This window comes from Triturus cristatus, chromosome 1_2 (genome assembly GCF_964204655.1).
Source record: "Triturus cristatus chromosome 1_2, aTriCri1.1, whole genome shotgun sequence".
Lineage (NCBI taxonomy): Eukaryota > Metazoa > Chordata > Amphibia > Caudata > Salamandridae > Triturus > Triturus cristatus.
Genome location: NC_140580.1, coordinates 1017573674 through 1017862031, shown reverse-complemented (window position 1 = coordinate 1017862031; position 288358 = coordinate 1017573674).

Sequence of the window (288358 nt, the reverse complement as noted above, 5' to 3'; positions counted from 1 at the left end):
TGAGATGCAGAGTAGGCGTTCCCGAGCAAAAAGCCGTGACAACACCACACCTCAACATTCTCAACGACCAGCCAGATTTGCGATAAGAACACAAAGCATGCGATAATACACGTTAGCAGCAGGAAATTAACACCTGCTCTGACCTGGTGCAAAGTCGGACGACAACCAGCACCAGACAACGGAGCACAGCCCATAGCCAAACATGAAGAACAACAGATGCATCCGAGCAACTGAACATGCAGCCCGGTGCCCCAATAGGGCAACAACACCCACCGCCACCACCCCCAGGACCTCAGCACCCACCTCCCCTTTGGACAAAGAGAATGCACATCAACTCCACGAAACCATGGACCAAACAAATCGCCTGAAGTCAAATAATCACAACACCTAACATACAAATGTGGCCAGAAAAAGGGAGATCATACACTCATATCATATCATCCAAATAAAACATTTATTACAGATTAAACAAAAAAACAACAATTCTGAAGAGGCACGGCGGGTCTTCTCTGGGCATTGTGCAAGTCACAGCCTGCAAGACAGAAATACAGATAAGAAGGTGTGTTATGCGCCCAACAAAGTACAGAGAGAGAGAGCGAAAGAGAGAGAGAGAGACAGACAGAAAGAGAGAGAGGGAGAGAAAGAGAGAGGGAGAGAGAAAGAGAAGGAGATGGAGGAAGAGAGAAAGAGAGGGAGAGAGAGTGCCGACACTGCGGACCCAGGCCTCACTGCTCACCTGCAGCCACCGGTGTGTATCCAACCACATGCCGGTACACACTGCAGTCCCCCAGGTCCCTCATCTGAAACAGTTGCCAGAGACGTGAATGGCAGAGTACATACAGTAGCACACGCCATCATCGCTTGCCTGCCCCTGCGCACACAGGCTGCTGCACCCCAGCCCCTTCCGCCGCCAAGCGGAGATTGCCCGCCCCTGCGCAACCAGGCCTCACTGCTCACCTTCTGCCACCGGAGTGTCTCCAAGAGAGCCCACCACGTGCCGGTGGGAGCTCCAAGCCCGGGGCCCATGACCATGGCACCCTCCACATCATGCAGCCCCGCACCGCGGTCCACCAGGTCACACACTGGATTCTAGGTCTTGATTTCGCTATGGCAGAGAACATATAAGTGCACATGGCTTCATCGCAGGCTGCACACCCGCTCAGTCCTAGAGGTGCAACTAACTCAGTGAACCGTGAGGCGACGCCACATAGCGGTAGGCCCGCACTGCCCGCTGGCTCAGGTCTACACTGTGGTCCAGCAGGGCTCACACTAATACCACTATTCCAGGCTGCACACCCGCTCAGCACTTAAGGTGCCCCTACCTCAGTGCACCGAAAGACACCATCCCGTGGCGGTGTGCTTTTGCCTGCCGCAGTATATCCGGTGCCACCAAATCTGTGCACCGCAAGCCATGGAACCTTTATGATTGAGTCCTGTGGTGTGGACGCCATCATGTCACCCCCGGCACTGGGCAATGTGCTGTGCCCGGGCTCTAGGCCCTCAGGCAGAAATGATAACCACACGGAGACACCCAGTTACAGAGAGGAAATGGCATCCAGCACATGCGCCAGGCCCTTTTTATTGGCAGGGTCACATGTCCGGTGATGGCTGTGCTGGATGGGTGTGGTGTGGGTGTAAACCAGCCGTGAGGGAGTGGCTGTGGCATGCTGACAACTAGATCTGTGAGCAGCAGATCCCTACAAGGAAGACCTGAGATATGTAGCGTTGTCGCCCCCCCTGTGAGCGTAAGCGAAGTGGGCTGGCCTGGCGTATGCCAGTCCAGCGTAAGGGTGTGAACAATGACCCAGGGGCTCTCAGCGTGGTTCCGTCCATGGCTGGACAATGAAGTAACTAGTGCATGTGTCTCCGTTCTAGTGTTGGCACCACCCTGTACGCAATCGGCAATGTGTCACCCTGTGACCCAGGTCCCACAACATGAGCAACATGGACGTAAAGTGAAATCATTGACCCTACATGAATCCATATCTCCGCACTTGCATAGACATGACACATCGGTGTGAAAATTAATGTTTAATGCACATTCAGTGGAGTGTTGCAGCTGGAGCACTACAGGGCCATGCAAACCCCACTTTACATTGTAAGCCCGTGGAGGGCCAGCCAGAGTCCTTCAGGAAATGACAAGTACATCAGTAGAGTAGGAGTTCAGTCCGTAGTCTGATAGCTGTGTCAGTGGTGACCAAACAGAATATGGCAATCCATGTCGAGGTCCAAGGTGAGTGTCGCAGAGTGCATCAGGGGACAGTGGAAGGTGATGATGCAGAGGGCAGAAACAGGCCATATGGCGGAGATGAATGCTACCTCTTCCTGCTGACCACGAGGGCAGATTCATCCGCATATTCGTCCTCTGCTGTTTCAGGTGCCTCACATGTGGGTGGTGGTGTTCTGTCTCCAGCACTGTGTGGCAGTGACACCTCAGGGGCCGGAGGTGGAATGTCCGCCGCACTGTGGCACTGACACATCAGGGGCCAGAGATGTGGATGGAGTGGTAGCAGCAGCATGCATCAGCGCCAGGCCTTGTGGCAGCAATGCCATGAGGAGGGTCTTTATGGCATTGAGGGACCCAGCTACCTCTCGCTGGTGTGCAGCCGTGGCAGCCGCTCTTTCCGCACGCGTCCGCTCCATGTTCTCCATGAGTCTCCGCATGAGTCCCAACTTCCGGGCAAGCTCGCTGGAACCTCTCTGATTAGACAGTCGTTCTTGTCGCAGAGTCAGGACTCTGGCGATGTCAGCCATGGTTCATTGGAGGGCATGGAGCAGACTGTGGGTGTCCGTTAGGGACTGTGAGTGGTCCCTGATGGGACTTACACACCCACGTATGGTGTCTAGTTTGTCTGCCATGCGGTCAAACCCCAACTGCACCTGTTCAGCCAGCTTCTCCTTGCACCCCAACACACGGCGTTGGAAGGCCATGTATTCGTCGTGGGGGTCCTGGGAGGCAGCCTTGATGGTGGGTGTTGCCAGCTGTGTGTTCTGTGCAGGGGGTGGGTTCTCCTCATAGCAGCTGGGCTGCCCTGCTCCTGGAAGTGGGCTGCGGAGGCTCTCCATGAGCTGTTGGAGGGCATCGGAGTCGAAGGTGTGGTGGTCCTCTTCGTCATCAGAGAAGAGAGGTTGGGAGATGTTGAATTTCCCTCGGCAATGTGAAGGGGAGATGCAGTTTAACATTGTGTTCACATGTATGTTGACGCATCGTACATGTTTACATTCAGATTGAATGACAGTGAACATTGTGACTGTTTGTGAGGAGCTGCCTATATGATGCGGGACAGTGGACATTTCGACAACATCACGATGTGTGTTTGTACTTGTACATTGTCAACTCACATTTCCGTGTGATGCCATATGTAATTGGCCAGTTTCTGCACAAAAGCGGCACCAGTTGTGTCCTCTGTTCTGCTGTGGATGTGTTGCAGATTGTGCCACATTGATGTCAATGTTGATGTACTCTGCATGTGATATTTGTGTGCCTCATTTTGAGAGAGTCGCCCCTGCAGCTCTGATTTGGCTGCTCCTTATCCCTTACATGCGGTGTGCCTCTGACTTCTGTGCTTATACAGTGCTGAGATGTTGCATACTTGGTTGCATTGGTCTCTTGGTTGGAGTTGGGGGTCTGGGGCATGGTTTGTCCACAGATGTGCTATGCCTAGTTGTGTATGTGTGCCATTGTGCCCATCTCCCCCCGTCCCCCAGTCCCTGTTCGGTACTCACCCTGTTGCTGTTGTGTCCAGTCATGTTGAGCAGTGTCCGGGCCCCCAACTCCTGCCACCATCTCCCCGATGTGGACAACATTTCTTCCATCTCGTCCAGCTCCTCCTGTGGCGCTGGGCTCCCACCTCCAGTCTGCATTGCTGCCTTCCGGTTGTTTGCGAGTTTCTGCTTAGTTTTTCGCTTGACCTCTTCCAGTGTCCTATTCAGCACTCCGACTGCACTCACCTTGTCCACGATGGTCTGCCATATTCAATTTTTAGTTGCCAGTGACACAGTGGAGGTGACGAACGTTAGTTGATGGTGTTCTATCACTTCCATTATCAGTTTCCTGTTTTCCTGCAGACTGAACCACTTCTTCATACTCTTCTTCTCCTTGCCCTTCCCTGACCCCGAGGTCCCAGGTTGGTTCTCCGGGGGTCTTGTGGGGTTCTGGTTGTCCTCTGCACTTGCTCTGGCTGACTCCATTGTGCTTTGCTGTTGTTTGGCTTTTGTATGTGTTTTTTTCTCCAACTTTTATAGTGCATTTTCCCGCATGTCACGTGGGGATTGCAGGTCTGTGGCTGGTTTTTGCAGATTTTTGTATCGCGATTTGCATCATCGCCCCTTTTTTTACATTCGTGTTTCACAGTTTTGTGGCATCGCGTTGATTTTAACGCATTCATTTGATGCATTGTGGTGGGTCTATCGCATGGTGCCGCCATGTTGAGAATACCACATTAACACAGTGTTATTTTCCCGTGATAGACTGCGATGTGAAGAGTTGCGTTAAGCTACTTTTGCAGTAGTTATCACACGTTCTTGAGAATATCCCCCTCTGTGTTTTTACTCAATATATGAAGGAATTGAGCTACTGTCATGCAGCAAACAAGATTGCACATGGGCCTGTCGTCAACATGATGATTTTCGAATGTCTGACATTTCATGAATGATTTGTCATATTTGAAAAAGCTGGCATACAAGACGATGGATTACTTATATTTCTTTTTGGTTCAGATTGATTGAGATTCGGAGGTGGAAAAGCTACACTTTTTCAACATTTCAGAATAATTTAATTGTTTCAACTTGATTAAGGTGTGCAAATTACAAATCAGTTAAGAATATGTTAAAGATTGTCATGAATAGTTTCACTTAAGCAAAAATAATGTATTTTCATTGCACATTAAGGACTCATTTATCAGTCAGTCAGTCAAGAATCTTTATTTCGGCCACTAGGACCATAAAAGCACAAATCAGTTAAGAATATGTTAAAGATTGTCATGAATAGTTTCACGTAAGCTAAAATAATGTATTTTCTTTGCACATTAAGGACTCATGTATCAGTCAGTCAGTCAAAAATCTTAATTTCGGCCACTAGGACCATAAAAGCACATAAAAAGAATAATACAATAGATAAAAGTTCTGTCAACATGCTTTAAAATATCTAAAAGACAAATACCACAGTCTGATTTGCTGATCAAGCATGAAATCACTAAGTACAAAAATATATCTCTTCAAGGGATCCCGGACATAGTCCTAGCTGGTATATGTGTTAAAAAAAACCTGCTACTTCTTTTCCTTCGTTTATGTCCTGGTAAAGTGCAGTGTTGGATCAAAATAGCAGTATTAACCGTGATAGTGCTTCAATTAAAATAGAGGAGATATCTTAGAATAACTTAAGGGAAAAGACACCTAAGTTATACACATGATTAGAAAAGAAGGGTGTCCGGGAACAATATAGTTTTCCTATTCTTTCTGAATTTCTAGTTAACAGAAAAAGTGGCCAGGTGCAGTCCTGTGTGGACAATCGCATGTTGCACTAGTTAGCAAGCGAGAGACCAGATACAGAGAGTTAACAGCAGTGTCAGATAAAACGTGTGGTTGTTATTAGATTATCCTTTAAAACCTAGTTATGTACAAAATAAAAAAGACGAGAAAAAGGAATCACAGCGACGTTAATAGGGAAATGCGCCAGTCCTCTAAATAAAATCGTTAATGACTGGTAATTGACATTTGTTGGTCTATGGCCTCGTTAACTCCATTTTCAAGGTAGCGCTACGAATATGCCACATAAAATACAAAAAGTGTGAGATAGAAAATGCTATGGGCATTTGGGTGTCATACTTTAGCAGTCTGAGGGTCTCAGAACAGTGTCTGAGGCCCATGTTCTTACACAGCTGGACCAGCCAGTGGGACCTAGGCCTCCTGTAAGCAGGGCAAAAGAAAAGTACGTGCACTTCGGTCTCACACACGGGACAATCCCGACTGCGGCCACCCGACAACTTGGTGGTGAACGATCGGAGTGGGAGTGTCCCGTGTCTGAACTGAATGTACAGTTTCTTTGCGAGGAGCAGTTGGATGTCATCTAGTATTGGTTCTAGCCGATATACAAATTTTATATCCATAAACCTTTGTGATAGGCTCCCTGGGGAAGTGCACCATAGCTGGCTCATTTTTAGCTCTCTGTAGTTTTCAATTAATTCCTTTCTTGGAGTCACAATACTATAATCTTCGGCTGAGCTCCACGAATTGTCCCTACCCAAGGCGTGGCATGTATTCCTTATGTGCTCTAGCCAAGGCAATTTTCTTGCACCGAGCATACTCATAACTTCCCTTAGTTCATCCCTATAAGGGGCAAGCTCTGGGGTGCTCCACAGACGTCTCCAGAAAAGAAGTGGTCTTAGAGCTATTTCGTCTACTATGGGGCTAATTCCAAGATCCAGCCTAAGGGGGATTAGAGGGGAGCTAATAGGAAGTCGTAGGAGCTGTCTAATAAAGGAGTTCTCTGTTAACGATAGAGGAGTACTGTCCCCATAATTCAGCCCCGTACAAAGTTGCTCCCCTTGCCTGGACCTTAGCAACTTAAGCTGCTGGACCTATTACCTTGTGAGAGCATTTGTTGTATACCTTTAGAATGCCCCCCGATGCCTGTGCCAATTTTAGGTTAGCTTTTTTTATTTGTGCCCCCCAGTCCATTTTCTCGGTTAAAGTAATCCCGAGATATACGAAAATCGTCACCCTTTCTAGCGCCATTCCGTCTAGAGAGGGGTTTGGGCGAGAGTGATTTTTTGTGTTGAAAACCATATATTTGGTTTTCTGTAAATTGATCTCCAGAACCCCTCTTTTTACAGAAGGCGCTAAATGCATTGAGGACCCTTTGCATGCCCATGGGGGATTTTGAGAGTAAGAGGGTGTCGTCTGCGAACATCAGAGCGGGTATCTTGCGGTTCGCTAGCCGGGGTGCGTCACTATCTTTTCCTGCCAACAAGAATGCTATTAAACCATTACTAAAAAGGGAAAAAAGAGTTGGGGCCAGGACGCAGCCTTGACGTACGCCTTTTTCAACCAGGAAGGGGACTGAGAGCTCTCCGTTTTTGCCATACCTTATTTGAGCATAGTTTCCTTGATGCAGGCATTTCATCTCGTGGCAAGGGTAATCTGGAGCCCCTAGATCCATTAGTATCTTCCACAATGTATCCCTCGGAACTAAATCAAAACCGTATTTAAGGTACACAAAAATGAGATAGAGGCTGCCACCCTCGATACTCACAGTCTTCCAAAACAGAAGCTGTAGTCTGAAGATTTGAATGATGGTGGAGATCTTAGCCCTAAACCCAGCTTGGAGGGGTGTGAGTACATTGTGATCTTCTATCCAAGCCAGTAATCGGCCCAAAAGGGCACGTGCGTAGATTTTCTGGTTTACATCAATCAAGCTGATGGGGCGATAGTTTGCTGGGCTCAACGGGGAGCCCGTTTTATAGATTGGGATGATTCCTGCCCCACCCAGGTTGAGGGAATTGCCATACCTTGGAGGATGGCGTTGAACAGAGTCAACAAATAGGGGTCCCAGACAGAGGTTTCTGAGCGAAAGAGGTCACCCGGGATCTTATCCAGCCCTGGTGCTTTTCCGGGAAGGATCTTGCCCAGAGCTTCCATGATCTCCTTTAGAGTGAACAGAGGGATATCTCATTTGGGTGGTTCTGATCGGGAAGGGGTCACTACCTCCGGCCCAACTTCCTTCTCAGTGGATTCGCATAGGGATTAGTAATGGGCTCTCCAAACTTCCTCCTCTATGTTTACTGAAATCGCTGGTTTGCCCTCGGTTGTTCCGGTGTTAATCAGATTCCAGAATGCCCACATGTCATGATTTTCCAGGGTGATTCTTAGATTGACCCATTTTTCACGCTCCCAGTTGCTTCTAGCTTTTGCTATGGCTAGTTTATAACTTGCCCTAATTACCTTTATTTGTGATTTATTATTTGCCTTAATAGAAACTAGGAGGTCTGACTTAGCTGTTCTACAATGGTCATAATACCATGAGCTATGTGGATTTCTATCTGGCCTGGCCTTTCTACGAGAAGCAAAAAAATGGAGCCAGAGTAGAAAGCATGTCTTTGTGGTTACTGCAAACTATGATCTGGGAGGTTTAGATGCCAGTCTTTTCTGAGTGATAGTGTGCTAAGGTAAGTCGGGGAATGATTTTTTGGTATAGAGAGGCGAGCTTGGTCTGGGATTGCAAGAGTTCCCACCAGCGAATTCTCCTACCGTTGGCCTGAGTAAGTCCAGGGGTAGGTTGTGAAAACCCTCCTGGAGAGCCTCTATCATATGGAGCAAATACATCTAGTTCAAGGGCGTTATGGCCGCTCTCATGGCGGGAAATGATCTTAAAGTCTAGCACTTTATGCCACGATTTGGTGTCCACTAGGATGTAATCTATGATTGAAGCATGCCCTGGTCTGTTATATGTGTGCTTCCCTGGGCTGTCCGATGTTAGACGGCTTTTGCATGCTCTTAGCGAGTGACTTATTGTAAGTGCATGCATCTGTAGGGCCAACGGGGTCCAGGCCCATATGGGCGGTATGTTGGAATCTGGAATTGCCCAAACTGAGTCCTCCTCACTTGAGATACTATTGGGAAGACCATTCAGGGGTTCGAATTGACAATTGAAGTCCCCTCCTATGATTGTCCAGTAGTTATCCGGTATTTGTTAGAAGAAAGGTAGACAGTGTTTCGAGAGTGTTGGAGGTTTGGCCATAACAGACCAGGCGTGAGTAGACATTGACCAGAGCGATTTTTTATTTTTTGAGGGGAAACTTAAAAAAGGATGTCACGAGATGAAGTGTCTATCTGTTCAACCTCACAGCCAAGGTGTGTGCCAACCCAGATAGTTAGACCCCTAAAGGGCCTTCCCCTCTCCCCCCTATCAGCTGGGATGCTATAGGACGCGTATCCCGCTATATGTGTTGTCTCTCTAGCCCAGGTTTCCGGGAACATGCATAGCCCATGTTGATCAATAAATGCCCCCAGTCTGGTATATCCAGTTTCGAGGTGAGTCCAGCTATGATCCAGGATAATATTTGCAAACTAGGTGTAGCCATCTCGATTGCTGCAAGGGTAGGGACCAGGGAACTGGGATTTGGGTGCACCCACTGTAGATTATTAAGCCCCATCTTGCCCACTGCCTTGGTTATTGCCCGAGTCGCTAATACTTGTTGCTATCAAGGGGAGCTTTGTGGAGGGGGGTGTGGGGGAGTTGTTTGTCTTTGGGTTGTGTTGAGGCCGCTCGGGGTTGGATATCCACGTGTGTTGGTTCCAGAGTTACACTCGACAGATAGCTCGCCTTACCCCCACTACCATTCTCTGGTCCTCCCCTATGCTTCCCAGGGCCTCCTTGATGTAAGAGAGCATCCGGGTGGAATATTTTGGCCTTATTCTCTGCTTGGGAGTTAAAACTTCGGTGAGCGGGCCCACTGAGAGTGAGTCAGTCTATCGAGTCTAGAGGACTAATTCTGTTTGCAACTGTTATGCTATACAGGGGTGGTCGACTGGGGTCCCAATTCTGGCTGCGCATTGGCCTATCCTCCATCCTCGCACCCCTGACACTAGCAGTCCTTCTCATGGTCTGGGGGTTTAATCCTAGGGGGTAAAAATATCCCAGGGGGACGGAGGCTATGCCCCCAGTCTCCCTCTGGCATCCATGCTCTAGGAGAGACAACACAATCCGCGGGTCCTTAAAGTTTATCACTATACGGTCCCCGGGGACGTCTTTTGGTCTCCAGCCCACCCAACTTACCCTGCGAGTGAAAAGTATATCGTTTGCATCTTTGTATAAAAATTGCCTGTGTTTGACCAGCCAGAAAATACATTTATTTTTAAGTTCATGGTAGGACTCCCTACATCCCTTTCTCACTTCTGGTACTCCTACTAATACAACAACATATGGAGTTTAAGCAGGGGGGAGATTAATACGTGGAGAAGCAATCTCTTCTGCTGAGACTTTTTCAGAGATTACTAGCTGTTACCTATTCCCAGAGGTAGATCCTTGCTGGCAGAGAGCTGGTCCTGCTGCCCCGGCCGGGTGTAGCCTGGGGAAGCTCTCCATGGTGTTCACGTGGGGGGCTGCCTGCAGATGATTTCTTATGGGTAAATTCGGGCAAGATGGATTTTTCCCTGGGGAATCTGCTATGTTCGAATTTGTTGGTTTGGGCTTGTTAGGATCTATCTCTTGGTTTAGAGCTGAGGTGGATAGATTTGTGGCAACAGATGCTATTTGCTGGACTAGCGATTTAGTTGTCTCCACCTCCTTGTGGGTTAACTCTACTTTGCCCACCCAATTATCAACTAATAGAGGCAGATTGTCAACCCGGTCCGTTAATGACAGGGTGGTTGTTCATGATTAGCCTGCTGTATAGCCCCTGTTCCTTCTTCCCCTATATAGCTATTCTTTGCTCTGTTCGCTGTTGTTTTTTTCCGCGTTAGTCCAGAAGTAGACCCTTTTCTTTTGGTGATGCTTGCCAAAGGTGGTTCAATGTTAGATGTTGCACAGACCATTGCGCGTGTCCTAGGGGGTTTAGGTGCAGGATCCAGTTAATGGTGTAGAGGGGGACAGGCTGCGATGTTCCTGGGTGGAAGGACAGGGGGCTATAATTGGGGTCAGTGAAAGGCGCCTTTCTGTCCGCTCTATCTCTGTGGCTACAGCTCCTATTGCTCTTTGCAACATTTTATCTATTGAGGTAGGCTGTAATGGCAATGCAGGTTGGGGAGCGGTAACTGGTTTGGTTTGCCCATGATCGCGGATAACAATAGTTCTGGAGGTGCTAGAGAGTAATTACTAGTTACAATTCCCAGGAGGCTAGAGTTGGCAGCCTCCCACCGCTATTCGATCGAATAATACATTTACAGGCATTTCTGTAGAGAAAACAGTTGTACGGAAATCGAACACACATGCAAAGTTCCCCTTGGCTTACGTATTTGGTGATAGTAGACTGTACAAATTGATGGCACTAACCATTGGTGGACAGTCCAGTTAAGAAAATGTCCTTTAGGCTCCAGAATCAAAACCAAGGGGTGTGGCCCAGCCCAGGCTCATCCAGGCTCTGACGGGCGCGGATGGGCCTGCCCTTGGCCCGGACTTCACCCGGGCGTGGCCCGGGCACACCCACGCATCCCACGCTGCGGGAGCCCTGAGCTGGCTATATGCGCCTCCTGGCGTGTCCTGTTGAAGCGCGGTGTGCCTAGCGCTGGGCTTGCTGGGAGGTGTAGTCACCTACCTCCCAGTAGCGTCATAATGGTAAAGGTGCGGTGTGAAGGGGTGAGCGCCCGGCTCTGCTGTCACCCCTGCGGCTCCCCTTGCGATCTTGGGCAGGTCTGTTAATGGGCTCCCGCGCTGCGGGAGCCCTGAGCTGGCTATATGTGCCTTCTGGCGCATCCTGTTGCAGCGCGGCGTGCCTAGCGCTGGGCTTGCTGGGAGGTGTAGTCACCTACCTCCCAGCAGCGTCTTGATGGTAAAGGAGTGGTGTGAAGGGGCGAGCGCCCGGCTCTGCAGTCACCCCTGCGGCTCCCCTTGCGGTCTTGGGCAGGGCTATTAATGGACTCATTTATACTTTGGAGGGCGGCCCGCCATTCATAAGGATGGCGGAGGCCATTACTTCCACCACCCAAGCAGACTGTCGCCTGCCTTGTTTAGAGTTCTCTGACAGTCTGGAGGGGGTCCCAGTGCTTTCAGAGGAGACGCCGCCACAGTGGCTCCTTGGAGAGCACTAAAATGTTGCTGAGAAGCTGCCATGTTTCATGCAGTTGCTCAGCACACTGTTGTATTTTTGAAAAAACAACTCTAAAAGCAGGAGGTGTTTATTGTCATTTTGTTTGTTTTTTAATAATATGCTATATTTACTATGATACCTTGGGAGTTTTCTTCCAGGGTAGGAAGGTCATTTTTCTGTTTTTTCTGTTCAGCACTGCAAGGCTTTTCCCGGCTGTTTTGAACAGAAAAAAGTGCATCAAACAATTCTATCTAAATAGGGCTGATAGTCGGATGTACTTACGCAGCTAGGCCTAGGTCCTTTAGCCATTGCTGTAAGCAGTGCTTAGTTTGTAAAAATCATAAGTGCCAGGGCTCTTGTCAGGAGGCCACTGCAGCCTGCACTGCGCATTGCCCCTGCCATGGTGTCAATCATAGTATTGCACCACTAACCATCACCCTCCTACAAGTGTGAATTATCATGGCTCTTAAAGACCCCCAACATTATAAGAATGGCTTGGGCAGCAGGTAATGGTCATTTTAATGTAGATTAAACTAATAAATACCTGTTGTTGTGGTCTAGCAAGACCCCTGGGTTACTGCTCTCCCAGTGCACAACTCCATTGTGGCTCACCCAGGCAGTGCCTCTGCCTTTCACCTCCGCAGACTGCGGTTCGCAGCCCTTGACTCGCCCTCCAACTGCTCCTGCTCTTTACCTGATCTCTCCCGCCTCCACTCTTGCCTGTCTCTACTTTTCCCTATTGGCATCTGTATTTCCTCCTTAAAATTCCTTGTTTTCTCCTTAATTTCTTATTTCTTCCTGAATTGCCTTATTTTCTTACTCTACTTCTTTTTGCTTTATTTCTCACTTAATCTTCTTTCCCCAATTTCGCCTTCTTTGCTTCCCACTTTCTGCCCTTTTTGCTGTTTTCCTGCTGCTGCTGCCCCCACTGCCTCTACTGCTCCCAGCTGTCCCGCACTCTTTCGACCCCTACTTAATGGCAGCCGCTCTGCAGCCGCACATCAGATGCGCCAAAGGTTCGCCCGCCTGCACCCGTCCGCGACCTGCCCACAACCAGCGCCAGGAACCCTGGTCCTCCGACCTTCCAACGCTACAGCTTCTCGGCTCTCTACGCACTCAACGTTGGCAAGAACAACAACTGCAAGCACTCTTCACCTCTGGACACCCATGGACCATTCACATGTCAACACTGCCGCTACTCCTTCACCTTCGCCGAGACCCAGGACCCACCTTCACCCTCCTGCAACAACCTCATCGCACCCCATACCCTGCAATGCATCCTCTTCAACGTCCGCTACCTCCACAGACACGCCGCCGAAATCTTTCACCTCCTCGACAGTACAGCCCCTGACGTCGCCTTCCTTACCGAAACCTAGACGAACATCTCCCCAGGACCTGACATCACCATCCTCGAAGGCTACAAGATAACCTGGAAGGACCGGCCCAACCGCTCTGGGGAGGCATCGCCATCGCTCGCAAATCCAACCTCCGTCTGAGCACCTACACCGATGGGCCCACAGACCTGATGGAACACCTCCACTTCAAGATACAGACCAACCCGTCCACTGCCCTCCGAGTCACCCACATCTACAGACACCCAGACCCCCTGCACCTTTGTCTGACTCCATCAATGACATCATCACCCCACAAGCCATCTCCTCCACCTACTTCACCTTGCTGGAAGACCTCAACTTCCACCTCAACAACTGCCAAGACCCCAACTACACCTCCCTCCTGGGCACCTACAAAACATTGGACTGAACTAGATCGTACCAGAACCTACGCACTCAGCTGGACACACCCTTGACCCCATCTTTACAGCAGGAAACTCCATCACCTTCAGCCACACCTCTGAACTCCCATAGACGGACCACCGCTACTTCCATTTCACCTTCAAAACAAGCATCCCCGCAGATGCCCACACCCGCTCAGGAATTGGAACAAGATCTCCGACGACCAGCTCGCCGCCTCCCTCAGCGGCTCTGCACCCATCGCCACAGACAACGACCCTTCCACCGCCGCCCGTACCCTACACAACTGGATCACCGACTACGCCATCACCATAACCCCCCTCAAGAAAAAGTCCAACCCACATGCCAACAAAGCCTGTGGGTTCTCCACTGAACTCTGAGAAACGAGATGAACCTGCAGACACCTTGAAAAGTTATGGACGAACTACAAAACCCCAGCAGACCAAGACTACTTCAGAGCAGCCATCACCCGCTCACCACAGACTCATCAGATACTCGAGGGAAAAAGCTCTCCAGGACAGAAACCGACATCCAACCCTCCAAGGAAATATGTGAAAGACTCAGCACCTTCTTCCATCACAAAATCAAGACCATCTATGACAACTTCGATGACAAGAACCTTCATGAGGAGCCCAACACGGGTGAGCTGGACCGCCCTCAGCATCGAAGACACCCTAAAGACTATGAAGACAACCCACTACGTGGCCCCCACGGACCTCTGCCCCCACCACAGTTACCACAGAGCCTCAGACATCATCATCCCCGAGCTTCAAAGAATCATCAACCACTCCTTCTAGACTGCCTCCTTCCCCGACAACTGCAAAACACGCCGAGATCAACCCTCTCCTGAAAAAACCCTCGGCGGACCCCACCGACCTCAAGAACTTCAGACCGATCTCCCTACTCCAATATCCGATGAAAGTCATGGAAAAAGCAGTCAAACGTCAACTCGCCTCCTTCATAGAAGAAAACAACATCCTTGACCCCTCCCAGTCAGTCTTCAGGAAGACCCACAGCACCGAGACCGCCCTTCTCACCGCGACAGATGACATCTGCTACCTCCTCAGCAGAGGAGAGACTGGGGCCTTTATCCTCCTGGACCTCTCCACTGCCTTCGATACAGTCTCACACCGCACCCTAGCCCGCAGACTCCACGAAGCAGGAATCCAGAACACGGCCCTAGACTGGATCCGCTCATTCCTCTCTGGCAGAACGCAGAGGGTCAGACTCCCTCCTTTCCTCTCGGAATCCACTATGACCACCCGCGGAGTCCCCCAAGGATCCTCCATCAGACCCACAATGTTCAATGTCTACATGGCCCACTCGCATCCGTCGTCAGATCACGCAAACTCAACATCGTATCATACTCGGACGACACCCAACTCATCCAACGAACCAAACATCGCCAAACACAATTTTCAAGAAGGAATTGAAGCAGTCGCCAGGTAGATGAAGAACAGCTGCCTACAACTCAACACAGACAAAACCGAGGTACTCATCATGGGCCCAGACCCCAATGCTTGGAACGACACCTGGTGGCCCCCCACCCTCGGGCACACTCCCTCCTCCAAAGACCATGCACGCAACCTCAGATTCATCCTGGACTCCGAGGTCAAAATGAACTACCCAATCAACGCTGTCCCCTCTTCCTGCTACCACACCCTCCGCCTACTCCCAAATACCTTCAGCTGTATTCCCCCCGAACATAGGGAAACCGTCACCCACACCCTCATCAGCAGCAAACTAGGCTACGACAACAAACTCTATGCTAGGATCAACAAACACCTCACCCGCAAACTCCAGACCGTCCAGAATGCCGCTGTCAGACCAGTCCTTAACTTAGCACACCACTGCCACATCAGCCAACACCTACAGTCCCTACACTGGCTCCCCGTCGAGAAGAGAATCACCTTCAAGCTTCCCATCCATGCCCACAAGGCCCTCCACAGCACTGGTCCCGCCTACATGAACCACTGCCTCTCGTTCCACGCACCCCAAAGAGCCCTCTACTCAGCCCAGCTCTCCCTTGGGACGGTACCACACATCAAGAAGACCAGAATAGGAGGAGGCTCCTTCTCCCTCCTCGCGGCCAAGGCATCGAACACCCTCCCACTACACCTCCGACAGACTTCAACTCTCTCCAAGTTCTTGAAGGACCTCAAGACCTGGCTCTTCGAATGAATCACCATGAACATCCAGGAGCTGCCTCCCTCAGCGCCTTGAAACTCTTCCGGGTGAGTAGTTGCGCTTCACAAACCCTTGATTGATTGATTGTCATCTATAAATTAGCCAGACACTGCCACCTAGTGGCAGACTGTCACAAGCACTGGTGTTGACAATTAAGTGCCAGTGCCGAGTCCTGGCAACCACCTGCTCAAATTAAGCACTGGCGGTTTCTTTCAGCTGAGTCAGCTGTAGCACCACCAGCAGAAACATAACAGTCTTCCTGTCAACCAAACTTCAAATAAGGTTCATAGTCTTTGTCACAGACTGGTTGTTTTTCAAATAACTAATTATTTACGTACAGATTCTTTAATAAAAAAAAAAAAATTCTTACAAAGCCACTTGGTTTTACCGTACATCTTTTAGGCAATACAGAAACTGATTCTACCAGCAGAGGGAATGTGAATTGCATATAAAATTCACCTAATTCACTTATGGGTCATTATTTATTAACACTTGTCATGGAATGCATAGGACATCCTGTTTGTCTTGAAATATTGTTCTGTACATATAAAAGCAGGCATATGCCCTGGAAACTAGGCCTGGGCAGAGTTTGCGGGGTTTGGCCAAGCACGAACGGCACCATACGCAGCGCAAGAGGACGCAGCTTCTTTCTTCCGCTCGAGTAGATGTTCTACTCGAGCGGCAGCTTCCACAATGGGACCTGAGGTTTCTCAACGTAAGTGGTAGCGGCCATCCGGACCGCCCACATTGAAAAATCTCGTGGGGAGGTTGTCTGGAGTAAGATTTTCCTTGCTTGCACTCACCAACTTAACGTTGATAAGCACAAGAGGGGAAAAACTCTGCTCCACTACGTGGAGCGGAGTTTTTCAGAAATCTATGTGCTACACGGAGTGCGGAGTGGGAAAAACTCTGCAAATTCCATGAGCTGAGCAGAATTTCATTCCCAGACCTACCGGAAACCACATCTCATCAAAGCTGCCCTAAACGTAAGCAAATAACAGGGGCAGTTCTTAAAGAATACAAGGCCTCTCATACCAAACCCATCCAGCTTGTGCTTCAATTTTATGAAGCCAGGGCCTTAGACTCAGCTTTATACGGGGCTGAGCTGTGGGGTTTCTCTCACATTGACATACTTACTACCACTGAAAATATTTTTTTCATATTCTTGCACTTCTTCCCCCTAGTACCTCTTTGGTGCTGGTCTTTCTGGTCATGGGTGTAAGAAGCCTTGTGGGTAAAACCAGGTTTCGTCCTCTGCTATACTGTAGGCGGCTGTGATCTACCCCAGAACTTGGTCACTACGCTAGATTTAAGACCCCCCTGCAGAAGGACCCCATAATTTTGTGTTACGCCACTGGCTGTGTGTTCCATTTCGGTGTCTTCAAAGCATTTGTAGATGCGTTGATCTGTTTCATTGTCTGAAGGGGAAGTCAATGTCCAATCCAGGGGTGAGTTGAGAAGGTGACTGACCTGGGCAATTCTTTTCAGCAAAACCCATCCAGGGAGAATAGGAACTCCACTCTCATGTTGGCATGTATGATTGTGATGCCTCTCATCAATTGAATCCAGATTTGTGGTCATGGAGAAAGTGGTTGTGTTCAAGAATTGGGCTTGATGGCCAAAACTTGGCCAAAACTCTGGGGAGGTGTTTTTATTCCACTTAGTTTTGTTTCAGTTTAGCAACCTCTCTTTCCATGATTTGTCAGGGTTATGGATTATCAGAGCTTTGATGCTAGTTGGGTGTCTGTCAGTCAGTCAATGATTTCTTCAGTGACATTGTAATGACCGTTTGTCTTGGTGATTCAGGAAGTGATCCTTCCAATAGGAAAGTTTTCATCATACTATGATGCCTAAAAGGATGCTAAGATGAATTGTATCATGCAAGCAGGAACCATACCCAAATTTGAGAGATTTGACCTGTAGCATTAACCTTGACACCTTCTCCTTATCTACTGTTATGAACGTTGAGAATGAAGTCTGTATAGGAGGTGGGGTAATGTGACATGAGTTAATGTGACAATATTAGATGCTACATCCTCAGTAATTTTAAATTCAGAGAGCAGAATGAGATATTTTTACAATAGATCTCAAACCACAAGTTGACATCATTAAAGAAAAAAAACATTCTAGAATGCCTATTGTAGCTTGTTAGTGATGCTGGACTGAAGAGAAATGTTTTTCTTCTATAGTGGATGGCCCCTTTAATAAATTCCTAGATGGCAAGTGTATAGAAAAGGGCATCTCTTTTTATTGTCTGCTTCAGTGATGCATTTTGCTCAACAGACCTTCACGTGTTTCTTAATGGCTTCGCTGTAACTCGTCTCTTTTTCCTGCAATGTTAAGTGGAGGTCAACATTTTATTGAATCCATTTGGTTGTTGGTACTAAATGAATGCAGCACTAAAACTTCGAAATGACTTGCCTCTAGAATCATCTAAATGTGCGTATTGCCCTTCATCCTTTCAACCATGACAGGATTTTCTCTTATTGTTTCAAGTTTATGAATGGTAGTAAATACTTTTTAACAATATATACATTTGTTATCATAATAAAAATATCAATGTAATAACTTAAAATTTAAAAAATATCTATAAAGGTTTGTAATTTAGTGTGTTTTAAAAAATATTTAAGGTAATTTTATTTTAATGAGAATATGTGTGAATATGGAGTATGGATTGTGGATGTAATATTTTTATTTTGTAACATGTTATATAAAAAGTTTTATATTAGAAGTGGATTTTGTACATTTCACCTCTTAAGCATCCAACACCTTCTTTAAAAAACTTTAGATTGGTGTGGGAAAAGTACATGTCACCCCTTTAGTGTCCAACGCCTTCTCTTAATATGGTTAGATTGGTACGGGAATAGTAAATCTCACCCATTTATTGTCCAACACCTTCCCCAAATTGGTTTAGATTAGAGTGGAAATAGTAAACGTCACCCCTTTAGTATCCAACATGTACCTCAAATTTGTTTAGATTGGAGTGGAATAGTACATTTAACCCTTTAGTTTCCAACACTTTCACCCAATATGGTTAGAATGGAGTGGCAATTAGTAAATGTAACCTCTTTAGTGTCCAACGTCTTTCCCCAATATGATTAGACTGGAGTGGGAATAGTGAATTGCACCCATTTAGTGTCTAACACCTTCCAGAAATTAGTTTTAATTGGACTTGAAATTGTAAATGTCACCTTCCCCAAACTGGTCTAGATAGGAGTGTGAATAGTACCTATAAACCCCTTTAGTGTCAAATACCCTATTTTTTAAATGATTTAATTTGAAGTGTGATAATTTAAGTTTAAAATTGTAAAACATTGATTTTACTTTTATTTGTCTATTGTAGAAATGCTTAGTGTTATTTTATCATTATTGTTGGTAATAAGGAATATGAAAAAATTGTTAGTTCCATGTTTGTAACCAATATTATTATTGATTACATTTTTTTGTCTAATAAAGACATCACGCATTTTTATATCTATATTTATGTTTCCGATTTTTATTTATTTTATAGTTTTATACTTTTAACAATTTATGCTTCAAATAAAAATAAAAAATATATAAAGTTATGTAAATAAAATATTTTGTTTAGTTATATTTAATAATAAAAAACAGGTAAATCATATTAATAAACATTTGTCCATTATACATTTTCAATTCTTATTTTTATATCATTTTTTGATAAGTTCACAATATTTCTAATTCATTTTTATGAGGGTAAAGTCTTTTTTAGTTTCATTTATTGGCCATTTTTTTTTACTGCTACCTTCTATTTTGTTATCTATTTGTGTTGTTTTTAGCCTATTTTCCCAGAACCAGGTCAAGGTAAGGTGCAGCTGTACATCGGAACAGGTAAGTCCTTTTTTAATGATTTAGTAATGGTTTTGAAGATAAACGGGGTTAGTAGGGAGGTCTAAAAGTTAGTTCTAGCGTTGCTTGGGTTTTTTTTTGTATATTTATATGTATTACTGTTATTATTTTTCACTATTTTGTAGTTTTTCACTTTTGTACACTGTTTTAGTAGTGTATTACTGTGCATTGTGAAATTGTGTGATGTTAGTTATATTTTGATGAGTAAATGTTATGTAATATATTTTTGGGAATGTAATTTACTGTTTGCCCATGAACGTGTGCTGTGAACGTTTGGAGTTTACCTTTTTTATGGTTAAAATCTGTTTTATTAGTATTTCCCAAAACAAACAGATGGTAACAAGAGTAGACAGTGCTCAAACGGCTGACAGCTGGCAGTAAAATTCAATTACAGGCTATACAAAGCCTAAGTGTACAGTTAAGCAAGCCATGTATGTACAGTAAAGGAACTTAACCCCCCACCCTCCATTCAACCCTGCATTAGGCTCTGAACATCTTAAATTGAGGTACCCCCATGATGTTCCGGGATGGGAGGTACTGCATCCTCTGGCAACTGCAATAGGCGTAAGAATCTAGGACATGTAAGCTCACGGAACTTCTCTGCTAGCAGGGACAGAAAAGGGAGCCAGGTTTCTCAGAGGTCAGCCCCTTTCCCGGCAAGCGTGAGGGTTATTTTTTCCATCCCCAGAGTATTTGATGGGTTCCCCAATGTGCCAAATGTTTTGTATAGCGGTTCCCAGCGCTAACCCTATCAGTCGGCTCCTCCTGGATTTCAGTGGGTACGTCAGTGGGTCTGGTACGCCCGATAGAATATGAGCTGGAAATCTGAGTAGTTGAGTCTCTAGATGTTTGTCGATGTCGTCCAGAACTTGGACCCAGTGGTTGCTGTTCAGGGGGCAGTCCCACAACAGACAGATGTATTAATGTGCCTGTCTCGCACATTAATACACCTTTTTTTAAAAAGAAAAACCATTTTGGTTTATAATAAGCTTGTGGTTTTTACTTTGATTTCCTTCTTTGGGGATTCCTGGAGCAATTTATTTTAAACACTTTTTTTATGGAACCTAGATACTTTGGATTGCTTTGTGGGATTTCTATTGCATTCATTATTTATATAAATTTTTGGGTGGTATTTGGGATATTATTTACCTAATTTTTGGTGGATTACAACTTTTTATTACTTGGAGACAGAGAAAGATGTGCATCTATAGAACAGTAAGTTGTGTTTCTATTATTTATTTTGGGTTGGAAATGTGATATATTTTTTATGTCAAATTAATGCAATTGTTATGTGGAATTGTTTGGATTATGTATTGTAATTATTGTATGTGATAGATTGAGTTTGCTCTTAACTCTCTTGGTTGGAGATGGTTACTTTTTGCAAAACAATTTATATATAATTTTATTAAATCAGTCCTTATTAACATGGGGATTTTTAATAATTATTAATAAAATATTATATTTGTTATTTAAAAAGACAAATATTTGGTTTGTTGGTTTAGAGTTTGTCAAAGTTTTTGAGGAATTTTGTAGGTTATCATTTATTTTATAATATGCTTTTGGCTATGATTGATATGCAATCTACTCCTTTGGGCTTGATTATGAGTTTGGCGGTCTTTGACCACCAGACTCACAGTATGGGTTTTGTGCCGTATTATGAGATGGCCATTCGAAATGCCACCGCTGCGCAGGCTGCACCAGAGAACCTCCGTTCCCTGGCAGTGGTGCAGCGGACAGGGGTATACAATATGCAAGGCGGTACTGCCACAGACTGCCAAGCATATTACAAGTTTCCCCACCACCAGACTTTTCATGGCGGTGAGCCTGCCATAAAATGACTGGTGGTGGGGAAACAAAGGGGGCACTACAGGGCCCCATGTCCCCACTGCCATGGGAATGCATTCAGGGGCGCACAACATGTGCTCCCCTAGTTGCATGCACCCCAAGTTCCAACATGGCATGGACTTCACACTCCATGCACGAACTGCTTTGGCATTCCCACTGCAGTTCCCGTTTTCTGGGCACCGCCCGGGGAACGGCAATAGAAAGGCCCGCCAGACATGAGTTGACCTTGTAATATGGTGGGAGTGCCATGCTCGGCTATGGTGGTAATCAGGCCCTATGTTAATTGTTAAGAGTTTGACTTTAAGAATTGTAGCATGTTGTACATTCTTTTGGTCTGTTTGCTAAGTTGAGGAGCAATTTGACTAACATGTTGCTCCCTCCGTATTGCAAGTCGTGTAAGAGTATATATATATATATATATATATAGTATTTTAACTTTCGCCCATTTGTTATTAACGTTTAAAAAATGCACCTACTTCTATTTTGTATACTTACATGTATGTTCTGTTGAGAATTTGCACATTTTTGCAGCTTTTCTGTTGGGGTAGTTCTAATGTGGAGCAGTTGCTTTCTGTTCTGTTGCATGTTACTTTGTTGGTAGTTTGTAGAGGTTGTGGCCATTAGGTTTATTCTTTTTCGCTATTTTGGTGAGTGTATAGTTTGTTATTTATTTATGTATTCTTACTTTCTTATATCTTTCTGCGGATTTGTGATAGTTGTTATTTTCTGGCAGTTTATCAGTTTTCCAGTCATAGATTTTTCTTTTAGGTAATCTATGTAAAAGGATAAAAGTGTCAATCTTCCCAGTGACTTTGCTACAGCAGACCAGTGACAATACAGTTGGAGACTTTAATCCAATGACTAGGACGCAGCGGAATATATCTATCTTCTTTTATTTAAACATATTCTCACACCATTACAAGAACAGGACAACAATGGGTTTTGGCTAATGCCTTAAACTGGGCAACCCATATCCCAACACCAATGTGACTTAAGAACAGTCCTTCATCGATTGATTGTACTGCCCTCCTTGTAGACAAACTAGACCGTTGCTGTTAAAATCTCGAAAAGACTCCATACACTTGCCTTATTAGTTCACCTAGTGTCATTCTTAAATACATTGCATACATATTGATCTCAAATGTAGAAGTTCTATGAGTACATATATATAACAGTTTCTATTTCAGCCCACTCCATATAGTGTCAATATTTATATACACATTATATTCATTGCTCTTCTTCAATAAACAGTTCTTGTACATCTGCTTCCCACCATCTGAGGTCAGTACTGCTTTCCTATGGTGTATAATATAGAGACACATTGCTATCAATAACAATACATGAATATTAATAGGTACTTTCATAGAAATCAACATAACTCAGGTAAAATCGATGATGTCATATATGGAACTCAATGCTATAATTTATGCTCACAGCCCTTAATTCTAAAGAATCAGTCCATGGTAATGCACAGTAACAAATTCACAGCATTAATGACCCTCAAAGGTGCAATGTACACATGTGCTAATCGCAGATCTCATGATGCTAGATTCAGCTTTTATTCTATTGTGCCCATCAAATAATGTATACAGGTATCTATAGTAAGTATGTACATTAAGGAACATCAAACCAATCATTTGACATCGGGACATTGAAATGAGAGCTGACACAAACTTAAAGTGATATTGTGCATATGTGCAAAAAGCTTAAAGTGCAAATGTGCATCTTTTTAGCTACCCGGGCTAACAAATATTATGTTTAGTTCAACAAAGGTGCATATGAATTTTCAGCTTTATCGCAACACTGAAATATCAAAGTGATTATGTGCGAAAGTGCAAAAACGTAAGATCACAAATGTACCAAATAGGATATCTGAATATATAGTAATAAAGTGCAATAGTGACAATGTTCTAAAAGAACAAAAGTGCAAACCTCACATACCAAATCGCAATGAACAGAACTTAAAAATAGGGGCCATCTTAGAGAAGACCACAGTTGCAAGGAATGCTAGCAAATTCCTAGAGATGAGCATATAAGTATCTATAAATACTAAAAAAACAATGCATTTCATTTCATTATAACAAATTCCACATCAATGAGATGATACTATAATTCTATATATATATAACTATAATGCAGTTAGGATACAGCATATGGGGCCAAGTCTTTTTCAGTAAGCAGCAACCTTAGTAAAATCTCATTAAAATCAAGGCTCTATACAGTTTGTCCATCTCACACTCATGCATGTATGCTATGTAACATTTCTATCAATGAGTATGTCAACACTCAATGATGTAACAAAATGATAGAATATAGTGAGGACCACCTCCACAAAGATACCCCGCATAGTTTGACAATATTCATATCTTGTTTGGGTAAATGTTATATCAGACAACAGGACAATTTCAAACCATAATATAATGAAATGTGGCCATATAGCTCAGTGTCAAGGTTGTGCCCCTATGGCATCCATGTCCCCAGCAGGATAATCATCATAGACTCATGTCTGTGCAATTCAAGTTCATGGTTACCCTTGAGTGGGTGGGCCTTGATTTACTTAATGCCATAGAAAGTTAAACTGCCGGGATTGCCTTGGTGTACCTTCCAAAAATGCCATAGGATAATTTCTGTCTTGGTTTTTTATGGCCCTGAGGTGCTGCAAGATCTGAACCTTCATCTGGTGGATTTTACTTCCAACATACTTCCTATTGCATCCACATTCTAAGACGTAAACGACAAATGGGGTATCACAAGTGATTCTCACTTTTATACTGCATGATCTGCCCTCCAAAGTCTTGTATGTTTGTCGATTCACATATTGTCTGCATGCCTTGCAACTTTCACATTTCCAGAAGCCCAGATTTCTCCTGGATAGCCAATTAGAATCATCATTGCTACTGAACATACTTCTTGTTAAAATATGCCCCAATGATTTGGCCTTACGGTGTGTGATCTGAGGATGTTGGCCTATTCTTGGCCTGATATGATCACTGTGTTGCAAGATATGCCAGTTATGGACATGATTTAACCTTATTAGATGAGCTTCCTGATTGTATTCTGAAAAAGAAACTGATCTGGGCTTGATCATTATCTTTTAGTGTTGCTAAGTTAGGTGCACAAGGCTTGCTCTGAGTGCTGCTATGTAACAGTTCCACTCTATTCTTCAGTTTAACCCTATGGTGAGCCTCATTCAAAATCTTCTCAGGGTACCCTCATTTGAGAAATATGATTATCATTGTCTCAGCCTCCATCTCATTTGTGGAGATCTGACTGTAAGGAATGCTCCATTTGAGGACATAAGGGTGTCCAATGTTACCATGCAGGATGAAATTGCAGGCAGTGTGTTTGTGGAAAATGCTGGTGTTGACAGTGTCCCTATCAACCTTCAGTGATACATTCAAGAATTCAATGTTGTTCCTACTCCAATTGGCTGTCAACGTGATATTAAAATCATTGCAATTTAATTTTCAACTGTATTCCTGCTAAAGATTTTAATCTCTATCACATATGATAAGTAGATCGTCAATGAAGTGCATCGATAGCACCATCTTTTCCACATGTTGAATGTTAGCATCGGACCACGCCATCTACCTCTCCCACCAACCCAAAGAAAGTTTGGCATATGTGGGGGCAAATGCAGCCCCCATCGCGGTGCCTTGTCTGTAGAGGTAGAATGTTTCATTGAATAAAAAGATGAAAGTGTATTAATATGTATTAGCTATTTTACATTTTTAAATCTAATAACAGTGACGTTTTAGTTTAAATATCAGTGTTACTTACTTGGGTAGGTTATTGTTGAGATGTATATATTTCCTTTTTAATGGTTTGCTGAGCAAATCTAGTAGACTTTCCTCGTCTTGCTACATCTGTCAATTTTTAAGCATGTACTAGTTTAAATTAGTGTGCCTTCTATATTTTGACGTAATTGTGTGTTTGATTTTAATTGGTTTAAAGTTGTCTAGTTTTATTTTATTGGTTGGTTTATTTTAGATTTTTTTATCAGTTGAGTCCTTCTGTGGTAAAATGTAGGTTTTTCTTTTGATGTTTGATATATAGTTCGCTATTTTTAGATATATATTTATTTATTTATATATATATATATATATATATATATATATATATATATATCGTGATTAATATTCAGGTTGGCGTTTAATGTTTGTAGTTAATGCTATTTTTTGGTGGGGTGTATTGTTTATATTTTAGATATATAATTTTTGGGGGTGAATGGTACATATTTTGTTGATTTAATATATTTTTATTTCATTTAAATATATATAGGTTTTATATATATATATATATATATATATATATATATATATATATATATATATATATATATATATATATATATATATATATATATATATATGGATATAGATATATAGAAAACAAGTTTTGGGTTTATCTATAGAAATTGTTTTATTTGAAAAGTGTTTTTTAATCTATTTATTAATTATTATTTGATTATTTTGGTTATAATATTTAAGTTGATATTATGTGAATCGATATTTTTGACATTATGACTGTGATTATGATTTCGGTTGCAAAGCATCCGACCGCCTGATAACAATGTAGGCGGTCGGAATTGAAACTGGCTAGTCATTCTGGCTGGATTCCAACAGGCTCAAGGAGCTTGTCGGCCAGTTGAAGGCTCCAATGTAATCCCTTAGGGCAGCGTTTCTGCCGTCTGGATTACAATGTCGGTTTCCGACAGGCTTTCCATGTCGGGCTTTCTGACATGGAAAGCTTGTCAGAAAGCGACTTTGGGGTCCCGTAGCAGAGCCCCCATTCCTCCAACGCCTCCGGTTGGGAGCCAAGGGGGCACCTATGATGCCCACCTGTTAATCCCTGTAACGTGTGGCAGGCACCTTGAGGTGCCTGCAACGCAGTGCAGGAATTAACAGAATCTCCCATTTCTCTATTGGACCTTGTGATACGGCCGCTTTACAGCAGCAGCACAAGCTCCCATAGTGAAATTGGAGTATTCGACCACACCATGTCGCATTGTAATGGCTGTGTCAGGACCGTCGACCGGAGGACCGTCGGTCCCAAGACCAGGGCGAAGTCGGCGGACGTGAGTTCGTCCAACATCATAATCAGGCCCTATATGTACATTTAATGGTAAAAATATATTTGTTTCTGATATTTTTATTTTCAATATATGTAAAAAACAATATTTTGAATAACAATATTTGTGTTCTTGATATTTGTGGGTTTTATAGGTAAGTATAGGGTGTCGATATTTTTGTTATCGTTATTGAAATTCGGACATTTTTTGTGTTTTGATATTTTGTACATCAATATTATGTCAGTGATCCTTATATATATTACTAAACTGCCTTTCTGGCTCGACAAGCCACATGGTGGCTAAATCCTAAACATCCTTCCCGCACACTTCGGTAGATTTTGAGGATGAATTAGTCAGTCAACCTTCCCTTAGCAATAAAACAACTCAAATTTCCTGACTCATTTATGATCATTAAAAATACACTTTTTTTAATGTCTGGAGAGCCTGAACAGGAACTTACAGATAAGTATGCTAAAAGTCTATTTACAGAAGATGGAGCTGGGAATACATGTAAGTAAAGAAACTCTACAAAACACTGGGAGCTCCGATATATATATATGAAAAATGAGATAGGCTGGAAATAAAATATGTTACAGGATTTCCGTGAGTGTGACTGTGTGCTTCTTGAGGGGGCATTTTTTTCACAAATTCAGACACTTGCACACACACATACACACATACCTCACACTCGCATTAATTTCGGATATTCATACTCTAATTTGATCCGATAGGTTTCTTTGCCACTAGGACCCAATAGACAGAATTTTGCCATAAAGTCACCTAATTTTCAGGTAATTAGCTAGTGGTGGGTGTTCGTTGGTTAGCCCTAAATTGTTGCTAGCATCCAGTCCACCTGTTAGGGCCTAAATGGGGCGACATGAGGGGGGACTCGGTGGAAGCAGGCTGCTACTTCCTCTTGCCATATGCTAAGTATTTCCCTTTAAATTCCTTCACTTTTATTTAAAGATGTGTTTCAATATTTGAAGATAATATAAATCAGACATATATTATTTTGCACAGGTTCCATAACAGGATAAGCACTTTAAGGCTTGAGTTTTACTTCTATAAATATTAACACAGTAGGAGCATTAACTGCATATTCTTTCGAAACTCAGATTTTAGGAAGAGCAAAATCTAGAACATGAACCCATGCACTGGGAGGCGGTAGAAGAAGTTGTTTGAAGCTTAGAATTAGAATTTTTAGTGGGGAGGATGGAGAGTTCTAAGACAAATTGGTTATGTTGCTTTTCAACTGAATAAGATATTTGTGGGTAGTGTGTAAGAGGAGGGTCTCGTGTGATCAAGGACTAATGGGTTTGAAAAATGCCTTTTATGCATGCTGACATGTTATGTCTGCGGATGCTTCATAGAGCTCTGGAAAAACAGATAACATGTGACAGCACATAGATGTTGAGCAGAAACTCTTGGCAGCTTGCCTGAAATGAGGATAGCTGCCTACCTTCCTGATAGCGTCTGAGCGAGTGTTCCAGAGCAAGTCAAGTTGTGATGTCTCTTTAACCACAGGACCTCCAGAGAGGATGGGCCGCCGCTACTCTTGTAAAGACAGTGGGTAATGAGCTCACTAGGGTGTATTGAGCACTCTCTGTTGCGAGAAATGAATGAGCTATTCCGCTCAGGTCTCAAATGACTAGGTAAGCAGAATTAACCTGCACCCTGCTATTAAAATCCTTCCAGGGAAACAAAGTGCTTGTAGGACACGGTCACAGGAGGACACATCCAACAGAGACCTGGCAGTTGTTTCTCGAACACACTTAAAATACACTTGGGATTTAGGTGGACGTGGAAGGCACACTCTTTTAGCATAGTACAGTCAGGCAAAGTGTTCAAAGAAGTAATCTGGTGGGAGAAGGGTGGTGGGGGAGAATGTGTTTCAAAGGAAATGGCCAAAGGAGCAGGAACTGGTCACTCTGCTGACTTATTTTTGAAGCATGCAGTTACAGCATATCAGCAGCCAAATTTCCAGCTGATTAGTTAGGTGGGAACAGAGGCCTATGGTATCTGGGCAGAAACTGTTGTTCCAAAGGGATGAAATAGCTTTAGTGCGGACATCTACAACCTGACAGGAGTAAAGCAGTGGCAGATGTTTAGAGCAGTGACCCACTGTCCACCCCAAGTGGAGGAGACTGTCTTCATTGTTTGGTTTGCTTAGTGCCCCTTGAACATTTTCAAATTCCATATCTTGCCTTCTGAGGTTTTTACAAGGGCAAATATGTGTAACCAAAGGTCCTCATTAGCCCCATTAAAGTACATTACGATGGTGGAAGGACCCCCACCACCAGCCGTGTGGTGGCGGGCCTTCCGCCATCAGTCTGCGATTTCCCCCCGCCATATTACGATGGCGGGGGGATCCAGACTGCAACCGTGGCAGACGCAAAGACCGTCCGCCACGGAACCGCCACAGGCAATAGTTACGATAGCCTGGAGGAGTGGTCTGCATCCATAAAATGGTGGCGGTGCCTAGCAACGACCGTCCGCCAAATTAGGATGCTGTCTTCAGCCAGCCTTTCCTTGGCGGATAAACCGCCATTGAAAGGCAGGCAGAGATTTGTTTTAGGGGCCCGTTGCAGGCTCCCCTTGTGCCTGGGGCTGGTGTTTGTGCACTGGGAGTGGTACCATGGTACCCCCCCTTACATTTCACTGTGTGGTGCCTGCCACGTAGTGCAGTGAAATGCACAACATGCATGTTGAACATCACGGCAGGTGCTGCAGTCAGCAGGACCCGCTGCAATGTTAAAGTGCAATATGTGACTGCGATGGTGTATTGCGGATGGTCCCGGTCACCACCACGATAGCGGACGCACTCCGCCATCGGGATTGACCCCATCATTTGGTGGTTTATAAAGGTGGAAGGGTTTGTGTGAATGTTATGCCTATTTCTGAAAGGAGGTTATGTAGAATACATTTTAAAAACAGTAATACATTTGATTTTTACACTAACGAGATTCATTAGCATCTTAAGTTTTTAAGATCACAAGGTTCTGTGATAACAGTCTGATGGAGATGTGAAGTAAACACACAATAGTCTTTCACCTGTCTTTTTTTCCATTCATCTTTCGTTTCCATTATTTGCCTCCTAACTTGTATCATCCCATTAGCAAAGGGCACTTCTCCTCTGAGGAAATTATTGTTGTGATTCCTATAATCAGCCAGCCTTGATTAAAAGGCCTTTGTATTTTAACGTAGAGTGTTTGGGCATGTGTGCTTTTGTGTGCAAAGGAAGTGTATGATGCAGAAACTCACTGAAATATATACATATATTTTTTATAAAAACGTGAGGATATCACTCTGTAGAATCACATAAACACACTACTTTAAAATAGTTACATATATGCCAAAATACCTGATTCAGAGGGTAGGATCACAATTTTTAAAGTAAAAAATGCCATCTAATTTAGAGTTCTCCTGCCTGAACTTCTCCTCACTTAAGTACCAGTTGTAAGAAGGTGGAATCTGACTGCGTGGTTATGCCAACTTTTTGACTGGTGTTTTGCTGGTTTTCGACTATCTGCTTTCTCCCTAAATTGGTTGTTCATGTACTTTAGGTACACTTAAGATTGAATTCTGGGGTACCCTTATAAGTCCCTAGTATATGTACCTAGGGCAAAGGTACCCAGAGGTCTTTCAGGGGCTGCAGCATGTATTATGCCACCCCTGGGAGACCCTTCAAAATGACACAACAGGTCTGCTACAGCAGCCTGTGTAAGGTGGTGCATGCACCCCTTACTTAGATATAGGTTCACTATATCTATCCATATCACTGCACTTATAAACCTATTTGTCACCCCTATGGTAGGCCTTATCAATCTTGAAGGCAGGGTGCTGGGTTTTATGTGAGAGGGTGCCCATGCATGAGCAGAGCCCCTCTGCAGCTTTCAGAACCTATATTCCGGGGTTGTTTGTGATGCAGCCAACCATATACTCTTAAGTGCATTATAACCACGCGGTAAATGCTAACTTTAAACGGCTGCATGGAAACATGTCGTGTTTGGTGTCAAACACCTTGGAATCATACCTCCACACCAGTAACTAGTGTGGGAGGTATGATCCCACCCTACTAGAGGGGGAAATATGACAGCACCGGTACACCCGATACCAGCTTTGCAAACCCTGGCATCACAAAATGGATGCTGCCAGCCACTGACATGAGTCTGCCCTCCTGCTGCTGGACGAAACTCCGGCAGGGGATGGCTGGACAATAGGTTTCCTGTCACAGGGAGGTGTGACAAACCTCCCAGACAGGCTTTAGTGTATTGGGGCTGGGTGGGTGCACTCTGAGAGTGACTTTATATCTGCACGGGGGTACATTTGATGTCCCTGTGCATAGTCCAGCTGAAACCGGTTGCAGGGGCTCTCAGCCCCTGCTTTGGCATGAAACTGGACAAAGGACATGGGTGTAGCCACCCCTCTGTCCTGACCCTCCCATAGGTGGGTCCCCAGAGTTTGTCCCACCCCTTCCTTGGGTATACAGTAGGAACCCCTGGATACAGGACTTTAGAGTTACCTGGACGAAACTCTGCTACAGAAACCAAGTACTTCAACTATCTACACTACGTTGGATCACTGAAAAATCTCCCTTGGAGTAAAGGAGTTACTTCCCTGCAAGGCAGGAACCAAAGACGCATCAAACCGGTTTGCATCTACGCAGCTCCTGACGGACTCCGAAGATTTTGCAACACAGGAGGTGGGTTCCTAAGCTTCCCCGAGGCCGACCAGTGCTAACCTGAGACCAGAAGGCCTCGTGGGGACCAGGCAACCCGAACCCCTGGACACTGTGCACATTTGCAGCAGCATATGCTTTTTGGCAATCCCTGAGGCTGTGCTTCGGGCTACTTGTAGTCCAGACCCCGAGCAGTGATTCCACCGAAGACATATTTCCTCTTCACAGCAGCAGCACTTTGCAGCATCACGCCATTGAAAACGACGAACATTCCTGACACCATGTGACACCTATGCATCCGGCATCCCTGGGTTTAAACGAGTACTCCGGTGCTCACATGGGTGCTGGCCTTAGAACCTTCTAAGTTTGAAAGGGTTTGCTCCAAGTCCTCTCCTAAGTGTCCTTAAGCTTTAAAATTCCAACCGTGACTTTCCCATAGGATTGTATGGAGCTCGCGGCTGTGTTCTCACAATGCACGAGTCCCCCATGGGTCCCCTGTGTCACTTCCTTAGGTGGTTCCTTGGGGTCTCAGCGATTCTACGTGTTCTAGGCACTGTGTCTAGTCAAGTCATGGTTGTTATACCACTTTCTTAGTACAAGTCGTGGTTGTTATACCACTTTTTACCACGTATAGTTTGGTCTCCCCCTGGAGCCAACTGTGCTATTTACTGTCGTTCTAGTGCTTTAATATTGTGTATCTTGTTCTTTAATCTCATAAAGAGGTTAGTAGAGAGTGTTTAGTAATAAATACATATATTTTATATATACATCTTGTGTGGTTCTCCTTTCATTTGGTCATTCAAGAGGTTATAATCTGGTAAACCAATCTGCTTTACATTCCTTTGAGACTTAGCCTGAAGGCTGCTCTCCATAGCTACCACTAGGATAGCTTTCAATAAAGGTTGTCTTTAACCTAATCATCAATAAGGGTGGTTTGGACTGGTACAAGGTGCCCACTTCAATTAGTGGACAGCATATACCAGGCCAACTTCTCACACCAGTCACGGGGAAAATTAATTGCCAGAATATTTTTCAAACATTTTTCTTACTGATTTCTAAATGTTGGCATCTATGCATACTCTTCATTAGTTATTTGTCTTGGAACGTGTGTCCCACTGCCAATCAGTCTCACAGAGTGTCTACAATCCAGAGGAAAGATTTAAGAAAACAAAACTTTCTTACTTCAGCCAGTGGCAGTCGCTGTTTACTGGAGGTGGTGTGGCAGAGCGATGGGGGAGGGTTGTAATTAGAGAAAAAAAAAAACAACCTTACCTTCAGGCCGGCCACCCGGCCGGCTTCCGCCTGTTGGTACGCTCGCCTCCAGCACCGCTTCTCGCTCCTGTAAGCAGGAACAGGAAGCACCCTGGCTCCTGGCTCCCTTAGCCAATGACAGTGCTGCAATGCAGCGCTGTGATTGGTCTGAGCACCATAGATCAGAGGTCAGGCAGGAATAGGAGCCTGGGGCATGTTCCGCACCCAGGCTGTAATGCAGCCTGGATGCAGAACATGCAAAATGCGCATGATGGTTTGGCCTGAGAGGGCCGGTCAAAGCTTCATTATGTACCTTGGCGTGGGCAAACCACTCCTCCCTTTCCTGCTCTGGCAGTCCAGCGCGCCCACACCAGTAAAGGAAAACTAAAATGATAATAAACCTAGTTATTATCATTTTAGTGTTCTTTAACTACTGCTCTGTGAGAAGTGGGGCGACGCCCCACCGCCTTAGTGGAGGAGCCGTGTTACAAATAAATGAAAGATACATAGTCCAGTGATGTAGTTCAGGATCACAGCTTTATTCTTCAGATAGGATCCACATTAAGTATCATGCTAGGCCTTATTCAATGCCAAGCAATGGCCCACCAGGAGCAGCCTCCCTGCTGCTCAGCCCTTCCACACCAACTGATCCCTTCTCCCCACTCAAACACTCTCAACATTCCGATAACATCACATAAACTGAGCAGCAAAGCAAGGACAGCAACAGAGAGGATGCATCAATCACTTACTAGATCATAACAAGCCGCCACTGACTTCAGCTCTTAGTTACATTCCAAGCTATATGTCTCTTTAGGTGATTGCAAGAACTTTTCGTATGATTCAGTCGGATGTTGTTATTGCTCCAGTGATTGCTTTTTAAGGTAATGGGTGATGTAGAATGAAGGATACAGGAAGTGTTTAGCTGTACAGTTGTTTTGTTGTGTGTTGTTGGTATGTTCCTTTAACACTGCACATTGACGATGGGATTTGGGAAATCGGATCAACTCTCTCAGGTTGACAAATTGGGCGGCCATCTTTGCATGCTTTGAGAGCAGGTGCCCTGCGCTCTGTTATGCTGCCGATACTGCTCTAATCCTTTAAGTTTCGTTTGACAGTCCTGAAATCTCTCAGTGATGTGGCTGGATTTGTAATATCCAAGCCTCACCCAAGAAACAGAATTCTTCTGTCAGGAACGACTTTGTTTCTGCCAAAAGCAAAGCTGGCAACACATTCAGCCTGATGTTTTCACAGAGCAGTGAAAACCCCCTCCTGATGGTATTGCCACATGGATGGTTTTACCATTCCCTAATATCCTTTCACTTCACAAATGCAAAATATCAGTCCCTGCACGCATGACTGTTTGACAAGTGGGAGAATCCTTTAAGGGAAACGCTGCTTTGCCAAACTCCCTTTCAAGCTGTTTACATGAGACATATACCAGCGCTACATTTAGCGCAGTAATACTCAAAGTACGGCCCAGGGGCCGCATGCGGCCCTCCTGACCTTCACATGCGGCCCCCCTATTGCACTGCAGCCCTGGGCTGCTGTTTACTCCACTCAGTTCTAGCATTAAACAATGTTAAATAAACAGGCAAGCCTTTGTTTACTTTTTTTAAGTTAAAGAAATTAATAGGGTGTTCTGCACAACTTAACTTTAGAAACACCTTCCTATTTAAACATATCTTTGCAGCAAAAGTGTAAAAGTGTGAAAGTCTGTTCAAAATTAAAAAAGTGTATTTAATTAACATGCAGAACCATTTCACATTTAGAACATAAGAAAATATCAGTGCATTGAGAAGTATTATTTTAAATGTGATCGTTTTTAAACATTAATTTAGAAACATTAATTCCCCCACCAAACCCTCCTCACCAGGAGAAAAATGCCACTAGTGAACTAAGAGGCAAGTCAGTTATGTGCACTCTTGCACTGGGTTCCTACTATACATGAACAACATTAAAGTCTACTAAATCACAAACAGGAGAAGGTTTTATACAGGGGACATCCTGAGGCCATTTATTTCTGAGGTCCTCATATGTGATAATGAAAAAAGGAGGGAAAGTGAAATAAAAAGTGCCTAGGATCAGGCAATTTGGTTAAGTGGAGCAGTCGGGTTTAGTCCCAAGTTTTTGATTTCTCATCGTGCAATTCAGACACTAGATATATACTTTTTGCTTCCCCTGCACTCACCTTACCACCAAATCCCACCTGCCCCAACCCCTGACCGCCACCCGGGTGATAGTTTGACATCCTTATAAGGAAAAACACCATACTTTTAAATCTAAGCACCACATGTTCACGGTAGGGCACTGATATGGCACAGTCTTAAGAAGAAAATAAGGCTCAAACTCTTTTTAGTCTGGTTAACCTGAAAATCGTTAATTACATCTGTGTCAGAAGTTAAGAGTACCAAATCCATGCAGTGTCAATCAAAGTTTGTCTAAACAATACTGGTATGCAGTTCCTAATGTGAGAACAGGTTGTTGGTACGGATCATAAAACTCCAAATGGAGTGGCAGATTAGGAGAGTGTTCTCCTTTTTCGGAAAAAGGCCCTCACACACCCAGCCAGTTAGGTGTCTTGCTTCATCATCGGGTCTGCTCCTACTCGGGCCGGCACTGCAATGCCCGATCAGGCGCCCGTGATGGGGCCTACTTAGCGGAGATCTTTATTCCATAAGCCGTTGGGTGACGTGCGTGTAAGGGCCCTAGAATGGTGTAGGTGAAGGTGATGTGTAGGGTAATGTGAAATTAAAATAGGAAAAAATGGTCCATTCAAAATAATTTTAATGAGGTTGCCCACTTCCCTAATTAAAAAGAAAAATGCACATATATTCACTCTATGGTGTGAGGTTCTACACTTATAAAAGAGGTCGACATGTTTCTTGCCCTTATATCAAGTAGATGGCAATTCTTCAGGACCTATGAAGTACTACCTACACTTTTTGGTAGTGGTCACTTAACAATTATTAGTGAGCAGTGACCACCGTTACAGCACCCTAAAAAGTGGTGGTACCTGTAATTGAGAAAAGTAAAATAACAACCCAACTAGGGTCAGCTATGGGCCGCAACAGTACCGGCCGGTGTAGACACTGAACTGTAGTGTCGGTTCCCCAGGAAGGAGTGCAGCGTCTGGCATACTCCTCACTCGGCCAGTCCGAGCAGTCAAAGTTTGAACAGTGGTCATGGAACGAATCTATGTCCCATCTATGTCCCTTAGATCCTCATGCTTGCATCCTTCCCCCTTTAAGTAGTAGATCTAGGTGCAAACTTGCACAGGAGCATACACATGAATATGCTAAAAGTGAACTTGCAGAATAGGGAGTTGGGAAAACATGTAAATAAAAAGTGTATAGAACTCTTCAAAACACTGAGGGGTCTGATTCACAGGCCCATGGTGTATGTTAAGATACACACAATTTCCACTGCAGTCTTGAGACTAGATTTACACAATGCTCAAGTCTCAGTTTGAAGAAGTGGCCTTGAATGTTCAATGATCAGCCCAATTGCTATGTGTACCCACAATCCATCTATACCACCGCCATATCAGACAGTTACCCAAAATGTGTGTATAACTTGAATAGCAATAACATGAATGATGTCATCGGGGATGTCATTGGTAATGTCATCAATTATGTTATTTGAGATGTCCTCAGTGATTTCATCAATGATGTCATTTACCATGTGATGAGTGATGTAATATATAAGGTCATAAGCAGTGCATTGCAGGCGTGCAAGTTAAATTACCTCACTGCATATAACTGGCAGATTTCAGTGGGTTTTTAGATTTTGTTTTGTAACCATATCTGTACATTTAATGTATTTGAGGTGTGAAAAAAAAACTTCCCTGCCTGTAGGCAATGGTTACTGCTTTGGGGAGAAGGAAAGCTAGGAGGGTTGATAACTGACCACTAATACTGTCATGTCAATTTGCAGTGTTTAGAAATAAAATGTCATCATAAAGGACAAAGCTGGGCATCGCCCTTGTCACATGTTGAAATTGGACGGGGATTAGTGTGGAAAGAGCCTTAGTGGTAGGTAATCCTCTGAGACCTCTGTCTCTGCTTCCAGTTTGTATTTTCCAGGCTTGTAAGAGCTGGATGATCCTGATTTTCGTAGGCAGCCTATAGGAGACGAGGGAAGCCCTGTTCACAGGAGCCAGGGACCTGCCATTTTGAACAAGTTGCATTCAGGTAAACTGGAACTGCCGTATTTTAAAGCGTAATCACCCAGCCTCATGGGCTACAAGGCTAGGAATAGGGACTCAACTGAATTGAAGAGTTGTCACCAAGCACTGGATAATGTACATGATAAAAATGGCACCAGCTTATTAGAACACTGCTGGACTTGGTGAAAATCAAAATAAGGACGATTCTGTCTGAACCTGCCTGTGAAGTGGACTGAGAAGCATCCTTACCTCCACCCATATAAAGAGACTGAAAATAAAAGAAAGAGTCAATTGACAGGCCTCCTGTGTTGCATCGGGAACAAACCAAAAGTGGAAGAAAGGCTCCATTCTGTGTGGAAGACCCACCTGTCCATTTTGGTGTGGGTTACAGTAGAATATGTGGGAGCCCTGACTCAAGACAAACCTGGACCCTAATAGCTAGGAAGCCTGGGAGCTGAGAGGGAGACCAGGAGCAACTTTTCCAGCACCTATAAGAAAGTGCCCTTTGCAGCACAGCGACATGGAGCCATAGCTCCCAGAGAAAGCATAACTTGCTCTCCATTAATTTAATGTTTCTCATGCTTATAGGTTTTTCAAGTGAAGTTTGATGCTAGGTATAAGCACTGAAAATAAGTATTCCATCTTATGGAGCCATCGAAGGCTGCAGCCTCCTTCCTTTTCCCCACTGTCAAGTCTGAGAACCAAAAATTGATCAAGTCTGGACATATTACTTAGGTTAAGGTGGCAAAAGACATATCAAGGCAAAGGGAAATAGGCTGCTATAGAATCCAATTTTGTCCCGGGTGGAGCTTTTCACACCAAAACTGAAGGCTTCAGCGGTATTGCATTCACACATCTGTCTTTGAGTGATCCTCAATGTCAACGCCATCCTACTTGAGCACCATGGAAGAGTTTTCAGGAAAATGGTTCCAAGGTAAAACATTTGATCGATGCAGCAAAAAACAGATTTATCCGAATCCCCACTCCAACATGATCAGCATCATATTGCGCCTAGGTCCACTTCAACTGCAACCATTTACTTTATCTTAATTGTTTCTTGGTGCTTTTTGCATAAATTGTCAGAAATGCATACCTCTACTTCCATTAAATCATAACTTTACGATTGTTGTATCATGTTGTTTACTTCATTGTTCTTGATTTTCTAAGTTGGTTTAGGAAATATTTTATGCTGTATTTTGACTTTAATGTTGTTTGCTACTGCTTGAACCTATTTCACATTTATCTCAAGAAAATCCTGCTGCTTGTGCCTAAGCTACTAGGAGTGGAGAAAGGCTTTCGCCTTGAACTATGTTTTACCTAACAGTGTATTGCATTATAAAGTTGCCCACCATCATAAATGAGCTACGCAAACAAATGTTGGACGGAATGCTGAATAAATCATACATTCAACCCCAGTCAAGAGATCAGGGTTAAATCCATCGTTCTGTTGCTCACCATGCCACCCCAGTTTAGACCCAGCCATATGTAAATCAGTCTTGACCCAGTGCCTCATGAGAACAGCCCAGACCGAACTGCCAAGCCAGGTTCTCACTGGACCGGAAACAAGCATCATGGGACCGTTTTCTGGGTATTTCCCTTCATCAGCCAGGTCTAGTTTGAATCCAGTGGCACATTGAGCAAGGGACCCACGTCTGGGCATACCCATCCCACTTAGGGTGAAAAGTGCTATGCAAACAAATGATGGATGGAATGCTGAATAAATAATACATTCAACCCCAGTCAAGAGATCTGGGTTAAATCCATCGTTCTGTTGCTCACCATGCCACCCCAGTTTAGACCCAGCCATATGCAAATCTTTCTTGACCCTGTGCCTCATGGGAACAGTCCAGACCGAACTGCCAAGCCAGGTCCCCCTGGACCTGAAACAAGCATTCTGGGACCGGAATCTGGGTATTACCCTTCATCAGCCAGGCTAGCTTGAATCCAGTGACACAGTGAGCAAGGGACCAACGTCTGGGCATACCCATCCCATGATGAGGGCTGAAAGCCCATAACCAGTCCTAGGTTGCTTGTTTCCAGTCCAAGGAGGACCTGGCCTGGCAGCTCGGGCTGGACTGTTCCCATTGGGTGCAGAGTCAAGATTCATTTGCATATGGCTGGGTCCAAACTCGAATGGCATGGTAAGCAAAAAAACGATGGATTTAGGCCGAGTTCTCTGTACTGGAGTGAATGTATGACATCGTTCTGCATTCTGTCCATCAATTGTTCTTTTTGCATTTGTCACCCCTAGTGGGATGGGCATGCCCAGATGTGGGTCCTGTGCTCTCCATGCCACTGGAGTCAAGCTATCCTGGCTGATGAGTGCTGAAAGCCCGCAACCGGTCCTAGGATGCTTGTTTCCAGTCCAGGGAGGACCTGGTCTGGCAGTTCGGGATGGACTGCTCCCATTGGGTGCAGGGTCAAGACTGATTTGCATATGGCTGGGTCTAGACTGGAATGGCATGGTGGGCAAAAAATCGATACATTTAGGCCCGGATCTCTGTACTGGGGTGAATGTATGACAATGTTCTGCATTCTGTCCATCAATTATTCTTTTTGCATTTGTCACCCCGAGTGGGACGGGTATGCCCAGACGTGTGTCCCGTGTTCTCCATGACAGTGGAGTCAAGCTATCCTGGCTGATGAGGGCTGAAAGCCCAAAACCGGTCCTAAAATGCTTGTTTCCAGTCCAAGGAGGACCTGGTCTCGCAGTTCGGGCTGGACGGTTCCCATTGGGTGCAGGGTCAAAACTGATTTGTATATGGCTGTGTCCAAACTGGAATGGCATGGTGAGCAAAAAAACTATGGATTTAGGCCCAGATCACTCTACTCGGGTGAATGTATGACATCATTCTGCATTCTGTCCATCAATTGTTCTTTTTGCATTTGTCACCCCGAGTGGGACGGGTATGCCCAGTCGTGGGTCCCGTGCTCTCCATGCCACTGGAGTCAAGCTATCCTGGCTGATGAGGGCCGAAAGCCAAAAACCGGTCCTAGGATGCTTGTTTCCAGCCCAGGGAGGACCTGGCCTGGCAGTTCAGGTAGGATTGTCCCACTGGGCGCAGAGTCAAGAATGATTTGCATATGGCTGGGTCCAAACTGGAATAGCATGGAGAGCAAAACAACTGATGGGTTTGTGGCCCAGATGTCTGTACTGGGGTGAATGTATGACATTGTTCTGCATTCTGTCCATCAATTGTTCTTTTTGCATTTGTCACCCGAGCGGGACGGGTATGCCCAGACGTGGGTCCCATGCCCTCTATGCCACTGGAGTCAAGCTATCCTGGCTGATGAGGGCTGAAAGCCCGAAATCAGTCATAGGATGCTTGGCTCCAGTCCAGGGAGGAACTGGCCTGGCATTTTGGGATGGACTGTTCCCATTAGGCTCAGGGTGAAGACTAATTTGCATATGGCTGGGTCGAGACTGGAATGGCATGGTGGGCAAAGAAACAATGGATTTATGAACCAGATCTCTGTACTGGGGGTGAATGTATGACATCGTTTTGTATTCTGTCCACCAATTGTTCTTTTTGCATTTGTCACCCCGAGTGGGACGGGTATGCCCAGACGTGGGTCCCGTGCTCTCCATGCCACTGGAGTCTAACTATCCTGGCTGATGAGGGCTGAAAGACCGAAACCGGTCTTGGGATGCTTGGTTCCAGTCCAGGGAGGAACTGGCCTGGCAGTTCAGGCTGGACTGTTCCCATTGGGAGCAGGGTCAAGAATGATTTGCATATGGCTGGGTCCAAACTGGAATAGCATCGAGAGCAAATCAACTGATGGGTTTGTGGCCCAGATGTCTGTACTGGGGTGAATGTATGACATTGTTCTGCATTCTGTCCATCAATTGTTCTTTTTGCATTTGTCACCCCGAGCGGGACGGGTATGCCCAGACGTGGGTCCCATGCCCTCTATGCCACTGGAGTCAAACTATCCTGGCTGATGAGGGCTGAAAGCCCGAAACCGGTCCTAGGATGCTTGGCTCCAGTCCAGGGAGGAACTGGCCTGGCATTTTGGGATGGACTGTTCCCATTAGGCTCAGGGTGAAGACTAATTTGCATATGGATGGGTCTAGACTGGAATGTCATGGTGGGCAAAGAAACAATGGATTTAGGCCCAGATCTCTGTACTGGAGTGAATGCATGACAATGTTCTGTATTCTGTCCATCAATTGTTCTTTTTACATTTGTCACCCTGAGTAGGACGGGTATGCCCAGACGTATGTCCCGTGCTCTCCGTGCCACTGGAGTCAAGCTATCCTGGCTGATGAGTGCTGAAAGCCCGAAACCGGTCCTAAAATGCATTTTCCAGTCCAAGGAGGACCTGGCCTGGCAGTTCAGTCTGGACTCTTCCCATTGGGCGCAGGGTCAGGAATGATTTGCATATGGCTGTGTCCAAACTGGAATGGCATGGTGAGCAAAAAAACAATGGATTTATGAACCAGATCTCTGTACTGGGGGTGAGTGTAAGACATCGTTCTGCATTCTGTCCATGAACTGTTATTTTTGCAGTTGTCACCCCGAGTGGGACGGGTACGCCCAGACTTGTGTCCCGTGCTCTCCATGCCACTGGCATCAAGCTATCCTGGCTAATGAGGGCTGAAATACCAAAACCATCCTAGGATGCTTGTTTCCAGTCCAGGGAGGACCTGGCCTGGCAGTTCAGGCTGGACTGTTCCCATTGGGCGCAGGGTCTAGAGGTATTTGCGTATGGTTGGGTCCAAACTGTAATGGTATGGTGAGCAAAAGAACGATGGATTTATGACCCAGATCTCTGTACTGGGGTGAATGTATGACATTGTTCTGCATTCTGTCCATCAATTGTTCTTTTTGCATTTGTCACCCTGAGTAGGACGGGTATGCCCAGACGTATGTCCCGTGCTCTCCATGCCACTGGAGCCAAGCTATCCTGGCTGATGAGTGCTGAAAGCCCGAAACCGGTCCTAAAATGTTTTTTCCAGTCCAAGGAGGACCTGGCCTGGCAGTTCAGTCTGTACTCTTCCCATTGTGCGCAGGGTCAGGAATGATTTGCATATGGCTGAGTCCAAACTGGAATGGCATGGTGAGCAAAAAAACAATGGATTTATGAACCATATCTCTGTACAGGGGGTGAATGTATGACATCGTTTTGTATTCTGTCCACCAATTGTTCTTTTTGCATTTGTCACCCCGAGTGGGATGGGTATGCCCAGACGTGGGTCCCGTGCTCTCCATGCCACTGGAGTCTAACTATCCTGGCTGATGAGGGCTGAAAGACCGAAACCGGTCTTGGGATGCTTGGTTCCAGTCCAGGGAGGAACTGGCCTGGCAGTTCAGGCTGGACTGTTCCCATTGGGAGCAGGGTCAAGAATGATTTGCATATGGCTGGGTCCAAACTGGAATAGCATGGAGAGCAAATCAACTGATGGGTTTGTGGCCCAGATGTCTGTACTGGGGTGAATGTATGACATTGTTCTGCATTCTGTCCATCAATTGTTCTTTTTGCATTTGTCACCCCGAGCGGGACGGGTATGCCCAGACGTGGGTCCCATGCCCTCTATGCCACTGGAGTCAAACTATCCTGGCTGATGAGGGCTGAAAGCCCGAAACCGGTCCTAGGATGTTTGGCTCCAGTCCAGGGAGGAACTGGCCTGGCATTTTGGGATGGACTGTTCCCATTAGGCTCAGGGTGAAGACTAATTTGCATATGGCTGGGTCTAGACTGGAATGTCATGGTGGGCAAAGAAACAATGGATTTAGGCCCAGATCTCTGTACTGGAGTGAATGCATGACAATGTTCTGTATTCTGTCCATCAATTGTTCTTTTTACATTTGTCACCCTGAGTAGGACGGGTATGCCCAGACGTATGTCCCGTGCTCTCCATGCCACTGGAGTCAAGCTATCCTGGCTGATGAGTGCTGAAAGCCCGAAACCGGTCCTAAAATGCATTTTCCAGTCCAAGGAGGACCTGGCCTGGCAGTTCAGTCTGGACTCTTCCCATTGGGCGCAGGGTCAGGAATGATTTACATATGGCTGTGTCCAAACTGGAATGGCATGGTGAGCAAAAAAACAATGGATTTATGAACCAGATCTCTGTACTGGGGGTGAATGTATGACATCGTTCTGTATTCTGTCCACCAATTGTTCTTTTTGCATTTGTCACCCCGAGTGGGACGGGTATGCCCAGACGTGGGTCCCGTGCTCTCCATGCCACTGGAGTCTAGCTATCCTGGCTGATGAGGGCTGAAAGACCGAAACCGGTCTTAGGATGCTTGGTTCCAGTCCAGGGAGGAACTGGCCTGGAAGTTCAGGCTGGACTGTTCCCATTGGGAGCAGGGTCAAGACTGATTTGTGTATGGCTGGGTCCAAACTGGAGTGGCATGGTGAGCAAAACAACAATGGATTTAGGCCCAGATCTCTGTAATGGGGTGAGTGTAAGGCATCGTTCTGCATTCTGTCCATGAACTGTTCTTTTTGCATTTGTCACCCCGAGTGGGACGGGTACGCCCAGACTTGTGTCCCGTGCTCTCCATGCCACTGGCATCAAGCTATCCTGGCTAATGAGGGCTGAAATACCAAAACCAGTCCTAGGATGCTTGTTTCCAGTCCAGGGAGGACCTGGCCTGGCAGTTCAGGCTGGACTGTTCCCATTGGGCGCAGGGTCTAGAGTTATTTGCGTATGGTTGGGTCCAAACTGTAATGGCATGGTGAGCAAAAGAACAATGGATTTATGACCCAGATCTCTGTACTGGGGTGAATGTATGACATTGTTCTGCATTCTGTCCATCAATTGTTCTTTTTGCATTTGTCACCCGAGTGGGACGGGTATGCCCAGACTTGGGTCCTGTGCTCTCCATGCCACTGGCGTCAAGCTATCCTGGATAATGAGGGCTGAAATCCCCAAAAAAGTCCTAGGATGCTTGTTTCCAGTCCAGGGAGGACCTGGCCTGCCAGTTCGGGCTGGACTGCTCCCATTGGGTGCATGGTCAAGACTGATTTGCAGATGGCTGGGTACAAACTGGAATGAGATGGTGAGCAAAAAAACTATGTATTTAGGCTCAGATCTCTGTGCTGGGGTGAATGTATGATATTGTTTCTGCATTCTCTCAATCATTTGTTTTTTTTGCATGTGTCACCTCGATTGGGACGAGTAAGCCTCGATGTAGGTCCCGTGCTCTCCATGCCACTGGAGTCAAGCTATCCTGGCTGATGAGGGCTGAAAGCCCGAAACCACTCCTAGGCAGCTTGTTTCCAGTCCAGGGAGGATCTGGCCTGGCAGTTCGAGCTGGACTGTTTCCATTGGGCTCAGGGTCAAGACTGATTTGCATACGGCTGGGTCCAAACTGGAATGGCATGGTGAGCAAAAAAACGATGGTTTTATGCCCAGATCTCTGCATTGGGGTGAATGTATGAAATCGCTCTGCATTCTGTCCATCAATTGTTATTTTTGCATTTGTCATCCTGAGTGGGACGGGTATGCCCAGACTTGGGTCCCGTAATCTCTATGCCACTGGACTCAAGCTATCCTGGCTAATGTGGGCTGAAATCCCAAAACCAGTCCTAGGATGTTTGATTCCAGTCCAGAGAGGACCTGGCCTTGCAGTTCGGGCTGGACTGTTTCCATTGGGCACAGGGTCTAGACTGATATGCATATTGCTGGGTCCAAACTGTAATGGCATGGTGAGCAATAAAACAATGGATTTAGGCCCAGATCTCCGCACTGGGGTGAATATATGACATCGTTCTGCATTCTGTCCATCAATTGTTCTTTTTGCATTTGTCCCCCCGAGTGGGACGGGTATGCCCAGACGTGAGTCCCGTGCTCTCCATGCCACTGGAGTCAAGCTAGCCTGGCTGATGAGGGCTGAAAGCCAGAAACCAGTTTGAGGATGCGTGTTTCCAGCCCAGGGAGGACCTGGCCTGGCAGTTCGGGTTGGACTGTCCCACTGGGCGCAGGGTCAAGAATGATTTGCATATGGCTGGGTCCAAACTGGAATGGCATGGTGAGCAAAAAAACGATGGATTTATGACCCAGATCTCTGTACTGGGGTGAATGTTTGACTTCGTTCTGCATTCTGTCCATCAATTGTTCTTTTTCCATTTGTCACCCCGAGTGGGATGGGTACGCCGAGACTTGGGTCCCGTGCTCTCCATGCCACTGGAGTCAAGCTATCCTGGCGAATGAAGGCTGAAATACCAAAACCAGTCCTAGGATGATTGTTTCCAGTCCAGAGAGGACCTGGCCTGGCATTTAAGGCTGGACTGTTCCCATTGGGTGCAGGGACTAGACTGATTTGCATATGGCCGGGTCCAAACTGTAATGGCCTGGTGAGCAATAAAACGGTGGATTTAGGCCCAGACCTCTGCACTGGGGTGAATGTATGACATAGTTCTGCATTCTGTCCATCAATTGTTCTTTTTGCATTTGTCACCCGAGTGGGACGGATATGCCCAGACGTGGGTCCCATGCTCTTCATGCCACTGGAGTCAAGCTATCCTGGCTGACCAGGGCTGAAAGCCCGAAACCAGTCCTAGGATGCTTGTTTACAGTCGAAGGAGGACCTAGCCTGGCAGTTCGGGCTGGATTGTTCCCATTGAGCGCATGGTCAAGACTGATTTGTATATGGCTGGGTCCAAACTGGAATGGCATGGTGAGCAAAAAAACGATGGACTTAGGTCCTGGTCACTGTACTGGGGTGTATGTATGACATTGTTCTGCATTCTGTCCGTCAATTGTTCTTTTTGCATTTGTCACCACGAGTGGGACGGGAATGCCCAGACGTGGGTCCCGTGCTCTACATGCCACTGGAGTCTAGCTATCCTAGCTGATGAGGGCTGAAAGCCCGAAACCGGTCTTAGGATGCTTGGTTCCAGTCCAGGTAGGAACTGGCCTGGCAGTTCAGGCTGGACTGTTCCCATTGGGAGCAGGGTCAAGACTGATTTGTGTATGGCTGGGTCCAAACTATAATGGCATGGTGAGCAAAACAACAATGGATTTAGGCCCAGATCACTGTACTGGGGTGAGTGTAAGACATCGTTCTGCAATCTGTCCATTAATTGTTCTTTTTGCATTTGTCACCCGAGTGGGACGGCTATGCCCAGACTTGGGTCCCGTGCTCTCCATGCCACTGGCATCAAGCTATGCTGGCTAATGAGGGCTGAAATTCCAAAACCAGTCCTGGGATGCTTGTTTCCAGTGCAGGGAGGACCTGGCCTGGCAGTTCGGGCTGGACTGTTCCCATTGGGCGCAGGGTCTAGAGGTATTTGCATATGGCTGGATCAAAACTGTAATGTCACTGTGAGCAAAAGAACGATGGATTCAGGCAAGATCTCTGAACTGGGGTGAATGTATGACATCGTTCTGCATTTTGTCCATCAATTTTTGCATGTGTTACCCCGATTGGGACGCGTATGCCTCGACGTAGGTCCCGTGCTCTCCATGCCACTGGAGTCAAGCTATCCTGGCTGATGAGGGCTGAAAGCCCAGAACCTGACCTAGAATGCTTGTCTCCAGTCCAGGGAGGACCTGGCCTGGCAGTTCGGGCTGGAGTCTTCCCATTGGGTGCAAGATCAAGACTAATTTGCATATGGCTGGGTACAAACTGGAATGACATGGTGAGCAAAACAACGATGTATTTAGGCTCAGATCTCTGTACTGGGGTGAATGTATGACTTTGTTCTGCATTCTGTCCATCAATTGTTCTTTTTGCATGTGTCACCCCGATTGGGACGCGTATGCCTCGACGTAGGTCCCGTTCTCTCCATGTCACTGGAGTCAAGCTATCCTGGCTAATGAGGGCTGAAATCACAAAACCAGTCCTAGGATGTTTGATTCCAGTCCAGGGAGGACCTGGCCTTGCAGTTCGGTCTGGACTGTTTCCATTGGGCACAGGGTTTAGACTAATTTGCATATTGCTGGGTCCAAACTGTAATGGCATGGTGAGCAATAAAACAATGGATTTAGGCCCAGATCTCTGAACTGGGGTGTATGTATGACATCATGCTGCATTCTGTCCATCAATTGTTCTTTTTGCATTTGTCGCCCAGAGTGGGACGAGTATGCCCAGACGTGGGTCCCATGCTCTCCATGCCACTGGAGTCAAGCTATCCTGGCTGATGAGGGCTGAAAGCCAGAAACCAGTCCGAGGATGCTTGTTTCCAGCCCAGGGAGGACCTGGCCTGGCAGTTCGGGTTGGACTGTCCCTCTGGGCGCAGGGTCAAGAATGATTTGCATATGGCTGGCTCCAAACTGGAATGGCATGGTGAGCAAAAAAACGATGGATTTATGACCTAGATCTCTGTACTGGGGTGAATGTATGACATTGTTCTGCATTCTGTCCGTCAATTGTTTTTTTTCCATTTGTCACCCCGAGTGGGATGGGTACGCCGAGACTTGGGTCCCGTGCTCTCCATGCCACGGGAGTCAAGCTATCCTGGCTAATAAAGGCTGAAATCCCAAAACCAGTCCTAGGATGCTTGTTTCCAGTCCAGGGAGGACCTGGCCTGGCATTTCGGGCTTGACTGTTCCCATTGGGCGTAGGGTCTAGACTGATTTGCATATGGCTGGGTCCAAACTGTAATGGCATGGTGAGCAAGAAAATGATGGTTTAGGCCCAGATCTCTGCATGGGGGTGAATGTATGACATCGTTCTGCATTCTGTCCATCATTTGTTCTTTTTGCATTTGTCACCCCGAGTGGGACGGGTATGCCCAGACTTGGGTCCCGTGCTCTCCATACCACTGGCATCAAGCTATCCTGGCTAATGAGGGCTGAAATCCCAAAACCAGTCCTAGAATGCTTGTTTCCAGTCCAGGGTGGACTTGGCCTTGCAGTTCGGGCTGGACTGTTCCCATTGGGCGCATGGTCTAGAGGTATTTGCGTATGGCTGGGTCAAAACTATAATGGCATGGTGAGCAAAAGAACGATGGATTCAGGCAAAGATCTCTGCACTGGGGTGAATGTATGACATTGTTCTGCATTCTGTCCATCAATTGTTCTTTTTGAATTTGTCACCCCGAGTGGGACGGGTATGCCCAGACGTGGGTCCTGTGCTCTCCATGCCACTGGAGTCAAGCTATCTTGGTGTATGAGGGCTGAATGCCCAAAAACCTGACCTAGAATGCTTGTTTCCAGTCCAGGGAGGACGTGGCCTGGCAGTTCGGGCTGGACTTTTCCCATTGGGCGCAGGGTCAAGACTGATATGCACATGGCTGGGACCAAACAGGAATGGCAAGGTGAGAAAAAAAACGATGGATTTAGGCCCAGGTCTCTGTGCTGGGGTGAATGTATGATATTGTTTCTGCATTCTCTCCATCATTTGTTCTTTTTGCATGTGTCACCCCGATTGGGACGCGTATGCCTTGATGTAGGTCCCGTGATCTCCATGCCACTGGAGTCAAGCTATCCTGGCTGATGAGGGCTTCAAAGCCAGAAACCACTCCTAGGCTGCTTGTTTCCAGTCCAGGGAGGATCTGGCCTGGCAGCTCGAGCTGGACTGTTTCCATTGGGCTCAGGGTCAAGACTGATTTGCATATGGCTGGGTCCAAACTGGAATGGCATGGTGAGCAAAAAAACGATGGTTTTATGCCCAGATCTCTGCATTGGGGTGAATGTATGACATCGCTCTGCATTCTGTCCATCAAGTGTTATTTTTGCATTTGTCACCCCGAGTGGGACGGGTATGCCCAGACTTGGGTCCCATAATCTCCATGCCACTGGACTCAAGCTATCCTGGCTAAAGTGGGCTGAAATCCCAAAACCAGTCCTAGGATGTTTGATTCCAGTCCAGGGAGAACCTGGCCTTGCAGTTCGGGCTGGACTGTTTCCATTGGGCACAGGGTCAAGACTGATATGCATATGGCTGGGTCCAAACAGGAATGGCATGGTGAGGAAATAAACGAAGGATTTAGGCCCAGGTCTCTGCACTGGGGTGAATGTCTGACATAATTTTGAATTCTGTCCATCAATTATTCTTTTTGTATTTGTCACCCCGAGTGGGACGGGTAAGCCCAGACTTCGGCCCCGTGCTCTCCATGCCACTGGAGTCAAGCTATCCTGGCTGACAAAGGCTGAAAGCCCGAAACCGGTCCTAGAATGCTTGGTTCCAGTCCAGGGAGGACCTGGCCTGGCAGTTCGGGCTGGACTGTTCCCATTGCGTGCAGGGTCAAAACTGATTTGCATAAGTCTGGGTCCGAACGCGAATGGCATGGTGAGCAAAAAAACAATGCATTTAGGCCCAGATCTCTGCACAGGGGTGAATGTATGACATCGTTCTGCATTCTGTCCTTCAATTGTTCTTTTTGTATTTGTTACCCCGAGTGGGACAGGTATACCCAGATGTGGGTCCCATGCTCTCCATGCCACTGGATTCAAGCTGTCCTGGCTGATGAGGGCTGAAAGTCCGAAACCAGTCCTAGGATGCTTGTTTCCAGTCGAAGGAGGACCTGGCCTGGCAGTTCGGGCTGGACTGTTCCCATTGGGCGCAGGGTCGCAAATGATTTGCATATGGCTGGGTCCAAACTGGAATGGCATGGTGAGCAAAAAAACAATGTATTTATGACCCAGATCTCTGTACTGGGGTGAATGTATGACATTGTTCTGCATTCTGTCCATCAATTGTTCTTTTTGCATTTGTCACCCCGAGTGGGACGGGTATGCCTAGACGTGGGTCCCGTGCCCTCCATGCCGCTGGAGTCAAGCTACCCTGGCTGATGAGGGTTGAAAGCCCGAAACCGGTCCTAGAATGCTTGTTTCCAGTCCAGAGAGGAACTGGCCTGGCCTTTTGGGTAGGACTTTTCCCATTGGGCGCAGGGTCAAGACTGATTTGCAAATGTCTGGGTCCAAACAGGAATGGCATGGTGAGCAAAAAAACAATGTATTTAGGCCCGGATTTCTGTACTGGGGTGAATGTATGACATTGTCTGCATTCTGTCCATCAACTGTTCTTTTTGCATTTGTCACCCCGAGTGGGACGGGTATGCCCAGACGTGGGTCCTGTGCTCTCCATGCCATTGGAGTAGAGCTATCCTGGCTGATGAGGGCTGAAAGCCCGAAACCGGTCATAGGATGCTTGGTTCCAGTCCAGGGAGGACCTGGCTTGGCAGTTCAGGCTGGACTGTTCCTATTGGGCGCAGGGTCAAGACTGATTTGCATATGGCTGGGTCCAAACTGGAATGGCATGCTGAGCAAAAAAACGAAGGATTTAGTTCCAGATCTCTATACTGGGGTGAATGTATGACATAGTTCTGCCTTCTGTCCATCAACTGTTATTTTTGCAACCATAAATGAAGCATCCAGGTTCCTACAGCCGCCATGTAAATAATTAAAGTAGCCTAATGCCCACGTGGGCAAGCGTGCTTTTATTGTGTTAACAATAGGGGCATTTAATGCACAATAAGTAGGTAATGCTTCTAGTTGACTTTGCAACCCTTGGCATGAATTGCCCCCATAAAGCAAAACATTTATATGGAAGGCCATCAACTTTGGAGGAAAGCACCTAGTGAAAATCTAAAACCTTAGAATTGCTGCTAAACACCGAGAAAATAACAAGAGAGCTATCTATTTCATATCGTAATCTTATTATAGTATCTACCAACTTAATCCGGTTGGAATTCAGACCTTTCATCAGTAACTCATGTCTTGATCGGAAAAGGCAAGTCCACTTTATCAGTTTTTCGACATCTCAAAGTATGAGGCAATCACTGTTATCAATGGGAACGTTTAAGTCCATGACACAGGCACATCCCTGGCCCTTACAGACTATCATTGAATCCCAATTGTTTGATGGACTGTCCTCATGCCAAAAACCCGGCTGGTGCACGGGCCACTTTTCACTGCATTGCTGGTTCATGGAGCACTTTAAACTCCATATGGTGGGACACCTTACTAAAGGATAGGAAATGCTACTTTTTTCGACTGAAACAAGCTTAAACCACAAGATCCGCTCTTCTCAGTGATTGATACTCCGTTTCCTATTTAATTGGGGAAACCTCTGGCATTGATAATAATCAAGTTCCTTGAGTACATTTACTAACACTTCGGCCTGACCGCCTTTATTGCTATAGGTAAACATTTCCCATTATTCCAGTGACCCATAGTGCCCTCCATGCATAGGTCAGATCAAGCTTAACAAAGAGCGAGGAGTCCTATCGTAGCACTGGACATGTTTGCTTCCATGGGGATAGTGCATAACTGAGGGACAGCCCCCTTATGTAGGTGGCATGCAATTGGTGCTTTCCCACAAAGTTTGTCAATAATTACCCTTATTTGACCACTCTTGTATATGCTCACTCCTACTTTTTTCACGAGTTGCTTCCTCCTTGTATTAGGGCTTTCTTTGTCCAATGCATCTGCCATGCCATTCATCCTGATTTTCACTATTATAGACCAGTCCGAGTTATGTTTTTTTCCATAGACTTGAACCCTCTGCTCTGAAGACCTGGAACACTTATTGACAATATTAGCAAGGGTAATCCTCTCACAAAGGGGTGCTGCCCTTCCTAGCATTGACCGAACAATCTCTGAATACACTCTTAATAGACAGTTACCCCCACCCCAATGTACCTTAGAAATCACTGTTCCTCCTTTGGGATGGAACCTCACCATAATATGAGGGGTCTTCCTGCAGCAAAACAACAGAGAACGGCCTTCTCGGTCGCCACCACCAGGGGGTGCCAGATTGCCTGCAGAAGCATAAAAAGGCCATCCTCTGCCATGCAATGTGGCAACAACATTGGGGCATATCAACAAGGGCTTTATCTCTGCTTTTTTGGCTTTAAAAGCCAAAAAAGGAGAGATAAAACTAGCGCCCTATCAACAACAGGGTGCTAACATGCAAATTTGCATGCTAGCACCCTTTTACTCTACGCTTCCCCTTGCATCTCTAATGAGATGCAAAGGGGGCGTTCCAGAGTAAAATAATAGGAGAAATGTCGCTAAGCGACATTTCTCCTATTATCAAGAATGTCGCTAACCCTGTTAGAGACAAAAAAAGCAGCGCTAACCGCGGTTAACGCTGCTTTTTTACATCTGGTATTTTTCTGACTTAGCCATGATATCCTATGGAAGGCGGATATCATGGCTAAGTTTGCCTGTCCCTATCAACAAGGTAACGTGAGATTATCGCTGGTTCTCCAGCGATAATCTCACGTTAGCCTGTTAGCGTGAGGATTTTTATCGCTATTGAGATAAGCGTTGCTAATAGCACGCTATCTCAGCGATAAAAATTCACGCTAGCCGGCGATAATTATCCTAGCGCTAAGTGTGCTTAGAGATAATTATCGCCGGTTGTTGTTGATATGCCCCAATGTGCGTTCCCCTAGGCCGCTTGTTCTGCATAGAACCAATTTTGTTTCGCTCTTTGTTTATACCGATCACTTAATTCCTACTTCGACAACGACTTCCGCTCTGGCTTAGTGGAAATATTATTAAACCGTCTTGTAACATTTATTTGTTTGAGAGAGCGCTAATGGAGATGAATCCTTTTTGAAATGATTGTATGAGATGTCTGCTTGAAGACTTACATGCTTCTCTTCCAGCTGCTGAAAGAGCAATTACTGCCTCCGTGAACGCCCTCTTGAAGGGAGTCGTTTTCACAGTTTAGCTGGGCACCTCCCTTGGCGACCCAGCCGCAGTCTGGCAGAAGTTTCTTTTGACAGGAATTTGAGTTCTCCGGGAATTCTCGGCTTCAACATTTCTTTGACTGTATTTGTAGTGTAACATAGTAAGGGGCATATTATCAAGAACGGCGCTAAAATATCGCCGTTTTAGCGGCAGATTCAACGGCGATAATGGGCTTGATAATATGCTCTTGAGAATTCCAATAGAAGCCCAGGTTCACACCAGAAGATAAGTTTAACGTTCTTGATAATATGCCCCTAAGAGGCATATTTACCAAGAGCCGGCGATAGAATTATCGCCGCTTTAGCGTCCGTTTTTCAGGCGCAAAGTGGCGATAATTATATTGCATTATTTACAAGGACACTCTAGCGCGTGTTTCCTTGACTTAGCTCCCGTTTTTCACACGCCTCGCCTCACATCGATAATGAGATGCAAAGTAGGCGTGGCTGTGAAAACTACATGGGAAAATATTGCGATATTAACAACGAGGCATGGGGATAATATAAATCGCGCTAACTCTGCCTTAACTCGGGAATTTTACGTCTGTTAAATTCCTGATTAAGGCATACCTAACATGGGAGGTGGATTGTGGGGCTAAGGCCACAGGGCCTATCATCAAGCTTATCGCCGTTTTCCATGGAACATCGCTGGAAAACCAGCGATGTTCCATGGAAAACCCCGCTATCGCAGGAATATTTATCGCCATAGCGCCTTGATAACACAGCGCTAGCTTGGCGATATATTCCAGCGATAGCCGGCGATAATTAAAAGCGCGCTAAGAGCGCTCAGCAATAATTATCGCTGGGGCTTGATAATATGCCCCTAAGTGTTTTAACTTCAAAGCAGGCCTTGAAGGCATATCGGTAGGTGCACGGTTCTCCCCAAAAAGTAGCAGTAGCATTCTAAAAACAGTGGTAAAAAATGAGCAGCACAAGCAAACCATCTTTTAAAATTATTTTGTGTATACTCTTTAATATGATTAAAATTTGGAGAAATGCGTAAGTGGAATTTCATGTCCAGTTCATGGCCACCGACCTTAAGAACTGTAATGACAGATGATGCCGTCGAGTAACAGACAGTGGTAAGTGGGGGCTCCTGTTTCTTTCCTGACTGTGAATTCTCAAAAGGACCATGAAACATTCACCTTTTAAATGCCTTCAATAGGGATGAATGGTTCCTTCTACCATTCCCTTCTCAAAAGGGACAGAAAGTAAGTGGAGGCACGCTAGGCAGGTACAAGTATATAATATTTTGATAACATCACCAGCATCCTGCAAGGACTGAGCAGAGGAGGCGCAAACCATGCACCACTGGCCTGAGTTAGGGTCCCTAGAAGCATTGGCGAAGTTCTGTCCATCTAACTGTGAGGGAGAGGCTTCCTTCCAGGGCAGCACAGCTTGCATATAGGGTCCACACAACCGCTAGGAATAAGCCAAGGTCCTGCCTTGAGAGTGAGTGATAAAGTCGAATGGATTCATCTTCCGAGACCTAGAGGAGACTTCAGGGTGTGTGGGCAGGGATGGACTACTATGGACATAGGAGCAGGCAAGATTTACCAGTGGGATATTACCTTGTAGATTTGGCTTCGCTACAACATTGGAATAATGCTCCAGTGCACGGTACAGAACCTGACATAAAGAGACAGCATTTCTATTGAAGGAACCACACTTTCCACTGCAAACACCTCTGCAGAGGGTTGAACTCACTTGCTTGGCAAAAAATGAGTCTGGAAGTAGGGGTGATGATTCTCCTCAATAGCCTGGAGCTGCGAGCCACTAAATTGAGGAGGTAGAGGGACACATTTTCTGCTTAAAGATACTACTTTGTTGGCCAGCCTCAAGGAATTTGAAGTTCATGTGAACCCAGGATTTGGCAATGAGATCACAGACTGGGTAAAGATTTAGAAGCAATACCTCAATGGCATAACTGTAGAAAGTTCAGTAGACTAGACTACAAATAAAGAGATCTGTTTTGTCTTCTTGGCAAAGTATTTTCTGATTCAGAATGGTAATCACATTGGTACTCGTAAAAACTTTCCCAAGGGCCAAAAAGTTTGGTCTGTGGTGTGACTGAGAGCCCCATTGATGACAGCAGAGTGGTGGTAAGTGGGGGTGGGGTGTTTGGGGATGCTGGGCAGGGACTGTAAGGTGCCTGTAGGGGAAGTGAAGCATGTACTTCTAGTGGTTGAGCACAATGTGAAACCAGAAAACCTGTTATCAATCCCGGCTTCCCAACTTGACCAAATTGTGTGATTCTAAGCAATTGTTTTATTTCACTTTCCCTCCTTTTTCTTCACTATCAGGTATAAGATGACCTTGAAATACAGGAGTTCTCCTGTGTATGATTTAATAAACTATAACGTTGTCCATGCATAATAGCAACCCAGGCCCCACAAAGAGTGCACATAACAAGTGACTAGCCTCTTAGCTCGCTATTGAGATTGTTGTTAGTGTGGATGGAAGGAAGCATGAATGTTTCTTAAACTCATGTTAGAAAAAAATCACTTCTCATTGCACTGAAATAATCCGATGTACTTAGGTGAAACAGTTCTGCATGTTAATGAAGTACACTTTTAGAATTTTGAAGTGACTTTATCATATTTTCATGTTTGATGCAAGAGGTCTTTAAAAATGAACGTGTTCCTAAAATTAAGTGGAGCTGGAAACTTTGGGGCGTATTAACAAGTGGCAGCGATAGTTATCGCTGGCCGCGCCTAGCGCGAGTTCCCCTATCACCGGCAATCACTGGAATTCAATGCCAAACTAGCGCTGTATTTACAACGCTTAGCGCATTGGCGATGAAAATTCCAGCGATAGCAGGGTAATGTCCCAACATCGCTGGAAAACCAGCCATGTTCCCTGCAGAACAGCGATGACCTTGCTGACACGACCCTGTGGTCGTAACCCCACATTCCACCTCCCATGAAAAGTATGCCTAACACTGGATTTTAGCAGACGTTAAAATCCAGCGTTAATGGCCGGTTAGCGCGATTTTGTTTATAGCTACGCCGGCCGGGGCATTGCTGTAAATATCGCGAAGCAGCCTTCGCAATATTTTCCCATGTAGACTATTGAGGCACGCCTACTTTGCATCTCATTAATGATGCGATGCAAAGTGGGTGCTAAATCACGGAAACATGCACTAGCTAAAGCGGCGATAATTTTATCTCCCCCTCTTGTTAATATGCCCCTTAGTTACTTCATTTTTTAACCTGAAAACAATGCTTGCCCATGTATTTAACAACTGTTTATTGTTAGGAACGATTCGAGTTAACAGTAGCCCAGTGTTACTGTTGACCAGGGGGACTCATCTAAAAGTCAGGAGAACCGTATCCGTTTCAGTATCACTGGGCTATCTGATCCATCGGGACTCTTCTTGATGGATCCAGTGCGCACCCTGTGCACCTGTGGGAGTCTCGATGTAGTAAGGGGGTCATGCTAGCTCCTAAGAGAGGCCCGCAGGACAGTAGAAATTCCCCAAATAATATATTTTTTTATTTGGCCCGGGGTCCCTTTAAGCACACCCCCTGCCCCCACAAGGTACTGGTGGTCAGGGTATCCCTACCTCGCTCCCTTATCTTTTTAGCACTTTCAGGACAGGGGGGACCGAGTCCCTATGTCCTGTAATGGTGGCTGCAACATTTCTCTTCATATTTCAGCCAGCCAGTTGGAGTCTCGGCTCCTGTGGGTCTCACAGGAGCTTCTAGCTCCTGTAGGATCAACCAATCAATCAATCAAATAATTTGTAAAGCGCACTACATACCCGCAAGGGTTTCAAGGCGCTGAGGTTGGGGAGTGGGGGGGGGGTGCTGTTGCTACTGGTTGGACAGCCAGGTCTTGAGTCGTCTCCTGAAGGTTAGAAGGTCTTCGGTTTGTCGTAGGTTGAGGGGAGCGTGTTCCAGGTCTTGGCGATGTGGTGGGAGAAGGATCTGCCTCCGGCTGTGGATCTAGGGATGCGTGGGACGGTAGCCAGGGAGAGGTCTGAGGAGCGGAGTTTCCTGTTGGGTACGTGGAAGGAGAGTCGACTGTTGAGGTAGGCTGGGCCGGTCTTGTGGAGTGCCTTGTGTGCGTGGATCAGGAGCTTGAAGGAGATTCTTTTGTCGACGGGGAGCCAGTGCAGGTTCCTTAGGTGGGGGGTGATGTGGTCGCGGCACGGGATGCGGAGGATCAGGCGTGCAGAGGCATTCTGGATTCTTTGCAGTATGTTGATGAGCTTGGTCGGGGCTCCGGCGTAGAGGGCGTTTCCGTAGTCGAGCCTGCTGCTGACTAGGGCCTGGGTTACTGTTTTCCTTGTGTCTGTCGGGATCCATCTGTAGATCTTGCGGAGCATACGGAGGTTGTTGAAGTAGGTGGAGGAGACAGCATTGACTTGTTTGGTCCTGGTGAGTTTCGAGTTGAGGGTGACTCCCAGGTTGCGTGCGTGGTTGATAGGTGCGGGGGTGTCCCCAGCGATGCGGGCCATCAGGAGTCGTCCCATGCTGAGGGGTTGGGCCCGAGGATGAGGATCTCTATCTTGTTTGTGTTCAGCTTAAGGCGGCTATCCTCCATCCAGTCAGCGACTGCCTTCATTCCCTGGTGGAGGTTGGATTTGGCGGTGAGGGGGTCCTTGGTGAGGGAGAGGATCAGTTGTGTGTCGTCGGCATAGGAGATTATGTTGAGGTCGTGATGTCGGGCGATGCGTGCAAGAGGTGCCATGTAGACGTTGAACAGCGTTGGGCCGCAAATGATCTCGGAGGCTTCGGATCGGAACGGGGGGAGACGGACTCTCTGGGTTCTGGCGGAGAGGAAGGAGGAGGTCCAGTCCAGGGCCTTGTCTCGGATCCCTGCGTAGTGGAGTCGTGTGCATAGTGTGCGGTGGCAGAGAGTGCTGAAGGCGGCGGAGAGGTCCAGAAGGATGAGGGCCGCCGTCTCGCCATTGTCCAGTAGGATCCTGATGTCGTCTGTGGCGGCGATGAGGGCGGTCTCAGTGCTGTGGTTGCTGCGTAATCCTGACTGGGAGGGGTCCAGGATGCTGTTGTCTTCGAGGTAGCGGGCGAGCTGGATGTTGACTATCTTCTCGATGACCTTAGCTGGGAACGGAAGCAGGGATATGGGCCGGAAGTTTTTGAGTTCGCTCGGGTCCGCCTTGGGTTTCTTCAGTAAGGCGTTGATCTCGGCGTGTTTCCAGCTCTCAGGAAAGGTCGCGGTCTCGAAGGAGAGGTTGATGATGTTGCGCAGGTGGGGTGCAATGGAGCTGCTGGCTTTGTTGAAGATGTGGTGTGGAAAAGGGTCAGACGGCGAGCCGGAGTGGATTGTGCCCATAGTCTTGATTGTGTCTTCGATGCTCACGTTGGCCCAGGTTATCAGGGGGTCGTGGTCGGTGGGGTGTGGTGGGTCTGGCGTTTTGGTGCCTGTTAGGGTCGTTCGGGGGTTGAAGCTGTCGTGGATGTCGGCGATCTTGGAAGAAGGTGGCGAGGGAGTCGCACAGGGCTTGCTACGGCAGGATGTCGTTGGCGTTGGAGCTGCGGTTGGAGAGTTCCTTCACGACGTTGAAGAGCTCCTTGCTGTTGTGTGCGTTGTTGTAGAGGCGGTCTTTGAAGGAGGTCCTCTTGGCGGTCCTAATGAGGTGGTGGTGGTTGCGGATGGCATCTTTGTGGGCTGCGCGGCTGCCCGGCGACTTCTCGCTGTGCCATATGTTCTCCAACTTCTAGCAGGTGCGCTTTGACGCTAGGAGTTCCGGGGTGAACCAGTTGGCTCTCTTGCTGGTGTCTCTGGGGGTTTGTTTTTTTAGCGAGGCTAAGGTGTTGGCGCAGTCGTCCATCCATCATCTAAGAGTGCGCGCACCATTGTCGGGTTGGTCGGTGGGTTGAGTGCGAGGTTTGTCTGTAGTTGTACTTCGGTGATTTTGCCCCAGAAGCGACGGGGGATCTGTAGGGTGCGGTGATGTGCGACACATTTCCAGAAGATGAAGTGGATGCAGTGGTGGGCGGACCAGGTGGGTTCGGAGACGTGGCTGAAGGAGACGTGGGGGCTTGAGGAGAAGATGGCGTAGAGCGTGTGTCCGGCGATGTGGGTCGACGTCGTGACGAGCTGTTCCAGTCCGAGGTTGGCGAGGTTGTCTATCAGGGTGGAGGAGTTGCTGTCGTTGTTGTTCTCGAGATGGAAGTTCAGGTCTCCGAGGAGGATGTAGTCGGTGGAGGTCAGTTCGTGCGTGCTGATGAAGTCGGCGATGGCGTCACAGAATTGTGGTCAGGGTCCGGGTGGTCTGTAGACGAGAGTGCCTCTTAGGGTGGTCTTGAGGTCCGTGTGGATCTGGAAGTGCATGTGTTCGGCGGTGCTGAGAGTGTCGTCGGTGTTTGTTGAGACCCTGATGGTCTTCTTGTGGATGATGGCGATTCCTCCTCCGACTCCGTTGGTGCGGTCTCTGCGGGCGATCTTGTATCCGTCGGGGATGGCTATGGCGATGTCTGGAGAGGAGGCTTAGTTCATCCAGGACTCGGTCAGGAAGGCGACATCTGGTGATGCGGTCTCGAGTAGGTCCCAGAGCCCGATGGCGTGTTTGCGTGCGGAGCGGGTGTTGATCAGGATGCATCGGAGCTGGTTGTGTTCTGTCGTGGCGGGTGTCTCTGCGTCTTCGATGCAGGAGAAGCTGCAGTTCCGGCAGGCGAAGGGACCGTGGGTGCGCTTCGGGGCAGCCCTGCAGCAGGTGATGGCTGGTGCGGGGGCCACGGGTTCTGGCGCTGGGTGCGGTCCAGGCGCGGACGGGTGCAGACAGGCTTGCCATTGGCACGCCCGCTGCGCGCGGCCACGCAGCGGCCGCCATTTAAGGTGAGGTGGGAGGGAGGAGCAACTGGGAGGCAGGTGGCAGGGGGCAGAGAATGGGCACGGAGGGGGGCAGGGCCGCAGGGGATGCAGTGGCGGGAACGGGAGCGGCGAGGGGGGCGAGCAGGCACAACAGGGGGCACGGGGTACAGAAGGAAAAACAGGCAGCGGGGCACAGAAAAGGGCACACAAGAGCATGGGGATCAGAAGGCAAATATGGGCAGTGGGGTGCAGAAGGAACCAAGGGCACACAAGAGCACGGGGCACAGAAGGCAAAATGGGCAGCGGGGCACAGAAGGAGCAAAAGGGCACACAAGGGCACACAGAGAACGCAGGTGGAGCTGCAGCGGGGGGGAGCGACCTACCTGGCAAGGTCAAGGGTCGCTCTCCTCACCACGCAGTGGTCGCCATTTAAGGGGAGGTGGGAGTGAGGAGCAGCTGGGAGGCGGTAGGCGGGTGGCAGGGGGCAGCGAATGGGCATGGAGGGGGGCGGGCCGCAGGGGATGCAGCGGCGGGAACAGGAGCGGCAAGGGGGGTGAGCAGGCACAACAGGGGGCACGGGGTACAGAAGGAAAAACGGGTAGCGGGGCACAGAAAAGGGCACACAAGAGCACGGGGAACAGAAGGCAAATATGGGCAGTGGGGCACAGAAGGAACCAAGGGCACACAAGAGCATGGGGAACAGAAGGCAAAATGGGCAGCAGGGCACAGAAGGAGCAAAAGGGCACACAAGGGCACACCGAGAACGCAGGTGGAGCTGCAGCGGGGGGGAGCGACCTACCTGGCGGCCAATGGAAAAAAAGCCCCCTCAGCCAATCAGAACGCTCTATGATTTGAATTTATGTGCCTGCAAGTCTCCCACTGTTGTCTTGGGAACCCAAACCTCCAGATAGCTATACAATTTTAACCTTAATTATTCAATACCTACTGTATTAGTTACAGCAAATCACAAAAAGCACACTTTCTGGGTGAAAATCTAGCGTTCAGCCAAATTCATGTAGTGCCGGTTAGATGTTTTGATGGAAGTGGTGTCTAAAATTCCATATGGAAATTGAATGGGGAAATTGTGTTTTGGGAGCCCATTTCTTTTCAGCCCCCACTTGACAGATCACCCCAAAACATTCCAGGAAGGAGCTGAGGAAGATGAACTTTTTCTTGGAAATCCTTGTGAAAATATATCAAATGGCACCCAGAATTAGCCAAGGAAAACAGCACTCACGGGGGCAGGTTCATAAGATTTATTGCTCGAACCACAGGCACAGACACATTTCGGCGACAGCCTTTCTCGATGTTTGCCGGGAAACGCCAAAGCCGCCATTTTAAAAACATCATTAACCTCACATTTCCTTGTGGCAACATAAACAAAAGACTATCCATAGCGGATTGGGTGGTGTTTGGCCACACTAAAGGTCCCTCCATCTTGGACCTATTTCCAGATCCAGTGCTGATCAAGCAAGCGTTACAGAACAGATGTTAAGAGACACATCTAAACAAGGATAACGTTTAGATTGATAACTACCTATTCTGAGCATGCCGGAGACTTTAGGAAGATCCTACGAGAAAACTGGCATACACTCTTATCTGATACCGTGTGACCTTCCACCGAACCACCTAGTACCTTTAAGAGGCCCAGATCCGTAAGGAATAACTTGGTTCACAGTCATCAACCCACGGGGACGAATAGATCAATGCTGGGCCCATTAAATGGGTTTTTCCCGTGTGGGAAATGTAAAGCTTGCAAGGGCTAAAAGGTCCTGTCTTATAATACTCCGGCAGTAGACAACCCCAAAAAATAAGGCAATTCCTCACATGCACGACTCCCTATACAGTTTATTGCCTAATATGTCCCTGTGGCCTTAAATACATAGGCAGTACGATCCATCCAACTAAAATTCGGATCCTAGAACATATGAGGGCCATAGCAAATTGAGATGAAGCATATCCTGTTGCACGACATTTTAATCTAAAGCATCAACGTAACAGAGATCTCCTTAGCTATTACTGTATAGATCATGCACCAGTCAACTCACGGGGAGGGGACAGAGTCCTTAGTTTGAGACGGTTAGAATCCCATTACATTATTGATCTCCAAACCAAGACTCCCCTGGGGTTAAATAGTAGCGATGAATTGGCCATACATTTATGTGACTGAACATTCTGTCTCACTCAATTGATCATTTATCAATCATTTACTGGGTTCTTGATTTGTCACTTCATTTGTCTCCTTACTGTAATGAATTATATCAGGATTTTGTAACTAGAGCCTATCCCATCATGGATGTGAAGTTGAAATGAATTAATATATTTAGCTGCTTAACCACCATATATTTGATCAACGTATTGCTCCATTGAGGTATTCCTATACTAATGTGCCCACCTAGGACTAGATGCAATTGGACACGATGTGTATTGGAATTAAGTGCCCATTCAGGGCAAGATAAAGGAAGTTGTTTATATTGCAATGCAAGAGTTAATTCTCACAGGCGATAGACAGTATAATTTTATGCGTACATCATGAATGTATAAATTGCGTGATGAAACTAAACACGCCCGTTTTACACGACATCGGGGAGTAAAACACCCATACAGGGTATGATTGTAATTATAATTATTTTCTGCCCGAGTTGTGTTTAGGCATTTGTTTTAGATGTGTCTTTTAACATCTGTTCTGTAACACTTGCTTGATCAACACTGGATCTGGAAATAGCTCCAAGATGGCGGGACCTTTAGTGTGGCCAAACACCACCTGATCCGCTATGGATAGTCCTTTGTTTATGTTGCCACAAGGAAATGTGAGGTTAATGATGTTTTTAAAATGGTGGCTTTGGCGTTTCCCGGCAAACATCGAGAATGCCTGTTGCCGAAACGCGTCTGTGCCTGTGATTTGAGCAATAAATCTTAGGAACCTGCCCAGTGAGTTCTGTTTTCCTTGGCTAATTCCAGGAGAAATTGAGAGCGGATAGATAGATAGATAGATAGATAGATAGATAGATAGATAGATAGATAGATAGATAGATAGATAGATAGATAGATAGATAGATAGATAGATAGATAGATAGATAGATAGATAGATAGATAGATAGATAGATAGATAGATAGATAGATATAGATAGATTTATCTAAATATATACAGACAGACAGACAGACAGACAGACAGACAGACAGATAGATAGATAGATAGATAGATAGATAGATAGATAGATAGATAGATAGATAGATAGATAGATAGATAGATAGATAGATAGATAGATAGATAGATAGATAGATAGATAGATAGATAGATAGATAGATAGATAGATAGATAGATTTATCTAAATATATACAGACAGACAGACAGACAGACAGACAGATAGATAGATCGATCGATAGATAGATAGATAGATAGATAGATAGATAGATAGATAGATAGATAGATAGATAGATAGATAGATAGATAGATAGATAGATAGATAGATAGATAGATAGATAGATAGATAGATAGATAGATAGATAGATAGATAGATAGATTTATCTAAATATATACAGACAGACAGACAGACAGACAGACAGACAGACAGACAGACAGATAAATAGATAGATAGATCGATAGATCGATAGATAGATAGATCGATAGATAGATAGATAGATAGATAGATAGATAGATAGATAGATAGATAGATAGATAGATAGATAGATAGATAGATAGATAGATAGATAGATAGATAGATAGATAGATAGATAGATAGATAGATAGATAGATAGATAGATAGATAGATAGATAGATAGATAGATAGATAGATAGATAGATAGATAGATAGATAGATAGATAGATAGATAGATTGATTTTAGGAATTTATCACAAAGGAAAGAGAGAGATTTCACAGTTGGCTTCAGGGTGGGAGTAAATCCAATGAGTTCTAGATTTTCCAAGACTAATGGACTTAATCTGTCTTTTCATGAGGGGGGCAAAAGTATAAATTATTTTTGTTTCGATTCAGTAATAGGAAGTTTGAGGACACCCAATCTTGTGCAGGGATCAGACAAGCTGTAAGTAGAGGTGCAGAAAATTCATGTCATTTGCTGTCGCATAATTTACATGAATTTGCAGCAAAATTGCCCAAACATGCCCATAATTTTATGAAATGCAAATCTGTCATTTAAGGCTACATTTTAGAATGAAATGCATCTTTGCGCCAATTTTGACACATATCGCCCCAACACTAAGAAATGTTGCAAAAAACAAAGCTCAGAGAACAACAGCCATTGATGTTTTGTTATTCCTCTGCATTCACTGTAACTTTTTATGGTGACTTGTACAATCGCTGTACATTTTTAACACCTAATTACGTGGTCTGACATAATGACATAATTTCAGGAATTACGCATGAGTGTAATGCAAAATTCCTGAAAATACGTGATTACGTGACATAAGTTAATTTTCACTTTGGCTTAGTTGTAAGTAGATTGATGTCTGTGATGCTGGAGGCTTTTATGTATATACGTGTATTGTTTGTATATTGGTGGAAATATATCCCTCACTATCTAAGTGGCTGAAGCTAAAGTTTAAAGATGGTAGAAGCAAGAACTGAGCCTCGAGGAACTCTACTTATGATCTCCATTTTTTGGAAGTGAAGTTTCTGAACTTTACTACTTGATGTGTCATAAGAAGAAGGATACAAACCAGCTAAGAACATCACTGTACATGCAGAATTTTAACTTGTTTAACCTTCTTTGATAGTCTATTGTTTTGAGAGCCACCAGTAGGTCCAATAGGGTGAGAAGACAGGATTCAGCACCATGTAGGATCCAATGGTTGTCATCCCGAACTTTGGGTGAATGAATGAATGAATTAATTAATTAATGTAATTTATGAAGTGCACAGCTGCTTCCCAAGAAGCGTCCCAGTGCTGAAAGCCTGTTGAAAGGAACTGTAACTTAAAACTTCCTGAATAGGTGAGTTTTTAATGACGCCTTGAAAACCTTTTCTAAATCTAAATCTCTGAGCGCTTTAGGAAGCAAGTTCCAGCTTTCTGCTGCTAGATAGGTTAAGGAACATCTCTCACCCTAGCCTTATGTATCTTAGAAATACACACTGAACCCTAGCTAGAGGAGCATAAAGTCATACTAGGGTTGCATGTTTTGAATCTCCTTTGTAAATAGAGAGGGCCAGATTGATGTAAGACCCTATAAGTGAGAGTCAGGGCTTTAAACATTACCCTCTGTTTAATCTAGAACCAGTGTACAATCTTCAAGGTTAGCCTAGTCTTCTGTGATGTTTCAAGATAAGAGGATCAGGGATATTTTGGACCAGTTGTAATTTATTGAGAAGTCTGCCTGTTAATCCTAGATATAGTGAATTTGCATAGCCCAGCTTGACTGTAAACATAGCATGAATCACCATCTTGCCAGAGTGGTCAGGTAGAAATAGAAGAGTCTTCTTTAAGGTTTTTTAAAGGATAAAGCAAGACGCTGTGATATTTCTCACCTGTGATTTAAAGGATTGTTGGTTATCAAATATTACCATACAAAAAATGACCTGATTATGAAAGAATACTGTGCACTTTCAGAATACCAGGGGCAGTCTTAATCTATCTCTGCCAAGGACTGGCTTCACCAAATTGCCAGTCAGGCTCAGTTCCAAGTTTTTAAGGATCACAGGACACCTCCAACAGGGTTGAAATGTAGGTTTATTCCAGTAAAGAGCATAGACCCCCAGATGTATCCTTCCAGCTCCACAGCCCAGTCTCTCACTGGTCTCAACCATCTAGAATTCCCAGTGAAGCTCCGTTGCTAGGATACATAGATTGTATGTCAACAGGAATACATCAGAGATCCCCATACAAGAATATAACACATCTCCCTTTTTTAAAATAACTAAATTTATCTAACTTACTATTGTTATATACATAAAAAAAACATTTGAATATTCCCGTACATTTCATTGACTCAAATATGTTAGGCAGAAAGAACACGAACGTTGAACTTCCTAGTTCAATCACATACATAATCATCCAATTTCTTGGGTTTATGTTTGATATGCGCACTTTTGACTCTATCTGAGTTAAAAGGCACATCATGTGTTTTATCGCAATGAGCAGTCTTATCCAACCACACTTTTACCTCCGCTTCATTGCACTTTGTGATTTTCCTCGTATTCCACCACTTGCCATCAGAAAGCTCTACTACATTTCCTCTCACATTAATCACTTCTTTCGGATCAGAAAACTTTGACCCACCTTTTTTGCATATGTTTCCAGAACAAGATCTCACCACATCCCCCTTTCTAACGACCACTGCACCTCTGGTTAATCTGTCATTATGCCTTTTTTGGTAAGCCTTTTGATGTCTCTCAACTTTGGCTCGCACCTCAGCGATCCTTGCACCCCTTTTACCACACCTCCCCATCCACGCCGGTACCGATATAGTACTAGGCACTCTCCCCTTGAGTAGTCTGAATGGGGTCTCCCCCGTCACCAAATGAGGAGTGGTCCTGTAATTCCAAAGTAAATTTTTTACTTCAATTTTCCAATTTTTGTTAGAAGACAAACACATCTGAATACTATCACCCAGGACTCGGTTAAAGCGCTCCACCAACCCGTTACCCCTGTGATGATATACAGGAGTTTTCAAATGCCTTATGCCTATTTTGTTCAGATAGCCACCGAACTCCTCTGAAATAAATTGTGGCCCATTGTCTGATAACAACTCTGCCGGACAACCCTCTCTCCTAAACACCTCTTCACAAAATGCCACTACATTACTAGCTTTAATCTCTCTTACAAAAGCTACCTCCGGCCATTTTGAAAAATAATCCATCATGACAATGGCAAACCTATCTGATGGTGGCAAACAATCGAAAGGGCTGCATATATCAATTCCTAACCTCTCCCAAGGTCTTACCGGTAGCTTAATGGGAGTTATAGGAGTTTCTCTCAGAACATGAGATTTATCACTGCAAGTGCACGATATGCATTCTTTTACAAACATTTCAATTTCTCTGCCCATCCCTGGCCACCAAAAATCCATCCTGGCTTTTCTTTTTACAGCTGACATGCCACCATGACCTTCATGTAATAGCTCAATTAACCGTGTTCTCAGTGCAACTGGAACAACCAATTTATCGCACCTTCTCACTATGCCATCAACCACAGACAATTCTTCCCATACCTCCTTATAACTTTTCACCGATTCAGCTAACTTCCATCCAAAAGACACAGGTAATTGTTTTACAACCTCCACCATTTCTGCATCAGAGACAATCGCATCCAACCATTCCTGCTTCGTAATAGCTTTGCACACTTCTTCAACACTAGCTACCATCCATTCCTCATCCACATACGAATCCATTTCATTTCTGGTCACAGGCAAACGGGATAAGCAGTCAGCATTGACATTACTTCCTCCCGGCATGTATTTTATCTCGAAAGAGAATTCTTGCAACCGATATAACCATTTGGCTATTCGTGACGTGGCTCTTCCAGCACCTGATGTAGTAAACACATCTATCAACGGTTTATGATCCGTATACAATTCAAACTTCCTACCCCATACATAAATTTTGAAATGTTGGACTCCCCACCAATACGCTAGAGCCTCCTTCTCTATGGTGGAATAAGATGGCTCCGCACCTTTGAGAGTCCGTGATGCAAATGCTACCACTCTCTCCTTCCCTTTGTGCCTCTGCATCAACACAGTGCCTAAACCATATCCGCTAGCATCCGTTACAATCATTGTATCATGTCCTGGATTGAAAGGACTCAACGCAGTAGCATTAGCCACCGCTTTCCTAATGTTCACAAAAGCAGATTGGCATTCCGCAGACCATGTAAAAGGAGCCCCCTTTTTCATTAAACAACGTAAAGGATGTACCAGGTAGAAAAATGATACACAAATTTGGAATAATATTCGGCCAATCCCAGAAATGACCTCAATTGTTCCTTGTCACACGGAGACGGAGCTTTCTCTAAATCGGCTTCCAAATTCAATTTTGGTTTAATGCCTTCATATGACAATGTGTGTCCTAGATACTCCACAGAAGGCTGGGCAAACTTACACTTCTCTAGACTTATGGTTAAACCAGCTGATTCCAACGTTCTTAGAACATTCAATAGGGTAACGTCATGTTGACTGTTGTCATTTCCCCACACAAGTACATCATCTTGGAAAACTAAAACTCTCTCAATGCCCTTCAGTATAGTCTGCATTACTCTCTGAAATACAGCAGACGCTGACGCTAACCCGAAAGGCATTCTTAAAAATTGATAAGCACCTTCCGGTGTTATGAAAGAAGTTAGATGTCTGGATTCTTTCTTCAAACGTACCTGATGATACGCGCTGGACAAATCTAATGTCGTGAAACATTTTCCCCCAGAGACTGTAGCCAGCATCTCATTAATATGTGGTAGTGGATGTCTGTCTACCCATATACACCCATTAAGATCTCTCAAGTCTACACACATACAAATTTTTCCGTTGGGTTTGTGTGCGATAACGATGGGACTTAACCATTCAGAAGCTTCTATTTCTTGAATTATCCCCTCCTTACACAACCTTTCTAATTCTTGTTTCAATTTATCCCTCAAGGCAAAAGGTACCGTTCGGACCTTGTGCACTTTGGGAATGGCCTCTTCTTTTAAAATTATCTGGTGTTCAAATTTTTTAAGACAACCTAAATCTTCTTTGAATAAATTGGGAAACTTCCTTGTCCACATGTTGTCCTCCCCACCTGTCAGTAATACTTGTAACGGATGATTTGGATCAAGAATAATTCCCAAACTCCTTTGTTCTACCCATCCTAAAAGACACTTCCCAGTTTCCACCACATAAACTTTCGCTTCCGTTTGCCTATCCTTGAAGGACAAAATCGCATCAAAATAACCGATGACGGGTAATTTTGTCCCACAATAACCTTGAGGCTCAACATCAGTCACCTTTAATTCTTTCCCCTTCATGCCTTTCCAATTCTGTTTATCTATTATAGTGAACGGTGAACAGGAATCAGCCCACATAGCCGTATCCACATTGTTTATGCTGATTATGCACTTGGGAGGTATATACTTAACACACTTCTCCATTTCAGATGTTTTACTGTTTGTGGCATCCTCCCCAACCACCATCACTTCAATTTCAGAATCAATGTCACTTGTGTTTTCAACCACTGAACGAGTAGAAACATCCTCGTTCACCACGTTTACAGATTTCCTTTCATTATGAAAGTTCACACCTTTACAAACCCTAGAAAAATGTCCAATTCTTTTGCATTTATAACAACGGGTTTTCACAGCCGGACAGTGGTTGGCCTCAGCAATGTGTCTATTACTGCCACACCTATAGCATACCTTCCCTTTGTTGTCACCATCGTGTTTTACAACTGGTGCTTTTTTGTCGTCACCGCTAGTTTTGTAACTCTTTTTAGGAACATGTACTGCATATACTTTACATATGTCTGTGTTGGCTTTCGACTTGTTATCTGATAAATCCTTAACATATTGAGACGTGTTCTCAATGCGTTTAGCTATTTCTAAGGACCTATCTAGAGTAGGATCTTTTAAGTCTAAAAGTTTTTCTTGAATTTTGGAATTATTCGTCCTGTTAATCAATTGGTCTCTAATAATTTCGTCCCTTAGATCTTTGAACTTACAGGTGATGGCTAATCTGCGCAAAGCCGCTACATACTGTTCAATTCTTTCCCCTTGTTTTTGCACACGTGAAAAAAACTTATGTCTCTCTACCACAATATACTTAAACAAAGGGATCCACCCGCATGTATAACATATCAAGAGATTCCCATTCATACCATGTGTGTCCCACGGTCGTGGAGAATACACATCTGTTGTTAAAATACCCCTCACACACCAAAAGGGCCCTTGGTGTCATGCTTCATCATAGGGGTCTTCCCGCCCCTCTACGGGACGGGGCGTGCTACGACCAGCGTGTACGTGGGAGCACTGTTCTTGGTAGGACTACTATGTGTAGTGCAGGGGTGTGCAAGGAAGGGTCAGGAGTGAGTGGAGAGTGATGTTAAAAAATACCTGGCTTACTGGACTAGGAAAAAATTTTTATTCTGCCATCTAAGCTGGTATTAATAAAAATGTGGGGATGGAGGGTGTATGCCTCAATGAGCTTGACCTCCTGGTGTCGACATGTTTCGAAGCTTACCCCAAGCTTCTTCGTCAGGACCTAAGAAGATCCCTTCCAACAATGCACTGTGATGTGGTGAGAAATAGTGGGTGAAAAAATAAATAAATAAACATAGGAGGTAAATAGCCTCCAAAAGTTGGTACCGCCCCACTGGGTCTTACGTGCTCCTTGTAACCTAAATGGAGAAAATGGTATGATATGAGAGATATACAGGACATTACTGTTATAAGGACAGACGCTCATTCCGTGGTGTTTAAAACAGTGATCTGAAAAGGAAGTGAGCAATGATCGTCTTCTAGCCTTATCACGTGATCTGTGATAAAAAACATAGTGTGACATACTACATTTAAAATACACAATAACAAAACAACAGAAAACACACACTCTACTCATAAAGGAAACGAAGTTCCTGTAGGGCGAAAATGTCATTTGTGGTTGTTTGCATGCCCAACAAAGCAGAGAAATGAACACATACTTGCTGCAAAAAGGATAATTTCCTCATGAGCTCATTTACCGGGTGGTTGAAGTGCCAAAATAGGCTACCTAAATAGCGAGAGAGAGGAAAATGTACTCCCATTGTCATTTTTAGAAGGTTGACCTTCCACCTGCCGGCTGTGCCGTACTTACGCCTCCTAGGATCAATGTCCTGCTGGAAAAACCACCCCGGTCGGCTCCGTCGATAAATTAAGATCGGAGTAAATGTACTTTAAATACCCCCTCCAATCAGGGAATGAGTGTCAAAAAACGCCCCGTATGGCGGACCAATAGACGGTCCCTGCTAGTAGAGTAACCTAAAGCGCGCAGGCGCTGCTGCACGAGACCCGGAGCCGGAAGGTAGAGGCAGACGGGTCATTGCAATGAGACTGTAAGGACCCCCAGGGAGGTGTCTAAGTAGGTGCCTGATGGAGCGCCTTACATAAACTCATAATTAAAAGAGTAAAAGAGGCTTTGGGGTGTGTGTAAAGGATAATCTACATAACACAAAATCGAGTGTAATGAAACCTCGCAAAATAAATGAACTATGGAAGATATCATTATTAAAAAAATAATTAGGTGTCCAAATACTTTGCCTGTAACATACGGATTAACAGATATTGATCTGGAAGGTTGATATAAAATTAAATCTAAACATATGCAACAGGTAGGAAAAATGCCCCAACCATGCCTAGTGAAGACACACAGCTGGTGTATCTCTACCACAATACTCATTTTTTTGCCAAAATTTTCAGCTAATGCAGATATTGCACATTCATATATGTCGAATTGCTCATCCTCAGACTCGGAATTATTGTTTTCTACCTGTTCAGAAAAGCTTGGTAACGTGCTTAAGACTTTCCTGCCTTCAATGCCTAAACTCAATTTTAGTATGGCAAATTTTCTCTTTGGTAAAAACACATCACCGCCAATAGCTTCCAGATAGGTCACAAAAGCCTCCTTCCAGTCCTCCCATTCCATGCATGTGGGACCTGGCTCTTGCAAGAAAGTGGGAGGTGGAGGAATGTTCTGTGTGGCCATTGTTGGATTGGGAAAAAAAAGCACTTTATCTAAAAATGATCTAACGTATGCAGCCTACAATAATGGGACTTATTTGATATGTAGTATCTTAATGGTCACCTTCACGCATAATTTTGCTATATGATTTAACATATACAGCCAAATGGTCACCCACACACATAACTCTGCTATTCTTGTTTCAATTTCAAATACCTTCCCACAATTACTAATAATTCCCTGTTAACATTTCACTTTTCAAACAACTCCACGTTTAAGCTTTTACACACTCTCCGCCGCTGTTCTGTTGTTCTTGTGAGTTCCTCGATCTTCGTTGTTGACACGCACAAATTGCCGTAGCTTAGTAACAGAACAACAAATCCTTCACCAATCGCAGCGTTCGTTCCACAACAATTGATATGAAACAGTCTCGACCAATCCTGGTGCTCGTTGCTTTGTCGACGTCAGAAGCCTTCTCCCGTGCAAGACGACCTGAATGGAGGCTGGAATCCCGGAATATGCGCGATGCACTCGCTCACGAGAAATCCTTTTCAAACGAAAACTTCAATACCGGCACTCGCGCTCACGACCGCGCTCCCAGCTGTTACAATCCTCGTTTTGAAGATCAACAGGTAACTGTTCGTACCCGACAGAACTCTGTCCCAATGTCTTTATGAGTAAAATTAATCTTCGTTTTCACCGCTACGCACCTCTTCGGACATAACTTCTCAAACTTCACTTTGCAAGCGTAGCTCAAACATGAGACGGTGTGTTGGCCTCTTTCTATCACGAAATGTAACCGCAGCTCAAAATCTGCTTAGAGTCACACCCAGAGCCATTCGGAAGTTCATTTAAACATTTTGTAGTACAAGCCTCCAACGCATAACTCTCCAATCCGCTTCAGGTGCTGTAGCTCGTGAGTCCTTTTCTTTTGAATAAACAAGAATTTACTCACACTGTGGTCTTTACACCTTGAAGACAAAATAATCACTGAAGGTTTACCGCGTAGACAGGATCACTCCATGTAAATCACCTTTTTTAAAGCTTCAATTACAAACTGGAGGTCTTCTTCAGAAATTGTTGCCCAACTGGTTCTTCTGTGTATCCTTGTAAGATGATTATTTAGATCCCATCCTCGTCGCCATTTTTAAGGATCACAGGACACCTCCAACAGGGTTGAAATGTAGGTTTATTCCAGTAAAGAGCATAGACCCCCAGATGTATCCTTCCAGCTCCACAGCCCAGTCTCTCACTGGTCTCAACCATCTAGAATTCCCAGTGAAGCTCCGTTGCTAGGATACATAGATTGTATGTCAACAGGAATACATCAGAGATCCCCATACAAGAATATAACACAAGTGTTCTCTATTCTAATTCTAAAATGTTTGTCAACTCACCGGACATCATCTCATATCATAAACAAAACCAGAAAAAAAGGTGTGAAAGGTCAGAAAGTACCTCACGTAAGCATCACCAAAGGAGCTGCTGGTTGGGACTCACCAGTTTGCTCACAATATCATCATTGGTAACTTTCATAACCGCAAAGGAAGAAAAGATTGTGCCCAGATTTTATAAGAGGTGGAAAAAGAAACTAAAAAAGGCAATGTGGTGTCAATGCTTGTGTCATTCTTTAATCAATTGGAACCCGTTATGTGAAAGAAGAAAATTGCTTCTCCAAGCTAAAATGAGTTGTATGGTTCAGTGAGTGGATTACGACCTGGTCATTTTGCCTCTATTGCTCCCCCCTTTTTTTATAAAAAATTACTGCCAGTTCCTTATCTCACCTTTTGGAATCGGAGGAGGACCCAAGTCTTCTGACCACAGTAATGTGGCTTCAGGAAAGACCGACACTCTGAAGAACAGAATTTCAGATTTATCTGAGTACAACTTTAAATAACTTTGCTTCATCCAGTCCACTATGGCGGTCAAACAGTTCTATACGTTTCCCACCACTCTATCCATTTGTTGAAAGGAAAGCCTCACCTGGGTGTCATCAGCATAGGAAACATGTTTAAAACCCCAGTTCTACATTAACTTGCCCAAAGGTGCTGGATAAATGTTGAATAGTGTGGGGCTTAAAGCCTTAAAACATTTTCTTAAAGTCCGATGTAAACAGTGGAAGATGTACAGTTTGTTTCCTGTCTAATAGGAAAGATTTGAGCCACTTATTGGCCATGTTGGTAATGCCAGCATATCTCAGCCGGTCCAGCAGGATCTCGTGAGAGACTGTATTAAACGTGGCCGAGAGGTCCAACAAGATGATCACTGCTTGTTTACTTGAATCTCGATTATATTTGACAAATTCTGCCACCTCAAGAAGTGCTGCGTCTGTACTAAAGTCTTTAGGAAAGCCGGATTGGGATTCATTTACATAAATTGGGAAATCTGAAAATTGACTAACTTTTCTAACATTTTTCTAAGAACGGAAAGGAGGGAGATTGGTTTATATTTACTCAGACAGGAAGGGTCTGAATTTGTTTTTTTAACAAAGGTAGTACCATCACCTTCTTCCATGATTTAGGTAAGATGCCCATTATTAGGGAGTGATTTAATAGCATATTGATTTGTTTGATGACTCCAATTTTAAAATAATAGGAGGTCTAGGGTCAAGAGGAGATCCAGATTTCGCTGAAGCCAGAGCCTTTTTGGTTTCTTCCAAAATGGAGAGTCTAAAATTCTGATAGTACACGTCTGTTGATAGGAGGTGACGATTCTCAACAATGATCATCAGGACCAAGGGCATTATTATCAGTTGTTGACACTTCTTAACAGAGATCAGGACCAAGAGTAAACGTTAGAAATCTTCTCCTGAAAAAAGTCAAAGAGATTATAACATAGATCCTGAGTTGCTTTGACATTTTGTTTAGTACTGTACGGAGACAGGAAAGATTTTACTATCAGAAAAATAGCTTTGGTAGTATTACCCTCTTTCCCGGCATTATTAATTCGGTCTCAGGTGGCATCCACTCTCACTTGAAGCATGTTCTTACAGTAAGCCCAGAGGGCTTCTTTATATATGACCTTGTCATTTCTTCCTAGGCATTTACAATGGCTTTCATCATCACGCAAGTCTTGCATAAGCCAAAAAGCTGAGGGGGACATTAATTTTAAGGTGCTAGGTTTTATGGGTGCGACTTTGTCCAAAGCCTCCTGGAGGAGGCTGTTCAAACTTTCAGCATTAGAGTCTAGATCAGGCCATGCCTTAAACACTGTTTTATTAAGTGAATTAGTTAAATTATCAAAAGTGATTTTGTGTCAGGTACGTGTTTTTGAAATTGGCTTAACATCAGATTTGACCAGTGCCGATGAATACCTGTGAAAAGGAACTGCATAGTGGTCGAACCAGAATACTTTATAAGTAGTATTACATACCATATTGGTCAGATTAGAAAGAATTTGATCCGTCGAATGTCCCTTAATGTAAGTAGGGGCACTGGATTTAGGTCCTCCCTAGCTTCTCCCAGCTGTAGAGCCCATTTGTTGTTGAGATCATCCATATGGACATACAAATTCCCTAGCACTGTAAAGTTTGAGTGTTTTATAAATAGAGGAAATATTGCTTTGGCCAAAGGCAGCGAATCAACTTGAGGAACAATATTTTAAGGCTCCAGCAAAGGATACATTATTTGAGTTTTTCAGAGAGAAAGACAGCCCTTCTGCAGTTCCTGTGTTTTTCTGCTTTTTGGTGGTATAGGTAAAAAGGAAATGAAGAATCACTGCCACTCCTCCCCCCAGTTTGTTCTCACAATTAAGAGAGACTATGCTGTATACTTCTGTTAGGGCAAGTGTGATATCGGGGCCCAAGGTCTTCTTCAGCCATGTCTCGGTGATGAAAAGAATGCCCCAAATATTGTTTGCAAGTAGCTCCCAAGCATCCAGTTTGTGCTTGACTAGGGAACTTGCATTGATTAAGCATGCTCTATTATGGTGGTTGACATATTCCTCCCTTTCTGTATCCACGGAAGCTTCTTTGCCCTTTATTTTGCTATCCCATTGCAGGGAAGATAGGTAACATGGAGTCTGTGTAAACTGACAAAAATTAGTGACCCAGTATTGCCTTAGTTCCACAAAAAGAAAGATCGCCAAGGCAATTTTGGTTTCTCAGTTTTGGTTTTGCATGTTTCCTCTGAAGAGGGAACAGTTTCGGAAATAGTGGCTGGCGCTAGACGCGTTTGGGACACGAATAGCCAAAGACAGGCTTGCCTTTGATGTACCTTCGGCACGCCCCTGCACATCTTCTCTTTCAGTGCAGCAAAATGTAATGCTGTGTCCTGTCTGAAAGCTGAACTGGACCGGAGTAAGCAGATGTTCTTTATCGATGAATTCATTTTAGCTACACATCGTTTCATCACTTTACCTTGTCAAGGACTGTTATGACATGAGGGGTGAGGTTGTTTTTATTTTAGATGGGGTAACTTGTACAAAGTGTTTATAAAAGGTATAGAGTATGATTCCAAGAGGTTAAAGTTGTGCTTTTTTTGACTTTGGGTGAGATGTGGTCGTTGAGATCATTTTTAGGCTTTAGTTTCTTTGTTTCTTAGTTCGTCACTCTTCACTGGCTTAAAAGGTCCCTCAGGATTTCTTTGTTTTGGGCAATAGATCTTGTATTGGTGTGAACGGGGGCTTGATGCTGTTTCTGATTGCTTTAATTTTGTATGAGAGGTAATTCGAGAACTCATCACTTTTTTTCTTGTGTGAGATTGAGTGATGTGAGTTGAAAATCTTGGCCAAATACTGTATTTGTAGAGAGGTATATATAGTGGACATGTTTCATTTCTGACATTTGCTCCCAAAAAATATCTCTCTTTTGCAAGTTTGTTGATCTTACAGGGGACAACTCTCATTCAGCTACCCATGAGCAGGAGGACACTGAAGATGGAGAAGAATGTTGTTCAGCATCAACATCTGAACCAGGCTCCTCCATTGCAGGAAGACTCCAAGTCCGTCCTGCATGGCTGTCATTGATTAGACCACCTCTGGCCTATTTTGATGCAACCATTGCCTTGACAGACCACATGAAGGCAAACACTTAACACACCAAAGAACTCATCAGCATCATCAGGGAGTTCCCCTGCCCTTCAGCCACCGAGAACACGGCTCGCCCTTCCCAAGAACCTTTCGATACTCTAGCAGACTACTTTTGCAAGAGATCCACCATCTAAGGCAACTTAAACCCACAGCCCACTAACATCGACAACCTCCTCCTGACACCAACAAACACCATCCACAACCACTCGCTCACCGCATGAAAACCCCTCACCACGCAGAATACCAAAGCCGTCATGACCTCCATTCCTTCCCAAGCACCAATGGACCCCTGCCCCCATCACGTCTTTAACCTCAGACACAACGAAATCAGCATTGCTCTCACTGCCATTCTTAATGCATCCATCGCCACGGCCACCTTTCACAATGTATGGACCCTCGGTCGACCCCAGCAAACTCAAAAATGAATGCCCCATCTCGCTGCTCCCATTCCTCTCCAAAGTCCTTGAGAAAGTCATCAACCACCAGCTCACCGAACACTTATAAAGAAACAACATAGTCGATGACTCTCAATCCGACTTCTGCACCAACCACAGCACCGAGACCGACCTGATCGCCGCAACCAAAAATATATGAACCCTCCTCGACTGAGGTGAAACAGCAGCCCTGGTTCTCCTTGGCCTCTCAGTGGCACTCTACATAGTATCCCACCACACCCTCATCAAAAGTCTCCTCCACGACGGCGTCCAGGGAGACACACTCAAACGAATCGCATCCTTCCTCACAGGACGAACCCGGGGAATCTGCCTACGGCCCTTCACTTCTAAGCCCAAGAGCATCATCTGTGGCCTCCCCAAAGGATCTTCTCTCAGTCCCACCTTGTTCAACACCTACATGTGACACCACTGGCCAACATCGTCCAAACCCACGGACTCAACATCATCTTCTACGCTGACGACTCCCATCTCATCCTGTCACTCTCGGAAGACCACCACCAGAACAATCTTCCGAAACGCCATGATGAGTGTAGCAAACTTGATGAGGACCAACTACCTGAAGCTAAACACAGATAAGATGGAAGTGCTGATTTTCAGGAAGAACACCTAACCATGGGGCGACACCTGATGGCCCCTTGAACTCGGACCCACACTCGCCCCCACAGACTACGCACAGAACAATAAAAAGGAACACCTGCCCTATTTAAAGCACATGTTCTGACTACTTTTTCTGGTTTGAACACCAGGGAAAGTGCAGTAGAAAGCATGGCAATCCCAAAAAGGAAACCAAAGAAATATCCCCATGAACTGGAAGAAAGCTCCCAGAGCCTCTAGGCCATTTCGTTTTTTGTCTTTCAATAGCAAACTCCTGCTTTGTAACTTTGTTGTTTAAAAACACAGAAACTTTACATAGCCTGTGCATTCAAAATGAAACCTGCTCAGCAGAGTTTCAATGCCTTCAGCGGAGATGCCAGAGCGACGGCTCTGCTGAATGCACAGAGATCTCCACCTGCCGCAGGGATCTCTAAATATGGTGGGGTAGGAAGTCCCCAGCCAGAGGAGCTGACAACATCCGTCTGCTGACCTTTCATGCTGACAGGTGTCCTACAAACCTCTAAATAAGCCTTTTAGTAGCCAACCACCCAAAAGCCTCAATGCCCACATTTAAATGTCTTGCTTTTTGTAATTTTTATATTCATGAATTGCTTATCGTAATTGAAAAACTTCCCTATTTGACATCTTTGTTATTAACTCACATTTTATTGTTATTTACATTGACAATTTATAATTCCCACCAATACGTTTCCTTGTCTATCAGGTTTTCCATGTGGGTCGACTAAGTTTTATACCAGGCAAATCGATGTTAATGACTCCCTATACATTTAGTATCAATCATAACTCCCTAGTGTTCCTTCTGGGTCCAATAAATTTTAATCCAGTCCACTGCCCGTAAAAGATACCTTATTTAATTCCAAATATTGCGACATGGACCTAATATCCCACTGTGGCCCCTGATGGCTCCCCAGCCAGCACACATCTTGGGTGCTGGAGGGAGCCTGAACCAATTATGCTTACACCTGCTGGGAGCAGAATGTAACTCTTCTTCCACACTAGGAACAAACAGAAAATGATTTATGTTAGGGAAGGAGGGTGCATGGCAAATGTGCCCTGGGGACCCCACTTTCCAGGGCCATACATTAATTATAGAGGAGTGAGGAATGTGGCTCATTTCCCCGAACATTAACAGAACTTGGGAACCTCATCCTCTGGGGCCAAAAACTGTCGTTTTATAGGGGGCATGTGGCCCCCCCTCTCTAAGCCCAAATGAGGCCAACCACTAATAGTAGGGGAGGTGGGCCATGACCATCCCCCAGGCCCTTTCCAGTTCAAATGGGTGTCCCGATGCCCACCCAGTCACCCACAAAACATATCGCTGGGGTTTGCAGGTGGAGCTCCTTGGCCCCCAGGGCGCCAGCCAGTACCCTGCATGCTGCAGCAGTTGGCAGCTTTTTTTTACATAATCCCTCCAGGCACAAGCAAAATCTTTTTCGGGTATGGAAACAGAAGTTTGCTCCCACCTGGCGGCAGCATTTTTTAAACTCCCACCGGGTGACAGCAGATATTACTGTGCGCCGGAGGTGGGCTCCCTGGGACAGTCTGTGAGCAAGCCCTGGGAGATGGGGTCCCTGGGGTCTTCTAATGCTCAGAGAGGAGGGTCGTTCACCCCTCAACATATTCTTTGTATCTAGGGGATGAGTTCCAAGGCCCATTTGGGCTCAGGGAGTGGGGCCTCATGCCCTCCCATACAATATAGTGTTTGACCCGGGGCATGGTATCATTTGGGCTTGGTTATGAGGGACATGTGTTCCCCTCCCTTATGGTTAAGTGTTTGGCCCCAGGGAATGGGGTACTGGGGCAGCTTCAGGCTCAAGGACAGAGACCATATGCCTGTTCGTTTCTTTTTCACAAGCTGGCCTTGGTATATGGGGTCCCCAGGGCCCAAAATGGGCTAGAAGAAGGGGTCTAACTTACACCCCCATCCTATATATTGCTTTAAAAAAACAGGCTGCCATTTTCTTTGTTTTCCGCAATCCCACTGGATTGTGGCAAAAACACATAATTTTTTTAAACCTTTTTGGGCCTGGAGGTCCCCCTTCCCCCCACAAGGTCTTGGGAGGCAGGGAATCCTTGCCCTGACAAATTATACATTTAAAAACAAAAAACAATTTCAGGCCAAGGGACTTGGTCCCCTAGTCCTGTAATGCCTGCCAGCAACATTTTTCTTCATGTTGCTGGCAGCCAATCAGAAGTCTCGCACTTATGGGAGCATTTCTCTTGTGGGAGCGAAATGGCTAAAGGAAAAATGAATCCCTGGGCCAATCAAAATGCTCTATTTTTTTTTATTAGTTTCGAGGGAATCTCACAGGAGTCCCTCGAACCCAACCATCCAGATATACAAATATTTTTGGAGCTTAATATCTCCAACACTACTGAAGAGATTTACATCCAATCACAAAAAAACACATTTTGTGGACCAAGATCTAGCTTTCTACCAAATTTGGTTTAATTCCATTCAGCAGTCTTTGCGGTAGGGCTTCTTAAAAAAGTCCAAGGAAAATACATGGAGATTTTGTGGTTTGGGAATCCCCTTTTTCTCTGCCCCTGCTTCAGGGATCACCCTGAAACTTTCTATGCACAAACTAGGCAAAAAGAGAAACTTTTTGGAAAGCATTGTGGAGATTTGTCAAACGGCGCCAAAAATGAAAGCTACACAAAAAAGACATTTCCTATGGAAACGCTGACATAACTATAACTGCCCAGTGATGACCACCACTGGTAATATATAGAGCAATGAAAATAAACGTAGCCCAATAATTTGTTATTTAGAGCAACTCTATTAGTAAATACCTCAGAAGAGAAACATTGACATAAGAGAAAAGTTGATTACTGCCTCGCAAACTACGTGTTACAATTATTTGACACATGGAAACAACTCTTCTTATAGCTGTGAGGCCTCTAGCATGTGGTTTCACCTTCCAGCACTAATTTCAACCCTTGGTTCCTCAGTATTAAATACATTTAATTAAAATAAAAATACATGCAAAACAATGGCATAGCATAAACCAAGAGGCATCATCATGACTCACTTGAAGCTTCCTACTCTAAACAATGGTAATAAATAGCATATTATACTCTGTGAATCTGCATATATACTGTGCATACATATATTTGTAGATAGATACCGACAGACGGACAGGCAGACGTGCCCTCCTCATGCCCTCCTAATGCCCATGGTTTGCGTTATTAGTAAAGTCTGGTGAAATCTTCATTTTGGAACTGCAGAATGGCTGTCTATCTGGGGCCGTATCACAAAAATGGTGCACTTTCCTTGTTTGCGCTACGGCGCACCTTTCAAAAGGTGTGCCCTGTGCAAACAAGAAAAGTGTGCCGTGTTAGAATGCATGTGCTGCCCCCAGCAGCGCATTCAAGTGTAATACAGAGCAACGTTTAAAAGCTGCTCTGAGTTTCAATGTGCAGGCAACAACCCACCTGCACTTTTAAGGAGATTTAGAGATCCCCTTGTAGGCAGGTGCAGTGAGAGACTGCACTCACCTGCTGGGGAATGTCTGAGGGGTTCCTGGGACCCTGCCCCCCAGAAGGTGTACTGAATGTGCGACACCTCCACCTTTAGGAGTTGTACTGAATGTGCAACCACTTTTTCTGGTGCACTTTCAGTGTGCCTCTTGAAGACATGTTTGCCTCTGTGCCCACGTCAGTAGCATGGCATGGGGCAGAGGCAAAGCAATTCCCTAATTTGCATGGGGCCACTCCTCCATGCAAATGAGGGAACACCCTCTCGCGATAGCTCTCTCTGTAATACCATTGTATCCCTGGGGCGCTCAAACCGGGCGAACCCGCCCCTATTGCCCTCGGAGCACAATGTATAATGCTAGCCCTGGTGTTTTAAAAAAGATACTGGATTTATTCTCTCCTCCCTGGCTGTGTTAAAGTAAACTAGAACATGCACCCAAGGCAAATAACTAAAACAATCCTTTCTAATTGCAAAGCTATTATGTTGGCTTGTTAAAACACAGTGCAGAAGCATGTGGTTCCGGAGGGTGAGACAAGTATGGATGGGGAGACAGCGACGCTTCTAAAGGCTGTCAAAAGAGAGTGGTCTGGAATGATGCTCTCTTTTGATCTCCCCCGAGCTGTGAGGTCACTTAGACCCTTTTTCTCAAATGCTGGCGTTAGATCCATTCACGTTCTGCACTTGTCTCTTCTGAAGCCAGGGCTGGGGGGAAGCAGCAAGACCTAAAGTGGCAACATAACCTCATTAATCGCACAGAGCACGCTTAGGAAAAGCCGCAGGCAGACGTGTAATATGTCTCATTAAAAAGGGATCCCGCCGCTTCAGTTCCATCTCGTGTCAGAGAAATGTCTGACATCAGAGAAGACAAGGCGACAGATTTCCAAAGGACCGCTCTGCCGTCGCTACAAGTCAACTCTGCTGAAACATCTGAGTACCAAGTCTGAACGCTCACTTTTTCATCAGCATGTTCGACCGTTCTATGTTATCATCTGTCCAATTAAAGATCTGGTACTGACATTTTTCACCACATTATCTTTGTAATAAAGTACATTTTTTCGTTATTGGTGTGTTCATGTCACATTAGAGCTGAATATTTTTTGGATGCTACTGAGGTCTTTTAGTTGTGATTCCACACAATTTTAAGGCCCCGACTGACTAAAAAAAGTCACAAAACACTGATGCTTGTGAATACCCACAATTTTACCGAATGTTGGTGTCCACACTATGCATTGCTAACTACCTTAACGCCCTCATGTGCATATCAACATTCCTGCCTTGAGTTATTACTTATGACTGCAGAAAATTCTGCACCGACTTTGCACGGTTGTATCTAACACTGGTACATGTACAAACCCGAAATTTCAGACTTTGTGTAGCAGGATCTGAAATGTTTGTGTACGGGTGCAAGAAAGACAGACATTCCTGCTGTGTCTGGTGTACCAATGAGACACAGGGCTAAGAGAGGGAGGGGGGAATCATCTCGAAAACAAAGAAAATATATCAAAGAAAACACCCCACTGACTAAATTTGGTGGCCATATGTGTGTCAAAATCATATACATTTTAAAAAATGACGGTTGCATATACTGCATTAATAGTCCAGGCTCTTACCTAGCAGGCATGTGTAATTGGTCAGGTAACAGCAGCAATGGGTCGATGCAACTCAGCCAATCAAAAGTAAAAGTAAGCAGAAATGCTCCAGGTGTCAGGCAAGCACAAGAATAGGCAGCAATGTCATCTAATAACAAAAAAGCAACTGACATAGACCAGAAAGCTATCTAATCATATGCAATAGGATAACCTAAAGCCCACTCCATGTAATATATCATGCAATAATGTAGATATACCACAGTAAAAAAAGGTTAAAGAATAGAAAGGAAAGAAAACGATTGGCAGAGTAAACCTTTGGCCGACCAGCCCTTTCAGGAAGTGCACTTCATTTACGGTGGATGTGGACATGTCATCATGCATAAAGGCCTGATTCATTATGCAAGCTGATCAGTGGCTGAAGTGGGCCTCCCCACTGCCCTTGACTGGTGGTTAGAAGCAAAATGTGAATGGGAGTGGAATACACATATGTATAAATTGGGATGACCCAATGTCCATTTGTATAGGTCTATACATATTTTTTAATTTATTTTTTATATACAGACCTAACCATTATCAGTTAAAAGAGTTGGCACTGATGGGCAGCCTAAGAAGCTGGATAGCACTGGAAGGCAGTGAAAAGCTTCGGCTGACATTGGTGGGCATCGAGAAGCTGCCACTGGCTGAAAGAGTGAGAAGAGGATGGTACTGCAGGGCAGTGTTTGGGACGACGGAGCTGCTATGGAAACCTCAGGGTAAAATGCTCTCACTGAAGGCCAGTGAAGGGCTGACAGCTACTTTGCTTCTAACATGACACATCCCACTCAGACACCAAATCTTCAGATGCTCAGATCGGATCGGTGTGGTGGGGGTTTTGTCAATTGCACATTTGCACATTTGTGCTCTGTTTTATAAAAAGGAAAATTCTTAACCTATTTTAAAATTTGTCGCTGTGTCTGTTAAAATATACTGTTCAGGCTGCTCACTGCCCTCGCGGTGCCCGCCTGTTAAAGCGGACCCGCCATCCTCTGAGGGTTAGCAGTCTAGCCTTTTCTTAGCCCATACCTACTTAAGTAGCACGCTGGCATGGCCGTCTGCGCCTGTCCGCGCACCGTCCGCGCACAGCGCCGGCAATGCTGCCCGTTTTGATATAGGGGGTGTTTCTACACAAAAGATCTGCTACTCCAGCGAAGTACTAACACAGATTGGTAAGTCTGTGAGTGGTAGGATTTCTACATTTCATTTTGATGAGACGGATGGCCCTGCGGCTGACTTTGTGAGGGAGAGTGTTTTGATGGGAGGGCTTCTTAATGTCAGGTCCCTACCCAAACACTGTGTGGAGATCCAATTATTGATTGATTTGCACTGCCTAGATGTCCTTTTCATGACGGAAACCTGGACACTTCCGGGATTGGAGGTGGACTTAGTCCTGGCCTGCCCTTATGGGTATAAAATTCAACACAAACCTCGAGCCAGGGGACGAGGAGGTGGGGTTGGTATTATATTTATGGAAAACCTGAACTTCGCCCAATTGGATATTGATGAAGTTGAAGGGTTCGAACTTATGGGTTTCTCATTAAAAGATCATAAAGGCTGCTCACTGGTGGGCATTATTTGTTATAGACCCCCAGGAGTGGCCAGCTCATCCCAGATGCAGGGTCTGATAGATGTCATCTGCAATATGGCCCTCACTCATTCCAATTTAATTATCCTGGTCTATTTTAATTTATGGATGAATGGAAAGCTGGATTCAGGTTACAGTAATATGATTCAATCCTGCAAGAGTTTGAGACTAGATCAATGTGTTAACAAAGCCACCCATAAGGGGGGGGGGGGGACACATTGGATTTGATCTTCTCTAAAGCACAGACTTTGGGAGTAGTTGACATTCTTCCGGTTGGCTGGTCCGACCATTATTATGTCAAATTTCAGTTACTGGACCCTAGAAAGGTATGCTCAACCACTAGGGAGGTAAAGGCGTACAAGAGTAGAGATTGGAAGGGACTCTTAAAGAATAAGACCACCTCATCTCTGTTTTTTTTCCTTTGATAAGGATTTTAATAACAGGAGATCAGCGGAGGATAACTATATAGATTTTTGTGACCAGATTGAAACTAGGTTAGACCAGATTGCCCCCATGAAAACTTTTAAGAAGACCGGCAGGCCATCAGCCTGCTGGTATAATGATCATCTTAAATCCTTAAAATTGACCTGCCGACAGGCGGAGAGGAAATGGAGGAAGGCTTACTTGGACATAGATAAATCTGTATGGAAGGCTACAATAGTGGACTATAGGAAGGGAATTGACTCAGCAAAATCAGAATATTTCACCAATACTATCTTAAATTCTAAAAATCAATCCAGAACAATTTTTCAGATAGTTAAGGATATGACGGTCCCTGAATGCACACAATCTATATTCCCGCCAACTCAAGCTTTGTGTGACAACTTAGCGACTTTTTTTAATGGAAAAAATAAGCAAGATTATTGATGGCTTGAGGGCGACTAATGTTTCTAGGAAAGAAGGCCTTACCATGGAAACTGATGAGCCACGAGATAGGGGAAAGATAAATGAGATAGAGTCAGACTCTCTGACCTCCCTGAACCATTTTGAGCCTTTCTCGTAGGAGATCTTTAACAGAACTGCTTTGGGTGTGTCATCAGGTTCCCCTTTACATCTTCTCCCACACAAAATTTGGAAGGATTTGGGTCCTGAGCTCTTTCCCATTTTGCGCCAGATTTGTAACAGTTCTCTAACTTCTGGATTAGTACCAGCGTGTTGGAAAAGGGCGGTGGTTACTCCGCTCCTAAAAAAAGCGACACTCGACCCGACCTGTGCTGGTAACTATAGACCAATTTCTCTCTTACCATATCCGATTAAAATCATCGAACGTCTGGTCAACAGAACCTTGTCTCAATTTTTGGAATCTAACTCTAGGTTAGATGATGTCCAGTTCGGCTTCCGTCCTGGTCATGGAACGGAAACTGCTTTGGTGACCTTCGATTGCGGGCAGACAGGGGACAATCTGGCATTCTAATTTTGCTCGACCTGTCTGCCGCTTTCGACACGGTCAACCATGACATCTTGCTGACCAGACTAGAAGAGGTAGGAGTGTCAAGGACGGCAGTAGAATGGTTCCGTTCGTATCTTTCCGACAGGTGTCAGGCGGTTTCTCTTCCACCGTTTCAATCAAAATTCTCCAATGTCCACCATGGTGTTCCTCAAGGATCGGCTATTAGCCCTAATCTCTTAAATATCTATATGAGACCCTTGATTGAAATCATAAAGGCACATGGTGTGAATTTGGTGAACTATGCTGACGACACTCAGCTCTTCTTCCCCTTAGAGGGGAATCAGTCAATTTCTCTAGCGACTTTTCATGATTGTATGCGTGACACTGCTCATTGGCTAAGAGCCAACTCGCTTCATTTCAACTCAGATAAGACCGAGGTCTTATACTGTACGGTGGGGAAAGTTCCTCCCCCTTTTCCTGATAATTTTTGGCCTTCTTCAGCTGCCCCGATTTTGGTTCCAGCCAAAGCAGTACGGAATTTAGGAGTTATTCTCGATGCTAACTTAACCTTGGAAACACATGTAAATAAGGTGGTGGGGACATGTTTTTCCTTGATTAGCGCCTTGAGAAAAATCCTTCCGCTGGTGCCTAAGACAGCCAGAGCGTTGATTGTTGGAAGTCTCATCCTCAGCAGGGTGGACTATTGTAATGTCCTACTATTGGAGGCCCCAAAAGTTTTGGTTGAACGTCTCCAAAGAGTCCAGACCTTTGTGGCCAAACTAGCACTGGCGAAACCACGGTGTGCATCAGGCTCCTTGGCTCTTGCTGAGCTTCACTGGTTACCAATAAGGCAGAGGATCCAGTTTAAGTCCCTCTGCTTGGTTTTCAAGGCTCTGCATGGGGCTGGACCGAAACCTCTTCAGGAGACCTTTGTGTGGTATACTTCATTAAGGTGTCTCCGTTCCTCCACGGCCTGTCTGGTGAGAGCTCTGAAAATTCGCGAAGCCAAATCAGGAGGTAGGGCATTCAGCTCTGCTGCTGCCAAACTTTGGAACAGCCTTCCTCTGGATATCAGACAGTTTCAAGACCTTCTGCAGTTTAGGAAAATGGTTAAAACGTGGCTGTTCCCTAGAATTTGATCGTTAGGAGGGCTCCTCTCTTTGGAACCCCTTTGGCATCTTCCACGGACTGATGTTTGACATACTATAGCGCCAAGATACCCGTAGGGTGATAGTCGCGCTTTATAAGGATCATATACAATACAATACAATACAATACTGTGTCCATCTCTTCTACGGCCGCTGGTCACCATTATCCATTGCTGGGGTCTGGGCTGCTTAGTGTCTGTGTTGGTATCAATTTGGATCTGAGCCCAGAACCTTGAATCCAGTGTGGCCTGGGTCTCAGGTTGTTCTCAGTACTGAGAGGCAGACAGGTAGCAGTGGCCACCAGCAGGAGGCACTGTCTGGATGGTCTTGTTGTCTCTTGAGCCTGGACCCAGCCTTTTGTGACCTGCCCATGTGATATGCTGTTTGGCCTGTGTCTCAGGAGGGGCTGCACTTGGGTCTGGGAAGCAGGAAGGCCGTAGTAGCCATGCAGACAGGAGGAAGAGGAAGGATAATCTTTGACACCTTTGAGGCCATGCTCCGGCCATCCATGACACATCCTGTCAGCATCCTTTCCTTTCTGTGTCGTCTCTGAGGTATCTGAAAAGGCCAGATGAGGCCATACTCTGGTCAAAGAGGCTGCTGTGGTTGGGCAGACAGTAACTTAGTCAGCACCATCCATCACCTGCACAGTATCCAGCCAAATCACTGTCCTGAAATGGAGTAGAATACTATAAACTATGTAGCGGTCACAGCCAGTTCCCAGTCAACCTTTGCATTCTGTGGTTGACAGTGATGGTCAGACAAGATTTAGGGAAAGAATGAAAGTCCATGGCATGAGGCTGGCATTGAGCTGAGGTCGCGGTCCTTGTTTTTTCCCAGTCAATGTTCAGTGGGTTCCATGCAGTTTACCATGGATAATTACAGTAAGAGACCTGACCTACCTGTGATGCAAACCCGAATAAAACACTACTCTCTTCCAGACCGAGAGAGAGTAGGTGTAGGAAAGTAGGATCTGGTTTCATGGCTACCCCCACTTTTTTCTGGTGTCATGCTTTTTTCTGACTAGTCTGACTGGGATCCTGCTAGTCAGGACCCCAGTCACTGTGTTTCCTCTCTAAACTGGCTATGGTAAGTACCTTAGAACATTCCTATTTGGCTGCTGATGTACCCTAGTAAGTCCCTAGTATAAGGTACCTAGGGCATAGGTACACCAGGGGTCCCCCGTGGGCTGCAGCATGTAGTGTGCCATTCATGAGGGACGCTCCAAACTCTGACTACAAGCCTGCCATTGCAGCCTGTGTGAGTTGGTGCTTACACCTCTCATGAAAGATATAGGTTTCTTTATATCTAACAACACTGCACTTAAAACCTCTAAGTCACCCCTCTAGTAGGCCTTTCTGTCCCAAAGGCAGGGTGATCGGTTCTAAGTGTGAGGGTGCACCTAGATGAGCAGGGCACCCTTACAACCTTCGGAGTCCATTCTCCCGGGTTGTATGTGTATCAGCCATTACGATACATAGAGGGGCCATGCGTCATTACACGGTGACCATTTCTAAACTGGCTGTAATGAATCCTGTCATGTTTGGTATCAAACATGTTGGAATCATGCCCCCACACCCAAGACGGTGTAGGAGGAATGAATGTAGACGGTGTGTGAGGTATGATTCCATGCACTGTAAATCTCCTTCAGGAGGCCCTCTGTGCTCCTAGTACCAGTCTTCCAGAACTGGACAGCAAGCTACGACTCCTGTCAAACTGAGAAACAATTCTGCCCTCCTGTTGCTGAGCCAAGCTTGAGCAGGGGAAGGCAGAACAATAGATATCCTGTCACAGGGAGGTGTGACCACATCCCAGGCAGGGTTTAGTTTATTAGGGCAGGGTGGGTTCGCTTGGCAGCACCACTGAGACTCCTTGACGGGCACATTTGGTTCCCTCCTTGCACTCCAGCTCAGACTGGTTCGGGGAGCCATTGCCTCCCACTCTGGTACAAAACTGGACCAAGGACATGGGAGAATCCTCCCCACTGTCCAGCCCCTCCTCTGGGAGGGACCCCTGAATCATCTCAACCCCTTCCTTAGGGTACTTAAGGGCTTACCTGAGGGTGGGTCCTGAAGGTGGGCCCCTAGATCTGTCATGGGATTCGATCCAGATCTAACTCCTCATACTCTTCAACCATCTGGACATTCTGACTGAGTCGTAGTGACTGCGTCAGACTGACCGCATTTGACTTTGCATTGGGAACCGAGACTGCAACCGGGAAGACTCAGTCTGCTCCAGATCTCTTCATTATGCAAACCCACTGCACCGTCAGTGTCTGTTCTTCATACAGGTTCTATCCATGGCTTGTGAACATTCAAAGACACCCTAAGGACTCTCCCTTGGAGTGAAGGAGTCACTCCCCTGCATACACAGGCACCGCAAAATAGCTGACTGATTTGCTGATCCTGGGCTCCTACAGACTCCGTCAGGTTTTGTAACACCGGTGATGGTTCTGCAAATCCCTCGAGGCCTGCACTGTCTTCAGACCGAGTCTGAAGCCAGGATCCCTCGTCGACACCGCCAGAACCGAGCCCCTGTGCACCGCCTCGGCTGGTTGCTGCTAGGGCTGGGTGATTCTCGTCTCAAGAGATCTTTGGGCGCTGTCGAGGGTCTTCTTCATTTCCAGTAAGCTCCCTTGCTTGCTCAGGGCCTATTCTGACTAACTTGAACGTGGTTAATCTCTTAGACCTTGCTGGTCCCGACATTGTACCTTTTTGTCTTCTTCCACATGTTGCCGTTGTCAAGGCCTGTTGGTGCTCCACCGGACACGAACCCCCTAGATATTGACATCCGATGTGGGACAGCTCGTTCACCATTCCTGGTCATTCACAGTGTCACGTGGTCTACGCAGCTGCAGAGACAAGGGCACCGTCAACTCTCCTGCAACAGCCAACATTGGTGGGCGCCGACTCCCGTCCCTACTGGTCACTCCTTAGTGAAATAGACTCTGTCCCCTCTGCTTGCAGGTACTCCTCTTCTTGAATCCACCCTTGGATTCCAATGGACTCAGCCAGCTTTTTCTCCTGCAGCATCTTGCTTGAAGTCCTCCATTGGGGTCTATGGCGGTTCCCGACGCCACATTGTACCAATACACACAGCGCCCCTGGGGCAGGTAACCTGGTCTCCTCGGTATCCACAGGATAGGGTGACTCTCGAACCATCCATCACCATGGGGTGTCTTCCAAGTCCTCTGGGAAGGGTCCTTTTTCCTAAGGATTGCAACTGCGACCTCCCCATTGACTTACCTTTAACACACGGTTGTGTATTCAGTCAGCCCACGGCCTCTGTGGGGATCATAGGTCCTTACCTCGGGTGGTTCCTTGGCTCCCCAGCACTTCTGAATCTTCTGGGTCTACTCTCGACTTCGGTTGTTAGTCTCATTCCACTAGTTTTGTATATGATTTGGTCTCCCCCTGGAGCCCACTGTATTTTCCTGCTACTTACCTGTCATATTATCAACGTTTTGTGTGTATTGTAATTATATATCTGGGTAGGAGATATTGCATTGGGTTAGTGAGTGTCTGTAATAAAGAACTAGTTTTATATCTACACTGTGTGCTTCTTTTTCACTTAATCCACACTATAAGATTAGATACTGGTGAAACAAGCTGCTTTACACTCCTCCTAGACTAAGCCTGAAGCTGATTCCCACAGCTACCACTTAGAGAACTTTCTAAGGTTGTCTAATTGATGTTTATACTACCCTCTTGTCCTCTCTTCCTGCCTATTGTAAAGTACTCTGATATCCTTCGGGATCTTGCTCGCGCTATATAAAACTTTATAACTAAAAATAAAAATAAGAGTTATCTGGATTGGTGTGGGGTGCTACACTTGAATAAGTGTACCCCATATACCAAGCCAGCCTCCTAGATTCAGTAGGTACTGACCGCCGACATGTCAGAGACCTGTACATTTTGTGACAAGATGAAGATGGAACTGTAAAACATACCGCGTTTACAAGTGTGAGATGACCTATTGCCTACAGGTGGTAAGGGACTTGAAGCCGCCTTGGTTATTATCCACTTATACCTTTCATCCCTACATTTCCCACACTTATTAGCCAGATCCAAATAGTGGGTGATGTGCATGATTCCACCCTGCAGCGGTGTAGTGGGTTTCTTTGCCATCACTCACCAGTGGAGCAAAGGTGCAGTGTCCATCAGGAGCATTTTACCTACATTTCTTGGCAGATGATACCTATTTATTTTTTCCCCAAGGGTACTAATATTCCAAGGCACTCCGATGATCTAACATCCTATATTCAAAACTCAAATAATTAGATGGTAGAGACCATCTAGAACTCAAGGGGCAGAGACAGCAAGGCATACATTATTGTGTTCTGATCCGACACTGTAAGTCTTTGCACAATATATTGAGTCCTCCTTTGATTGGCAATGCACCCCATTAAATGGAGGAGTCTTGTTTCCATAACTAAATCATCCATGATGTTTATCCGGTCACTTTGAGCTGGAAAACTCTTTACATCACAGCCTCTACACAAATTGTGCTCAAATGTGTAACATCATAGAAATGATTTGCCGCTCAGTTGTATTTTATAGCACACAAATCTGCTATGAAATCGAGATTCCTCATTGAAGATTCCATGCAAGATCACAATTTAGACATGATGTATCTGACAGAAACACGTTGACACTTTATTTCAACGTCACCCTAAACCATACTGTATGCTGTCTATTGCTGAGGGCACACAGCTGCAACCTATTGCAGGCCAAAAGCATAAATTGACAGCAGAATCGATACAGCCTCTACTAGAAAGGTTTTTAACCAATGAATTAAATCTCATTGTTTTGTCTGTTCCTCCCTCTGTTCCCTTACATTCTCCCTGGAGCTGTGTGAAAACCAGCAGAGCTAAAGTTTCCAAGATCAGAGGTGTAATCTTTTCAGAACAACAGTCATTCATGCATGTCAATGCTGCAAAAATCCCCATTCACCTTCCCACTCTATCCTAGATGAGTTTTCCCCTTCTCAAAGCTGCTAACCTATAGCAAACTGTCAATGTCTCTTCATGATCCTTGCCTGGCTACACTACTTATTGAAACTTGACCCTGTGACTGCATCAATTTGTCAACTCATCTTTAGAAGATAGTACTGTCAAAGAAGCTTTTAAAAGAGCAGGGATCATACCATTATTGAAAATGTCTCACTGGAATGGATCTCACCTTATTTTACTTCTTTCTTTTCCTGGCAATCTGCTTTAAAGAACAATGCTTTAAGAACAACTCCAAATCTCCTGGTTCTCACGATTTACTACATCTGATGCAGGCAGATTTTGCCTGGGCATAGCATTGAGCAGGTCTATCAATTTTAGATGTTCAAAGGCTGGTAATCCAGGTCTGTGGCGTGGGTTCTCAGACTCTTAGATCTATCATTGTTTTCCTTAACAGCAACTATTTAATGCTGATGGAGAGACTGGGTTCCACTGGCATTTAGATAAAATGTCTTAGAATGAGGGTCTTCTTTTGTGATGCTGTGATTTCAGTGTAGCTAAATCCCTAACTTTGAGTCTGATTCTTGTGCAGTTCTCTGATGTGTTCCCAAGAGCTCTTCCCTTTCAACACTACAATTTAATCTATATACAGGATAATTAGTTTCTCTCATGGCCCCTGTAGCAGTAGACTTTGAAATGAATGTAGGTACCATTCAAATTATTGTGCAACCACAGGATGCCTGATACCAAGTCTTAGAACATGTTCTTTCCAGTCCCTGTTGCTGTGAATAGGTAAATACCAGCTCCTTCCTAAAGCTTAATCCATACAAATCAGGGATCATACTAATGAAAGCTGATACCCCACTCTAGAAGTAGGATTTATTCTGGCCATCAGCAAGGTAAGAATGTCCACAAAACACCTCAGCAATGTGATTGCTACAGAACTTTCCTCGAACTACCAGATAGCTATGGGCAATAAAACATGTTTCTTTCTTCTGAGGCAAAGGTGCCACATTCTCCTATGTGTAGGTCTTTGCTACACACAGTATTATTTATCGGTTTTCCTGACATATTCCTTCCCATTCATTACAAGTACTTAGCATGAGCTTTCAGTCACCTCCTTGCTCATAATTAGATGGCACTGTTATCGATTTCACACATTTCACAGAGGAGGTGATGCGTCAGTTGATGGTGCAAGACCTTGGTTCCTAAAAGTGGCACAGTGTCAATGATGAGTCGATGTCGAGAGTGTGGTGCATCAACTCCATGGCGGCAAAGTCAAACCGCTGAGCTGAAGGCGATGTGTCGGTCGAAAGCCACGCAAGGCTGGGGCTGTGTCAGAGTCAGAGAGGAGCATCACGGACTTTGGTGAAGCTGTACTCAAAGCTCAAGCAGTGGTGCTTCTTCAGAAGAACTGTGGCAAAGTTGCTGCTGCATTGTAAGTCGTGATTGTTGCATCACTCACCCTGCAAGCGGTGACCGCAGCTTCAGTGCAGGCAGTCGGGATGCATAGGCAAAGTCGGGCTGCGTTGTAAGTCACAGTCATTACGCAGCATACTCAGCAAGTGGGGACAACAGCTTCGGTGCAGGCAGGGCCGATGTGTCAATTTCGCAGGGATGCACTGTTCCAAACTGGTGCTTTGGAGTCGATGCATCGATTTCTTGGTTGCAGAACCAAATCCACCTCCAAGGGCCCAGGACTGGGTTTGGCACCACTTGGCAGGTCCGGACTCACAGCAGAGGAGCCCAGGTGCTGGTAGCAAGATGCAGATGAAGAATTTGATGTCCCTGAGACTTCAACAACAGGAGGCAAGCTCAGTCAAGCCCTTGAGAGAATCTTAGAAAGCAGGATGCAAAGAGCAAAGTCCAGTCCCCTAACTCCCAGGCAAGGATCAGCAGGTCAACGCAGCAAATCAAGCAGCAAAGTGGCATTCCCTCTTGGCAGCACAACAGCTCTTCTTGCTGGCAGAATGTCCTCATTCAGAAGTGCTCTGAGTATATGGTGTCAGGATCCAGTACTTATACCCATTTTAGCCTTTGAAGTAGGGAGACTTCAAAGAAAGATCATTGTAGAGCACAGGACCCTGCCCTTCCTGGCCATGGTACCAAACACACTACAGGGGGGTATGCAGCTCTTTGTGTGGGGACAAGCACAGTCCTATTCAGGTGCAAGTGTCAACTCCTCCCACCACTCCAGATCAGGAAGACCCATCAGCCTGGTGATGGGCCATCAAGATATGCAGGACACATCTCATCTCCCTTTGTGTGTGACTGTCTAGAGCGAATTCATCAAGCCCAACTGCCATACAACCTAGGCCTGTATTCTAGGGACGGGCAGAGGCACAGAATGGTTAAGGGAAATGCCAACTTTCTAAAAGTGGCATTTTCAGACCTACAATTTAAAAGCACACTAAAAGATGTGTTTTTACAATCCAGAACAAACAACAGTGAGAACCAAACTCTCACGCAAAAGTCCTCATCGTAAAACAAACGCAGAATCTGAAAGAAATAAGAATATTTTTGACAACCCGGATGACGATGAGCAGCTGAAGCATAGAGAACCTACACTGAGTGAAGTCTTCGAATCAATTAAAAATTTTCATCAAGATGTAAAGAAAGATAGCCAAAGAAACCATGTCGCTATTCAAAAATTGGAAGGAGCTATCAATAAAGTTGGAAATACATGTCAGGAAATCTCTGATAGAATGTGTTCGGTAGAAGTTCGTGCAGAAAACCTGGAATCAGACGTTGGCAGATTACAACTCCAAGCAAAGGAGCACGAGGGTATAATCAAAGACCTAATGACAAAGGTTGAAGACCAAGAAAATAGAACAAGAAGGAATATTCTTCGATTTCTTGGGATTCCCGAGGGCTCGGAAGGGAGTGATCCAAGAAACTTCATGATCAATTTACTAAAATCGTCTTTCCCGGAACTCAACTCCTGGGAAATGGATAAAGAAGTATGCCGAGCACATCGCTTTCCACTAACATTACCAAAACGGTCAGAGAAATCTCTAAAATATCCGAGAGCTTTCCTAGTCAACTTTGGAAACTTTTTGGTACGTGACACTATATATGACTTGGCTAGGCCAACGGCTCAAAGAGAATATAGGGGCTTTAAGTTTTTTGTAAGACCAGATTTTGCACACGCAACAGTTGAAAGACGATGGCGAATGCGACAGCTGTTTGCCCCTTTTGAAAAGCTTGGAGCAACGGTCTACCTGCAAAATCCGGCACGATTAAAAATAACATATAAAGGCACAACGAGGAGCTTCACAAGTGAGATTCAGGCGGAGGTCTATCTTAAGGAGGTTGAAGCAAGAATGAAACAAACAATGGTAACTGAACAGAAGAAGACATTTAGTGCCGACAAACTATTAACTACTATTATTTGATATAAGGTTGACACTCAGTATGATCATATAGTATCAGGCCAGGTAGTAGGTCCAGGCGTGTGGAACACACGGCCATCAACAGCTGGGTGAGTCTAAACCCAGGATGCCTCAAAGGGTGGCAGGAGGGGGGGCGGTAAGAGGGGGGGAAGGGAGGGGGGGAAAGGGAGTTGGGTGGTGGATCTGGGGGGAGAAAATAAAAAACCGAAGAGAGTTCGTACTGTTAAAGGGATTTCGAATGAAGGAGGAAATTTGAAACAAAGGATGGGTTCTTATTATGAATTCAGGTATCCGGACAGGTTGATGTTATGGAAGTATTTAAAAATTGGCTCTGCCGAAGCTAAGGATTGGATCTCTTAACATAGGAGGATTAAATGATTGGAAAAAGAGGGGGAAGCTTGAACAATATTTAAATATGATAAACTTAGATTTAATATGTCTACAAGAGACCCACTTACCTTGGAGCAAAAAACACTGGTTGAATTGTAAAGGCTATGAATTGTTGTCATGTACATCCCAGACTTCTATGATAAGAGGTGTGGCCATAATTGGCAAAGTGGGGTTAGGGGGGGCCAAAAGGTGTAAGGCGGACTCACTAGGAAGATGGGCAATATGCAAAATGAATTTAGGTTTCACTATTTGTACAGTATATGGATCCAACACAGATGAGCCACAAGTTTTTAGCCACATTGAAAATGAATTAATTGATTGGCATACCACCATAGTACTATGTGGAGACTTTAACATCTCTGCGAATTTTACGGATGGTAGTGCATACATAGGCAGGAAGCCAAGGGTGTTTAGAGCAATCATGTCAATGATGCAGTCACATGGCTTATACGATGTCTGGGGAAATTTACTGACCGGAGATCCAGGGTTTACTTATTATTCACATCCTTTTAATAAATATTCGAAATTGGATTATTTTATGATCTCGACTACCTTACTTAAGAGTGTTCAAATAAACAAGCTTCCCAAAATCATGTCAGATCACAACCCCCTAGTCTTAAATATGGTCATCAATAGATCATACAAGGTTCCTAGACCTTGGACATTTGATAAAAAATTATTAGCGGATGTTGACTACATCACTCATATGAAAATATGGTCCCAGTCCTTTTTTGACGCTAATAGGTATAGTGCATCAAGGGGAGTGGTGTGGGATAGCTTCAAGGCAGGAATAAGAGGAGAGACCATAAGCTATACCACCAACGTATGGAAAAAGGTTAATAGGGAAAGGGAAGCATTGATGGGAAAATTGAGTGAGGCAGAGACACAACATAGACAAGATTTAATTACAGGTGATCAATCTGTTGAGAGCCTACATAAAGTAAACTCCTTAAAAGCTGAGATCCAGAAAGGCGGCAGCATACTACCAGGCACAGAGATCATGCCTTTATGACACTGGTGAGCAAGCAGGTAGAGCTCTTGCCTTGCGAATCAGGCAGGTTGCAAGTAAAAACATTGTGACACAAATTGAATATCAGGGCCAAATATACGACAAGCCTGGTGAAATTTTGGAGGGGTTTAGGAAATATTACCCAGAACTATATCAGGAGGAAGCGGTTGGAGGGCACCCAAATATAAGATGGTTAGACATGGGTAGTAAGCTAAAATTAGGCCAGATCGAATTACTGGAACAAGATATCACATTGACGGAGGTATTGGAAGCTCTGCAAGATCTTGCAAGCGGAAAGGCGGCGGGCCCAGATGCCATACCGTTAGAGCTATGTAAAAGTCTAAGGGAGGAAACAACACCATTGCTCTTAGATCTATTCAATGGTGTTATGAATACCGGAATAATACCTGAGTCTTGGCAAGAAACCAATATAGTAATCTTTCACAAAAAAGGGAAACCAAAGACCAACCCGGGCTCCTACAGACCAATATCATTGATTAACAGTGATAACAAGCTATATGCCAAAATCATGGCCACTCGTATGGGAAGGATTATTGCGTCCTTGGTCTCCCCCTGGCAGCATGGATTTATCCCAGGAAGAGGAACCACAAACCATATTAGGAGAGCTATTACCTTATTTGACATCGGTGCTGCTAGGGGGGAGAGGGTCGCAATGATCCTCCTCGATGCAGAGAAGGCATTTGATCACGTTAGATGGAGTTTTCTATGGAAGGTTATGGAGGCAAGGGGATTTGGCCCTAGATTTTGTCAAGCTATTCAGGCTATGTATTCATCACCTACGGCTAGAATTCAATCAATGGGGGAAAGATCAGATAGGATCAATATAACAAGGGGTACGAGACAGGGCTGCCCATGCTCTCCAATCTTGTTCGCGCTCTACATAGATCCTTTAATTACACAATTAATGAATAGTGCGATTATTAAACCAGTAATATCAAATGGGTTTCATACTAAAATTCTCGCTTATGCGGATGATTTAGCAGTCATTACAAAAGATCCAGAGCTAGCTATGAGGGAGGTAGTTAACATAACCGGTCAGTTTGGAGATGTGTCTGGCTACCGACTAAATGTTGATAAAACTCAGGTATTATGTTAAAAAAAAATAGCCAAGGTGGATGGAAGATATGTAGGATCTGTAGCTTACCTGGGTATAATAATAAATGCAGAACCAGGTAAAATAATTGACGATAATTACACCCCTCTTTTGAAATCTATGGAAACAGACCTAAAAAGAATGGACTCATTACAGCTGTCACTGATAGGGAGGGCTAACGTTATAAAAATGACAATGTTTCCTAAGGTGCTTTACAAATTAAGGTCAATCCCATTTAAATTTGATGAGAAAATTATTAGGAAGATTGAGGCCATTTTTATGAAATTTTTATGGCAATACGGCAAAATAAGGCGGTCAAATAGATACATGTCATTACCACAAGATAGAGGTGGGTTGGGACTGCCAGATATTAAGAGCTACCATCTTGCATGTCTCCTCACAGACATGGCTATTCTACTCCATCCGGGGGGGTCCAACCCTCAGACAGGCGGCGATACCATCAATTTTTCAGCTATTGGTAGGAGGTGAAGCCGTAGGGCTTTTATTAAGGAGAACTCAGAGGAGTTATTACAAGGAAATTGGATACAAGACGCTTGAGGGTGTATGGTATATTTGGAAAACTGTTAAAAAAGCTCTAGATATACCTACCATCCATCATCGCACACCACTTTGGAACTCAACACTTTTTCCAAATTTTAGTAGGGATGGAACGTGGCGTCATTGGGAGAGTCATGGTATAGTGGAGTTGGGGCAAATAATGATTGGTGATCAGTGCAGAACACTCGAAGAACTTACACAACACTATTCACTACGAGGCTATCAAGAGTTCAAATACATGTAGATTGTAAATAGAATTAAATCAATTAGGCCACGTATCACTCTGCAAGGGAAATACGAATTAATTGAGTATTTGAAGTCAGGGGGCCATAGAATTAGAGATATATATAAAATATTTAACGATGCATCAATAGATGATATTGGGAAAATTGAAGCTGCATGGTCCAAAAAATTGGGAGATCCCGAAATAGACGTTGATAAGGCGTTAGCTATGGATAAGAGGTTCTTGCGCTCCTCGAATCTCAGAGCCCAACATTACAAAACCTTATTTAATTTATACTATACGCCCGAAAAATTATTTTCGTGGGGGAAAGCGACAGATAGCAATTGCCCCAGATGTGGAAATGGTACAGCAGATCTTATACACATGTTCTATGGCTGTGAAAAATTAAAATCTATCAAAATTGAAACAATACGGTTTTTAGAGGGGCTACTTGATGTCAAAATTAACCTATCCCTGACCCTGATAATAATTGGCTGCGACGTGAAACTAAATATAAGTATCGAGGCTGAAGCTTTAGTTTTCATCTCTGTAGCAGTCCTTAGGATTCTAATTAGCGCAGCCTGGAAGGATACAGAAGCCCCAACTTTTCAAATGTGGTTGTGCAGAATGTTGGGCATACATAATATTGAGGAAGCATTATATGATTTAAAGGGAGCAAAGCTAAGGGATGTGGGCAAGCGACTTTGGGCCCCAGTGGCTAAATGGAGGACAGCAAAATTAACTACAAATGAATGACTTACTGGCTGTGTAGATATTTAACATGTCAATTGATCTCGTATTGTTTATTACTGTTTATCACTCTTTCTGTTTCTGTTTCGCATGACGGTATAATGCTATGCTTCTATTTTATGTATTTATGTATCCATTTAGGAATATGTATTTACCGGTATGAACTCTCAATAAATAATAAAAAAAAAAAAAAAGATGTGTTTTTAAATTGTGAGTCCAGAGACACCAAACTTCAATTTTGGCTCCGAATTGGGAGACACACTTGTAAAGTGTTACAAGGCAGCTCCAATGCTAACCTATGGGAGAGATAGGACTTGCTGTAGTGAAAAAATGAATTGAGCAGTTTTGCACTACCAGGACATGTAAAACTTAAAAGCGCTTGTCCTACCATTTACATAAACTATGCTCTGACCATGGGGCTACCGTGGGCCTACCGTAGGGGTGCCTTACATGTAATAAAAGGGAAGGTTTTGTCCTAGGCAAACAGAGGAGGGAAGGTCATTGGCCCTCAGCGCTTACAATGCACCTAGCTGCTGAGCGATTGCCTCCGTCTCAACCTATGGGCAATATTTGAGTCTCACAGAGTTCTGATAAGATGTAGTATCCTTACATTTCTGATGTCAGCTCTTGATGGGACTTTCTTCTGTCCCTGCTTCTTCCTGCTCCCCTTCAACCATATTCCCCTTTGTTCCACCTTGAAATCCACAATCACCTCCTCTTACATCCAGCCCCTTTTTTTTCATTGCTGACTTTTTTTCACCCATTGCGCTATTGGCGGGCTGCCATCTAAAAATGTTTTTGGCTATTTCATGATGGCCACTTGCATGAGCACATGGGCATGAAATGCTTAGTGGGTCCTTTTGAATCATTTTGTTTTATTTTGTCAAATCCTATTGAAATATGTCAGTCCTAGATGCTCACCCAGCAGCTGTGGTCGTATTTGAATATGATTTAATACAATAAACCAAAACAGATTCAAAGATGTACACCATAGAAAAGCGAACATCCACGCTAGCCATGTTTGAATCCATTTAATAATGTTTTAAAAATGTCATCCAAGATGGCCAGCTCAGATGCGCTTGCATTTGCGGTAGTTATCTAAGCAAAAAAAGCATTTGCAAAGCCAATAGTTTTCACTTCCAAAACCTACTGGTTATGCAAAACCTTGCGATCCTTCACTACTTCCACCCTTGCTGTTAATTCATGTATTTCATCATGTCACTTGGGCTACGACAGTGGGATTTGCTTGGGCATCGCATACAGTGTGCTGTTCCGACCTCAATGTATTCAAAGTACTATTTCCAGGCCCTTAAAATTTAAGAGATTTTAGCACATTTCAACAGGATTCATGCAGCTATACTTGTTATTCACTTTTCGAAATTGATAATAATGCACGATTCACCTAATCAGTATTTCCATTTTTCTCTATTTTTCATTTCCCACAAATGAAATGATGAAGTAGTCTTCAAAAAACTTCCTAGACTGTATGACCAAAGAGCAAAACCCAAGTTGGCATTCAGTAGAAAATGTAACATGGTAAACAAGTTAGAATTTTGGTCAAGCAATTCGGGATTTTGATATCGTCCTTGTGAAATGTAGGGGCATATCTACAAGGAAATGGCACCATATTTTGCAGTGCCACGCTGCATTATTTAAAAAACGCAGGGATGCACCGTATTCACAACATTACGGCGCACCCCTCTGTTTTCCCTTGCACTGGTGCTAAATAAATCTGCCTAGTGGCTCACAGACACCTTTGCACCATAGTGCAAGGGTGCCTACATTGTAAGGAATGATTGTTTATGTGCAGAAGGTGTCTCTTCTAGATCCAGTGTCATAAAGCAATGGGTGATGCAGTGGAATATCAAGAAACAACACCCATTGCATGCCCCTTTCACTCAGAAACCTGTGTGAAAGAGTACCATATTTACAAAGCGGCCTTAAGCCACTGAGATTGGCTTAATGCCACTTTGTAAATATGGTGCAGAGCATTGTGCCACCAGAACGTTGTAAAAAAAACTAACATTTCGGTGTTGATATTCCCCTTAGTTTTATAGGGTACGTATTTCAGTTCAGAATCAGACAAAAATATGTTCTGTATTGTTGTCTCTTTAGAGTATGAACTAAATTGCTTATGGCATGAAATACTGATTAGTTAAAGCAATGGTATGACATTTATTCATTAGTTCCAGAAGTTATTTGAAGTTGGACATTCTATTTCCACTGCTTGCTCTGCCGCAAGTTGGGTCATCTTGGTGTATAAATCTTTATTGCAGGATTATAGCCCACTGGAGAGGGCCTTTCACAACTTTTATATTGTGAGTCAGAAGGGCTATAATAGTATAAGGACATTCATCGACTTAAGTCTACAGGAGAAAGAAGGCCATTATTCTTGCAGTTTTTAAGCAGCTAGTGTCCAGTACAATAGCAGGCACTACTTTAAACAAGCATTTGCAATGCAATAGGTCTCGCATTTACGCGAGTTTGAGCTATTGGCATTGTAAAGGACACTGCCTTTAATTTATGTGTTACTTATCAAATCATATAAATAATACACTGCCATTTACAATGCTAACAGCTTAAAATCTCACAAATGTGACACCTATTGCATTGCAAATGCTTGTGTTATTAAAGCTGCCTTTCTTTTTCAAACCAAACCCCCAATTTATTCTGCCGCTGTAGGAGGTAAAAAATATGGTGCCTTTTAGTAAAATTTAAAAATTCCATATTACTGCGTCAGACATACTGGAAGGGCTGGGACAGTGTCAGTGGCACGGGACGTCCTGCTTAACGTGCAGCTCACTGGCACTGTGAAATAGGAAATAATATGGTGGCTTTTAAAGAAATAAAAGGAGATACAGTGTTAGTTGCAGGGCAAGTAGTACGTGACGTGCAGCTCACTGCCACTTTAACATTCCTCGTTACTGCAACGTATATACTGGAAGGGCTGGGACAGTGTCAATGGCACAGCAAGTCCTGATTTACCTGCAGCTGACTGCCACTAGCCCATTTCATTTTTCTAACATTTGCCAAAAATCAAGACGTTTCAAACGAAAGCATGTGCAACTGCAATCAATCAATCAGTACATTTATATAGCGCGCTACTCACCCGCGAGGGTCTCAAGGCGCTGGGGTGGGGGGTGCTGCTACTGCCCGAATAGCCAGGTCTTGAGGTGTTTCCTGAAGGTGAGATGGTCCTGCACGCGCTTAATCCAATCCATAAAATATTCCAATTTAACACGGCCAAAAAGATGCGAACAGGTAGCCCGTTGGTGGACTCACATACTTGAACACTCTCCTTCCCCTAAAAATGCTGCCAAAAGCAGTAGATACCACGTTACTGCGTTGGGAAGACAGGAAGGGTTCGGCGATTGTCAGTGGCAGGGGAAGTCCTGTTTAGTGTGCAGCTGACTGCCGCAGTAAAGACAAAAAATATGGTGCCTTTTAGTAAAATGTAAAATTCCATAATAATGCGCCAGATATACTGGAAGGGCTGGGACAGTATCAATGGCTCAGGACGTCCTGCTGTACGTGCAGCTGACTGCTACTGCCATATTTGATTTTTATAACATTTGCCGAAAAACGAGATATTTCAAGATAAAGCATATGTAACTGCAAGCGTTTAATGGATGAGCCATGACTGTGTGAAATAATACAGTAGAAAAAGTAAATAATCTAGTTTTGTAGGGCCAAGAAGCTGTGAACAGCACATTGTTGGACTCCCGAACTCGAACACTTTCCCGCCCTTAAAAAAATTGGCAAAAGTAGCAGATGCCATGTTACTGTGTAGGAAAGACAGCAAGGGCTGGGACAGTGTCAGTGGCACGGCAAATCTTGCGCGACGTGCAACTGACTGGAGATGCCATGATACTGTATTGAAAAGACTGGAAGGGCTGGGGCAGTGTTAGTGGCACTGCAAACCCCTGCATCATGTGCAACTCACTGCCACTGTAAGAGGTAAAAAATATGGTGCCTTTTAATAAAAGTAAAAAAATGTCATGTTACTGCGTCGAATATACTGGAAGGGCTGGGGCAATGTCAGTGGCACGGGAAGTCCTGCTTAACATGCAGATTACTGGCATTGTAAAATAATAAAAAAATGGTGGCTTCTTGGAACTCATTCACACGTGATTTCCTCGATCACGTTTTGGCTTGAGCGCGTCTCTGGAGCGTGGAATTACACGACTGACAAGGGGTGGACAGGTAGATGTGGGAGAAAAAACAAGAGCAAGGAAAGCATGGGAGAGCGAGGAAAGCTCGTTCTGCGAGGAGAGGAAAACGCGGGGGAAGAGATTAGCCAGAGATGGCGTTTGAGGGATTGATGTTCGCCGGTGGCAGCAGGCCAAGAGAGGGTAAATAATACACGGGAGGAGGGGGGCGAGGGAGGAGGGGGAAGGGCTAGTAATAATAGACCCACGTAGATGAAGTGTGATGGGGGCGGGCGCAGCCAGCTGCAGCCAGGTACACAGAGCAGAGTCCAGATGAGGAACAGACCCCCGCCCCCCTCCCCAACCCATGATGTCAGAGCACTGGGGATCCCTCCTGCGGCCTACACACGGCTGAGGCATGCACTGTGTGCTGGTTTCTAAGGCAACAACATCACAATAAATGCAAATAATCACAAGGGCCGGGGTTGCCAAGGGAGCCGGAAACGGTGTAAGAGTCACCGCGGGATGCAGCCGGGGAAACCCGGGCTGAGGGACGGAGTACGGGACGGAGTACGGTGAGGGGCGGAGTGCGGGGAAAGAGTTGTACACCCCCGTGAGATGACAAAGGACACCCCGCGAGAAACATTGAACCCAGGCTGAGGGAGACACAGGGGACCATGAGAGAGACGTAACACACAAGGAACACACTGTACCCGTCCCCAAGTAAACCAAGCTTTGGCAACGCGGCCGCGAAAGTGAAAGTGATCGCAATCGCGATTACGATGCAACGGAGGGCGCGCGTGCACGTTCACGTGCACTGTAGCTTTAGGCCACGGCAGCACTTTGAGAAGCCCACATATAAAATGTCTCTTCGAGCCTTTGGCTCGCGAGACCTAAAAATGTTTTCCTTTGAGAGGATATTGAGGGATTTAGTCATAGCATGCTCCCCACAAAGTTGTCTGACGATATTCCCAAAGGAGAAGTGGTCTCCTCGGGACAGCTTCTCCTTTGTGATTCACATACTGCTCCATTTAAGGTTTTGGTATCTCATCAATGGTTTGCCCCTGGAACAAGGGCTTCAAAACACTGACACTCCCCAATGACCCTTTCATATCTCCTCCTACTTGTCACTTGCGATTCGTCATAGTCGCAAAACCAATTTTTTGAGTTGCAAAGACTGTTCCATAACCAGGGTTTCGTAAATAGCAATCGGGTATTGTACAGTTGCCAACTCTAGGGCACATTGACACAGTGCAGTAACCGAAGTTGCTGCACCACATTGGGTAGGAGAGAGCAGTACAGTGCTGTTCAACTAAGGCATGATGTTGTTGCTCTCTTCTTAAGTGCTGCAGCACCTTCTGGCTGCCTAGCATCACGCTCGCACCTTTGCACATAAGTAGACAAGTTTAAAGCAAATATAATTTTTCTCCTGCTTTTCTCCTATTTCAAGTGGCTGTATTTTTTTGGCACAAAGCCCTGTCTAGAAATGTTAGTAGATAGGGCTTGGCATAAAAAAAAGAGCTGGTGGCATAGGAATGCCCATTGATGCAAAGTAGTGCAAAATAGTGCATAGCACTACTCTGTGTTACTTTTAGGCAGCAGTCCAGCGCAAAACAAATCATGAGCTATAAAGTGAGTCCAATTGCTTTGCTCTGGTTTGCATCACTTTGGTGACTGTGTATCAACACAAAGTGCTGAGAAATCTGTCCCCTTTTGGTTTTACAAATCTCAGACTTTGCGAATGTAAAATATTTGTTGTCCATGACCAATGTTCTCAACAATATAATAGTTTCAAGGTTTATACTGCAACCCATTAGTGGGAATTCGTGAAAGGACCCAAAATAATTGTAATTTTATTCTATTGAACTCTTAGCAAGTAACTTATTATCTATAGGAACTAAATATTATGCCCAGACATACAGAACTTTATAATAAACGGGTATTTTATAAGTGAAAAAGAACCCACAAAAACTGTTATGTTGTGTTATATACATGAAGTGAACCTTTACAGTGCAACCAGGGGCTTAGTGAGTGGGGTGGTTCCAATTCAGACCTCGGAGTAGTTGGAAAGAGTTGTTTACTTTCCAGTAACCCCTTAGGTTGTGAGCCTTAAGTTGTTTTCTGGAAGTCAGAGGGCTTGCACGTCTTTGACACACTTTGGTGAGTCCTTACTAGGTGTTGAGGTCAGGTGTGGTGAAGATTGATGTCATGCTCAGAATCCTGTGACGCAAGTATTTGAAGGAAGGAGGGTGCGGGTCTCAAAAGGGTAACCTGTCTCGTGAGATTTGAGGATGAATGGGACTGTTTTAAACTTGTTTCTATTTTTTTTTCATTATTTTTTAAATGAGTGACTGTTGTTGAATGAAAGGTTTGACTTGTTGACTGTATCTTTGTCTTTGGCGCTGTACTTTGGGGTAGATGTGCGCTATAGAAATACCACAAACATGTACAAATACAATCATGAATGCTGCAACGGCCCCCATAAGATTTTATTGGGAATAAAGTAAGCAAATACATATTTTGAGCTGTCATTCTCCTCCATCGGTAATGTGCACCATTTGTAAATATACACTGGAGTCTTGGCACATCAAAGATGGACGTAATTTAAAATGTCCAGTATTTGTAAACCGCGGACCATTACCCGAAGGTGTCAAGGCGCTGGGGGCCGTCGGGGAGATTAAGCGAGCTATTGCCCAGGGTCACATGGTGCTGGGCAGACCCCTGCCACCAGAGCCGGGGATCGAGCCGAGATACCCAGCGTCCAGCGTCAGTCGCCCTGGCCCTGGCCGCTGCGATACACCTCTTCCCTGAAGAGAATATTGAATGCATTTTAAGGTAGTAAAAGGGGAAAGCTGATGCCTGTTGGGAAGGCAGGGTTACTGGTCCTCCGTGAGAGGCAGGGTAAACAGAAGTGGCTGGTAACCTTGCCCTGCACAGACCTCTGTTAAACAAATCATCGTGCTTGTGATCCTGGCTTGGCAGATGTGGGACGAGTAATGATGTAATATACATGTGAAAACCACTTAAGCGAGTCTGGGGTAGTTTATTTTCTAAAAAGGACACACAAAACGCATCTGAGAAAGTTTGAAACAATCAACCTCTCTTTCCCCATCTCTTGCCCACATTCAATGACTTTGCTGAATAGGAATGCAGCTCCTATACGTTCTCCACAGCTCGCCATTCTCTTGCAGCTCGCTCAGTTTCATGAGTGCAGTATTGAGTGGAAACATCACATTGCTGCTAACAAAAAGGTAACACGATGCACCCGCGTTTCCTTCGTAATCCCACATGGTTCCTTGTAATTTAGAGAGTTTTCTACTCACCAGCCTCACTTGCAGCCGCCACGTGGCCCTCTTATAGGCTTTTGTGTGCAAGATAATTATTCTTTCCAGATGAAGGAAAGGGTTTTGCACTCAAGAAATTCAGCCTACTCTATCTAACATGGAAGGGTTAAGGATTTCAAAACTTATAGTTGCAATGTCTAAAGGAACATTGCAAGTTGCTAATGGAATTATAACTAAAAGTGTCCACAATCCAACTCCTTGCAACTCACAATGAAAAGAGGGTGGAAAGGCACGCCCCCACCTCCTTGATTTTCACACGAGCACGTATCAGTGCTGGGCGACCTCTATTTGGCATCCAACCATTTTTGGGATATTGGCACTTGGATGGATTTGTGGTAAACACTGTTTACCCTCTAAGAGCATCTCACTTTGATATGAAATGCGTATTAGTCAAATAACAATAAATGAACAACTATGATTTAATCGAATGCACAATCATAACATGCTGTTCTGTTCTTCAGTTTATCATGCAGATATGATAATGAAGCTTATGTGAATACACTCATGGTATTTAATGATTACTGCTAAACCATATCATTACTATCCAATAGAAATAGAGCTTCGAGAAGTGTAATGCTTGTTGTGTGTTACATTTTGTTTCTCTCACAGATCTTTGTTTAAGAATTTGAAATACCTGAAAGGGCATTGTGGTACTTTGTATTGATTGCTTGTTCTAACAACTGTTAACAGTTCTCTGCTAAAGTTTTATAAAATTGAGCATAAATGGATAGATGTTCGAGAGGAGATCTTCGTGCCAGATGGGTGGCGTGGGCACATCATCAGCACCTGCTTTAATCGAAGCTTGCTGTGGGGCAGTGAGTAGCCTTAATTGGCTGCCCAAGTGGTTGTGTTTGTTTTTACACACAGCTGCTCTCTCACAGAAATAGCAGGATTGTTATTCTGGCAGAACAGTAACTCCTGTTGTCCTGAATGTGTTATAGAGTAAGCACTACTTTTGAAACTGAAGGTTAGCTAATTATTCATTTATATGCTAGAGCTAAGATGGTGCCTAGAAGTAGCAAGCAAGGGGTTTAATGTTAGAAGTTTAATAGCCATGTTAAAAAATGTCTAGCTGTTCATAGTGTTGGTTCATTTTCTCACTGCTTTACTATTTAAATCCTGTGTGGTTACAATTCACATTGTTTACACTAGATTTAGCTTTTAAAATAAACATTTCAAAATGCGTATTCTCTTTTCTAGTGCTTCCTGAGTGTGCGACTCATTTATGAAAAAGAATGTGGGGTTCCACTAAAGTGTCTCTGTCTTGTCTCATGGGACTGCTCCCTTCCAGATACACATCTTACATAAACATTGCTCAGTGGGTTGTGTATTAGCTACAGTCCACCTGATTTTCTGGTTCGGTTTGGCACACTGACTGACTGAGTGCTTACTGCCATGGGACCAGAATACAGAATCTTGTTGTCAAGAAGGCTCTATAAATGCATCAAGGTGTCATCTATAGACAAAGTGGAAGCTGTCTGTGAGTTCTATGTTGAATAGATACAATGAGCGAATAATCCAGTGTTTGTTGTGCATCCCTCTACACTAACATTACTTCAGGGCATGACCTTTGTTGAAGATCATTATATTTTCTCTCTTAATTTAGGGATAGAAATGTAATCAGTGGCCTTTCTTGGTTGAGGACATTTAAATCCCCCAGGGAAATTAGATGCTACAGCTATGGGGCTGATTACGAAGCGTTAGGAAATGCCTCCAAACGACGATCGGAGCAGTTTCCTAATGCATCGTAATCAGTCGGTCGGTCGGATTCCTTTCCGACCAACCCATTTTGATGGTGTGGGTCGGAAAGGAATCCGACCGGTCATTCCGAATGGCTTCTGACAGTCTCGGAGAGCCCATCTGCTAGTCAGAAAGACTTCAGTAATCCCAAGGGCGGATCTTTCAGACAGATGGATTACAATGTCGGATTCTGACAGCCTTTCTGTGCCGGCCTTTCCAACACAGAAAGGCTACCAGAAGTCGACTTTGGGGGCCCCCAGCCGGGCCCCATGGGTGCACAGCCTCAGGTTGGTGGCCGAGGGGGCACCCATGGTGCCCCTCTGTTGATCCCTGTACCCCGTGGCAGGCATCTTAAGGAACTGCACCTCTTCAATTTACAATCCGGTCGGAATGCATGCTCCCATTGTAACGAATAACAGTGTTCGGTCGCATCCTAATTGGTCGGTCGGGACCACCGACAGGAGGTCAGGCAGTCCCACGACCGAAACGATGTTGGGTGGACTTAAGTCCACCCAACATCGTAATTAGGCCCTATGTGTCCAGCAGTCCAGAGCCCTGATAATATCAGCAGACCTTTCTCCCTCTCACACGGCCCATGCAGTCAAAACACAATAAACCAGGAACCTTTGTGTGTACTGAAGGCTGGTGTATGCCTGCAATTATGTTACCAGCTTTACCCTGGTGCAAAACATGCATCAAAAGCAATTAAGTTGTGCTGTGTTAACCAAGAAGACATGTATGCACTATCCAAACTTCATGCACGAAATATGTACATTTCAGATAAACAAAGTACTTATTGCAAAAGCAGGAGTCCCCTTCAGCGAATCTGGCCCATGACTCTACTTTGACATTTATGACCTCAATGATTTGATCAGCGAGTCAGGACAACTCATCACTTTCTGCATACACATTCCATGATTCTAGGCAAGAGTAGTGCCGCCAAATCCACTGACTAAAACTATACAGGATATGCCCTTGAGAAGAGGTAGAATTAAACTGTGCAATTAGGTGGAAAGTAGACCTTGGGGATGGGGAGTCTGAAAAACAAATTAAATTTTGAGAGCAGTCCCTTATGAAGAAGTCTGCCTTTTCACATAGAAACCCAGTCTTTCTGCAAGACTCTCTAAATTCATTGACAAAAATGTTTTTTTAAAGAAAAGAAAATGTACTTTTCAACCACAAATTCTTCCTCCACCTCCATGATGTGCAGTTGTCTCCTCAAGAGTGTTGTGTCAGTCGCACAGTACACCATTGATCACAGATAGATTTTGGAATCTTATCTGTGAGACATAGTTATCTGTAGAGAATTGAAACTAAAGATACAGGGAGCTGAAGGATAGGGTGCGAAAAGTGCCCATAAGTGATCTTATCTATTTTATTTTGTTTAAAAAATGAATTGTATGTGTTTGAGATTTTAAAATAGTAGAGGGATGACTATGACAGTGCGTGTGACTCAATTTGGTCAGTCTTTTTTGCAGTGTATTCCCCTGGACCGGCAGAGTGGTTTCAATACCTTCCTAGACATGTCACCATACTTGCATGATACTGCCCATCTGGTCCATGAGAACAGCATTATGGAGATATTGGCATGAATGGAGAATATGTAGAGTTTGAAGCCATGCTTGAAATTTTCCTTTTGTAGCCAGGCTCACTTTGTGAAATCCCTATGCTATTTATGCAAACCATGCTTAAGTTAAAGAGTTAAAACAAAGGAAACACTATTTTAAAGGTCTCCCCACCCCCAGTGCCGGGCTGGGAACTCAAAGCAGCCCTGGAAAGGTTTTCTGACCAAGTCCCGGTGAGGGCAGCGAGGGGTCAAATTGCAAGTGTGAAGCACTGCTGCTTTTGTTACTAAGGACAAATAATATAGCAGCGCTGCAAAATCAGCCCTCCAGTCACAAAACAGTCCCCCACTGCTGCAAAACTGCCGCCTACCTTTCTAGCCTCCTGAGGAAACATCCGATGCCCACTACGACCAGTCCGGCCCTGTCCCCACCCACAAAGGACAATAAGAACTAGTCAGTGGTAGGGTAAAAGTAGAGATAGTACTGCGATGTTCAGTAGGCATTAGTGAGTTTCTATGTCAGAATATTGAGTGCACAAATACCCTGCTACAATAATATCTTAGCCAAAATCTCAATTGCCAAATTGTATTAAAGGTGAACAGAAATTGGGAAGAATAGATTTACTAAACACATAGATACCTATACATATCTATATATGTATATATATTACCCATTGGAGGCCGCCATTGGATGTTTATGTCACTTTTTACGTAGACAAGGCGCTTTTTGATTTGAGGAATCTTCACGGAACTTCCCAAAAAAATGTTTGTCCACCTCAGCTCCTCCATGAAAGGTTTTGGAGAGATCCATTAAGTGGGGATGTGGGGGGAGGAAAATGGGTCCCAAAAGTACATTTCCCCATGCATTTTCCATGGACTTTTGTCAGAAGCAGGAGCACTCGTCCTGATTGGCTGCCAGCAACATAGTCCCTTGCCCTGAAGTTCAAAACAATAATAATATAAGAGAGCAGGGTAGTCATACCCTTTCCCCTAGGCCCTGTGTGTGTAACCCACAGGGAACCCACCAGGGTCAAAATCAAGTAAAATTGTGTTTTGTTCCTGTGATACCACAGGACCCCAGCAGGATCGCAGCTGCCATTTTCTTTATTAGATATATGGGGAGGTGGGCATGAGTAGGGTCCCCTTCCTCTAGCCCATTTTGGACCCCGGGGACCCCATCTTTAAATGACATGGAGGTGAGCAGACGGTGTGCTCTCCCTATAATATATATGTTTTTTCCCCAGAGGATGTGGTATTTGGGGCCTGAAGGCCAACCCTGTGCTGTGTACATGAAAGGTTGTGCCTGGCATGTGGCTGGCAGCCTGCTGGGCTTCAGGGCACATGGCCTGGCGGCAGACCAAGCCTGTGGCCAAAACCCCTCTGGGCATTGCTAAAGTCCATGCATAGCGTGGGGTTGACTATCTGTGGGCAGTAAACGCAGGGTCGGTCTTCAAGCCAGGCTCTTGTGCCAACACCACACCACACATGACCAAAAGGCCAAGCACAGCATGGGGTTGGCTGCCTCCGGGTCACTGCCTGTGAGGAGTTGGATGCAGGAACTGGCAGCCAACCACAAACAAATTGTGGTGATATATGGAGGTAAAGGAGGCAAAATTGTATTTTGGCCTACCAAACTCTATATGGAAGAGGCACAGAAATATTTGAGCAATAATAAATGTTATATGAAAATGACAAATCAAGTAGCAAATGCAGTGAAGATTGAGTTCCATAGCAAATTAACAGAGTGACACAATGAAGGTCTATTAACCTAGGAGAATACTTTTTGAATCTGAAGATGCCAAATTTCTACTTAGTCCCCGGAATCCATAAAAACTTGACAAAACCATCAGACATCCAATAAAATTAGCACTGGTGAGTCTCTTTGAGAACACGTCATAGTATATAGACTACTTTTTACATGACTATTTGAGGAACCTGCCATCCTATATACAAGACACTGGGGATTTCCTGAAAAAAAGTATTTGATGTCCTGTGGGAGAAGGAGTATTTATTCATATCAGTGGATGTAACCTCGTTATATAAAGGTAAAAATCATAGCGATGGCCTAAGAGCTATGCAACATTTTTAAAGTGCAAAATCTCTAGCTTTGTTAAAACATGCTCAAATGTTGATCAAGATGAGTCAGTGATGTCTAGACACCAACAACTCTTGTTTGACAATGAGGTATACAAGCATCTTCGAGGCACAGCAATAGGCACCTGCTTTGCCTCAGCTATGTAAATTTGCATATGAGCTGGTGGAAGAAGAAGGTGCTTCACGTCAAATTTGAAGAAATATGGATCGAAAAGGTGATTTTGTGGGTCAGGTTCATAGACAACCTTTTTATATTATGAAAAGGGTCAGTAGACAGTGCAAGGGAGTTTGTCACTGAAATTTATAATAATAACCTGAATCTACATTTTCTAAGCTCCATCAGCAGGAAAGAACAAGCAGTGTTCTTAAACTTGACAATATACATCAGAAACAACAAGTTAGAGACAAATATATCTAAGAAGCCAGCAGCAGGAACTACGGTTTTACATACAGGTTGTTTTCATCCCAAAAGTATACCCAATGGTGAAGCTTTGATACATAGGAATTGTAGGGAACAGAATGAATTTGACAGAGCTATTCAGGAAATGACCGTATGGTTCAGAGAAAGAGAATACACAGAAAACACTATTCTATTAATAGAAGAAAAAAAATAGGAAGCGCGAAGAGGGGCTGGTTAAAGCAGTAAATGCTAAAAAGCAAGAAAAACAAACACAGTTGAGATTCATTACTACTTAAGGTACAGGTCAAGGAACTATCAGGAAAATACCTAATAAATACGGGCATTTATTAAAGAATGATCCCATAGTAGGCCCCCAGTTACCATGCAAACTGGGGTACATTTAGAAGAGCAGGATCCATGTGAGATGAGCTGTTTAAGAGTAATCCAACAGATACCTCTAAAGAAAACTGAGCCTTGGAGGAGCTTGCAGGGTTTCACTTTGCAAGTGCAAAACTCTGCAAGATACCGTGGAGTTTCGCGACCAGGCGGAGTCAGTAATATCCCACTGGCTTATAGAGACAATGCATAGGAATTGGCCATTTAAGCCCCCAGCAAATACAAGAAAGTAATAGTGCAGGAAATCATATGAGCAATGCATCTTTCTATAGTAAGAGTAAGACCAGTTGTAAATGTGAACATCACAGTCGTATCCGACCCCTTTCCCACCAGTAGAGCCCCACTCACTGCACTCAAAAGACCTCTTACAGCTCGTACAGGTTGCTGGTGTCCATGGCTCAAGGATCGGGTATTTACTGAGGGGCATTGAACCAGCGGTCAGGCACAGGGTGGAAGAGCTGGCAGGGTGCACTGGGGTGTGATGACAGTGCTCGGGCAGGGAGGGGCGACCCCCCCTACAGCAGCATCTTCCTAAACAACATCACCCGCCCCCTGCTACAGAAACCAGCCCAAAATAAAGGTGAGCTGCAGAGGGCAATGGGGGAGATCATAGAGTCAGGGATAGTTTGGCGGCAAGATCACCGAGGAGGACAGGAAGGGCCAACCTCTCCACTCCATTGGTGAAGATGAAAAACCATCAAGTGACATAAATGCCTTACGGAAAGGTCATAGAGTGTCAGCAGGTAAGCCTCACTGCACACCCTACTTCAGCCACTTTGCATTTTGGGAGATGTTGTTTGTATTGACACTTTTGATCCTTATTCAACAAGTCCCTCTCAGTAGGCAATGTCTTGGTTTGAATACATGCTGGCAGGTGTCCCATAAGAAAACTGACCACATGATTGCTGTCCTCCCTGCCCGTGAGGAGCACTGGGCTTTTTTCTCCTCTCTCTCTGCTCTGTCCCTTCCCCCACCTCTTCCTTTCCCTCCCCATCCTCCATCATCCACTGGAAACTGCGAGAGTGCTGCTGGTTCCTCGAGCAGAAAGTCACATCATCTTCAAAGGCCAACAATTTAAAGTGCTATTGTCGTCAAGCGAATGACACCTCTCTCCAGCTGCTCATCTGCATACTAGAGTTACGTGCCTCTTCAGAGACTCCATGACTGTCAGGTTGTTAAATCCTCTGGATCAGTTTGATGCTCAGAATGGTCCACCCCTTGATAGTCCCAAGTCTGCAATGCTGAAATAGCACAGATCAGTGAGATGATCAAGCGAGGGAAGGATAGGAAGGAATGAACACTATTGTCCCTTACCCTCAGCAAATCTGTATAGGAAAATAAGAAGCAATGTATCTTCCACATTCAGTCTGTGGTTCCATTCTTGTACACACAAGGAAAATCCTTATTAATCCGTTGTGATAAGAGAAAGCATATACAAATATTACCAACTCTCCCTTCATCTAATTACAGGCAAATAATTTGTAACATCCTGAACCATATGACTTACCCATGTTTGCGTCCACTTAACAACAGAGGGGTGTAGCGTAATTGTCTACCACTTTCTCAGCCACCCCTGTTGAAAGTCACAAAGGCAGAAAAGGATAGGTATGATCATGGTCATGCAAATCATATATCTCTTTTACTGCGGTCAAAGATTAGCAAGTCCAAAACACATAGAGGGACCTCCTAGGGTTATAGCCTTTTATACTTTGAAATATCCCAAATGACTTGAATCCCGATTACTGCGTATTCTTTTCTGGGCACTGATTCCAGAAACTACACAGTGCCTGTATGTCACAGAGGTTTCCCCCTCCACTGGTAATGCCAAAGATTTCAGCCTTTCCGTCTGCAGGAGCATTCTTGAGTGAAGCTCGCCAACAGAGGAAAGAAGGGGCCCCAAGCAATGAAGACCTCACACAAAGCAAAGTTTACCCCCACCCAAGCTGGACCAAGGAACGTATCTTGCAAAGCATCTTACCCAACCATTGGGGCTTCCGGCGTCTGGAAACGAACACTCCTGCAGCTGCTCTGAATTTCCAACAGTGTTACTTGGACCAGCCTCCATTAAGTAGGTGGCTCCGCCCCCACGTTTCAAGCCAGCTCTGCAGATGTTCATGGGACATGTAGTCCCTCTCTCGTCTCGTAATCACTTCTGGTTTCATGACCTCCACCGCGATGAAACGGAATCGTGTCTACTCGCACATGAAGGTAGAAAAAGAGTTAATGGCATATCTGGGAATCAAGCGCTCGGTCATTCACGCTTATGACAAATGACTATGAGATGATATTTAAGCCCCACCGCTGCTGCCGGAAGTCCCAGGAAGCATGGTGAGGAGAAAAGAGTGTTACTGACACCGAACCATCTGTCCTTAATGGAAGTCACAGTGTTTGATGATGCTCCAATTTCAATTTGAAGCTCATTTTCTCACTGTGGGGAAGATGAACAAAAGAGCAGTGCTGGGATCTGAACTTGTGAACTGCGAGTCATAGAAAGTTGTGGGTGGTTTTATTTAGGGTTGAGCTCTGAGCACTCCACTCTGCTGATGGGTGGCGGATTTTGCCGAACTCCATGCTCTAAGTGGAGCACGGAGTGGGCAAAACTCTGTGAACTTTGCTGGCGAAGCATAGTTCCCCACCAACCCGTAAAGTAAACTAGCTAACAGGAGTCAAGGATTTCACAAGTGCAGTAAATGCAAAGCATGTGAATATGGACTAAAATAAAACTTATTAAAAAACCATTTGATCGAACTCCTCAAAAATGGACATACACATGCATAACTAAATATACAGTTTATGTGTTAATATGTCCATGTAGGCTTCAGTGTGTAGGGAGTAAAAAACATAAGGTGCAAAAACAAGTAACATGTTCGAGCAATAAAGAACATACATATATAAAGATCTAAAATATTTTGTTATAGATGCCCTCCACAGAAGTGCACGAGGAAGTAACAGAGAAAATGAATTGAGAAAATTGAAATCAACAGATGTTAGCCAACTAAATAGCAAAAGCCCTACCGGGCTAAATATGGTAGAAGAACTCTACACTTATTTTTAATAATATGTCAGTTCCCATAAGAACACAGGTAAGTAGTCGTAATTAATGTCCAGCCCTCAAGAGCTGTCAGGGAACCCCAGGTAAGATAAAAATCAAGAAATAGCTCACTTGGGTAAGAATGTTAGTGTTATTATAATTTACGTTGAACGACACTAGCAAAAACCTGAATGACATAGAAAATGCACATTAACTCAGTATGAGTATTTCCTTTATGTTTATGATTTATTAAAACCTTTATAGAATATTAATAATATTTATAATTTATGTTGATTTACTTTAATTCAGTTTTATTGAATATGCACAGTGATATGAAAAATGCGCAAATTGGAGAATTTCTTTCATGTTTATTATGACAGGCATAATAAATGACCCATTTGTGTCAGAATTTTTGCATTATAATACGGCACGTTGAATCACAGTAGAAAAATGTGTATGACATAGAAAATGCGCATTAACTCAGTGTGAGTATTTTCTTCAAGTTTATGATTAATTAAGCACATTTGCGCGAGAAAGTTAATATAATTTAATATTAAGGTTGAATTAATTTAATTTAAATTTGCTGAAATTATATGAAAAAATGCGCAAGATGGAAGTATTTATTTTATGTTTATTATGGCATCACTTGTGGAATTACTTCAAATGTATTAAACAAAATGGCGGTTTCCCTATGTGAACAAGGCAGAGGTACGGCTGAAAAGCGTTAAGGTGGCATTTTAATAAAGACTGCTTGCAAGAAGACTTTGGAGTGCTGGCACCTGTTTTTTTAATATTGAGACCAGAAATTTACACACATATACTATATATATATATCCAAAGAAAATCCTAGGGCTGGTCCAGTAACACCGGCGCAACACCAAGGCACAGACTCCACAAGCGATGACGAATCAAGTGTCTTTATTCCAACATAAAGATATCCAAAAGTGATGCGTTTCGGCCGCCAGCCATGCAGCCTTGTTCACACATTGGGCTGCATAGCATTGAGTAATATTTATACACATACATGGTGACACATAAGAAGAATAGTAACTTTACTAAGTTCATGCAGTGAGTAGACGCTTTGCAACATGACCGTGCGTTTTTACAGCAGAAGAAATGCTTTACTGTCAGAGATTACAGTAAATCCAGGATTATGACTCATCAAGTGATATGGAAAAAAGACTAACTGTGCCATGTGGCACTAGAGGCTAATAAAGGAAGTACTGGTGTCAGTTGGACGATTGATGGCAGTGCAACAAGGTGTGCTATGTGCCTGTGACTAAGGACTATGGAGCTCCAGAGTCAAAGTTGCCAATATAATGCTCAGTTGCGGTAAACTCAGAACTTTTACACTATGAAAAGAGAGCAAGTCTATTAAGGTGATTAGTGTAATATGTAGCAGGCAAACACGGGTACTATTTGACATGACCAAAGCTAAGTATAGATGGAGATCTTAGTATAGCGCGTGTGTGTCAAGGTATGGGGAATCGCTTGTCAAAAAATAGTGAGCTAGCGCTGGTCAAAAAGGATTTATAAAATAAAATAATTGTAATTCATTATTTAGGCAATAAAGAGCGTCTACTTAATGGTGGCAAATGTGATGTAACACATAGATGATGATTAGTAAATAAGTCAGTATGTGTTAAATATGTGTAGTAAAGGGAGAGAGGGGAGAGGGAAGGTGAAGGGAAAGCACGTAGTACTTTACCAGAAGCTAAATAACGTGGTGCCGACAGTCGGGAACCTGACGTGCTCATTTAAAGAAAACCGGCGCTTGGTTACTGTGGTCGCAGGTTCACCGGTGCTCTAGGTGTGGTTCAATTTATGAGTGAATGTAAATGTAAGAAGTCAGGATAACGAAACCTAAGAAGACCACAGTCAGGGTAATAGATAAATGAAGCCAGTCTTTACTATTACAGTTTCGGTTAAACAACCTTACCCAGCAAGAAATAATAAATAAAAAATAAATATAAAGAGAAAGAGAAAGCGGGGGATGTTAGAAATAAAGAAAACGTTATGTATCCAAGGAAGGGGTATAAGGCTCACCCCACGTGAGACCAAGGTTGTGTCACATATCTCAATGAACTTAAAGGAATTAGAAGCATTAACAAGTGATTGCAATCGACATAGGTCTCCTTTAGTTAAGCATGAAAATAGGTCTACCATGCTAATGAGCAGAATAGCGTTAAAGTAGAGATCACAGCGCTAGTGCGCAATGGCTATTCAAGACACAACAAAATAAAATTGTAAGATGGTACAAAAATGAGGTATAGCTGGTAGTACACAGGGGGTATACAGGTATATAGATATAGATTCACTGAAAAAACCATAGGTTTCAGGAACGTTATAGTTAGATGAACATTTCACTCGTACAAAACCATAGAAATTCTGGCGTTATAGTTAGTTCAGCTAACTATAACTCGCGCCCCCGCAATGCACTGCTGATGACGTCACATATTACTTCATTCATGACATGGTCAGTGACATCACTGCTGACATCACTGATGACATCTCAAATGACATCATTGATGACATTACTGATGACATCATCCACGTGAAAATCTGATGCACCTCCTCACACCTGAATATAGCCTTTGATACACCCACTCTAAAATACAGACTACCATTTTCGAAAAAATAGACACATCAATACCAGTTACTAAATACGCACTGACTGATTCCTAGGTCTACACACACATCCACTCATTCACCCATACAGTCACTCATACATACAGTCACTCATCAATACAACACTATCATATGCACTCGTACACCTATACAGACACTCACACACTGCCACATATCCAGAGTTACTCACACACTTAGTCAGTCATGCAAAGAATCAATCATACTTCCATTTACTCATCTACACAGTTATACACACACCACCTCACTTATTCATACAGATACTGGCTGCGTGCATCCCGGTACGCCATTTTGAAAAGTCGCACTGGGGTCACAACTTCGACGTAATTTGTAAAGTATGAAATATCTTTAAATTAATTAAAAATAAAAGTTTTCCTTTAAGTGTTTGTCTAAATTTATAAATAAAAATATTTTTAAGGTATTATTTCCAATATAATTTTGACTAAAAATTATTCGATTCTTATTGGATTCGGAGGTTAGGAGGGATGGCCATTTTGCTCGATCTGTTTTGCAAGAGTTTTTGGTCTAGTCAGGTGGACAACCTCCTCCGGGTGAGGTACGGCTTGAGGATTCTATTCAAAAGGTGAGGAATCCACAGGCAGAAGTATCCATGAGAAGAGCAAGTTACTTACCTTCGGTAACGCTTTTTCTGGTGGATACAGTATCTGCCTGTGGATTCCTCACTGTCCCACCCGCCTCCCCGTTGTCTACCTGTTTCTAACAAAAAGATGCTTTTACTGTTTGGCATGAATGTTTTTAATATTAATCATGCTTATGTTTTAATAGTGAGAAATGCTTGATCTGTTGCTTTTTCTTTATGCCTTTTTTGGCAATGCACTTGTGTATATATATATATATTGAAAGAAAGAGGTTGCCCTTGCACGGGGAAGCACACTCGATGAGTATTGCACTTCTTTTATTGGAGGTTGTAGCAAGGTGCACAGGAGACATTCAGAGCTCTTCTTGTCACCTAACGCGTTTCGGGCTATCGCCCTTGCTCACAGGTGTTCTTCGTGGTGATTAAAAACAGTGCGCGCCATCTTTACAAGTCCTTATACGCCCGTTCAAGTGGGCGTGTCGCTAGTGCTCAAGAATTATGGTCCTTGTAGTTCGCAGCACCGTATCCCAAGTGGGGTTCTCCTCCACCTCATATTAAATTTGTCATAAAGCCCATGTGGGTTGATGAATGGCTCACCGCACAGCCTGCCACTCACAGATATCCTCCAATAATGGCCCCATCGTCCAGAAAGTGATGACTGTCCCTCAACGTCAACTCCAGTCCGCTCTGCTGCAGCGGTGCTCCCCCACGACCGGACCGGCCGTTAATATTGAAAGAAAGAGGTTGCCCTTGCACGGGGAAGCACACCCGATGAGTATTGCACTTCTTTTATTGGAGGTTGTAGCAAGGTGCACAGGAGACATTCAGAGCTCTTCTTGTCACCTAACGCGTTTCGGGCTATCGCCCTTGCTCACAGGTGTTCTTCGTGGTGATTAAAAACAGTGCGCGCCATCTTTACAAGTCCTTATACGCCCGTTCAAGTGGGCGTGTCGCTAGTGCTCAATAATTATGGTCCTTGTAGTTCGCAGCACCGTATCCCAAGTGGGGTTCTTCTCCACCTCATATTTAATTTGTCATAAAGCCCATGTGGGTTGATGAATGGCTCACCGCACAGCCTGCCACTCATAGATATCCTCCAATAATGGCCCCATCGTCACTGAAAAAACCATAGGTTTCACACATGTTATAGTTAGCTGGACATTTCACTCGTAAAAAAACCATTGAAATTCCCCCGTTATAGTTAGTTCAGCTAAATATAACTTGCGCGACCGCAATCCACTGCTGGTGACGTCACATATTACATCACTCATGACATGGTCAGTGACATCACTCATGACATCACTGATGACATCTCAAATGACATCACTGATGACATCTCAAATGACATCACTGATGACATCACTGATGACATCATCCAGTGAATATGTGTCTTTCTGAGAAATAAATATTTTTTATATATGTATATCTAAAGGTTAATGGAAGAATAAATGGGTAAATAAGTGTCTAAATGGATGGTTTTTTTTGTAAAATTAATTGTATAACTGACTTATTAACAGTATCTTAGTGAATACAGTGATGTAATATGTGACATCATCAGCAGTGGATTGCGGTCGCGCGAGTTATATTTAGCTGAACTATCTATAACGGGGGAATTTCAATGGTTTTTTATGAGTGAATTGTCCAGCTAACTATAACATTTGTGAAACCTATGGTTTTTTCAGTGAATTTGCAATGTTTTTAAAATGCTAATTCCTAACTATAACGTGTGTGAAACCTATGGTTTTTTAAGTGAATTTGCAAGGTTTTTTAAATGCTAATTTCTAACTATAACTATAACGTGTGTGAAACCTATGTTTTTTTTAGTGAATTTGTAAGGTTTTTTAAATGCTAATTTATGTATGTATTATTATATTTTTTAGATATTTATTTTACAATAAACTACCTATGTATATAGTTATAGATTGACTGTATCCTGTAATATAGAATGGCTCGTTTAAAATGTTTTTTTTTTTAAAGGGTTTTTCATCGTGTGCGCACCCCGTGATTTTTTGAAAAAGAAATAAAATATTTTTTTCACCCTTCGGGGTCTTTCAGGGACCCCCTGACAAAGGCTAGGGGGTCAGGAACTCTCTACCCTGCCCCCGTTTCACGTTCTCCACCTTTGTTTTTCACAGCCACACACAAAATGGCGTCTGACACTTCCTGATTTCGACCGATTCGAATGTTGACTGACATCTAACCACCAATCAGAATTACGCTCGCGCACGGCACCGTGCGCGCACGGTGCCGTGCATATAGATATTTATGTACTTTTAACTGCAATTTTCTCAGGAACTACTTAACAGATTGACACCATATATGCAAAAGGCACATGCCTGACCTCAGGACTACCTCTTTGCCAAATTTCATGTAATTCTGTTCAGCCGTTCGGGCTGTACCTTCGACTAAAGGTCCTATGGGAGAATGTATGGGGAAAACCCCCCGCTTGACGAATCACCCCGAGACTTTCAGGGTAGGAGCTGAGCGGAGCGCCCCATTAGTTTTGAAAATTTCACAAAGATTAGTCATTCGGCGCCAAAGTTATTCAAAATAGAATTTTCAGATTTCCTACGGGAACTCGGTCCTAACTATAACTATCTACTGACGACCGCCGGTAGATTATATATATATATATATATATATATATATATATATATAGTATACTATGTATACACGTGAAAATGTATTGGTCCACCTGTTTACCTCGGTGGCACGGAAAAAATGGGTGGAACTGACGTCAGCACGCCGACGAGGTCCTCTTATGACTCCTATGACATCATACGGTGTCCCGAGCGGAGCCGTGCTAATATGACATTGTCGTTGACGTGGCAGAGCTAGGAAATAATTTCCGTGGAATGCAGGCGCAGGAGATATTCAACTAAGTGTTCAGGCTAGTCCTTTGGGAGCAACTGTTTATATTGCCACTCCAGAAACCAAAACCAGTGATCCAAGGGCAGAGGCCCTGCAGATGGCAGACGCGGTGGGGTGCCCAGTCGTGTGCACCGGCGGGGCAACGAAGTGACAAGCACTACTACCCACAAAAAAGGTAACAAGGGCACTGAATAACACAGGATCTTCTCTTTGTATCTGGCAGGAACAATAAGGTTAAAATCCCCTAGTTCCAAAATGTAGAATTAGCGCTACAACGGTCTTCAAGAGGACCTGCGATGGATGCCACTTCTGCCTTCCGTACACTGGAGGCGGCACATGGGTCACGCGGTATCGTCATACTGTGGTGGGACGCACACTCGTTGACCTCTCATGGCACTGCTCCACATTTCGGGGACAGCGCTTTCCATTAGCTGTGTTTTCTGATGACGCGTCGTGCCAGCCCCGTGCAACAGCAGAACCCCTTTCGATCCAAACAGACTCTTCCACTCTCTCACCGGAAGTGAAACCAGGCCACGCGGACACTTTCACACTACAACAGCTGGGAATGCACTTTTCAGAAAAAAAACACATTCCTTCCTCCTAATTTATCAAACTAATGACTCACTGAAGAACAGGGGCCAGCTTCGATCGGTAAGCAGCCGTTACAACGACTTTTGTACTTCGCGATACTATTACAACGCATGCATTACCACACAAGCCTTGTACATCGCGAAGTCATTACTACGCAGTTTTTTAGAACGCATGGTCATTTACCAAGCATGCCTTTACAATGAATTTTGTTGTAAAGGTATGTATGGTAAATGACCATGAGCTCTATTCACGATTCACGTCGTTGTAAGGAAACAGAGGCTGTTCCGTTTCCTCACAACGACGTGCACTGCCCCTCAGAGACGACATGAAGTAGGAACCACGAGGAGAGAGGAACCATGAGGAGTGAGAGGTAAGGGGGATTTGGCATGGGGTGGTGGTTACTTTTCTAGGGTTTAGGGCCATGCAAGGGTGTTTGGGTAGTGTAGGGGGGTCGTGCTGGGGGTAGTGTTTTAGGGTTTAGGGTAGTACAGTGGTGTTTGTGTAGCGTAGGGGGTCGTGCTTGGGGTAGTGCTTAAGGGTTTAGGGTAGTGCAGTGGTGTTTGTGTAGTGTAGGGGGTCCTGCTGGTGGTAGTGTTTTAGGGTTTAGGGTAGTGCAGTGGTGTTTGTGTAGTGTAGGGGTTGTGCTTGGGGTAGGTTTAAGCTTTAGGGTAGTGCAGCGGTGTTTGTGTAGTGTAGGGGGTCGTGTTTTAGGGTTTAGGGCAGTGCAGTGGTGTTTGTGTAGTGTAGGGGGTCGTGCTGGGGTAGTGTTTTAGGGTTTAGGGTAGTGCAAGTGGTGTAAGTGTAGTGTAGGGGGATGTGCTGGGGGTAGTGTTTTAGGGTTTTGGGTAGTGCAGTGGTGTTTGGGCAGTGTAGGGGGTCATGCTGGGGGTAGTGTGTATGGGGTGTAGTGTAGTGCAGTGGTGTTTGGGTAGTGTAGGGGGTACTGCTGGGGGTAGTGTTTTAGGTTAGTACACTGGTGTTTGGGTAGAGTGGGGGTCGTGCTGGGGTATATTTTTAGGGTTTAGGGTAGTGCAGTGGTGTTTGTGTAGTGTAGGGGGTTGTGTTTTAGGGTTTAGGGGAGTGCAGTGGTCTTTGGATAGTGTAGGGGCTGTGTTGGGGGTTGTGTTTTAGGGTTCAGGGTAGTGCAGTGGTCTTTGGGTAGTGTAGGGGTCGTGCTGGGGGCCGTGTTTTAGGGTTTAGGGTAGTGCAGTGGTCTTTGGGTAGTGTAGGGGTCATGCTGGGGGTCGTGTTTTATGGTTTAGGGCAGTGCAGTGGTGTTCGAGTAGTGTAGGGGGTCGTGCTAGGGGTGGCGTTTTAGGGTTTAGAGCAGTGCAGTGGTGTTCGGGTAGTGTAGGGGGTCGTGCTGGGGGTGGTGTTTTAGGGATTAGGGCAGTGCAGGGGTGTTCGAGTAGTGTAGGGGGTCATGCTGGGGGTGGTGTTTTAGGGTTTAGGGCAGTGCAGTGGTGTTTGGGAAGTGTAGGGGGTCGTGCTGGGGGTGGTGTTTTAGGGTTTAGGGCAGTGCAGTGGTGTTTGTGTAGTGTAGGGGGTCATGCTGGGGTAGTGTTTTAGGGTTTAGGGTAGTGCAAGTGGTGTTCGTGTAGTGTAGGGGGATGTGCTGGGGGTAGTGTTTTAGGGTTTAGGGTAGTGCAGTGGTGTTTGGGCAGTGTAGGGGGTCATGCTGGGGGTAGTGTGTATGGGGTGTAGTGTAGTGCAGTGGTGTTTGGGTAGTGTAGGGGGTACTGCAGGGGGTAGTGTTTTAGGTTAGTACACTGGTGGTTGGGTAGAATGGGGGTCGTGCTGGGGTATATTTTTAGGGTTTAGGGTAGTGCAGTGGTGTTTGTGTAGTGTAGGGGGTTGTGTTTTAGGGTTTAGGGGAGTGCAGTGGTCTTTGGATAGTGTAGGGGCTGTGTTGGGGGTTGTGTTTTAGGGTTCAGGGTAGTGCAGTGGTCTTTGGGTAGTGTAGGGGTCGTGCTGGGGGCCGTGTTTTAGGGTTTAGGGTAGTGCAGTGGTCTTTGGGTAGTGTAGGGGTCATGCTGGGGGTCGTGTTTTATGGTTTAGGGCAGTGCAGTGGTGTTCGGGTAGTGTAGGGGGTCGTGCTAGGGGTGGCGTTTTAGGGTTTAGAGCAGTGCAGTGGTGTTCGGGTAGTGTAGGGGGTCGTGCTGGGGGTGGTGTTTTAGGGATTAGGGCAGTGCAGGGGTGTTCGAGTAGTGTAGGGGGTCATGCTGGGGGTGGTGTTTTAGGGTTTAGGGCAGTGCAGTGGTGTTTGGGAAGTGTAGGGGGTCGTGCTGGGGGTGGTGTTTTAGGGTTTAGGGCAGAGTAGTGGTGTCAGGGCAGTGTACGGGGTCATGCTGAGGGTGATGTTTTAGGGTTTAGGGAGGAGCAGTGGTGTTCGGGCACTGTAGGGGGTCATGCAGGGGGGTAGTGTTTTAGGGTTTAGGGCAGTGCAGTGGTGTTCGGGCAGTGTAGGGGTCATGCAGGGGGTGGTGTTTTAGGGTTTAGGGCAGTGCAGTGGTGTTTGGGCAGTGTAGGGGTCATGCAGGGGGTGGTGTTTTGGGGTTTAGGGCAATGCAGTCGTGTTCGGGCAGTGTGGGGGGTCATGCGGGGTGTGGTGTATTAGGGTTTAGGGCAGTGCAGTGGTGTTCGGGCAGTGTAGGGGGTCGTGCTGCGGGTGGTGTTTTAGGGTTTAGGGGGGTGCAGTTGTCTTTGGGGAGTGTTGGGGGTCAGGCTGGGGTAGTGTTTTAGGGTTTAGGGCAGTGCAGTGGTGTTCGGGCTGTGTAGGGGTCATGCTGGGTTGGTGTTTTAGGTTTAGGGCAGTGCAGTGGTGTTCGGGCAGTGTAGGGGTCGTGCTGGGGGTGGTGTTTTAGGGTTTAGGGCAGTGCAGTGGTGTTCGGACAGTGTAGGGGGTCGTGGTGGGGGTGGTGTTTTAGGGTAGTGCAGTGGTGTTTGGACAGTGTAGGGGGTCATGCAGGGGGTGATGTTTTAGGGTTTAGGGCAGTGCTGTGGTGTTCGGGCAGTGTAGGGGGTCATGCAGGGATTGGTGTTTTAGGGTGCAGGGCTGTGCAGTGCTGTGGTGTTCGGGCAATGTAGGGGGTCGTGCAGGAGGTGGTGTTTTAGGGTTTAGTGCAGTGCAGTGGTGTTCGGGCAATGTAGGGGGTCGTGCAGGGGGTGGTGTTTTAGGGTTCAGGACAGTGCAGTGGTGTTCGGGCAGTGTAGGGGGTCATGCTGGAGGTCGTTTTTTAGGGTTTAGAGTAGTGCAGTGGTCTTTGGGTAGTGTAGGGGTCTTGCTGGGGGTCGTGTTTTATGGTTTAGGGTAGTCCAGTGGTTTTTGGGTAGTGTAGGGAGTGGTGCTGGGAAGAGTTTTTTCGGGTTTAGGGTAGTGCAGTGGTTGTGTAGTGTAGGGGTCGTGCTGGGGGTAGTGTATTTGGGGATTAGTGTATTGCAGTGGTGTTTGGGTAGTGTAGGGGTACTGCTGGGGGTAGTGTTTTAGGGTTTAGGGTAATGCAGTGGTGTTTGGGTAGTGTAGGGGGTACTGCTGGGGGTAGTGTTTTATGGTTTAGGGTAGTGCAGTGGTGTTTGGGTAGTGTAGAGGGTACTGCTGGGGGTAGTGTTTTATGGTTTAGGGTAGTGCAGTGGTGTTTGGGTAGTGTAGGGGATACTGCTGGGGGTAGTGTTTTAGGGTTTAGGGTAGTGCAGTGGTGTTTGGGTAGTGTGGGGGTCGTGCAGGGGGTGGTGTTTTAGGGTTCAGGGAGGTGCAGTGGTGCTCGGGCAGTGTAGGGGGTCTTGCAGGGGGGGTGTTTTAGGGTTTAGGGCAGTGCAGTGGTGTTCGGGCAGTGTACGGGGTCATGCAGGGGGTGGTGTTATAGGGTGCAGGGCTGTGCAGTGCAGTGGTGTTCGGGCAGTGTAGGGGGTCGTGCAGGGGGTGGTGTTTTAGGGTTTAGTGCAGTGCAGTGGTGTTCGGGCAGTGTAGGGGGTCGTGCAGAGGGTGGTGTTTTAGGGTTCAGGACAGTGCAGTGGTGTTCGGGCAGTGTAGGGGGTCGTGTTTTAGGGTTTAGAGTAGTGCAGTGGTCTTTGGGTAGTGTAGGGGTCGTGCTGGGGGTCTTGTTTTAGGGTTTAGGGTAGTGCAGTGGTCTTTGGGTAGTGTAGGGGTCATGCTGGGGGTCGTGTCTTAGGGTTTAGGGCAGTACAGTGGTGTTTGGGTAGTGTAGGGGGTCGTGCTGGGGGGGGTGTTTTAGGGTTTAGGGCAGTGCAGTGGTGTTCGGGTAGTGTAGGGGGTCGTGCTGGGGGTGGTGTTTTAGGGATTAGGGCAGTGCAGTGGTGTTCGGGTAGTGTAGGGGGTTGTGCTGGGGGGATGTTTTAGGGTTTAGGGCAGTGCAGTGGTGTTCGGGGAGTGTTGGGGGTTGTGCTGGTGGTGGTGTTTTAGGGTTTAGGGCAGAGCAGTGTTGTTCGGGCAGTGTAGGGGGTCGTGCTGAGGGTGATGTTTTAGGGTTGAGGGAGGAGCAGTGGTGTTTGGGCACTGTAGGGGGTCGTGCGGGGGGTGTTTTAGGGTTTAGCGCAGTGCAGTGGTGTTCGGGCAGTGTAGGGGGTCAGGCAGGGGGTGGTGTTTTAGGGTTTAGGGCAGTGCAGTGGTGTTTGGGCAGTGTAGGGGTTGTGCAGGGGGGTGATGTTTTAGGGTTTGGAGTAGTGCAGTCGTGTTCTGGCAGTGTGGGGTGTCGTGCAGGGGATGGTGTTTTAGGGTTTAGGGCAGAGCAGTGGTGTTCGGGCAGTGTAGAGGGTCGTGCTAGGGTAGTGTTTTAGGGTTTAGGGCAGTGCAGTTGTGTTCAGGCTGTGTAGGGGTCGTGCTGGGGGTGGTGTTTTAGGGTTTAGGGCAGTGCAGTGGTGTTCCGGCAGTGTAGGGGGTCGTGCAGGGGGTGGTGATTTAGGGTGTAGGGCAATGGTGTTCGGGCACTGTAGGGGGTCATGCAGAGGGTGGTGTTTTAGGGTTTAGGGCAGTGCAGGGTTGTTCAGGCAGTGTAGGGGGTCGTGCTGGGGGTGGTGTTTTAGGGTTTAGGGCAGTGCAGGGGTGTTCGGGCAGTGTAGGGGGTCGTGGTGGGAGTGGTGTTTTAGGGTAGTGCAGTGGTGTTCGGGCAGTGTAGGGGGTCGTGCAGGGGGTGGAGTTTTAGGGTTCAGGGCAGTGCAGTGGTGTTCGGGCAGTGTAGGGGGTCATGCAGGTGGTGGTGTTTTAGGGTTCAGGGCAGTGCAGTGCAGTGGTGTTCAGGCAGTGCAGGGGGTCGTGCTGGGGGTGGTGTTCTAGGGTTTAGGGCAGTGCAGTGGTGTTAGGGCAGTGTAGGGGATCGTGCAGGGGGTGGTGTTTTGGGGTTCAGGGCAGTGCAGTGGTGTTCGGGCAGAGTAGGGGTCGTGCAGGGGGTGGTGTTTTAGGTTTTAGGGCAGTGCAGTGGTGTTCAGGCAGTGTAACGGGTCATGCAAGGGGTAGTGTTTTCGGGTTTAGGGTAGTGCAGTGGTGTTTGAGTAGTGTAGGGAGTGGTGCTGGGAGGAGTGTTTTAGGGTTTAGGGTAGTGCAGTGGTTGTGTAGTGTAGGGGGTCGTGCTGGGGGTAGTGTATATGGGGTTTAGTGTATTGCAGTGGTGTTTGGGTAGTGTAGGGGGTACTGCTGAGGGAAGTGTTTTAAGGTTTAGGGTAGTGCAGTGGTGTTTGGGTAGTGTAGGGGTACTGCTGGGGGTAGAGTTTTATGGTTTAGGGTAGTGCAGTGGTATTTGGGCAGTGTAGGGGATACCGCTGGGGGTAGTGTTTTATGGTTTAGGGTAGTGCAGTGGTGTTCGGGCAGTGTAGGAGGTCATGCAGGGGGTGGTGTATTAGCGTGCAGGGCTGTGCAGTGCAGTGGTGTTTGGGCAGTGTAGGGGGTGGTGCAGGGGGTGGTGTTTTAGGGTTCAGGACAGTGCAATGGTGTTCGGGCAGTGTAGGGGGTCATGCAGGGGGTGGTGTTTTAGGGTTCAGAGCTGTGCAGTGGTGTTCGGGCAGTGTAGGGGGTTGTGCAGGGGTTGTTTTAGGGTTCAGGGCAGTGCAGTGGTGTTCGGGTAGTGTGGGGGTCGTGCAGGGGGGTGGTGTTTTAGGGTTCAGTGCAGTGGTGTTTGGGCAGTGTAGGGGGTGGTGCAGGGGGGTGGTGTTTTAGGGTACAGGGCAGTGCAGTGGTGTTCGGGCAGTGTAGGGGGTTGTGCTGGGGGTGGTGTTTTAGGGATTAGGGCAGTGCAGTGGTGTTCAGGTAGTGTAGGGGGTTGTGCTGGGGGTGATGTTTTAGGGTTTAGGGCAGTGCAGTGGTGTTCGGGGAGTGTTGGGGGTTGTGCTGGTGGTGGTGTTTTAGGGTTTAGGGCAGAGCAGTGGTGTTCGGGCAGTGTAGCGGGTCATGCTGGGGGTGATGTTTTAGGGTTTAGGGAGGATCAGTGGTGTTTGGGCACTGTAGGGGGTCATGCAGGGGGGATGTTTTAGGGTTTAGCGCAGTGCAGTGGTGTTCGGGCAGTGTAGGGGGTCATGCAGGGGTGGTGTTTTAGGGTTTAGGGCAGTGCAGTGGTGTTTGGGCAGTGTAGGGGTTGTGCAGGGGGGTGGTATTTTGGGGTTTAGAGCATTGCAGTCGTGTTCTGGCAGTGTGGGGTGTCGTGCAGGGGGTGGTGTTTTAGGGTTTAGGGCAGAGCAGTGGTGTTCGGGCAGTGTAGGGGGTCGTGCTGGGGGTGGTGTTTTAGGGTTTAGGGTAGTGCAGTGGTCTTTGGGGAGTGTAGGGGGTCGTGCTGGGGTAGTGTTTTAGGGTTTAGGGCAGTGCAGTTGTGTTCAGGCTGTGTAAGGGTCGTGCTGGGGGTGGTGTTTCAGGGTTTAGGGCAGTGCAGTGGTGTTCCAGCAGTGTAGGGGGTCGTGCAGGGGGTGGTGATTTAGGGTGTAGGGCAATGGTGTTCGGGCACTGTAGGGGGTCATGCAGAGGGTGGTGTTTTAGGGTTTAGGGCAGTGCAGGGTTGTTCAGGCAGTGTAGGGGGTAGTGCTGGGGGTGGTGTTTTAGGGTTTAGGGCAGTGCAGTAGTGTTCGGGCAGTGTAGGGGGTCGTGGTGGGAGTGGTGTTTTAGGGTAGTGCAGTGGTGTTCGGGCTGTGTAGGGGGTCATGCAGGGGGTGGTGTTTTAGGGTTCAGGGCAGTGCAGTGCAGTGGTGTTTGGGCAGTGCAGGGGGTCGTGCTGGGGGTGGTGTTCTAGGGTTTAGGACAGTGCAGTGGTGTTAGGGCAGTGTAGGGGGTCGTGCAGGGGGTGGTGTTTTGGGGTTCAGGGCAGTGCAGTGGTGTTCGGGCAGAGTAGGGGGTCGTGCAGGGGGTGGTGTTTTAGGTTTTAGGGCAGTGCAGTGGTGTTCAGGCAGTGTAACGGGTCATGCAAGGGGTAGTGTTTTCGGGTTTAGTGTAGTGCAGTGGTGTTTGAGTAGTGTAGGGAGTGGTGCTGGGAGGAGTGTTTTAGGGTTTAGGGTAGTGCAGTGGTTGTGTAGTGTAGGGGGTCGTGCTGGGGGTAGTGTATATGGGGTTTAGTGTATTGCAGTGGTGTTTGGGTACTGTAGGGGGTACTGCTGAGGGAAGTGTTTTAAGGTTTAGGGTAGTGCAGTGGTGTTTGGGTAGTGTAGGGGGTACTGTTGGGGGTAGTGTTTTATGGTTTAGGGTAGTGCAGTGGTGTTTGGGTAGTGTAGGGGATACCGCTGGGGGTAGTGTTTTATGGTTTAGGGTAGTGCAATGGTGTTTGGGTAGTGTGGGGGTCTTGCAGGGGGTGGTGTTTTTGGGGTTTAGGGCAGTGCAGTGTTGTTCGGGCAGTGTAGGAGGTCATGCAGGGGGTGGTGTATTAGGGTGCAGGGCTGTGCAGTGCAGTGGTGTTTGGGCAGTGTAGGGGGTGGTGCAGGGGGTGGTGTTTTAGGGTTCAGGACAGTGCAATGGTGTTCGGGCAGTGTAGGGGGTCATGCAGGGGGTGGTGTTTTAGGGTTCAGAGCTGTGCAGTGGTGTTCGGGCAGTGTAGGGGGTTGTGCAGGGGTTGTTGTTTTAGGGTTCAGGGCAGTGCAGTGGTGTTCGAGTAGTGTGGGGGTCGTGCAGGGGGGTGGTGTTTTAGGGTTCAATGCAGTGGTGTTTGGGCAGTGTAGGGGGTGGTGCAGGGTGGTGGTGTTTTAGGGTACAGGGCAGTGCAGTGGTGTTCGGGCAGTGTAGGGGGTCATGCAGGGGGGGTGGTGCAGTGATGTGGTGTTCGGTCAGTGTAGGGGGTCATGCAGGGGGTGGTGTTTTAGGGTTCAGGGCAGTGCAGTGGTGTTCGGGCAGTGTAGGGGGTCGTGCAAGGGCTGGTGTTTTAGGTTTCAGGGCATTGCAGTGGTGTTTGGACAGTGTAGGGGGTCGTGCAGGGGATGGTTTTTTAGGGTTCAGGGCAGTGCAGTGGTGTTCGGGCAGTGTAGGGGGTTGTGCAGGGGCTGGTGTTTTAGGGTTCAGGGCAGTGCAGTGGTGTTCGGACAGTGTAGTGGGTCATGCACGGGCTGGTGTTTCAGGGTTCAGGGCAGTGCAGTGGTGTTCGGGCAGTGTAGGGGGTCATGCTGGGGGTGTTGTTTTAGGGATCAGGGCATTGCAGTGGTGTTTGTAGGGGGTCGTGCAAGGGATGGTGTTTTTGGGTTGAGGGCAGTGCAGTGGTGTTTGGGCAGTGTAGTGGGTACTTCTGTAGGTAGTGTTTTAGGGTTAAGGGTAGTGCAGTGGTGTTTGGGTAGTGTAGGGGATACTGCTGTGGTTAGTTTTTCAGGGTTTAGTGTAGTGCAGTAGTGTTTGGGTAGTGTAGGGGGTCATGCTGGGTGTAGTGTTTTTGGGAATAGGGTAGTGCAATGGTCTTTGGGTAGTGTAGGGGGAAGTGTTTTAGGGCATGCTGAGACTCGTGTTTTAGAGTTTAGGGTAGTGCATTGCTCTTTGGGTAGTGTAGGGGTCGTGCTGGGGGTCGTGTGAATCAGGGGCTACCTTTTACCAAAATTTGGTATAATTCTGTTCAGCAGTTCGGCCTGTAGGCGTGTCTAAAGTTTCCTATGGAAAATAACATGGAAAAAACACGTTTTGGGACCCCCCTCTTATCTCGGTCCCCGCTTGGCGAATCACCCCGAAACTTTCAAGGCAGGAACTGACCGGAGCGCTTTGAAATTTTTGCGATGATTCGTCAAACGACGCCAAAGTTATTGGGAAAACAAAAAATGCTTTTCCTATGGAAAATAGGTTCTAGCTATAACTACCGCCAGTAGGTAATGTATATATATATATATATATATATATATATATATATATATATATATATATATATATATATATATATATATATATATATATATATATATATATATATATATATATTACCTACTGGCGGTCGCCAGTAGGTAGTTATAGTTAGGACCCTGTTTCCATAGGAAAACCGCAACATTCTATTTGGAATAACTTTGGCGCCGGTCGCCGAATCCTCGCGAAATTTTCAAAATAGGTGGGGCGCTACGCTCCGCTCCTACCCTGAAAGTCTCGGGGGGATTCGTCAAGCGGGGGCTGAGAAAAAAGGGGGGTCCCAAAACGCGTTTTTCCCATGCAATTTTTCATAGGACCTTTAGACACAGCTACAGCCCGAACGGCTGAACAGAGTTACTTGAAATTTGGCAGAGAGGTAGTCCTCAGGTCAAGGAAGTGCCTTTTGTAGGTCTGGTGTAAATCTGTTCAGTAGTTCCTGAGAAAATAGCATTTAAATCAATATATATATCTGTGGCAGCTTACGGTGCGCTTACGGTGCGCTTGCGGTAAGCTTACCGTACGCGTACGGTGCCGTGCGCGAGCGCGAATCTGATTGGCTGTTAGATCTTAGTAAACATTCGAATCGGTCGAAACCAGGAAGCGGCGGCCGCCATTTTCTCTCTCGCACTCTGAGGGGGGGTTGAAAAACAAAGGCCAAAATCATGTAAAGGGGCTGTTTAGACAGCTCCTAAGCATATAGCCATGATGAAGGAGTCCCCAAAGATCCCCCAAGGCCAAAAAGGCAATTTTATTTTTTTCGAAAATTTCGCCGATTACGCTTACCGTACGCGTACGGTAAAAATTTAAAAAAAAAAAAAAAATTCCATACTCTCCCCACCCCGTGTGCCAATGGTGCCCGAAGTGCACCATTTGTGCATGGCTTATTTGTCACAAGAAAAATTGTAAGATTACCATTCACAACGAAGCGCATAATATGTCCTCCATGTGCGCACGGTGCGCGAAGCGCATCGTGCGTACATGGCCCATCTAGCGTGCACAAGGACCGCAATCCTCTGCTGATGACATATGTGTCTTTATGAAAAAAAAATATTTATACTATATGTATAGCTAAAATTTAATGGAAGAAGACATGGGCAAATAAGTGTCTAAATACAGTATTAGCATCAGCAGAGGATTGCGGTCGCGTGAGTTATAGTTGCCTGCACTAACTATAACGGGGGAATTTCAATGGTTTTTTATCAGTAAAATGTCCAGCTAACTATAACATGTGTGAAACCTATGGTTTTTTCACTGAATTATATATATATATATATATATATATATATATTCTGTGAAAAAAACAAAGGTTACAGGGTCATTATAGTTAGGTTCATATTTTACACAAACCAAAACAATACTAATTCAACAGTTAGAGTTAGAGTAAACTATAACTCACACTTCCACCATGCACAGGTTTCTCATCAATGATTTTATAGCAAAAATTGCAGTGGTAATATCAATGATGTCAGAGAAGTTGTAAATATATTTCAGACAAAACTCGTTGACGCGAGGTCTACAATAAAAGTAATTTTGAAGCTCACCTGCAGCATTGTCTTCTTTGAAAGCTGTCAAGAGAGTTGTTAACAAAAAATATATATATATGTATTTATCTACATATGTATATGTATATATATATATATATATATATATATATATATATATACGCGCTCACTCCTAGTTACTTTCAGGAACTCGGAAAAGCACTCACGGGACACTCCTGCAGATATTCAATCCTTTATTGCATGGCGAGCATGAAAAACATGATGCGTTTCGGCTATGCCTTAGTCGAATGTTTTACAAAGTTCGCGCCGAAAAGCAGCGTATTTTAAAGAGACGTTATGTGAGTCACATGACATTACAATGCATGGTCAGTGAAAGAGGACAATCATCTTAGTCGCCATATTGGAATGTTATTTTCCAAACTCATAAATATGAGTTGCAGATTATTAAAAGACATTTCGCCGTGTATCGGCATGCTGGGTACCTCTTAATTGACCATTATAAAGCCGTGAATCGGCTAACGTTACCACATGATAAATATCAAGGCAATAGAATGCTAGATTCCAAATACATGAAGTATCGAGACAACATCTAATGAATCAATATATATTAATTCAAATTAAATGCAAAAAGAAGAGACAAATTAGCCATATATAGGCGTACCTCGACTACAAGCAAAAAATGTTTTTCTTTTCATGCTTTGTTTGCTAACATAATGCCGTGTATCGGCTTGAACTGCATTACTATTGCTATTATTGAAACAGTCTGGTGATCCACATACAAGAACCTCTTATCAAAATTACTGTAAAACCTTTTTGTTAAAAAAGGAAAATATCAAAAACCCATACCACTAATTAATGAAAGATATTATCATCATGTTACATATTGCTTTTTCTCCTTCTTTTTCGTTTTCCCCATGTCAATCTCCAAGGTGAACCGACAATTCCTCCCCCACATTCATGCCCATTGGATTTTTTGTTCCCAAATCTATGATGTATCGCGACTCAAGCCTACGCAGTTGTTTGATTCTGTCACCCCCCCTGACACTTGCGGGGACCTGATCTAGCCCATAGTAGCGCAGTAATTCCCTGTTGCTACTGTGCTTCTCAGAGTAATGCCTCGCGACAGGATACGTGATATCATTCTTGGCTATTGCTCGCATATGTTCTAGAATGCGTATCTTTACACAGTGGATGGTACTGCCCACGTAACGTAAGCCGCAAGGACATTCCAGGCAGTAAACCACGTAGTTGGTGTTGCATGTGAGGAACTTTTTAATGGGCCGGGGGTTCTTTAAGCCAGTAACCAAGTAGGTCAGAGTCCTCTTACTCCCTACACAAGCTTTACACTTGCCACAAGGGAAGAAACCTCTAAGGTCCCTTAGGGTTCCAATCGCCTTGGGTCTAGTGGAGAAATGGCTTTGTACCAGATTATCCCGAAGGGACCTGGCTTTCCTGAAAGTTACTAGAGGGACAGATGGAATATCAGGCCCAATGACATGATCCGTTTTTAAAATGTGCCAGTTTTTTCTCAAGATTTTTTTCAGTTGGTAGGCATCATTAGAAAAAGTTGTCACCATCCTAAATTTATTGGTACCTGACTCGCTCATTGCATTTTTCCTTCTTCCCTCTTTCTTTTTCGCAATATCCCTGTTCTGGTCTAGATTCAACAAGGTAGCCCTAGGCACCTTTCTGACTTTCTGTAGGGTTGCCTCAAGAAATGGTTTGTTATATCCTCTTGCCAGAAACCGGCCGACACTCTCCTTTGCCGCATCTTCAAAATCATCTACCCTGGTACTATTCCGCTTTAATCGCAAAAATTCACCGTAAGGAATATTTCTCACTAGTCCCGGGAGATGATTGCTTGTAGCGTGCAAGATCGAGTTACCAGCCGTAGGTTTCCGGTACAAGGACACTGACAATTGGTTATTTACCACACTGATCTTTAAATCAAGGAAATTGACAGTTTCAGAACTAACTTCCCCACTGAATTCCAAATTGACGGCATTCCTGTTCAGATTATCAATAAAGACAGATGCTGACTCAAAAGAGCCATTCCAGATAATGCAGAGGTCGTCGATATACCTATACCATCTGATCACCTTATTCATGTCAATCAATCCAGGTGTTCTGGACACCTGCTCCTCCCACCAGCCCACGAACAAGTTCGCGTAACTGGGGGCGAAGCAGGTGCCCATCGCTGTACCAGACCTCTGATGGTAAAAGTCCTCACCAAAAACAAAAATATTGTTTTTTAAACAGAACTCAGTGAATTGAAGAATCATTGCATTATGTTCAGTGAATTTCAAGGGCTGTTTCTTCAGAAAATAAGCTACAGCCTCCAAACCATGTACATGTCTTATCCTGGTATATAAGCTAGTGATATCTAGCACAATAAGTTTGTAATCAGGATTCCACTGTTGTTTTTCAATATGCATTAAAAAATCTTGTGAGTCCTTAATGTACGCAGGTAAGGTTTTTACTAATGGGAAAAGAAAAGAGTCAACAAAAATCGACAAATGTTCCGTTAAACCCCCTTGGGAAGAAACAATCGGTCTGCCCGGAGGATGGTCAATATTCTTATGAACTTTGGGGATGTGGTAAAACGTGGGTACCACCGGATTCAAGCAACGGAGGAACAAGTACTCCTCCATGTTCAGCATAGATTTATCAAGCCAAGTTTTTATCATGTCATGATATCTTCTAATACTATCCAAGTATGTTTCTTTGGAAATTCTTTGATAGTTCTCTGCATCCGATAGTTGCCTAATGGCCTCCATCTCATAATCCTCCCTCGTTTGAAGGACCACATTTCGCCCTTTGTCCGATGGTTTGCAGATCACCGTATGATCATTCCTCAAGGTATCCATCGCTGCGCGTTGCTCCTTAGTTATGTTCTGCTTGGTGTTAGAATATTTGAGTTTCTCTCTTAAGGCCAAAAGGTCTTTGTTCACAGCCTCAGCGAACACATCAATGGCATCCATGGGTAATTGCGGTAAAAACTGTGAAGTAGGTTTGAAAGCGCTTGCATCTCTCACTTGGTTAAATCCCAAGCGCGTAGTTCTTTGTATAAGGTCGGTGTCCTGGATGTTATTACCCTGACCTTGTTCAGGATCATCAGTCCTTAACGATTCCATTATTTCAAGAGCAGCCAGGTCTTCACCTGTTAAGGCATCAATCACTCCAGGTTGGCTTGGAGGTCTTCTGGATTTCAAAGCATTGGGCTTCATTTTGAAATATTTATGAAGCTTGAATTTTCTTGTTAGCTTAAACAGATCAATCCGTGTCTGTGTATATTCCATTCTATTTGTGGGACAAAAGGTTAAACCCAAACTCAACACTTGCTGTTCGACCGGTGTGAGAGTTCTGGGTGTTAGATTAATGATGGTAAGGTTATCTAATTCCATTTCTTCCCCCTCCTGTTGCGTGTTGCTCTGGTAGGGGCTTTTGACCCTTCGTTTCCAGCCGCCCGCCTTGTTTTTCTTTTTCTTTTTCCCCCTCGGGCGGTCTGCTCTTTCCACCTCTCAGCCATGTCTGTCTCATTATGCGGAATTCCTCCTGAAAAGGAGTCTGGATAGATCTTGACTGTCCTGTTGTGTCATCTGAAGGTTCACCGCCAGTGAGATCCGATTCGGAGGTCTCGATTCTAGTTGTCTCAGGCTCGTTCAATCTTGCCCTTAGCTCTTTACGTGGGCCCTCGAATTTCTTGGCAAACGTTAGGACTCTTCCTAGAGCGTAATCCCGCTCATCGCGTTCAAACTTTTCCTGTTTCCTCAATTTTATTTTAGCTTCATACTTCACCAGTCTTTTTTTCATTTGCTCTTTCAATTCTTCTATTTTCTTTTTGTCATCCTCTTTGTCAATCTCCGACTCCATTCTCTCTATTTCAAGTAAGGCTTTGTCCCTGTCACTCCAAGCAAATTTGACTAGTATTACTAGCATGCCCTTGCTTGACTCTTTAAAATACACTGCTTTTCGGCGCGAACTTTGTAGAACATTCGACTAAGGCATAGCCGAAACGCGTCATGTTTTTCATGCTCGCCATGCAATAAAGGATTGAATATCTGCAGGAGTGTCCCGTGAGTGCTGTTCCGAGTTCCTGAAAGTAACTAGGAGTGAGCGCGTATATTAAAACGCGAATGCACCTTCGCATTTCGAAGCACCCGTCTACTGAGTGCGCTGACCTGGAGGTGCAGATGGAGCGATGATATATATATATATATATATATATATATATATATATATATATATATATATATATATATATATATATATATATATATATACTCCACAAACGAATGGGAACACCCGCTGCCTCCAGACCAAAGGGCGCGTCGAAGTAAAGACCTCCCAATCACGGTCATCAATAATTCCGCCAAACTTTCACAACAAAAGTAATCGACGCCGTGTCTGTGCGCAAAATATATTTAATGCCAGCTGAAAATGCTAGACGCGTTTCGCCTGTCCTGCAGGCTTGTTCACTAGCAATTCAAAAAAGTTTCAATGGCTTTTTTTAACTGTGAATGTGAACAGGTCACATGTGAACTACAACAATAAAACTGGACAACAGACTAGTAGTTTCTCGTAATGTGTCACAAGGATTAAAGTTATTAAAGGTAAAATACCAAAATACAAGCTCAATTAATCATAATCATTTCATAATTAAACAGCATGGATTTCATTGCGTTACCTTTCAAAAATTACATTATGTAGTTTGTCAATAGCGCATTATTTTCACAATACAGGCTAAACCACAATTTTGACCCTAGTGGTCCAATCACAGCCTGAGCTTGTAAAAAGACCGAAAACTGTTGACGAGACCAATGTTGCGTCTATATTGAATAAACCAATAAATTGGTATGACCAAATAGTTAAAGTTAAGTGTATCCAGACCAATAACTAACAGTAATCAGCTAGGCAATACGCATAGTTGTGCCCAAGTGGGCAAAATGCACAAAATGACATAAATTGAAAAACCTGTGCAACACATATCGTCTGTGATACAACAATGTCCAAATGACTTAAAATAGAACCTGAAAAGAGGTCGGGAGGGATCTATAAATGGTATGTAAGTCTTCTTCCATGTTTAACCCATCTGGGATCTTTGTGTTAAGTTTAATAATGTAGCAGGATTCTAGTTTACGTAGTTTTTTCTCACGATTGCCACCCCTACTGTTCAATGGGATGGCATCAATGACAAAATAAGAGAGGCCTTCAGCATTTTTGGTATGGTATTGCTCGAAGTGTGGCGCCACGGGGTAAGATTTGTCCCCATTTTCAGTCTTTTTACAAGCTCAGGCTGTGATTGGACCACTAGGGTCAAAATTGTGGTTTAGCCTGTTTAGTGAAAATAATGCGCTATTGACAAACTTCATAATGTAATTTTTGAAATGTAACGCAATGAAATCCATGCTGTTTAATTATGAAATGATTATGATTAATTGAGCTTGTATTTTGGTATTTTCCCTTTAATAACTTTAATCCTTGTGACACATTACGAGAAACTACTAGTCTGTTGTCCAGTTTTATTGTTGTAGTTCACATGTGACCTATTCACATTCACAGTTAAAAAAAGCCATTGAAACTTTATTGAATTGCTAGTGAACAAGCCTGCAGGACAGGCGAAACGCGTCTAGCATTTTCAGCTGGGATTAAATATATTTTGCGCACAGACACGGCGTCGATTACTTTTGTTGTGAAAGTTTGGCGGAATATATATATATATATATATTACCTACTGGCGGTCGCCAGTAGGTAGTTATAGTTAGGACCCTGTTTCCATAGGAAATCCGCAACATTCTATTTTGAATAACTTTGGCGCCGGTTGACGAATCCTCGCGAAGTTTTCAAAATAGGTGGGGCGCTATGCTCCGCTCCTACCCTGAAAGTCTCGGGGGGATTCGTCAAGCGGGGGCTGAGATAAAAGGGGGGTCCCAAAACGCGTTTTTCCCATGCATTTTTCCATAGGACCTTTAGACAGGGCTACAGCCCGAACGGCTGAACAGAATTACTAGAAATTTGGCAGAGAGGTAGTCCTCAGGTCAAGGAAGTGCCTTTTGTAGGTTTGGTGTAAATCTGTTCAGTAGATTCTGAGAAAATAGCCTTTAAATCAATATATATATCTGAGCCAGCTTACGGTACGCTTACCGTAAGCTTACGGTACGCGTACGGTGGCGTGCGCGAGCGCGATTCTGATTGGCTGTTAGATCTTAGTAAACATTCGAATCGGCCGAAACCAGGAAGCGGCGGCCGCCGTTTTGTGTATTTCACTCCGGTAAAAAAGAGTGATATCTTGAAAAGGGGGCAAGGGAGAGAGTTACAGACCCCCTAACATTTGTAAGGGGGTCAAAGAAGGACAGAAAAGTACAAAGAAAACATTTATTGATTTTTAAAAAAAATCGCGGGGTACGCGTACGGTAAGCTTACCGTAAGCGTACGGTAGAAAAAAAAAATAAAAAAAGAAATAAAATTCAGATTTAAGTGTTTAGATATTAGGGGGCTCTAAAAAGAGCCGTTGTGTTTATGAAGTGATTTTTTATTGGTACCTACAAGTAAGTACCGATGCAGAGTCTAAGGTTCAAGAGGAAGACTCTGTTCCCTTCATCATTGAAGTGCACACCATCTCCTCTATAAATGTCTTGCATGTCGTAACGCAAGTTGTTGTGGTAAATGGAACCCATACCATAGTCACGGAGGAAAGCAGAAACAGATTTGTTGACGTGCTTTCTTGCTTTGTCAATCTGCGGACAGAAATGATTGGACCAGTTCCATTTTTGCCTTTGGCATATGTTAGAAAACACAAAGGCAGTTTTAGGGAAAAGTGAAAACAGTTGTGCAAAGGTGTCCTTCATAAGCATTTCCAGACCTACCCCAGTCAAAGTGCCTAGGTCATTGCCACCACAGTGCACTATTATGAGGTCAGGGTGTTGGATTTGCATGAAGGATTTCACCAATGGCATCAATTGGTGCCACTTTAACCCTCTCTGACCAATCCATTTAATGTCTACATTTGGCAAAGCAAGGTCTCTCACCATACCTGTTTTCTCTGCAAACTTTTCACTCCAGAAGACATAGCTGTGCCCTACAATCCACACTGTGAACATCTTCAAAGGAGAACTGGATGCACTCAGGAGGTGTCTTTCAGTAGAATGGCAATATGAAAAGAAAGACAGTTTGGAAATGGAGGCATACATATTTTTTTTTAAAAAAAAAGAACTGATTGGCTGTTTCATACCATTCTAGAATAAAAACTAGGCTGTATGTGTAAATTAATAGAAGCATGTTTTGTATTGGTACAGAAAAATGTGTTACCAAAGAACAGTACTATGGATTTGCTGTTAGGTTTGAAAAGTCAAGCACTCTTGCTCTGTGGAATTGAAACATTGTTTGGCGAACTTCTGACCTGACTCCACACAGCAGTGTTCCATGAGCTGTTGCTATGGTAGCAGGCAGAAGTCAAGTTGGGGGAAGGGTACTAGGCAGAAGTCAAGTTGGGGGAAGGGTACTTTTGGAAAAGGGTTGGTTTTCAACCAATAGAAATGTGTGATTACATTTGAAAAAAAGGGGGAAGCACTGAGATTTGAAACTTACATGTATATGTGTGGAAAAATAGAGGGAAACTTTGCCATTATCTGGTTCTGCTGAGAGGAGAGAGGTGTAGAGAACAGAGATCCTGGCTCTGATAATCTGCTGTTTGAGTGCCACATTTCTTTCACAACTAACTAATTTTAAAGGTGAGTTTAGAGTTTGAGAGGAGATGTATATGGTAAATTAAGAAATGAATAATAGAAATGTAATTCTTTTTGTTGAAGTTGTGTTTATTATTTTCTGTTTTGGGAGAAATTTAAATGTGAGGAACATGTAAAATAATATGGACTATGTTTTCACGATAAATTAAGGTGTATTGGTATAAAAAAAGAATAGTTTAAGGGTTTGAGGTTGGACTCAGTAATGCAAATACATTCAGCATCACTAAGGCTGGTTGCCCTTGCTGGAGTGTAGGCAGTCACCCAGGATACACATGGTGGTGGTCTGAAAAAGCAGTCTGGACATGGGCTTTTTAAAAAATCTGAAAAGTGGATTCATAATGTGTCAGTCTGTAAAAGTGATTATCACTTGCCAAAAAAAAAGAGCAGTAAGTGTGCTTTCAAATTGGCAAAGAAATTTCGTTTTGTGACTAATGTGAAAACATGACTCTGTGTGCAAATAGGAATTACAGGCAGAGATTTATTGCGTTTTGCTCTGGTGATTTCACAGTTGCATTAGTAGGAAAAAGGGGGAGCGATTTTTTGGTGCAGAAGCAGACTCTTAGCACACACCCAGCTCCTTTCCATGTATAATCATGCACAGTATTTACAAGCGAGTGGGGTTTGAGGTTTCAGTCTGTAATGCAAATACATTCAGCATCACTAAGGATGGTTGCCCTTGCTGGAGTGTAGGCAGTCACCCAGGATACACATGGTGGTGGTCTGAAAAAGCAGTCTGGACATGGGCTTATTAAAAAATCTGAAAAGTGGATTCATAATGTGTCAGTCTGTAAAGGTGATTATCACTTGCCAAAAAAAAAAGAGCAGTAAGTGTGCTTTCAAATTGGCAAAGAAATTTCGTTTTGTGACTAATGTGAAAACATGACTCTGTGTGCAAATAGGAATTACAGGCAGAGATTTATTGCGTTTTGCTCTGGTGATTTCACAGTTGCATTAGTAGGAAAAAGGGGGAGCGATTTTTTGGTGCAGAAGCAGACTCTTAGCACACACCCAGCTCCTTTCCATGTATAATCATGCACAGTATTTACAAGCGAGTGGGGTTTGAGGTTTCAGTCTGTAATGCAAATACATTCAGCATCACTAAGGCTGGTTGCCCTTGCTGGAGTGTAGGCAGTCACCCAGGATACACATGGTGGTGGTCTGAAAAAGCAGTCTGGACATGGGCTTTTTAAAAAATCTGAAAAGTGGATTCATAATGTGTCAGTCTGTAAAAGTGATTATCACTTGCCAAAAAAAAAGAGCAGTAAGTGTGCTTTCAAATTGGCAAAGAAATTTCGTTAATTTTTTTTGCCCGCTGTTAAATGATGAATGCAATTGCTTTCACAATTTATAGTGAAATGCAATATATTCTGAAAACAGCAAAAAAAAGGCAAAAATATTTTTTGATAAATATGTAAATATGTGTACTGTATTATAAAATGTTTTAAAAATATTAATACTTTTTTCTTTTTTTTCAGATTGATATAGAAAATTTTCGAAAACTAGAACCATTTTTAAAGCAATTTTTAAAAAAAACAAATGAATAAATATTTTTTGGAGTGGGTATGGTAAGTCAATAATAATAATTGTAGTCTCTCAAGGACCTTGTAATGTGATAATTGATTTTTAGAGTTTTTAAAAAAAAAAAAAAAAAATTACGCGCACTGTACGCGTACGGTAAAAAAAAAAAAAAAAAAGTTTTTAAAAACATATATAAAAAAAAGATGAAAGATAAGGTTGGCTCTTAAAAGAGCCGTTGTGTTCATGCAGGGACAGAGGAAAGAAAGATTGGGAAAATTAGTCTCTGCGACAAGTGTGCTGATCTATTTTGTTCTTCACTAGGGAAACACTGGTCTCCCTATGACAAATTAGATCATGACAAGAGGCGCATCGAATATCAACCCTCAGAAATCGAGGGTTAATTTCCAGAGGGCCAGCAAAAGGAGATGCTCCCCCCACAGATGAAGGGCTCACCTGACCTGCAGAAGAAGGACTCAGCCCTGCAGATGATGGTCCAGGCTGAGCTGCTGTGGATGTGCTTGGTTGACTTACTGAAGGGTTACCTCCAGTAAGTCGAGCATGTGTCCTTCTGTGTACATCCTTGAGGTGTCTCATCATGGTATGATTCCCAAAGGAATACTTCCTGTCAGGATTACCTCTTGAAAGTACACGCTTACACAGCTTACAAGTTACTAAGGGTGCATTTACCTTTTGCTGGCCTTCAGGAAAAGTAAAATAATCCCATACATAAGAGGTCTTTTGTTTCCTCGCTCTCTGCCTCAAGGTAGTGCTGCTAGTGCTAGCCTCACTCTCAGAAGGGCTCTGCTGTTCTGCCATCGTATCACAAAGACAACCCAGCTCCTTCTCCTAAGGGATCACAAGCAGAAATGAGGGGAATGGGTGTGGTGTAGGAGAGTTCTAGAACTGAAAGTAGTTTCAACCAATCAAAAGTTGTGTTTCATGATCACATGACCTACCGTACGCTTACGGTACGCTTACGGTGCGCTTACAGCAAAAGTACGCATGCGCGTAAAAAAGACACGCGCTTGCGCGCATGCGCTTAACAGTCACTCCCCGACACTTCCGCGTAACGTGCGCGTGTAGCGTACACGCGTACGCGTCACACGCGGAGTACGCGCGGCTACGCAAATTGCGTAACTATACGCAAACAGCGTAGATAAATTACGGACGTTGCGTAAACCGTACGCTTACCGTAAGCTTACGGTACGCGTACTAAAAAAAAAATTAAAAAAAGGAAAAAATGTACTGCAAATAAATTTTACATGTTTATTTTATAAAATATATTAAAAAAAACATATTAAAGAATTTTAAAAATTTAACCATAGTCTTTATAAAAGGATAGAAAATTAAAATAAAAATATGTTTAAAAAAATAGAAGAAAAAAAAAAAATTAGCATTTAAAAAACCTTGCAAATTCTCTGAAAAAACCATGGGTTTCACACACGTTATAGTTAGGAATTAGCATTTAAAAAACCTTGCAAATTCACTGAAAAAACCATGGGTTTCACACACGTTATAGTTAGGAATTAGCATTTAAAAAACCTTAGAAATTCAATGAAAAAACCAAAGGTTTCACACATGTTATAGTTAGCTGGACATTTCACTCGTAAAAAACCAATGAAATTCCCCCGTTATAGTTAGTTCAGCTAACTATAACTCGCGCGCCCGCAATGCACTGCTGATGACGTCACATATTACATCACTCATGACATGGTCAGTGACATCACTCGTACAGTGAGCACGCGGTGCGCTTCGCGCTCCGTACGCGCACAGTGAGCACGCGGTGCGCTTTGCGCACCGCGCGCCCACTTTACGCAGTTAGTGCCGTGCACGCACGGTGGGCACGCGGTGCGCTACGCGCACCGCGTGCCCACGTTACACTAGATGGGCCATGTACACACGATGCGCCTCGCGCACCGTGCGCACATGGAGGACATATGATGCGCTTCGTTGTGAAAGGTAATATTTTATTTTTTCACACAATTTAATATGCCATGCGCAAATGGTGCCCTTCTGGCACCATTTGCACATGGGGTGGAGAGAGTATGGATATTTTTTTTTTTAATTAAATTTTACCGTACGCGTACGGTAAGCGTAATCGGCGAAATTATCGAAAAATTTACAATTCCGTTTTTTACCTTGGGGGATCTTTGAGGACTCCCTCGACATGGCTAGGTGCATAGGAGCTGTCTAAACAGCCCCTTTACATGTTTTTGGCGTTTGTTTTTTAACCCCCTCTCAGAGTGCGAGAGAGAAAATGGCGGCCGCCACTTCCTGGTTTCGACCGATTCGGATGTTTACTAAGCTCTAACAGCCAATCAGAATCGCGCTCGCGCACGTCACCGTACGCGTACGGTAAGCGCACCGTAAGCGCACCGTAAGCTGGCTCAGATATATATATTGATTTAAAGGCTATTTTCTCAGAATCTACTGAACAGATTTACACCAAACCTACAAAAGGCACTTCCTTGACCTGTAGACTACCTCTCTGCCACATTTCAAGGAACTCTGTTCAGCCGTTCGGGCTGTAACTGTGTCTAAAGGTCCTATGGAAAAATGCATGGGAAAAACGCGTTTTGGGACCCCCCTTTTATCTCAGCCCCCGCTTGACGAATCCCCCCGAGACTTTCAGGGTAGGAGCGGAGCGTAGCGCCCCATTAGTTTTGAAAATTTCGCGAGGATTCGTCGACCGGCGCCAAAGTTATTCAAAATAGAATGTTGCGGTTTTCCTATGGAAACAGGGTCCTAACTATAACTACCTACTGGCGACCGCCAGTAGGTAATATAGAGAGAGAGAGAGAGTCCGGTGGAAAGGGCTACTTAACACAAGTGTAAAACAGCGCCAAACTAGATTGACAAAGTCCTCTTGAAGGCTGAAACGCATCTCTGCTTGGGATTGAGGGCGACCTGAATAAATAAAGAGATGCCGAATCCGGAACCACCTCGAGTCCGTGCCTTCTTCCATAGAGAATCTGTGGGAGGTGGTTGTTTGTTTCATATATATATATATATATATATAATATATATATAATCCAAAAGTTCCAGTAGGCGCGCTCTCAGGATATAGTACACTCGGACCACATAGGAAGTTGCAAAAACGTTTTATTTCACAACAGGTTTCGACTGCCCAGCAGCCTTGATAATGTGTAATGTGCATACCAATCCAGTGCCTTAACAATGCATGGTTGAAACAAAAGACGGTTACGTGAGGAATAATCACATGTCTGCCATATTGGAATGGTGCCGCAAACATAGCATGTACAGCCCAAGTGAAACCCAAATGGTGCGAGCACCCAGATAAGAATTTACCATGCATGGTGTAATGAGTGTTCATTATTGAGGACATCTTGTATTGTATCTTGCATTGTTAAGGCACTGGATTGTCATGCACATTACACGTGATCAAGGCTGCTGGGCAGTTTTTGCTTCTTCTTATGTGGTTCGAGTGTGCTATACCCTGAGAGTGCGCCTACTGGAACTTTTGGATTGTGTGATTAGCCGGTACGCTCTGCCGGCATGCGCGCCATTTCCCAAGGGTCCTGCTGATCTGGAAAGAGCAACGAGGCAAGGATATATATATATACTTCTCCACTTCAATCACGTCCTTCTGTCAAACAAAGACGGATATGAACCACCATTGAATTGTGCAATTTGATTTATTTCCGACTGTCCGCCATAACGCGTTTTGGCCCTCTATGGCCTTGATCCCATGACAGTGCTGCATTGTGGGATCTGCTTATTTAAAGTGACAAGTGCTTAGAGCATGAACATGGACACTGACGATAGACTGTTAAAACATATGATTATGTAGTGTATGTACATTTTAAATAAATGCATACAGATGTAATACATACGTAAATAAATATAAATGTAACGTTGCAAAATACATCTGACTTGTAATACATGGTTTTTAACAAAGATCATGGTAAAATACCAGTTAAAACCTGTAATGTCAATATTTACACATTGATAACTTGTATTGTATTGTATAGAGTGACTATGTTATAAAATATATATATTTATATATATTTATATATACACATATATATATATATATAATATATATATATATATATATATATATATACTTTTTCTTCTTCATGAAATGTCTCTTTATCGTTCTTTTGTCCGAACAAAGACACAGCGAACCCAGATATGGTGCAATTAATTTATTTCGAACCCATGCACCCAGCAACACATACATATAAACATACATATATGTGTATATTGGTCATAGATCTTTTCACCCTTTCTCTTTTCCTTTATATATATTTTTTAATTATTTTTGTGAGGTCAAGACATCTGCACACTGTTGTGGGCTGCTTGCATCTGGCCATTTGCCGATCACACCTACTGTTGCCACTGTTTTCATTTCTTTTAATTCTTTTTGAGATGTTACAGCAGCCACACACTGTTGCTCGGCTGCTTGTTTGTGCACATTTGCTCAGAATCCCACACCTCATCTTTTTCTTAATTTACTTTTGAAAATGATAGGCAGCAATCTAGGAATGGTAAACTAGGAATAAAAATATGATAAAAATAATCGCATCCTTTGTGTCATACACAACCTCTCACGAATCGGCACATGCAGCGATTTTGAAATTATTTTTAATATTGTTTGGCATGATTATTGACATGATTGTTATGTTATGTTAGAATCTGTCTCATTACAATATGAGGCATTACATCTTGTGCTTTTACTATGCAGTGCCATTACAACGCAAGTCGTTACAATGACTTGCTCTAGAGGGCGCGCTGGACTTAGGAATAGTATAATTTACTATTCCAACTCCAGCGTGTGCAACACTAGGGAAGGTGTTGGAAGAGTAAATTATACTATTCCTTAGTTTAGAATGCAATCTAGAGCAAGTATTTGTAACGACTTGCGTTGTGATGGCACTGCGTTGTAACAACGCAGTCGTGAAACAACCGGGTTGTAAAGGTAACGCTATCTGATGACCGCGTCGTAAAGGTTGTTTCCCATTATGTTATGTTATGGGATTTATAGAGTGCATAGCTGCCACAACAATGGGGCTTCCCATCGCTGACATGATTTTTAATAATGTTGTTCTACCATGGCCACACATTGGTGCCCATCTGCATATGTATGGACGGGCATCTTGAACTGTTTTTTGTCAAAGTATGACTACATCATTGGAAGTTGACGGATAATGCTGCGCATACAAGATCATGCAGAAAAGCCATCGTGCATTTTTTTTATATATACTTTGCCCAGACATAATCCAAGATTAACTCCTGGATATCCACACACATATGAACAGGAGTCTTGAATCCATCTGGCCATACATTATGTTAAAGCAAGTGTGCATTGGCACAGCATTGACAAAGCAAGCACTCACATATTTTTTTAAAAAGGCCTATTTGCTCTGCCAGTGCTTGTAAATGCAGGTTTTTGTTTAAATCAGTAAATTGTACTGCAGATGGTGGAATATGTTCCAAATACTGCAAATCCATACTAGCAGAATTTCAGCATCCCTGCCATGGGGGCCACAATAAAGTGATGCTCTTCATTCCAGGCTCGTGTTGGAAATTACACCAGGGTTACCCCAAGCATTCAAAGCAAGCAGAACCACATTTGGGGATTTCTAAACAAGTATGAAAATATGTTCCTTCCATTTTTTCCCCCAACTTATCAGTCAGCTTTCTGAGGAAGCAGAGCAATGCAGTGGTTCATTTCTGTGTTTATTGTTTTTTTAAAGATAATAAAAGGGGTCGTTTTTCTTACGAGCCCACTGTCATTGCTGCAGTTTGATGTCTACAGGCTTCTTGATCTTTATTCTATCTCAGTCCTCTTCCCTCCACTCCACCATCCTATTTTTGCATCCTTTCTCTTTTTCTCACTTCATCAATTTCTTTGGATTCAGTGCTTTCTCCCATTGGTACCGTTTTTAACAGGGGGTAAAAATGCATAGTTTTTCCAATTAAGTTTCATGTGATTCCACATATTTTTGCATTATATTACACATTTAAGGCAAAATATGGTTTGCCGCTATCCCACATGACTTTATACCATAGAGAACAACTTTTAGGCAAAAAAAAAGTTTGGTGAGATGCCAGCAGGAGACTGGTTCAAACTAAAAATTTCTCCTAGTGAGATATTTTCTACGGGAACGAGTGTCTTATGTGTACATATTATATGAAATTGCACAGCATTGTCATGTTGTTTCCACCTATCAGTAGGAACTGCACATTTGAGGACAAAATAAACTTAGAGTGGTGCCAGACTGATTCCATGCACCCCCTTAGGATATCTTGTCCCTTGGATCATTTAGCTTGCAGTGCCACAATTTGGCAACCACTGAACATAACAACTCTGTTCCCTAAGGAACCATGGTGACAGACTTTAAACTTTCATTCAGTCACTCATGCTTTCTTTTGCTCAGAGAAATATACAAAAAGTACACAGAGGTGCGTTTTCAATTTTTATTGAACCAAAGTGATTCTTGTCAAAACAGAACATAAAACAAACAGTTTCACCATCTTTTTGAGAAAAGTCATATATGCATGCATATAAGAGATTCCAGCAACCGAGCATATCCCTATGATACTAATTCAACCTGAATGTCTAGGGTGTGCATATATGGTTTGCCAAGGAACCCCCATCTGCATTATCTAACCCCTTTACCTGGTGGGTAAGAGTGTCTGATCCTGTCTTGGTCACGAACTGGACACCCCTCACGGAGATGTCAGTCAGCTGCTAGGTGAAAGCTTCAGTATGCAGGGACCCCCTCAAGATCAGAAGAAGAGTCTCCTCTGATTAAGTTAGGAAACAAAAGGCTATATATATAGAAAGTGGCATCCTTGCCTCGGGCTGAGAGTGTAATCGGGTAGCCACTGGTTGTGTTCTACAAAGAGCTGTGTCACCATATGGATGTAATGATAACACACATTTGTAATACCCATGTGAGAGGCCTTGCATCAAATGCCAAGGCAGTGTGATAGGATTCTCACAAAGAGTTCTGTGTCAGAAAGGTTGGTGTTTCTGTGAAACCAATCCAAGCATCATGAATGCAAGATGTGTGTCAAAGAGAAGGCAACTTTAGGAAGAAGGATTTATGTATATGTAGACATTATACTAATTCCTACCAGGCCTAACTCTGGTACAAGACAGCATGAATTTTTAATTATTTGGGAGTACCTTTCTCTATCTTTTTCCGGGGTCAAATTTAAAACAGAGTGCCACTGCTCACTACCTGCAGCCCCATCCACAAATTAAGCACTGCGACCATCGCTGCTGAGTTGGGTGAAAGATCATGCTGAGTGGGGCAGACTATACACTTAAAAGGTGTCAATGTTCAATGGCTACTGCTAGCATACCAATGGTGCACAAGCTGGTGCTTCCACAAACTTCATTCTTAGACACATGAAATGTTCATGATATTTCAGTATTGATCATGATTCATTTGGAAGCCATTTTTTCAGGGACTCCTAATATCTTATTCTGTGTAGAATAATGCATTAGATGGATCTAGGATGGGATGCCAATTAAACCATGGGTCTTTGGAGCTAGCTTTGTAGTTGAAAATGCACTGCTAGATGGAGACCTGCCTGGAAGAATGGAAAAAGGCTATTTGAAATTTACACATTTGCAATTTAATCAGTAATTGGTAAAGCAATGCAGACAAGTCTCTTGCCAGATGCAAGGGTAAGTAGGTATGAAAGAGGCTTCTATCCCTCTTCCATTTGAATGGTAACTAACAGCTGGGGCATAGGCAACCATTTTCAAACATGAAGCCGTCCATTTCAGATCGAATTCAATATGTGTGTGCTGTAGGCCGGAGTGGAATTTTAATTCTGCTGGCAGAATCAGAGGAATTTGGTAATTCTGCATTACTCTTGTTACACAGAACTAATTATAAATTCTGTGCTCTGACAGAATACTACTTTTAGCCCTTAGTGAAAGACGGCTCAGTGCCCATACATACTCTGCAGTGATAAAATCACTGCAGAGTATGTAGGGACGCTGAGTGGTATGCAGTGGTTTTTAAACATAGAGGTACTGCTCCCTCTTCCTGCCGGGTTTATAAACCACTGCATACCCCTCAGCATCCTTACATACTGATTCACATTTTTAATCACTGCAGAGAATGTAAGGACACCCACCTGAGGATACGGAGAAAAAAACCAATCACCAAACAAAGAAGCACTTACCCTGGACTCGCTCTACTTTCCTTCATTCCCCTGTGAAACGGATCCGAAAAAAGTAAGAAATACATTTCTGAACTCCTTGCTTTTGTAGCCGATCATCATCTTGTTGTCTTCTTCAAATAGCTGTGATGTAGACCATGCACTAGGAATTCCCCCAATGAGGTAGCACTTACTAAGGAGCCAATAAAAAAAATCTTGTTGGGTAGACATTTGACCACGCTATTTTCATAGACAAAATGCATCCTTGCATCTAATTTTGGATGCAAGGATTCATTTTGTGCTAACACATTGTGCCAAATGGCCACGCTGCTAGTTCATACATTTCATCATGCGTATTTCACTTTCACCCGTAATGTGTATCATGAAAATTTGCATGCAAGAGGTGTAATCCTAACAAAACGCATTACATTAAAAAAACGTTTTATATCGGGCAAAGTCGACCTGAAGGTGTCAGAACGCCTTACATGAGCACCTGTTACCTTAAAGGCGAACACATTCATTTTTCTCGTAGGCACTGGGTGCCCGATTCACAGAACTAACTTAAGACAAAATCCTAAACTTACTACCATTTTGGTATTCACAGAAGGCACTTACTCATTTTGGTATTCACAGAAGGCACTTACTCATTTCGGTATTCACAGAAGTTAGGAGTCCTAACTTTAGGACACCTAAATGCCTTCTGTGAATACCAAAAGTCTTAAAATTAGGATTTTTCTCAGTTTAGTAGTAGTATGGTTAGGACTCCTAACTTTAGGACTCCTAAACGTCTTCTGTGAATACCAAAAGTCTTAAAATTAGGATTTTTCTCACTTTAGTAGTAGTAAAGTTAGGACTCCTGACTTTAGGACTCCTAAATGCCTTCTGTGAATACCGAAAGCCTTAAAATTTGGATTTTTCTCAGTTTAGTAGTAGTATAGTTAGGACTCCTAAGTTTAGGACTCCTAAATGCCTTCTGTGAATACCGAAAGTCTTAAAATTAGGATTTTTCTCAATTTAGTAGTAGTAAAGTTAGGACTCCTAACTTTAGGACTCCTAAATGCCTTCTGTGAATACCGAAAGTCTTAAAATTAGGATTTTTCTCAATTTAGTAGTAGTAAAGTTAGGACTCCTAACTTTAGGACTCCTAAACTGAAAAAAATCCTAATTTTAAGACTTTCGGTATTCACAGAAGGCATTTAGGAGTCCTAAAGTTAGGACTCCTAACTTCTGTGAATACCGAAGTGAGTAAGTGTCTTCTGTGAATACCAAAATGAGTAAGTGCCTTCTGTGAATACGAAAATGATAGTAAATTTAGGATTTTGTCTTAAGTTAGTTCTGTGAATCGGGCCCTGGGAGATTAAGTGATTTGCCCGGAATGACCGGATGTTGAGCGTCCCTCCGGGATTCAAACCCAGTCCCACAGCTTCCATGTTGACCCTCTAGCTGTTAGGCCACATCCTCTCCCCAACAATTATTATGCTTCTTTCAAATTGAGGAAATAGCATTCTGTCATTATTAATATGTTCCGTGCCTATCACATTAGATTCAACAATATAATTTTTTTATTATTCTACAATCATAAAGTTTAATATAGTGTCTGACATTTTGGGAACTGCGTTAATAACTAAACATTTGTCCTAGAACAAAAAAGATTCAATTCAAAGAAATACCAAGCACAACACATTAGGATAAGAATAAGGACGGCCCAGCAAATATTAAAAAGAAACTAGATCTGTCTAATTATTAAGTTAAGAACCTTGGAATCTTCAGATGTGGCTTCTAATCCATTTCTTCCAATTGACTGATTTATAAGTGTTACTGTACATATCACTTTCCCCCAAAAGCTTCAGTTTTCTTGTCTTCTAAAATGAAGATCAGGAGGAATCTGGGAAAGGTCTACCAAAGTACTATTTAAAAAAGTGAAGACTTGGGGAAAAAAGAGATTACAAAGAATAAAACAAGACTAAAACAACAGAAACTGCATAAAAGAAGGAAGTAAAAGTGTATGAGTGAGAAAAGGGATAGGATACCCCAAGAAATACCTCTATTTAAAGCATTGTGCGCAATTGGAGTGTCTATTGCGTGGCATACAGGCATATACCGCTCCTTTGAGTGACATGACTGCATTTGAAACTGGTATCCTGACTTTTATGGCCTGAAGCTGATCTAATTTGTGCTAAGACCTAGGCCTGCCCAGGAAAAAGCCAAGATCCATACCTTTTCTGTGACTTGGAGGGATGGACTGAGTACACACTTGGAAGGTAGCCCTACCAGATCCATTTGAACAAACTTCAGCTGAAATGTAACACCCAGACCCTTGCAGTGACATTCTGTGTGTGTGTTTAGTATCTGTGTGTTTACACGGTGGATGTGTGGCTCAGGTATGGTAGCAGGACTGTATGTATGGTGAGAGATTGGTCGCTGCACCCAGTGGATGTAATTAGGAATGCCACTGCTTTAACATGACAATCAATCAATCACTAGATTTATAAAGCGCGCTACTCACCCGAAGGGTCTCAAGGCGCTGGGGGGTGGGGGGGCGCTACTGCTGGAAGAGCCAGGTCTTGAGCTGTTTCCTGAAGGAGAGATGGTTCTTGGTCAGACGTAGGTGGGTGGGGAGGGAGTTCCAAGTCTTAGCCGCCAGGTAGGAAAAGGATCTTCCTCCGGCGGTGGTCTTGTGGCTGCGTGGGACGGTGGCGAGGCTGGCGGAGCGGAGCTGGCGGGTGGGCGTGTAGAATGTGAGTCGGTTTTTGAGGTATGCGGGGCCCATGTCGTGGAGAGCTTTGTGTGCGTTGGTGAGGAGCCTGAACGTGATCCTCTTGCTGATGGGGAGCCAGTGCAGGTCTCTCAGCTGGGGGGAGATGTGGCTGAAGCGGGGGGTGTCCAGGATAAGTCGTGCAGAGGCGTTTTGTATGCGCTGGAGTCGCTTCTGTAGTTTGGCTGTGGTTCCAGCGTAGAGGGTGTTGCCGTAGTCCAGATGGCTGGTGACGAGGGCCTGGGTGACCGTCTTCCTGGTGTCTGTGGGGATCCACCGGAAGATCTTTCGGAGGGTGCGCAGGGTGTTGAAGCAGGATGATGAGATGGCGTTGACTTGCTTGGTCATTGTGAGCGAAGAGTCCAGGATGAAGCCCAGGTTGCGTGCATGGTCCGTAGGCTTTGGGGCGGAGCCCAGGGCGGGGGGCCACCAGGAGTCACCCCAGGCGGAGGGGGAGGTTCCCAGGATGAGGACTTCCGTCTTATCAGAGTTCAGTTTCAGCCCGCTGAGCTTCATCCATTCAGCGACGTCTTTCATTCCTTCCTGGAGGTTGACTCTCACTGTGGCGGGGTCGTTGGTGAGGGTGAGAATCAGCTGGGTGTCGTCGGAGTAGGAGATGATGTTAAGGCTGTGTTGGCGTGCGATGGCTGCGAGGGGGCTCATGTAGACGTTGAAGAGGGTGGGGCTGAGCGAGGATCCTTGCGGGACACCGCAGATGACTTCGGTGGCCGAGGACCGGAACGGGGGAAGACGGACTCTCTGTGTTCTACCGGCGAGGAACGAGGTGATCCACTCCAAGGCCTTTCCTTGGATTCCTATGTTGCTGAGGCGCTGTATCAGGGTGCGGTGACATACGGTGTCAAAGGTTGCCGAGAGGTCCAGGAGGATGAGGGCGGCTGTTTCCCCGTTGTCTAGCAGGGACCTGATGTCGTCTGTGGCTGCGATGAGGGTGGTCTCGGTGCTGTGGTTAGCTCGGAAGCCGGACTGCGAGAGGTCGAGGGATCCGTTAGTCTCGAGGAAGGTGGAGAGATGCTTGTTGACGAGCTTCTCAATTACTTTGGCCGGAAACGGGAGGAGCGAGATGGGTCGGAAGTTCTTGAGGTCTGTGGGGTCCGCGGTGGGTTTCTTCAGGAGGGCACTGAGCTCGGCGTGTTTCCAGCTCTCTGGGAAGGTGGCGGATGTGAAGGAGGTGTTGATGATGTCCCGGAGATGGGGTGCGATGACGGAGTCGGCTTTGTTGAAGATGTGGTGTGGGCAGGGGTCGGTAGGGGAACCGGAATGGATGGTGTTCATCGTGCGGGTGGTGTCTTCGGTGCTGACCGACGTCCAGGTGCGGAGGGTGGTGGTAGGGGGCGCCGGATCGGTGGTAGGGTGCGTGGTATTTTTTTTTTTTTAAAACATGTTTTTATTGCAGCATTTTAAGCAAAACAACCATCGGGGCAACCGGCACCCACGTACAATCTCCGATCACACCCTACGGGTGCACACAGCCATTTAGCCCATATCCCGGGGGCCGGGCGGCATATTTAGACAGTTAATCAAAGAAACACAACTATCGCCTCAAAGCGATGCCCGGTCCATGCCCCATGAGAGCCTCTGATTTCTGTCCAATCGGATTATCTCCCCAAATCCAACTCGTTATAACACTACCATCCTACCGCATGAACTCCCCCCCCGCCCACCCCACCCCCCAACTGCTGCTGATGTAGGCCCCTCCAGTGGTCCCTAACTCTAATTCGTGCCAGTCGTCGGGGATTACGTCCATGTTCCCCAGCCTCAAGGAACTCCGCTCCCCTCGCGCTCTCGTTCCGCCCGCTCCGGCCGGCTATCCTGCAGAGCCTGCCCGATCATCTCCCAAGCCCTCACCCATTCTAACCCCTTCTCGTTATCCACCTTAGTCGCCTGCCACCGTCTAATCTCACTCTCGCATCTAGACCATTTTAACAACTCGGATATCCACCGCCCGACTGACGGGCCCTCCCGGGATTTCCAGTGCCATGTAATTTCTCTCTGAGCCAACATGAGCCCCAAGTCAATGAATTTGCTCGTCACTTTCGTCTTTGCCGTGTGAGGGAACCAAAGCAACAAACACGCCCCCATGTCAAACTCCACCTTCCGGTCAGTTATTGCATTCAAGATCTCCCCCACCTCAGCCCAGTACGACCCAAGCTTCGGGCACCCCCACAGCATATGGTCTAGTTCAGCTCCCAGTGTGAAGCATCGCGGGCAAGCGGCATCCCGCACCTTAAAGTACCGACTAATCTTTCCCGGGGTCAAATATGCCCTATGGAGGATGAAGAAATGCACCTGCTGAAAGCGGGCATTCCCACTACCCTTCCATGTCCTCCGCAGGATGTGGCTCCAGATCGTGTCCGGAATGGGTTTGCCTATGCTTTCCTCCCACTGCTCCTTCAACGCCGCAAGTGGCTCCAGCCCCTCCTGCAGCAATCTAGCCTGGAGGCAGGTCACCGCCTTAATCGTTCCCACCGCCATCACCACGTACTGGCAGGTCAGGGCTGCAGTGGGTTCCGCCAGCCCCTCCCTCCAGTGTTTTTGTATCGCCGCGCTCACCGCCGCGTGTAGGAGATAACTCCCATCCGGGAGGCCAAACTGCTCCTGCAAAACCCCGAAGGGGGCCAGCGCCCCGTCTATGTAGAGGTCCCCCACCATCTGCAGCCCCAGCTCTTCCCACTCCGCCAGCGGGGACCAGTCGCCTCCATGCGGCAGTGCCGTCAACATCCCCAGCGGGATCTCCGGTGCATAAGGTCGCACCGCTTTCGCCCTCTTCATACCCCTCTGCCAGCATAACCGGAGAGTTCGCTCTTCGATGGATAAATCTCTCAGGTCCAGTTTCTGTTGCATGACTATGTAGGACAGGACATGCCTCTGGATGCCAGTCCCCCGTCCCTGCTCCGGGCCTCTAAACACTCTAGCAACATTCTGTGTCAGCACTTGTAGCTGTGCCGCCAGGTAGTATAATTCAAAATCGGGGACCGCAAGTCCTCCCTCTAATTTAGGCCGCATCAGAGCTGTCAGGGCTACCCTTCGCCGTCCCGTCCCCCATAGGAAGCCGGTGACCTGCGACTTCAATTCTTTGAAGATCCTCTGCGGGATCCATATTGGCAGTGTGCGGAAATAATAGAGCAGTCGGGGCAGAGCCACCATCTTCAGCAACGCAACCCGGCCCAGCACCGAGAGCGGGAGGGCAGCCCAGAAGGCCATGCACCCCTTCAGGGCCCTTATACAACGCCCTATATTACCATCCAAGAGATTCACGACGTCGTGGTATATCCGGATCCCCAAGTAAGTAAAGCACGTAGCCTCCCATACCACATCCCGAGTGGGAGGGCAATATGGGACATCTGCCCGCAGCGGGAAAACACAGGTTTTGGTCCAATTGACCTTGAGGCCCGAGAGCGTGCCGAAGCGCGACAGCATCCCCACTGCCCCCTCCAAGGCGCCACCGGTGTCCTCCAGGTACAGCAGGAGGTCATCCGCGTACAGGGAAATATGATGCTGCTCCTCCCCACAGCGAACCCCGCGGTACACCGCTCCTGTTCGTGCTTGTGCCGCCAAAGGTTCCATCGCCAAGGCGAACAACAGGGGAGACAATGAGCAACCCTGTCGAGTACCCCTGCTCACCGGATAAGCTGAGGATATGACCGCTCCCAGCCGCACCCTGGCCGTAGCAGAGGAATAAAGGACCCGTGTCCAACGACCAAACCCCTCCCCCAGACCGGACTTCTCGAGCACCGCATCAAGGTACCCCCATTCGAGGCTATCGAAAGCCTTCTCGATATCCACGGAGAGCACCGCCGGCCGCTGCTCAGGGCCCCAAACGCTGTCTATAATACGGACCAGGCGGCGAATGTTCCAGGCCGTGCTCCTGGTGGGGATAAAACCGGCTTGGTCCTCGTGAACCAATTTGGTCATATGCGGCAGTAATCTAGTGGCCAATATGCGACTCAATATTTTGTAATCGACCGTCAGCATAGACAAAGGTCTATACGACGTCACATCCAAGGCGTCCCTGCCGGGCTTCAACAGCGGCACCACCAATGCCTCCCTCATCGACTGGGGAAGTCTCCCCAGCTCCATGGCCTCAGTGTAGACCAGCAAGAGCCTGGGCGCCAAGGCATCCACAAACTGCGCGTAGAATTCGATCGGCAGGCCATCTACCCCCGGCATTTTATTTCTGGCCATCTGCTTAATGGCCACCCGAATCTCCTGCAGCGTAATGGGCCCGCCCAGCACCGTCGCAGTTTCAGCATCTACCCGAGGGAGGCAAAGAGTCGCCAGATAGTCAGTTATTGCGGAGTCCTCCACCCCCAATTGGCTCTCATAGAGGTCCGTGTAGTAGGACCTGAACCGCTGCAGCACCGCCCCCTGCGAATAAACCACCTCCCCCGTCTCCGTTCGAATGCTCATGACCGGGCAACCTCAGGGTTCCGGGTTAGCTAGCCTAGCCAGTAGCGTTCCTACCTTGTCCCTTTCCGCATGCACTCTGACTAGATACCGCTTGTAATCAAAGCCCCGCAGCCGCTCAGTTTCGGTCACTACCACCTCCTTCGCCTCAAGCAGCCTGTCCTGTCAATCTGGCCGCTCAGGCCTACGCTGCTCCAGATCCCGCGACTCCCCCTCCGCCTTCTCCAAAGCCATCAGGATTGTAGTCCGTACATTCGCAAATTTACCCATACAAATGCCTCTGGTCACCACCTTCATGGCATCCCACTCCATCGCCCTCGTGGCAGTGGAACCCTCATTCTCCCTAAAGTACTGCTCTACGCCCCGCTGGACCGCATCACTAAACACCGGGTCTTCCAATGTCTCCAGTTGCAGCCGCCATGTCGGGACCGCCGACCGCGGCCGCTGCCACTGCACCGTCAACAGCAACGGGTTATGGTCCGAGATAGTTCTAGTGAGATACTCCGTGTGGGCCATCACGGGAGCCAGGTCCCCGCTGCACAAAATGGCATCTATCCTGACGTGCAGCGCGTGCAACGCGGAGAAAAAGGAATAGTCCCTGTCCCCCGGATGCTGCTCCCTCCACACATCTATCAGCCCCCACCTCTCCTGCCAATCCGCCCTGTGCGCCGCTAACCGGCGCACCGGCGAGTCGGCCAATGGCGGATGCGACCGGTCCAGTACCACATCAGTGATCGAGTTGAAGTCCCCTCCTATCAATATGGGGCCCGCCAAGAAGTGCGCCAATGAGCCCGTCAAGCTAACAAAAAAGCGGGCCTGGTCCGCGTTGGGAGCAATAGGGTGCGTGGTATGACACAAGATTGAGGGTGGATACAGCTTCCACAGACAGTGGAAATCTATTGCCTACATATCTGTGGCGGGGAGAAGACCCAGACACTGAAGTGAGGTAGGATAGAGAACGGTCTACCATTAGAAATTCTATGAGGACCTTTCCAAATGTATTGCTGATTAGTCCTTCCTGAGCATTTCCATTTTGTGGATAGTAGAGGAGTTACAGTGAATCAGCAGACTGTGCTGTTAAAGGTGAGAAAGCTTCTAGCTAGGGCCTGCCTTCTGTTTGTCTGTTATTGATACTTCAGGAAGGCTGATGAGAGGCAAGCACAGAAACCTGATATTCTGCCACTTATTTGGGATTCTTGGTTCTAGCATCATCATTTTCTGCTATGAAAGCCATCATCTTTCACATAGACTATGTCAGGACGACTGCCCAAAAAAATCACAATTGAATGGGAACCACCTTACCTGATTCTAGGACCCAAACCACCCTACATTGTTCATCTCCCAAGGTCTTCTTGATAAGGGAGTCCTTCGCAAATTACTTGAAGAGCTGTTCTGTAAACAGGACTGGTGTCTGCAGGACATCCATTCTCTCAGGAATGAAGGGACACCACATGAACTCTGTACAACTTGCTGGAAAGCTGTGGGTCTATCTAAAGTCCAGAAGCCTGCCTGCCCACACTATTCACAGAAGGAAGGAGGGTGTCTGGCCATAAAAGATGAGAGAATGTATATGAGGAGAAGATCAGCCTTGTTCCTGGTCAGTGGAACTCCTAGAATAAGCGGACTTGCATTCAGTAGTGTACCTTGTTGTGACCTTAGCTGAAAGCAGTCACCAGGCCCCCCTACATAGTTCATTTAGGGAACTGTGTTAATCAATATCAAGTTTAAGTATCAGCGTGCTGTTTGGCATCTTTGACAGAACGTCAGGGGCATGGATGCAGCCTCTCTAGAGCTGTGCATCCAGACATCATCACAGCTGAGGGCTTGAACACAGAGATCCCTGCCACAAACCTACTCGTTACTTGAAGGCTCTGCCATGTGACTGTGCAGGCCACACCCTAACTGTAGCACTTACGAACACTTCGCATGGGAGGCAACACAAGGTCTTGTTTGAAAGATCTGTGTAAACAAGTAGTGTACTCACTTCTGGGCTGATTCTTCCCTGAGTATTTTTACAGTAGTAGGTCCCCATAAATGTGTGGGTGCTAGACGCATAGTACTGGTTCATTGTAGTAATATGGGAATTAATAGCCTGTTCCAGAAACCAAGTAGGTGTGGGAGCTTTACCGTCAGTTGTAACCCGAAACATTGAAAGAACCATTTCATTGAACTCCATTTCTGTGTGTAGCTTTATGTTTTGTTATATTTTTTTTAACTTCTTATCTTTTTATAAGAAAAACACGTGGCTTAAAAACGTATTATTGTATCTGTTGGTGGGCTGCTGAGTTCTGAGTTCTTTCTTACCCACTACTCACTGAAAATATGTTGATGCTTGTCATCACTACCCTGAGAGCCAAGTGTGGAAGGGATGCACGTGGCCCAATTACCAGAGCATATCAGGACAAAGCCCTGGACACCAGAGACAAATGATACAAATTACTCCAATGATCACAGTTGTGGCCCAGTAGCCTCTTTCTCCCTTTGAGTATGGGGTCTTAAAAATGCTGACTCTGTGTGATGTTTCTGAGATGGGCAGAAAAAATGCAGCAACAGGTATCGTAAGCATTGGTAAAGCCAATAGGTCTTTATTATATATGCCAGCACACGTAAAACATCACAAAGGGTGTATATATGTGTTGCATGCACAAATGCTGTTTATCACATTAAAGCCAGCTCTATTTACTTTGCCAATCCTGAGTAGAAAACAGCGACAAGGTTCCATTTCTGTATAGAATGCATATGTGTTAAAGGATTGAATGTGACACACATTATAATATTTGTGTGTGGGATGCTGGCCGTTACAGGTGCTGATGAGTGCCAGCAAGGGGGCATGAACATGTTGGGCCTTGCAAGGCACTGTTAAATAAATACACTGTGACATGGTGTTGGGTTATGCACTCGTCATGGCGCAGGTGGTCTCTTCCTAGAACCTGCCTGGATGTGCTGTTTTTTATTAACCATGGTCCGTGGGACCGCACCAACATACCCGCAGAGCAGGTGACACTCTAAACAAGTTTACCAGTTACGTCACTGGTACGAAATTGCAATCCTTCCTTTTTTTATGAAAATCTGCGGACCTTGCATGGCACCGGATTACTGCCCCCCGTTCTCTTCTCCTCCTCCACTTTGGGAAGGCATGGGATGAAATTGCTTAAAATGAGAAATGTTTTTAGTGAGCTCTTCTTTGCCCTGCCGGACACTCACTTTGGTGCCATGCATGTGAGTGATCTCCCAGGGGTGTTGCTCAAAATCTAAATTTGCTCCCCCGCAAGCAGACCTTGACAAGTACAAGATCACCTACGTGTAGATTGGCGACCTTAGTCCGCCAATGCCGGCTGGCACAGGTGTTAGTGGTACAACTCTTCTTGAGTACGTGTTGATTATCAAAAGGAGCTGGTGTCCACTCCGAATGATGAGGGATGAGTATTGGATCACTCGCACTATGAGGAGGTGTCCGGGGGCTAACCCCATGATGGAGTGTGGTGTTGGTTGGTACTCTCGAAGGAAAGAGTAGATAGCCCACTCCAATGGCTGCTGGGTGGCTTGTGCAATCCTGATTACTTTATTCAAAGTCCTTATAAATCGTTCAACTTCCCCGTTGCCTTGTGGCCAACAAAGAGTGATCTTTTTATGCTTTATGTTCAGCGACTGCAGATATATGGCCATTTCCTGTCCTAAGTTCTTTGACAAGGCCATACATGGCCATCATCTTCTCCAACTTGGGGAGCACTTCCTGGACTCTTTGGGAGTTGAGAATTTCCACCTCAGGGTATTTTGAATAGTCATCTATGAGAACCAGCAGATCAGGGTGACTTCCAAAGTCTAAGCTTGTGTATACACATGGCTAATGTGGTCCCTGTTCTTTTACGACTGGGGCTGGGGGTGCAGGCACCCTGTTGCTTGAAACCAAGGGAAGACCATACCACCATCTCAACCAGTTCATTCATGAGAGAAAACCATACATTTGTGTGATGCTGGCTCTTGGTTTTAACCATTCCTTGATGGCTGGCATGTGCCAGCTGCACTACTTGTATGGTGAGACTTGTGGGGATGACAAGATGATGCCTTCGTAGGAGACCTTCATATAGGTCTGATACTATCTCATGGCACACTGGGTACAGACTCTTGAGGACCCATCTACACCTGAAGCTGCACCAGTCCTCCTCACTCACAGGTGCTACTGGTGCCTCCTGCAGTGTCCACTTCTCTCAGTTTCAATCTAGCCGTCCTCACCCACTTCAAGACAGTGCACTTCCAAAGCTGAAGATTTAGTAGCCTAAAGACAATCACTCCACGTGGCATCACTTATCGCCGTAACATTCCTCGTAGCAAAACAATGGGACTGATGAAAGGAGCTTAAGAAGCAGCAACTTAGCACACCGCTAGGCTCAACCTCCCTCCAGAGATTATTTTATGTTGGTAGGAGCATCACAACCCCCTCCCTACTGCGGCAAACATATTTTGATGCTGTATTGTAATTGATTTTATATAGTTCTTCAAACCATTGATGGGGGACCAAAGCACATTGGCAGACAACTAGTACAATGCACTGTTGGGAAGTGCCTGGTTGGAAGCTTGTTGAATTGTAGTGTCACTTATGTGGGAAGTACTTTAGTCTTGTGTATGCCTGACCAAATAAGTGCTCTTAATCTGAACCAATTGCATAGACGAGGGGAGACATCTGAGGGACAGTTCTCATGTGTTTATGTTAATTTATAGCTCTAGCTGTTTGAAAGTGTTAAGGTTGAGTATGACCTTAGTCAGAAGTGTTTGGTGTTGTGCATGATTGGTCATTGAAAGCTTAACTCGTGTTGCTGTTCTTACGCATGAAGTGGACCAAAGAGTGTCAAACATAGATGCACATGTGTTCTCTCCTACTTTCCTAGTCAGGGCAATGGTTGTTGGGTTTCAGCAGCAGAAGCGAAACCCAAAGGGAATGCACTGGATTACATTTCAGCCCCAGTCTACCCAAAAGCAAAAAAGGGAAACCTTAATGAAATGCACTGGATACAGGCAATGAAGGGAAATAGCCTGAAACACCCAGCAATAAGGGTCAACCCTGGAATGCACAAGGTACAGACAGCATTGCAATGTACCTGAAGAGTCCACCCAGGATAAAAGAGGTAATATGGCAGTGCAGTGTACAGAATAGGATTTGTAGGTTATATAATGTGTAGGAGAAGGGGGAATTTAGGTTAGGATGGAGAACAAGAAGTCAGGGCTCCCTACCTTAACTTAAGAGGGCCAAATAGGGAAGGTACCTGAGAAGATATCATTACCTTCCAGCCGTTCATCTGCATGAGTGGGCTGGACACACTGAGAACAGAGGTAATATCATGGTTGGAGATGATCACTTGGTCCGTATAAAACCAATCAGGTGTGAGATTGGGATATAGAAATGCTTGTGGGGGATAAAGAAACAGGAAAGCAAAACAAAGAAGGGAAGAGAGGGGCCAAAAATGCAGACAAAAACAATCCAAGTTGGATCCAGTGCAGAATCAGGTCCGACACAATTATTCAGTTGACCGGTTGTAATGTCAACATTTCTTTAATTACTTTCATTGAAATATCCTAGTGACTGTGTAGATTACTGCCAATGTAAGTGGAACCTCTGTGCTATAAGAAGGCAGTGGGGGATCGGGTGGTGGTCCTAGTCCCCTCCCTCTCTAACGTTGTTCTAATCATCAATGTAATAAAACAAGTGAAACATCTACTCTTAGGGAAGAAAGGTTGAGAATCATGGTTTTTAATGTCGGCAATTGTTTACATTAACTTTTGCAGAGCCATTATGTCTGCACAATGTGTGTGGAGTAATGGTTAGTCTGAAGGATCATTTCAAAGGTTTAAGGTGCTAGGTTGCTGTCCCTCGAGTCATGCTGATCCCAGGGAAAAAGTTAACACAGACATTGCCCAACATGATGCAAAGCCCCTGGCCCATTGATCAGACTGAAAATATTTATTAATGAGTGGTGTCCATTTTTCCATGAAGAGATCCGACTGTTAATATTACTTATTCTGTGTGACAGAATTCCAAAACTATTGCTGTAAGCTATGGCCACGATTATAGCTCAGCCCCTTTGCTACAATATCTATTATTCAAAAGCAGCTTGTGGACTGCCACATCCATTCATCATTGTTTCTAGGGGTGGCCCCGGGACACTCACACCTTCTCTTTGGGGCTTGAGCTGCTTGGTGAGGGGAGAATGAACAGGCTGTCTACAAGATAAATAATGTTTGTTCCTTTTTACAAGATGATCCGGAGTCAACGTGGGAATGTGATAAAGGTGTATACAGCAGGACTTTGTATTCTGTGTTTTGTGGTTTACTTTTTCGTATTAAAAAAATAAATATCTATTCTTAGCATACAAAGTGCTATTGACTAAAAAGCCAGAACTATTGAAAGATAATGCAAATGATACAGAGACACTTAGGGGCAGATTTATGTTTCCTGGCGCATCCCTGCAAATCAGCAAGGATGCGCCAGGAATGATGCGTCACGCAAGTTTACCCTTGCGCCACACATGATGCGCCGCATTTACAATGCGGCGCATCATGGCGCAGGAATAAACAGATGCGTGACGCATCCGATGGCGTAAGGTTGGCGCAGTGCTTCAGTGGCGTCGCAAGCGCGACGCAACTCCAGCACTGTTCCAACCTACCCTATCCCTAACATGGTGCGTCAAGCCTTACGCCTGCTTCAAGCAGGCGCAGGGTTTTGGTGCATCAGCGTTGGGAAAGTGACTCAGTCAAATCTTATAGATTTGACTGAGTCACTTTTCAGGGGCGTTCCTGCGATGGAACGCCCCCCCCTCTGTCGACACGCCCACGTGAAACCTGACGCAGGTTTTACGTGGCGCAGGGCTTTACATCGTGACGCATCTCCATAGATGCGTCACGATGTAAATATGGCGCAACGTGGCGCAGGGTTTACACCGCCGCTGCGTCACAAAAGTGACGCAACGGCGGCGTAAAAGTGGCGCATCTCCAATATAGATCATTCTCAACTACAAGGTTTCAGAGTTCCTGGATCTGGAATTGTTGCATTCTCAAATGTAATTGTGGCCCCAGAAACACCATACTCCGAAAAATCTGAGTAGCTGTGGGCTGCTGTTGTGCCTGCCTCAAACACTCTCATACTTCAGTTGAGAAAAAGCTGAAATTAAATCGACTGTGCCCTCCCTCCACCCCTGCCCCTCTTCAATCAACACAGGCCAAAAAACGACCCATAATATTTATCACCTGCTTCAAGGAGAGGGTAAATGTTTGCAGGTTTGGGCCCTTTTTAGGTCTCGCCTGGCGAACGCAGCGCGAAGCGCTGTCGCCAGCGAGATCTATTGTTGCTGACTTGCCTCGGAAGTGGGACAGGAGATGGGCACGCGCAGGCTCTTGGCGGATTTGAGTTGGTGTACGCGCTTACAGCCACGCGGCGTGCACATCTCCTGTCCCCCTTCCCTCGCAAGTCAGCATGCAGTTTCACTTTCGTGAACATTCACTCGTTAACAAGCATTTGCAATGCAATAGGTCTCGCATTAGTAAAAGTTTGAGCTTTTGGCGTTGCAAATAATAATGCAACACCAATAGCTCTAATTTTTAGTAATGCGAGGCCTATTGCCAACAGACAGCTACACAAAAATAACGATGAACACAAAAATCACTCTCAATAGAAAGCAACAAGCTCCAGACTCCAATGCCAAACAATTGCTTAACCTCAGGGTGACGGGGTGCCAGGTCGAACATTCGCAAAATGTTTCAGTTACTCTCTCCATCTCGACGGCAGGATACAGTATTGTTGCATAATAACAAAATAATTAATCATAAATAATTTGTAAAACGTGAAAACTTGTGCTGTGGTTGCGTTGAAAGGTGGGCCAGGCGTTCCTCCAGTGATTGCGGCCTTCAAATGCACAGGATGTCTTTTTAATTCAACTGCTGATTAATATATTTAAATTCAATTAAAGAAACAAAACAAAAAGCTGAATGCTGGCAGTACTGACCCAGCCTGAATCGCCCAGGGACGTGTGTAGGTTTCCAAGAAATTTTTGTTCCATTTACTGCTGCGCTGTGAAAGGCGTTAACGAAGGGGTTGTGTGGTGCCCGAGACCGATTCTTAGATCTTAATCATAAAAGCCTTACGCACGCACACCCAGATTGACTTAGATAGAGTGGCACAGACATCCATGCTCATGCACTTTTAAAGAAATACACAAACCCGCACACTCAGCTAGAAGGGAATTCACACACAAAGGCGGCCAAAAAGATTACATTATGGACTTGGCCCATTTAGAGGTGCTGGCAATGGTAAAATCGACCGAAAATTATGTTTTTACTAAATGTAAATGCAGGTACGTAGCTTCAGATGGGCTGTTTGGGCGGGACACCCCCTTATGATTTCTCAGTCCGGTCATGCTGCGAATTGCCATGCCAGGGTGCAAGGCGAGTGATCAATGGGCAGGTACCGCCGCCATGGCACCTCATTTACGAAGAGTCAAGAGAACAGTTAATGCAATTTACAACCAGCTCTGATAATATGAAAAGACAAGCGTGACCAAGGCGGACCGCACTGAAAGCGGACCACGCTGAAAATATAGATACACAATACCATCACAAAACACATGCCAGCAGGGGGAGGAGAGGCTGTCAGGCCGGGGGCACCCACCTTCCTGCGCAGCTGCAGCTGGCCGGTAAGGATCGCCAGCAGGGTGGGGTCAGGCTCCTTCACACTCACGCACACATGCCAGCACGGGGTGTCAGGCCGATCACGTGCACATGCCAGCAGGGGGTGTCAGGCTTGTCCACACTCACTCACACATGCCAGCAGGGGGGGTGTCAGGCTCGTTCCAACTCACTCACACATGCCAGCAGGGGGGTGCCAGGCTCGTTCACACTCACTCACTCACACATGCCAGCAGGGGTGTGCCAGGCTCGTTAACACTCACTCACAAATGCCAGCAGGGGTGTGCCAGGCTCGTTCACACTCACACATGCCAGCAGGGGGTGTCCGGCCGATCACTCTCACATGCCAGGAGGGGGTGGGGAGGGTGTCTGCCGGGGGCACCCACCTTCCTGCGCAGCCTCAGCTGACCGGTAAGGATCGCCAGCAGGAGCATCTTGAGCAGCAGTGTGTTCTCCATCCTCGTGGCCGTGCGAGGGCTGCTCTCTGCCGAGGGTCACCGAGCAGTGCGTGGCTGCGCTGGGAAGAGGCACTAGGTAGTCAAAGGGGGGAGGAAGGTGACTCAAAGGGCAGGGAGTAAGACAAAAAGGGGTCGAAGAGGAGGCAGGGAGAGGAGGGGAGAGAGCTGCGAGGGAGGAAGAGAGGGGGCCTCAACGGGCGGGAGAACTTGAGCGTGGGCTGAAACGCCGGAGGGAGGGAAAGCGAAAGCACGCCATGCACGCGTAGAGGGATACGCATGCACTGGCTGAGGGCGGCTGGTGCGTGTGTGTTTGTTGGCGCAGGGGGCGTAGAACTCGGCGAAGCAGGCGCTGCAGGAGTTCAGCAGGTGAGAGCAGGCCGAGTCGGAGTACAAGATGACCAGCGGTCTTCCCGGGAGTACATGCCGGCCCAGCGACTGCGAAATATTCGTTGTTGCTTTGAATTGCGCTTGCATTAGTGGTTTGCCTACCAGGCACTAGGACCGGGGGCTCATGCCGATATGTTTAGCTGCCCGGGGACTGCCCCAGGGTAGCCAGCGATGGGGGTGGCTGGCCCGCTTTGGATTACACTCGGGCAAGACTGCCCGCGAGTTCTCTCCTCGCTTCCCCCTTCAGCCAGACCGGGTTTCCTGACAGCCGGGATCACAGATCCTTTATCCTGTCCCTAGGGGGGGGTGATAGCGCGACGGCCTAGGGGTGCAAGGCACACTACACGCGTTGTGTAGAGCAACACAACATAATGGCTAGAGCGTGGGACTTTGAAGCTGGGGAATCCAGTTCGAGTCTCGGCACCGACCCTCATACATCCGGTGATTCTGGGCAAATCGCCTAGCTCCCAGCGCTAAAAAGGAATGGGCCCGCTTGTTTACGCTTGAATGAAGAAGGCAGTATAGGGCGCCCTGAGCACCAACCCTCCCGTTCGCTATTAGCGGATGTAGCGCGGCATGTAGTATGACGGAGCGCGCATAAGGCTCGAACCTGTTAATATGTACACATTGAAATGGCGCAAGGGGCGCGAGCACTGGAGTTCGAGGGCTAGGTAATTACCGCAGCATGTGGGTACCAAGGTACAGGTGGCGCAGGTCCATCATACCTCTCTGGTGTGGTTCTTGTATTTTTACCGCTGCGCCATAGCCATAGTTCAGGAATTGAGAGGGGCCCGAGTCTTTATGAGCGCGTTCACAAAGAAACTACTGCCTCGAGCCTAATTAACACGGCACCAAGCACCAGCTGTACACGTTACATGCAAGCGCCAAAAGCCCTGCGGATGCCCAAATGCTGCGTTTTTAACGAGTGAATGTTCACGAAAGTGAAACTGCATGCTGACTTGCGAGGGAAGGGGGACAGGAGATGTGCACGCTGGGTGGCTGTAAGCGCGTACACCAACTCAAATCCGCCAAGAGCCTGCGCGTGCCCATCTCCTGTCCCACTTCCGAGGCAAGTCAGCAACAATAGATCTCGCTGGCGACAGCGCTTCGCGCTGCGTTCGCCAGGTGAGACCTAAAAACGCAGCATTTGGGCATCCGCAGGGCTTTTGGCGCTTGCATGTAACGTGTACAGCTGGTGCTTGGTGCCGTGTTAATTAGGCTCGAGGCAGTTGTTTCTTTGTGAACGCGCTCATAAAGACTCGGGCCCCTCTCAATTCCTGAACTATGGCTCTGGCGCAGCGGTAAAAATACAAGAACCACACCAGAGAGGTACGATGGACCTGCGCCACCTGTACCTTGGTACCCACATGCTGCGGTAATTACCTAGCCCTCGAACTCCAGTGCTCGCGCCCCTTGCGCCATTTCAATGTGTACATATTAACAGGTTCGAGCCTTATGCTTGCTCCGTCATACTACATGCCGCGCTACATCCGCTAATAGCGAACGGGAGGGTTGGTGCTCAGGGCGCCCTATACTGCCTTCTTCATTCAAGCGTAAACAAGCGGGCCCATTCCTTTTTAGCGCTGGGAGCTAGGCGATTTGCCCAGAATCACCGGATGTTTGAGGGTCGGTGCCGAGACTCGAACTGGATTCCCCAGCTTCAAAGTCCCACGCTCTAGCCATTATGTTGTGTTGCTCTACACAACGCGTGTAGTGTGCCTTGCACCCCTAGGCCGTCGCGCTATCACCCCCCCTAGGGACAGGATAAAGGATCTATGATCCCGGCTGTCAGTAAACCCGGTCTGGCTGAAGGGGGAAGCGAGGAGAGAACTCGCGGGCAGTCTTGCCCGAGTGTAATCCAAAGCGGGCCAGCCACCCCCATCGCTGGCTACCCTGGGGCAGTCCCCGGGCAGCTAAACATATCGGCATGAGCCCCCGGTCCTAGTGCCTGGTAGGCAAACCACTAATGCAAGCGCAATTCAAAGCAACAACGAATATTTCGCAGTCGCTGGGCCGGCATGTACTCCCGGGAAGACCCGCTGGTCATCTTGTACTCCGACTCGGCCTGCTCTCACCTGCTGAACTCCTGCAGCGCCTGCTTCGCCGAGTTCTACGCCCCCTGCGCCAACAAACACACACGCACCAGCCGCCCTCAGCCAGTGCATGCGTATCCCTCAACGCGCGCATGGCGTGCTTTCGCTTTCCCTCCCTCCGGCGTTTCAGCCCAAGCTCAGGTTCTCCTGCCCGTTGAGGCCCCTCTCTTCCTCCCTCGCAGCTCTCTCCCCTCCTCTCCCTGCCTCCTCTTCGACCCCCTTTTGTCTTACTTCCTGCCCTTTGAGTCACCTTCCTCCCCCCTTTGACTACCTAGTGCCTCTTCCCAGCGCAGCCACGCACTGCTCGGTGACCCCCGGCAGAGAGCAGCCCTCGCACGGCCACGAGGATGGAGAACACACTGCTGCTCAAGATGCTCCTGCTTGCGATCCTTACCGGTCAGCTGAGGCTGCGCAGGAAGGTGGGTGCCCCCGGCAGACACCCTCCCCACCCCCTCCTGGCATGTGAGAGTGATCGGCCGGACACCCCCTGCTGGCATGTGTGAGTGTGAACGAGCCTGGCACACCCCTGCTGGCATGTGTGAGTGAGTGTGAACGAGCCTGGCACACCCCTGCTGGCATGTGTGAGTGAGTGAGTGTGAACGAGCCTGGCACCCCCCTGCTGGCATGTGTGAGTAAGTTGGAACGAGCCTGACACCCCCCCTGCTGGCATGTGTGAGTGAGTGTGGATAAGCCTGACACCCCCTGCTGGCATGTGCACGTGATCGGCCTGACACCCCGTGCTGGCATGTGTGCGTGAGTGTGAAGGAGCCTGACCCCACCCTGCTGGCGATCCTTACCGGCCAGCTGCGGCTGCGCAGGAAGGTGGGTGCCCCCGGCCTGACAGCCTCTCCTCCCCCTGCTGGCATGTGTTTTGTGATGGTATTGCGTATCTTTATTTTCAGCGTGGTCCGCTTTCAGTGCGGTCCGCCTTGGTCACGCTTGTCTTTTCATATTATCAGAGCTGGTTGTAAATTGCATTAACTGTTCTCTTGACTCTTCGTAAATGAGGTGCCATGGCGGCGGTACCTGCCCATTGATCGCTCGCTTTGCACCCTGGCATGGCAATTCGCAGCATGACTGGACTGAGAAATCATAAGGGGGTGTCCCACCCAAACAGCCCATCTGAAGCTACGTACCTGCATTTACATTTAGTAAAAACATAATTTTCGGTCGATTTTATCATTGCCAGCAACTCTAAATGGGCCAAGTCCATAATGTAATCTTTTTGGCCGCCTTTGTGTGTGAATTCCCTTCTAGCTGAGTGTGCGGGTTTGTGTATTTCTTTAAAAGTGCATGGGCATGGATGTCTGTGCCACTCTATCTAAGTCAATCTGGGTGTGCGTGCGTAAGGCTTTTATGATTAAGATCTAAGAATCCGCCTCGGGCACCACACAACCCCTTCGTTAATGCCTTTCACAGCGCAGCAGTAAATGGAACAAAAATTTCTTGGAAACCTACACGCGTCACCGGGCAATTCAGGCTGGGTCAGTACTGCCAGCATTCAGCTTTTTGTTTCGTTTCTTTAATTGAATTTGAATATATTAATCAGCAGTTGAATTAAAAAGACATCCTGTGCATTTGAAGGCCGCAATCACTGGAGGAACGCCTGGTACACCTTTCAACGCAACCACGGCACAAGTTTTCACGTTTTACAAATTATTTATGATTAATTATTTTGTTATTATGCAACAATACTGTATCCTGACGTCGAGATGGAGAGAGTAACTGAAACATTTTGCGAATGTTCGACCTGGCACCCCGTCACCCTGAGGTTAAGCAATTGTTTGGCATTGGAGTCTGGAGCTTGTTGCTTTCTATTGAGAGTGATTTTTGTGTTCATCGTTATTTTTGTGTAGCTGTCTGTTGGCAATAGGCCTCGCATTACTAAAAATTAGAGCTATTGGTGTTGCATTATTATTTGCAACGCCAAAAGCTCAAACTTTTACTAATGCGAGACCTATTGCATTGCAAATGCTTGTTGTTTTCAGATTGGGGCTGGAAGGGATATGGAAGATTGGGTCCATTATTACTGGCTTCATATGCTAGTCCCCATTCCAGGGGAAAACATGTAATCCTCAATGTTTCAGCTAAGATGCAGGTTGGTATTGTAAATTCCGTACCCAAGTATCTCCCTGCATAAATAATGGAGAACTTACAGTGAGGCCCTAAGGGGTTTCATTATCCATAGGAGTTGGGTACTTTACCTGAGGCCTGATTTGGTTATACGCGCTGGGTGCGTGGATATGCCACAGGTTGTGCACTTTCAATATATCTAAGGAATGCATTATGCTTAAATATTAGCAGCTGCCTATAGTGCATATTAGAGGCCTGCCTACATTCTGTGAATGTGTGGCAGTGCACACTGACGGTGTTGGGCAGGTTGACAGAACTGCTACTCATAATAAGTCCAGTGATATTAATGTTATTGCGTCTATTCACAGAGAGTTCACGGGGTGGCACTGCTGGTTACTGACCAAATGTTTAGCAGATAGGTTGCCTAGCAACATTCTAAAACCCTAAAGATCACCTTTTTGAGTGAGAATAATATTTCCATTGACAGTGGCAAAGGTAGTAACAAAAATAATTATTTTGAATACTTGGTGTGGCACAGGCAAGCTTCAAGAAGCAGCAGACGGCTAAGCAAAGAACATTTTTATTGTGGTATCTCTAGCATGAGATTTTACGCAAAAATAGTATAATGTTTGGGGTTTTGATAATACCAGATTATAGAAACCTGGATTTTGTGATAGAGGAGTAGGTGGGACATGATATTTTGGAGTATGCCCTGTCCAATCGTTCGTTTCAATTATTTTGACCAATTGCAGCTATTTACAATTTAAGTTACATGAAGAAAAATATATTTTCTCAGAATCGCATAACCTTTCAGGCAACTTATGAATCAAGAATCTCCCAAGATGCTCTGACTGCACCTTTGTAAATTTGCTTTTGTATTACAATTGGAATCAAACTATCCTGGCTGAAGAGGGGTGAAACCCCGAAACCGGTCCTAGGATGCTTGTTTCCAGTCCAGGGAGGACCTGGCTTGGCAGTTCAGGCTGGACTGTTCCCATGAGGCACAGGGTCAACACTGATTTGCATATGGCTGGGTTCAAACTGGAACGGCATGGTGAGCAAAAAAACTATGGATCTCGGCCCAGATCTCTGCACTGAGGTGAATGTATGACATTGTTCTGCATTCAGTCCATCAACTGTTGCTTTTGCATTTGTCACCCCGAGTGGGAGGGTATGCCCAGACATTGGTCCCGTGCTCTCCATGCCACTGACATCAAGCTATCCTTGCTGAAGAGGGGTGAAACCCCGAAACTGGTCCTAGGATGCTTGTTTCCAGTCCAGGGAGGACCTGGTTTGGCAGTTCGGGCTGGACTGTTCCCATGAGGCACAGGGTCAAGACTGATTTGCATATGGCTGGGTTCAAACTGGAACGGCATGGTGAGCAAAAATACGATAGATCTCGGCCCAGATCTCTGTACTGGGGTGAATGTATGACATTGTTCTGCATTCTGTCCATCAACTGTTGTTTTTGCATTTGTCACCCCGAGTGGGAAGGGTATGCCCAAACATGGGTCCTGTGCTCCCCATGCCACTGGAATCAAGCTATCCTGGGTGAAGAGGGGTGACACCCGGAAACCGGTCCTAGGATGCTTGTTTCCAGTCCAGGGAGGACCTGGTTTGGCAGTTTGGGCTGGACTGTTCCTATGAGTCACAGGGTCAAGACTGATTTGCATATGGCTGGGTTCAAACTGGAACGGCATGGTGAGCAAAAAAACGATGGATCTCGGCCCAGATCTCTGCACTGGGGTGAATGTATGACATTGTTCTGCATTCAGTCCATCAACTGTTGCTTTTGCATTTGTCACCCCGAGTGGGAGGGTATGCCCAGACATGGGTCCCGTGCTCTCCATGCCACTGGAATCAAGCTATGTAGGTAAAGAACTATAGCAAGTGGATAAGTATACAAAATAATATCTATACAATGTAAATCATGAAATGTAACCACTAAAGTGCTAATCATATCGACAAAAGCCTTGATTAGAAAAATACTTTTATTTCTTCATTTGATATTCTTTTTGTATGTTATTCAATCTGAGTTTGATATAGCGTATAACACTTAAATATATAACAATATTTACATGTCAGCAAGCAAAATACAATAAGGTTAATTCAGAAATAAGTAATTGATATCGTAGATCAGATAACAGAAAAACTAAATTGACATGTGAATAATAAAAACAATGCGGTAGATAGGAACTACGCGCGTTTCGGCATCAGTACCTTCATCAGGAAAAACCGTCTATTGTGCTGACATAGATAGCAAGGTGTAAGAAGCTGGATTTTCTTGGATTGGGTTGGACGTCAGTTATATGACTACAGACAGAGGTAGTGCAGTCAAAGACGATATAATTCAATGGTTCTCATTAAATTTAATTCATATACGATGATATATAACAGGACGCTCCAAGACTAAAAATGTGTGCGTCTCTTCCCAAATCAGCTATCAAAGTGCGTGCCAAATCAACAGACAGCAAGAATAGAGATAAATCAGTATCGCTTCTTAGACGATTATGGGTCTAAACAGTGCTGGCTGAAAAAACGTCTGTCTGCATAAACTCATTCGGAGGTCCAAAATGTTGGAAATCACAAAAGCGTTTCCTAAATGTATCTGATACTCGCTCGAATTGATAATGTAACTGGCTCCAAAGGCTCAACTGCGGACAGCGCCCGTTTACAACAAATCTTTGCAAAAAGGCCGTGCCCAGTGGGATGGGGTCCCCAGGGCTGAAATCTGTTCGTGGAGGGAGCCACAAGGCCCCTTCCCCTAATAAAATAAACATTTTAAAAGGCTGGCCCTGTGGACTCCACCACTCTACAAAGGAGCCTTATGGTGCGCAACTTGTTGGGGGGTGAAGTCCCCTTGGCTGGTGAGGGTCCTTGGGGGACAACAACCCCTCCTGTTACCTCCAGTATGTCTCACACAGCGGGATTGCTGAGAGGTTGTGGGAGGCCCGCACCTTTACTCCACCACTTTGCAAATGCACCTCCTGGCACGCTACTGGCTAGGGGATGAAGCCCCCTTGGGTGGTGAGGGTCCTTGGGGGCCAAAACCCCTTCCTGTTATCTCCAGTAAGTCCCACACAGCGGGATTGCTGAGAGTTGGTCGGAAGCGCGTCCCCTTTTTCTACAACACTGTAAACGTGCCTAGTATTTCAAAAACAATAGCAATCCACTTTATAAAACAAAGGTTGCAGATACATTATAGTTAGGAACAAGAATTTAAAAACCTTAGAAATGTACTTAAAAAAACAAAGGTTACTGGGACATTATAGTTAGGAAATAGATTTTTCTTAATTTAGAAATTCACTGAAAACTAAAATTTATAGGGATGGTATAGTTAGGAAATAGATGTAGATAGTTTTATTGTGCAGTTAGTTAAAACCTTTACAATCGTACATTACATATTTCCATACACTTAAAATTAATCATTGTTAAAAAGAAAACACGTTAAAATGAGAAAATCTCAGTAAAAAGAAGGCCCAAAGGTAGCATTGAAATACAAAGGACGTTATTGGTCAGGCTAAGGGTGTGAAAAAGAGAAAGTACAGGGTGCGGACCTAATAATAGCAATTTTGGATGCATAATGTGGTAATCTTTAACGTTTTCCAAAGTAACAGTTCTACAACAGCTGTACAGTCCTTTAGAGCGCGGGGTCTGCTATTCCTGATATTACTATGTTTCCTATTTAGGCCAACAATGCAAGCGTTAGCCTATATAGGTTAGCTCAAGGAGCCGCAAACAGTTCAGCTGTGGTTCAATCTGTGACCAGGGGACCTGCCTTTTTCATGGTTATTTCTACAACAGATATGTATTTTACCAACCGACAGCTTAGTTGGACATCCTCACCAGAGAAGGATGCTTTTACTGCTTGTCTGCAGGTTCGAATGGCTTTCATGTTAAAGATGGGTCTTAGCAGAGTTCGTCGGGCTGATTTTAGGGCCTTGCAGATAGTCAGTAGGTGCACTATGTCCTCCTCCCCTTCTCCGCAGAGGCGGCAAATTGCAGGCAGCGGGGGACGTAGCCAAGGTGGCATATGATATGCAGATGGTAGTATGCCTAAGCGGAGTTTCAAGAATTTCTCTTTAGTCGCTCTTGAGAAGCTAGTGAGGAGGTATGCTTGAGGTGAGGCCACGTTGTAGGTCTGTAGGGTAAACCAGCCATGGGAGCGGTCTGACAAGGCAGCTTTATCCTGTATAAGAGACTCTTTTTTATCACTTTATTTACAATTTTTTTAAAGCTGGTAGTCGTTGTTGGTAGCTCCCAGAGTTCCTGCAGTCCCAGTTGGCAGAGTGATTTATCCAGATAATTTTGGGCTGGGCATGTCCCCTTATTCTTCAATTCTTTCCATAAATGCGTGTTTAGTGAGTCAGGCGGACCCCTTTTGATTTTAAACCAACTTTTGATGAATGCCCCTCTACGGGCAAGCTCTTGCCTTTGAAACCCGAACTCCAGCCTCAATTGTGCGGGGGATGTATACCTTGGAAGCCCAAAGATCATTTGAATTGCTTTTGTTATTGTGTGGTCCAGTATACCTGCGTCTCTCACTCTCATGTCTTCGCTTCCGTAAGTTATCGACGGTAAAAGTTTTGCCTGGATCACTCTAATTAAGGGAAGGAGGTTTGGGCCAGAGATGTTGTTCTTAAGATTTCTTAGCGCCACAGCGATCATTAGTCCCCTTTTTTTTATGGCCTCAATTTGCACTATGTACTTCCCTTTGTTATCGATCATGATTCCCAGGTACTTGTAGCTTTGAACTGCCTCCAGTTTCCGTGACGCCAGGAACCATTGTGGTTGTTTCTTTTTTTTGCGCCAATTCACACAGAGTGTTTTTGTTTTTTCTCTGTTGATTCTGAGTTTGTTCCCCTCAGAGTACTGAGATGTTAAATCAAGCAGGCGCTGTAGGCCCACCGGTGTCTGACTTATTAGTACCAAGTCATCTGCGTAGAGTAAATTAGATAACTGGAGCCAGCCTATTTTTGGTGCATGCGAGTTGTTTCCATTTATGGTGGTTGAAAGCTCTGCCATAAAAAGATTGAAAAGTAGTGGGGCGAGTACGCAGCCTTGCTTTAATCCGATGGTTGTTGGGATCTTTTTTGATAGATGGTCTCCTCTGCCCAGTTTGACTTGGACCCAGGAGTTGCTATGCAAAAGGATTAGCTGATTTAGGAGTAGTGATGGAATGTTCATTTTTTCCAGTTTTTGCCACAATAAGTTCCTATTTATGTGGTCAAATGCAGCGCTATAGTCAATAAAGCATAGGTATAGGGGCTGTTTTTTGGCGAGTGCGGCATCTATCACTAATGAAAGGGTCATGATGTTCGTGGTAGTGCCCATGTTCTTGCAAAAGCCTGTTTGGTTTAGCGGGATTGCAGATGTTTCCGCCGCCCAAGTTGTTAGTTCTTGTAGGAGCAGTCCTGCGTAGTATTTTGCTTCGTTATCAAGCAATGCTACCAACCTATAATTTTTTGGGTTATCCCGGTTACCATTTTTATAGATGGGGAGATGATCGAGCCCCTCCATGAAGGTGGTATCGTAGAAGTTCGTAAGATTGATTCAAAGGTTGGTTTTAATATGGATGCCCAATATTCTGGGTCTTGTTTGTATAATATGGGCGGGATCCCGTTTGGTCCAGGGGCTCCTTCGCGCCTGCCTTTTGAAATTCTTTTACAGATGTGTTTGCACATAATTTTGTAAAATTGTTCTGAAATTTAATTAATGGATAGTTGAGATGTTAAGGGTTCGCTTCCGGGTGAGGGAGCGTTGGTATAAGGTAGGGTTTCCAGGTCTTTATTGAAGTGAGTATGTAGGAAGGTTGTCCAAGCCTCTTCGGTAACATGTGAGTTAATGCCTAGGTTAGGAGAACTGTCAAGTGTGTTGACCTTTAACCAGAATTGAGCGCTATTGTTATTTTTAATATCATACAGGAGTTTTGCCCAGAAGGCCCCTTCAGCATCTTTTTTTAGGCACCATAATAGTTTCCTTCGTTTGACATTCAGAGCCCTCAGTTCTTCTAGGGTCGTGCGGCCCAGTTGATCTTTCTTTAGTCTCCGTAGTGTGTGGTTTATCGATGTTCTGAGGTTTTTAAGTTGCACGTTGTTTTCAATATGAAGGAATGGGCATTTCGGTTGAACGAGGCCTGGGCTTCTCTTTGTGTGTGAATCCGTTTTTACACCATATTTGTTTCCTAGTTTTCTTGTAAACATCTCCCAACTTCTTAGACTGTCAGAGTCTTCAAGTTGTACCTCTTCCATCAATAGTTTTGCGAGGATGAGAGGCCCTTCAGGGTCGTCTATTTTATTCTCTTTTCCATAGCTGTGAGTTCTAAGTTGTGGACGTTTACTGGCAAGGTATGTGGTGTAAAAGTTGAGCATATTGTGATTTCCTGTGGAAACACCGTTTGAAGCCTACCTTGCCATACCTGTTGGGGGTCCCGACTGCTGCCCTGTGTTGGTGCGCTGCCGCTCCTGGGTCTGTCGCGCAGCGTGTCTCCCCTGCTGCCGCTGTTCCACCTCGCGGACGTGAGCAGGGGAGACTACACCTCCCAGGATTCACAGCGCCCCTTCTCGTCATCCTCGCGCCCGGAGGCGCACAAAAGGACGCGGCTCCCTTGGTGGAGCGGGAAACACCGTTTGAAGCCTGCCTTGCCATACCTGTTGGGGGTCCCGACTGCTGCCCTGTGTTGTTGCGCTGCCGCTGACGCTCCTGGGACTGTCGCGCTGCATGTCTCCCCTGCTGCCGCTGTTCCACCTCGCGGCCATGAGCAGGGGAGACTACACCTCCCAGGATTCACAGCGCCCCTTCTAGTCATCCTCGCGCCCGGAGGTGCACAAAAGGAAGCGGCTCCCTCCGCGTCGCGGGACGCGCGCGGGCGGCGCCGGGCTAAGCCCGGGACAAGGGCGGGACCGTCTGTGGCCGTCCGAGGCCGAAGCAGGCCGGGCTGGGCCCTCCCTTTGACAAGTATATTTGAGTATTGTTCTTGACTATTCCCACCTTCAATTTTCATGGCCAGATAAGTTCGTTTTTCATGCAAGTCAGACACGCTCACATCCCTGTTGCTCAGTGTTAAATAATTGCCTCCCTTCTGTGACCTACACATTTGGATCTTGTGACTGTTTGATTTGTGGCATTATACTTGTACCAATGGCTAAAGCTATTAGGAATGTGAAAGGGGGGTCTGGCACCTTAGATGCATTTCTCAAACGTGCAGAAACGGTAGTTGCTAAGGAGATTGAATTAGTTGAGAGGAGACTGTCTCTTGATCCACTGTGCAACATTCTAACAACATCAAATATTGTCCCCTCAATTCCATCTATGAGCAGTCCTAATGTCGTGACTGATTTGCCTTATGGTACAGTCGCTTCGCTAGAGGATGGCTCGCTTAGGGGGGATACTACCACTATTCAAACTCCAGGGCCTCTCATAACCAGTCAATCCCCCTCTCCTCCAAATACACGTAATAGACAGGCGTGTAGGGAGCAAGCTACTAAACCCAAACAGCTCCAGAGGAAGCGGAAGGCTGGTTGTGGTGGCAATACTACTAAACCCAAAACCAAATATGCTAGGAAGTGCCCCATAAACACCGCTCAAGACTCACTAATTGGTAGCAAATCAACCCAGGATAACCCCATTGTCACCCCATCAGATAGTTCCCAGACTATCCCCTGCTTTGATAAACATAATGAGGGTGATTTTATGTCTAGATTTGCAAACATTTTGGAGGAACGCATTAAGGCTCTGATTACCCCGATCTTGGTAAAACTGGAGTCAATTGATTCTAGACTAGCTGATCTGGAGAAACAAACACTAACCCAACAGGGCTTTCCTACTGGAAATAAGCAACATATATCATGTCCTGAGAGCGTCCCATTGCAAGTGCCCTCAGCCAATTCCATGGATACTGGTGCTTATACATCTCGAGCACAGGCTGTAGCACAGATAATTCCTGCCTCCACTAACCCTACCCATCGAGGAGACTCTATCCCTGCCAGTGAGACTTCTAGGTCCCATAGAAGAGATAAACATTATATCTCTACGAGGCATCCCAAATTTCATCTCCCCCCCAGGCGTGTCCCTATTCTATAATTCTCGCCAATGTTCCTAAAACATTAGACGGGAGGGAGGAACACTGGTCTTCACTTAAAAACAAAGTGTTGCATTATTTAAACACCAGAACAGTGTTGGGCAATGCTCTGTATTCTAACTTTAAGATGGCCCGTAGGGTGGATTGGATAGGAGATACCAAAAAAACTCTTGAAGGAGACTGTGTAGTTGTCAATTTTGCATCCCCTCAACTAATTGAGCACATTTTGAGACAGGCTGGCTCTTTGCTTATCCATGAGGATCGTATTAGTATTCTCCCCTTAGGGTTTTTTTATCCACCCAGTTTTATGGTTCCAGTAGTAGGGAGAGTGCAAGCCATTTCCCAGGATCATTATGTCAGACCTATTCCTATTAGTAATAGATTTGAAGCCCTGAGCACTCTAGATTGTAACGATTGACTTGATAATAGTTCAGCTACAGATTTATCGGGCATACCCATTGCTGCTCCCTTCGGTGTGAATGCTTCACCTCAAGCCGCTTTATATGATGATTCCTGTTTAGATCTTCACGGGGATCTGATCACTGAAGTTTTGCGGGAAGTTACAATAAGCTCTACTTTAGGCTGTGATGAGCCCAAGGGCCTGTCCTCCCTAATTTCTTGGAATGTGGCAGGACTTAGGAATAAGGTTGACTCTGATGACTGGTCCAATTTTCTTAACAATAGGGATTTTATACTATTGCAGGAAACTTGGACGACCAGTGTGGACTATAGATCTGGCTATCTTAGTTTTTTTGTCCCCGCAGCTCCCAGCTCCCATGGAAGGGCTAAGGGGGGTCTCCTAACATGGATTAAACAAGATAGTGGATACAATTTGACCCAACTGGACTCCAAAAGCAACAACATCTTGCTTATTCGTGTCCAGTGTATTGGCCAAAAAGATCTTTATGTTTTTAATGTTTATGCCAGGGTGCTACCAGGGGGCAAATCATCAAAAAAGGTGGAGGAGTTGGATCAGCTCCTCGATTTGTATTGCGGAAAGGGCCATATTATTGTGGCATGTGATTTTAACTGCTGCTTCGAACCCCTGGACATTAATGACACTGACCTCACGTTTGAGGAGGACAGTGCCTGGAATATTCCCCACTTGACATTACCACCTATTAGGAAGTGGACGGAGGCTGCATTACAACTTAAGCTTCTTTGTATTGGCCATGGGCTCCGTGCAACAAATGGTAGAACAGTCTCTGATAAGCTTGGGGCCCATACGTTTAATAATGGCCTCTGTAAAAGTCGTATTGATTACATACTTACGAACAAAGAATACTGGCTTAGAATTAAGGATATGGAAGTGGTGGTAAGAGTAGAGAGTGATCACGACCCCCTACTACTCTCTTTCCAATTATTCAAAACTAAATCCCAAGAGCATCCTCCTGTGAAGGTTGAAGTTGTTCCAACCAATGACTTAAGGCGTGTCAAGTGGGCCAACTGTCTGGGGAATGACAAGCAGATTTTAATGATTAAAAAACTAACTATTGAGGCTAATAATGCACTACAAAATTGTATTGCCCAGGAGGAAGCTTTGGATAATATCACTATTATCCATACTCAATTTTTTAATCAACTTAGCGTTTTTTTTACTAAGCAGACCCATGTAAAACCCAACAGACCATTAAGAAAGGAGAATCAATGGTATGGGAAATCCTGCAGGATTGCTTATCGATCCCTGTCAAAAGCTGTTAGAACCAAAGATATTGTCTCCATTAGGAATGCTCGTGCATTTTACAAAAAAGCACAACATGAAGCCAAACGAGCATGGGACCAGGAATATTGGAGGGATCTCCACTCTGCCAGTAAAGAGCGCTCACTGTGTTCGTTCTGGGATTTGATCAAATGGGGGAAGGGATCAAAGAGAGAAGAACCCTCAAATCATGTGCCACCTAATTTGTGGGTCTCACATTATGCATCCCAGTTTGCATCAAACGAAGTCCTGGTGGACTGTTGTCCATCTATTGTCCATCCAAACATGGGAGCAGCCTCCCTTGTTTTTACTATAAATGAGGTGAATGATGTACTGAAATCTCTCCCCAGAGGCAGAGCGCCTGGCTTAGATTCGGTTCCGGCTGACTTGTTCATGCATGACAGGGAACTATGGGCATCATACATCCTGTGCCTAGCGAATTGTATAGCAAAAGGCTCACCCATACCCTTAACCTGGAAGGGAGCCCAGATCATCCCGATCTTTAAGAAGGGTGAACGCTCCGATCCAGGCAATTACAGACCCATAAGTTTGATTGACTGTATACAAAAGGTAATAGCCAGACTTGTTTTAAAAAGGATCCAAGGATGGATCGATGAGGAGGAAGTTCTTTCCCCTTTACAGGCAGGTTTTCGCAGTCACATAAGTACCGTAGACCAGGTACTTAGGTTTCTGTTAATTTACTGGCGGGTGGTCTTATTGGGTGAGGGTTTACTTTTTGCAGCTTTTGTTGATCTTAAATCAGCTTTTGATTTAGTTCCCCGTGGCAAAATGTGGTCAGTTTTTACTGACCAAGGCATACCTCTAGATATTTTAAATTTTTTAATGAAACTACATGAGGATAAGTTTGCTCAAGTAAGATGGAACCAGGCGGGCAATACCACAGATACATTTCCAATTGCCAGGGGTGTTCGCCAAGGGTGCATCTTGGCACCAACTTTATTTTCCCTTTACATCAACAGGGTGATCAACTATTTTAAGAATACTCCCACTGATGCCCCCAAGTTGGATGGTAAGTTGATCATCCTGTTGATGTTTGCGGATGATACCTTACTCTTATCTAAAACCCAACAAGGCCTACAAAAAGCCATTGACGTGTTTGAGGTCTTTTGCAAGGAACATGGGCTTATTGTTAATGTATCAAAAACTAAATTCATGGTCCTGCATAAATCCAAACACGTCAGAGGGACCGTATTTATGAATGGGGCCAAATTGGACCAGACTGAGGTCTTTTCGTACCTCGGCATCACTCTTGCGTCAAAGTTGAATTGGAAACCGCATATAGATCAAGTACTAACTAAACACGCCCAATTAACGGGCGCACTTACTAAAGAGCTCCACCTGTCCCAGACCAAACCCATTCTACCTGCTCTTAAAATATATGATGCCAAGATTAGCTCGGCAATCCTCTATGGGGCAGAACTATGGGGACATATTAATCTCACCCATTTAACAAGGGCCCACAGTAAGTTTCTGCGTAATATTACTGGCCTTCCAGCATCCACCCCCCTTATTCAACTTTATTATGATTTAGGGGTCTTATTTTTAGAGGATATTGCACACTATCGTCCAGTAGCCTACTGGAGGCGGCTCTGGGTAACTCCAGAACTCTCCGAGTACGGCCAGGCATTACTGGATGTTAGAGGGGTTGACAAGGCACATAAAATTGCCTGGATGAGTGAAGTCAGACTACTTTATCGTGCTATGGGGCTGTCTAACCTATGGGACGAACCTACACTACATACCTTTCCCCCAAAGAAGATTCTAAAAGACTAATATTGGCGAATAGTCACGGGAAAAAGATTTGGTTTTAGTGTTAGTTCGTCTCTACCATGGATTTTCTTGAACAAAAGGACAGTCCTCTTTTTGAAAACTACTGGGACTGTATCACAGTTCCAGAAGATAGGAAGCGGTATCACCAATTTAGGGTGGGAACTCTTCCTATCAATTGTTTTGTATCCAAATGGCGATTAGGACTTAAATCAGATTGCCCCTTTTGCTCTGCCCAAAGGGAAAGTATTGCGCATGTCTTATTTATATGCCCTGAATATAGAAATCCTAGGAGGGTTTGGTTGAAACCTATATGTTTATCATTGGGTCTAAAAACGGGTGTTGAGGCTCTGCGGTGTCTTAAAACTGATACATCAGAATCTGTGACTATTGCTGTAGCAAAGTTTCTCCACTGGGTCTGGATTATACGTGCACGCAAATTATCTCTCATCTGATAATAAGGTTGTTTTTTATTAATGTTTTTAAATATGAAATTGTTTATATTTTACTGTTAAATTGATATTTAATATAATATTTATTTTATTACTGCCACTGTATGTGCACTTTCTGCCGCCCTTGATATGAACCTGGTCATTTATTGTTATTGTTTGTGTCCTTTTTATTTGTATGTTGGATATTGTCTTCTGTCTTTAACAATGAAAATATCGAAATAAAGATTTGAAATTGATTTCCTGTGGTAGATTATCGCTGTAGTCAGAGGTTCCAATATGATACTCAATTATTTTTTAAAACATGCAGCGAGTAACAAATGTGAAATCTATTGTAGTGCTTGTTGTTGTATTATGGAATGTTGCAGTCTGTGGTTGGTCTCCTGGAAATCTTCTGTTTCGTGATCTAAAGCCCAGCTGCTCGAGGATTGCTAGAAGCTTCTGTGGTGTTTTCGGTGTTTTAGATGTTTTTATGTGACTCCCGCCTGCAATGTTATCTTTTATTATTGCGGACCATGCAAAGGGGTCGTCCCCCATGTCGGTTTCTTCAGGTGTTCCCCTGAACATGTTTGCGTTGAAGTCCCCGGTAATAATCAGCCTATTGGTCTGCTGTTCCGTTAAAATGATTTCTAGCTTCTCCTTCAGTTGCAAGGTCCCTTTAGATCTGCCACGTGGATGTAGGTAAAGGTTTATAAGAATTACCGACTCATTTATTTCCTCCCCTTGTAGAGTTAATCTGAGTGCTTGCATAGCATTTGGAAGAGTTAAGTTATGCGATTTGGCTCCAGGGCGTAGATCCTCTTTATGGAACTGTATGTAGCAAGGCCTCCCTTGCTGTGTCCAAATTTGTCACTTTTTATTGCAGGTGAGGAGAACAAATTGAATCCATTCAGAGCTGGCGGAATTTCGCACCAGGTTTCCTGGAGCAAAATTAAATCGAAGCCTTCTAGGTAAAGTTGCAGTTCCCGGTCGAAGATCTTCTCTCCAACCCCATTGATGTTCCACAAGCAGATTTTAAGGGTATTGTTATTTATTTCAGCATTGGGTACGCAGAGCTTCGAATTTCACGGGTTTTGATTTTTTGTGTTTATAGTCCTCGATAACCAGGTCCACTCTTGTGGGGGTGTGATTTTTATTGCATTGGGTATGGGGTGACACTGGTCTCTTATTACATTACGCTCAGGGCTTTCGCTGCGGGCTCCGCGTAGCACTGAGTAAGATGTATTGCTCAGTTGAGTCCCCCCGGGTCCTATTTGGTTTAGCAAGGTGTTAGTTAGTGGTTCCGGGTATCTTGGTTTGGAGTAAGGCCGAAGCTTGATGCCCCAGGTGTTAAATTTAGCATGTTCTTTTAAAATGTTATCTGCTACCGTGGATGAGGCCCAATCTGTTTTAGATGCTTCCACCCCTGGGTGCTCCGAGGACTCCACAAATTCTATTGACTCTAGGTCCTCGGATCTTAGGGACTTCAGGCTATTAATCGAGTGTATTAGACGTAGAATCTTTCCTCTATTGAGTGTGTCTATTCGTCCCCTGGACTTGTATTCAGGGTGGAACATAATTATTGTAGGATTCAGTTGCACAGTTTGATCTGTAGATGGTTCTTGGATGATTTTAAATGTATCCACTAGTGCAGGAAGTTCTCTTGGAGTGGGTGGAGCCGTACCGTCGGTTGTGCCCTCTATAGCTTGACCTCCTTTTCCAGGGGGGTGGATCTTTTGAGTTTCTCCTCCATTGATGGGTGTTCTAGGGGCGTTACTTCCCTGCGCTCCTGTCCCCTCTTCCAAGTGGTCTGGAAGTTCCTGGTGGCGTTCTGCCGCCTCACTCACCTGAGCTGAAGTGTCTAGGGGATCTGTACTGAAGTTTTTCTCCGAGTCTCGTGCCATAGCCCTGTCAGGGGGGTTTATTTCAATCGGCTCAGTAAGTTTCTGGTTTCGCCTCTTTCTCTTCAGCTTCCTTCGCTGCTTGCGGGTGAGCGAGCTAGATGATGGAGGGTTCCTTTTGTTGCGCTTTGTTGGCCCTGGCGAGGGTGTCCGAGGTACAGACCTTGTTTGGTTGCTTTCCTCTGGGCTTGTTAGGACAAAGGCCTCTTCGCAGGGGCTAGGGTCTGGTTTCTGGTCTGTGGTGGCCTGCCTCACGTCCCCAGTTGTCAGTCGTAGTAGTTGTTGCTCTGCTGTGCTTGTTGTTATGGCTGGCCCTTTCGGAGTTGCCTTCTGTGACACGGTGTCTTTTATATCAGACAAGAGATTGTCCATTGCCTTCGGCAGGGTGGCCAGCTTATCTCTAAGTGTTGCACAGGTGCAGCTGACCTGTGTTATTCGTGTCTCTGCCTGTGCTCTTCTAATCAAATTATTGAGGTCTGCCAGTTTGTCATCGATATTCGCCACAAAAAGAGAGAGGGAGTTCAGAACTGACAATTGAACATCCATCTTATCTGAGTGATATTGCATGGCGTTGACTGACATTTGCATCGTGTGTAGCAGAGTAGTCCAGATGTCTTGTTTCTCCTGTTTTTCCTGTTCTTTTTCCTGTTCTTTTAAGTGTTTTGTGTTGTTCCTTGACGAGCTATTTCTTCGTTGGAGTCCAATTTGGGGGCCGAGAGAGTATGAGGCAACTAATTCCTCCCATTCCTCTGATGTCAGATAAGAGCATTCAGGTTCTTCTTCCTGAGTTATTAAGGAGGGTTGCTGTTGTGTATTATTTTGTATAGTTGATTCGTCTTGTGCAGATCTTATAGTCAGTTGGTCATCGCTACCTTGCGGGCAATCCTGTATGGGTTGGGAAAGTCCTTCCGATAATGCCTTTGGAATGGTCTGAATTTCTCCCACCGCCAATTGAGTTGGCCTATGCACGGGGTCTTTTTTTCCCGTCGTTACAAACTTGGAACCAGGCCCTGGAAGAGGTGGGAGGGAGATTTATTTTGCCGTGTGTAGATCTGCGTTTTGCCTTTCCATTACTTTCTCCTCTTGTTGCGGCTGTGATTCAGGGGTAGCTGAATCGTCCTTTTTGGTAGTAATTTTATTGTGAGTATCAACGGTGCTATTAGCCAGGCCACCTGAATCTTGTACCTCGCACTCATAGTGCGTTGATCCCTTTTCTCTCTGACTATGTGATGTCCAGGCAGTCAGGGTTTCTTCTTTGTTGCCGCTAAGGAGTGTGTGGATATTGTAGTTTATGTTCTCTCCTTCTTTCATAGCCCTTGTAGGGCTGTGGGTCCAACCTTGGCCAGCTGTTTCACTTACTTTAATGTTTTGTTTTTTTGGGGTATTTTCCTGGGTTTTTGGTTTTGGCGTCAGGGTCAGCACTGGTTGATTCAGTTTGATGTTTTTTGCTTCCTCATGTCCCTTCTGAGCTAGTTTCGCACAGTCTTGTAGCACCTGGCACTTCCCTACTGGACAAAGGCCCCTCGTAGCTTTTATCTAGCTGCTGCTGTTGCTCATCGGAGCATAATGTTTTGATGGGTTGAAGGGGCAATGGGAGATTCTTCCCTTTGTTGGTGTCTAGGCATAAGACTGATCCTGCATCTTTAAGGAATGAAAATTTGGTATATATTTTTGGCTGGTGATTTTTGAGTTTGGTGATCCCGGCGGTTGAACTGTTTGCGTTAACTGTCGGCGGTGCCTGCGGTGCCTGCAGACTGCTAAAGAATGGGGAGATCAAGAGAGTTTCCCTTTCCTCTGTTGAGGGAGCTTCTGCGCTCTCTAAATTCTCCATGGCGGGGATCTTCTTTGTCCTGCGCGTTCTCCTATTGAGGTTCGACGTTGCCTGCTGTCTTGTCTTCCCTGATCTCATTGTTGCATTCGGTGCAAAATGCGTTACGTTGCAAGTCCCTGTTTTAGATTTTTTCCGCTTTTCCTTGATTTGGTTTGGTTTGGTTTGATTTTAATTCCCTCGTGTAGTCCCAGTTACCTGGTGTCCCAAGTCCGAAGTCCCAGTTGCCTGGTGGCGGAGGATCCTGCAACCTGGGGCTTGTTGCTCTGCCGTCCGCTCTCCCTCTTTTGGCAGAGACTCGGAAAACTGGGTCAAGGGAAGTGTCTCAAGTACTGGGTTCGCCAGTCAAAAAGTTAAAGGGCGGCTGGATCCACGTGGACAATGTCCCAGGAGTCACCCCCCCCTGAGAACAACACAGTCGCTGCAGTCACCAACACCAGTGCGCCCATCCGCCTACCCTGCCCGCCTACCCGGTCCCCCTGCCTACGGCACTGCAGCACTGAGTCTCCCTCGCTGAGTCTCCTCCGCTTCCCGCCCCACCTGCTCTCCCCCAACCTCCGTGCGACAAGAGCGGGGGGCAGCGGGGTAGGCGTGTGGAAGGTAGCGAGTAGCGCCAGGAGCAGTGCTAGGGGCAGCACAGGAAATCAGCAAGCTGGGTTGGGTCGGGGGGGCAAGGCAGGCAGCGCTCCCCGCAAGCACGCAATCAGCCCTCACCAGCCAGTTGCCTCAGAGTCCAGGCCTAGCGTCAGGCAGCGATCTACTTCGCCTCGTCTCCCAGTACAGCAGTACAGCAGCAGAGCAAACTGGCAGCAGTGGAGATGGCCGGTGGCGTTTGCTGGTAGTGATCGCATAGCGGTGGCAGGCAAAGCGCCGAGAGGTCACAAGGAGGTCACGGATTTCCACGGATTTCCACGGAGTCCCTGTCTGCGTCGGCCGCCGCAAGTCCGCAATCCACAGTCCGCCACAGTCCGCCACGGAGTTCGGGGCTCCCCCACGCCTTAACCCGTTTTAGTCCGCTCAGGGCACCAGGCGGCCTTGTGGGACCAGCGGAACAAAGGCGGGTCGGCGGGTCAGCGGGTCGGCGGGTCGGCGTATCGGCGGCGGTTACACCGGTTGCAGCAGCTTCTGCGAACCGTTCCGTTCCACGGCTAGCACAGGCTCCTCCTCCTCCTTGGATGACAAACAGCAAAACTAGTTAGGAAATAGAATTTTAAAAACAATAGAAATTCACTGAAACAAACAAAGGTTACAGCGGCATTATAGTTAGGCCCAGATTTCACTCATTCAAAACCATAAAAATTCAGCAGTTGTAGGGCCAGATGTAGGTAAAACCGAAATACTGAGTCCTTAATAGCGAATTTTACCGATTCGTAATTAAGAACTCGGTATTTCAGATGTAGATAAAAAATCGTTAAAAATTACCGATTCGTTAAAAATTGGTAAAAAAAAATACCGAATCCCCATTACTGAATCGGTATTACAAGTTCCTTAATACCGATTCGGTAATTAGGGAATTCAGTATTTTGAAAAATCGCAAATTGTTGAATCAGCCAATCCTGTGCTTCCTCACGACCTCACAACCAGGAAGTGGCCACACTCATGCAGCTGCACTGATCCTGAAGCTGTTGGAGAGACAGGGAGCACAGCAAACAAGCCAGGAGCAACTTTTCCAAGTTTGTGCGGACATCCAAGACCAGAAATGGACAATCAGGATAAGGAAAAGGAGGCTGGAGAGCGCAAAAGGAAACACAAGTTCAGTGAGAGGGAGCTGGCGGTCCTCATTGAGGAGGTTACAAAGGACCATGATAAACTGTTTGGAAAAAATTCCCTGCACGTCCCTGAATCACAGAAGAGGCAGATATGGCTGGTCATCCGGGAAAGGATTAATGCCATAGGTGTAACCCAGCGCTCCATTGAAGAACTTAAAAAACGCTGGTACGACCTCTGGAAGCGTGCAAAGGAGAGGTTGGCAGAGAGAATGAAGCAAGCCAAGCACACAGGTGGAGGGAGATCCACAGCACCAGCACCAACTGCCCTGGATCCCCTGGTGGAGTCCACCCTCCAGCTGGAGAGTGTGAGTGGGATTGGGGATGCAGACAGCTCAGCCAGAGCTGGCAACAGGCAAGGTAAGATGCATGCACATCACAGTGTGTCCCCCACTCCCTAACCCCAATCCCCAATGAGGCAGTATGATTCCCACTCCAGTACATGTTTTACTAAAAACCAGCAATGCATTATGGGAGATGTAGTCAGAAGCAACACATATCATAACAGTCAGTCCACTGAACCCAAATGCACGTGACACACATCAGCAATTAGCAAGCAGAGGACAGTCAGTTTGATTGGCAGTCATGAAATGTATTATTACGCAAATGCTGCCAGACAAGAGAGCAAATGTACATTCTGTCTCCACAGGCGAGCCATCCTGCAGGGCTGCAGAAGGGGACACAGGAAAGGCACCCAGGAGAGAGAAAACACAGGAGGAGGAGGTCTTGTCGCCTGCAGAGCACACCACACCACCACCACCATCACCACCACCGCCACCATCACCATCACCACCATCACCAGCATCACAATCGCCACTGCCACCACCACCGAGAGCCAGGAGGCATACAGTGGCTAGCCTCCAGCAGATGGAGGTGTCTGAGGAGGCCAGCATGGGAGGCCAACATTCCACGCTGGCAGCGGATGACAACAGCGCAGGCACACAGTCCCCCACCGAGTGCGACCACACAAGTTTCAGATGCCGCAGAGCAAGGGCAGCCAGTCCTCTTGCACAGGGCGAGGATCCAAGTGTATTCACCGGTCTTCAGGGGAATATGCTCAAGGTGCAGTGCCTGCAAGGCAAAGCAATCAGATCAGTGCAACTGCAGATGGTCCACATGAATAGACACATGCTGGAAATCAAGGAGGGCATGGACAGCATGAACAATACTGTGGCTGAGGGCATGAGGGACATATCAGAGGCAGTGAGGCTGCTGTGCAGCAAAATGGATGAGGATCGTTTGGCGAGACGCAGGGACCGTCAGAAACTGGACAACTACACTAAGGCGGTGAACCGCCTTTCCACTGCCACCTCTGTGCTCTGTAGGCGCTCGGTAGCCATGCACGAGGAGATGGCCCACTGGAGCCGTGACGTGGCAAGGGAGCTGGTCACAGTGACCAGTGCACTGGAAGTGCTACAAACAAACAAAATAGCCACTACAGGTGCAGGTGATGGGGGGATAGTGAAGAAGCAACTAGCCGCAGTAGCATCACGCCCCTGATAACCGAGTCCAGGAGGCGCAGCGAACGGCACAGCGCTGCCACAGGACAGACCGCCAGTGAGGACAGTATGCCCAGGGAACGCAGCAGTGCTGAGCATGGATGCAGGAAATAATACCAGCCATCCCCTGGTATTGTGAAATGGGTGATGTAACCCATTTCGACTTTGGAATGTCCATTGCATATTGGCCTGGCATGTTGAGGCCTTCATGATGTGGCGGTGTGCTAAGCTATTGCCTGAGTTAAGGTAAATAAAACACAGTCACTCAATTACAGTAACTGGCTGTGTCTCCTTACTTACTCAGAAATAGTTCCATGTGATCTCAGCCCATCTGTGTCTCCCATCTGGTGCTGCTGCCACACCTGCTGCACTGTGCTCTAGCTGTGGACAATCCTCACCCTCGTCCTCGGAGTCAGTTAGTTCAACTGCTGTTCCTTTCTTTGTGGCAAGGTTATGCAGCATGGCACATGTTGCAATTAGTTTACAGCAGATGATGGGGCGGTACTGACGTGCACCTCCACTTTTGTGGAGGCAGCGGAACCTGCTTTTTAGGAGTCCGAATGTGCGCTCCACAACATTGCGCGTCGATCTATGTGCCACATTATATCTTCTCTCACTTGGGTTAGATGGGTTGAGATATGGAGTCAGGATAAATGCCCGCACGGCATATGCGCTATCACCTGAGTGAGAAAGGAAGTGTCATTAATAACAGTCACCAACACATTCATCCAAGTCAGGGTGTGTCACATTGATGTATCTAGCAAGTATCCAAATTCGCCCCAGCCAGACGTGTGTAGATCCCACTGTTCCTAAATATGTAGGAGTCATGGGTACTCCCTGGAAATTTGGCTACATTGTCAGTGATGATGTGGTCCGCATCGCATATTACCTGCACGTTAATAGAATGTGCAGATTTGCGGTTCCAATATATGTACTCTGTATCTGCAGGTGGGCAGATTGGTATGTGTGTTCCATCAATGCACCCTATTACATGTGGGAACTGTGCATTTTGATAAAAATCCATCTTGGTTTTCTGCAGTTTCGCCTGTGTGCTGGGGTAGCGTATGTAGTGATGCATTCTTTGCATCATGGCATCCAGGAAAGTGTTGAAAAAACGGGACAGGCAACTCTGTGACACACCACCTGCCACAGCTATCACCCCCTGGTAACTACCTGATGCAAGTAGGTGCAAGCTACAGAGCACCTGAACATGTGTTGGTATAGCGTGCGCCCTTGGTGTCTGATGCTCCAGGAGTGGGTGCAGGTCCTGTATCAGGTCTAGGATGGTTTGGGGGTCTAGCCTGTACCTCTCATGGATCTCAGCCTCAGTCAGTTGGAACAGTGTAACGCGAAGTCTGTACATGTGTTCCTCCTGTCTCCAGATCCTCAGTCCTGCTGCTTGCATACAAAGCCGCCTTGCAATGGCCACCATTGTGTTCACACTGTTGCATTTTGGGGCTCTTTAAATGCAGTGCACCTGATTACCACCTGCTTTGAGTCAGGGGTAATTAGCGACTCCTAAATACCAAAAAATGGAAAAATCGGTATTACAGAATTTTGGTACATCGATTTGCGAGTTTTTAAGGATTTCTTATTTAGCGATTCAGTATTTGGAGTTTCAGTGTCTGCTAATCGCAAATTAAGGATTCGGTAACTGGTTTCCCTTATTTTTACCGATTCCTTATTTGCGAGGGCGTTTGGTGTTACCTACATTGTACATGGCTAAATACCGGTCGGTAACGCAGAAATTCTGTGATTTTCTGCGTTACTGACCGGTATTTAGCCACCTACATCTGGCCCATAGTTACTTGAGCTAACTATAACTTAAGTTCCTGCAATGCACTGCTTTTAAGCTCACATATTACATCACTCATGACATTTTCAGTGACATCACGGATTACATCACTGATGACATCTCAAATTACATCACTGATTATATCACTGATGACATCATCAATTTCAATGGTTTTAATAATTCTATTTCCTAACTATAACATCCCTGTAACCTTTGGTTTATTTCAGTGGAAGATATATATATATATCTTTATATATATATATATTCACTGAAAAAACCATAGGTTTCAGGCACGTTATAGTTAGGAATTGCGATTCTCCTATTAACATGACCAGAGAATCTGGATTTCATTAAAGACACGGAGGCTAACATTATGCTATCACTTTTAATGCATCACCAAGCAGCCGCATACATCACAAAGTCAATGTTCCAAATAGAACGTTAACAATAATAAAAGGCATGAGCCCACAACATTCAGCCTCTTTTAAATCGCGAAAAAACAGGATAAGTTTGTTATGAAGGGATGAAGTAACATCTTGATAAAACGTAGAACATCATCGAAGGCAAGATGAAGAAGGAGGTAAGTTCGAGTCCAGGAGAGGTCAGAGAACATCTGCAAAAGAGGAGTCTTGTGAGTAAAAATTGATAAAATAAAGACTAGGATATGAGGCAAGTTAGATAAGGATTGTAAAAGAGAACTTATCTGCCTGGAGCCGCATTTAAAAGAGGCTGAATGTTGTGGGCTCATGCCTTTTATTATTGTTAACGTTCTATTTGGAACATTTACTTTGTGATGTATGCGGCTGCTTGGTGACGCTTTAAAAGTGATAGCATAATGTTAGCCTCCGTGTCTTTAATGAAATCCAGATTCTCTGGTCATGTTAATAGGAGAATCGCAATTCCTAACTATAGGTTGCAGGGGCATTATAGTTAGCTGGACATTTCCCTCGTACAAAACCCTAGAAATTCCCCTGTTATAGTTAGTTCAGCTAACTATAACTCGCGCCCCCGCAATGCACTGCTGATGACGTCACAAATTACTTCACTCATGACATGGTCAGTGACATCACTGATGACATCTCAAATGACATCACTGATGACGTCATCCATTGAGTATGTGTTTCTGAACAGTTTTAATATGTTTAATATATATAGGGAAATGCCTGTTGAAAAATAAGTGGGTGTACAAGTGTGTGAATGGATGATTTTCTAGGTGTGTAACTGACTCTATAAGTGAGTCATTAAATGTATCTCACTGCAGACTAGTGACTAAACTGTGTGAATGTCTGTATGTGTCTGTGTGTTGGTGTATATATGTGGCTGCATGGTTTTGTGAATAGCTATATGAGTGTCTATATGGGTTATTGATTGGTTGTCTGAGTATCTGTATGGGTGCCTGAGTGTTTGTGTGGGTAGGGTGTGTGTGACTCTGTGACTAGATGTGTGAGTGGGTGATTCAGTGGGTGCATGGTTTTAAGAGTGCATCTGTGATGGACTATATGGTTGGGTGAGTGTATGTATAGGTGTGTTAGTGATTGAATGTATATCTCAGTTGTACATGTGTCAGTAACTACATATGTGAAACGCAGTGCATATGTGTGTAAGAGTATATAACCATCTATATGTGAGAGTGTGTGATTTTGGGAGTGGCTGAATGCAAGGATATCTGTGTCATGTGCTGTTTGTTTTTCTGCAGGAAGACACAGAATTTGTTAGTATTTTTATGAGTAAGTGAACTTAAGTGTGTTTAACTGTATAGGTGAGTAAATTGGACATGATTAATTATTTGCATGACTGACTAGATGTGTCAGTACCTCAATGGATGATTGGCGGTGTGTGAGTGTCTATATAGGTGTATAAATGCACAGAGTGACTGTAAGTGACTGTACAGGTGAGTGAGTGGACATGTATGTAGACCTAAAAGTCAATGACTGGGTGTGTAGTTATTGGTATTGGAGTATCTATGGTTGTCAAAATGGCCGTTTGAAATTTTGAGTCGTTGTATCAAAGGTTATATTAGGGTGTGAGAAGATGCACTAATTTATCACATGGATGACGTCATCAGTGATGTCATCAGTGATGTCATTTGAGATGTCATCAGTGATGTCATCAGTGATGTGACGTCATCAGCAGTGCATTGTGGGGGCGTGAGTTATAGTTAGCTGAACTAACTATAACAGGGGAATTTCTAGGGTTTTGTACGAGGGAAATGTCCAGCTAACTATAACGCCCCTGAAACCTATGTTTTTTTCAGTGAATTTCTAAGGTTTTTTAAATGCTAATTCCTAACTATAACGTGCCTGAAACCAATGGTTTTTTCAGTGAATTTCAAAGGTTTTTTAAATGCGAATTCCTATCTATAACTTATTTCTAAAGATATCATGAAAAGCATTCTTTTTTAAAAGTAGGGTGCACATTAGTTTTGTGGACAAGCATCTTTGTGATTGGTTAAGAAAAAGCAGTTTCAACGTGGAGTACATATCATAGGATAAAATTTGCTCAGCTCAACCACACCTGCTACTTGCATTTGGAAGGCACTGTTGGAACTTAAAACAATCGTGAACTTTTAACCTGCACGTGTCGTTAAATGTTCAAGAAAATGTTGCAAAAAAAATCGTTAAGTTTTAAAAAATTGATGAACTTTTAACCTGCACGTGTTGTAGAATGTTCTAGAAAGTGTGTTGATAGAATACGTTGCACTTCTGACTTCTATGTGTTGTTGAATATTAAAAAAACGGTTCATATGGAAAATTACAAAGAAACCAATAGAGAAGTTTTGAAACCTAAAAGAATCAAGGAACTATTCTAATTTATTCTTTACATGTATTTATGTGTGCAGCAACAAAATTATAGACACAACAGCACTAGGAAGAGGAAGAAGCAGGGAGTGGGGGGAGGGGGAGATGGGCAGAATGGTACACATGCACAATTAAGTACAACACACATATAGACTAACAATGGCCAAAATGAAACACACCAACAAGGAGCACAAGTCACACAACCCACCAACATCACACCACTAAACGAGCATAGAAGTGAAAACCACGCTGCATTCATACAGGATGTGTAGAAAGGCCAGTCGTTGGTGTTGTGGGATGTCTGCGACCGTGGTCATCATGGATGAGATGCCCAGCATGTGGCACATGGTCGAGTTCACTGTGTGTTATATTGCCAAACGGCTGCTCCTCCCTCCCACGAGCCCCCACACTTTTGTACTGTGCGCTGTTGTATCTCATGCACTCGTACAGCACACCATTGTAATGCCTATTTGCGCATGTCTTGCTACATTCCAACTACACCATCACAGTGCCGTTTGGAGGTGGTGCATGACACTTTACAACATCGACTGCTGCGGCTCTTGTAGCAGGCCACACCAGAACACAGAGACACACTTACCGCACTTCCTGTACACGGACATGTACGAGACACCCCGTTCCCCTTGCCGGATAGGCACACCCCTGCACTGACCTGTGAACCCCAGACCAGCACACACCAGTTGTGCATGTAGGAGAATGCGTGCATAGCTACACGTCCAGGCTCACTGCCAACGCTGAGGTGACAGCACACTGTGATGTTGCAGGGCTCGTGCATATCATGCTAAGACAATGACCACAGGGACACACTTACTAAGATGTGGGTTTGGGGGGTATTGGCGGTCCTGGAGTTGTTGAGATGAGTCTTCTGGCCCTCATGGGTATCCTTGTATCATGCTCATTGACTCTATGGCACCTGTGGGTGTTCTGGTGCGGCTCTTGGCTGTGTTCCCTTTCATGGTGCAGGTAGTTGTCCTGCTTAACACCAGCAGAAAACAGGTGTAAAATCCCTGGTGCTAACGTGTCTCATCGCCGGAATTTGTTTCACATTGCAATAGGTGTGAAAGTTGTGATGTGATTTTTTTCGTGTGCAGAACAATATACGAACTGAGCAGTGTATCTTGTCAAGATCCAGCTCCTGACGCACTATTCCCAATCAATATAAATACAATGAGATTTCTTAATAGATTTTGTGTGTACACTGTAAGTACAGCCAATACCTCAGTGCAATTCAATACAGGATTTTAGTATTTAGAATAAATTGGAAAGGTGCACCTCGTGTCTTTTTGCACGAGAACAGCTAGTCTCCATTTCATTATCAGCACTTTAACGGAAGTAAAGTTGAGATAAATCTAACACACTATTCAGAAGTTGGTGCAAACTGCAGATATCACCAGTTTTCCAGCGATGAGTGCCCCAAAATTTAACACCATGGTGGACTCCATCAAATAACAGTAATAAAAACAAGAAAGAGTCACACAGCAGTTAAGAGAACAACCAAAAACGTTATTATTTTTTTTCAAACTTTATTTTTTATAAACATAAATAAGTAAACGATAAACTATTTTCAAACTTTATTTTTTTATTAACATATATATGGACGATAAACTTATAAACAAAATGTAACAACAATAATATAAAACAACAAGGCGGAACACTCCTGTAGACACCATGGATGTCGACGACAGACCTGGAAAATCAGAAAGATTGTTAAAAAAAAAACAACATGGTATTCTCAACAAAATACCACAAGAAACAAATCACAGATATATAAAATGCATACAGCTAACAAAATTTTATAAGTTTAACTTACAAAAACTGTAAATGTTGCCGCTTTGAAATATTTACCGAATCTGAGGAACATTTTTTGCAAAAGGAACCACGCCCACAACATTTTTCTTCAGTGGTGAGGACATTTTTTACTTTTCCCAAGGGGCAAACAAAGACCAATGCCACCTTGATCATGCACAAGATTTTCAAAAGAGTTCTGTTACGAGGGGATCCTAACAAAAAATACTCATGCGGCACGGCAAGTATGACGAAACACCTAAGGACCCTTCATCCGAACAATCTTGCACGAGAAGAGTGCAAACAGATGAGAAACACTCCTATTCTGTATCTGTAAAAAAGAATCACAAATAAATGTATATTAATAACTTTTAAAATTATACTATTCCATTAATGTACAAACACATTTTATATAAATACTGACTAAGAAACTATGTCCCTGAACCACAAGTGTGACGATGGTTAAAACACTACATGCATAGTGCATACTACTTTGAAGCAGTTCATGCCCTAAAGCCTACCTCACTAAAACTCTACATGCTAACTGACTGATTACAGTACTATATGGAGACACACTGGGTGAGTGACAGGGTGTTTGCTAGAAGAGTTTGAATACTAACTAGGGAATTGAAGGTGTGAAACACAACTGTGTAGGTGATTAGACGACTGCATCCATACTGCATAGGCATTTAAAGCAGTCCATGTGCTGAGGCCTGGCTCACTGCATGACTACTTGGGTACTGACTGAATGATTAGAGTACAGCAAGGAGAGTGCCTAGGAGAATTTATAAGTGCTAGGCTTTTCGCACAGGGAATGGATTAGTACTTGGTGCTGAATGGGTCACTAGAAGAGTGCAAAGGCAGTGACAAGTGCTGGACTGTATGGATACTGACTAGGAAATTGAAAGTGTGAAAGACAAGTGTCTAGGTGGTTAAAAGACTGCATGCATAGTGCATAGGGGTTTGAAGCAGTCCATGTGCTAAGGCCTGGCACAGTGCATGAATACTTAGGCACTGAGTGAATGATTAGAGTACTGCAAAGATAGTATCTTGGTGAATTTATAAGTGTTTGGGTTTTAGCACAGTGAATGGATTAGTACATGGTGCTGAATGGGTCACTAGAGGACTGCAAAGGGAGTGACATGGTGTTTCCTGGAAGTGTATGGATACTGACTGGGGAATTGAAGGTGTGAAAGGCAAGTGTGTAGGTGGTTAGACGACTGCATGCATAGTGGATAGGTGTTTGAAGCAGTCCATATACTAAGGCCTGGGTCACTGGATCAGTACTTGGGTACTGACTGAATGATTAGAGTACTGCAAGGAGTGTGCCTGGGTGAATTTATAAGTGGTTGGGTTTTGGCGCAGTGAATGGATTAGTACATGATGCTGAATGGGTCACTAGAGGAGTGCAACGGGAGTGACAGGGTGTTTGCTGAAAGTGAATGGATACTGACTGGGAAATTGAAGGTGTGAAAGACAAGTGTGTAGGTGGTTAGAGGACTGCATGCATAGTGGATAGGGGTTTGAAGAAGTCCATGTGCTAAGACCTGGCTCAGTGCATGAATACTTAGGTAGTGACTGAATCATTAGAGTACTGGAAAGAGAGTGTCTTTGTGAATTTATAAGTGTTTAGGTTTTGGCACAGTGAATGGATTAGTACATGCTGTTGAATGGGTCTCTAGAGGACTGCAAAGGAAGTGACAGGGTGTTTCCTGGAAGTGTATGGATACTGACTAGGGAATTGAAGGTGTCAAAGACAAGTATATAGTATGTTAGAACACTACATGCATACTGCATAGACATTTGAAGCAATCTATTTGGTACTTAGAAACTGATTAAATAATCATACTACTTCTAGGACAGTGCTTAGGTAAAACTTTAACATTTTCAGTTCTGCCACAGTGAACAGAATAGTACATGGTACTGCACCTTAGTGTCAAACCCTGACTCATTTTATCAATGCATAAGCAAAGACTACCTTCTAATGCTACTAAAACTTGACAACATGACAGGTTTTAAAAGAGTTATCTGCTAAAAAATACACGATGTTACCAAATCCTTCTCTCACAGTGCTTCCCAAATGCACACAGACTCACAGTGTGATTCTAGACAACAACCACTATACCTAGGAGTTTACCAAAAATCATTCACTACTGTGGAAGTGGTAAGGGAACTGCACACAATCTTCATATTTCAGGACTGCACTTTTATGTCAAAGCCTGACTCATTTAATCAAAGCATAAGCAAAGACTGGCTTCTAATGCTACTAAAACTTGACAAAATGACCGGTTTTAAAACAGTTATCTGTCAGCAAATACACGATGTTACCAAATGCTTCTCTCACAATCCTTACCCAAATGCACACAGACTCACAGTGTGATTTTAGACAAGCAACACTATCCTAGGAGTTTACCAAAACTCATTCACTAGTCTGGAAGAGTTAATGGTACTGCACACAATCTACATATTTCACGACTGCAATTTACTGTAAATGCCTGACTCATTTAAAGAAAGCATAAGCCATAACTGTCTTCTAATGCTACTAAAACTTGACAACATGACATGTTTTAACCCCTTCCATGCCCATGACGGAACGGTTCCGTCATGAGCATCGGTTGCGCTGTGCTCATGACGGAACCGTTCCGTCATGGCCCCGCCCGCGCTCGAACCCTTCAGCACCGCGGGGGAATTCCCGCAGCGCTGAAGGGGTTAAAACAGTTATCTGTCAGCAAATACAAGATTTTTCAAACACTTCTCTCACAGTCGTTCCCAAATGCACACAGACTCACAGTGGGATTCTAGACAAACAACACTATCCCTAGCAGCTTACCAAAACTCATTCACTACAGTGGAAGTGGTAAGGGAACTGCACACAATCTACATATTTCACGACTGCACTTTAGTGTCAATGCCTGACTCCTTTAATCAACGCATAAGCAATGACTGGCTTCTAATGCTACTAAAACTTGTCAACATGACAGGTTTTAAAATAGTTATCTGTCAGCAAATACACGATGTTACCAAATGCTTCTCTCACAGTGGTTCCCAAATGCACACAGACTCACAGTGTGATTCTAGACAACAACCACTATACCTAGGAGTTTGCCAAAAATCATTCACTACTGTAGAAGTGGTAAGGGAACTGCACACAATCTTCAAATTTCAGGACTGCACTTTTGTGTCAAAGCCTCACTAATTTAATCAAAGCATAAGCAAAGACTGGCTTCTAATGCTACTAAAACTTGACAACATGACCGTTTTTAAAACAGTTATCTGTCAGCAAATACACGATGTTACCAAATGCTTCTATCACAATCCTTACCCAAATGCACACAGACTCGCAGTGTGATTTTAGACAAGCAACTCTATCCTAGGAGTTTACCAAAACTCATTCACTATTCTGGAAGAGTTAATGGTACTGCACACAATCTACATATTTAAGTACAGCACATCAGTGGCAAAGCATGACTCATTTAATCAACGCATAAGCAAAGACTGGATTCTAATGCTACTAAAACTTCACAACATGACAGGTTTTAAAACAGTTATCTGTCAGCAAATACATGATGTTACCAAATGCTTCTCTCACAGTGATCCCAAATACACACTAACACTAACTCACAGTGTGATTCTAGACAAGCACCACTATCCCTAGGAGTTTACCAAAACTCATTCACTACAGTGCAAGTGGTAAGGGAACTGCACACAATCTACATATTTCACGACTGCAATTTACTGTCAATGCCTGACTCATTTAATGAAAGCATAAGCCATAACTGTCTTCTAATGCTACTAAAACTTGACAACATGACATGTTTTAAAACAGTTATCTGTCAGCAAATACACGATGTTACCAAATGCTTCTCTCACAGTGGTTCCCAAATGCACACAGACTCACAGTGTGATTCTAGACAACAACCACTATACCTAGGAGTTTACCAAAAATCATTCACTACTGTGAAAGTGGTAAAGGAACTGCACACAATCTTCATATTTCAGGACTGCACTTTTGTGTCAAAGCCTGACTCATTTAATCAAAGCATAAGCAAAGACTGGCTTCTAATGCTACTAAAACTTGACAACATGACCAGTTTTAAAACAGTTATCTGTCAGCAAATACACAATGTTATCAAATGCTTCTCTTACAATCCTTACCCAAATGCACACAGACTCACAGTGTGATTCTAGACAAGCACCACTATCCCTAGGAGTTTACCAAAACTCATTCACTACAGTGCAACTGGTAACGGAACTGCACACAATCTTCATATTTCAGGACTGCACTTTTCTGTCAAAGCCTGACTCATTTAATCGAATCATAAGCCATAACTGTCTTCTAATGCTACTAAAACTTCACAACATGACAAGTTAAAAAAGTTACCTGTCAGCAAATACACAATGTTACCAAATGCTTCTCTCACAGTGGTTCCCAAATGCACACAGACTCACTGTGTGATTCTAGACAAACAACACTATCCCTTGCACTATACCAAAACACATTTCTCCATCTAGAAGTAGTACTGCATTTTAGTATAGAAACATAACATAACTCATTTCACAAATTCATAAACAATGACTGGTTTCTAATTCTACCAAAATATAAAAACAACACAGTTATCTGTCTGCAAACACATGAAAAACACACATGCTTATCACAAAATGGTTTCTACATGCATACACACTGTCAATAAGATTGTAGAGAAAAAAGTACTCCCTACACTTTAGCAGGAGAAATACATTAGTCTGATTAAAATCAAAATAGTCTACATACATGCCCTCACAATTAAATAATTCATCTTTCAAGTTCTTTTGTAGATTAAGAAGTATATCATTCACTCACCATATTTTCTTTTACAGAATCTCTGCACTGTGCACCTCTCAGCAAAAACAAAGAATGGAAAAGTTTCCCTTTCATTTTCCACACATATACATGTAAACATCAAATCACAATCCTTCACACATAAACTCAAAAGCAAACACACATTTCTATTGGATAAACATTTCAACCCTTTCCAACTGAAATACATTTCAACCCTTCCCCCAATCTGCCTTCTGCCTGTTACCATAGAAACAGCTCATGGAACACTGCACTGAGCTCACAGGTCACAAGTTCAGCACACAATGTTACTAAACAAGGCAGGAAGTGTGCTTGACTTTTCAACATATCAGCTTATCATATATAATGTTCCTTACAATCTGTTTTTGTTAACCAATAAGAATCATACCTTTAAAAACCAGAAATATACACCCTACCTTTCAGTGTAGAAAGTAGTCATACAACCAATGACTTCTTGTCTTTTTTCAAAAAACATTACCGTGGATCCGCGCACCCAAAGTGTGAGAATCTGTGCACCCAACGCGATAGGAAGTGCGCACCGTGCGCGCATTTTGCCGTTTTTGATTTTTTTTAAAAGGGGGCCCCAGGGGGTCCTTCTGGGACCCCCTAAGCACCTCTAGAGGGTCAGAGTATTTCCACTCTGCCCCCTTTATATGTTTTACACACTTATTCCCCATGCTTCTTCAGCCTGGCTTCTTTCGAGGCAGAAAATGGCCGCCAACAGTTCCTGGTTTCGAATGTAGAGAGACACTTGACAGCTAATTAGCATTCAGCACGCGATCGGGAGGGTGCGCGCTCGGTTCGGGGAGGGTGCACTTACGGTGCGTGTAGGGTGCGCGGATCCTCCGCGGCCATAGATATTTATGTACTTTTAACTCTAATTTTCTCAGGAACTACTGAACGGATTCACACCATATATGCAAAAGGCACGATTCGGAACTGAGGACTACCTCTTTGCCATATTTGGTGTCATTCCATTCAGCGGTTCGGGCTATAGCTGCGACAACAGATCCTATGGGAAATTGCATGGGGAAAACGCGTTTTGGGACCCCCCTTTTTTCTCAGCCCCCACTTGATGAATCACCACAAAGCTTTCAGGGTAGGAGCGGAGCGGAGCTGGCCAAAAGTTTGGACAATTTCGCGAGGATTCATCAACCGGCGCCAGACTTATTGGGAATAGAATGTTGCGGATTTCCTATGGAAAATAGGTCCTAACTATAACTATCTACTGGCGACCGCCAGTAGATAAAATATATATATATATATATATATATATATATATATATATATATATATATATATATATATATATATATATACACACACACACTAATTTGTTGATGAGTTTTGGGGGAATTTATTTATAAGTTCCACCTTCTTCAGGACTCTGTTACATATATATATATTCCATAGAGGAAAACCTATTTTTTGCAACATCTAATACAAATACAATTCCAATCACATATTCGGAACGTACTGCTGGGCACCCGATTCTCCAATTTAGGAATTCAAATGCCTATATATCTCTTCTTGGAATGGCTTCAGCAGTAGATAAAAGCATCACTCCACCAAGCAGAAAATATAATCTCAATTTTCAGGATTTGTTTTATATGCCACATGTCAAAGGCAAAAAACCTCTGCAAGTCTGTTGATTGTGCATGATGTTATTTATGTCTGGATCATTACAGCACTATTATAGCCCAATCCCTACATAGAGGATTACTCTAGCACCAATGTGCTTCAATTTCTGTTTATATCTCTGGTGATTAAACCGGTTTTATTCATCAGTTGGTGCTGCAGAATAATTTGACTCCTTCATGCACTTTGCATTTGTGAATAAAGGGTTGGCATCAGTGGGGCCATGCCCCCCAAAACATTTATTCCTGGCTATGGTCCTAGTGTGGTGTTCTTTGGTGTCTTGGAATGATTGTTCCTGTTCCTTACCCATGCCCAGAGGTTGCGCACAGCGTGGTTAGGTCTTGATGAACCTGCCGCAGTACTTCACCACTCCCAAAAACTGCATAGCTTTGAGACTGTGGATGGTGTGGATCCTTCTCTGATGTCCCTCACTTTGTCTGGGTTGGGCACCACCTCCTCCACCCAAAAAGTGTAGCCGCTTTTTAAGGGAGCTCACACTTGCTTTGGAGTAGGGTGAGCCTGGAGTCCTGTATCCTTTGGAGGACACCCTTTAGTCCTGCGTTGTGCTCCTTCACTGAACTGGCATACACAAGGATGTCGTCCCTAAAATTTAAGGCACCTGGCAAGCCTACCAGCAGCTCTTGTATCGTGTTCTAAAACGCTTTGGCGGTGCTGATATCCTGAAGTTAAGCCTCCGATAGTGCCTCAGGCGACATGAGAGGAGAAGGTTGTGAAATATCTCGACTCCTTGGCCAGGGTGTGTTGGTGTTAGCCTGATCGTAAGTCCAACTCAGAGAACCTGTTGGCTCAACTCAGTTCTCCAATAACGTCATCGATGGTGGGGGTCAGGTGATGTTCCCTTTTGATTGCGGCATTGGGGAGCCATATATCTACCCAAATGTGGACCTCCCATGGCTGTTTGGGCTTCACAGTTAAAACGATGGATGACACACTTAGGGGCAGATTTATGTTTCCTGGCGCATCCCTGCAAATCAGCAGGGATGCGCCAGTAAAGATGCGTCACGAAAGTTTACCCTTGCGCCACAATAGATACGCCGCATTTACAATGCAGCACATGGTGGCGCAAGGATAAACAGATGCGTGATGCATCTGATGGCGGAAGGTTGGTGCATTGCTGGAGTTGCGTCGCAAGCGCGACGCAGCTCCAGCAAGGCTCGGGGGTGCCCTATCGTTACAATGCTGCGTCAATCCTTACGCCTTACGGCGCAGGGTTTTGACGCAGCATAGCCGGAAAAGTGACTGAGTGAAATCTTGTAGATTTCACTCAGCCACTTTTCGGAGGCGTTCCTGCGCCGGAACGCCCCCCTCTGTGCAGGTATGCCCACATGTGGCGCAAGCTTTACAACGTGACTCATCTCCCTAGATGCGTCACGTTGTAAATGGGGCGCAACATGGCGCAGGGTTTACGCCGCCGCTGCGTCACAAAAGTGACGCAACGGCGTTCGATCCAAGTTCGATATAATCTGCCCCCTAGGGTGGGGCCCAACACAGTCCCAATAATCCCTGCAGCTTCCAACTTCTCCTGCTCTTACTCAAACTGAGGCTTCTGGTGGAATGTAATCCATTGGTGTCGGAAGGCTACCAGTTTGACCGACCAGTCGATATGTAGTATTACTACTTTTTCTTTGAGATATCCAATGCCCTTGAAAACGTCACTGAACTCTGTCAGAATTTGAGATATCTCTTCCTGATGGACACCAAATGTGAAGGGGATGTGTGGCAGTCGAGCAGTATGCCATGGATGCCTACTGCGATGAAGATATAGGAGTCTACGATCTTAGACCCATGGGTTATCAGTCTTTTGAATTTGTCTAGCATGGGTAATGGAGTGTCCTGGTCATGTGCGAATACCCTGATTGATGCCTTTTGGAGGGCTTGAGTGAGATGCATAGTCTTGAAGGTTTCTAATGGCATGATGTCAATAGACACGCTGGTGTCTACGATGGCTCCAAGAGGTTGCACTCCCACCTGTATTTGACACTAGAGTAGTTGGTGCTGTGATTTCGCTGCCGTCCCAGTAGTGAAAACAGAGTGCGCTGTATGCTCCACGACCCTATTGTCATCCAAGTCATGTTTTTTCTCCTGGGCTTCAGGTATGACATTAACTGTTGTGCACACTGTCCAACTTTTACCACATCACCAAACTCACGCAAGTGGTTGAACTTTCAACATCCAGCACATCGTTTGCCTTTCACTGGGCACTCCGCCGGGCAGTAGACCAGCTCCCCTCAGTCACCACATGCTTGAGACGATGTTGGGGTCTTTCTGGGTTTTTCTGGGACCTTCTCAGGCATTACCTGCATTGACCAGCCTTTACAGCTCTTTGTAGTACTGCCTCCATGTTGGAACCACAGGGTTTTGACAATTCTGTAGAGAAGCCCATGGTGACAATGTTCGCTAGTGACTTGCCTGATTCCAGAGGCACAACCCTGAATTATCTGGCCCCTGATCTCCTCTCTCTCATCTGCAAAACCGCATGTGATCGCTAACTTTTTCAGTTTGTTTTAAAACTTTTCAATTGACTCCTCTGGGTGTTGCAGAGCCTGGTGGAAGATAAAATGCTCATAGTCCTGATTTAGATACATTGGTCTCTTTGGGCTCTTTTCAGAGTGACTTTTTTATTGCTAGCATGGAAAATATAGGCCTTTCCTATTCTAATGAAGAAGTGGATGCTTTATTGGCAGACCCTTCTCTTTTTTCAGATACTTCAATTGCACAGACAATATCGCAAACCACTGAGTGGGATAAACTTTCAGAACTAAAACGAAACCGTATACGTACCATCTTGCATGGCACGATACTCACTGAGTATTTGAGAAATAATGTAGCACCAAAAGGGCTTTTGGTGACCAATGCCCCACGTATTTTTCTGGAGTATGCACAGTTCAGAAAAGAATGGGCCCAGATCGCGTGGCACTGTACCCGTGATTGGCTAGTGCTTATAATAAAAACAGCACTCCGCCTATCTGAAGCCATAATGGTAGAGATTCAATTAACAGAAACACACTTTAGAACCACACTGTCTGGTTATAAAAAGAGGCTGGAAGAACTCAATAAGGAAATCAATGAATACAAAGATTCCCTTACACAGTCCAAAGCACAGAAATTCCAAAAGGACTTGTCAAAATGGTCATACACAAAAACCTACCCTTATGCCAATCCAGAGTACACTCCTCCACCGAGGAACGATTACAGCACAGAGAGTTCCGATAATGATTCCACCGCAAGTGGATCAAGTGGGGATAGCTACAAGTCACGACAACGAGGTAGAGGGAGGAATAGAACACAACAATACCAACAAACATGGCACCCTTTTCCACCAGGGGGTGGAGGAGGTTATCAGAACCTTTTCCAACCTCCACCTTTCCAGCAAATGATGGGTTGGAATCCAGCTTTCATGCCAAACCCCCAATTCCAACAAAATATGTATCGCCCCTTTTTTAGAGAGGGGCCGAAGAGGACGTGGCAAAAGGAGATTTTCCAACCAGGTACACTGGGAACAAGACGAAACCGTGGGCGACAACACACGGAGCAAATCTCGCGAACAGAAGGCAGGTCCCAGCAATTCGAGAGTTTGATCACAAATCTTTCTACAACTACTCTCACGAGTGATGAGAAGAACGTCCTGGAAAAAGGTTTAGGATTCATACCGACAGCACGTCTGGATCGGTTTAAGCTTCATTGTGAAGGACTTTTTTGAGAAGCATCCTACTGTTGAAGTTTCTAATCAGCAGGGAGATTCGGGCCTGAGGTTAAAATCTACCTTCACTCCCCCACCCCACATGGTAGCACCAGAAATCACTGCCTTCGAACAGGCAGTATTCAACGACATTGAATCTTTTCAAGAGGTGCCTTCATTTAAGAACATGCGAGCTAAGGAGTTCCAGGCCCTCCAATCCCTACGGGCCAACCCTAATATTGTCATAAAGTCAGCTGATAAAGGTGGAGGGATTGTTATACAAGATGCAGCTGACTATGATAAGGAATGCAGGCGCCTTTTGGACGATCGGGTTAGCTATACCCGCCTAGCGAGTGATCCTTCTATCGATCTTCGAATTGAAATCGCGAATCTTGTGGAAGAGGCAGAATCTATGGGTTACATCTCCAAACACGAGGCGGATTTCCTTACCAACAGTAAGGGTACAATACCATACTTCTATACCCTCCCCAAAACACACAAAAATAGGTTACCCCCTCCGGGCAGACCCATCGTGTCAGGAATTGACTCCCTATTGGAACCCTTGTCACGCTATTGTGATTTTTTCCTAAAGCCCTTGATTCAGGCAACCAACACCTACCTTAAAGACATGAAAAATCTCCTTGCACTATTACAAGATATAGAGCTTCTAGACGAGCCATCACTTCTAGTCACCATGGATATAGAAAGTCTCTATACTTGTATACCACAGGACGATACCATTGAAGTAATAAAAACAACTCTAGAGGCATCAACCTGGGATTATGATACACCAAGAGAGTTTGTTGTTTCATGTGCCACCCTAGCACTCAAGAGGAACTTTTTTGAGTATGAAGGTGATCTTTATTTACAGTCAACGGGCACGTCAATGGGAAGCACTTTTGCCCCGAGTGTGGCAGGGCTATACGTCCATGACTTTGAGTGCAAGCACATTTTATCTCCCAGGAACCCTTTTGCTCCCTATGTATCCTTCTGGCGAAGATACATAGATGACATCCTGATCATATGGCAAGGCACTGAGAATCTACTCTTGGAGTTTTTCGATTGGGTCAATACATGTGACCCTTACCTGAAGTTTACATACTCCTATGACAAAAATGGGATCGTCTTTCTGGATGTTGTCATCACTAAAATTGGTAATCATCTTCAGACCAGGACATACCACAAACCCACGGCAAAGAATAACCTTTTACATTTTTCGAGTTATCACCCTCGCCCCCTACGGGAGAATCTCCCTTTTGGCCAATATCTACGGCTCAGACGAAACTGCAGTGAGATTCAGGAATTTAAAACACAAGCCGAAGAACTGACACTGAAGCTACAGAAACGGGGTTACGCTGATAAGATTCTCAGAAAAAGCTGTAAAAGAGCAAGGAACCAAAATAGGGAGGCTCTTTTAGATGACAATCCGTCTAGATCTACCATAACTCCTCCCCTGACGTGCGTAACTACATACAACGCAGTCTCTAATGCTGTCAGCAAATCTATCAAGAAACATTGGACAATCCTGAAGAGTAATAATCATAATTGGGAGTTGCCTCTGTTCTCCTACAAAAGGGCGAGGAGCATAAAAGACACTCTTGTGCATACACGCCAAGGAAACTGGGTACAAGCAATGACAGGACGATCCAAGATTTATGGGGCCTACCACCAGTAACGGGACATTTTCTGTGTGGATCCTGCAGCGTATGCCATTTAACTACCATGACAAAAGAACTCTCTTTGGAATCCGGTAAACAATGGGTACAAATGTCCCATACGAACTGTAATTCAACCAACGTGGTCTACTTGATCACGTGCCCATGTGGCCTAAGGTAAGTGGGAATGACATCACGCAAAATTAAACAACAGATCTGCGAACATCGAAGTAACATTCGTTGTCGTAAAAACATCTCTAAACTGACCGAACATTTCCTTCTGACCAATCATACTGTTAATGACCTTTTCTGGACAATCATTGAACAGATTGGTACTGACCCAAATAACCCACAAACGCTTTTTGAAAAAGAACAGCGGTGGATTTATCGCCTATCCACACACCGCATAGGGCTAAACGATAATATCCCCTGGGGTACAGTGCTCAAACGCTAACTGCGCAATGCCCCTTGTTTTTTCCTTTTTCTCTTCTGAACAAATGACATTTGTGCATCTTCCACTTATAACTTCTGCTGTCGATTTGATTTGTTTATAACTCATGATATCATTTGCACAACATTTATCACATTGACTATGTTGATAATCCCGCACACAAAAAAATTCTTTTTAGAGTGACGAGTCCCTTTGTCACCATTAGTATCACTAAAAATAGTGCAGTGATGAGCAACATTAGTTGAGTTATTAATTTTTTATATACACTCTTTAACAATGTTGAGCATAGTTCTGGATGTAGTTGAATTTTCTATATCATTTTTGTCAATGGCACATGTAATAATCGAGCAATCCGCTTCAGAACAACTACGAAGCTTTTGTCTTGATTGTTCTAAAGCATACACCTTTGTCTTGGTGGTGCTTTGTGTTGTGTTTTGTTTAAGTTTCCATTTTTTTGCAATGCCTTTAACTAATAAAGTTTTACCTAGTGCCGCTCTCACCACGCAGTCTAGTGGCGTTCAGGCTTCCATCTAGAACGTAACGCGTCATACGTACTCTGTTCAGAGTCACGTGGTCGCGAAAACAAACATTTTTAATATGCATTGAGGACTGCAAAGAGTGTGGCACGCGTTTTTGAGGTCACTTCAGTTATTGTTTTTGAGATCCTATGGATAGCTTGCCTCGAGGTGGAGGAACATTGCCCTCTTCCTTTCATCTGCAACATCTGTGGCTTCAAAGTAGAGCTCCACCCTCTTTACCGAATCTCTCCACATGGGCATTTGTTCAGGGAGAGCCCCCTCTACGACAAAAGGCTCAATCGCCAGTATGTGTGCCAAGGTGATGGTGTCTACTTAGCTGCTGGACTGTCTGCCTCTTTGGGCACCTTAGCAGGTTAGGGTGGTAGGCTAAATTCTCCCAGGCTACCCAGGCTGGGCGAGCGTTCAATATCTCACTGTTGGGTTTCTTCTTCGACAGTCAGGGCACTGCCAACGCTCAGTTCCCTATGAAGGATGTGATGGACGTGCCAGCTCCCCTCTCCTTTTTCTTATACCCCGGTCCAAGCTGTTATTGGAACCCACCTTCTGATTGCACAGAGGCTGCCAGGGTGCCTTGTGAGGCCCTTCGGTACGTGGAGGAGAAAAAAAGGCCTAAACCCCATTTCTTTTTGTTTTAGAGCACAATGACTCATGTGACCTCATTTTTGGCCTGTTCCAGCAGCAGGGTGTGGCAGGCGGGGCAGTGTCTCCACACATGCAGGGCCCAATATCCAAGAGCACTCCTGTGGCACAGGCACCTCTCAACGTGTGTGGACCCGATTACTGAAGACTGAGAACACCCTTGGCGCAAGTGTGATGCTGGCCACTCTGAGTGTTGAGGAGCGTCAGCAAGGGGGCATAAACATGCGGCCACATCGGGTATTACAAGGCACTGCTAAATAAATACACCCAGCCACGTTGTTGGGTTATGCACTCATCATGTTGCAGGTGGTCTCTCCCTACACCCCGCCTGGCCACGCAATTATTTATTAACCACATACCAGGCGACTGTGGGACCGCAACAACACCCCCGCATAGCAGGTGACAATCTAAACTTTTCCCTTGGGCGCATGGGTGTGTCCCACCAACAAATGTAACAGTTACACTGTTAGAACAGTGTTTACGTTTAAAATGTAAAATAGTTCCTTGTGCGTTCCAGGAAAGCACTTCCTGAATGGTGGACTTATACACTAAGCAGCCAATAGCATGAATTTAGAGATGAAATCTTCCCTGTGTGGAGCCAAATCCTTCTCAATAGCAGGGGAGGCTACTCCACTAGGGGGGAGAAGCATCGCCCCCCTGCTTTCTCACAGTGCGAAAAGCAGAAACATAAACTGGTAAAACTACCATTTCATGTTTCTGCTTCTCAACTGCGAGAAAGCAGAAGAGTTTGGTTGCAGGCGGGAGGGTGGGCGGGGCTGCTCTACGAGCAGGGCTGGGCAGGGGAGGAGTGGTGTGCCCACTGCTTAGTTAGCCTGACTGATATGGTCAGCCCTCTGGGGCCGCCCAAACCAGTCATGCGCACTCTGCCCTTTCTCCATGCAGGCTGCAATGCAGCTAACATGGAGAAAATGGCCTCCCCATAAGCGCCTGGCTGGGCGGGGTCCCCACCAATCACAACAATGCCATTGCAGTATTGTGATTGGCTTAGAGGAGGGAGGCTGCCTGATTCCTGTTGCTGCCGGGGCAGAAGAGGAGAACAGGAGCTGTAAAGAAAATGCGGGACCCGGCCGGTGGACAGGTACATTTTTTAAAATTAGTACATTTACATCCACGCCAATCCACGCGCGACCCCCTCAATCGCGATTAATGCCAGCCACCACTGCTCAATAGACAATTTGAGAATTGATAACATAACGTTTTCCGGGCAACTCAAGTGTTGTTGTGGGCTGCATAATTTATAGAAATATGATCCTCCGGCCTGAGGACACCCCCAGCCAATGATCTTTATTAAACTAACCCTTTGCCCATGTAGGGGTCAGACCCGTTTTATATTAAATCAAGCTGAGATGCAAGACTGTGGAAGATGCATGCCTGGGAGATGCATGCGCCAGATATATCGCACCACAGAGTGGTTCCTCCCGAAAGAAGCCCATGTCATTCATTTCAAAAAGAAGAGATTCCAAGTTGCAGTTGCCTAGCAATATTGTAGCAAAACAAGGTTCAGATTACAAAAAAAGCGATGCCGATGCATCAACACAACAGGGTGACTGACAGGGGAGCGGGGCCTCAGAAAGGCAACCTCTTTGTCAAGCTCGTTCATCAAAGCAACATGTATAATTTATGGGCCGTGCAAGCAAACATTCAGTGTTTGACAATGCGCAGCAGAACGTTTATTTTCAATTTACCTAATGCGTTTTTCCAGTCACGTTTCTAGGTGATGTAATATTTGCTTGTAAAAAAGCATAGTTATTTTTTACATACTGCAGAACATAAACCTTTGCCCTATTTACTGTCTCCTAGCTGTATTACCTTTCTGCACGCGTGTTCATGAGTGAATATGGCGAGTGAGAATGACGCTCTGCACCGCAGGTATCAGAACATGAGTTTATTTTACCACCCCTTTTTCAAGACCACGCTTTCTAGCCTCCTGTGGCTATCGTGGCATTTAACATTGTCTGATAGCAACCGCCATGGAGCTAGCGAGATGTCTGAGAATGAGGTAAAGGCAATACAAAGGGCCTGCAGGTGAAGAGAGTGCTCCTAGTTGGAAGGGCTTGCGGACTGGTAGAGAGGATGCCGTCATGGCCAGCTCATCTGAAAGGGCCACTGGGCCTCTGCAGACCGAGCCACGCTTGAGGCAAGAGCAGGGTGGCTGTCCGAGGTCTGAAATGTAACTAACAGATGCTGCCACAGCTGTACTGGTCTCTCACTGCCCCATCTGGTCAGGACGTTTTAGCTATCCCATAGGCCAGTCCTTCCCTTAAGATGATGAACAATAACTCATAGACTCAAAGTGAGCTTCGCAATGATTGGCAAACATTATGCAGTCTCTGGTTTACTATAGTTAGGATGACCGAAGTGAAGAGAGATACTACAGGGCTTGGATGTTGAAGATCACACTGCTCTTTCAGTGAAGAGCTAGTCCTACGGTTGGACCAAAGGTCGTAAGGTAGTATGTGGACTGTTTCTTAAGTGAAGGAATGTACCATCCCTTGGCCGAAGGTTGGGTGGAGATTATGCTGTTCGTGCAGTGAATAGCTGGTCCTATGGTTAGATAAGAGGTTGTAAGTTGGTGTGTGGACTGTTACTTCAGGGAAAGGATGTACCACACCAAGGCCGAAGGTTGATAGAAATTATGTTGTTCGTGCAGAGCTGGCCCTACAGTTAGACCCTAGGTTGTAAAGTGGTGTGCAGACCGTCCTTCGGGATGCACTGCACCTATGCAGAAGTTGGATGGCGATTATGCTGTTTATGCAGTGAAGAGCTGGTCCTACGGTTGAACAAAAGGTTGTGAGGTTGTGTGTGGACTGTTCCTTCAGGGAAGGGATGCACTGCACCTAGGCAGAAGTTGGATGGAGATTATGCTGTTCGTGCAGTGAAGAGCTGGCCCTACAGTTAGACCAGTGGTTATAAGGTGGTGTGTGGACTGTTCCTTCAGGATTTACTGCAGCCAGGCCGAAGGTTGGATGGAGATTATGCTGTCCGTGCAGTGAAGAGCTAGTCCTACGGTTGGACCAAAGGTCGTAAAGTTGTGTGGACTGTTCCTTCAGTGAAGGGCAGGTAATATAGTTAGGCCAATTGTCAGAATGCTGAGACGGCTGTGAAAACATCGAAGACTTGGGGACTTATCTACAAGCTCCTTCGGCTGCAGGTGCCTCACTCTTTCCCATATAAAAAGTGATGCATTGGCAGCGCAAGGGACTTGTAAATAGGCCCCCTGATGCTTTACGTATGCTAAGGGTGACTATTCTGTGAGGGGGCTATTCCTAGAATTTTTATTCTAATTTTTTATTTGAAAAGTTTTATATAGCGCGGGCTAGACCCGGAGGTATCAGAGCGCTTGACATGAGGATCAGCGAATTACAAGTTACAAAAGTTACATCAGTTACAGGTATGAATGAAGGGTGGGTGAAAAATGTAAGCCTGCAGTTGGAAACCTGAGAATGGGGTGCTCCCGCTTTGAAGCACCGCTAATATTGTTCAGTCAAGGGTCGGAACACTCAGCCTGTGCTGCCCCTTTAAGGGAGGGTGGGCCATATAGCCCTATATTTAGACAAGGATTGGAAGGTTAAGACTGAGCACTCCCCACATAGTTCGCCCAAGGGCCAAAGGCTGTGCATGGACTATTCCAGCAGGGAAGGCACATTCCAAAGTTGTGCCAAGGTCACACTGGCCTGGAGGCTGATCTTGACTCTTACAGTGAAGGGCAAAGAGTCCGCTGGCAGCTTTGTCAGATGCCTTTGATGTGAGCCGACCTGCATGTTTCTCTCTTGCCCCGAAACACCTCGTGAACTGCCGCCTCAGGGGTGAAAGGTCAGGCTCCTGTAGGAAGGATCAAGGATTTAATGAAAGCAGTGACATTCTGTCACTGTCCGCCCCCTTCTGTGGCGTTTGATGAGCTCTCGCTGGTCACTTGGGCGGAATCTAGCTGCCTCCACATGAGTGCCATTCTGAAAATGTCACATCTCTGGTGTCTGCACAGCGCCTCACAGCCTGCCACGATCAATGACAAGCGCTACGTGCTTTTCACGCTTGGTTCATAAACTGGTTTGTCTTGATATACTTCGACAGATGCTTTGGTTAGTGGAACCTGAAGTGACAATGTGTAAAAAAAGTATATATTTTTTTCAGAGTTCTACTTTACATTGAATCTCTACAGTGTATCCAAAAATATTTTTTTTGAGTTTGCGTTGTTCCTTCTACAACGATTTGCTCTCGTTCGATTCCATCTTTAAAAAAAATGTTTTACCTTTGACCCCTCAGATCCATCGTCAAAGCCAATGCTATTTAACTTGAATTTAGCACATATTTCAAGGTTTTTTCCAAACAACTGCGTCGCTCAATCGCCCCAATGTCTCCTCTTTTTGTGACAGATCTCTCATTTACTTTTTGTGCTTATTAACCTTTTTAACTTATAGCTCAAATTCTCGGATGTATTTCGCATCCTCATTCTCCTGTCTCTCTTTCTGTACTTCTTTCCCACTCTTTTCAGTCTTTCTGAATCATTTCCCTAATCTTTCTACTTTTAACTCCTGTCTTCGTCTCCCTTTTGTTTTACAGAGTGGGGCGCTTTGCATTTCAGCCACTTCAGAGCTCTGTAGGTAGGCAGCTTCACCACACTGCAAAGTGGGAAAACTGGAGTATTTTTGGAAAGGGTGAAATTGATGTGCTTCGAGACTCAACCCTCTTTTGCCTGGAGTTCAGCTACCTTTTTTGCCTTTTATTTTTCCTACCTTCTCTATTCCAAATATCCTTTAATCATCTATCTCACTCTATACTTCTGAAATGAAATTTCACTCTTGTATCTTTCTCACCATCCTTACCTTTTTCCTCTTCCTACTTTGCATCCTCCTGCCTGTGCTAAGGCTTGTACTGCTATGTCCAAAGCCCTTCACAACAACCCGGATTGTCTGCAGCCCCTCATTGCTGTTTTAGCAATAACGTGTTCTCTGTACTTTTCTTTTATAATCCACACTTTACGTAAAAAATATGAATGATTTCTATACTTTGGCAAATAAAGCAACAAGAGGGAGAGACTCAATTCCCCCATAGAATCAACATATTACCAAAAGAGAGGTAACCACTAGTTTTTAGAGAGGTAGGACTCCTATTTTTTAGTGGACGCTCGCCCACACATTTCAATATGGCATGCTTCACCAGGAATATTTGTCAGTACCGGGTGGGCTCAGCCCCACTTGTGGGTGGAGCACTTTCTTGTTACCGGCAATTGCAGTCTAGGGACTGGAGGAATGGAGCTTAAACGTTTTAAAGTTTGCTCATCTTAGTAGTCCAGTTTTTTTAGGAAGAGTGCTCTTGGCACCAATAAAAATAAAATGAGCAGCTCATATGGAAAGATTAATGACTTCCACGTCCCCAGGTTAACATGTTTCAACTGGCTATTGTATTGCCTAACCGGTCAGCTGCGGTCCGTGCAGGTAACAGCGGTGGGGCCATGTAAGGAGGGATTTCGAGGGACAATGGAGAGGGAAAATTAATTATTTATTTACTTTTTCCTCTGCATCTTGCCTCGAAATACCCCCTGACATGGACCCACCGCCACACCGCTGTTACCTGCACGGACCGCGACTGTAACCGTTCATCCAGCTTTTGTCAGGACCATCCACACAATACTTGATAGTGTATCCAACCCTAATTAGTATTACTGAAAGTTGGTTTAGTTTACGCATACCATGCATTCACTTCTGCTGCATACTGATACCAAATTGTTCGTTATCACCTGCCAAATTTTTGGACCTGGGACTTCATTTGATATGAATATGTTAATATTGACAAAGTCGATGTCAATGTGAATAACCATACATTCATGTATAAAAACTAAATCGCATCTTTATTGACAAATTCACCCGTTATGAACCCCACGTCAACCCTGACTCAGAAATACATAATGTGACAGGCTCTGCGACCCAGGCCCGAGGTCACTGATTGACTGGTCACAGGTGGGGTGTCACATAGCCGACAGACAAACCCACAAACAGGAAATCCCAGATCAACCCCACAGCCACACTGGTCCAGGGAGATTGGCCACAATAAATCACACATGGCTGGAAGGGTATGTGCGTTCCCAAACACCATAAAGTCAGATGCCACATAAAGTTAGGAGCACAGAGTCAATCAGGGCACAGCACACACACTATGCATTAATCACTCACTTCCCATGCCGGACATCTAATCACATTACCCACTGGCTGCATCGTGTCCGCGCACGGTCATGGCCCACCTGGATTTCTCATCGAATACATTTATTTATGGCTCCAAAGACAGCAGTTCACATTCCTTACCAAAAAAATAGGCAGAGCTATTTCAAGGCATTCAATGAGTTGTATAAAACCCAGTTCAGATCGATTGTAGTTGAGACATTCCCCAGACCCTATGCCTGCAACTGTTTCCAGTCTGGAATAAAGATGGTGAAGGATTAGTTTGAATGTTCGAAGCAGTGTCCCCCGACGAAGAGCGCCTGCAGCCCAAAATGCATTGGGTCTTTTTTTAAATAAACGCCGCTTTGAACGAACTTCTGCATTTGTCGTGTTTAAGCAAGAGGTCCAGATGGGCACAGCTTCAACATAAGAAACTTGAAAAATGGCATAATATCCCGTGTGTGGATTAAAGCATAATATGGATGGAAAATGAGCTACAAACAAGGATGGAGTACATGATCAAAAATTGAGTAAATATGGAGTATATTATGAACTGTTTGCCATAGAGGCGCAACTCAGCAGTGCGATCAGTTTGGGTCAAGATAATGCCCCATCTTACGATATTGTTGTCAATCAGGGTGCCTTTTGGGCATGGCACCCAACCGGTGAGCACACATTCTTGCATAATAATTGGACAAGCATGGATTACATTTAAATTTAGTTGTGCATCCCACCACCATAATTGATTAGGATGTAGGTCAGAGTTGGCTCAGAAGAAGGACGGCCTGCTAGGGGCCCCCAAAGATGCTTTCCTACAGGCTTTCCGTGTCATAAAGCCTGATGTGAAAAGCCTATTGGGAAACCGACATCGTAATCTCAATGGCAGAAATGCCGTCCGTACGGATTATGTGGCAGTTTCGACTGGCAGCCCGGCTCCTGTTGGAAGCCAGTCAGATTAAACGTAATACGATGGTTGGATTTGAAAGCTTGGATATCGGTCAGAAAGCCTCCGCCCTGTGGTCGGAGGCTTTCCGACTGACAGCCAAATCAGGCCCAAAATGTCACTCCTATCAAGATTGTTTAGGGCTGTCAGATTATCCCATGTCAGCAGCAGGAAACACTATGCATTGTGGGAGAGTTATTTAACTAATATTGCAATAAAATGCTAGATTTCAATGGCTTGCAAAAGGAAAACCAATGATTGGATAAATGTCACCCCATCAGTCCTGATTTATCTTGGTTTTTCTATATTCACAAGGTTCTCAATTAAACAAGACAACAGTAAGTACGATAGAGCAAAAGGATAGGGTTTGCACTGTGCAAAAGCTTGGTGCAAATTTCGAATTCCAGCTGATCGATCATTGCCTTGAATTGAGGCTTAATCTCAACAGGTAATTGGTATATTAATAACAGTGAAGCACATTTTGGCCCACAAGAATGTCTGAGAGCATTACACTTGCAAACAATAAATATTTATTATCGGATTTGTAAAGATACAAACATTTGTCAAAAATCAATAATCACCTGGTTTCAGTATAAAACAATATAATCCAAGCAAGTCACAATAGCAAATACAAAAACAAGTTATTTAAGGATTATTTTAGGCTAATCATGAACAATGAGTTACCCCTAACAGAAGCTTCCAAATGCTAATTAAAAGTTTCATAAGTGGGGTCAGGGAGGTTTGAGCAACAGGTGTCAACAAATGAAGCCTCTAAGACAGAACCAAATGCAAGAGTTCCAATCAGAGAAAGAAGAAATGTGCTTGCTTTAGAGATTAAGGGCTTTATTACGAGTTAGCCGGTCCCATGGAGCACCATATTGGCGGTGGAGGTCTGAGCTTTAAGAGCTCAGCAGTCCGACCGCCATATTAAAAGTTGGGTGGATCGCCTCTGTGAAGACCGCCGATGGACCGCCAGCAGACCTCCGTCAGCCGGGTTCGTGATTGGGGAAAGGCAGCCGCCATGGAGCTGCTCTGCCTTCCGTATTACGAGTTGCCTCTTCCATGAGTGGACCACGGCGGTCTGACCGCCTGCTTCAAGGTGGCGGTGTAGTAGGAATTGGAGTGCGTACTCACCCCTTTCTTGGTCTTCCAGGGGGATTCCAACATGGATCACTTGCTCCAGGTCAACCCTTCACAGCAGGATCTTCACACCAGAGATTACAACCCTGTTTGTGTCGATCTACATATACCATATACCCATTGCCAGGATTGCCCACAAATGGGCTGAACCCCGATAATGGATATATGGTATTTTTCCACATGTATCATGCATATCTGTGCATCATACACATCTGCTGTCGAAATGCACATGCAGGCATCAATATATTTGGGAAAAGTACTCACCACCGTTGCAAGATTTCCCAACTCCACACCGCCGACCTCGTGGTCAACTGGTAATATGGCGGTCTTTGGATCACCTGTCCGTGGGCTGATTACGGACGCAGTCCTATGACAGTCAGCCCTCCAAACTCATAATAAGGCCCTAGCTCTATGAGCAAAAGTAAAATAAGCATGGGTTCTCAAGAATAGATCGTGGAGTTTCACTCCACAGAATTCCACGGAGTTGATGAAAAACTCAGCCAAGTTTCGTGTAGTTCTGCTGCCGGGGCGGACTAGGCCCGAGTAAAAAAAACACTGTCTTTTTGGAGGGAGGAGATGGAAGGGTGGCAGAGGATCTGCTGTCCTCAAGAGGCTTCAGTCCTCAGAGGCCTCACTCCTTCTACTGTGATGGTAAGCCAAGGTGGCCACGCACCACTCAGTCCTTTTTGCATAATGTAGCTGCAATCTGCTATTGGTCTCAAGGGGTGTCATTGGGTCTTCTAGGCTCCCAGCACAGCAGCTATTGTTAACAGCATACGCATCATATGCAGCGTTGCCTGTTTCACCACTGCAGGTGTGAACACACATTGTCTCTCAATACATGTGGCATGCGTTTGCTTAGCTCTCAAACTCTTTCACCTCACACTGCCTGTTTCATCACAGCTGTATAGTGCTGTATGCCTCACCATAGATGCATGTTCAACAAAGTACTGCATGGTCTCTTAGCGCTGGACAGCACACACTAGGCTCTGGACACAACATGCAAGTCTTCTCTCACCATACACTGCCTGTCATACACATCATGCTCTCTGTGTGCTCCACATGCTGCACGTTTCACCACACACTAATCTTCATTTATTTTTTTAAATTAACAATAAACCCGCAAGTTGCTTTTCAGTTAAAAGTTCGGACTGACCCATGTTCATGCATGAGAACCCTCAATCTAACTGTGGCATGCCAGATCGAATGCCTCAGTGGAATAATGGATTCACTGCAGGGATCTGTGTTGCTCACAGCTTGATATTTCACTTGGTTCACTCAGCGTTTTATTCTCCCGAGGTCGATAAAATAGTACCATTGGGTAGGGTAACAAATAAATGCCAAATAAGCCGAGACACCCTTCTGGTATGCTTCACACATAGACATTATGCCATAATCATAAATGCCTGTCATTCTGCGCTGTGACACCCTTCTGGTGCACTTTATACATGTTATGCTATGCAACCATTTTCGGCGTGTTACAAGCAGTCACTGACCTTACACTCAGTGCACAGCCCACTGTAGGATGCTGTTAAAAAGTACATTTTCATAATGAAGACATAGGAGAGAAGTAGTTTCTTCTTGGTATTTATTTTCAGAGAAGAGGTTCAATACAGCTCATCCACCCAACTGCCTCTGGCTCCACTCCTCCACAATTCCACATGAAGTCAGAGCAGCTGTCACCCTTCTAGAACCCACAGATGTCATAGAAATACATGAGCAAATACAGTGAGTAACATTATAACACATCTCCCTCCGTCAACTAACACAACAAAAAACCTAAAAAAAACATAAGTAAAACAAGAGTTAAATAACATATCCCTTTAAAGTACCAAAGGGTTACATAAATGTAAAAGTTAAAACATAGTAGGTAAAAGTTAAAACATAGTAGGTAAAAGACCCACTCCCTCAAATAAAAAGATCTACCTAAACATAAGAGTAATGACATAGCAATCAAGTAACATATTCCTTCAAATATGAAGGTTCACAAATATCTCTCTTAGGCCTGTTAGGACCATCCACAAAGCCTTTTCCACCAATATTGTCACATGGAACATCTCCATGTGTAGAATTACCACACACCGCAACCCTGCTGAGGTTCCAAACCTTATGATCAGAGGTCCTGATTGCATTGCCAAGAATCTTGACCACTTTAAAAGGTTTCGAAAATTTAGAACCAGAACCACCACAACCAGGTTTCTTGATTCTTACAAAATCACCAACCTTCACCTTAGTGGGCTTAACCGCATGTCTCACATCAAAATTCTCTTTGCTTTTTAGACAAATGTGATCCTCCTTGCTCTTCCAAGAGCTTAAATCAGGAGTCACACCTTTGTCTACCAGAAATTTGTTCACCCATGGAGGTTCTAAAAATGTATCAGGTTGCCTCCCACGGAATAAAAGGAAAGGAGACTTACCAGTAGTAGAATGTGGTGCAAAACGAAATATACAAACTCTCTTAGAAACTTCCTCTCTCCAGTTAAAACAATTTTGCTTAGCTAATGAAATTGTATCCTTTATTACCCTGTTAAATCTCTCAACAATCCCATTGGATTCAGGATGATAAAGAGCAGCTTTCTTGTGGACAATACCACAATTAGTAAGAAAATCCTCCATCTCTTTGGACACCAGCTGCACTCCATTATCAGTCAAAAGAGATTCAGGTATACCCTCTCTAGAAATTATACCTTTCAAAAAGTCAATTACAGTTTTAGTGTTAATATTCTTTACAAAAGAAATCTCTGGCCACCTTGAAAATAAATCCATCACCACAATGACAAAGGTATCAGAACCATCCCCATGTACAGGACCCAAAATATCCAGAGCAATGTCCTTCCACGGACCACTCGGACGTGATCTCTTCACCATCGGTTGAGTTCTGATCTTTAAAGATTTCTCACTGAGTGAGCACTGAACACATTCCCTAACCAACCTTTCAATTTGAATATCCATCCCAGGCCACCAATAGGTAGAACGTATCCTTTCCTTACTTTTAGAAATACCCAGGTGTGCCTCATGAGCTAGATCTAATAACTCCTTCCTTAATGACACAGGGGGAACAAGTCTATGACCTCTCCATAATATCCCTTGGCAATCAGACAACTGATCTCTCACTGACCAAAAGTCTTTCACCAATGGCCCCCCTTGTTCCTTGTACTGCCACCCAACACGAATAAGATCAAATATATCCTGAAATGTTTGATCCTCACGACAAGCAGCAGACCACTGACTCTGAGAAATGACTTTATAGTCAATTCCACACACAAAATCATGAGGTCGACCAAAATTTGGATCATCTTGACCATCAGAGGGGTTAAAAGGAACTAGCCTCGAGAGTGTGTCAGCAACAACATTTTCTGAGCCAGGAACATGCTTCACAGTAAAGTCAAAACCCTGTAAGCCAACAATCCACTTAGATATCCTTGGTAAAATAGAGTCAATCCCTTTATTAGTCAACACCTCACATAGGGGTTTATGGTCTGTCCTTACCACAAACGAATTGCCCCAAAGAAACTTTTTAAACTTCTTAATGGCCCAATACACAGCAAGCGCCTCTCTCTCAATCACCGAGTACCTAGATTCTGCTCCTTTCAAACTTCTAGAAACAAACATTATGGTATTGTCAGGATTGGTACCCCCTTGATACAAAACAGCACCCAACCCTTTGAGACTCGCGTCCGTAGAAATAATAGAACACTTTGATGGATCAAAATTCCTAAGTTTAGGAGCAGCTTGTAATTTGCCCTTCAATTCAACAAATTCATTATCACACGACTGATCCCACAAGAATGTGAAGCCTTTCTTAAGCAAATTCCTCATATTATAAGTGACTTCTGCAAAATTCTTAATGAACTTATTATAATACTCCGCCATACCTAGAAAACGCATGAGCTCTTCCTTTGACGACGGTGGAGTTAGGTCTCTGATGGTATTAACAAGTTCAGCTTTAGGAGTAACACCATCAGCAGTAATCGTGTGACCCAAATAATCAATCCTGTCCAGACCAAATTTACACTTCTCACACTTGATGGTAAGATTATGGTCAGAGAGACTATTCAGCACAGAACGAACTCTCGAACCATGTTCTGATTCATCACACCCACACACTAAAATATCGTCCTGATAAACACAGACCCCAGGTATGCCAACTAGAATCTTTTCCATAACCCTCTGAAAAACAGAAGCAGCAGATATGAGTCCAAAAGGGAGTCTCACGAATCTAAATGTTCTAAAAGGTGTCACAAACGCAGTCAGATCCCTGGAAGATTGATCAAGCATGATCTGATGGTAAGCGGACGTTAAATCAATTGTACTGAAGACTTTGGCCCCATGCACCATACTTAGAAGTTCAGAAATGTTAGGTAACGGGTATTTATCCACAAGTACACACTTATTGAGTTGTCTGAGGTCCACACATAATCTTAGAGAGCCATCAGATTTCCTCGCGCCCACAACCGGAGCCAACCAAGAAGTGCCTTCCACTTCCTCAATGATACCCTGTGACTTCAGCTGTTCTAATTCCTTCAACATCTCATCCTTGACACTAAATGGCACATTGCGTACCTTGCTAGATACCGGAATGGAACCCGGGACTAATTTTATCTTGTGGCTATACCCTTTCAAACACCCAAGCTGATTACCAAAAACACGCGGGAACTCTTCCATAAGTTGAGACTGCAAGGAAGAAGTATGACCTACAGACTCCACTACCTTTCTCTCTTTAAGGATTATAGAAGGAGTGCTATTTGGATCTAACATAACCTCCAAATCTTTCTGATGCCACCAACTGATGATGCTATCCCCCTTTCTAGAAACGTAAACCTTCCCAGAAGTGTAACGACCTTCATACTCTATCAACCCAATGAAATACCCCCTCAAATCAATGGGTTCTCCACCATATGCAGTAGGGTATATATCTGCCTTTAGTAAGTTCACATTCTGACTTAGATAATCATCAAAAAACTTTGAAGAAACAATTGTGATCTTTGCGCCAGAATCAAATAAGACTTTTGTTCTTTTACCTTCCACCAGAATATAATCCAAAGGTCCCTCACCCCCTATCTGAACAACAATTTGGCCACATTCAAAATCATGTTGATCACAAGAACTTTCATGGTTTATTTCATGGACACTTTGCTTGGAAGATTTGATCTTACAAGCTACAACAAAATGTCCTCTTTTCTTGCAATGACTACAAACAGCGTTTAGTGCAGGGCAAGATTTATCATTCGCCCAGTGACCAGTATTGTTACAGCGGTAACATTTATTCCCTTTATCAAACTGTATGCGAGGTTTCTGCAATTGTTTACCTTTGGTTTGAAACTTTGTCTTAGTATCTTTCAATTTAGTATCAGGAACAGACTCATCTCCGTACTAACAACTGAAACATCTTTGTTAAGATCTTTTTTGATTTCCTTTAAACATTCTACCGAATGTTCAATTCTCTTAGCCACAACAAGAACTTCATCAAGGGTCGGCTCATCTTTCAACCATAACTCATCACGCACTTTTTCAGACACACAGCCCAACATAAACTGATCCCTAATTCTTGCCTCAATAAGCGTATCAAACTTACAGGTTGAAGCTAACCTTCTCAAATCTGTGATATAATTTTCAATGCTTTCCCCTTCCTTCTGCATTCGTTTCCCAAAATGGTAGCGTTCAAGTATAGTACTGACTTTGGGTAAATAGTGAGAGTCCAACTTATACATGCAGATTTCAAACTCATTGAGGCCAGCAACTGTACTATTAGGAACACATGGAAGGTGGTCAAAAACATCTTGGCCCTCAGACCCAAGACAGTGCATAAGCAAGGCTGTTTTCCTTTCAATGCTAAGGGAGGTACCACAAACCCGAGCATATCGCTCGAAAACTTTTTTCCACTTTGACCATTTTATTGGAGGATCACCAGGTGTCTGCAAAAAAAATGGAGCAGCCGTGACATTTTGCATGACTACCCTTGAGCTGACCTTGCAAGGACGAGAAAAGAAACAATGGAAAATAAAATGGAAAGAGAAGGCAAAACAATGATATGTACGTAAACGGGTTGTGCGTTGTTAAAAAAACTACTTGTAAATATCGTGTATGTCTAACACAAATACTGTAAAACTCATATTCGCTTACACATCAACGTCGTAAAAACAGTGCCCATCTGCGTAGAATTAGAACACGGCTGTTAAAATAAACTTCAATAAAGACCAGAGGACAAAACCAGCAACGAAGTTTTGAGCACTATACTGTGTGCATCAGCGTTGAAAAAGAAAAAAAACGTGTCTTAAAAGATACATGAAGCTGTGCACATCAGCGTGCAGAACGTAGAAAGAATGAACAGGTCTCTTTAAGACTTAAAATTGTACAAACTGTGCGCATCAGTGTGAATATTGCATGTGGAACAACGAAGAAACTGTGAGCACAAAGCTGTGCACATCAGCGTAGTAACCAGCAATAAATAACTTGGAATATACCCTTGAGAGTCACTCTGCCGAGGAGTTGTGGATCGACAACCACAAAGAAGCTGTGAGCACAAAGCTGTGCACATCAGCGTGGGAAATCAGCATTAAATGAACTGTAATGTATTCTCGCCAGTCGTCTTGCTGAAGAGTTATAGAACGCTTCCTATGTTGCTTGGTTGCTCAGCAACCAAACTCCGCCGAAGAGTTGCGGATCGCTCGCGTCTGAGCTTCGTTGCTCAGCAACCAAAATAAACATCCTGAAGATCCATTCCGTCGCGTTGGTTACGTCGCGTTGGGAGGCGTGTAGACTTTCCGACGTAACAGAAGAGCGTGTCACCGAAGATGGCGCAAGCAGAGACGCTCAAACAATGCTCCCTTGACAACGAGCATAGAGGTGCCGCAGAGCGAGTCTTGCAGCGCGAGCAAGGCCTCGGGGACACTTTCAAAAGTAAGCCACCAACTGTACGTTGTCCCATGTGCATAAAACGCAGAAAAGTACAGAAAATCCAACGTTATTGAGGCTACTGGGGGGCTTTGACGCTATGCTTAGCGAGGGGATGAGAAGAGAAAAAAAAACGCACGAAGGAAAATTCACAAATTCGATGAAAGCGCAATTAATAGGTTGGATCCATTAACGTTTGGACTAAAACAAAAACGTTTCTTCAATCATCCACCCAGTTAATTAGGAAGCACTTAGCAGTTATTTACAGGGCATTTAAGACAGAAAGGAGCCATAAATGTTAAGGAACAGTCTTACTTCTCACTGAAGAATGAGCAGAAAGTTCTTTTCGCCTACATTGACGCACGTAGATGAGATGAGGTTAACTTTTCCTTGTAGAAAATGGTAGAAATTAAGTCCTTTCTTTGTAGTATAAGGAAAAAAAAAATTGTCTCTTCTTCTTGGAGTTGAGCTATTTCAGATCCCAGTCGTCGCTAGTGTTAAAAAGTACATTTTCATAATGAAGACATAGGAGAGAAGTAGTTTCTTCTTGGTATTTATTTTCAGAGAAGAGGTTCAATACAGCTCATCCACCCAACTGCCTCTGGCTCCACTCCTCCACAATTCCACATGAAGTCAGAGCAGCTGTCACCCTTCTAGAACCCACAGATGTCATAGAAATACATGAGCAAATACAGTGAGTAACATTATAACAGATGCCCTCTGAACGCACGTTTATTTGCACACTACCAGAACTTGTAAATGCTTGAGGATGGTACTTCAGGGGGCGACTCGCCTCCCATATTGCGAGACAAGCGCCATTCTCCATTCTTCAGAAGTAATGCAAACGATCAAAGAGGGTTTGCGATATCTGGACTGCTCACAACAGCCTCGACCATAGTTACTAGCTGGCAGCTAAGTGAGAGGGGTCAAACTTGACGAAGGTGAACATCTCCGAGGCGAGAACATTACAAACCAGGTGACCCAGGGCCGGCTTTAGGGCAGTGCGACTGGTGCGGCCGCACTGGGCGCTGACCTGTGGAGGGGGCACAGTGACCTCGGGGGGGGGCACTGTGCTTGGCAATATCTTATGATACGAGGGATGAGGGGCACTTTGCAGGTGGTAGTGACAGAATCTGAGGAGGCGTCCATGGGACGTGGTGGGGGCGCCAAAAGTGATTATCGTACCGGGCACCGCCAATGCTAAAGACCGCCCTGAGGTGACCCCACGTGTGGGGATGGGCACTGCAGCTGACTCTGACAAAAAGTATAATGACCTCAAGTTTAGGATTAAAAATGTGGAGGTAGTGTGTATTCATAAATATGTTTTCATTAACTTTCCCCAAAAACCCTGAAATCCTAAATATGGCAACCTAGTGCGAGGCCATAATGAAATCAAGTGCGCAAAAACACATGCCAGCCATATATAACCATGAAGTGCAGTTCAATAGGCTAGCTTTTGCTTGTACACTTTAACTGCATATTTGACCATCTATTTTAATCTCTGGAAAGAGGGGGTGGTCAGGGGCATCTAAGTTTCTCAGAGGGAAAGTATGTTTAGCAATCAGTTTCAAAAAGGCTCGGAAATCTGTTTTTTTTAATAATTAACGAACCTTAAAGACATACTTTACTTTCACGTACCTCCGCCCGCTGCCGATGAAGCATAAACACACAGTCAGCTCTGCAGTCCCGACGGCCAGGGTATACAGTTGTACACACATTGAAAAGCCACCGAAGGGCTGGCAGCATGGTTTCTTAGCTGGCGGCTCTGTCACACCTCTTCAAAGCAGAACATGGGAGCTTTAACGAAACACTGCGCCTGCTCCGAGACTTTTAGTCTTCACTCTTCAGTCTTGTTCTTCTACTTCCTGTGAGAAGAGAACAAGGGACTGGATTAAACTTTTGTCCAGAGTGAACTTTAGCCCGCCAGTTGTAGAGGGAGGATTTGGCTCAGATTGGGTGCGAGTGAGCCAGCTCCTACCAGCAATGTACGCTGCCAACGGTCGGCATAGGTCATTACTTCCTGTCTGCTACATGCTGGCTGCCAATTGAATGAGTGCTGCTGGGCTCCCTGGGTCTTGTATTTTAAGTGGGAGTTTCCTTAGCTTGGATTGAGAGAGGCACCGATATACTCCGCTTCACGGCGGTGGCGAAGTTCTTGCAGAACTCCGCGCTCTAACCATAGCGCAAACTGGCAAAAACTCCACAAACTCCGCCGTCGAAGCGAAGTTCACTGCCCAGGCTTATTCTCAAGTGAGGCAGAGGAGGGTCTGCATTCAAAGGCGATCAGGTGCAAATCTGACTCTGTAACTTAGTGATGTACAAATGAAACATATCCTTCAGCAATGTTCCCATAGAGAAGGATCATCAACACAACAAAACCAGGTTTCTAAGGCGCATTTTATTATTAACCTTCCAACTTTCATCAACATGTGTGAATTACTGCCATTTGCTCAGTTGTACTACTCTATTTTATATATATTTTTATAGTAGTCAAAGTCCGTGTAGTCGCCTTTCTTTTTTATAAAAAACAATTTTTACAGAAGGCAGTCCTCCAATAACAGGGTTTCTTCAAACTAGCCTGATGTAAACCCCGCAATCACAAACTGGGAGAAATAATACAAACAATGTGGAAAGACAAAATGTGGGAAGACAAAATGACCTCTCACGTGCGCACCACCAATGGCATAGCTGGTTGGTACTCACCAGTTGTGCCCACTTTTATCATCATTGGCGGTCATTTTGTTAAAAAGGAAACGAAAAAGTGTCCAAACAAGAAATTATAAAAATCAAGTGTGGTGAAGTGAAATAGGTCACATCCCTCGATGTAACCAAGTGTGATATTAACATTGAGAAAACACTCACAAAGCAATCCTTTATTATTTACTGAGTGTTTTTATTAAATTAAAATGAATAGGTTGCCACTCATGCATACCTTTTCAAATGCCAACATGTTTCTTTGCTGCAATAATTTAGGCAAATTCATCAGGGCCAAAAGCACTTCGTCAAAGCACCCGTATTGGACACAGCATTATGGAAGACTGTCAAATGCAAAAAAAGAGAAACACACAACAAAATACTACGTCATTAACCCCTCAACCAGCCCGGAAATATGAAAAACATTGTTTTCAACCTGTGTGCCTGGCAATATTTACCCTCAGATAGCCAACGTTTTGTATACCAGCTTCACTTTTGAGGTCACCTACAGAACTCCTTTTATGAGTCCTCCTTGCGAAATGACCATATAGTTATTATGTCAATCTAAAGTAAAATCAGGAAAGAATTTTAAAAAGCCTTATTTAGCAACAAGAGGGACGAAGAACAAAAACAGGTACACGGTCAATCAGCAAGTGTATATGGGAAACAGTTCACCATTAATCATCGTAATAGCATGCTCGCATATGCCAATCCCATTTCTAACAAAGCCCCTATGTCGCTCTTGAGGCTTGAGCCGAGAGCAGGATAGCGCTTTATTGCTGTAAATAAGATTGCCGGTTACGCGGTGACTGCTTTCACTACCAGTGTTTTTTTTAACGTTATTAAATCATAAAAATTGCACACTTTGCCTTTTTGCACATCAGTCCTATTGACTGTCAGTTTTCTCTATTAGGCCACTACTTGTGAACTCTTACCTCCGTAACCCTCCCGTAGCCGTCCCAGTCCCGAACAGGCATTTTCCACCTGTGGAACGGGCTCCTCTGGGTCGCGGCGGCCATTTTGGGGTAAGTCGGGGGGCGGTCTAGTTGTGCTAGAAGCCTATTTCAGTGGCACTGGCGCGGTCGCGCAGCGTCCACTCGCTCTTGAGGCTTGAGTCGAGAGCAGGATAGCGCTTTATTGCTGTAAATAAGATTGCCGGTTACGCGGTGACTGCTTTCACTACCAGTGTTTTTTTTAACGTTTTTAAATCATAAAAATTGCACACTTTGCCTTTTTGCACATCAGTCCTATTGACTGTCAGTTTTATCTATTAGGCCACTACTTGTGAACTCTTACCTCCGTAACCCTCCCGTAGCCGTCCCAGTCCCGAACAGGCATTTTCCACCTGTGGAACGGGCTCCTCTGGGTCGCGGCAGCCATTTTGGGGTAAGTCGGGGGGCGGTCTAGTTGTGCTAGAAGCCTATTTCAGTGGCACTGGCGCGGTTGCGCCGCTAGCGCGCCGCTGGCGTGCCAAAGGCGCGCCTAAGGCAAGCCCGTCTGCGCCCGTCCGCACTCGGGCCGTGCTTAGTGCTAGTCATACTGCCCGACCCCCCCCCACCCAAGAGATCAGGGCCTGGACTAGAGACCAATTGATTGCCCTGTCACAGCCACACTGTGCTGCGCCTATGTGTTTTGCTCCAGACACCATACCGGTTAGTGGCAGAGGACTTACTGGGTTTCATTGTGGGTCCTGCAACTTTGAGCTATATAGATGCGTTAGGAAGGGGGCAGTGACCCATGAAAGGGATGCGGAACAGCCTCGCGATGGTCCTCCACACAACTTGAGTCACGGTCAGCAGTTTAGGGCCGGTCTGATTAACTGCAGATCCCTCCCTAAACACGCTGCAGACATTTGGCTACTATTGGAGACTCATGACTGGGATTTACTGTTCTTAACAGAAACATGGCTGAGAGAATGTTCTAACTCGGATATTTGCTTGGCGCTCCCTATGGGTTATAGGCTGATAAATGTAAACAGAGCGGATAACAGGTTAGGAGGGGGGCTTGCAATTATTCTAAAGGAAGACTGGGATATGACTCATATGAAAATTGAAGGCCTGGGACCTATTGAAGCCATGGCCTTTCATGTCAAATTCTCCAACAGATCCTCGATGGTGGGACTACTGGTTTATAGACCCCCTAATACACTGGCCACTCACTGGCCTGCGCTATTTGACTGCATTGCTAACCTGTCCATTCGCTATTCTAATTTCACCGTTCTTGGTGATTTTAATGTCCATATGGACAATGCTAGCTGCCCTTTAGCTGTCCAATTAGAAGACTCTCTAAACAGTTTGAATTTAGCGCAAAAAATATTTTCCCCCACCCACGCAGCTGGCCATATTTTAGACCTTCTCTACACCAATGATCCCCTTCTTAAGGTGGAAGAGTTGTTACCCGTTACATGGTCTGACCATATGATGATCTTATTTAGGTTGAGTCGGAAGTGTGAGAGTAACCTTAGTAGACCGGTGACAGAAAACAGGAGAAACTGGAAGAAAGTCACGCTTCAATCCATGAAAGATGAACTACACAATACCGCCCCCATATTGTCTGGGAATCCTGATTTGGATACCTCCCTCGTTAATACATGGATTAGGACAGCCTTAGATAAATCGGCTCCGATTAGACCATGCAAGGTGTTTAGGAATAAACCATCAGCACCTTGGTTCAACACGGAGCTCCGCAGTGAAAAGAGTCGCTGTAAGAGACTCGAGCGAGCATGGAGAAAGACATATGAATCCACTGCTAAAGAAGTATACAAGGCGGCACTAAAAAAATTCCATGCACTAAAATGTAAGGTGATGAGAGATTATATGTCTAAACAAATTCTGAATGCGGACAATCCATCCAGAGAGATTTTCAGGATTGCAGAGGGCTTTTTGAAACCTCAGGCCCTGAAGAGTATGATTTCACCCTCTCTGAATCTCTGTGAAGAATTGGCTGCCTTTTTTCAGGATAACATTTTGACCATCTATTCCACCTTTCCAGTAATTGGAAATCGAGATCTACCACCGATCAGTACTGGAGACAACTGGATAACCTTTCGTAGATTTGAAAAGACAGCCTCTCTCAAAGAACTTCTGAAAATTAAGTCTGGCTCTCCAATAGACCCATGCCCGGCCAGAATCTTTAAACTTTTAGCTCTTCTCCTTAATGATACCTTGAACTCGCTTTGGAATAAGTCCTTGGAAATGGGTATCTTTCCATCTGATTGGAAAAAGGCACTGGTCCGACCTATTCTAAAAAAAGAGGATCCGACCTATTCTAAAAAAAGAGGACGCAGACCCTTCAGATCTAAAAAACTTTAGGCCAATATCATTACTGCCAGCCCCTGCAAAAATCCTTGAAAAGGAAGTCCAGAGACAACTCTCTGACTTCCTTGAATCTCACAATCATTTACATGACTCGCAATCAGGATTTAGGGCTGGATATAGCACCGAAACTGCCCTCCTGGAAGTCGCTGAGTCTATTCGCGAAACTCTTGATCAAGGTGACTGTGCAATGCTGGTATTATTAGATCTATCAGCAGCGTTTGACACGGTCTCCCACAAGATCCTCCTAAACCGATTACTTCAGATAGGAGTGACGGGGACCGTGTTGAATTGGTTCCAGTCTTTCCTGGAAGGCAGGTCACAACAGGTGGCTCTACACCCCCATGTTTCTAGCTCTCGATCTCTGGCGCAGGGAGTGCCACAGGGCTCGGCACTAAGTCCAACGCTTTTTAATGTCTACCTTGTGCCCCTTGCTGCAATCATTGAGAAATGGGGGGTGCAAGTGGTCTCGTATGCAGACGACACACAACTGATTTTCTCTTTTAAGGAATATGGTGATTCAGCTTTTATTAATTTTAAGCAATGCCTATTAAATATTTCCTCCTGGATGACTGAAAACTGTCTCAAATTGAATACTGATAAGACTGAGGTCCTATTTTTTAATCAACCTACTCCTCCACGGACAGAGCTGTGGTGGCCAGTAGAATTGAACCCGCCTCTGACACCTGTAACGGTGGCAAGGAACCTAGGGGTCAGGTTTGACTCGCAACTGTCTGGCAAGGCTCAAATCATGCATATTTCCTTTAAATGTTTTTGGAGATTGAAGGCGCTACGTAGATTTTTACGCTTTCTCCCTATGAGCTGTAGGAAGGCAGGGGTGTACGCCCTCATTACATCCAAACTTGACTATGCCAACAGTCTGTACATTGGTCTTCCGGATTATTTGATGAGAAGACTGCAACGTATTCAAAACGCTGCGGCTAGACTCTTGAGGAATGTGCCTTTACGGTATCACATTTCGCCTCATTTGCAAAGCCTACACTGGCTACCGGTAAGGAAAAGAATGCAGTTCAAAGCCCTCATGTTGGCTCATAAAGCAACTAAAGGGTTAGGTCCCCGCTATCTGAAACAGAGACTGCAGAACTATCTTCCGTCTAGAACTCTTAGATCAGGCACTCAAAATCTTCTGATCACTCCACAGTTTAAAAAGACTAGGACAGGTGGACGGGCGTTCTCCGTGAAAACGCCAATGTTATGGAATACTCTACCTAATGACCTCAGACAGATTGATAAAGAACTTCCGTTTAGAAGAGCCTTGAAGACCTGGCTATTCAGGTTACCTTAGAGACTGCCGCAACTCTCTCTCCGCTCTACCTCCTGTGCCTGTAGGACGCTAGCGCCGGGACACTTCCGTCGGAAGTAGCTGTCACGCTTTATAAATTTTAATAATAATAATAATAATAATATGTTGAAGTTAAGGTGTTGCTTCCCTCATCCATAAAATCAATTCCTTCAGTTCCGAAACCCGGACTATCACCCATTTAGATATCCGAGACCCAAACCTCCCTCTATCTCCTTACTTCTCGGGGCCTCACGGAGCGCGTTGTCAGCTGCCGTGGCGTCCCATCGCAAACACGTCAATTTTCAAACTCGCCCCTAAGATCACGTGTGCGACAACAGTCACGTGCCGGGGGTCTTTTTTGGTACGCATCGCAACGCGGGCGCCATTTTGTGTTGGGAAAACGACAACACATTCATGTGATAGCGCTGGTGTTCGAGATAGACCTCTTCCAAATCAAGTTTATTTCCAATAGAGTTTTTTCACATTATTTATTGTTCTTGAATAAAACGTACATTAACTTTCCTCCGGCTTGTACAAAGGGAACCAGCGTGCTAAATACTAAGAGGAAAGCCTACATAAACGTTCTTGCCGGCATTTTTCCAAAATACTTTTCAAAGCACATGTCTAAAATATCCAGAGGCAATTGTCTAAAGAAAAGGGGGGGGGAGGTGGTGGGGGGTAACACTCACTACGCCAGTTCGATATCAAATGGATGATATAGTCAGGATAACTTATCTATAAATATGGACAACCATTTCTCCTTCGCATATTATATCTTCTCGCGGCACCTCCAACAACATGATATTTTATATATATGCAGAACGTCTCTCTCCACAAAAGAGGTTAACTGCAACTTTCACCACCGTTCATGTGGCATGTCATTCAGAACAAACTTGACATAGTGTAGTTATTTATTCTCTGGAGATACTAGTCAGCCTTGAGTTATCTCTTAAGGAAACCCTATATAGCACATTGCTTCAAGGTCTATAGAGGGTGTAATAATTCAATGTCTCTAACACTGATACCAAAAAAGTTTTCAACCAGAAGGAGGGGGGCGGGGGCGGCCAACTCTTATAAGATTTTTAACATGTTAGGAAACCCTAACACTACAAGAGTGAGCTCCCGAGACCTGGTACAACGGAGTTATAAAGTAACCCACCATCTCAACAGGTTTCTGCCCCTGAAGAGAAACCTCAGACTACTGTAAAAGTCACCCAACTTTGTTCCACTCAATAAATTCATTGAGCCCGCATTGGTCACTTTTTTCTTGATATATCCAGCGGGCTTCTTTTGAGGCTAAAATCCTCTCGATGTTCTGTGGGTTCCCTCTTACCTTTTCCAGGACAACCCATGTAAAACTGTGCTTTTGTAAATGGCAATGTTGCACCAATTTTGTTGTGAGTTTTCCTGACTTTATAGTGCTAAGGTGTTCCTGTATTCTCACTTTGATTTTTCTGGACGTAAGCCCTATATACTGGAGATTACATTCACACATCAGCCTATACACCACATTTGTGGTATTACAATTGCTGAAGTGCATAAGGAACCACTCTCTACCAGAATTAAGGTACACACTTGAGGTTTTCTAAGTCAGTTGACACACCGTACAGGACCCACAGGGATAATGACCATTTGCAATCGTGGTTTCAATGTTTTTTAGTGTCAGTGGTAGACGGGTGTGGACTAATTTGTCCTTCAGATTGCACGCCCTCTTGAAAGCAAATCTTGGTGGTGGCATCTTGAAATCTTTGTTAGACAAAATAGACCAGTGTTTACGTATAGATTTTCTAATTCTTGTAGCCAGCGGATCAAATGTCATTACCACCGGAACACACTCATCTTTCGTTTTTTCAGTTTTTTCTAACAATACACTCCGAGGAGTGTTCAAAGCCCTCTTCTTTGCTTGTTTTATTATTTTAAGGGGGTAGTTCCTCTGCTTCAATCTTTCACAGAGTTCTTCAGATTGTTCCAAATATGTATTGACCGAGGAGCAATTCCAGCGGTAGCGTAAAAACTACCCAACCGGCAAATTGTCCCTCAAGGCTCTCGGATGGTAAGAATTATATGACAGAAGAGAGTTTCTGTCCGTGGCTTTTTGATGGACACATGTGGTCAACACATCTTCATTCACTTTTATATCTAAGTCCAGATATGCCGCAAAACTGTTACTGTATGACCGGGTGAATCTTAGACTAGGATCTTGTTGATTCAGCCAATTTAAGAAACTCAGAAGAACCTCTTCCGCTCCTGACCAGATGCAGAGCACGTCGTCTATATTACGCTTCCAGAGGCGTATATTCCTCTGGAAGGGGTTGGTGGGCTGATAGACGACGTGCTCCTCAAACTGGCCAACATATATACATGCCAGACTAGGCGCCATAGTTGCGCCCATTGATGTACCTGTAGTCTGGAGATACAGGTTCTCCTTGTAACAGAAAAAGTTTCTCGTCAGGGCCAGTTCCACTGTGGTTCCGTGAATTCTGAACCCATTCAATGAAGGTTGGCGTATCGTGATGATTTTGGTATCAGCTAACCGCGACTGACAAGTGCGGTATGCATGAGCGTTTTCGTCATGCTACACCGATGGATTCACTGTGTATTTGACGATCTAGTCTGCACCCTTGGGTTTCATTTTGTGCATAACCGCCATTTTGTGGTTGCCCGAGGCTAAACTTGTTGAGCCAGTACCTTGTTAAGCAGCTGGTCAGATAGCGATCAAAGAGAAGGACATTATTGATTCTATGGCACACGCACACACCCCTCTATCTTGCTCCTCATCTGTTTCTGCTCCTTCCTTTTATGGCCTTATGGCCTAATTATTGATTTGGGTTGAGGTCTTTTATGATGGGCCCGTCCGGCCTGTTCGAGCAAGAATGCTGGATTTTTGCCTTGTCATTGGCGATGGGTTGGATAACTGAAAGTGGGTTTGTCGTTATGTGATGCCTCTGTAAATATCATCCTCTGATTGGTCAAATTTGTGAGTAATTGATGCTAGCCAGGAACGTGGTTTTTGGCATAAAAGATGATGCTCCGCTCTATTATGTTGAGCAGTCTCCTGAGAACATACACCGTGTTGTACTTCTAGGATCTCTGTTACTGGCTGCAGCTAATAAATTTGATCTTTGATGTCAGCAGAAGAATCCCGTGTCTCTGTACTCTAAGACAGGTGGACCCAAAGACTTCGGGCGTGTCCCCTGCGCCGCTGGGTTTAAATCCTGGTTCTTCAGTTGGCGTCCAACTCTGGGGCGACTTCAGCGGTACCGGTCCAAGCCTGAAGATTGTGAGGAGCTTCGTGTGAAAATTCTGGAGGGAGGCCTACCACTTCATCGACCCCTGTATGTCGTTGTGGTCCGAAAGTCTTTGCTGCGAAGTTCCGCGCATTCCGACGGCTACGAAGGACTGCTGCCCTGACTGTCGCCCTGTCTTGGAGCCCTTTGATGACTTGTAAAGCGAAACGATAGACGGGTCTTCTGGCGACGTCATCGATATTTCAGTTAAGTATGAGTGGAGCGTCTCCCAGTCCTTAGTTTGTTTTGGTATCCTTCGGGATCGCTTTGATTTGGTACCTGCAGGCCCCAAAGCCGAGGGACTTGTATATTCACGAGGCTATCGTTTTGATATTCCCTTGAAGTTTGAAGCTAGACTAGTGAGCGAAGATGCCTGGTCTTAGCAGACTTGGAAAGATATTTTGTTATGGTTGTAATAGGGATTCCCGATCGGAGGACTCGTGTCCGGTGCCTCCGATTGGAACTCCGACCTATGAGCTCTATTTAAAACACGGCGTGGGCCCCATCACGTATAATGATGTATGGATTAGGTATACTAGGGGAAGGACGGTGTCCTGAAATGGCCCCAATGTGGTAGTAATGACACGGAGATTTTAGATAATTTAGAAGTTAGACTCTTCAAAAAGAAAGCCCGGCCGGCAATGTTTGACTCTTTCCGCCTTTGGCGGAAAGAAGCCAAACAGAAGGAAATTAACCCCTTCAGCGCGGCACGGATTTCCGCGCCACGCTGAAGGTTCCGTGCGCGGGCGGGGCTGTGACGGAGCGGTTCCGTCATGGGCACAGCGCGACCGTCGCGCATGACGGAACCGCTCCGTCATAAGCACAGAAAGGGTTAAGTTAGCGAAACGAAATAAGCGTGCACAAAGTATGTCGATGGTGCAGGCTGCTATACAGTTTAGGGATAATGAGGAAGAGCAAGAAAACAAACAGATGTTTAGGCAACGTCAATTAGCGGTAGACAAATGTTATCCAGCTTTGCCGCCTCAACAGCAAGAAGGAAAGGAAGATCTTGCGAAAGATCCTTTAATGTCGCATCTATTAAGTTCGCCACCCCCTTATGCTCAGATTGCTACCGCACCTCCGCCATTTGTAGTTGCGCAACCTCCGGTTGTTTTGCCTCCAGTGGTTCCTCAACATCCAGCTCTCCCTCTACTGGTTACTACTGCTTCGGCGCAGCCTTCTCAAGGGCCGCCATCTTTGCTACCTCCTTCATCTGCTACTCTTATACCTGGGCTGTCTGTTCCTTCTGTTACTGTTCCGACTTCGGTTCCTTCTCATTCTGCTTTGTCTCCTGTTCTTTTGTCACCTTCTCCTTCTGCTCGACGGAGGATGACTGATGCGGTTGCTAGTCTTTTTTTCTCCTCTAATGGGTTCATTGGGTATGTCTCCTGTTGTAGAGCGTAAGCAATTGCGTAGTCAATTGCCTGGTCCTGATGAACGGACAGTGTTAGATCACTTGGCGCGTAAATGGGTTACCTTTCCTTCGCACTATGATCTTGAGGGTGTTATGGATGTTTTCCATCAATGGGAAGCACCGAAACAGAGATACGTATTTGATGTGATGTGTTCTTTCCTTCGTGAACAGTGGGAAGATAGTGAGGTAGGGCAGACTCCGCCTGAGTTGTTCCATGTGCGGTCCGAGTTTGCGAAAGGAACTATAGTGGGTCTTGATGTTGAAAGAGCAGTCGCAACATTGTTGTCGTTTAGGAGTGAGTCTCCTTCTAGGTCGTTATTTGAGCCTGATTCTTCAGTTAGGAGAAAGGCGCGTCAATACCCGATGCGTGAGGTTCCTCCCGTTTGGAGACCTGGTGATGCGCAAGCTAATCCACCTGTTCTGCCACATTTCCAGCGCGTTTGGGTACATGTTCCATGGAAGCGTGCCGAAGTCCTAGCTCTAAACCAGACTCTGCCTGATCCACGTAAAAATCCTGCGGGGTTTTATAAGGAGCTATCTCAAACTGCGGGTTCATGTATCATGAATTTGGCTGATATAGATATGTTATTTGGGAATGTTGTTCCACAGCCTATATGGAGTAAGATTCGTCATATGGATCATGCGCAGGAATTAGGTGATACATGGAATAATCTTAGAACTGCAGATGAAAGACAAATAGGTGGTGCTAAACCCGAAAATGTGATTACTGACCTCCCTGGTAGAATTATTGATTATATGAAGTCTTTGATGCCTGCTATGCGTGTCAATTGGGACAAGTTGTCTGCATGCAAGCAGAAGAAAGACGAAACTGTGTCCGACTTTTTCACTCGATTTGAAGAGACATTTGCAGACCACAGTGGTCAAGACATGAGTACAGAAGGTGGTCAAAGGTTGTTCGTTGATAAGTTTGTGCATAATTTGCTTCCCGAGTTGTGCAATAGGTTGAAGGATTCTGAAAGTGCCTGGGCTGTTTCTTCATCAGCACAGATATTGGCTACTGCCCAGTACTATGAGAATAGAAATAAGGACGAGATAGAGAAAGCGGATAAAAGACTAAAGAACTGAAGACTAAGGTTCTTTTGCAGCAAGCATACCCGCCCCGCAATACCCAGCGTGATTATCAGCAACCCCAACAATATCAGAGAAACTCGCAAAGGTTCGAGTCTTCTCAACAGCGTTCTCCTGTAGGTCCTAATCAGTGTGCGTATTGCAAAGAAGAGGGTCACTTCAAGAATAGTTGCCCGATTTTTTTACAGCGCACGAACGGTGTTTCTGGTATGAGAGGTCGAGGTGTACAACAAGCTCCGCGAGGTCGAGGACGTGGTATGTCTCAGATTGCGCGTTCCTTGCCTCCGCAGAATTCGATGAATTGTTTTGATCAACAGAATGGCGCGTCTGGTAGGACGGCTCAGTACTATGCGGATGATTATTACGTTGAAGGTGAGAATATGGAAGGTAATGATTGTTAGGATAGCCACAGACAAAGAGAGGGAGTCGTTCCAGTTCCAGTAGATCAGAGTGGACCTTATGTTGAAGTGATTGCATCAGGTGTGTCAGAGCCTTTTCTGTTGGATACTGGTGCTGCGAAGAGTTCTATCATGCACTCTAAACTCCCTGGCGCACCTTTGTCTGGCTTAACGAATGTTTCAGTAGGTTTTTCTGGCGCCCCGGTTAGAAATCCGATTTCTAGTCCTTTGTCTCTTTCTGTTGGACCTTGTGATTTCGAAGCACCCCTCATTCTGACAACAGGTTGTGGTGAGAACCTGTTGGGATTGGACTTGTTGAAGAGATTGTATGCAACGCTTTATTGTTCTCCTTCAGGAGTACAGCTTACATTGGGAAAGAGAGTGATCTCTCCGATGTATTTGGCTAAAGACCAACTCCCAGCTGAATTGTCTTCTCTTCCTGATTCTCTTTGGGCTACTGGTCCTAATGATGTGGGTCTTTTGGAGATTCCGCCATATGTTGTGACATTGAAGGCGAATGCTAGATTGCCACGCATTCCACAGTATCGTATCTCAAGTGATGGTGAAAGAGCACTCTTGGCAATCATCTCTGATCTGATTGAGAAAGGTGTGATTGAGGAAACGAGAGGTAATGTGTGCAATAGTCCGGTTATGCCTGTTCTGAAAAGAACCGATTCTTCTCAGCCTCCTGTATCTAGGTTTGTGATCGATCTTCGCGAGGTGAATAAGATTGTTGTTCCACAATTCCCTGTCGTGCCTGATATCACCGCTTTACTGACTTTGATTCCGGCCACAGCCACGTGGTTTTCGGTGATTGATTTGAAGAATGCTTTCTTCAGCATCCCAATTGCCGTGGAGAGTAGAGATATTTTTGGCTTCTCTTTAGGAGGCCGAAGGTTCCGGTTTAAACGCGCTCCTCAGGGCTATTGTGAGAGTCCATCGATCTATAGTCAAGCCTTGAAGATGCAACTTGATTTGTTGGTTTTACCTGATGGTGCTGCCCTTATTCAGTATGTTGATGATCTTTTAGTTGCTGCTGACAATGAAGAAACTTGTAGAGAGGCTACTCTGTCGTTGTTACGTCACTTGTCTGATTTCCATCATAAGGTTTCTCTTTCGAAGTTGCAGTATTGCCGACAAGAAGTTACCTACTTAGGTCACCTCTTATCGAAGGAGGGAAGAAGATTGACCCCAGAAAGAATTCAAGCGATTGCGAAAATGAGTGTGCCTACGACACAGAGAGAAGTTTGTGCGTTTCTAGGTATTAAGTCGTACTGTAGACAGTGGATTCCTAATTTTTCGTTGCTTGCAAAACCTTTGATAGCTCTTACTGTTAAGGATACTCCGAATCCTATTCCTTGGACTGATGAATGTCAGAAGAGTTTTTCAGAATTGCGTGATGCGCTGTGTTCGGCTCCTGTGTTGGGTACTCCCGATTACAGTAAACCTTTCACATTGTATGTCCACGAGAGAGAGGGATGTGCATTGTCAGTTTTGACTCAACAGTTTGGCGATAAGCAACGTCCATTTGCTTATTTTTCGTCGACTTTGGATCCGGTAGTTAGAGCGTTGCCGAGTTGTTTGAGAGCTACAGCGGCATCGGCTGTTTCAATCCGACAGTCTGCTGGTTTGGTGATGGACAATACACTGACTGTGATGGTTCCACATGCAGTGGATACCTTGTTGAACCGTACCAAGACACAGCATTTAACTAGTGCTCGGTTGTCAGGTTACGAATTGACCTTGTTAGCAAGTCATGTGCATATAAAGAGATGCAACACGTTGAATCCAGCCACGTTGTTGCCGATCTCAACTGAGACAGATGATACCGGACAGCATGATTGTCTTTTTAGGACTGAGGAAGAAATGAAAGGGAGGATAGACCTTAGGGACACTCCTCTTGCAGAATGTGATGGTACTTTATGGGTTGATGGTTCGGGCTTCAAGCTTCCGAATGGTGATACGACTGCGGCATATGCTGTTACGACTTTGCATACGATTGTTGAAGCTGCTCGTATACCACATAATTCAGCACAAGCGGCAGAGTTGATTGCATTGACAAGAGCGTGTGTGTTGTCGAAAGGGAAAAGAGTGACTGTGTACACTGACAGCCAGTATGCGTTCATTGTTGCTCTTAGCTTTGGACGATTGTGGAGAGAACGTGGGTTTCTGACTTCGCATGGGACCAAGATCCAACATGGTCAATTGGTGAATGAACTTCTTGAGTCTCTTACTCTGCCGTTGCAAGTTGCGATCGTGAAATGCAGTGCGCATAAGAAAGTCACGGATGATGTTGGTCGTGGTAATGCGTTTGCAGATGAAGTCGCGAAAGAGACTGCGAGAGATGTGATGAGTCGAATGTACGTTGCGGGTCCGGCGAGATGGATTCCAGATAGAAGTATTTGTGAAGATACGATTGAAAGTGTGAAATCCATCCAAGCTGAAGCTACAGAGAAAGAGTTGAATGAATGGAGAGAAAGCAAGGGTAAATTGGACTCGAATGGTTGTTGGGTTGAGTTGTCAGAGCATCAGCGATGGTTGTTGCCTGATGCGTATGTACTTCCAGTGGTTACGATGGCACATGGAATGGCCCATATCAGTGTGAAAGGGATCTGTAAGTTGTTGGCCCCAGTATGGCAAAATGCTGGAATTCCTAAGTGTGCAGAGAATTTGGTCAAGAACTGTATGGTTTGTTTGATGTACACTCCTGGTAAGGGAACTCCAACCCCAGCTGGTCATTTTGCTCCTCCCACGTATCCATTTGAGGCCTTGCAGTTAGATTTCATCCACATGGAAAGGTGCAACAACCTGAAGTATGTCTTAGTGGGGGTTTGCTCTTTTTCTAGATGGGTGGAAGCCTACCCTTTGATGGACAATACTGCCTTGTCCACAGCTAAAGCCCTTATTAAGGAATTTTTCCATAGGTATGGGTTGCCGAGAATGGTCTGGAGTGACAATGGGAGTGAATTTGTGGGTCAAGTGATGAAGAGAGTGTGTGATGGGTTAGGAATCCAGCAGAAGTTCCACGCTGCCAATCATCCCCAGTCAGCTGGTCTAGTTGAGTGCTACAATGGCACGCTAAAATTGAAATTGGCCAAAATTCAAGCGAGCTCTGGTCTACAATGGCCTGATGTTTTGCCGTTAGCCCTTCTGTCCACAAGAATGACTGTGCATTCGCGAATGGGTTTGAGCCCCTATGAGGTTGTGTTTGGTCGCCCGGCAAATATTTGGGGAGTGCCGCGGCCGACAAAATTTAGTGAGATAGAACACCCTGTATTGCTTGACTACCTGTACGAATTGACGGCTAAATTGCGTGTTCTGCATCAACAGGTTCATGATACTTTGCCACAGGTTTCTGAAGATCCAGGGCACACTATTGAACCTGGCGCGTGGGTGCTTGTGAAGAATTTTCAGCGAACCAAGAACGAGCAGCCCCGCTGGACAGGACCTTACCTGGTGTTATTATCTACCCATTCTGCGGTACGAGTGCACGGTAAAAAGAACTGGATTCACGGCGTACATTGTAAGAGGGCCCCTTTGCCTCTGCCGTACGACCAGTGGGTCCAAAAAGGACTTCCTGATTCTGAGACTGAGACCGTGCCTCGTTTTCTGCCTTTCAGCGATGCACGTTTGATTGGAACAAACACTGAGCCAGAAAGCGATGATCTTCTTCAAGAAGCTGTGCCTCCATCGAACCGTTTGAACACTGTTAAACCTGAGCTACTTTTCCGAGAACAGACATTGCCTGGCAAAGAGCGTTATAATTTGCGACCAAGAGTCGCGGGACAAATAACAAATTGAGTTCCTTCTTTGCTATTTTTTTAAGGTTAGCTCCCCTCCGAGAAACTATTTTGATTTTTGTTTTTCGAACCACCATCCGGGTTCAGCTGTAGGGTCGAGGTGCCAAGTCCTTGGAGTGCAAGCCGAAGACGTTAGGTCGACGGTTCTGGTTGGTCTAAGGGCGTTCCCTGGACCGACAGGCGCATTCCTTAGCACGGAACACCCATCCGCCGCGAGCAGCACGATTAGAGGATGGAGTTTTTCGGGATGGAGAGACCTACTAAAAGAATGAGCTTCAAGAACGAAATGTGTATAATAATGAGTAAAAAACGTTTTTTAATATTATGTCTGTTTATACTGTTTAGTTTAATGATGTTTTTAATTGGATATGTGACATTCTCTATTCAAGTGACATTCATGCCCACGGCACAACCCATGCCTCCTCCTACTGTTTCTCCGCATTCTTTTCACCCCCTGCCCGAACATGAGTCCATTAGGAGAATGGAATTCGCTAATAATTCCTTTGTTCAGCTTCTGCACCAACACCAGCTAGTAGTGAACACAACTAATTGTTGGGTGTGTGGCCTTATGCCCCATACTACCAATAAAGGTATTCCTTACCTGGTCCTGCCATTTAGCTACAATGGTTCTGTGTGGGCATACAGAACAATGTTCATTTATGCCCGTGAAGTTAACCCCCTACGTTCTGTGAAGGATAATCCTAAGAATAGTGCTCTGGTCAAGGGAATAGTCGACATGATTAGAGGAATAGGTTCTTATGAGACTATCCTGAGAGATGAGACACTAGCATATATTGGATGGAACGTTACTGGATATGGAGCTAGTCTGAGAGGGAACCAGCGAGCGAAGAGATCCTCTCCGATTTGGATAGTACCCCATCAGGGTCATTACTGTCTGCAAGGTAATGGCAAGAATCCTAGAGCTCAGTTAGGAAGAGTGTTTGCATTGAGACATATGTTTTTGCATCCCAGACTTCCCCACCGTTTCTAGCAGCTAAGGGTACCTACTTCATTTGCCATGACATAGCGTATACATGGTTGCCCCCTGATTTCTCGGGCACATGTTTTGTCTCGTTCTTGTTACCTCCTACATTTACAGCTGCGGCAGATTACCACAAGATGAGAGTCGTTAGAGGTGTCTTCAGAAAGGAAGATACCGCAGGACAAGAATTGGGAGATTTCTTGAAGGGTTTTCTGCCGTTTTGGGGACCTATGGTTAACAGCAGGAACATACGGCAAATGACGAGAGTAGTTGAGTCCACCATAGTCGAGACTGCCGGCGCCCTTAGTAACTTGACTGCTGAGCTCCAGTCGGATCGTCTTATGACTCTTCAGAACAGAGTTGCGTTAGATGTCATACTTGCAGATAGAGGAGGGGTCTGTAAATTGATCCAATCGAGCTGTTGTGTTTTCATTCCAGACAACGCTCCAACAGTTTTCCAAGCCATCTCCAAGCTACATAAGCTCTCCGAGTCCGTACATGTGGACGAAGGAGATTGGTCGTTAATGGGATGGTTCTGGGGATTGTTATCCACCTGGGGATGGAAGATTCTGATGGTCATTGGGACGGTATTAGCTATCCTTTTCCTGTTCTGTCTTTGTATACAGTGTGCTCCTGCTATCTGTGGCCTTTTTGCTACCTCGTGTTCGAGGAGACCTGTCCAGAGAGAGTTACTAAGTACCAGGATGATGCTACAGCAACATCTCAATGATCTGATGAATATAGACATGGACTCAGATTGACGTGAGTTTAGGTTATTGCCTATGTAAGGGCAAAAGGAGGGTCTGTGGTTCCGTGAATTCTGAACCCATTCAATGAAGGTTGGCGTATCGTGATGATTTTGGTATCAGCGAACCGCGACTGACAAGTGCGGTATGCATGAGCGTTTTCGTCATGCTACACCGATGGATTCACTGTGTATTTGACGATCTAGTCTGCACCCTTGGGTTTCATTTTGTGCATAACCGCCATTTTGTGGTTGCCCTCACATAGGCTAATGACTCCAGAATGACTGTGGCCAAGCGAGCCTCTAAGGACGCGTACACCTTAGCTTAAGTTCGTTTTGACTCCTGTTTGACCTAAGTCAACTGACCCTGTTGCCCGAGGCTAAACTTGTTGAGCCAGTACCTTGTTAAGCAGCTGGTCAGATAGAGATCAAAGAGAAGGACATTATTGATTCTATGGCACACGCACACACCCCTCTATCTTGCTCCTCATCTGTTTCTGCTCCTTCCTTTTATGGCCTTATGGCCTAATTATTGATTTGGGTTGAGGTCTTTTATGATGGGCCCGTCCGGCCTGTTCGAGCAAGAATGCTGGATTTTTGCCTTGTCATTGGCGATGGGTTGGATAACTGAAAGTGGGTTTGTCGTTATGTGATGCCTCTGTAAATATCATCCTCTGATTGGTCAAATTTGTGAGTAATTGATGCTAGCCAGGAACGTGGTTTTTGGCATAAAAGATGATGCTCCGCTCTATTATGTTGAGCAGTCTCCTGAGAACATACACCGTGTTGTACTTCTAGGATCTCTGTTACTGGCTGCAGCTAATAAATTTGATCTTTGATGTCAGCAGAAGAATCCCGTGTCTCTGTACTCTAAGACAGGTGGATCCGAAGACTTCGGGCGTGTCCTCTGCGCCGCTGGGTTTAAATCCCGGTTCTTCACCACACACTGCAGTACAAATGACTGAGGCACATCATAGAACCATTCTTGGTCCCCCAGGGCGCGTGCTGCTGCCACCAATGTTGCATCCTGGGGGATGCAGGTGTATAGTGGTTCTATGTCGATGGTAACCAAGAGCTCTCGGTTACCATCAAAACACATTCCATCCAGAATATTCAAAATCTCGGTGGTATCTTTAACGAAGGCCGGTTGTTTAATGACAGACTTACGTAAAAAGAAATTGGCAAATTGGGACAGGGGTTCTAAAATTGATTGGATCCCCGATACAATCGGTCTTCCGGGGGGGGATGTGTGGGCTTATGGATTTTAGGAAGGATATAAAAACCTGGAATCCTAGGTTTTTCATTAATAAGGAATTCAGCTTCCTTCACTGTGATCCATTTATTCTCCTTTGCTTTGCCCACCATCTCTCGGATTATCTGTTGAAGTTCTCCTGTGGGGTCACGACCAAGAGGCTGATAGTTGGTACATGCCTCCAATAGTCTATTGACCTCAGCATCATAATCAATCGTGTTCATCACAACCACTGCCCCGCCCTTGTCAGCTGGTTTTATGGTCAGGGAGTGGTTGTTCTGCAAGCTCCTAATTGCATTCCAGTCTTCTCTCGGCATATTTCTATGCTTTTGATTATTATTCGTTGTTTCGAAATTTACAATATCATGCAAGACCTTGGCTTCAAAAACTGCAACATCAGGTCCTAGACAGGTGGACGGAGGACAGGATTGTGATGGTCTTTTAAGGTTGGTGTTAAACAGAGCAGGGGAATCTTGGGTTTTATTTGCGAAGAATTTTTAAAGTTTTATCTTACGCATGGTTTCATGAAATTCCACTCTGCATTTAAAGGAATCATGTATTGGAGTGGGGACATACCCCAACCCCTTATTTAAGACCCTCTCTTCGTCTGTCGTCAGTTCATGATCAGACAAATTAACCACAATGTTGTTTGGGTTTGGTTCCTCCCCCGACTGCGTGTTATTCTGGGGGAGAAGGATTGCCATTGTGGGGCTGAATTGCCCCTCCTTCGACCTCTCCCTATTTGTCCTCCCCTTCTGTTTGTTCTTTGTCCCTGCCCTAAAAAAGACCTAAGCAAAGCGCCTAAATCCTTGTTGTTTCTATCACTGTTGTTGGTTGAATCTGACCCTACTATCCTGCGGGGCCTCCTCTTCTTCTTCACTCGATGTATTGTCAAAGGTTCAGTCTTCCCACATTTTGTCTTTCCACATTGTTTGCATTATTTCTCACAGTTTGTGATTGCGGGGTTTACATCAAGCTAGTTTGAAGAAACCCTGTTATTGGAGGACTGCCTTCTGTAAAAATTGGTTTTTTTTTAAAAAGAAAGGCGACTACACGGAGTGTGACTACTATAAAAATATATATAAAATAGAGTAGTACAACTGAGCAAATGGCAGTAATTCGCACACGTTGATGAAAGTTGGAAGGTTAATAATAAAAGGCACCTTAGAAACCTGGTTTTGTTGTGTTGATGTTTAATGAGTGGAGGGCGACCAGGCTTTCTTTTCCTTCAGTTGCTCCTTTGTGAATACAACCCATAGAGAAGGAGACAATCGAAACTAAGCATTTGCAAGCTCCTGTTGTTGGCCCTCTTCCCATGAATCATACAATGGAAGATTTCAACTTTGTGGTATCATAATATCTTACAAAGGAGAATAACTCTTAGCCAGTCCATCTCACACACAGGTGGTCAGATTTACTGTTTAACCCATTAAGAGATTCATTCAATGGCCTTCACAGAGAAGTCTGTACTGTTTTGTATTTATTTATTCGTTTGCTATTATGCCAATAAGGCAATACAAACAATACTCATTCGTACTCTAACCATAAAATCTAAAAACATTAACAGACATTTAAATGCTTAAAACCTGACAGTTAATCTAATAAAACATTTAATATGCCTTACATTCCATTTAGTATGATTATTTATAATCAAAAATGCCCACCCATAAAATTACATCACTAAAATGTATCTTCACCTAGTGTTTGCATAACCCAGATCATAAAATATTGTCAATGAGTCATCCAGCCAAGCACCGAAGCTCATGAAACGCATATTTCCCAAAACAGCTAACCCTATTATGCAATATAAATTAATAGAACTAGAAACACCTTAATAACTAGTGATCAAAGAAATACAATTGAGGCCTGTAAAAACATTCAATTTTAAAGTGACCAACAGTTCAGATACCAAAGACATAAATCTACCTACAATGTGGCACAGTCTCATATTATTACATTTTAAAATTACATAAATTAAATCGTAAACCGTGTGCACCTGTAAAATTCTAAAAAAAAACATGGAGTAAAAGACCTCTTGTTTCTTTAGTAAAACTTGTGCAAAATAGAATTTCATTAATAGAGACAACAGATAATATTTCCAGAATTGACAGATGCAAGTGTCAGCGCCATTCTGGTTGAACGACTTCCAATTTATAAAGGAAGCTGAACCGTCAATAACCGACCTCTAGTGCTGGGGCTCTTTATATCACACAAATACAGTTGTATATGTCCTCCATAGTTTGTGCCCATTAAATGCAGAACGCTGTATTTTTCCCACATCTTCTAAATCAGAGTGTCTAACTTCCTCTTTTGTCCCACGTTTTGCTGCTGATTCAATTTGTAGCATTGACATACTCAGAAAGTCCGACACTAGTGGTGTATTGACGCAATCCTTAAGTTTATGAAGGTTAGCAGCCCATAAGTCTGTATCATTCGCCTGTATAAAGTGTATATAGGATTTAAATGATTGCCTCAGAGAGCCATAAGCTACTCCATGAGGCGGGCCAAATAATTGAGAATCTTTTGCTTATTTTTAGATCATATATTGGTGAGGCCCAACTCCAACCTCAATGAACTAATCACTGTACTTCTGGGCAGGCCAATCCATCATTTCCAGATGTTCCTGTCTATAATTTGCAACCAGTCAATATTCTTCTCAGAGAGAACCGCACAGCCATACAAAAGTAAATATACTACTTTTGCGTTGTAGGTCCCGCTAAGGAATTCTACAGATGTATGCTCCAATGCAAGGTCCATACTTTGTAAAGCGCCTGTAGTAGCCTTAGATTGAGCTTGCTGTTGATCAATATGAGCTTTAAAATTCTGATTATATCAAAAAAGGAGGCCTAAATATCTATACTCATCTACCACCTCCACTTGATCATCGCTCAGACATTATTTGTGCCATATTTTCTGAGCAATTCTTCTCAAAAATACAATTTCTTTCGTTTTGGGAACAATGATTTCCAGATCATTTGACTTCCAATATTATGAAAATGCTTCAAGTTGCGTCTGGCGGCCTACTACAGTCAGGTTCAATAAAGCGTTATCATCAGCATAATACAATGATGAAGCAACTTCTGTTCTTAGTGTCGATAGAAAAGAATGAACCTGGTTTAGTACTAACAGTGCATCAGTAATGTAGATTGGGAAAAAGAGAGGGGCCAATACACATCCCTGTCTTAGGCAGTTAGGAGTAGCTATTTTCCTAGACAGTGCTTCATTTCTCCCTAATTCTAACCTTGCCTATAAGCCCTCCTGTGGATGGATTATCAATTTTAACAAACCAGGTGAAATATTCCAGTTACACGTTGTTTCTGGAGGTGGGCCCGATCTATTGTGACATATGCCATTGACAAATGGCACATAAAGGGGCCCTTTAAAAGCATATTCCTCAGTCAATATTAGAGTATTAGACAGCAGTCAACTGTTGAATGCCCTTTGCGGAAACCCAATCAGACCTTTGAGAGGATATTTTAATGTACCACCAACTCTTCTAGTAAACCTAATAGATGAGTACATTTTACTTGAGATATCCAACAGGTCTATCATGCCATAACTCATGGGCCACTCACACCCTCCTTTTCATACAAAGGGACCCTAAAATTTCCTTTTCAGGAATCTGGTAAATCTTGACCACTTAGTATACCTCCGAACACGGGGTCAAAACCTGGACCCACTACCTAGGATTCAGTTTTATTTCGTCAATAGATAGACTATCGGTACCTTGGGCCCAGGAGCTTCTTAGGTTTTTTTTATCAGTTTCTCAATTCCACTTACTGTGGGAATAAGATAAATATTGCTGTATATTATATTGGTTGCTTGAATATAGTTGTATTAGAGATAGTTTTTAATAAATTAAACATATATTTGTTATTGTCCTAATTTTAGAAACAAGTAGTATGTAGTAAATTGTTAGTACGTTTTAATGTACAATTAAAATGCTTTTATATTTTGGTAAAAATGTAGTTGTTTATTTAAATTCTATTTATGTATATTTCATTTTGTTATTAAGTGGGATGTATGTTGCTGTTAATATATGTTTGTTAATTTTAAAATGTTTAAGTAATTGTTAATATTTTCATTTGTTTTTATGTTGTTTTACCATTTAGTTCATATTGAAACAAATAAAACAATATTTCATCTGGTATTATGGTGACACAATATTGTTTTTCCAAATAATCTTTTATAGAACCAAACTGCTTATTGCAAACACATTTGTGCACAAATGGTGTGTACATGATGAAGAGTGACACTGCTAATAGAAATTACACCCAACGTGTTCCCCAAGGCTTATTTGGCTATTGTTTGCACATCCAGTCATGTGGGCCTCTACATTTGTGTAGTGCCATATTGGTTCTGGTACCTTTAATGCATGCTCAGTGCCACCCAAGCCACCGCAGCCCAGCCTTCTATCTGGAGGGGACGATATCTCCAAATGTTTAGTTGGACTTGTAACATGAATAAATGTCCTGTAAATGACTCGCATTGGGATATTGCTCAGCTGACAATGGCTGTCAATATAAGCTACTCCAGCACTTAGAAGAGCTGCATGGAGGCAGTCTTCCATGAGACGTGCAAAAGTGCTTACTGAACACAGTGCTTAGTATTGCTCTTCCCCCAATGCTAGCAATGAACCTGATGCCTTGATGAATTTCCTTGACGTGCACTGTAGCAGTTGTCCGTGTCGGTGTTGAATTCCCCAGCCACACCCAAGATTCTGGCCACAGATGCTGGTCAAAGCCATTAAGATGCTCTTTCTGACCCTCACTAGGGACAAAAAATGACTGACCAAGATCGACCTTCAAGTATAAGTCAGAGTAGCGAGCACAGTCCTCCCTTTGCCCACCTTTGCTTGTGTCATTTTTGTGTGGCTCCCAAATTACAGCTACCTGGTATCTACTATCTACTAACCTCTATGCAGCATGGTATTGTCCACAAGTCCAACAGCATCGAATATAGCCAGTGAGTTACAAGAATTGTCACTGAGAAATACTTTATTGTCCCTCAACTCTTCTTGGCTGTGAATGGGACCATCATCTAGCTGACTGACATCCATGTTAAATCTCCAGATCTCTTTTCAGGACCTATTTAGTCCTTGTGGTCCTTGTGTGCCCACTCTGCCAGGTCTGCTTGCAGCCCCAATTTTTTCACCCCTTTAATTATTTTGATCTTCTCTGCCTGCATGTAGACCAACAGACATAGGGCCTGATTATGACTTTTGCGGTGCGTCACCGGGCTCACCCCACTGCTGCACCACCAAAGCTGTGGTCAGACCACCCACCAGATTAGGGGTTTCCTCCTGTCTAGTGGGCTGTTTTTTGGCATTCCTACGGCGGTTCATCAGAAAATGGGCACCGCAATGGGAACACAAAAAACAGTTGCTGCACAGCATGGACTAAAAAGTCCATGCCCTGCAGGAACTGGGGTGCATGCACACAGGGGGGCACAACTGCATGCATACACATGCGGAGGAGGCACAGGGGGCCCTGTTGGCTGCCATGAGGCAATAGCGGACTGACCTCTCTAATGGTATTAGGGCAGTCGGGAGACCACTGCGCCCCGTGGGCCGACAGACTCGTAATCAGCCCCTTGGTTTCACTAGCGAATTTGGGACATAACTCTATTATGTGTGACAAGGAGATTTGCCAGGAAAAAAATTATGTGAACATTGAGAAGTTTGATGCTAATCTGTTAATCTCCTGTTGAAGTTAACTACAAATTGAATTCATCATATTGTATTTTCTCGTAATGTCCCTTTTTATTGTGCTCTGCTATTTATACCGAGCTTTTTTTGTGTGGAGGGATTGCAACTCTATTATGTTATGTTATTTATTTTTGTAAAGCGCACAGATGCCGCAGCAAAGTGGCGTCCTGGCGCTGAGGAGATGGTGCAACATAACGACGGAGAAAATACAGATCACAAATGAAGCTGAAGGACCTAAACCGTGGAAAACAGGAAGGTTTTCAAACATTTCCTGAAAGGAAGAAGATTAGGGATGGAGCGGAGTGAGGGGGGGAGGGTGTTCCAGAGTGAGGCGGCTAGCACCGAAAAGGAGCGTCCGCCCATTCTAGCTCTTTTAAAGCGGGGGACGATGGCCAAATTTAACCCCGCAGAGCGAAGCGCTCTATTCGGGAGATAGGGGGAAATGGTCTGGGCGAGGATGGGAGGAGAGGACAGCTTTAGAATTTTAAAAGTAAGGCAAAGTGCCTTAAATTTAATCCTCTGCTCCACCGGGAGCCAATGCAGGTTTTGGATGGTTTGGCGGGCAGAGCAAAATCTAGGCAGGCCAACCAGCATCCTGGCCGCCGCCATGAACAGCATTACAGCATTACAAACAGCACAGTAAATATAATCAGCTAGTGATCCTGCACAGTATATTTTGATTGTAACTATGGTGACCACTGTTGATACCTTTTGTTCACTGTTGATATTTTTTGTCTATATTGCATTTTATACTCACAGTAAGTAATTCCAGGACAACAGAATAGATATCCCAGTGACGAGGAGTCATCCTGTAACCATATTCCTAGCTACACTGCAATAAACTTAAAAAATGGCTTATATTTTTTCATTAAATTGGACCACTCACCTAAACCTGTTGTTTCACCTTCCTTTTAGCACAGTTTACGAGGTAACTTTCCAGGCGCAATCAGGCATACATTTACAAGGATATTATTCAAGCTAGAGGTATCTAAATACAAAGTGGTGAGAGCTGGGCATATCTGCATGATACAGGCCAGGACGAGATTGCTGTTTAAGGCTATTTCATCCACATGTTGCTTAGAGTCTTATACACTTGCAGTGGAGGAAGGAGAGTCTCCAGAGTAAACTCCGACTTTTCTTAAGTGCTCCTAAATAATAAGTAAGCTCAAGGAGGAAGAGTGAGCAAGCAATTATCAGAACCACTATCTTCGCACTGTTATGTTGTAAAAGAAAATATTGCTTCAATGCTACTCGATTCTCTGTGGAAAATATGCTTTTCATGTCCTAGAAACGTAGAACCAGTCCCAGGAACTAAGGTATGAAGTAGATCCCATGGTACACTGAGGATCCCATCTTGAAGGGGGCATGGTTACATATTGGTCCACTCCTTGCGGAACTACTGTCCGCTTTCTCAGCTAGTATGTATTCTCTCAATCTCTCACTTACTCCTTTTAATTTAATTCACTTCATGCCCACATGACTCTTCAACTATGCTACTTCTTTCTTTTTCCCAAACCCCGGGCATTTCTAGCCCTGATGAGGCCCTCACATTCACTCAAGGGTCGAAACGCCCTCGACATATGTACAAAGGCAGGCTTTTTTTTGTAATTCTGATACAATGATTAATTCCCTGTGTCTCTAACTTTACCAAATGTAAAACTGCTGCCTTATGATATAAAGCAGCCAATATACCGTGTATGCTCACTTTGTATTCCACGCTTCCGTCTTGGATTTCGGTTTTGGTTTGTCTTTTCACCCAGGGTGCATTCACTCTTATTTTCTCCTCTGAGAAACGTGTATAATTTGTTTTTTCAAATAATTTATGTTTAATAAAACGCGGTTCGGCTGAACCACAGTTGTTCATCGAATGAACCCACAGCCAGAGGCAGGAGTTTGTCTATGTTAACTTAATACACTAAAAAGTCATGTAATTAGCTTCCAGGCCCAGCTTTAAAGTAAACATTGGGTGAAGTTACACCTCATAAGGTGGGGACTGCTATGCCCCTGTGTATTTCAGTGTGTGGGGGTCTGGGTAGGGCTGCAAGCCCTCCCACGGTTCTCTGAGGTCATGTGTGTGCCGATCGCAGGTCTTTCACAGGTTTTACGGGGCTCGGGTCAAAGGGTTCATTGGGTGCCACAATCTAGGCCTCCAAGAAGAAAACACATGGAGTTCAACATCTGGGAACATGTAGCAGTTGGACGTGTTCGCTGCCACATCATTAATAAACACTGCATGCTTGCTTAGGAAATCTACTTATAGTTTCAGCAGGAGTTCAGGGCCCTGAAAAGTGAGGGCCTACTGCACATGCTCCCTCAGAAATCCCGCTTGTGATGCCACAGTAGCTCATCCAGCCCATGTTTTTTTAAACTTTGTTTTCTGGTACCTGTGGTTTTGTTTATCCCATTAGTTTTTAGTAATACAAGTACCAAAAGGGGACACAGTCTGAGTACTCCCTGTCGAAAAAGCATGACACCAAACCCTTCCCACAGAGGCCTGAATGCACTGCGGCCAATCCATTCACTGGTGTGTAAAGCTTGAGTGTCCTGTCCCTTACTGCTTTACACTACAAATGTAAGTGCACGTGAAGTGATACAACGCTGATCCTCACACATGATACTGTACACTACCCACACAGGCCAATATAGAATGTAAACACAACAGCGTGCCACCCATCGCAAATTTGTGCCATCAGTTGTATGACGCCCCATGTAAATGCATCTACAACACACTCCAAAATGCAAAAATAAAACCTGAATTAAATGAGCTACCTGATGATCAACCTGTGAGATCTGGGTGACTGTAGGACCTTCCCAGGTCCATGCATGATGTGTCGCTCCAGTGCAGGTTTTTTGGTGAACTCTGGGACTTGCAGTCTTGTTTGTTTCATTATAAACCAGTACTATAAGTCCCAGAATTAAAAAAAAAACTGGACTTGTCCAGTACATTAGGTATAGACCTGGAAAATCTGCCATCTATGCACAAATGTAACCAGCTCACAGCTTTTCGCTTATCTTTTGCATGTGTTTAGCTCTTGAAAATCATTGTACAACAGTCTTTGCATAAATATTTATAATTAAAAAAAAGAATCATTATACCCTGAAAGAATCCTCGACCTGGTTGCATTAATATGAGTCCAAATTCCACATCCCACAATGCATTTGATTGCTAAATGAACACATGGATTGGATTTTGTCTTCCGATGAATGTCACACAGGCCCCTGAAGCCACTGCTGTGCAGGAGGGGCCAGTCCGCTCAAAACCGATAGGAATTTGAGAGATACAGGAGTCTTGGGGCCCCCTCACCGCATTCTGCAAGGGGCCCATGATGTTCTGTTACGTCACTGGATGAATAGAGACATTTGACAACCCTGTGGAGTGCAAACAGTCCCTTTCTCGCTGTCAGTCCTGGTACTTTCTGGAAGAGTGTGAGAACCATGGCAGTTTTCAGAATTCTCTCTAGAAAATACAAGAAAGACATTAATGTCCTACTCTTTCTCTCTCTCTCTCGCACATCCCTTACCTTTGAGATAAAAGTGCACCAGGTTGGGACATACACACACACCAGAGCTAACTACCGTAGAGACGCGTGAGACATACGGGTCTTTTTCTAGGATGGAAGACAGCAGGTGTTGGTTTAGTGCTGGGGTCACCAAACTTTTCTGTAAGGAGTTACTTATGATCAATTAAAATCATCCGGGCTTCTAATAGTATTAGTATTGTAATAGTGAACACATCAGAGAAGATTATATTAGTAGCCACACCATTCAAGATCACTAGCCATGATCACCTCAGTGCCTTAGGCAGCTGTGTTGTAAAAAGAGAATTTGGGGCTTGTTATGAGTTTGACGGTACGAAGGAATGCCAAACCCACAGTGGGGGTGTGGTTACCGCCGCACCGGTGGTCCGACTGCCGGATTACAAGTAGAGCGGTGGGACCGCCCTAGGACCGATACTGCTGCAAGGGATTTGCGATTCCTTGCAGTCTTGCAGTGGTCTGCAGCTCCTAATATGCTGGCAATGCCGCTGCAGCACTACCAAGCATATTAGGAGTTTCCATACCACCACAGTTTTCATGGTGGTGAGCCCACCATGAAAAGTGTGGTGGTGAGGAAACAAAAGGGGCCCTACAGGGCCCTCTGTTGCCTCTGCGCCAAGGGATGCATGTAGAGTGGCACATGGTGTGCCAATGGAATGCCAAAGAAGTGCCTGCCAGAGACAAAAAAGCCATAATCTGGCAGGCAGTTTCTAAAGACTGTGGCAGTCTTGAAGCCGGGCAAGGCATGGCGGCCCTGCTCCAAGATCGCCAAAGTCCTAATAAGGCCCTTTGTCAGTTTGGAAGACTTTTCACAGGTAATACATAATAACTATTACTTCTATTCCCTTGAAACCATGTTAATGCTATTAGACAGCTCATAATATATTTTGGCACTTCAACCATTTTTCTCCAAACACCAGCCTGAGTTCTTAAAAATTTAAAATATATTCATTTTCACCTTGAATACAAATCTTTCACTGTTGGTATGCATATATTCACCCAACCAAAAGCTTCCAATGTATTAGGGTGGGCTAGACACAGGAGAGCAACTTACAGGTTCCTTGCGAGCTACTCTTTGGAGAAGCCTGATTTAGTGAGCGAACACAGGCACAGACCCCCCAACCCTGCAGTCAATCAGTGTGAGAAGTTGGCCTGGTATATGCTGTCCACTAATTAAAGTGGGCACCTTGTACCAGTCCAAACAACCCTTATTGAGGATTAGGTTAAATTCAGCTTTTATTGAAAGCTATCCTAGTGGTAGCTATGGAGAGCAGCCTTCAGGCTAAGTCTCGAAGGAATGTAAAGCAGCTTGGTTTACAAGATTATAACCTCCTGAATGACCAAATGAAAGGAGAACCACACAAGGTAAATATATAAAATATATGGATTTATTTCTAAACACTCTCTACTAACCTCTTTATAAGATTAGAGCACACAATATTACAGTACTAAAACAACAGTGAATAGCACGATACACAGTGGGCCCCAGGGGGAGACCAAACCATATATTAAGAAAGTGGTATAAGAACCACGACTTGACTAGACACAGTGCCTAGAGCATGTAGAATCGCTGGGACCCCAAGGAAGCACCCAAGGTAGTGACACAGGGGACCCACGGGGGAGGCGTGCAGTGTGAGAACACAGCCGCGAGCTCCGTACAATCCTATGGGAAAGTTGCGGTTGGAATTTTAAAGAATAAGGACACTTAGGAGAGGACTTTGAGCAAACCCTTTCAAACTTAGAAGGTTCTAAGGCCAGCACCCATGTGAGCACCGGAGTACTCGTGTAACCTAACCCAAGGAAGCCGGGTGCATAGGTGTATTGAATCTTAGTTGTTTTCAATGGTGAGATGCTGCAAAGTGCTGCTGCCGGGAAGATGCGAAGTGTCAGGGGTGATCAAAGCCTGGATCGAAGATGAGACAAACCTGAAAGCAGAGGGGACAGAGTCTGGGTCACTTGCCAGTGACAAGGGGCACGATAGACGAATGCCTACCGATGTCGGGTGTTTCAGTTGCGATGAGGTGAAGTTTGACTCTTAAGCCACTGGGACCAGGAGATGTCGATGACAACCAGAGTCCACAGGCGAGGTGTCCCACGAAGGATGTCGAGTGCTGGGGGGTCAGTGTCCGGATTGGAGACCAACAAGCCTTGGCAACTGCAACCCACGAGGTCAGAGTAAAGATGCTTCGCTGTGAACCAGCAAGGTCCTGGGGACTCCCCAAGTGATGGAGAGTCAGGGCACGTCTGGAGCAATCAGGTAAACCCACTTAAAGTTACAGTTCCCTCCTCAGGGACCCACAGGTCGACAGACCAGGGATCGCGAAGGGACCTCGAGAGGAATCACTAAACACCAGCCCATGGAACACTCGTGGAGTGTAGGCCAATAATCTTCAGTGGAGTCACTGCTCGGGGTCTGGACTACAAGTAGTCCAAAGCACAGCCTCAGGAATTGCCAAAAAGCACATGCTGCTGCAAATGTGCACGGAGTCCAGGGGTTCAGGTTGCAAGGTCCCCTCGTTGGCTGCAGATCTCAGGTTTGCTGAGAGCACTGGTTGGCCTTGGGGAAGCTTAGGAACCCACCTCTTGTGTTGAAAAATATTTGGAGTCTGTCGGGAGCTGCGTAGATGCAAAATGGTCAGATGCGTTTTAGTTGCCTGCCTTGCATGGGAGTAACTCCTTTACTCCAAGGGAGATTCTGCGGTCATCCAGTGTAGTGTAGATAGTTGAAGTACTTGGTTTCTGTAGCAGAGTTTTGTCCAGGTCAATCTAAAGTCCTGTAGCCAGGGGTTCCAACTTTATACCCAAGGAAGGGGTCGGACAAACTCTGGGGACCCACCTATGGGAGGGTCAGGACGGAGGGGTGGCTACACCCACGTCCTTTGTCCAGTTTCTCGCCAGAGCAGGGGCTGGTAGCTCCTGCAACTGGTTTGAGCTGGACTATGCAGAGGGACACCAAATGTGCCCCCAGTGCAAATATCAAAGCACTCTCATCGTGCACCCACCCAGCCCCAATACACTAAAGCCTGTCTGGGAGGTGGCAACACCTCCCTGTGACAAGGAACCTATTGTCCAGCCATCCCCTGCCAGAGTTACGGCCAGCAGCAGGAGGGCAGACTCATGTCTGTGGCTGGCAGCATCCATTTAGTGATGCGAGGGCTTCCAAAGCTGGTACCGGGTGTACCGGTGCTGTCATATTTCTCCCTCTAGCAGGGTGGAATCATACCTCCCACACCAGTTACTGGTGTGAAGGTATGATTCCAAGGTGTTTGACACCAAACATGGCATGTTTCCATGCAGCCGTTTTAAAGTTAGCATTTACCGCGAGGTTATAATGCACTTATATATGGTATGGCTGCATCACAAACAACCCCGGAATAGAGGTTCCGAAGGCTGCAGATGGGGTCTGCTCATGCATGGGCACTCTCTCACATAAGACCCAGCACCCTGCCTTCAGGACTGATAAGGCCTGCCATAGGGGTGACTGATAGGTTTATATGTGCAGTGATATGGATAGATATAGTGAACCTATATCTAAGTAAGGGGTGCATGTACCACCTTACACAGTCTGCTGTAGTAGACCTGTTGTGTCATTTTGAATGGTCTCCCAGGGGTGGAATAATACATGCTGCAGCCCCTGAGAGGCCTCTGGGGTACCTATGCCCTGGGTATATAGTATTCCATATACTAGGAATTTATAAGGGTACCCCAGAATCCAATCTGGAGTGTACCTAAGGTACATGAACAACCAATTTAGGGAGAAAGCAGATAGACTGGGGTCCTGATTAGCAGGATCCCAGTCAAACTAAGTCGAAAACCAGCAAAAAAACACCAGGCAAAAAGTGGGGGTAAGCATGCAGTCAGATTCCACCTTCCTACAATCAGCACTTCACACAGATGCTCTCACTCATCTCACTGCAAACGTGCTGTTCATTCGTTGAAGGTAAAAAGGTTATGTTGTGTTGTGCTGTGTTACGTTATAGTGTGGGCTTTTATTAGGCCTGGGCGAAAATTCCGTTCCGCTCGCGGAAATTGCGATAATTTGACATTTTCGCATTCCGCAGAGAGCGCGAAAATGTCAAAATTTCCGCAATCCGCATGTTACCGGAATTTTTTTTCTTGGTCGCGCTGTAAAAAAATACATTCTCGCGTGCGCGTGATCGTCTTACCTGAATCCCCATGTTCGCCGACAAATTTTCCCGATCCGGTCGCGTTCTCCACGAGATGTTGGATTGTTGGTAGCCATTTGCGCTGTCTCGCGCCCGCATTAATGTCATTTGTCGCGCGATCACGTCATTCGTCACGCGATCACATCTTTCTTTTCGCGATCATGCACCGCGAGAGTATGAGATGATTGAGATCTCGAACACGTCATTCTCCACCGTGTGCGAGAGCGTGAGGACGCGGGCACATCATATCGAACGCGAGCGGGCGGGACAAGTGAAAACAAGATGGCCGCGCCTGTGAACAACCGCACGGGTAAGTTGGCGAGCCGCGATCACGCAGAAAATACCGCGAACGGGCGGGAAAAAAACTTCTGCGTCTTCGCGATATTTCCGCGTGTTTGCGGAGATTTTTAACATTTTCGCGATAGTTTGCGAAAGTGAATTTTGCAAATTCCGCCCACCCCTAGCCTTTATTTCCAGAACATTTTACGGGCCTTTGAGATTCGCTAAATCAGGAATGAATAGGATATCAGTTGTTAGCAGAGCTGGATTAGGCTTGCTGTAATAGAAAGCTAGTTAGCCCATACCTAAAGTGTACTTCATTTTCTGATACCATCAGAGTGAGTGGGCAGCGTCCCACAGCTAAGCTTCTCAAACGGATGAATTGCATAGCTTAGAACAGACCAGTAGAAGAAAAGTTAGCACACCGGGTGACTGCCTTGTTGGGAGAACCAGAAGCATGCCAGTGCCCTACCTCATCCAGGTTTAGACTTCTGCCCCACTTCCACCAAACACTAAATGTGCCCCTTGATACAGTACCCATATTTACATGTCTGGTTGACCACGAGTCATTGGAAACAGACCTTGGGTGTAAGGCAATCATCCCTCATCGCAACCCATTCCTTCTAATACTTGATACCCCAGCATGGGACTAGGAGACAGCTGGGGTATTATTTGCTGTTTTCTAAGGATTCGTGCTCTCTACTGAGGGTGGCATCTGCTCTTCTTTGCCCCTGTAAGAGGTTATGGAATCATGCTGAAGACCCAAATGCTAGTGAACAGTAGCACGTGGCTAATGAAGATATTCATTCATTCACCAGCAACATAATCATTCTGACACAAAGTTCCTCGCAAAGGTACCTTCAAACAGCCCATAGGTCATTAGACGTTTTGGTGAACACATGGAGAGAGTGTGTAAGTGATGATGGCTCGATACAAAACATAACAAACATGTATTTACAGCGAGGGAGGCACAGTGGACTGGAGGATCCGAGTGGGGCTGCTATGCTTGTTTTGTGAAATAAGACGCTCTTAGAGGGCAATCTTCAATGAGCTTAGCTCTGAGATTGACCACAACTCACTAGAAAAGGAGCTTTACTAAAGTCGTGCATGTAGGTAGGTCAGGAGTAAGAATGACTTTCCTGGAGCTTTTGGTGTGACAGAGTGACCGTTACTAACGCGTTAGGGCAGAACAAATAATGCATGTGAGATAGTACTTTGCTGCAGTGTAGTTTCTGGTGTTGAATATCAAGATTAGACCTTCTTCTTTTCCTTTTTTAAAGCATTCCACAAGAGTGCATGTGATTCCTGCTGTCTTCCTTTTGTGCTTCTCTTCACTTTAAAACATGCTTTTGCATATTTTTAGCTACAGATCCAACGCACATTGATTGATAATATGACCCTACAAAATGAAGTGGGTGAATGCTTTATAGTTAGGTCTCGCCTGACCCAGCGCATGCGCTGTTCTGGCGAGACTTATTGAGAGAGCTCCAAAAAGTGCTACCAGGCCAGCCTAGAGCTACAGTGCATGTGCGCGGGCGCTCGCGTCGCTTTTACCGCGATCACTTTCGCGCTTGGCATAGCCAATAGGTCTCGCTTTTGGGACCTTATAAGTATTTAGTTACGCAACTATTGCATGGCTAAACACTTATAAGGTCCCAAAGGCGAGACCTATTGGCTATGCCAATGCTTGTTTTTTTTTTATTCTTTAGCCATGCTGCACAGCATCAGCCCTGTTGTGCAGCATGGCTAAAAACTATTGGCATCACTAATAGGTACAAAAAGCGAGACCTTTTGGCTTTGCCAATGCTAGGATTTCTTTCATCAGCGCTCCAGACAGCATTCAAACCTGTGACCAAACACAGAGTCTGGCACTTGGCGCATCAGTCTACCATGCCTCCACGACTAGGAATCAGGCCTGCATGCAAAACATAGCGCCTTTGTGACCTCTTTGAGAAGCTGCAGGATAGCTCTGACGAAATGGGCTCACAGTACATCCTCCTAGACTGAGAGGAGTGTAAGGCGATTTATTTTTATTTATTTAATGCGTCTTTATATAGCGCGGACTTTACCCGAAGGTGTCAGAGCGCTTCACAATAGGAACAGTAATGATACATGAGGAGAAAAATTACAAGTGAGCATGTTACAAAAGCAAACGTTACGTTACATGAGGCAAAAGTGACAATTGTGCAAGTATCAAGAGCAAACAAAATACAAGAGGTAGCAAACGATACGTTACAAAAGGGAAAAGTGACGTGTGTGCAGGTTACAAAAGCATACAAAGTACAAGTAGAGGTAAAAAACTGCAATAAGTGGCAGACACTCAAAACACTAAAACAAACGTTACGTTACATGAGGCAATGGTGGCAATTGTGCATGTATCAAAAGCAAACAAAATACAAGGGGTAGCAAACGATACGTTACAAAAGGAAAGGTGACGTGTGCATGTTACAAAAGAGTGCAAAGTACAGGTAGAGGTATAATACTGCACTAAATGGCAGACACTCAAAACACAAAATCACTCTGGGAAGGTACTTCTATAGGAATAGAGAACAGAATTTCCTACAATGGAAGGACTTCCTTCAGATAATAGGGGGCGTGAATTAAATTTGGAAGTGTCTTTGAATGAGGAGAGCTTTGAGGTCAGTTTTGAAGGCCTGGGAAGAGGTGGTGGTCCGGAGCTGAGGCGGAAGTGAGTTCCAGATTCTCACCGCGTTGCCTGAAAAGGATTGGGCCATTGATCTTTCCTTCTTGAAAGTGGGAGGTTCAAGCAATACATTTTCTGGATTACGTGATGGTCTGGAGCCTCCAGAGAGTTTCAGTTTATTCGTGAGGTAGTGAGGGGAGGAGGAGTGCAAGGCTTTGTGGGTGATACAGGCAGTCTTGTAGATAGATCTTGCCTCGATGGGAAGCCAACGGAGGGTGGATAAAATGAGTGTGATGTGGTTGCTTCTTTTGGCCCCATATATGAAAGGAGCTGCTGAATGGAGAACAGACTTCAGGGGGGACAGGTGGGATTTGGGGAGGCCAGTAAGAAGAGAGTTGCAGTAGTTCAATCTGGAGAGAACCAGCGATTGGACCAGGGTTTTATGATCGTGCTCCGGGAAGAAGCAACGAATCCCCCAAAGAAGGCACAGTTGGTATCGAGCAGACTTTGCAATGGAATCTATGTGGGAGAGTAGATTGAGTTTTTTGTCGAGTATGACACCAAGGGATTTTGCGCTGTCGACAATGATGGGTTTATTGTTAAGTAGATTCATCTGATCCTTCCATGATTGAACTGGGGGAGGAGAAAGTGAGGAGGTGAGGAGGAGGAATTCAGTTTTGGAGGGATTCAGAAACAGTTGATGAGTTAACATCCAGTTTTGAATGGAGTCGAGAGTAGAGCTTAGGAAGGAGAGATCGTGAGTGGAGGCCACCTTAAGGTAGATTTGAGTGTCGTCCGCATAGAGATGATAGTGGATCCCGGATTTACTAAGGAGATTTTTCAAAGGTTCTAAATAGAGATTGAACAATGTGGGTGCAAGTATATAGCCTTGAGGAACACCTTGATCGACCGCCAAAGGAGATGAAAGACTGTTTGCTATTTTGATCATTTGGGATCTATCAGAGAGGAAGAAGGTAAACCATTTAAGCACAGTGCCCTCCATGCCCATTCTTTGTTGAAGAGTGTTAAGGAGAGTGTTGTGATTGACAGTGTCAAAGGCTGCAGAAAGGTCAAGGAGGATTATAAGACAAGACTCTCCCAAATCGAGTATCCGCAGTGCGTCATCAATCACTTGCAGCAGGGCTGTTTCAGTGCTGTAGTTTTTAATGAAGCCGGATTGGAAATTGTCAAGAAGATCATTGTTCTTGATATGACGAGAGAGTTGTTTCGCTACATATTTTTCTGTGATTTTCGCACGAAAAGGTAGGTTAGTGATGAGGCGGTAGTTTTTGAGGTCGTTGGCATCAGCGGTGGGTTTTTTAAGCAGAGGGGTGACCTGCCCAGTTTTGAAGGAAACAGGAAGGGAGCCTTGACAGAGGGAGAGGTTGACCAGAGTGGTCCAATAGGAAAGAGAATGGGTATAGAAGTCAAGGCAATGGCACTAGGGATGGGGCCAAGAGAATGGTTAGAGGGTTTTGTATCGAGGATGCATTTAAGGAGGGCATCTTCAGAGATGGGGTCAAAGTTCTGCCAAATGGTTAAGGATTTGCGCTCCTCTGTAGGGGTTGGATGAATGACCTGATCTACAAGTGATTTCACTTTTTCGTCAAAGAATATAGCGAATTCCGCTGCTTTCTTAGTAGAACCCTCCAACTTGGAGGTTGGGGGAGAGCAGTTTGGGTTCTTGAGGAGGTCGAATAGATTTGTTGGTCTATTTTTGGCTGAGTCGAGGAGGTATTTGAAGTGCGAGGCTTTTCCAAGGATGATGTGCTTGTGGTACTTGGATCTTGCTGAACGAAGCGTGGCCAAATTATCGGTGAAAAGCGCTTGTCTCCATTGTTTCTCAAGGACTCTTAGGTACTTCCTTTCTTCATAGAGGGATTTGTTGAACCAAGGTGCTGAGGGAGTAGGCCTTTTCTTTTTGCTTTGGAGAGGAGCGACATTATAGATTTTGACTGCAAGGACTGTGAGGCATTGGGAGGTGAGTTTGTTAACATCTAGGTCCGGGTCTAGCCTTGGAAGTGATAGCAAAGCAGAATCACAGAGGGTACCGAGGTCAATATTTTTAGTGTCACGGAACCAGGAAGTAGCCCTCTTAGGTTGACCAAGAGTTATAGAGTGTGATAGGTGAAGAGAGAATGGGATGAGGAGGTGGTCAGACCAGTCTACATGAATAGGGTTAGCGATAGTCAGCAAGCCTGCTTTAGAAATAACAAGGTCCAGGATTGAGCCCTTAGAGTGTGTTGTTTCTGTGCAGTGTTGGATAAGATCGTTTGCAGAGAGGAAGGTGGCCAGCAAATTCGCAGAGGTGTCTTGAGGCGAGCCCCAGTGGACATTGAAGTCACCCACGAAGATCTGACTGTCACTTTGCGAGTATTGGTCGCTGATGCAGTCCGTGAGTTCCTCCATAAACAAAGGGCTGCAACCAGGCGGGTGGTAAATAGCATGGAATCTGAGAGGTGAGCGGTGGTGCAATTGAAGCTCAAGAGATAGGCATTCAAAAGTGCGGAAGGAGCTGTTAGGAAAAGCCTTAAGTTGAAGGGAGTTTCGAAAGATGACTGCAACACCTCCCCCAACTTTGTCAATTCTGTAATTTCTAAATATAGACTAGCCTGTGGGTACTAGGAAATCAAACATAGAGTGAGAGATATCGTTGAACCAGGTCTCTGTAAGGAAGAGCTTGTCAATATTGTGCAGGATGATGGTATCGGAGATTTCAAGTTTGTGTTTTATTTCAGATCTGCAGTTGTGGAGCATACAGCGCAGCTCTGTCGAGACTGTTGTGGTGACGGGGGCACTTGGGCTATGAGGGGTGATGGGGATATTGTACTTATACGAGGGTGCTCAGGAGGGTTTAGGTGGATGTGTGGTTCTGACAGAGGAGATTGTCGGAATAGTGTAGATAGTAGGGTTACTTGGAAATGAAAGTGGAAGAATGGTGGCGTTCGAGGGCTTGTGTGAGTTTGCGGCAACAGGTTATGCTTGGCTATTATGGGGTGTGGGGGCAAGGTGCATCTCGTGGGAGGGTGTGTGTTTTCCAAAGGAATTGAGGTGTATGGAAAAGTCGAAATCTTGGAGCTTAAAACTGAAATGGTAGCTTCAAGTTGGTAGATGGAGGTGATTAGGGAGCCTAGCTTATTTTCCAGAGAGAGTAAGGTAGAGCACAGCATGTTGGGTGGCTCGATGGAAACAGGAGGGGGTGCACTTGGCGGTGGAAGGAAGGGAGAGGTGGGGGGAGGGGAGTAGTGGTACAGGGTTCAGAGGTGGGGAAAGGTGGTGGATGAGAGCAGGCGTTGGTGCACCAGAGGTGGAAGGAGAGTTGTCTTTGTTGGCGTTGCAAGAAGGATAGGAATTAAGGACATAATTAGGGGGAGATAGGAGAGGAGCGAGGCGGCGGAAGGAGAGGGGATGAATGTGTGGAGTCATAGGGATGAAGGAGGTTTGGGAGGAAGAGAGGGGAGGGGGTTGGAGAGGTCCTGTCAGCTAGGTGAGGTGGCTGTGAGGGAGCGGGTATCTGGCAGAGTGAGGGGGGTTGGGAGATAGGGAAGTTGAAGAAGGGAAGTGGTTCTGCTAGGCCCGAGGGAGGGAAAGGGTTACCAGGGGAGGAAAGGGGGTAGCACAGTATTGCTGGAGGAGTGGGGGGAAGGAGAGAGATGCAATGGATTTGCAAAATCCACAAGCTTTGCAGTTTGGACCATGCGGCGTCCTTGAACCGTTTGTGATCGAAAATACTTGAGTCTATAGGTTACAGCTGTGTCTTCCAGCAAGGAGATAGTTCAGGATTACTTCATTTGACGATGCTACCCGTGACATGATTGATTGATTACCCGTCACACTTCTCTTTAGAATATACTATGGGGCAAATTTACAAGGGCTTATGGCCACCAGAACGTCACTTTTTATGGCGTTCTGGTGGTGATAAGCCCTTCGCCTTATTTACAAGGCAGCGTTTAGCCACTTAACGTGGCTTAACGCCCCCTTGTAAATAAGGCCCCTTTTCACGCAGCACTTAGCCTGAAAGGGGCGGGTAATGCAGCACACATAGAAACAGCAATTCGACATTAGTGATTGTTCATGTGCAAGAAGGTTTCCCTTTCTGCACATAAACAATCATTTAAACATGATGAGTTGCAACTTCTATGTGTGCTGCTCAAAGCGGCACACATAGCAGATACAAATCACCATTATGGATTGTTTATGCGCTGGAAGGGAGACCTTCCTGCACATGAACAATCGTTCCCTACAATGCAGAAACCCTTGCACCATGGTGCAAGGGTGCCTGCATTGGCGCTAGGCAGCTAGATTTAGCGCCAGCACTAGGGAAAACACAGGGGCGCACCACATTCTTGTGAACACTGTACATCCCTGCGTTTTCAAACTGATGGAGCGGCGGTAGCAGTTTTGGAGCTACACCACACTCCGCCAGTTTATTGTTAATATGCTCCATGTTTCTTCCATAACTTTGTGTTCTTAATGTGCCTGATAACTTTTGAGCATGCCACGGGTACTTTGTAAATTTCAGCCATAAACTCACGTTTGGCTTGAATCTTAGTACCTCAACAAGCCTTTCATCCTTCTAAAGTCGAAAAAAGTGACGCTTTTGAGAAGGGGATTTACATGTAATTATTGTGACTTATCAATAGGGCTCCCAGTTTTCAGTTTTTACTGATTTTTACAGATAAATACTGACAGAAAGCAATTCTAAGTGGAAAAATACAGAAAATTGTGCTCCCCGTGCTTGTGCAGCATGGGGAGTTAAAAAACAGGATGAGATTTCCTTAAACACAGGTATATTTTAACATATATTTGTATATAATGGTAATATTTACCCTTGGGTGTAGTGTTTTACTATATTGACTGCTTAAAATTGTTAAAACACAACTGCCATCAAAGTACGAGTGCATGCTTATCAGTTAAATAAATGTAGAAATATACCATTTTATCTCTCCATTTGTTCATAAAACACAAACTAGATATGGATAAATACCAATGAGATGGGTAAAAAAAAATATGGATAAATGCAGATGGAAATGTTTAAAAAAATAAATACCATAAAACCGGAAGCCCTAAGTATGTATATCCTGTGCTCAAAGACAATTCAGTGATGTTTGGTAATAGTTAAAACAACGAATAAACTAACAATTTGTAAGGGAAAAAATCATAAAGTACTTCATAAAGACAGTGATGTACCGTAGGTCTTCATTGGGTGAGGAGGAGCATTAGGTGCACTAGAGCCAGTGGCGTAGCAAGGGGGTGGGGGGCAGGGTCGGCAAAGGCAGGGACCGCCAGGGGCTGCAGAGTGCCTAGCTACGCCACTGCATGTGGTTGATAAATCGCTTTTTTGTGATCTTTTTTATCAGTCACTCATAAGAGAGGAGTAGGCTAATGATGACGTGATCAATTGATTCTGTTGTCCCATCGGAAACTGAGGGACCTTCTTCTAATCCCGACCCCTCCACTTTACCAAAGATTTTCTGATCTTGGACACAAACCTGTGCATAATTTTTTTTTTATCACACGAGCTTAAAGTGTTGGAATAACTGGCATATTCTGTTTTTGTCACGGCAAATAGGTCGCATAGCAAGGATGCCATGTCTCTAGTGCAGGCAAGGAAAATGGCCCCCTTGACTGCATTTGAGGTACACTGCACTCACAGTGTTCAATGGGAAGTCAGGGCTCTGGAGCCCCCGGCGCCACTGCACCTGCTACACCAGTGGTAGCTACGCCTCGATCTGGGTCAAACCCTGACTCAGCTTTATGTCCATCTTAGATAGTTAATGTGAGTTTAATTGAAGTGGGTAGCATTAATAGTGATTATTTATAGCGCCATGAAGCTGTAGATAGCTGTAATAATACATAAAGCCAACTATTATTCAAATGTTGAATTGCAATTCGTGTAAGACGTGAACCCTGCTAGGTTCATGACACAACATAGCATATACACTTTCCCTCAATGTCCCATGGCACTTTTTTCACTTTTCCTCCCACAAAAAAACAACACAAAAGCAAGATGCTTTGTGGGGCAAGTGCCACGCTCTGTCGAGACCTCATGTCAATAGACTACCATCTGTAGCCAGCCATGCATCTTAAGTTTTTGTGACAACTGAAAACCACTGCAGAGTAATATCGACGTGATAGCTCAATGGGTTAAAGCACTTATTGAAGAATTCTGTTGATCACCTGATGATCGCAGCATTGCCTCATTGCAGGTCCACTCAACTTCCAGCATTTGAAACGTTGTTACATTCTACCACTGGCTTCGATACTCATAACACAAAATGGTGATGCAGTTTTAGTGTGTGCTATACAATTGTTAGAATATGTGCACGTGCAGTATATGTTTTACGTAGTCGACAGCATCCCCAATGGGAGGACTGTGTCTTTCAGTACTCCCTGTTTCTTTTCAACCAAGAGCACGAATCTTGGGAATGGTAGTTTACATATTCACAGCTTCTTTTTTTGGTTGATGAAATTGGTATCATAAATGTAAGTAGTTTTATGAATGTCAGTATTAGGGCAAGATATAGGGCTTTATTACAAGTACGGTGGTCCATGGGACGGATGTACTCGCGGTGGTGGTCCGCCCACTGCCATATTGCGGGCCTGTCCACAGTATTACGATGGTAGAGGTTGAACGGCCACAGGACTGCTGCGTCCCCCAGGGATCCAGGATCCCGCAGCAGTCGAGCAGTGGTCAGGAGCAGGAATATGCTGGTGGTGCTGCTGCGACACCACCGAGCATATTCTGAGTTGCCTGTCTACCGCCCTTTTAGTGGCAGTGAGGGTAGAAAGGGTGGCAGAGAGGCAACTAAGGGGGCCCTAACAGATCCTCTGTGCCACTCATGGGCCTGGGGGTGGCCCACTGGAATTGCACCACTGTTCCTGTACAGTGTGGCATGCAAATGTGCGCCTGGCACTGTCACGGAGGCGGGCTGCGCAACCCACTGCTGTGACACCACCACGGCACCGCCCGCCATGGATTACAATCGTACTTCGGCAGGTGGTCGCACCACTGCATAATAAAGCACATAGAGTCTAGGTTCCCTCTTTTCTCAGATTTCACTTAAGTCTCTGCGTTCATGCCTATCTTCTTAATTTATTATCGGTTTGATCCACCACACCTCCATAACTGAACATCCAGTCCTGACAGGATGATTCTTCTTTATAAGTTGTATAGCACCCATATGAACATGATATTATGCTGACATTGATCAACATAATACCTGACTCATAACTCATTATAGTAAAGTAACGGAACTTCATTCAGATACATATGCAGGAATAAGTGAATTTGTCTACTAGAATGTGGAAATAATGGCTGTGAATGCTTGGTGTGGAGAAAGAGGTGAAGGTGAAATGTCCAATGATGTAAGGGTCAGTTTTGTGTGTGGAGAGAGAAGTGATCCGAAAGTCTGATGAGCAGTGCTCTAAATGGGCAGGAACCGGTCCTGAGTACCTACACTTGGTTAATTTGAAGGGGAGAGTCCCAGCACTTCTCATCCGGGGCTCATTGCTTTTAATGAGATTGTGCCGGTCCTTCTCAAGAGCAGACAGGTACTCTGGTACACTTCTTTTCCATTACAAGCAGTGCTGATAAACTGGACTGTGTTACGTCTCGAGAGTAGCATTAATGCCTGGCTTCTTTACCTGACAGACAGCTGTGCAGGTGGGAAGGATACGTGCAATGTCTCCTGTCTAACGACTGTGCATGCTGCTTATCAGATTTGGTTACAGGCCGCACATCTGTGCAATCACTTAGTTTACAAGCAGCATCTGATATGGCGCATGAACATGGAAGCCCTCAGCCGCCACAGACATCACGTCACTTTTTTGCATTAACATCCATTTACGAATGAATTTCCACTGGTCCAAGGGCCAGGAAGAGTGGGGGCAACATAATGGGGGCGAGGGGGCTTCCAGTAATGCGGTCAACTTTTTTTGAGGTAATCCTAGAGGACTTGGCGAGTTCACACTTCAGGAATGTTCTCTGCGACCACAGTGGAAACTCGCGCGCCGCAGAACAGGGTCTGCCTGTGCGCGCGAAGCAAATGGGTGACTTCATCGCTGACTGGGTTTTTTCACTCCGTCTCTGGGGTAGGTGGGACCCTGCCAGAAGCCAGCTCAGCCTTTGGCACCCGTGTCAATGGCGGCGGAGGCGCCGGATTTCCGAATGACTCGTTGTAGTTCCCGGGGATCCCCATGGCTTTGTAGGTCCACGCCGCTGGTCGGCACAGCTGAGTACATCCCCCGCCTGTAGAGAATCCGCTTACGCCAGCAGCTTTCCTGGAGCACGAGCCATTGGGCCAGAGGGTGTTAATATGTCCCAGGAGGAAACATGTACGACATCGTCTGTGCTGCTGTTGTTAAGAGAGCTATTTTTTCCCTCAGTGTAACATGACTTTGAATTTCTCAAAAGAGAATGAACGTCTATGTTTGTGTTTCATCACAGTCTTAAATGTCTTTTAATAGTGTGGGACCCTAGGCCCCCACGTATAGTAGTGCCCACACAGACACGGCTAGTTGGTGTGTAGAACTGGCCCAGGGCACGTGAGCTGGGCCCCTTTTATTGCCAGGGTCACATGTCCTGTGACGCCTGTGCTGGATGACTGTGGGGTGCAGTGTAAGCCAGCCCACGGGGAGTAGCTGGTAACAGAACAACTAGAACAGTGACCAGCAGGTCACTAAATGTCTGACCTTCATCAGGTTCCCCACACATTCCAAATTACTCTTCCAATCAGAGGCTCTTGCTCCCTACAAAGAGATGAATTGTGTTTATGGGTCCACAGTTAACTTCACAAACTGCTCTGCAACCCCTTTGGTTACCCCATCCACCGGCACTTCCTTTATAATTTCGAGCTCGATGAAGGACTGCTCTGGAACCCCTTTGGTCAACCCATCCACCCGCACTTCCTTTATAATTTCGAGCTCGATGAAGGACTGCTCAGGAACCCCTTTGGTCAACCCATACACAAGCACTTTCTTTATTATTTAGGGCTTGATGACGGAGACAGAGTGCTCTCTCTGCCAAACTCTCATTTTGCCCTCTCAATTTTGAGTTGGGAATACCACCAGATTTATGCAGCCGGCATAAAATTTACTCTGGCTGCATAAACCTTCCTCTGGTGGCCCTAAGGAGTGGGGGCCATTAGAGGAAGCACATAACACTATTTAGGGTGGACACCATTATGTGTTTTTTTTCCTGTCCATCACTGATAGGTAAAAGTTGGCAGTGTGGCACTGAAAAAAACATGAATGACCCCTGCTTTTTATTTTTCAAAAACAAACTGCCACTTAGGAGGTTGTTTATGAAGAACAAAAAACTTATATGATGGCTGCCGTCATGTTTGACGGTGGTGTCCGTAAAACCATTCCAACATTGACAGGAACTGCCAATGTATAGAGATGCCCACGAGGCCAGCAGACAGTTTCAGTTTGGTGGGCAATGTAAACGCAGTGTTGCAGACATTTATTTATTTTATTTATTTATAAAGTTTTATATAGCGCAAACATGACCCACGAGGGTATCAGAGCACTTTACAGTCACGGACATAAATGGATGAGATGGTATGCACACATTCAAAAGTGTCAATTCGAACATGAGAAATAGCAAAATATAAGAATAACATACATAGAGGACCATGAAACTGCAGGACGTTGTACAATGGACAGTTAGTGAAAATTAGGTGATTGTGCTAGCAAACATATATACATATTAAGACCACAATCGATTCACAATAGAAATAAAGAGTATAGTAGAACCAAGAGGGACCCACCGCCAGCTAAACGTTACATAGCATACAGTTGCTGAGCAGTATGAGCTGTGCTAATAGCCATAAATCCTTTCGCCACCATGTCTGCCTTTACTCTGTCCACCAAACCCTAAATCGGACCCTTAAATACTGGTACATGTTGCTATGTAAGTTTATTATCTCATTACTTATGCTTTTATTAAACATTGGTATTCAACTGGTTGGATGCCCATACGTTCTATAAATATTGTGTTTTGAAAAAAAATATGCAATGGCACGCGATTAGTTTCAATATTTACATAGATGAAGTAAAATGTTCTCCCTCAGTATAAACCTTCCTCCTATGGCTCAACAGATTGGGGGTCATCAGGGCAAGCACATAAGACCATCTGCCCTACTGCGGGTAGACATCTTTATGTTTTTTTCCTGTCTGTCACCCTTAGGTAAAAGATGGCAGTGAGGTTCAGGAAAAAAATAATTACCCCCACACCATGGGAGATAACTATAGTGGTGTGTTGACCATTAGCTTTTTATTCTTCAAAAAGAAAATGCCATTTTGGGAGTAAGTAGGAAGCTGGCTCTCTATAGTGCACTACAATGAAGTACACTACGCAGAGAGTCCAGTGAGACCTAGATTGGTATAATGAGGTAAAAGTAGATAATACTAATGCTCTATTTGTGGTAGTGTGGGTGAGCAGCAAGGCTTATCAGAGGCTAGTGTTAAGCATTTGTTATGCTTGCAGAGGTAATGAATGATTCACAAACTCAAGAATAAACCAGAGACCAATTTACAAAAAGATCACAGATTTTAATATAATTTATATAATTTTTCAGACCAAGAACATCATTCTACAGTAAGTACTTTTCGAGATAGGAATGTTTCAAGTTCGCAAAATAAATCACTTTTTTGTGAAATTACGCACCATTGAAGTTAATGGGAGAAAACTGAAAAATGCATATAAAATTAGACAGTTGGATTTCGAGGTTCACCTTCGGGATTTAAGTAAATAGTCAAGCCAGGTCCAATGCTGAAGATTCTTGGGAAGGGAGTGCTGCTGCCGTTGTTAGCTGGTGCACTACGAAGATAGGGGTCACCTGAATACACACTGCACAAGGTGACTTAAAGGCAAGTCTGAGAGGTCCAGCTCAAGGTAGCAGGTTGCAAGGGCCTCAGGACAACAGGAGCATATCTGGTACGTTGGTACCCAGGCCGGGCAGCTGGGAGCTGGAAGGTCAGCCGGGCATCGAGCATCACGATGTCCACATGGTCAGAGGCAGGCATCTTAGAGAGGCGATTCTGGGACAGCTGGGCCACTCACAAAAGGTGCTTGCTTCCTGGCTAGTTGAAGTACGGATTGGACTCTTCGTTTCAGTGAATGCTGCTGAGGGTCAGGTACTCCGGGTATTGGTGTGACACAGCTCCGGTAGATCCTGGTGACTCCGCACTTGAAAGGGAGGCAGATTTAATCCTCAAGGGCTGGTGTACCACTTTTGGTTTGGGTGCAGAGTCGGATTCACCAGGGAGCAGCAAGTAAGGAAACTGGATTCTGTAGGTTCTGTGCCTGAGGCTTCAAGAGAGTAGTGCTTCTACTCCAAGGAGGTTTTTTGGTGATTTGTCAAAGGCTGAAGGTGCTCTAGGGTTCTTGGAGGCCTCACACGCAGTAGACAGGGTTTGGCGCCAATTTTCTGCAGCAGGGCTTCAGTACTTTGGCCAGCAGCTCTTCTTTGTACTTATCTTCTCTGTGTCCATCAAATTTAAAGTTCAGGGTCCTGGGATGCCATCTAAATACAACATTTAGAGGTGTTAAAGAAGGTGACAGGTAGTAGCCAATGGGTTACCTACCTTTAACGTGTCTACACTCTCTAAGTGACCACTTCCTGTGAGAAGGGGCACTATGCTAGCCCTAACTGGCTCATGTCCTCTCAAACCAAGGTGGAGGAAACTCACAAGTGGGCTCCACATCACCTGCCTCACCTTAGGGGTGCTGCTGGCTGAATGGGGACCCACCTCTGAATTTAACTCATCAGCCAGGCTAGCTTGAATCCAGTGGCACAGTGAACACAGGACCCACGTCTGGGCATATCCTGCCAACTTAGGGCAAACAAACCAAACAAAAGGAGATGATGGAAGGAGCGCTGAATCTTTTCAGACACTCACCCCCAGTCACAGATCTGGGTTGAATCTATCATCGTTCTTTAGTTCACTTCACCACTCCAGTTCAGACCCAGCCATATGTAAATCAGTCTTGACCCTGTTCCTTATGGGAACAGTCCAGCCCGAAATGCCAAGCCAGGTCTTCCCTGGACCAGAAACAAGCATCCTGGGACTGGTTTTGGAGTAACACTCCCCATCAGACAGGCTAGCTTGAATCCAGTGGCAAAGTGAGCAAGAGACCCACGTCTGGGCATACCCTGCTAACTTAGACTATTCAGAGTCCACACCACTGTTTGTTAGGTTTTCAGGGGACCCTCTAAGGTGCTTTTATTAATAAACCCAACACTGGCATCAGTGAGGATTTATTGAAGCTGAGATGTGTGGTACCAAACATCACAGGGTACAGTGAAGCCATCACGACGCAAGGAAATTCATGATGACAAGTGACCAGCCCATGTACTCTCTATGGCTTCCCTGTGCATGTACAATATCCAAGAATGGACTTCGATATTATAGGTTCACATCTGCTCATACAGGTATGCCCACACATGAGATATAGTGCAACCTCACTTAGTGTTGTAAGGCCTGCAGTAGGGGTGACTTACCTATACCTCATGCAGTGTCTGTGGTCATGGCACACAGGGTTGTGTGCCATGTCGACTCTTCAGTTTTCTCTGCACCAAGACATGCAGCCTGAAATGGCAGTTTGCATGGTCTTGATGAGGGGTATCTGGGGTGGCACAATTTGTGCTGCAGTCCTAGTGGACCCTCTTCAGTTCCAATGCCATAGGTATCAGGGGGACCCTTTCCTAGGGACTTATAGGGCTTACTGAAGTTCTGTCAACTGTGGTGCAGTTTGAGGGAAAGGACACTGGTACTGGGAACCTGGTGAGCAGGGACCCAGTACACCTCAGTCAAAGTTGCATCAGTCAGTCAAAACAATGTTTATTTAGACCTTAGTCTCTAAACAATTCTACAACCAATGATAGATTGAAACAATTAAAAACAGTATTTATACTTTCCCAATTCGGCAGTAATTAAAACAACATACTTTGTACAGTCTCATATCAAAATGAATAATTTATCATAAATGGAGTACAAATAGTTACTTTCTGCAATGGGGAGCATGACTCTTTATAAAAGTTATATATATTTTAAAACTCTCTTAAAAATACTATACAATTCAATTTTTAAAAAGGGAGAATATTTAACCTTATATAAATTTTAAGACCAGTTAAAATCTCTAAATTACGGCTACTTCTCACCGAGGAAAACTTTAATTGCCCTCAAATATTTCCCCAATGCAATCGCAATCTCGAGGTTTGGCATTTCTATAAATAGCTCTACCCCCTGTGTCCGTCGCCTCATATCATATTTTAACAAAATTGGGTGAAGATATCGTTTGCGCTGCTCTAATACTGTTACACAATCTATCAGAATGTGCAATATGTCACCTTTAGTTCCCAATGTGTACTTACAACAACCATCTTTAAGCAACATTTTTATTTTTAGTTCTTCATTTACCAGCCATGGATTTATACCAATTCTCATTCTTAAAATCTCCTGTCTGTACCAGCGATTTGGTAAAATATCCAAATAGGGGAACCAATTTTCATTTGACCACGATACCCTCATAAATTGCACAGATTTTTTCTTGGCCAGAAATTCCATATCTGCTCGTCTAGATGCTTCTTGGCTGTATTTTCTGAGCTCACTTTTTGTAAAATCTACATACAGGGAATCTTGGCCGATTTCCACTTTTATATTCTCACAGGCCAATAATATTTTCTGGCTTGACCTCTTAGCCCATTTCATACTACTAGTTTGGATCTCTTTCCTACACCATTGGGATACCTTTTGGTTTGTCTCTATATCCAAACGTTTCCAAAATCTAATGAGAGACATTTGTGACTGCACACTCAATTGTACCTATCTCGGTTCTTATATCTTGGGCCATCGACGAATGTGGCAGAGACCGCAATGTTTTCAGACACTTCCCTTCCTCTCGGTCCCAATCCTCTTTACCATTTAAATAAAGGACTTCTGCTCCATAGAACACTTGTGGGGGTACCATCGCATTAAAGGCTTTCAGCAATGGTCTGTGGGACGTATCCCCATATTCTCTATTACATTTTTTGAAATCCACAGATCGATGTGAAAGCCTTCGCTTTCTGAGCTTCTAAATGAATATACCACTTTAAGGACCTATTGAACCACATCCCGAGATAGCGATATTCATTTACCATTTCCAATTTCAAATCACCTAAGAACCAATTAAATTTAATATCTTTGTTCCCAAAACATAACATTTTTGTCTTATCCATATTTACAGTTAAAACTTTTCCTTCGAAATATTCTTTAAAAACATTACGTTTTCTTTGCAGGCCTATTTCGGTTTGGTCCAAAATTACAAAATCATCTGCGTATAGTAGGCAGGGCACTTTATTTCCATCCATTCTCGGGCTTGCACTTCTTTCAATTTCTAAGGCGGCTGGTATATCTGCTAGGAATAAGGCAAATAAGAACGGAGCCAACACGCATCCCTGTCTCAGCCCGTACTTTATTGCTATTTTGGGCATCAATGACCCTTCTGTATCTTTAATTATTTGTGCCCAATTACCACTATGCAGCTCCTTTATTATAGCCAATAGACCTTCGGGGATATTTTTATTTTCAAGGGTCTGCCACATGGAGTTCCGATCAACTGAGTCGAATGCTGCTCTAAAGTCAAAAAAACAACAACATAGTTTACTATTTTGTTCTATTGACTTACATGCTATTGCCCACAAGGCAAAACAGTGATCAACCGTGGAATGGCCTTCTTTAAAACCCCCTTGTTCAACTGGCACAATCGATAACTCTTCCGCCCAGTCCTTTAATCTATTTTAAATAATTTTCGAGAAAACTTTTTCCCCGATGTCTAGCAAATTAATCAACCTATAATTTTGTGGTTCATTCAAGTTATCTTTTTTATGAACTGGTCTTATTACAGCCCCCTTCCAATTCTTAGGTGTTTTCCCTACCTCTAAAATGACCATAAACATACAATTAAAAAATCTCGCCCACCACTTCATCTGGGACTTTATTATAATTGCAGGAAGGTTATCTGGTCCTGCTGCACGTGTTAATTTCAATTGAGTTATTGTATTTTTTACATTCTCCTATGTGAAGTCTGGTCTTAATTCTTCCATTATCTCTTGCCAAGGCTGGGACTCTTCTATTTCTAAATCTCTCTGGGGGTCATACAAATCCTTCAAATACTTCTCCCACACTGCCTCATCTACCACGCAGTTCATCTCCCCCACTTGATGGCCTGCCGCGGCTTTTACCAGCTTCCAGAATTGTCTTATATTTTTTGATTCAATACAGTCTAACAAATTTTCCCAGCACTTATCTTTGTACGCCCTTTTTGTATTTGTAGTTAGCTTTTTATACTCTCTTTTCAGTTTTTTAAGGTAGCTTTGCCTCTTGTAGTCATGTTTTTTACCTATTCTTCTTATTACTTTCCTTATTTCTCTTTTTTTCTTTAAACAATCCACAGAAAACCATTTTGGTTGTCCAGCAGGGATTATATAATAATTTGTTTTATCTTTTTTTAGTTCTTTTCGGAGGCATTGCACTACTTGGACTATCTTTCCCTCATACCATTCCAAAGTCTGGCCCCCTATATCTCCGAGGACTATCTTCTGTTGGAATTTCTCTAATTTTTCCATATATTCTTCTGTTAATCTAGTAGTCACTCTTTTAGGATATTCAACTTGTTGAGCAATTACTGTTTCTCGGGGTTTCGGGGAGCCCCTTTGGATCTTCATTTGCAGGGGATTATGATCACTGCCTTCTTGCCAATATATTTTAAATTCCCTCATGAGAGGGAAATTCCAAGCAAACATAAAAATATAATCTATTGGGCAGTTTTGTGTACCTATTTTAAATGTTTTCTTTGCTGGGCAGTCTGATTCGGTTCTGCCATTCAGGCAGAATAGACCCTTCGTCCCTAGATAGTTTCCCAGGTCCTGATCCCGTCTCGAGGGCTCACAGCTGGGAAGGATGCTTGTTTAATCCGATATGCGTAAAAAATTTCCCTATGCCAAAGGTCCACTTTTTTCGAATGTAACTTATGATTAAAATCGCCCATAATAGAAATATATCCGACTCGTACTTTCCACGTAAAGAGTCTATGTCCTCTTTGAAATGCACCATCTCAATTCCATACTCTATAACATTATACCATTGCATGTAAACATTTATAATAATTACATTTTCATGCTTTTTATCCATTATTGGCAACAATAATCTACATACCAAGAGCCATTTACATTTTACTTTTAGCAAAACCACATTCTTTGCTACTTTTGAAGACAGTAGCGTCATAATCCCCTCGGCCGGGCAACCAAAGCTTTTTTTCCTGGCTGGTCGGTGGAGTTGGAGGAACCCATCAAATATCGGGGTCTCGTCGCATAGCCAAGTTTCTTGTAAGCAAATAATTTCCATATTATTTACTATCTTAATTATACATTCTTGTTTTGTTATATCTCCGAGGCCATTTATATTCCAAGATAAAAAATTAAGGCTATGCGACACCCCTCCATCCTATTCCACCTCACTCAGGCCCCCCTTTTCATCCGTATCAATCTTATCCCACTGGGAATGGTCTACGGAGCTACTTTTTTGACTCCAATTACCCCAGGAATTCTCGTTTGCAGAGTTGTTAACTACTACCTTCAGATTACTTCCCCTGTCTTCTTTTTCCTCCAGTGACCTCACCTGTCGCTTTCCAAGGCCTGCATGACAATCTAAAAAGTTACTACCTTAATAGCCATTTCCCTTTAATTCTCTCTCTGGGATTAGGCGAATGCCCTCCAGCTCTATCTCCCTCGCCGCCTTCCCAATTACCGATTTTACCAGATCGGAATAAAATAGAACTCTTGTGATCTCCTTTCCATTTCTGTTTTCCATAAAGCCCACCTGTCTCAAGTCTTTTGTTCCTATTCCCCTCAAACTTGGGCATTTAGAGAATGAAAATAGGATTTGAGACCTATTTAAGGGTTTAAGCTTCCTTGTTTTCTTTCGCTTTCTTTCTAGTTGGTCGGGTTCAAAATACAGCCATTTGTTACTTCCCCCCTCTGCCTCTATCTTAGGGAATTCAATTCCTACCTGTTTTCCCACTTACCAATCCCCTGTTTACTTTTTCCTTCTATTTTACCTCTCTGCCGGATTTCTATTTCCTGCTTTTGATTCTTCTGGAAATGTATTTTATATCCCACCTTATTTATTTCTAGATCAGGTTTTGTTTTTAGTTTCCTCTTACTTGGGCCTTTACTACTCAGTTCCTTTCCTTGACTATTAAAATCCTTTCTTTTTTACTCTCGACTCTTGGGATCTTCACTGGTAACAGTTTTTTCAAAGGGGATTTTACGGTAGCCTCTTCCTCCTTTTTATTTCTTTCTTTCCTTATTTCTACCTTAGTTTTCCTCTTTTTTTCTATCTTTCTCTAAGGTTGACCTCTATTATTCCAGAAGCTCTATCTCAATTTTTCCCCTCTTCTTTTTATCAGCATAGGGCGTTTAGATATATATACACTGTGTGAGTTTTCTACTGAGCCTACACATTCTCTCTGTACCGTAGGCTGAGGGTCTGCTACTGGTCTCATCATATGTGGCATTTGACCTCTAATGCCTTGCAGTTCCTCCTCAATCTTTTTTAAATATAACTTTTGCGTTTTCTGGACCTCATTATTTAACAATGTAACTTCTAGTATTCCCTGGAGGGTTTTCTGTAGCATCAACAATAAATCCATCATTGAAGAGGAAGGAGTTGCGGAGAAGTCTAGATCCTGTCGGCTATTTATCTCGGGGTCCTCTGTTCTTGCCGCACTTGATATTTCCAGTTGAGTCTGAATTTTTCTTTCTTTTGATGGTAGACCTGATATATTTAGTACATCCCCCCAATCTGCTCTTGATCCTTGGCTAGTATTCTCCACTTGGCCTGAGGTCTCTTGTTCCTGTACTTGGATCGAGAATAGTTTAGGGGATGAAGACAATCGTGGGGCTATTATTAGGTCCTCCTCATTTAACAGAAAATGATTTATCGAAAGCGATGCCTCCAATATTCCTTCTGGGAGTTCTGCCATGTCAGTCTCATTATGTTGCACTACTTCCATTGACTTTATTACTAGGTCTGACTGTTTATAGTGTATTCCTAAAAAGACCTTTATAGATTTAGAGGCCAACATATTTCCATTGGATTTTTGCAGATTCCTTTTAGTTGCTTTCTTACTTTTTCTCTTTTGGGTTCCTGCTCCAAGCCCTTCTTTAGGGCTAGCTTGGCTCTCCTGGCTCTCTTCCGAGACCATAATCTCCGTGGAGCACTCTTTCCTTCCCCAGTTTTGCTCCGTGACCCCCCTATGGGTTTTTTGTTTCCTTTTTGGTGCCATTGTCTAAAGTAGAAGGAATCGCAAATATGTCCCTTTTTTCCTATAGAAATATATACTCCAATTTTGTGAGACTTTTCACGTTCGACTGACTTTCCTGCTTCCTCCTTTTTAACCTGCCCCCAAACCACCCACATTTTATACTTATGGAATGCTTAGAGGGGCAGATGGGGTAAAACTGTAAACTGTAAAACTGTCCATAAAACTTACCTCTGTTGTGCCGTTAGCCCGCCTTGCCAGCCAGCTCGCCTTTAAGTCTCTATATTTTATTTTTTTAATTAATGGTCTTGGAACCTCTCCAGTCCTCGTCTCCCCAACTCAGAGCGCCAGGCAGTAGTAGGCAGTTGTGGGCAGCTATAGGCACAATCACTGTATTTTCAACAGCCCCCTGGGGCTTTCCTCCCGGAGCTTTTCTCCCGCTCTTGCCTCTTGCCTCTTGCCTCCCGGTCTCACAATAGTTTTTCCAAGCAGCGCCCAGTGCTTCACTAGGTCTGCTGCGTTTTCCAAATTCAATTAAGTCTGTGTTATTGCACCGAAGCACCGAAGCACTGCTGGCTTTCCTGTAAGCCAGACCGCTAGTGGTGCAGCACTCTCCTCGCGTCCCGCGTCCGGTGACCCACAGCTTCTAGTGGACGGTGCTGGTGCAGATGCGGCGTGCGTCTTTGCGTAGCAGCGTTTCGGTGTTTTCGGCAACAACAGAGCAGTCAGTCCTACCAATGAAACAAAGTTGCATCAGAAATCGGTTAAAAAAAGTAGGGTGGTACTGCAACAAGAGCCCAGTGTCCCACATAGTTTGAATTGAAAAATAAAATGTAAGAAAAGCTTGACAGCTGTCCGTCATGTATAATGGTCCCATCAAAAAAACATTTCCAACATTTACAGGAACTGCCAATGTATACAGATGTCCATGTGGCCAGCAGGCAGCTCTCACTTTGGCGAACAGAGTAGAGGCAGTGTGGCAGACATAAATTTCTTTGCCACAGTGTCTGCCTTTACTCTGTCTGCCGAACCCTAAATCAGGCCTTAGATACTGTTACATGTTGGTAATTTTAATATAACATTATCTATGCTTTTATTAAACGTTGGTATTTAACTGGTTGTTTCTTCATGTCTTCAATAAATATTGTTTTTTTTTTTAAACATGAGATGACATGCCACTAGTTTCACCCGTTTCATGGGATAGCCGTTCCCTTTTTATCATTGGCCACTAAACAGTGTGTGATGATGACGTTATTTTTGCTACCTCTTCGAATTAGGTCAAACGACAGCAGCATCATTTGAGCCAGAGAAAACATGATTTCCCTTCTTAGCTAAACTAAAGGTATTAACTCTGGCACATTCATTCGATACACACAGCAAAGGCTGTCTTTTTGGTTGACCTCAGGATGGCGGTGGTAGAGGTTGAGGGAGGTCTTGGAAGCTGCCCTGCTGCAGATTTCATTACTGGTGTGCCTTCTCCTCTTCAAATGTTTGATGTTTTATTTTTGCTGTCTTGAGTTCTTGAGTTATGTGTATAGTTCTGGACAATCTGGGTCAATCTGAGGCTGCTCATACTGTTGAGGAGATGTGCAGTGTTTTTGTCTTTGGGGTCGTCGATATGGAAATTTAGGTCGCTGAGGAAGATGTAGTCCTTGGAATCTAAAGCTAGGGGTTCAATAAAGTCTGTAATGGTGCTTCAGAAGCTGAAGAGGGAGCCTAGGGGTTGGTAAGCATGGGTGCGTCTGATGGTTGTCTTGTCATCCGTGAACTTGAAGTTGAGATGTTCCATGGGGGTGGTGGTGGTACACTTTATGGTCTCTTTGTGGATGATGGCTGTTCCTCCTCCTGGTTTGTTGGTGCAATCCTGGTAAATGAATTTATATTTGTCAGGGATCACTGTGGCAATGTCTGGGGCAGATGTCGGGATGAGTTAGGTCGACGATGTCGGGTGTGAGGGTGGGGCTGAAGTCCCACAATTCAGTGGAATGCTTGCATAGTGAGCGGTGTTGAGAATGGCGCATGCAAGTTGGTGTTTTGTTCAGGTAGTGTCTGTTGTGTTTTCTGTGGGGGTGGTCAGTAGGCTGGTGTGTGTGCAGTGGCAGGTGAAGTGGCAGTGGGTGCAGGTGAAAGGTCCTACTGTGGAGCATGGGTCAGCATGGTGGCAGTGGTTTTTGCAGCATCTGACATTGAGGGTGTAGAGCTCTGCGATGGTGTTTCTTTGGGGGGCATGAGGGCTAAGGGCTGTGGCACTACGTGTGGCCCAGGCATGGAGGGGCACAGACGGACTTGCCTTTGGCATGCCAGCTGTGCACCTGCTGCACATATCAGCTGTGCAGTCATGCTGTGATCTGCATTAAGTAGGTCCTGGGGTTGGCGGGACTTCTGTTGGTGGGAAAAACGGTGAATGGGAAAACCCAGCCAGGAAAACTCCAGTGGGAAAACCCGGGAAGCTGTGGTGTCACTGGATCAGTCTGTAACAAGTAGGAACTGGAGGCCACAGACAAGTGGCAAGCTAGGTGTCCAGGTGTCTACTTTTCAACATCGGTAAGGAATTCTCAACCAGGCTGCCAGCAAAAACAACATCACATTCTTACAGGATCTGTGCGACAACCTTGCCCACTTTGTCCAAGACAAGATCGCAACCATATACAGAAACTTCGAACCCCAACCCACTCCTATGGACTTCCTCGACAGATACGCCACCACCATAACCGACACAAACCACACACTGAACACCTGAAACATCTTCTCCACAAAGAACATAATCTCCACCATGAAATCCATCCACACAAGAACTCCCCCAGACCCATGCCCACACCACATCTTTCACCTCAGAAAGCAAAGGATAAGCCAGGAACTCACCACCGTACCCAACACCTCTATCAGAACCGTAACATTTTCCAACACCTGAAAACATGCCAAAGTCAGACCACTACTCAGTGCCAGCAAACTCGAAAACTTCTGGGCAATATCTCTACTCCCATTTACAGTGAAAGTAAAATCAACTCATGACACACCTGGAGCAGAACCAGTTACTTGCCGCCTCCCAATCTGGCTTCCTCAGCAACCACAGCAACTAAACCACCCTGATCACACCCACTGACAACATCTGAACCCTCCACAACTGAGGAGAAACAGGAGCTTTGATCCTCCGAGACCTCTCGGCATCCTTCGACACCATATCCCAACACACTCTTAAGAGAATCCACCACATCGGCATCCAAGGGGACACGCTCAGATGAATCACCTCCCACCTTTCACCTCTGAACCCAAGGAGATCACGGGCAGTGTTCTCCAGGACTCATCCCTCAGACACATGCTCCTGAAGACATATATGACACGCTGGACAATATCGTCAGATCTCATGGTCTCAACATAATTTCCTACGCAATTGATACTCAACTCATCCTCTCACTCACAGACGACCCCACCAACACTAAAACCAGCTTTCTCTGATGCATGACAAATGTCGCCGACTGGATGAAGACCAACTGCCTGCAGCTGAACACAGAAAAGACAGAAGTATTGATCTCTGGCAACAGCAGCAACACATGGAACGACTCCTGGTGGCCATCAGACCCAGGACCCGCACCCACTTCCTCCAACCATGGCAGAAACCTCTGATACATCATTGACAACAAGCTCATGATGAAATCACAGATCAACGCTGTCTCCTCCACCTGCTTCCTGACTTTGTGCATGCTACATAAGATCTTCAAATGGCTACCCCTACACATGAGACGCACCGTGATACAAGCCCTCATCACCAGCCGACTGGACTACGGGAACGCCATCTACCTAGGAATTGCCACACACCTACTATAGAGACTTAAAACCATACAGAACGCTGCAGCCAGACTCATCCTCGGCCTTACCCGATGAACTCACATCACACCCCACCTCAGGTAACTCCACTGGCTTCCTGTACAGAAGAGATGCAGGAGACTCAAGAGATGCAAGGCTCTATAAAAGTACGGACCTGCCTACATTAACCACCGCCTGAACTTCCACCAACAGTCAAGAAGACTACGCTCCACCTCCCTTTCACTAGTCCATACTCTAGGTATCTACCAAAGCAGAAGTGGAGCATGCTCTCTCTCCCACATCACAGCAGCCGCCTGGAACAGCCTCCCCACATACCTTCTAACCATCAGTTCACTTCCAGAATTCTGAAAGGCCCTCACGACCTGGTTGTTTGAATAAGCCTCCAGGACTTGCAAGTGCCTGGATACCCTATTGGGTGATTAGCCGTGCTTTATACATCCTGATTGATTGATTGATTGATTGATTCACTCATTAATTGCATTTAATCAAGTTTGTGGAGTGGAGGAGTGTGTGGCATGCTTTCTACATGCTCTGGTTGGCCTCTCACAGATCTTCAAAAGTTAATGAACTCCATTTAAGCAACAGACTGAAGTCCTTATTTTAATGACTTTTTCAACTGACTATCTGGTGCAAGTCCGCTCACAATATGCTGATATGATACTTTCAGTTGTGAGCTGCTCCTGAGAGTAGGTATTTGCAAACATTTTGGGGAATGCAGATCACTACTCTGCCTGCTCTTTCAAACCTGACAAAATACCTTGCAGGCTGTCCTGATGCACCACCATGTTGATTTTGCCAAGGTTCCATTAGACTCTAAGGAATCATAACTAGCAAAACCAATGTTGAATAGTTAGGCAAGCTTGTAGGTCTAAGGGATGGGAAGCTTGAGAAGAAGCAAAATACAAGCAAATCCGGGAAGGTGGAAAAGTTGCCACAGGTGAACCCAGAGGCGTCTCTCCTATGAAACAGTCAGAAAAGTAAGGTAACACACCATTATTGTACTGGGGCCGCTTCACACCATTGAAAACACAGACATCAATCTTGTTGTGGTCATACCCCATAAACCGTTTGCATGTCTTGGGGCTCTGGTGAGCTTTGTCACTTTTCACTAGTTTTATGTGACTAAAGTATTTATTAAATCAAAAGTGACATCACGTACCCCATTTCCCATGACAGATAGTGATACCATATAGCTTTTGAACCCCTAATTATCTCATAAGGCTTAATGAATCACAAGCATTTGACAATGATAAAACCACAGAAGGTGGTTACAAAAATGCCACAATAAGAGTACAAATTGAAAATAACTGCACAGTCTTAAAGAGTAAAAATGTAAACCGAGGATCCACTGAGCCAAAAGAAGAAACATAAAAGTCACATATGCAATCCATGTTGAGTGACATTTTCACTGCATTACTGGGGTTTGGTTGGCCTTGAATTCCTTGCCAGAACTGCATAAAAGGTAGTGTACAAAGTTCTACTATCTTTGTTCTTGTGGGTGCCAGATGCAGGTGGGCAGTACTCACGCAGTTTCACTCTGCAGAATTCTGCAGAGTTATATTTAAACTCCACAAGATTCCACAGACTTCCACCAATGGGCAGATAAAATACATGTTGCACTGCTCAAGCTGAAATTTAGCATCAGCAGCATGAGTAGCATAAGCAGCGCTTAAAAATCAGCGCAAATGGCACCGTAAGAGCACACGGTCACAGGAGTTGATTTTGCTGCCACTCTAGTAGAAAATCTACTAGAGCGGCAGCAAATTAATTTACTCAAGAAGCAGCCTTATAACAGTGACCACTGATGACCGCCCCTGTTAGAAAATGGCAGAAGGGGAGGCCAAATCTCACTTGCACTTGCAGTTCTGGAGCCTCACGGCAAAAATTCAACCTCATGACGAAATGAGGAATTTGGCCAGAACTCCCCATTACAAGCCTGTACATTCTGTCAATTCCGCAGATGGAATGAAACATACCGTCCAGCCCTAGTGCCAGAGAGTCAGGAGATGGCTAATTTGAAAGGAGGTCTTTTGGAATCAAGGGGCAATCACAGGTGTTGCAGTTGTACCTTCTGGCCACCTCTACTTAATGTCTGTGAGTGACTTTATTCCTGGGGCAATTGTCTATTGACATTCTCAAGGAGCTAGACATTGTCCTCTTGCATTGAATCCTGTGCAAAATGGCAAAGCTCCTCTGTCAGAATTGTCCTCTTATTTTCGTGAATGCTACAAGCTCTTCCTGTAATATGGGAAGTGTTGTGAATGTTGGTTTTAATTTTAAAAGCTGGACTTTTCCAGCCATTATTACTTATTTCCCCCAAAAAGGGATTGCCAGCATCCATTTTCCTTTTTCTTACCGCTGGAAAATATTTGAAAGTTAAAAAGAAACTGTCCACCCATTTTCAGCCTCAGCTATCACTTGCGTGGAAATGTTTCCAGTTTCCAGGAAAACCTACACCAGGTCATAACAAGCATTGGCAAAGCCAATAGGTCTTGCTTTTGGGATTGATTGGCTTTGCCAATGGTATTTAATGATGACATGCAGCGTGGCTAAAAAGAGCACACAGAAAACAGGTGTTACGATGCAACTGGAGGGCCGTGCCATTTCGTAGGTGCATGCACCACGCATGCACATTTCCAGAAAAGTGTGGGCTTTTTTTTTACTTATCCAAGTTGGGCAGATAAATAAAAAAAGGTAGTGTCAACACGTTTTTTTTAAAAAACAAAAGTTGGTGGATGAAGCAAAGGGGAGAGTGGGAGTGGAAGCAAAATGAAGGGTGCCGTGGAGGAAAGAAACATGGAGGACTGCGTTAGAAGCATAACATATGGCAGCAGAAGAAGTACACAACATGGGTCAAAGAGAGCAATGTGGAACATGGGGTAGGGTGGTGGTCTTGGGTACAGTGGTAATGAGGGTGGTAGTTTGGCTAGGGTGAGGGTGATGGTGGTGGTATTGGTTGTGGTGGTGGTCAGGTTGGTTGTGGTCATGGTAGGGTGGTGGTGGTTAGGATAGGGTGGCGGTGGTTGTGATGATGATGATGGTGATAGTTGTAGTGTTAGTTAGCATGGTGGTGGTGGTTAGGGTGGTGGTGGGTAGGTAGTTATGCTTGGTGGTGGTTTGTGTGGTGGTTGTTAGGATCAGGTGGAGGTGGTAGTGATTAGGGTGGTGATGTTTAAGGTGGTGGTTAGGGTTTTGGTAGAGAGGTAGCAAGGATGGTGGCGGTAGTGGTAGGGTGTTGGTTAGGGTATTGGCAAGGGATAGTAACAGGATGGTGGTGGTAGGGTGTTGGTAGGGTGCTAGTGGTTATGGTGTTGAGGTGGGTGTTAGAGTAGAGTGGTGGTGGTAAGGCATGTGGTGGACATGGTGGTGAGGTGATGAGGTCATGGTGAGGATAGTGGTGGTAGTCAGGGTGGTGGTGGGGATTAGGGAAGTGGTGATAGGGCCTTGGAGAGGGTGAGGGTGGTGATTATGGTGGTTAGAGTGAAGGAGGTGGTTAGGTCTATTGTGGTGGTTGGGATAGGGTGGTGGTTATTAGGGTAGGGTCATGGTTGTTATTAGGGGGGTGGTGATTGTGCTTGCAGTAGTGGTTTAAATGATGTTTAAGGGTGGTGGGAGGGACGGCGGTGGTTAGGATGGTGGTAAGGGGTGGCTGTGGCAGGGTAGTGGTGGCAGGGTAGTGGGGACAGAGTAGGGGGAGTGTTGGTAGACTATTTATGGTGGGGTGAGAATGGTGGTACTTAGGGTGAGGGTGATGATTAAGGTTGTGGTGATGCTTAGGGTGGTAGTTAGGGTGGTAGTCGGGTGGCAGTGGTGGGGTGGTGGTGGTTAGTGTGTGGGGGTGTAAGTTAGGTTGGTGGTTTGGGTGAGGATGATGGTGAATGTTGTTGTGGTGTTTAGCGTGGTGGTAAAGATAGTAGTCTGGTTGTGGTGATTAGGGAGGTGGTGGTTAGGGTGGCAGTGGTTAGAGTAGGGGGTGGTGGTTAGAAGTAAGGTGGATGTTAATAGTTGTTGGGTGGATGGTGTTGTTGGTTGTTAGGGAGGAGGTAGGGGTAATGGGGGTATGGTAGAGGTAGGCTGGTGGTGGTATGACCCTGGTTAGGGTGCTGAATGAGGGGGTGGTTGTGAGAGTGGTGGTGTGGTTAGGGTGTTGTTTAGAATGGTGGTGGTGGTTAGGGTAGAGTGGTGGTATTGGTTAGAGTGGTAGTGGTAGTAGTAGTTAGGGTGGTGGTTAATTGGTAGTTAACGTTGTTGTGGTTAGGGTGGTGGTGGTTAGGGTAGGGTGGTGGTGTTTAATAGGATGGTGGTGGTTAGTAGGGTGGTCTTGGTGGTAAGAGAGGTGGTTTGGGGGTGGTGGTATGGTCTTGGTAGGCCAATGGTGGTATGTCCCTGGTTGGTGTGATGGTTAAGGTGGTGGTTGTGAGGGTGGTGATGTGGTTAATGTGTTGTTTAGGTTGGTGGTGGTTAGAGTAGGATGGTGGTGGTCTGGTCAGTGGTGTTTAGTGTAAGGTGATGTTGGTTGGTTGGGGTGGTCGTGGTGGAATGGTGGTTGTTAGGGTGGTGGTGGTTCGAGTGGCTTTGGTAGGGTGGTGCTGAAGGTGTTAGGGTGGCGAAAGTAGTGATGGTTAAGATGGTGGTGTTTAGGATGGGGTGGTGGTGGCTAGAGGTTGGAGTTAGGATGGTAGTTAGAGTGAGGGTGGTGATGAGGGTGATGAGGAGGGTGGTGGTCAGGGTGAAGGGTTGGTGTGATTGGGCTCGTTAGGGTTGGGTGGTGGTGGTTAGGATGGTACTGGTGATTAGGGTTGTGGTGGTTAAGATGTTCATTGTGGTGTTAAGGGTGGTGGTG